Here is a 288,358-nt window from a genome sequence, read left to right on the forward strand (position 1 = left end):
CCTGCTCTGGCTCAGTGGCAGAGCTAAGGGGATGCAGGGGGTAGCAGTTGCACCAGCAACAAGCTTTAGGGGGGCAACAAATTGAGCTTGACACTAGTGGCCAAAATTGTGAAAAAAATTGGTATGTACCAATAATGACATCATGTTATATATCGTTGGAAAGGTAATTTAATGCAGAATGCAGTGAAACAAACCCCATTGGAATATCTGTATTCTATCAAGAGTTATGGCCAATTAACCAGAAAACAAAAATGTAACTGCCTTATAGAACAAAAAGTGGATTTTCTTAACTCAAAACTGACCTATGAGACTGATTGTTCTGAGAGCCAATGAGATGTTATCATACAGCATGGAACCAATAAGATGTTAATATGAGTCAGCTGTCATTTCCATGTATCACAGCTACTCCTACTAACTGGTAAAAAAGTATTTTTTCAAGTAGTGCTCCTCTTATATTTAGCAGGGGGAGAATAATCATCCCTCTTCACCCCAGCCCAGTTCTCTAACCAACAAGGGGTGCACTTTTTATGTATTTACTTTATTATTATTATTATTATTATTATTATTATTATTATTATTATTATTATTATTATTATTATTATTATTATTAACAGTACTTATATACCGCTTTTCAACTAAAAGTTCACAAAGCGGTTCACAGAGAAAAATCAAATAACTAATGGCTCCCTGTCCCAAAAGGGCTCACAATCTAAAAAGATGCAAAAAGAACGGCAGCAGACAGCCACTAGAAAAGACACTGATGGGGTAAGGAGGGCCAGTTACTCTCCCCCTGCTAAAAAGAGGAGCACCCACTTGAAGAAAGTGTCTCTTATCCAATTAGTAGGGGTAATTAAATTTGATTTTGTCGTGGGGGGGCTACAAAATCTTCTTTGATCCAAGGTAGCATATAGATGCCTTAGATATGCCACTGGCTGGGGAGAGGTGGCAGATCAAGTGGGTGGTGAACTGCTGGGGGGAGGAGGCAGGTTTCTCCCCAATTTGCACTTTCTAAAAAGCCTGGGTATGATGTCACTTCCGGTTGTGACATCACTTCCGGGGCAACATTCTGAGCTCTGCACCGGGCTACATGTTCATTAGCTACACCACTGCTCTGGCCTGCGGATTCTCCCATACAAATGCCCCAGAACCCCTGTGAAATCTTTGCAAGGGGGCTCAGTGCTTTGGAACCTAGCATTGCCCTCATCAGGTCTGACCTTCAAGATGACCAGTGGAAGCACATTCAACCTTGGATTACTACAAAAATGTACTCAAATTTGTCTGAAAGTACTCCAAATGTCATCTGTCAGTCATTCTCACATGTCTTTGTCATGGTTCAGGATGTGGACTCACCTCCCTGCATTACAATCTCTTCGCATGAACTGGAGGTTGTCCATGACTTTGTGTACCTTGGCTCAACAATCTCCGACACTCTTTCTCTCGATACTGAGCTAAACAAACGCATCGGTAAAGCAGCTACCATGTTTTCCAGACTCACAAAGAGAGTCTGGTCCAACAAGAAGCTGACGGAACATATCCAGGTCTACAGAGCTTGCGTCCTGAGTACACTTCTGAGTACACTTCATTGACTCTTTGCTCACAACAGGAGAGGAAACTGAACACATTCCACATGCGCTGCCTCCGACGCATCCTCGGCATCACTTGGCAGGACAAAGTTCCAAACAACACAGTCCTGGAACGAGCTGGAATCCCTAGCATGTATGCACTGCTGAAACAGAGACACCTGCGTTGGCTTGGTCATGTTGTGAGAATGGATGATGGCCAGATCCCAAAGGATCTCCTCTATGGAGAACTTGTGCAAGGAAAGCGCCCTACAGGTAGACCGCAGCTGCGATACAAGGACATCTGCAAGAGGGATCTGAAGGCCTTAGGAGTGGACCTCAACAAGTGGGAAATCCTGGCCTCTGAGCGTCCCGCTTGGAGGCAGGTTGTGCAGCATGGCCTTTCCCAGTTTGAAGAGACACTTGGCCAACAGTCTGAGGCTAAGAGGCAAAGAAGGAAGCCCATAGCCAGGGAGACAGACCAGGGACAGACTGCACTTGCTCCCAGTGTGGAAGGGATTGTCACTCCCAAATCAGCCTTTTCAGCCACACTAGACGCTGTGCCAGAACCACCTTTCAGAGCGCGATACTATAGTCTTCTAAAACTGAAGGTTGCCAACATCCATTGGTTTACATTATAATATTTCCACAAGACAGTGGTGTCTCCAGAACAGATTACCATGGTAAAGTAGGGGTCCACTGTACTAGCTCGACAATAGGAAACTGGCTTATAGTGAGTCTATAGTGGTCTGTCTAGTTCAGTGGTTCTCGAACTTTTAGCACTAGAACCCCCTTTTAGAATTAGAAACTGTGTTGTCAATTTGATGGCACACAAGACAAGGAACGTGGGGAGGCTTTGTGGATCAATGGTGAGGCTGCACTAAGGATCAAGGTTACCTATCCTTTTTCTGCTGATTTGTGTGCACTGCATTGCAGGGACTGCAATGTTGCCAAGTTGCCAAGACCAAACAGTCTCCTGGGGCTGAAAGCAGGGTTCGAAAAGGCTTGAAGCAAACCCAGCAGCTAGGAAAACCAAAACAATGCCTTCTCTAGTTTGGCCCTCAGAGTGTGTGGGGGGCATGATTTTCTTTGCCCCAATGTGTGGAATTAGTCCAGAAAGACCATATTAGTCTTCAAAGTCATGACAAGACAGTTATCATGAAAACATTCTAGAGTAGTGGTTCTCAAACTTTTTTGCACCAGGACCCACTTTTTAAAATGATAATCTTTTCAGACCGACTGGAAGTGGTCATTAACCTGGAAGTGATGTCATGGCCAAAAGTGACATCATCAAACAGGAAAATTTTTAACACCCCCCCCCCCAAACAACAACATCAAATCAAATTAAGCAAATGAAAAAATTACCAGTTTACAATAAGTTTAAAAATTTATTTAAAATTAAAAAGAATTCTCCTAAATCTCCCAAACAGTTGCTGATACGTTTAAAAAAAAAATTCCCCAAACATCCCAAAGGCTGCAGTCCTTACCCTGCAACGCTCACCCTGAAGTAAACCCCATTGACTACTATTGTTAACAGCATACACATAGTAGCCTGTAAAAAGTACAGATCTGTAACATTTCCCCAAATGCAGTCATATACAATGGTAAGCATCAAATCTAATATATTAAACTACACATTGAAATCAATGGGGACCCACCTGAAATTGGCTCACAGTTTGAGAAACGCTGCTCTAGAGCAACAATTTTCAACTGATGTGCCATGAATGGTCCATGGGTGTGCTATGGGAGTTTGGGGGGAGAGTCATTTATTAGTAGGGCCATTGGGTGGTGTGAGCCCCCTCCCCCCTGGCAGCATAGTGTGCCTTGTTAATTGCCAAAAAACTGATGGTGTATCTTGACAGTTTTAGGGCTTTGTCAATGTGCCATGAGATGGAACTGCTGCTCTAGAGTCATCTGCAGAAGCAAACCTCTGGTGGATTAATGGTATTTTCCTCTGCATTTGTACATATTTCATTGAGTAGATGTTTAACATCTCGAAGAGCTTTTCAGTTAGAGCTCAGTACTCCTCTAAAGAGGAAATCATGGATGATTTCATGAGACATAAAACACAGTGCCAGCCAGAGATTCTATCAGCTGTGGAGGTGCTTGTCTAAATGCCATCCTCTCTACCTGAGTGGACATTTTTACTGTGCTTACATTATGATGCTCTTATCTCTTTATTGCAGGGCACTGACTCGCCCACACAGCCAGAGTCCCTCCCTTTTCCCACCTCTTCATTTAGCAGCTACAGGAAACAGGACCTATGGAAATGAACCAACTCAGTCCTGCAGAGTTACAGGATCTCTTTTCCACGCCCCAGAAATTGCTTGCACATTGGCAAATGCACTGGTACAACTGCAACATGGGGCATTAACGCAGCGCCTTGACAGATATTTTGTACGGGCAAAGCAGCCTTTGCCACTGATTATATCTGCTTTTGACATTGCACAGAGCTCCACAGGATCAACCTGCACGCATTTTGGTTCTTGATGTATTATTATGTCACTGCTGCTCCCCCCTTCCATATTGCCAGAACTCTATAAGCCTTGTTCACTAGGCCTGCAGTACACCAGCACTTCTTCAAAAGACATTGACTCTACACCCAAGATCTTCTTACCTGCAATAGAAGGCTGCTTGTTTGTTGCTGCGCAGAATGAGCACCCTGTGCTAGTTCCAAACAGCAACAAACCTCTGCTGGAACAGAAGGGAAATTGCTAGCTCCATTCCTGAACACAGAAGTGACTGGATCTGTCATGCCAAGCATTTGTCCCAACTTTCCTTCAAGGAAAATCAAAATGTCTCAGCATCCCACTATTGACACCTATGCTGGTCCTCTAGGTAGGATGTCAGCAGCTGCTGGTTCAGTGGGATCTTCTGCCCTTTCACCCCTGCCCACCCATTCATCCCAGGGAGGAAGGTCCACATCTTCAAGGTGCGTGGAAGACATTGCCCCCCAGAGACACAGGCAGACTGTGACTTAGCATAGTCTTTCTTCCCTTGAATGCACAACTTAAATATAGTCCCAACTGGGGAAAATGCAAACACAAGGAGTAGGTTGCTTCACCTTTCCTGCCTGGCCAGGGGTTCTTAGTTGGGAACCAGGAACAAGGTCTCTAGTGGAGGTCCTGTGAGCCCAGGAGGATTAGGAGGTTGGACAAGGTTCCAATTATGTTAGGTTCCAATTAGCAAGGCAGACTGGTCTGGCCTCACCCTCCTCCACCCTCTCTAAGAGGTCCTTTCAGGGTGTCACCTGAATGATAGCATTACCTGAATGATATGCAGCATGGGGAGAAACATGGCAGATAATAGCCAGTGGCTGCCATCATATGTGTGCCATAAAGATCAGGGGAGGGGGCCTACCAATATAGGAGGGGGCTACTAGAGGGTGCTTTGCCAAACTTGGAACTGGATCTGATCTGGGCCGTGTGCAATCAGGTTTCAGGTTTCTCTCATTAGGCACAAAGAGGAGGGCAGCATCAACCTCTAATTGGCCAACAGAATGAAGTTCTCTGAAGGGAGACTTGCTCTCTGCTACAATTCTAACTCCATTTCCAGCTCCAGCAGCTGACCTCGGGGGAACTGAATAGGAGACCACACACCAAGGTCCGAATTCACAGCACTGGCCTGCTTCCGTGTATGAGTGCCCTTAGGGAATGGGCCTGATGAGTATTTCTGGGATAGTTTTAGCTAGGTTTCTATATCTGTGTCTCTAAAAATTAGAATAGAACTATAATTGGAACTAATGTTACAAAATCAGATATCTGATATTCCACATATTAACATCCTATATCACTTTCCAAGTAATTTGAAGTATTAAATTATAGCTTCCAGGGATGGGGGAATCTTCTCTACAGCCAGAAGACAAAAAATAAGGATAATGCATTAATAGGGCTGCCACTTAGTTTCCTTACCAGCATCTTTTTCATTATTGGTTTCTCAGCTGTTGACATCAGTAGCCACTCTCAATTCCAGTAGCCTTCCTCCTCAACCTGTCCTGGAAATTCCCATCCACCAATCGAGTCACAAAAGTCTTCTTCCCCTCCCATCTGAGGCTCTATCTGGTCCATCTGTGCCCTCCCAAGGTTTCTTCTTCCATAGTTCTGGCCTGTGATATTTTATCCCATGCTTTCTGGTTTGTTTCCCCAAGTGTACCGCTTGCAATGAACTTAGTGGGAGGGGCATTGGGTGGTGAGTTTGTCTCACGCTCCCTGCTGTGTGTTGTGTCACCCCGTTGCCTCCTTGCTATGTGTTTTGTTGCCTATTCCATCTTGGGCAAGCAGAAGTTGCCAGTCATCAGTGTAAGTGTTCAGTGACTTTTCCCCTAACCCATGCCATTTACGTTGGTTCCTATGAGAAAAATAGTTTTAATTTATGTGTTTTCAAGAATGTACTGAGAACCTACCCCCGTATTAATCAAGAGGTGCTTGAACTCTGTTTTTCATGCAAAGTTTTAAATCCAAATTAGCATTAGGAGAAGAATTACCATGTTTAATCTCAGAAGACATCCATGCACACCAGTCGGTGTTCACCACCAAAGAAAACTATTCACATGTGATCTCTCTCCTTTGAAAAGTATTATGTGTGATACAGTGGTGGGACAACAGAACACATGATTAAGTGATGAACCTTTTTTTGTTCATTACCATGTGTAATTTGGCAATAACAACACAGTCATTATTCAGTTGGGCATGTTTTGTGACAACCAATTATACCATTAGTAATCACATATAAAAATATTTTCAGGAAAAAAAATATGTTTAATAAGACATGAATTATTCTCCAGAGCATTTGTCCCATGCATTAAAATTGCTTTACTGGGAACATAAGAACAGCCCCACTGGATCAGGCCATAGGCCCATCTAGTCCAGCTTCCTGTATCTCACAGCGGCCCACCAAATGCCCCAGGGAGCACACCAGACAACAAGAGACCTCATCCTGGTGCCCTCACTTGCATCTGGCCTTCTGACATAGCCCATTTCTAAAATCAGGAGGTTGTGCATACACATCATGGCTTGTAATGGATTTTTCCTGCAGAAACTTGTCCAATTCCCATTTAAAGGCATCCAGGCCAGACACCATCACCACATCCTGTGCAAGTTGTTCCACAGACCAACCACACACTGAGTAAAGAAACATTTTCTTTTGTCTGTCCTAACTCTCCCAACACTCAATTTTAGTGGATGTCTCCTGGTTCTGGTGTTATGTGAGAGTGTAAAGAGCATCTCTCTATCCACTTTATCCCTCCCATGCATAATTTTGTATGTCTCAATCATGTCCCCCCTCAGGCGCCTCTTTTCTAGGCTGAAGAGGCCCAAACACCGTAGCCTTTCCTCATAAAGAAGGTGCCCCAGCCCAGTAATCATCTTAGTGCTCTCTTTTGCACCTTTTCCATTTCCACTATGTCCTTTTTGAGATGTGGCAAGCAGAACTGGACACAATACTCCAGGTGTGGCCTTACCATCGGGAAATGAAGACTACAATCCTACTCATACTTACCTGGTGGTCAGTCCCACTGAAATCAGTTCCAAAATGGTGCTATACAGCCATGTACGACAGTGGAATCTCATAACTCTTAGTTTGGATTGGGTTGTTATCATTTTTCTGGTATTGGGGGCATGACCACTATCTGAAGGCTGGTTAGGATGTAGTATCAACTCATAAGAACATAAGAAGAGCCCCACTGAATCAGGCCAAAGGCCCATCCAGTCCAGCTTCCTGTATTTCATAGTGGCCCACCAGATGACTTTGAAAGCACATAAGACAATCCTTTTGCCACTCCCTTGCACCTGGCATTCAGAGATGGGTTACCTCTAAAACTCTGAGATTGAGTATAGTCATCTTGACTTGACAATGCAATCATTGTGCGAGGATATGTGGATGTCTGTTGGCATATCTTGAGGGTAGGAACAGGTTGTCAGTTTAAATTGTCATGTTGAAGGCTCCCATTTACCCTATAAAATGGGCTTTGTGGCAAATAACCAGATTAATGTTGCTATGGAATTTAGGGGGTGTTGCCATGGAAATATATCCCATAGTGCTCATAAGTAAAGAGGTTGATCAGCTTGCTTTTTGTTTCCTAATAGTTTTCCAGGTAGGCTCATGCCAAAATGTGGATTCATTTTTCCTGAATCTGGGAATATTAACATGGAGCTCTGAATCTGAAGCCTGAGTTTTTCTCTATTCCAACCTCGTTGCTGATAATTTCTCCCCACAGTTTGCAATAAGAGAAACATTTCATTCTCCTTTAGCACAGATGTACCTTTTTCTTTAAAAAAACAAAAATCACTAATGGAGACTGTCACTTACAGCATTTTAGCAGACCTGTACTCCACATAGTACCCCAGTATGTGGGTCTAGAATGCCTATTCCCCTGGGGGCTGGGGATAAGAATAGGCCCTCAGTTTGGCTGTACTTGTCCTAAGAGGCGACTAAACAGCCACTGGGAAGATGGGACTAGATAGCCTGGGAAGGCAGCTCATCTGAGAGAAGGAAAACTCTGACCCCAAACCTCCACTGCCTTGTGGCTACATCCAGTTATGGAAAAGGCTTCAGGAGTCAACCTCGAGGCAAAATCCGGAGCTGGAGTCCCTGAGGCAGTTCATGGCTGAACACAGTCACGTTCTGGCAACTCCTGCGACGCCGCTGGAACCAACTGTATTGGCCTCTGCCTTTCCATTGGACCATTTCAGCGACGTGGAGAGGGGGGATTTGCTGCATGGGAAACAGTCCACCATACCTACTTTACCCAGGCTTTGTGCACTGGAGAGGACACTCTGTTCCAGAACCACCATTCAGAGCGCAATACCATAGTCTTCCAAGACTGAAGGATGCCAACAACTCCACATAGATTACTTCTGAAGCCAAGCTGGGCATATAATTAAATCAATCATGCATTTTAGCTATTTCAAATACACTACGTGCATTAAACATGTTTCCATTAATTTTTGTCGCACTCTTGTCAGCTCCCTGCCAGAGTTTGCTGTTTTTTTGTAATAGGTTATTGCAAAACCTATTTTTGGAAGGAAGGACCTATTTTTGAGGTCAGAAGGAAACTCTGACCTCAAACCTCCACTGCCTTGTGGCTACATCCAGTTGTGGAAAAGGCTTCAGGAGTCAACCTCGAGGCAAAATCAGGAGCCGGAGTCCCTTAGGCAGTTCATGGCTGAACACAGTCACGTTCTGGCAACTCCTGCGACGCCGCTGGAACCAACCGTATTGGCTTCTGCCTTTCCATTGGACCATTCCAGCGACGTGGAGAGGAGGGATTTGCTGCATGGGTAACAGCCTATCCTCCATACCTTCTTTACCCAGGCTTCGCGCACTGGAGAGGACACTCCAACTTCGCCATACGGCGTCGGCACAACACGGGAAGCAGCAGTTTACCGGTTATAAGTCTTTGCTCGATTGGCGTAGAGCATGACGCCAGGGGCTGCTTCCGACGGTGGGAGAGATCATTGCATCTCATTGGGCAGCTACCGCCCGCCTTAAGCTGGGCAGTCCCCAGCCAGTAAGGTGTTGCCTCGCCACGGTCCGTTAACCTCATGGGGTGCGTGGGGTTTAGGGTGAAAACCGACAAGCGGATCGACAACTCTGAACCATGCAACAGAAAACAGAAAACTACTGCCCTAAAGCTGGGCACCTGGAACGTTAGGACAATGACACCTGGCTTCTCTGATGACCTGCAAGAAATAGACGATGCACGCAAAACAGCTGTCTTCGACATGGAGCTGAGCAGACTGCAGATGGACATCGTCGCCCTTCAAGAGACTAGGCTGCCAGATTCCGGATCTGTCAAGGAGAGAAATTTCTCATTTTTCTGGCAGGGAAAACCACCAAACGAAACCAGGGAACATGGCGTTGGCTTTGCGGTCAGAAATACCCTGTTGAAATCCATCATCCCACCTACTGTGGGAAGTGAAAGAATTTTGTCCCTGCAGCTCCAGTCATCAGCAGGACCTGTCACTCTCATCAGTGCTTATGCACCGACTCTGTCGTCTCCAGCAGAAGCCAAAGACAAATTCTATGATGACCTGGCCACCACTGTCAAGAAAATCCCTGTAAAAGAGCCATTGTTCATCCTCGGCGATTTCAATGCTAGAGTTGGTGCTGATAACAGTTCATGGCCCACTTGCTTAGGTCAGTTTGGCACTGGGAGGATGAACGAAAATGGCCAACGCCTGCTAGAGTTTTGCTGTCATCACGGTCTCTGTGTCAGCAACACGTTCTTCAACACAAAGCCCCAACATAGAGTCTCTTGGAGACATCCAAGATCAAAGCACTGGCACCAGCTCGACCTGATCCTCACCAGACGCTCCGGCCTTCCCAGCATCAAGATCACACGCAGTTATCATGGTGCTGCCTGCGACACTGACCACTCCCTGGTGTGCAGCAGAGTGAAACTGCAAACAAAGTGACTGTATCACACGAAAAAGGAAGGAAGACCTCGCATTGATACCAGCAAGACCCGGGATCAGAGAAGAGTGGAGGAATTTGCACAAGCGCTTGAGGAATCTCTTCCAGGCCCGGCCGACGCAAATGCATCCAACAGATGGGAACATTTCAAGAATACCGTTTACAACACCGCCTTGTCCATATTCTGCAAGAAGACCAACAAGGCGGCAGACTGGTTTGAAGCCCACTCTGAGGAGTTGACACCAGTCATTGAGGAAAAGAGGAGAGCTCAAGCAGCATACAAGGCCTGTCCCAGTGAGCGCAACCTGCAGGTCCTCCGAACCGCTCGCAGCAATGTCCAACAGACTGCCAGGAGATGTGCTAACGACTACTGGCTCCAGCTCTGTTCCGAGATACAGATAGCAGCTGACACGGGCAACATCAAGGGGATGTATGATGGTATCAAGCAGGCCCTAGGTCCAACACAGAGGAAAATTGCCCCTCTGAAGTCTGCCACAGGCGAGGTCATCCAGGATCGGGCACAGCAGATGGAACGCTGGGTGCAGCACTACTCTGAGCTATATTCCAGAGAAAATGTAGTCACCGAAGAAGCACTGAACAACATTGAGTGCCTGCCTGTGCTGGAAGAGCTTGACAGTGAACCAACCCTAGAAGAACTTCACGTGGCCCTGGACTCCCTTGCCTTTGGCAAGGCACCTGGAAAAGACAGCATCCCTGCTGAAGTCCTAAAATGCTGCAAAGAGATCATCGTCACTGAGCTGCATGAAATCCTCTGTCTCTGCTGGAGAGAAGGTGGAGTACCTCAAGACATGAGGGATGCAAACATCATCACGCTGTACAAGAACAAAGGTGACAGGGGTGACTGCAACAACTACCGCGGCATCTCTCTCCTTAGCGTTGTAGGAAAGCTGTTTGCCCGAGTTGTACTAAAGAGGCTCCAGGTACTTGCAGAGAGCGTCTATCCAGAATCGCAGTGTGGATTCCGAGCCAACAGGTCCACCACTGATATGGTATTCTCCCTTAGACAACTGCAGGAGAAATGCAGGGAACAACGACAGCCACTCTTTATAGCCTTCATAGATCTCACAAAGGCTTTCGACCTGGTCAGCAGAGACGGCCTCTTCAAGATTCTCCCCAAGATTGGATGTCCACCCAGGCTCCTCAGCATCATCAGATCTTTCCACAAGGACATGAAGGGCACTGTTGTCTTCGATGGCTCCACATCAGACCCTTTTGACATCCGAAGTGGCGTGAAGCAGGGCTGTGTTCTTGCACCAACCTTGTTTGGGATTTTCTTCGCTGTCCTGCTGAAGCAGGCCTTTGGAACTGCAACAGAAGGCATCTATCTCCGGACCAGATCAGACGGAAAGCTCTTCAACCTCTCCAGACTGAGAGCAAAATCCAAAGTCCAGCTGAAATGTCTGCGTGACTTCCTCTTTGCCGACGATGCAGCTGTCACTACCCACTCTGCCAAAGATCTCCAGCAGCTCATGGATCGTTTTAGCAAGGCCTGCCAAGATTTTGGACTGACAATCAGCCTGAAGAAAACACAGGTCATGGTTCAGGATGTGGACTCACCTCCCTGCATTACAATCTCTGAGCATGAACTGGAGGTTGTCCATGACCTCCAGTTGTGTACCTTGGCTCAACGATCTCCGACACTCATTCTCTCGATACCGAGCTAAACAAGCGCATCGGTAAAGCAGCTACCATGTTTTCCAGACTCACAAAGAGAGTCTGGTCCAACAAGAAGCTGACGGAACATACCAAGATCCAGGTCTACAGAGCTTGCGTCCTGAGTACACTTCTGTATTGCAGCGAGTCATGGACTCTTCGCTCACAACAGGAGAGGAAACTGAGCGCTTTCCACATGCGCTGCCTCCGACGCATGCTCGGCATCACCTGGCAGGACAAAGTTCCAAACAACTCAGTCCTGGAACGTGCTGGAATCCCTAGCATGTATTCACTGCTGAAACAGAGACGCCTGCGTTGGCTCGGTCATGTCGTGAGAATGGATGATGGCCGGATCCCAAAGGATCTCCTCTATGGAGAACTCGTGCAAGGAAAGCGCCCTACAGGTAGACCACAGCTGCGATACAAGGACATTTGCAAGAGGGATCTGAAGGCCTTAGGGATGGACCTCAACAAGTGGGAAACCGTGGCCTCTGAGCGGCCCGCTTGGAGGCAGGCTGTGCAGCATGGCCTTTCCCAGTTTGAAGAGACACTTTGCCAACAGTCTGAGGCTAAGAGGCAAAGAAGGAAGGCCCATAGCCAGGGAGACAGATCAGGGACAGACTGCACTTGCTCCCGGTGTGGAAGGGATTGTCACTCCCGGATTGGCCTTTTCAGCCACACTAGACGCTGTGCCAGAACCACCTTTCAGAGCGCGATACCAGAGTCTTTCGAGACTGAAGGTTGCCAATACATGTATTGCAAAAATCCTGTAATATGAATAATTTAAAATATAGCAAGCAACAAACACTTGAGTTTTCATTTGTCACCACATTAAACAGCAGTTATGAGTAGACAAAAAAGAAATATATGGGGGAAAGCACAAAAGTTGGTTTAAACATCAACTTATTCCTTTTAAATGCTCTCATAACTGGGTAAATGTTCTTGTGAGGTATCATTAGGGATGAGGTGTGACAGCTGTCTCCATGTTGCACACAATAATTTTTCTTGTGGGCTGTCCTCTAAGCAGGGATGGGAACTTGGCCCTGAGTTTCTGTCCCCTACAACTCAACTTGTGCATGAGTGTTAATGGGCACCCTCTGCTGACTTACCCCCCACAATTCCTGAGTCATTGTGACTCAAGTGAGAGTCTTTTGGGTCAGGCATGCCAGGGCACAGAACAAAGGGGACTGGGAGGGGTCTGAGATCAGCAAGACTGGAGGGGACAGGACAGACAGCAGGAGAGGACAGAAGCGGCAAGCAGGAAAAGGGTCACACGACAGCAGCTGGGAGGCTGAAGTTAAGAGTACGACCCAATCGTTTGCAACTCTACTCAGAAGTAGTCCTATTGCCTCTCATTCAATGAGGCCACTTCTTTCTCCCAGGCGACAACTGCTGAGCCATAAGGAACCATTTCCTGGCTTCCCCACCTCCTTTCCCCCCTCCAGCCTATTCTAAGGCAAGGACCCCCTTTGGCTCCTCCTTCTTCCCTCCCACATCCAGAGGGAAAAAAGGCCACCCATCCTTTATCCAATGATCATCAGTTCCTTCAGAGATGGACAAGACAGTCCACTCTCACCTCCTCCACACCCCCCCCCCCCCCCGCTTGATGCAAAACATTAATCCTTCCCTGTCTCCTGGATGGAACTTTCCTGCTGTTGCTCACCCAGAATTTATTTATATTTATACAGGTATTTCTATACCACCTTTCTTTGGTCATCAGATTACTCCTCAGACTTTAATCCAAGGCGGTTTACATAGGCTGTTCTAAACCCCTGAAGGGATTATGACTCTGTGTGCGTGTCTGTGGGAGCCTCCATGATTTGTTGTGTGTGTGTCTGTGGGAGTGATACCAATATGCCCAGCTCACAATATGGAAATATCCCAAGATGCCCAGTTTACCCATAAGGCTCTTCTCTGACCAAAAAGCTATCCCTCTCAGAGAACCCGTTAACTGTGATACAAATCCAAAGAATCGTGTGTGTGTTCATTCGGGGTCAGGAGCCTCCATGACTGTGTGTGTGTCTGTGGGAGCCTCCGTGAGTGGTGGTGTGAGAGAGAGAGCGCGCGAGGGGCACCCAAGAGCCCCGTCAGCCGCGCCTCCGCAGGGCGCTGCCAGGCCTGAGCTGCGGAAGGAGCCGGGGCCCTGCGTAGGGTGCGGGGAGGGGAGGGGAGGCTGCGGCGGGGCGGCGGCCCAGGCGCGTGCGCAGTGCGCGGAGCGGCCCCCCCGCCCGCGCCGCGGAGGCCGGACTGAGGCGAGGCGGGGAAGCGAGCGGCGTCACTGGCGCGCGCGGCCTCGCCCAGCCGGCAGGAGGAGGGAGCGCGCGCGGAGAGAGGTTCGGCCGGCCACGGCGAGGCGGACGGGGAACGGCGCGCCCTCGTCGTCCGGTAAGCTGAGGCGACGTCGGCCGGGCCGGGCCTGGCGCGGGGCCCGCCTGACACAGGTGGCCGGCCGGCCGGCCGGGGGGCGGCGGCTGCAGACAGAACATGGCGGGCGAGGCGAGGCGGCCCCGAGCCCGGCGGCCGCTCCCTGGGGGGAGGGGGGACCTGCCCGGCCCCCGGGGGGGAGGAGTTGGAGCGGCGAAAGTTGGAGCCTCGGCCCGGGCGGGGCGGCCCCCGCGAAAGTTCTCGCCTGCCTGCCGGCTGGCGGACTCCGGCGGCGCCGGTCTCTGTGGGCAGCCGCGGCCGCGCCTAGTCCGGCCGGCTGGGGGTGGAGGCGGCAGCGCCGCTTCCGTCCTTCGGCCCGGCCCTGCCGCGGAGCCGCTCTCGGGAGCGAGCAGAGACCCGGTCCTGCCGCAGCCCTCGCTCTGCGCTCGCTCCTTCCGGCCGGGAGGGAAGGACGCGTGTCTCCCGCAGACGCTGCCCGCCTGCATCCCTGCCTGGCCGCACTGGGTTTCCTCCTGAGTAGCATGCAGAGGGTGGGGCTCCGCGGCCGCAATCCTGGGCACGCTTTCCTGGGAGTCAGCCCCCTGGCTGCAATGGGATTTCCTCCTGAGTAGACATGGGGCTCCAAGGCTACAGTCCTATGCCCGCTTTCCTGGGAGTAAGCCTCACTGGCTGCAGTGGGATTTCCTCCTGAGTAGGCATGCATAGGACGGGGCTCCAAACGCATAGTCCCATTCCTGGGAGTAGGCCTTACTGAACACAATGGGACTTGCTTCTGAGTAGACGGGCTGTGCTGTAGGGCCAGAGCAAAATGGGGATCTAATGGCAACGGAGGGCGATACCTGGAGGTGTGCCTCGTAGGGATAGGGCAGTGGTTCTCTAACTGTGAGCTGCGGCTCCCCAGGGAGCCACGGAAACCGGTCAGGGGAGCTGCAGAATCCTCACAAGAAACCTGCCACCCTATACAATATATAGGATTGTAGCCCTAACAGGCAGCCACAACCAATGGCCCAGTAGGTCAAGGGAGCCACCAGTCAAAAATGTTTGGGAACCACTGGGATAGGGTATCTTATATCCTGGACACTCATCATACACAGCCATCACTCAGGCCACAGTCCCATCCAACATTCCAGTGCCAACATAGCCACAATGTAATTCCAAAGTAAGGGAACAAATGTTCCCTTACCCTGCCTTCCCCACCCCAGCACCGGTTGCAGCTCACGCCCCACTGGCATGGCTGTGTCGGTGCTGGAAAGTTGGCTAGGATTGGGCCCTCATTGACGTTTAATGACATTTGCTTGCATGATGTTGTGCATGATGTTGTGCTGTGCAAAGAGGGACAGCTGCAACTAAGTTTGGGTTAGCTTAGCTTAGTGTAGCAAGGCACACCATAGTTTTGACCATTGACAAGGCGCACCATGCTGCTGGTAAGGGGCTCACATCCCCCAATGGCCCTACTAATAAATGATCCTCCCCCAAACTCCCATGGCACACCTGCCGACTATTTGTGGCACACCAGTTGAAAATGGCTGCTCTAAATGACCATGCTTCTGAACTATTCTGGGTTTTGTACCCGGCAAGCAGACTTGCTGTTAACTTTGTCAAATGTACAGTTTCTGGTTGACTTGCCCTATTTCATGTGAGTAACTTCCTGTGTGAGAAACTGAATCCAGTTGACTGAAGTGATGATTGTCAAGGCCCATGATGAGTGGGGGAGGAGGCATCCAGTCTGTCTTGTCAGCTTTATGGCCTTGGGGTACTTCTGGAACTAGAACTAGGTCTAGAAAATCGGGTTTCAGTAGTGTCTGGAAGTGCTTCGCACCAGCTCTGTTTGTCTCCATCATAAAGACTAACTGATAATTCAGGCTTTCATAACCCCAAGGCTTGGCTACTGTAATGCTTCCTAATTGAAACAGTCCTTGAAGGCATTTTAGAGTAGGGCTTCTCAGACTTTTTTTGTAAGTACCGCTGCTGATAGCTGAGATGTAAAGCAGAGGGTGATTTGCCCCACAGTTGGAACTTTACTCTGCAAAATGGTGTCTCTTGAAGAGCCAGGCAGCTGAACAGCCACATCCTGCCTAGTGGTGCAGCACTGCCCAATCCATCTCCATTTCCAGTAGAGTTGGGCCAGGCAAAGCAGTGCCATGCAGTCACCGTGGCAGTAGGGCCATTTTCCATATTCTGAATAACACTACTAGAATCTTCATATGGAATCTTCATATGGAAAAGACTACTCTCGGTACTGTTCATTATTTTGGCTTTTCCCTGTATATGGCTTGAGCCCTGTGCCCAACCATAGCAATCAAGAGCAACTGTTAACAATAACATGATGATAGAGCAGGGGTGTCCAAACCCCGACCTTGGGGCCACTTGTGGCCCTCAAGGCTTCTCAATGCGGCCCTCAGGGAGCCCCTAGTCTCCAATGAGCCTCTGGCCCTCCAGAGATTTGTTGGAGCCCACACTGGCCCAACGTAACTGCTCTCAGTGTGAGGGGAACTGTTTGACCACTCGCGTGAGCTGTGGGATAAGGGCTCCCTCCACAGCCTGTTGTTTCATGTCTGTGATGCAGTAGCGGCAGCAAAGGAAAGGCCAGCTGTGCTTTGTACAAGGCCTTTTGTAGGCCTTGAGCTATTGCAAGACCTTCATTCATTCATATAAGTTCATCTTTAATATATTCATTTATGTAAACTTATGTAAATTTATTCAAATTTTAAATGTAAATTAATTCTTTTTTTACCCAGCCCTAACCCAGACACAGTGTCAGAGAGATGATGTGGCCCTCCTGCCAAAAACTTTGAACACCCCTATGATAGAGACATTAGTGTACAAAATTCATCATTTGTATAGCACTTTCAGGCATGAAAAAGCACTTAACATGTATCATCTAGTTATCCTTACTGCAGCATTGTAAGGTGACAGTGCACTCCCAGCGTGTCTAGTCAGAGTTCAATTACATAAAATGGGGCTTACTTCCAGTTAAGTGTGTTTAGGTTTGCAGCCTTTGTTATCCCTATATTGCAGCCGGGGAACTGAGGCTGAGTTCGAGTCTTGCCTAAGACCTGCTAGTGAGTTCATGGTAGAAACAAGATTTAACCAGGGAAGTCCTGATTTAGAGTTCCATCTCTTAAGCGCCTCTTGCACCAGCTTGCATAAAGAGAAATGTTTTTCTAGTTGGTCCAAAAATGTGGGTTCTTTTCATCCTGAGAACTTAACAAAGCCTGAATATTTTTAAGTAGCAGCGGTAGACTTCTCTGTTTCCTCTAGTGTTTGTCACTGGGAGTTAAACCAGTGGGGCATAATTGTAAATATGAACCACTGTCTAGTCTAGCCAAGGAGACTGAGCAGCATAGAAACCTAGATAAGTCACAAAAAATCTAAGAGTATTTTAAACAACTTTCCCAACTGTTTTTCTGGAAATGCTGAAGTGGGTTTTATCTTCCTTTGACATATTGACGAAGAATTCTTCCTGTGATGGCTTCTGAAATATTTGCTAGCATTTTTTGATGTATGCCATAATGGTTTCCTAGTTTTTTCCCCATATACTGTACTTTTTTAGGGTTTCATAATTTCATGCCAGAGAGATTATTTTTAGGAAAAGTCACTTCTCACAATTCTCTTCCACATCATATTTGCTTTTCAAGTTATAGCGGAAAGTTCACTGCTGCTTGTGAGTGCATGTGGCTAAATACAACATAGTTCTATCAGTAACACAAGACCAGGTAGCACCAGACCAGCATCTATGTTAAAGGCTGCACTTCCTTTAACCATGTCCATTTCCTTCCTTAAGAAAATAGGCTCACAACCTACTTTGACCATCTCTTTACCATCAGCGAAATAATGTTCTAGTTATTAAGGGTAAGCAAAAAGTTTTAACCCAAGTTAGTATTTTAGGAAAAGCTTGATACTTGTTTGAATTTCAGTAAATATTGATCCCTTAATCTTGACAGTTTTTGTATAGCGGTCTTTACTCTTTTGTTGTGATCTTTTTTTCTTCAGTCACAGTTATTGATCAGAAACAGTCTTCAGAAATGACCTGAATTTCTAGCTTGTAAAATAAGAGAGCAAGAACATAAAACTACAAGAGAGACAAATTGAGCAAGCCATTGGAAGATTATACCACTTAGGACCAAACTAGATGTGACAGAGCTGCTGCTTGTTTACCTTGTTCACATATGAAGGTGATGGCAGCTAACTTTTACCCGCATGTTACTTTTGATATGAGCCGAGCTTTTTTCCTCATCTTAACAGCTCAGTTCCATTTGTGTTTACTCAGAAGTAAATCCATTATATTCTGTGAAATTTAGGAAAAGGTGCTTAAGATTGCAGGCTAAGGCCCTGTTCCAGATTCTGTTCTTTTTCTTCAATCTAGTTCCCATACAGAAATGAACAAGGCTGAAAGAAAAGTGCCTGAAGAGGGAGCATCGCCCCTCATCCACACCACTCCCTTTTATGATTCAAACCCTACCACATCCCCTGCTTATTTGTGAATAATCTGTGATTGTCTCCCGTCATATGTAGTTTGCGTCTTACACTAGTAAAGCTGAACTCAGTGGCACAGTTCTTTTGTGATTAAAAGCTAATTGCTTTATGAAGAAGCATTTCCTAAACAGTGGTCACCTTTGCCTGCTCGTAAGTGTTTTGTTTGGCTGCAAAGCATTGGAACACTTCCAAGTCTAATCATACTCTTCACCTGACAAAATAGAATGTAGAAAAATAGTATAATCTGTTTAAGTGGTATGTAAAAAAACAGCCTGTCCATTTATAACTTGTAGTAATGGTTATTTAAATATCTCTTGAAAATATGGTCATAGCTACATGTTCACGTTTGATTTCAAAGAAGTTAGATATTAACAAGTATCTTCAGATGATGACATTTTGGGAACCTTGAAATTGATTGTCTAAAGGAAGGTTTTTGGCAGGGGTGGTAAATTGGATAAATCAAGAATTGTACTGTGTTTAGTACTTTGGGAAATGCTATAGAAAGTACTGTAAAGGTTGCTTAGGTGACACATATTGAAGTCTATGTGTTTGCTTAAAAGTAAGTGGTATGGTAAAAATTATTGGGAAGGGGTAAACCTTTATTACTATAGAGTAGTCTTAAAGTAATACACATGTCTAAATAAATATGATTTGCAGGTGAGAATATCAGAGCCCAGCCCTATCTAACTTTTCAGTGCCAATGCAACTATACCAGTGGGGCAGGGGCTACATCATGCATTAGAGGGGCAGTCATGGAAACCTCTTCAGGGTAAGTGGACATTTGTTCCCTTACCTTAGGGTTGCAGTGCAATTGCTCCAGCACTGGAAAGTGGGATAGGATTGGACCTTATGTTTCTTGAAACCTTAGTCCCTGGGGCAGTGGATTCTATAGTTCTGGTTTAGAACTAGTGCAGTGCTTTGCAAGATAGCAGAATCCAAATTATTATTAACAGTATTTATATACCGCTTTTCAACTAAAAGTTCACAAAGCGGTTTACAGAGAAAAATCAAATAACTAAATGGCTCCCTGTCCCAAAAGGGCTCACAATCTAAAAAGATGCCAGGGAATACCAGCAGACAGCCACTAGAACAGACAGTCCTGTAGGGTTGGCACTGAAAGGGGTGTGTGTGTGTGTGTGTGTGTGTGTGTGTGTGTGTGTGTGTGTGTTCACTTCAGTACATCAAGAAACTGACAGAAGACTGGATGTGTTCATTTAAATGAAGGCAGATTGGAAAAGGTGATCTGTTTTCTGTCTGTATACATAAACATTCTGCTTCTATTTTAGTATGCAGGATTTAGTATAGGAAAAACAGAAATTGAGAATTCCTTAACTTTAAAATAGTTTCTTCATTTATTTTGTTGGAGATCACAATTCTCATTCATTCTCTCAACAACCCTGTGAAGTAGGCCCCTTTTTCATTGGGAGAACTGACGCTAAGCCATAGTGACATGTTCAGAACTGTCAAGTGACTTACAGCCCAATCTTATACTGCCCTGGCACCTAGAGAAGCAGCGGTGCCAAAATGGCAGCTGCTGTATTCTTTGGGCTTTGGGCAGCCACTGGAGTCTGCCAGGAGTATATAAGGGAACATTTGTTCTCTTACTGTGGGTAACTATTTTGCTGGCGCAGAACCCAGGAGGCCTGGGTAGGGCATCCAGGCCCAGGAGGATACTGATACATAGAGGATATGATACAGGAGGATACATAGAACACGGCAGCCGACTCTTCTGTCTCTCCCTCCTCTGGGCCCAATCCTCCCTCAGACCAGCCCTCCTCCTTCCCATTTCTACCCTCTCCACACCCTCCCCATGTGCCGAAAAGCTGCTCTGCCAGCCAGTGGAGAAACCTACTGCTGGCTGCTCCAATGGCGGGTCCTCCCAGTGCAGAGTGGCACTGGCCTCAGCACTGAAGTGCCAGTGGGCTTACTGCAGAAGTGCCTTTCAGCACTTTGTGACAGCAGTTGCTGGGGCAGCACAGTGGTGAGCACCAGTGGTGAGCTCACAGTGGTGAGCACCAGTGTTTGTGGTGTAGATTCTAGAAAACATGGTTCCTTCATTATAGTATAGTCCATTTTATAGGATAGACTCTCTGGAATGAACATCTTGTGTAGTTCAAACAAAATATTAATAACCCCAGAAAATGCAAATTTCACAGCTGAATACAGGTGGGTCCTCAGTATCTACAAGGGATTCCTCCTGTGGATACCAAAAACCATGGATAATGAAATCCGAGGTTTTGGCCCCTTTGAACCCTCTAAAGGTGACTGGAGCTCTGCTGTGGTTGCCTCTGGAGGGCTTTCTGAAGCCCACAGAGGCTATGTGTATCTGACCGTGGCTTCTGAATGACTGAAAAGGCAGAAAAAATGCAGCTTCCGGTTTCCAGAGAGAAATTGGACATTCTGAAACCCTCCAGGGCCACAGTCAGGTGCGCATGACATCTGCAGGGTTCAGAAAGCCCTCTGGTGGCAACCCTAGCACAGCTCCTGTTGTCATCGGAGTGTTTTGATCGGTCCAGGGCTGGCTTAACCTGGGTCTAGGGGACCTGCACTGAGCCAGATCTGCTGATGTAAAATCCACATATAAATGGGCCCCACGTGTAAATACACAGTACGTAGAAGGGACATCTGCATTACTCGCTCTCCTTACACAACTGAATGTGCCTGGCTTTAGTCTGTAAATAAAATTAACTCCTTTTTGTCACTGTTGCAAGACTGGAGGTGACTAGAAGATCCATAAGTGGTTATAGATTGGTAAGGGCTAAAGGAGCAGAGGCTGAGCTTTATTGTAATAATACTGCAAAGGTGGTTTTGGATTTGAGGCATTCTAGAACAGGGCAGTCCAACTTCTAACAGCTGGGGAGCGCATGACTCTGGTGCCACCCTGAAGTGTGTAGACATGGAAGTAATTGGTGGTGACATGATGACATAACTGCCAGTTACTTCTGGATTCTGACCTGCTGAAGTCACTCTGCAGACTTTGGGCCCAATCCTATCCAACTTTCCAGCTTCAAAGTAGCCACAACTAAGCTACAAGATATGGCAACAAATATTCCCTTAGCTGGAGGAGGTCTCCACGACTGTCCCCCCATTGCAGAATGCAGTGAGTTCCATTGACATGGCTGCATCAGCGTTGGAAAGTTGGATAGGCTTGTACCCTCCAGCAGCAGGAGGAGGTGATGGGTGCAGCGGGGCTTTTCAGTCTCCCTGCTGTGTTGCTCTAGCTTCTGCTTCTCCAAAGGGAGAAGCTGGAATGGCACAGCTGGGAGATCTGAAAGCTGCTGACACAAGAGGTGGTGGTGGCTGTGATTGGGCTTTTGAAGGTCTCCAGAAAGGGCCTCACGGCCACATGTTGGACCACCAAGTTCTAGAATATTGACTTACCTGTGGTAGGTGCAGCTCAGGATTTCATGGCTGCCATGACAACCATGGGCCTGTCCCAGAAGATCTTGGCCCCGACACATACTGCAGGACACGTGCTGGACCTGGTGTTTACAGCTGGGCACGGGGGCAGTGATCTGGATGTAGAGGAGATCAAGATCACTCCGTTGTCATGGACAGATCACTTCCTGGTAAGGTTTAGGCTGGTTGCGACTTCCTACCTCCGCAGAGGCGGGGGACCGTTTTCTATGATCCGCCCCCGGAGGCTAATGAATCCTGAAGGTTTCCTGAGGGCTCTGGGGGATTTTCCCACTGCTGAGACTGGCACCTCATCTGAGGCCCTGGTTGACCTCTGGAACGGGGAAATGTCCAGGGCAGTGGATGAGATTGCTCCGGAGCGACCTCTGCCATGTCACAGACTCGGAGCGGCTCCTTGGTTCACTGAGGAGCTGCGAATGATGAAGCGGCAGGGCAGGCGTCTAGAGCGACGGTGGCAGAAAACTCGTGATGAATCCGATCGGACACGGAGTAGAGCTCATTACAGAGCCTACTCCGTGGCGGTGGTAGCAGCGAAGAAATCATTCTTCTCTGCTACCATTGCGTCTGCTGATAGCCGTCCGGCAGAGCTGTTCCGTGTGGTGCGGGGCCTCCTCCATCAGGCCCCGCCAGTGGACCAGGAGGAATACACGGTCAGCCGCTGTGACGTGTTTGCGCAACATTTTGCAGATAAAATCGATCGCATTCGTTACGACTTGGATGCCACATTGACAATGTCTGATGATGTCCCCTTGGCAACTGCTTGTCCAGTGTTGTGGGATTCTTTTCAGCTTGTGCAGCCTGAGGATGTGGACGGACTCCTTTGGAGTGTGAGGCCGTCTGCCTGCCTGTTTGACCCTTGCCCAGCTTGGCTGATAAGAGCTGCCCGGGGTGGACTGGCTGAGTGGATGGGGAGGGTGGTCAACTCTTCTTTGGGGGAGGGGACATTGCCGCTTGCTTTGAAGCGGGCGGTGGTTCGCCCCCTCCTGAAGAAGCCCTCTCTGGATTCCACTGTGTTGAACAACTATCGGCCAGTCTCCAACATCCCGTTTCTGGGCAAGGTAATTGAGTGGGTGGTGGCGGCCCAACTCCAGAGGGAGTTGGATGAAGCGGATTATCTGGATCCTTTTCAATCTGGTTTCAGGCCGGGCTTTGGGACGGAAACTGCCTTGGTCGCCTTGGTGGATGACCTACGCCGGGGACTGGACAGGGGGAGTGCGTCCCTGTTGGTCCTGCTGGACCTCTCAGCGGCTTTCGATACCATCGACCATGGTATCCTTCTGGGCCGAGTTGGGAGTTGGAGGCACTGTTTTGCGGTGGTTCCGCTCGTACTTGGAAGGTCGGTCCCAGATGGTGGTGCTGGGGGATGCCTGTTCGACACCCTGGCCATTGAGGTGCGGGGTGCCGCAGGGCTCAATTCTGTCCCCCATGCTATTTAATATCTACATGAAACCGCTGGGAGAGGTCATCCGGGGGTTTGGAGTGGGATGTCATCAATATGCTGATGACACCCAGCTTTATCTCTCCTTTTCTCCAGACTCCAGGGTGGCAGTTGAGGGCCTGGAGCGCTGTCTGGAAGCAGTGAGGATCTGGATGGGGGCTAACAAGCTGAAATTAAATCCGGATAAGACAGAGGCTCTCCTGGTTTGGAAATCCTCGATGCAGGTGCTGGATTATCAGCTTGCTCTGAATGGGGTTGCACTCCCTCTGAAGGAGCAGGTCCGCAGCTTGGGGGTCCACCTGGACTCGCAGCTGCTCCTGGATTCCCAGGTGGTGGCTGTGGCTAGGGGGGCCTTTGCTCAGCTTCGGCTGGTGCGCCAGCTGCGTCCGTACTTGGATCGTGCAGACCTGGCCACGGTGATCCATGCTGCGGTGACATCGAGGTTAGATTATTGTAACGCGCTTTATGTAGGGCTGCCCCTGAAGATGGTTTGGAAACTGCAATTAGTGCAGAATGCGGCGGCCCGTGTGGTCACTGGAGCTAGGCGGTTTGACTCTGTCAGCCCGCTTCTCTGGGGGCTACATTGGCTGCCCATTCATTTCCGGGCCCAATTCAAGGTGCTGGGTTTGACCTTTAAAGCCCTGTACTGCTCTGGGCCAGGTTATCTTAGAGATCGCCTACTCCCGTACAATCCGGCTCGTCCTCTCACGTCATCAGAGAAGGTCTTTTTACAAGTGCCGCCGCCTAAGGAGGTACGTGGGGCGGCGGCAAGAAATAGGGCCTTCTCAGTAGTGGCACCAACGTTGTGGAACTCCCTTCCCCTTGACTTGAGAATGGCTCCCTCCCTCGAGACCTTTCGGTGAGGCCTGAAGACCTTGTTGTTTAACCAAGCCTTCTGACGTTATGGCCTTTTTAACATCTTTTATGTATCTTTTAGTTGCTTTTTTACAGGCCCGATTCCGCTAAGAACTGCTGTTTTATGCTCTTTTATTCTGACTCTTCTGACTACTGTTTTTATGGGTTCTGCTAATGTGTTTTTTAATATGTTTTTATCTGTTTGTGAAATTATGTTTTAATCTGTTTTATATGTTAGCCGCCCTGGGTCCCTTTTTGGGAGAAGGGCGGGATAAAAATAAAGTTTTATTATTATTATTATTATTTACCTTTTAAAATAGTTTTCATGATAATGAAGAAAATCTTGAAAAAAAATCTATCTAGTAATAGCCTCCAGGAACACTTGAGTTTTCACCATTGCCTTCGTCAAGCTTTTTAGGTTAAGAAAGGAGAAATCCTGTAGGGTGGAAGCAGTTTATTTCACCCTTATTTCAAACTGGTTACCCTCTGCTAGTGAGGTCTGATCCTGAGGGAAAGAGGAACAAGCAGCTTGCGACAGTTTGCCTAAAGAGACTAATGGAGTGAAGCATATGTCAAGGTAATGTGTTGTAGGTAGGAAATTCTAAGACTGGTACACAGAGCAGACATTGCACAATTCCTTTATAGACTTGAATCACTGAATTTTGCAGATAAATAATCTGTGTTATAGCAACTTTCATATCCAAGTGTAGTGTCTCTTCTAAAGAAACTGTTTTCTGGTGTCACCTCTTGTCTTGTTCCTTTCTTCTACTGTGAGTTCCTTTAGGACAGAGAACCATCTTTTTATTCCTTTACTAATAAAACATTTCTGAGTACTTATTTTTTTGAAAAATGGTGTATACTGATCCTTAATAACAAACTTCCCTTATATGCAAACTTTCCTTCCCATATACGGTCTGGTTTCCTTCCTACAGGAACTTTATTATCAGTAAAAGTTTTAAATAGATTTGTTGTGTTTGTCTTTAGACTACTTTGTAGAATCCTCAAGGGATTTTCTTTCAGAGGGGTGCTTTTTGTTCTGTTCTAATAAAAATAAAGTTTAATAATATCTGTAGAAATGCATGATGGAAGCTTTGACAATGAGAGGTGGATGAAAGGGAGAAGTTCTCAAAATGCAAGATTATGTTTATATAAGTGATCCTCAAAGGAATGAAAACATAAATTGATTCTGTTCTGAAAGGTTCTTAGATAATAGTGTCTATATATTTCTTCTGATAATACTTAATTTTTCTTGTGGCTCATGTTGTAAGTACTGCTTTCATTATCAAAATGCTGAGCTCATTTATCTGTAATTAAAATAATTGACACTTGGCTTTGTGTATAGAAACCCTACTTATTGTGAAAATGTGAGGTGGAACATATTAAACAAGGCACCAGCAAATCATGAGCATAAACAGGACACCATATTGATTTTTTTGCCTCTTATCAAGTGTATAACTGTCAACTGGTAAATCATTTTAAATAAATTTCCATGTCCATTCTAATCAAAATTGCTATCATCAGGATATATATAATTTTCTGCTATTGTGAGAATTCTCACATTTCCCATATTTGTGCAGATAGATTAGCAACAAAACTTGCAAATTCCTGCTTAACATTTTTTTATTCCTACTTAACATTTTGTATGCTTGCAACTGCCATATGTCAAAGGCAATTTGCTATCAGATTGCAAAGTCAGGAGTAGGCAGAAGGTTGACTTGTAGACCATTTTGTCACTTTTTGGTGACTAGAGCTAGAGACCTGGTGGCAATATAGTAGTTTTCCTTTTTTAGTGTTGTCGTGGAGCAAACTTTTAAACAATCTGTAGAGTACCAGAATAGTTGTCTATATCAATGCATGATTTATGTTGTTTGAAGCTTTCCCATGTAGGAAGATATTGTAGTTCCTGAAATTTTAAGAAGCGTTGACTGTTGTAATGTCTTTCCAAGATCCGCAAAATATAAAAAAAAACTTTTTTTCAAATACCACAGTAACTACCCATTCCTTTTTTTCTCAGTAGAAGGCTTTTGTCAGATTTCAGTTTGGTGAGTTGTATTCAATAACAGTTGCATATCTTTCGGTAACTGGAGTAATAGAAACAGAAGAAGAGTAGCATAGAACTTGTAATGCACTGTCTATGGTCAGTCTCAATGAAAAAGTATTAAATTGATTGATGATTGTGTCATTAAGCTGATACCTGACTATACTATCTACTGAACTCCAGAGTTGTATTCCTTTAGTTCTTGACAGCATGATATGGAAGAAAGCGTCTTTCTCAGAAGCGTCTGGTTGGTTTTCTGAGGCACAGGTGGTAGTGTGTGGTTTTCCTCACCTCGGAAGGCCTCTTGGACACTTCTAAAAGCCACTTCTGGTGCCCCATGGATTTCATTATCCGTGAAATTTGGTATGGGGGGGGTGGAGTCCTGAAATGGATCCCCTGCAGATACCAAGGGCCCACTGTACTCATTAAAATAACACATAGGTATTGAATTTAACAAAGTGGTTCTTGGACATAAGTCTAGGTAAGTCTTGCTTAAAGAAATTTGTTGTGCAGATGTAAACTACATTGAATGTATACTGCAGTCAAACAACAAATCTCTTCTTCTAGGGCTACATTACATGTGAAGTCAATCCTGGCAGGCTAACTTTTTCTTTAGTCAGTAGCAGCTGGATCAGGGTAATGCTTTGAATCTTACTCTCCTTCGGCAATCATGTTCTGCAGGGACCTGATCTGTTGCTATTTAACTTGAGGGAGTTAGCAGGATTGCACACGCACTGAGATTGCGACTCTGTTGAGGAAATAGGATTAAGGGAAGGGTGCTATTTACTCTTGAGTAAAGAAAATAGATTCATTTTTGGCCCTGATGGTCTTAAAAATCACATATTTGGTCTCATTTGTTCAACATTGCATATTAACACCAGTAGTACCACAGAGGCTCATATGCAAATTAAGCCTCATTTCTGAAAATGTTGGAAGTTGTTCAGCCATATTTTCTATGGTGTCTCTTCAGTGGATATGTAGTATGTTAATATTTGTTGCTTGATCAAAGACTAAGGACCCCATTGGCATGGCTACATCAGCGCTGGAAACATGGATAGGACTGAACCCTAAGATAGTTTGTTCAAGTGCTATACACTTGGTAAAGAATATATAGCACAGAGCAGGGAAGCCATTGATAAATCCACAGAGGAAAAGTAGTGCTCATTACTATCAAACAAACCTGTTAGTTGGCATATATTGAGCTTCACAGCTTGGGGTACTTTGAAGTGACCAGGTAGTAGTGGTAGCAAGGGTTACTGTCTATCCAACTTTTGCTTGTCTGCTGTCTGTGTCTATTCCTAAAGAAATTGAATAGGGTCTCAGTTGTTCATGCTCTAGTCTAGTCACTTTATGGTTAGATCATTAATTCTCTCTGTATGGGGCTGCCCTTGAAGATGTTTGGAACCTCAGTTATTCAAAATTCAGATGCTCTGGTGTTAACTAGTCTGCCATTCATATCAGATTACTCTAATTTTATGCCACCTGAATTGGTAATCAGGTTGTTTTCAGACTCAATTCAAGTACTGGCTTCAATATTTTGGTTTCAGGCCATTTACTGCTAAGAATTGCCTCTTCCTTTACAAACCTGCTTGAGATCGAGATCGGTTTCTGAAGCAGGCAGCAACTTTTTGTGATTCAACAGGTTTTCTTTGAGACTGCTTTGTAAATTTTGCTGATCTATCAATTTGTTATTTTAATGCTGTTTTGATTCAATTTTTTTATATAAAAAAGTAGGACATGAGCACACACGCACTACATATATTTATAATACTACATGTAGTAACCTCCAATCTCAGTCCATAACCATGCAAGGACAGCCTACTACTCAAATTATAAATGTTGGAGCCAAAGAATCACATGACACTGACCATAAAAACAAAGGGATTCACTTCACACTAGAGACTTCTGTGTCTTGTTGAAGCTCTGCATCAGTAGTTGGCAGGCTCACTTGTAATAGTGATCAGTATAAATAGTCAAAATGCAACGTGAGACCACACTTGCTGGCAAAGATTGTTAGCTCATTGTGACAGAATGCAAGTTACTAATGCTTGGTAGTGATGTGAATCTGATTGTTTTTATAACTGTAGCAAAAAACAAAACACAACAGGGATAGCATCAGAGTTCCTGAATTGGGCAGAGCATCATCTAGTATCAATAAAGGCCATTCACATGAAGGGAATCCAGCACAAAGGCTTTCTTGCACAGTAGGAAATTAATATCTCAGGCTGGAACTGGCCATTAAATGATGTCGCTTGCTGTATCTAGCAACTAGACCTTATTTGTTTCAGCAGATTGTATTAAACTCACTTACTTTCTTGAAGCAAAAAATATCCAATCTTGGCAAATGGTTCACCTCCCCCAAAATCAATGTCTGTGCTACTTTTGCTAGGATGAACATTTGGATTGTTCTCCTAAGGTCTTCCTAACTAATGTTATGTCTTCCATGACTTCTGTACAGCTTGCACAGCAGGAAGACCTGCTTATTGTTAATCTGTCACTTTGGCCTAGCTCAGCTTTTATTGCTTGAAAGGAAATGGGGCTATAACTTAGGTTTCGAAACATGGCTTCCCATGTAAAATGTATGCTTGACACAGAGTTCAAATAATGAATGATTTGTTAAAGTCTAAATAAAAAGGAGAATTTTATTTTTTTTAACTGTTACTTCTCAACTCTGGGTTTTCAGAAATGGCTGCAAAAAAGCCAAATGTTTTCAATCGCTTGTAATAAAATGGTATCCAATAAACCTGGATCTTGGTTTAACTGCAATTAGCTAAGCTCAGTGAAGCATGATTTTCAATTAAAATATGGACAGGCAACTACAAATCAAATTGCATTTTCCGTAGTACTTATGATTTTGCATCCACTTCTACAATTTGTCGTTTTTGGATGGCGTAGGTTTCCCAAACATGGGTCCTTCCACCTGCCCATGCTCCAGTTTGGCTCCAAATTGGAGCCATTCTGGAAACCAGATTACTCGGGGTGAGGGTGGGGAGACCTCTTCTGAGTGATGGGCTGGCAGCCCACTCTGCTGGCCTCTGAGGGTTGGAATGGCCTGCAAAAGCTTCAGAAAGCCACTTTTGGTTTTGAGAAAGCCACTTCCAGTTTGCTTCCAAAAACCGGACGTTTTTGGAAGCCCAAAACAGTGTGCTGAGATCTGACATAAGTTGTATTATTTTGACTGCATCATCCTGGACTACTTCACCAATCTTTTCTAGACCTTGTCTTGCCTAAGCACATTCCTTCTCTTGCACTGCAGTAGTTAAGGGGTGGCAGAGCATGGAGAGGAAGTATGCTAAGCAGTAGGTAATGGATGTGGATGAAAAGGTTATTTGGTGATGAGAGCACTCTTGTTCTCTAGACTGAAGTTGCACTTGACTTGAGAATACATAGACAGAAAGATTATGTAACTGTGGAATTCACGTATCTAGGCACAGATGCAAAATATTTTTTGTCCTATCTTATGCAAGCAAATGTAAAGCAAGTTTTAGATGTAGCTGTCAGCACGCTTGTTGAATTTGAGTAATGAGGTGTGTAATGAAAATAGAAAGCATGTTACTGACATCTGAATGCATTATGTGCCTCCCCTTCTTCCCTTTACTTCATAACCCAATTATTCAAATGAGGCATACATGCTGAAACCTAGAATGCCCATATTAACAGTTTGCGCTTAATCACAATAGAGTATTCAATATGAAGTAATGCTGGCTATTGCTTCTTAAAGACCTAAAACAGTTTGATGTTGGAATATTAAAGGATTCTTTTTCTTCCCATGTACCTTCACTAATGGTGAGCGTGTGGGACAGGCCAATGTATGTTGCAGCATCCAGACTATGAAACGCTATAATGGGAGCCGTCTTTGGCCCCTTTGTAAAGGTGTTCAGAAAACTGATGAAAAGCTTTTGGGCAGAAAATTGATAATTCTTTTCTTTATACTATTTTTTTTGTTTGCTGTTATACTTAAATAATACATGCTAAACATATAAACATGTTATGTATGTTTACCTGTGGTGATAGTTTTTGTTATGTGTAATGATTTTTTAGTTGCCTTTAGGGGGATGTCGCTCACTGCACAGCAAGACAGGACAGAAGCATTTTAGTAAGAAATAGTGATGCCCCAGTCACATAGATGTTCACAGCTTTCAGGATTGTGATAAAGTGGTGACAGCAGCATTCTGTAGGAGGAAGGTGGGACCATTCTGCCTTGGTGTTTTCCATCTCCCAGTTTCTGTAGCATAGCTCCTTGGTACAATATCATAGGCATGTAAAGGTACCCTTGCATAGTGTGTCTGTGGTGAGTAAACGAATGGTTCTGTGTGTGTTGTATGTGGTCCTCATTGCTTGTATTTCTATCCAGTAACTTCTAGATGTGTGCTGTGAATTTGCTGCAGTGCAGGAACCTGTTTTGGAACTCACCCCACTCCACAATGGTAATCAGATATGAGGTCTGTCTAGTTGAAGTAGCTGAAGTATTCTTATAGCAAAACCGAATTGCATTTCACATGATAATATTTCCTCTTTCTTTCTTAAAGGCTCCCTTTTTATAGCAGGCCTATCCAGTTATGTATGTAATAGATCAGTGTTTCCCAGACTGGGTTATGACCCACCAGTGGGTCACAACCTGATTGGATCATGAAACTAACAAGCTCATGGCTGAGAAGCCTTATGGAAAGTGAAACTGAGCTGCCTGTGTGCATTTACTTGTGAGTAGACAAGTGTGCCTGGTTGACTTCAAAGGGTAGACCAAGAGGAACACAATGCCACCAGAATGGTCCTGATCTGATAAACACAGACCCAGAGAGCTCTCGAGAAGGATGTTCCCACCTCTAAACTGACAAGTATTGAGCCCTATGGAAAGTGAAAGTGAGCCATATGTGCATGTTTATTTGCGAGTAGGCAAACATTCTTCTGCTCCTATCCAAGGCCAGGTGAAGGGGGACACATGGCCTCCAGAATGGTCTTGATCTGATGAATGTGGAGATCAACAAATGCTCCAGAAGGTGTCCCCTCTCACTATAATTAAAAGGACAAAAATGGAGGTTTGAACAACTGGTAAGGTGTGTATGTGTGTGTGTTTAGTCTTGTAAAGCTAGGTGGATCCCAATAGTCATTTTAAAAAGTGGGTCCTGGTGCTGAAAAGTTTGGGATGATTGAAAAGAATCTTTTATTGGCATATATAACAAACAATAGGTCACTCAGGAAGCAAATCCTCTTATCGGTTGGCTTAATAAGCTGATACAAGAAAGTTGCCACCATATCAGATGAGTCAGTTAAAAGATAACATATTTTTGCCACATCAGTAAACCCTCCTCCAATCCTCAATACGGGGTCCAGATGTCTTTGATGAATCAGTATAAAAGGGGCAGTAAAGAACAGAGTGGACAGTGGTCTCAGTACAACCAAACCCGCAAGGGCACTGCCTGTCACCATGGGCTGTCTTATGAAATTTTTCCAAATAAAACAGCATACGGGAGCACATTAAATCTAGCAAGAGAGAAAGCTCTCCCTTTTTGGTAACAGTGCAATGAATAAAGATATGAGGCTACTCTACCATAAGCTATACGATCTCCAAGCTTAATGGGGAACATGCTCTGTTTGCCATCCTATAAAGATTCTTTCAGTATCCTGAAGTCTATGTTTGAAACGCCTCTTGGAATGGAAGCAAGCCTAAGCATTCAAAAGACAACCCAGTGGAATTAATTTTCTTTTCCAGGACAGCTGAAACCAGGGGCCGACTGGGTTCAAGACACAAGAGCAAGCTTTAAGGATCATAGCTGTAATATAGGCGCAACCAATATTTAATAACCATCAGCCAGGCCCTGATTTCCAGCAAAGATTGACCTGTTCCTAAATACAAGACTGCATAAGCAATGCAGTTCAGTAGACCCAAGATTTTTTGCAAAAATTTGCCTTGGACAGACTCCAGGGCATTGTTTAGAGCCCCAATCCAAAGAGGAATTCCATAAAATTGGGGAATCACCTTGGCATTAAATGTCTTCAGAGCTGCAGGCACGTATCTGGGGAACCGCTGTACTCAATGTATAGTTGCCAGTTCTTGATTTATTAAATCAAGTAGAATTCTAAAAGATTCATAACTGTTGCTTTCCATGGGCAACACGCTCCTTGGGTTGTGGAACTAAGCAGTGTGTGTTCTGATCTGTTCATTTGGTGGAGAACTTTTGAAATAATAAATTCTAAGATAATTTAAGACCCAGCATGAACATGTATTTGTCCACTGCTAAAAAAATCTTTACTGGTTTCTCTTTGTTATCCTTCCTTCCCTTTTTGTTTGGTTCAGGCTTCCTTCTCTTTTAAGTAAAATTGATGCAGACATGCTCCTCTTTAGATCTGGCAACTTGTCTTAGTTTTGTTATGTTTTAAGATTTCTCTCTCCAGCAGTCGAAACAGTGATTTCCAAATGCTCCTTAATTGGTTGAAGTATTCTGAAGCACTTCAGTATTCATTGCACACACTTAGCAGCACAATTTTTTGTTCGTTTGCACAAAGCTAAGTAAGGCTTTGCTCTTGCTTTCCAGATAATTGGAAACTTATCAGTTGTCTTAGTATATAGGTACTGATGAGGAAATGGTAGGGATCTCATCATTTGCAGCAGCAAGGTGTTTAAGAATAGCTGAGCTGACACTTGGGTGTAGCTTCTTGGTTTTGAAAGAAGAGGATTGATGAATCTTATACAGCTTACTAGGGTCAGTAGGAAAATGTTTGTTGACTGCAGCAGCAGAACAGCAGGGATAATCTGATGTTCCTTATATTGAAGAGGTAGGTCTTATTTATGTTGATTTTAGTGTTGTAAAAGCACTTTCAGTTTGGAGATGTTCTAGCAAGTAGTACTGTAACAATACCTTCAGTCCCATTTATATAGTTTTCTAAAGTTTAGTCTGCATTTTTTAAAAATTTGATCGCTGTCTTCATCCTTGGGCATCTTATCAACTTTAAATCCTTATAGAAAGTATTGAATGCCTACCACCTACTGATGTGTGCAGCTTGGAAATGAGGAGTAGAATCTGAGTTTCAAACTATTCAATTATAGAAGTCACTTACTGCTAGGTTGGAGCATTGCACTGTAGGCTGCCTTAGAGAAGAACAGACTAATACAATAAATTCTGTGTGTGTTCTGAGTCTTCATTGGTGGTAGGCTCCATCTAACCAATGCACAACACAGTACCATTTTGGAGCAATTACACTTTAAATCCTAAATGGAATTTCCATGTTAACTTTACTGATTTGAAGAGTACATTGCATTGTGGAATGAAACTATAAAACCCTGTAGCATATACAAAGTTTATTTAATTTTGAAACTTTAGTTTATTCGCTGGTGTATTCCAGTAAAGGAGTCACCAAGGTGACTTACAATGTCAGTTTCACAACACAGCCAAATAAAAATGCAACAAGGGGCACAGCAAGCAGAAACCAGCAAACAGCATGAACAAAAATGAATTCAACCCAAAGGCCAGCAGAATAACTCATAGTAAAATGAAAGCCAGACAAAAGAAGAACCTCTTAAAGGCAGGCAGTGTAGATGCCACCAAGGCCTTATGGGGAAGGAAATAGCAGTTTTCAGGCAAGAAACTTGAAGTAGATTCATATTAAAATACATTTATAGTGTATATTGGCAACTTGTTTAGTTAAGAAAAACTGTTGCATAAGTCAAGAACATGGAAGTCATACTTCATTATTTTTGGGCAAAAGAAGCGACAAGAAACTAATTTTGTGATGTTTAGCTGCACTTTCCCCTACTTTCGTCCTTTACCATTGTTTCCTTTGTGTCCAGTATCCGTCTTAAACATTGTTGTCTTTCTTCACAATAAGTTGTGTTAAATAAGCTCCTTAAGGGGAGTGGCCCTGCAGCAATGGTGCTGCAGCAGTTGTGGCAGCGCCACAACCAGGGTGGCAGCTCTGACCAGCAGGGAAGTAGGAGCTCCTAGCCTCCTCTGTGAGCCTCCCTCCAAATAGTTTTTTGCCAATTGCAACCCACTTCTGGTTTTGCAATTGCAACCTGGAAGTAGATTGTGATTTTTGAAAAGAGCTGTTTGGAGTAGCAAGGAGGCCTGCAGCAGGGGCTGTGAACCCCCTCACCCTGCTGAAGGCCAGTGCTACTTCCGAAGTAGGTAAAGAAGCCCCTTGGTGGTGGTGGTGGCACGACTGCTGCAGCGCCCTTGCCACCCCTGCCCCCACAAAGACTTCATGGCCTTTTGCATCAGAAATTGATACTGACTTTGCAACAAAACATCTAAGGCTGCAGTCCTATATGGGTTTTGTGGGAGTAAGTCTCATTTAACACAATGATACTTTCTGAGGACAGGATAGGATTGTGTTACAGCTTTGTTTAGACGTTTTACAGTGCAATCCAGTGTATGTTTACTCAGAAGTAAACTCCATTGAGTTCACTGGAACTTGCTCTTGGGTAGATATGTACAGAATTTCAGCTTTAAAGTGCAATTTTATGCTTGTTCACTCTGAAGTACCATAGATACTCGAGTGTAAGTGGATCACACAGATAAGTTGAGGGCAACTTCTGAACCCAAAATAATGGAATTTTTTATGATCCTCGAATAAGTTGGGAGTAAAATTTAGAGGTGGGTGAAATTCTTTGGAAATGACTTATTAGGAATTGTTCTGAGGCAGCAGCAAAACCAAAGAGGCACATGAGGGGGGACAAGATTGAGACATACAAAATTATGCAGCGGATGGACAGAGTGGATAGAGAGATGCTCTTTACACTCTCACACAACACCAGAACCAGGGGACATCCACTAAAATTGAGTGTTGGGAGGGTTAGGACAGACAAAAGAAAATATTTCTTTACTCAGCATGTGGTTGGTCTGTGGAACTCCTTGCCACAGAATGTGGTGATGGCATCTGGCCTAGATGCCTTTAAAAGGGAATTGGATACGTTTCTGCAGGAAAAATCCATTACGGGTTGCAAGCCATAATGGTATGTGCAACCTCCCGATTTTAGAAATGGGCTATGTCAGAATGCCAGATGCAAGGGAGGGCACCAGGATGCAAGTCTCTTGTTATCTGGTGTGCTCCCTGGGGCATTTGGTGGGCCACTATGAGATACAGGGACTAGATGGGCCTATGGCCTGATCCAGCGGGGCTCTTCTTATGTTCAGAAAGGAAGAAATGGAGACATTTTACCTTCTCCAAACAGGAAGGAAGTTCCTTATGGGAGCTTTAGGCTTTGTCAGGAGTACACACAGCCCTCACACAGACTTCAATTCATCCAAGTGCCTTCACTTCTCTTCCTGTTTGGAGAAGAGCTAAAATGTCTATCTTTTTTAGATTGTTTTCTGTTGCTGCCTCAGAACAATTACTGGTAAGTAAAATTGATCCTTCTTTCCCCACCCTCCTGCTTCTCAGCCCAGTCCCACTCACACTTCACCAGGTAGCTGCTGTTAGAAAATTTACTGTATTGACCTGTGTATAAGTTGACCCATGTTCTCAAAATCAGTTTTAAGGCATGAATTTTTTTGACTTATACATGAGTATACATGAGTTAGATGGGGTTTATTCCCAGGTAGGTGTGTAGGATTGTACGCACTAGTAGTAGGAACAGTATTCATATTCTCTGTGTATTGTTAATAAGCCAAACTTTGAGTAGTCTGTGGCTGCAGTGTAACTTGTTCTTTTGTGTTTTTTTGTAGGTATTGAAGTGGTGATTTTATACCTCCACCATGCGTGAATACAAACTAGTGGTCCTTGGTTCAGGAGGTGTCGGAAAGTCTGCATTGGTAAATACTGTTTTTGCTTATTGATCTCTCATTAGTAAGTGTGTTAAACCAAGAACATCTCACCTGTAACTCTCATTGCAAGAGTGTTGATGAGTGACTTCTGTGCATTACAAAGGAAGGACACCTGCAATTTTGTTTATGGTTTCATTTCTTAAAGTTAAAAGCATGCTTAAAATTAAAGATGCTAGATGGCTGGCATGCCATCCAAAACAGAAAAGGCATCTTGCTGAAGGTCATTACAGTAGTAGATGATCTCTGCTACCTATATTAAAAAGACCAATATATATTTTTAAAAAAAGTAAAAATACCAATTGGGGCAGCTGGTATGTATATATACAAAAATGCAGTACATGTTTATTCAATTAATTTTATTTTTGCCTACCTACTTAGTTCAGTTATTAATTCAGACAGTGCTTTATTTCCTAGTTTTTCTGGATGGTCAGATGCTTTGGTTTTGCTTTCGTTAGGTAATATTCTACTTACAATGAAACTGGAGCATTCAAATTGTCACTCTTATGAGATGGACCTTGAGATTAAATTGGTGTATACAAATGCAATCAAGCTTCTTCATATCCTCTTGAATCTCTGTTGGATGATAGCAGAGAAATAGGTCAATGGTCAGCATCAATAAATTATGCTAAAGCTTCAGTATGAATTTGAACCTGAGCTTCATGTTCTTTTAAATGGGAATACAACTTGTTAGCACTTCATAAATATGAGCATGCTAAGGATGGATAAAATCTTTTTATTTTCTTTAAAATGCAGTGTCAGCACTAAGTGTCCTGCAGTTGTGGACAAATTTGCAAATACAACTTGAATGAATGCATCAAGTATTTAAAAAAAATTATAAAACCAGATAGAATCAATGATCTGGATTATAGAATTAAAACATTTGAATGTCAAGATCTGGAACTTGAGCTGCCTCTTTCTGCAGTGATCTTTGCAGTAATAGTCTTCTCACTTCCTAGTTTATCTTGCTTTGCAAACTAGAACTCCTTCCCTGTCCTTGCATCAGCATTATCTAGACTGGCATGGTTAAGCCATGGTTGGATCTATTTTCTTAAAACTCTGGTACAGATCTGCAGATTTTCTTAAAACTCTGGTACTTACTTTCGGAGGGTGCATTAAATTGGGATGTGCTGAGAAAAGTCACAGGGAATTAGTAACCCGTTCAGCAAGTCTTAAATGGGGCAGGGGGGGGTTCTGTATTCAGAACAAGTATTTAGCAAATAAAACCAACATTAGTCCTCTTTTTCTGTTTTTGTATGAAAACAAAATGTGGAAACAGGGGGACCCACACACTCACCTTGGGGACACCTCTCAGCCTGTCTGGTAATTTGGCTGTTGGCACTTTCTTACACTAGTAATAGCAGATGGTGATAATGGCGTAAGCATTACCACCATAAAGCAACACCATACAGTTGATGACAAACTCCCAGATCCAGGGGCCATCCCAGTTATATTACCTATTGCTAAAATACTAGCGAGATATAAGCAGTGAATTGCTTCGTGTACGTATTTTGTGTACGTATGGTAAGGATCGCAAATTGTTTCATAGTATCATTTTGTAGTATCATGTGATCTGGGCCGTCTGATGCTTGACAGAAAGAGCATAAATGCACTAAGATAAAACTTCAGTGCACATTCTTGACTTACTGCTTCAGGCAATTGTCTGTATAGTGCATGGACCAGAAACACGCATACACCTGAAACTCTGCTGCCTTTTATCTTACCTTCACTATAAGGTAGGAAAGTGTGTCTCAGGTTTTCACTGCAGTTGCCTGTTGTGTTACATTAGGGTTATGTTCCAGAGCCCATCTAAAGCTAAAATTGTGTATGCTCAAAATTGCCTTACATTGGAAAAATAGATACTGTCTCTTTAAAAATTGCAAGAGACAGGTGGGAAGTAAGACTGAAGGAACAGCAGCTTCCTCCTCTGTTCTCAGGCTCACTCTCTGGCAAGTGTTTGCAAGCTGAATGGCGAGTGGAGTGCCTACACTCTTTAAACATTGTTTTTTTTTCTTGTTCTTGGGTTTGCTGAGCTCACATTTAATTCACACAAGTCAACTGCGCCTAAGATGAGGGGCAACCATATTTAGTGAAGAGGGTGTATTGCTCAAGGCAATCAAAATTAGAAATATAATTCATGACACAGTCAAATATGGTTACATTTTCATTCTTAAAAACCGAAGCATCCATAGTTCAAAATTAAACAGCAGGCCATACTAATTTTCTAAAGAAACTAAGAAATATCAAAGCAGAAACCTAAAGACAACTAGTTTTTCTGGAATGTCTTCTGAATTTCTTATATAGTACGTTTTTTATAAAAGTATTTATTAAAATTATATCTACGCTGAGCTGATATGCAAATACTGTTTTTATTGTAGACAGTACAGTTTGTTCAAGGAATATTTGTTGAAAAATATGATCCCACGATAGAAGACTCTTACAGAAAGGTATGTGAATTATTTTGAGCTATAAAATACTTTTAAGTGAACAGTGTATTTGGTAATAGGCAAAGCAGTACTCTACCACCCAGAACTACCAGTAAGATGGCAGCAAAACTGATATTCCTCTCTGTTATGTGATCAAGAGGTAGCACAAAGTTGGCAATATGAAAAGGTAATGGTCACAGACTTTTTAGTCTGAAAGAAATGGGTACCTTCTTGAGTTGGCTAGAAGCTTGATCCATTCTACTCTGGCTCTTTGGATTTCAGGAAACTAATGTGAAGAGCATGTGTTCAGAAGCAGGGCTGTGTTTGACAATAATGAGCATTAAGAATGGAAATAAATTCCTGGAAAGGGGGGGGGGATTAAGAGTCATGGTGATACCATGAAATAGTCGCCTTAAGTTCTAAAGCATACACGTTTCTCCATTGTGCTCAAATAATGGGATGATCATTTAAATTTGTGGTAGTGATTACCAGAGTTGATGAAATATCATGGGATTTTCATGAATATTCTGCTGAGATAATGAAGCTTTTGTCAACAGAAAGTTGCTTGTTTTTCTAATGTAAAAGAAATAGCCAGATTTTTTTTTGGGGGGGGGGGCTTGCTGGAGCATAAATTATTCCTGGAAGATATTCCTGGAAGTTGGATAATGAAAGGGCATGGAGCCCAGACCCACAGCAACATAGGAAAAGTAGGTGGACAGACAAGACAGGAGGCTGATGAAAGGAACTAATGAAAAGGAGAATCTGGTTAAGGGGTTATCAGAGAATGATGAGGCTGTTGAAGAGGCATTGAGGCAGGTCAAGAAATGGGAAACACCAGCTTCTTGCACAATGAACTAGGTGGATCTGTGAGACACAGCTGCAGTCTTAGCTGAAGATATGCAAAATGGATAGGGAAGACTGGCCCTGCTTAGGTCTTGTCTCTCTCAGGCCCCAGACAGTTGGGAGTAGTAGACATAGGCCTCTAGAATTTAGTAAAAGGGCTTTTTTTTGTTTCAAAATTACCTTGAATGATAACAGGCGCTACCTTGCTCATTGTTTCTTGCTTCCCTTCCGCTACCTCTCCTTCTCCCTTTTAGAGTGCATTTCTGACTACAAAATAAGTCCTGAACCAAGCAAAATTATTTTGCTATTTTATCATAAACTCCTTTATAAATTATCTTTGAGCATTCTTTGGAGCTCTGTCCACCGAACCTCCTGCTGCTATTTGTTGCATCACATTCCTGGTCTTGCTGCTGAGCGGCAGGTGTCCAAGAGTCCCAGAAGTACCACCAGACATCACCTCAAGTACCACTGGTGATACCCGTACCACTGGTTGAGAAACACTGGTGTAAAGGCAAACGAGTATTTGAAATGTCATTGTTTATATTTCAACAAAAAATTGCTTTTGTTCTTTTGACAGCAAGTTGAAGTAGATTCACAGCAATGTATGCTTGAAATCTTAGATACAGCAGGAACGGTATGTGAAATAAAGCTTACAATTATTGTACTGTTGTCAATTTAGAAATATAATGTGTTAGACGAGCAAAAGATTGGGTTTCAAAATATTCTAGTGTTTACCATTCTGTCCTGACCCCAATTATAGTGCATTGCCGCTGTTCAGTAAACTACACATAAATTATTCCTCCTCCCACTGCACTCATTCACTTAGACTTAGGGCCCAGTTCTATCCAACTTTCTAGTCCCAATGCAGTTGCAATGGAAGTCTGAGGTAAGGGAACAAATGTTACCTTGCCTTGAGGAGGCTTCTGCAATTGCCCCCTTCTCACTGCAGGATGCAGTGCACACCCCACTGGCACAGCTGCATTAGCGCTGGAGAGTTGGATAGGATTGGGTCCTAAATCTCATTGACATTTTTGTTGTCCATTCATCCAGGTTGAACGACCACTGCAGTTACTATCCATGTGCAAGATCTTGATAGGCACCATTATCACGAAGCTACTATTGAAAATAACACAGGCCTACAAAATTGAGGGTCAGAAAAGTTTTTCCCAAACTTTATGGTGGTTTGGTATGATGGTGTAGGCTTCGTCATGAGGAAGCTGCTTGAACCATTCACTAAAGAGGCTATACTATATCTCCAAAACTAGACGTGATAGGGCAAAATGGATGCCATTTTTTGAATCAGCACCCCAAATATACCCAGGAATTGGTGTAACGTTTAAGGAAGCAAAATGTATGTTGGCCTGAGTAACCAGAGCACAATCTTTCATTCACACTGAGCAGAAGATTGACCATCCTCCTTCATGTGAATCACTGACATTGAGTTGTGGGTTAAATGAGCCACTAAACGTCAGTTGTAAAAAATTAGTTTTTGCTTGTGCTTTCTTTTTTCAGAGCAATCTGCATTTCACTTATGAACCCTTTGCAATTACTTTAATCAAAAACATAACCTATAGGATTTGTACCTGTCAGTGTAACAAGCCTTTTTATTTCTGAACACAAAATACCTCTTTTAAAAATTGACTAGATGGGATGAGGGTAAAATAAAGTAATAATTCAAATGATTAACTAAAGACAGTTTCCGGTTTTAACACTTATTGTATTTGATAATACTGTTGATGATGATTTAGTTCCTGTTTTTCTCACTTGTTAAGTGAATTGTGAGGCACAACCTCAGGATTTTTTTTAATGAAGTACAGGTTGATTGCCCCTTATCCAAATATCCAAAATCTGGCCTGTTCTGAAATCTAGACATTTGGAGGGACATTATTTATTTAAAACAAAAAAAACTTTTCTTCTTACCCATTGAGGAAGTGGGTGCTCTACTCACTGAGGAAGCTGGTAGGGATTTTTTGGGCACCTGACCATAGCGCAGTGCATTATGGGGAGCAAGTCAGCCTAAATCAGCAGAAGAAGCCAGTTGCACTGTGACCCTTGGAGCTGCAGGAAGTGACACAGAATGAAGCTGAGTGGGCAGAACATTGTGAACTGCAGAAGAGCTCTTGTGAAGTGTTTTGTTCTGAAGTGTGAACACATTTGGGGTCCCATCGCTAAGATCTCATATTTATGCAAATATTCTGAAAACTGGACCATTTTCAAGCTGGTCTGTTTAAGGGATACTCAGCCTGTATCACTAAATACCTACAGGTCCAGACAGCAGGACAACCCATGTTAGATTATTAAACTGACTTTTAAAAAGACAATTTGAACTTTAAAAAACATTGGTTGTGTGATCAGTCTTTGTACCTAAATCAGGCTACTTTGATCAACCTGAACATTTAGCTTTTTGTTTTTTCTGTTTGTAAACAGGAACAATTTACAGCCATGAGAGACCTTTACATGAAAAATGGTCAAGGGTTTGCTTTAGTATATTCCATCACAGCACAGTCGACATTTAATGACTTGCAGGATTTAAGGGAACAGATTCTTCGAGTCAAAGACACTGATGATGTAAGTGGGATTCTAAATGTTCTGTGGAACTCGTTGATGGAAGTTCTCTTTATAAATGTAACTTCTCTTCAGTAGCTTTTAGGTTCTCTGTTCTCTACAGTATAGACTTAATATATGTATCACAACTGAGGTTGGGTGAAAAATCAACTTCCTGTAGTCTTTCCTATATGTGGCAACTCAACAAAAGAATCATTGTTACCATTGCTATATTTAAATTGAAGCAGCACACATTGAATTACAAAGTTTTAACAAGGGAATAGGAAAAAATCCAAAAGTATAAAGGGTATTTTAAGACTAACATTTACTCTTAAAATAAGATTGTGTCAGCTACCCCTACCCTTGCATCCCCTCCATTCCCAACACTTGTTCTGGTGGCTGTACTGGAACTTATCAGGGGCAGGCGGCATGGCATATTCTCCCATCGGTTATCCTGCCCTTCACTCCTGCTTCCCACCCCCACCTGCTTCTTGTCCTGATGATGTTTCGGTGGACATACTGGAACTTACCTGGGGCAGGTGGCATGTTGGATCCCCCCCCGTTCCACTTTTGGAACTCCCCCCCCCCCGTTTTCCACTTTCCACTTCCCCTCCCACTTTTTCCCCACTTCCCCCCCACTTTCCCCCCCACTTTTCCACTCCCCCCCCCCCGTTCCACCCCGTTTTAAGGTGCTGTTGGGGTTGGTAGTTTCCAGCTGCCACTTAAGCCTTAGTGGAGCCTAAAGTCTTGAATATTTTTTGAGTGCAACTGACTAGTTTCAGAAATGACTTTCTAATTCTGCATAGTAGTAATTCAGTCTGTATTTTAAATCTCTGTGGTTAAATTTGAGGTTTATTATCATAGGTGCCAATGATTCTGGTTGGCAACAAGTGTGATTTGGAAGATGAAAGAGTTGTGGGAAAGGAACAAGGACAAAACTTAGCAAGACAGTGGAATAACTGTGCATTTTTAGAATCTTCTGCAAAATCAAAGATAAATGTTAATGAGGTAAGCTAAATATTGGAAACATTTAACTGGACTTATTTGTTTTATCTGATGTTTACTGATGTTTTATCTGATGTCCCCACTACTAAGAATTCTTGTGAGTTTTAGTGGCCATAATATTCTTCTACTGTAAAGTGAAACATAGGATTCAAGCCAGAGAGAATTTGAGCTCAAGTCCTGTTGGAATCAAGGATGAATCCCCTTGATCTCAACAGGACTTTGGTGTACTTTAGGATTCCTGTATAAACAGCTCAGAACTCAGAGTAGGATATAGATGTAATAAACTAACTCTTGTTAGGTCAGGGCTGCAGATTATTTTAAAACTTAAAAGTGCTGCATGCATTCTCAGTGGTTCAGCATTAGAACGTAGAACTGTTACAAACTTGCATGTTAAGATGTTTGTTTTTAACTTATTATTATAAAAAAAATATGGGATTGTATCTTCTACAAATGAATGGTGTCTCCATTTGTGCACAGGGACCATGATTTTTACCAGTCCCCCGTTCTGCAATTCTCAGGGCACAATCCTGGGTTGCCCTTGAGCCAGCACTGGCCTGGGAGTATTGCAGGCGCGTTTGTACTTCCTTGAGAGTCAGGGAGGTTGGTGCAAGGATGTGTGCCAGCCTTGCCATGGCTGGAGCAAGCCCCAGGACCAGTGAGCTCGTGCCGGCCAGTTGAGTCCGGTGCGGAGGTTTGGGGAGGGCAGAACTGAGGTGTTCTGGGACGGGGGAGGGCAAGCGGCAGGCAGGCCCAGGAGGGGGGTGATGCAAGGATTCGGCTCTTAGGCTGGATCCTGTCCTCCCTCCCTGCAGTCCTGGCCTAGTGCTGGGTTGCTCGGATCTGCACCACTTCTTTAGGTGGCGCAGATCCAAGTAGCCCCATTCGGGCCACTGCCACATTACCCAGGGTTTTCACATGACCCTTGCCCTGGGTTGCATCACAGTCAGCCCCAATACCGCACTGGATACAGGGCAGACCAGTTGGCCTGCCTGTTCCAGTGCGGGTTAGGATTGGGCTGCTGTCTGTACCATGTACCTTCTTATCCATATGCCACACTGTTCTGGCATACCTCCCAGATGTTAAGAGCAGATTTTCTTGAGGGTAAGTGAAGTGTGAAAACCACACCTTCCACAAGTGAAAGTTCAGGATTGTGCAGGTGCTTTTTATATGGAACCCATAGTTTGTTTTTTATTCCTGCCTTTAGTTTCTTCCATATCAGAAAGAATGAGCCATTCTTTTAATCTGAATTTCAGAAATGAATTCTGTTAACTACGTCACTAACAGACTTAGTAAGTTTTTCTAAAAGATGCAATCTGTGAAGACAGTGCACTAGCATTCCTTAGATCAGGGGTGCTCCATGTTTTTGACAAGGAGGGCCACATCATCTCTCTGACACTGTGTCGGGGGCCGAAAAAAAGAATTAATTTACATTTCAAATTTGAATAAATTTACATAAATGAATATATTAGAAACGGAAAATGATGAATGAATTCATTTCACTGAATTCATGAGGGGGAACATCTAGCCAGTTTATGATCCCATTCACACACACAAATGGGGGGCGGGATCTTCCAGACTTTCACACACATCCGCCCGCTGGCTTGCCCCCGTGCCCTCCCTCCTTCCTTCGCTTGGGCAGCATGTGCTGCTTCCTGGCCACCCATCTGCTTGCCCACCCAACCGTGCTCCCTCCCTTCCTCGCTAGGGCGGCATGTGCTGCTGCCTGGCCACCCGCCCGCTCGTCTGCCTGCCTGCCTGCCTGCCCACCTAATAGCTCTCCCTTGCTTGCTAGGGCAGCATGTGCTGCTGCTGCCAGCCAGCCCTCCCTCCCTCCCTCGCGTGCGCACACACACGGGCTGGCTGGCGGGCAGGTTTCCCAGTCTTCCCCCCTCTGGTTTCACGAGCAACCTGCCTGTGGGCCAGACAGGGAAAGACGGGCCTGGCGCACACGCAGGGCTTTTTATAGTGGGAAGTAACGCAAGACCTGCAAGTCTTACATTACCTTCCCACTATAAAAGGCCCTGCGCAGCTGCTGGCTTTGTCTTTCCTTCACTGCCACTGAGCTCAGCAGCAGCGAGGGAAGGCAGGACACAGAGCTTATGCGTCGGGCCAGTGCGGGGCTGGGGTGAGGGCCAAGTGCCCCTTGGAGATGGCCACTTGTGGCCTGCGGGCCAGAATTCGAGCAGCCCTGCCTTAGGCTAATTGTATGTATGGGTTCACAAATTTTGGTCTCCAGCTATTCATGGTTGTCTTCAATAATAGTAATAATAATACATGAATTTATATACCGCCTTTCTTGGTCGTCAGATTTCTCCTCAGACTTTATTCAAGGCAGTTCGCATTGGCACGCTATTCTAAATCCCCATAAGGATTTTTACAATCGAAGAAAGGTTCTATCTTTCAAGAACCACAACATTTCAGATGGATTTTTTTGATCTGGTATCACATGCTGGCCTCCGGTTTCCTCCCACGCAAGCTGTCAAACAGCTCCTTCATCTCTCACATGGAGGGCAGCCAAGACTCTTCTTCGCTTACACCAAAGACCAGGTGGAATAACTTGGCTCAGCTTGTCAGCTGCTTCAAGGTCTCACCATTCATGGTGCCGGTGGCCTTGAACTGGCGACCTGCGGATGTTATCTTCAGGGAAACGGAGGCTCTGCCCTCTAGACCAGACCTCCTGCCCTTCAATCTTTCCTTGTGCTCTGAAAAAACCAACAGGAGGCAAACCACCCTTTCCTCTCCTGAATTATTGGTGAACTGTGGCAAAGGAAGAGATACTTTTCTTACCTTCACACTGAACTTTGCAGAAGATGTTAACAGTATCTTTCTGTTTCTGCAAAAGCCTAGCAGAGGGAGAGAGAAGTCGCTATTCCTCCTTTTTTCTTCACAGTTCTTGGATAGTTCAGGCAAACATTCTCTTTTTCTGGGCATATGAAATGGGCAGGGCTGTTTCCTGGAGAAAAAGATGGTCACCTCTGGAGAGTGTATTTGTGAAATCCTGATTAACTGGTTAGGAATTTCATAATCTATAATTCGTTTAGTGCAGGGGTGTCCAAAGTTTTTGGCAGGAGGGCCACATCATCTCTCTGTCATTGTGTTGGGGGCCGGGGGGAAAAAGAATTAATTTACATTTAAAATTTGAATACGTTTACATAAATGAATATATTGGAGATGGAACTTATATGAATGAATGAAGGTCTTGCAATAGCTCAAGGCCTATAAAAGGCCTTGCACAAAGCATCACAGAGATGAAACAGCAAGCAGTGGAGGAAGCCCTCATCCCACAGCTCATGCGGGAGGTCAAACAGTTGCCCTCACGCTGAGAGCAATTGTGTTGGGCCAGTGTGGGCTCCAACAAATCTCTGGAGCACCAGAGGCTCATTGGAAACTGGGGGCTCCCTGAGGGCCGCATTGAGAGGCCTCGAGGGCCGCATGCGGCCCCAGGGCCGGCATTTGGATACCCCTGGTTTAGTGCATTGAATGAACTGAAGTACACTTAGCCACCTAGTTACGCAAGTCCGAGTTATGGATGACACTTTCACATAGTACAGTTGCACAGGCATGATAGCACTGGGTCAACAAGGCTGCTTCAACTTGCGTGTGTTCTGATTTCCAGACAAACCTCCAGAATGAAACCAGTATGTATCTTGGGGACTTACTTCATTGCTTATACAAATCCTTTCTACAATACAATAGTTTGGTCTAAATTATCATAACACTGTGTTCTGCTGTTGAGGCTAGAGCAGCTGGTTTTTGGGAAGTTTGAAGGTTAGAAATTGATGATAATAATAATAATAATAATAATAATAATAATAATAATAATAATAATAATAATAATAATAATAATAATATTTTTTGCCCCTTTGGAAACCTGGCATAATGAGTTGAGAACCAAATAACATGATTGGTGGAGCATCTGTTGGCCTCTTTTAATAATGTGCCATCATTGAAAGGGTATATATGTTGGCAATTTGATAGAATTACTCCCATTACTACTTAAATTATTAAAATGGGTCACAGTTGAGAGGGTATGCGTATAGCACTTGAGCATGCATCAAAAATTTTCTGAGAGACTTTGTTTTAGCAGTTGATTATCAAACTTCCTCACCCTGATGCTGTGTAAACTGCCTTGGATTTTTAAAAACAGTCTTGCAGTTGTGATGCAAGATGTTGCTGAAGTCAAACTTTCACTTTTGTGGCTGCCATATTCTTATCCCTCATTTGCCTTTGAATTCCTGTCTTGGGCACAAGTGCTATTGACACTTTAGCAGTTCTGTGGAAGCAGGTGCTACGTGAACCTCTGGGGGGGGGGCGGAATGAGCTGGGGAAGGCGCATGTAAGCTTGTGGCCTATTTCTCATTTCACTTGGGGTACAAATTCAAAGCCCAAATAGCAAGGACAGAATTTTGCTGCGTTCTAGTGTTTAATGTTGAAAAATTGATTCCCCGAATTCTTGTGCTGGACGCACCATTAAAGTCCTTAAAGAATAGGTCCCTTTTAAACCTGAGTGTAACTTAACAGAAAAGAGAGTCCCTACTTGTGCTTTAGAACTGTCTGTTGTTCAAATAAGAATCTCATTTGAACGATTGGGAAGGCATTTAATAAAACTTCTTGTGTGAAAAGTTACTTCTGAAGAAACTGGGAAAGCTTGCATTTCTCAATTAGGAGAATTCAGAGAGAGAGACTGTAAGCGGCACGAGTTATGAAAATGAAGATTTGGGTGTTGTTGAAAAGCTGGAATGGCCAAACTCCTTCGAAATCGTTGAATATATATGAAGCAAATTCTCTGTGTTACAGATCTTTTATGACCTTGTCCGGCAAATCAACAGAAAAACCCCTGTGCCTGGAAAAGCACGCAAAAAGTCCTCATGTCAACTACTTTAATACATGTCTGTACTGTAGCACTGAGCCAGGTAAGAATGGAAATAAATGAGGTTTGTTGTGAAAGCCGCAGTTGGTGGTGGTGTATTTTCTTAAAACTAGGAACTGGCTGATTTCTCCAAATTTATCTTGGGACAGATGCAGATAGTTGTGTTTCATATTTTAAATTCTGATTTGAAAGTCAACTGGTTTACATGCAACAGATGTGCAGTTGCCATACATGTGAGGGATTGCATACTGTGTGTAAGCCAGATCTAGAATTCAGAATTATGACTAGAATCCAAAGGTGCCCTTGTGCAAAGAGAGTTCCCTGATTCGCAGGAATTCTTCCTGCTGTAGGTTCCTACGCCATATTCACACCATTCTGGAAGATCCCCCAGCCCTTTCAAGCAACTTTGCAGGGGCAAAGGGGGAAGCAGGAAAATCCTCTTCTACCAGTGGACTTCCACTTCCAGTAACAAGGATCCTGTCTGTTTAAATTTCTTTTAACTGGTTGAACACATCACTGTGAAATTGAAGCCAAATTCAGAAATATGGAAGGAAAAATAGAGCCTAAATAGAGGATGAGAACAATGCTTGAGCAAATGTAGTCTTTCTGTATTGGAAACTTAGGTTCCATTACCCAAAAATATATAGTTTTTAATATCCACAAAATACTCCATCCGTTTATGCACACATAACTTGTAAGTGGATGAGATTACGTCCAGAACAAAGACTGTTTCAGAATTCTAATATATGATGAGAACAGACTGTATGTCAAGGTGAAACTTTGAAAGGAGGGAAGGTAGCAAAAAGGCATTTCATCACCACGACAGTGGCCAGTTTGTGAAATTTCAGTTTCATTTTCAAAGAGAAAAGTTCATTCTTAGCATTTTGGAAAGGTATGAACTGCCGTTCCATAACTCAGTGCACATTGTACGAGCTCTAATTTTTTTTATTATGGGTGAAACGGCTAAGGAAAACTCAGGCCATTTCAGTGATTCATGCCATTTTTTATATACTTGGACATTTAAGGTGCAAGGCCTTCCCACTGGCACTGCTTGCTTGAGTCGACAGCTCATGCCAACACAGTGACTGCTGCACCAACACGGCACAATGATAGGATCGCACTGTTGGGATTCCATGAATGTCAAAATGAGTGTGTCCGGGACCAGCGTCCTATGCCATGGACATTATACTGTCTAGTACTCCTTTGTGAAGTGTATTAATACTGTTATGTTTGGATTATCTGATCACATAAATTTTATAGCGTATATATTTTGAGACCTGACCGTTCCCTTTTTGGATTTTGTGTATGGAGAATCCTGCATAGAGCTGATGGGATTAAATTTCAATCTGAGATTTTTTCTGCCCCAGCCCCCACCTTGTTCTTCTGCTTCATCCCTTTTTTTCTTTGTTGATCGAGGCTTCATTCTTATTTACACTCACCTTGGCTTTATGTCCCATGGGATACAGCAGAATTGATTTCTGATTTTTCTGCCTAGGATCAGAATGTTTGTTGACTAGCTTTAAAGATGCAGACTAGTTATGACTGTTCTTAGATATGCTGAATTTAGTGACTCACCCCTTTAATTGAAGCGGCTCACGTGCCCTTTGTAGTCTAAAGAACATAGTGAGATTGTTATCAAGGCTATCTTTTTAAAACTGTTTTTATTAAAACTTTTTTTTTAAAAATTGTCTTATGAATTGAATAGGAAAGTGAAAAGGGAGAATAGAATATGGAACCTCTGTAGATATGCCACTTTCAATTATTGTGCTAAAGGAAACCTATTAGGATCATACTATTTCATATTTTTTAAGTAAACCTCTGTTCCAAGGGTTCAAGGTGGGTTTAAATACATTTGAATCTCACTTTATCTTTGCAGTAATTCTGAGTTTAGTTAGGTTGCCATGGTGATCCATTAATAGAGGTGTTTGTTTCTGGTGAGTAAGATAGACAGCCCAAGTCTTACTGAACACAATAGGCTTACTTCTGAGTAAGATAAATAACACTATTTTCAAACACCAGTATCTATTATGCCTTGTGGCTAGGTAGGGATTCATCCAAATAAAGTATATTTACTGCATCTCAATGGCCAGAGGTGCAAGGTGTGGATGATGCAATTTCTGGTACTTCCTGGGTACAACTAAAATTAAGACTTTGTATAACAGACAGATTCATTTTCAATTTTGACAAACTCATTTTACATATAGAAATTTCTTCTTTGACAAAATATATGAAGCATCTTGAAACACAAGGGGAAGAATAATTGGCAGATTACTTTAGTGACAAAGGAATATCTTTTAGTAATTTCTATCCATGCAGACGGCATTTCTACTTTCTAGACAGATGCAATTCTTCCCCTCCATGATTTGCCTTTTGACTAATGGAGAAAAATGTACAGGAAGTCTCCAGTGTACAGAAATTCAAGGTGTAAACCTCCGACTTTAAAATTGGCTTGGTTGGAAGCAGGCGCACCTTTGAAGGCAGCTGTGCAGATATTGGCAACATATACATACAAAGGAAGCTGCTCAGAGACCACCAGAGCTGCAGAGTAATTTTGAGAGTAGCATCCATTGCTGTGGCAGTGGGGAAAAACAGCTCAATAATATGGAGCACTTGCAGATTCCTGGGTGCAGAAGGGATGGAGAGAACACTTTGTTAATATGTGTTGAAGTAAGAAAATGATGTTGCTTTTTACAGGTCCAGTTCACTGCTGGTATCAGGAATTTCTAAATTCCACCAAAAGGTTTATTGTATATTATGATAGTTTGGAGGCCAGACTGCCTCTCACACTTATTTGTGGTCCTTGCGTCCCTGCTGTCATGCTTGCAATGCCCGTCTTCTGACCTTCAGTTTATTTTTGTGCTATCCCATGTCCAGTGCCAGTGTAATGTAGAGTTTAGAATGTTAAACTAAATCTGGAAAACCTAACTTCAAATCTCCACTTACCCATTAAGCTCCCTGGGTAGCCTTAGGCCAATCAACGTTTTTCACCCTAATCTACTTCACAGGGTTGTTGTATGAATAAAACAGAATTAGGGTAGAGCAGTGATTTCCATCCTTTTTCATCTCACAACACACTGACAAGGTGCTAAAATTATCACTGCACATTATCAATCATCAGATTGACAAGGCACACCACAGTGCTGGTGAGGGGCTCCGATCCCCAAATGGCCTACTAATAAATAACTCTCCCCCAAACTCCCATGGCACACTTGCAGACAAGTCACGGCACACAAGTGTGCCATGGCACAGTAGTTGAAAATGGCTGGAATAGAGAGGTGTGTGGAAGGTTTATGTATATTTACAATAGCAATGTCTTTTGGCAGCCAGGAGGTCTTGTCCATTGAGAGTTATTCTGTATATGACCTTTCATGTACATTGAATCAACTTTACTTTTCAGGACCATGGGTCATAAGAAATAAGGCTTCAATCCTGTACATGCCTATTGAACTCAGTGGGTCTGAGTAGACATGGCCAGGTTTGTACTCAGTTACACAAAATTTGGAAATAGGAGCTAGGAAAGCAACCTGTAGTATCTTGTATTTTAACACAAGTTGTACCATAAGTTCCCCTTCCCCTCACATAAGGAGGCTTCAGCATGCAGCAGTGATACTAAGAGGTTGTCACACTCAGAAGTTCAAACTGAATATTTTTAGCTTGTGCAACGTGTCGCACAGCTATCGCATGTGGTTGTGCAATTCCTTTCTCATGCACTTGGCTCAAGTGCATGTGGAACAGCACAGTCTGCCACCTTATTTCCTTCTGTGTTCCTTAGGATGCAACCCAATGATTTACCTTCACTGCTTAAAACCATTTTAGATACTGAACTTTCATTCTTCATTGTTCCAGGTCTGAAGAACTGTTGCTGACTACAACAGTGCCAGCATTCCAACTTTATTAAACCTACCAACATCTTCAAATGGACTTTCCTGTGGTGGTACCCTTTGTGAAATGGATGACAGCTACTACATCAGTTTGCACATTCTAATCACTTTCCAGAGTCACAAGAGATTTTTACTTATAAATAATCTAAGTGTATGCAACTGGTAAAACCAGAGCTTGCATCCAGTATTAACTGATAAGAGACATTGTTCATCCACCAATGTTGTACATGTATGAAACCTGTACTGTATACTGCAACAAACCCCATACTTCCTATTGGAGAGTACAATAATGTAAATCTGAAAAGCACCACTATTTTAGCGTAATACAAGAAAGTCCAAAGAGCTCCTATATAGACTACTCCAGATAACTTTGCTTCATCGGTATTTGTAGCTTATTGTAACTTTTTTAAGAGAAATACAGGATCATCATTGTATTGTACAAAAGCGCTTTGATTAACACAACAGCTATATAGTTTTTTAATTTTAGGATAAAAAAAAACTGTGGAGACGGTGATCTAGTCTTTAAATGCGTCCTTTCAGTATAATGTCTGACTGAAGACATTGCCTTTAATATCTGTTGGGAAGGAAATGTCCAGATTTTTCAACTTTTTATTGTATGTTTCCTTTTCCTTGTTTACATAGGGAACAATGTTTATAGTTGTGTGTACAGTGGGGGTCTACAACAAGAAGTGTATATTTTAAAACAATTTTTTAATGATTTAACAATTTTTTGTAAATCATTTTCGGGCTTCTGCAGCTGTAGATTCTCACTGTGAATTCCCTTGCTTGCTCATGCATAAGTGTATTTGCAATACCAAATATACAGGTTTAGTACTTTTGCCTGTTAGTGATTGTTTTACATGTGTAACGTTTTGGTTGAGATGTTAAATGGTGGAAGAGTACTGTGGATGTGAATGTGTGAAGTAATTTTAATCATGTGTAATTGGTCCCAGGGCCTAAGTTGCAGTAATTACCCTTTGCCGATTTATTTAACAATGCCTTGTTGCTTTGTATGCATTAACGTTTGGGTGTAAAGATTGCGTGTAAAATCCAACAGGGAGCCACAGTATTTAAATTGACCAACCTAATGTTACAACTGCTTTGAGGTGGCCAAATGTAAACTAAAAGCCTTAATTAAAGTGGTGCAATTTTGTATGACTTAGCATCAGTAGTTCAATAAATTTGGATTGCCATGCAAGGGCTTGCATTACAACTTACCTTTAACCGAATGTTTTGTGTAATATTTCAATGAAGTCAGCAATAAGAAATTAAAGCTTTCCTTCTGGACAAGTAGAATTTGGGACTATAAGAAACTATCATTTGTCCAGCTTCTCCAAGTCAATCCAGTTGTACGCATGATCCTAAATTACACAGGCCTACAAAATTGAGGGTCAGAAAAGTTTTTCCCAAACTTTATGGTGGTTTGATAGGAATTTAGGGTGCCAATTCCAAAAATGACATCCATTTTGCCCTATCACATCCAGTTTTGGAGATATAGTATAGCCTCATTAGTGAATGGTTCAAATGGCATCCTCATGAGGAAGCCATAGTGTAGGCTTCCTCATGAGGAAGCTGCTTGAACCATTCACTAAAGAGGCTATGCCATTTCTCCAAAACCAGACGTGATAGGGCAAAATGGATGCCATTTTTGAAATTAGCACCCCAAATATACCGAGGAATTGATGTAATGTTTAAGGAAGCAAAATGTGTGTTGGCCTGTGTTATTTAATTTTATTCACAAATTTGCTTTATCTCCCTCTCAGGCATTCAAAGCGGCTTCCAAATGCAATACAAAAAATATAAGCATAATCAAATTTTTAAAAATGTAAATTTTAAAATTCCAGGATCCAGAAATGACCTAAAAAAAACCTCATGAAAAGTCAAGGGTAATAAAAAGCAGAACAAACCAGCAGCTGACAATTAAACCAGCAGCTGACAATTAAACACCATAAAACTAATCAACATGAAAGAACCCTGAGTGCCCATATTAAAAAGCTCAAAAGGCTACAGCAGTGGTTTTCAAACTGGCCTCTGCCCCCTTAAGGGGTGGGAGCAGCAAGGAGGCAGCAGGCGGCAGCAATTTGATCCCCAGGATTGCATCCTTAAAAGGGCTGCAGGGACCAGGATGTACTCACCAGTCCCTGTAGCAGCCTTCCTGGGGTGTGGGGAGCCCTGTGTGAGCATCTGCAGGGCTCCCCAGGTTGTCAGAAGTGAAAGTGGAGCAAAACCAGAAGTGGAGCGCAGTCCACTGCAAAACCTCTGCAAAACCAGAAGTGGAGCACAGTCGTTCCACTTTTACTTTTGATTACCTAGGGAGCCCTGCAGACGCTCGTGGGCTCCCCACACCCCAGGAACGCTGCTGCACATCCTGCTGCACATCCAGGACTGGTGAGTACATCCTGGTCCCTGCAGCCCCATTAACGACATGATCCTGACTTAACCCCCTGCCAAGACTTACTGTGGTTCAAACTCTCCCTGAAAACCGCTGTGCTACAGTAAAGCCTCTAAGGAGGGAGCAGTTCACAGATTGAGGCTGCAGTCCTAACCACACTTTCCTGAGAGTAAGCCCCATTGAACAAAATAGGACTTACTTCTGAGTAGACCTGGTTAGGATTGTGCCCTAAGAGAGAGGGAATTCCACAAAGTTGGTGCCGCTATGGAGAAGGCCCTAATCCTTGCCACCACCCTTCCCACCTTCATGGCTAAAGGCACCCCATAAGAAGGCCCTCTCCGATGACTAGAGAAGATGAGCCAGATTGTATGGAACAAGGTGGTCTCTTAAATACACTGACCCTAAGCCATATAGAGCTTTAGGGATCAAAACTAGCAACCTGAGTTGGTCCAAGAAATGAATGGGCAGCCATTGCAGCTTGCTGGAGTAGCGGTCTGACAAGAGTTGAACCGCCTACTTCCAACAAGCACACAGGCCACTGCATTGTGCAGTAATTGCAGTTTCTGAACTGTCTTCAAGGGTGACCCCACATAGCACCTCTTAAAATTGTCCTGTTTTGATGTCACTGTGGAATGGATAACCATACAGCTGCAGCTGGCAAACCAACTGAAATTATCAACATTAAGAACTTAAGAACAGCCCAGCTGGATCAGGCCAAAGGCCCATCTAGTCCAGCTTCCTGTATCTCACAGTGGCCCGCCAAATGCCCCAGGGAGCACACAAGACAACAGGCACAACATTAAATTATCATGGTCATAATTCACACCCCACTAATGCTGCAGTAATTTACTGATTTCAGTAGAAACATTCTAGAGCCTATAGTACCCAGCTGCAGCTAGCAAGTCCTCATGGCTAAGCATATGTTCTTTAAATTTCCATGCCAGTGAAGGAGGCAAAAATAATGGTGTTAATTTTAAATCCAGTGCGCGATTTTGCCAACAGTCTGAGGCTAAGAGGCAAAGAAGGAAGGCCCATAGCCAGGGAGACAGACCAGGGACAGACTGCACTTGCTCCCAGTGTGGAAGGGATTGTCACTCCCGGATTGGCCTTTTCAGCCACACTAGACGCTGTGCCAGAACCACCTTTCGGAGCACGATACCATAGTCTTTCGAGACTGAAGGTTGCCAATACAAATTTTAAATCAAAAACTGGAGGTGTGGATGAGTTCTTGGAATTTGACAAACTATAAGTTGACTAGAACTACATTCAGTTTGCAAACTTACTGGCTTGAAATACATCATCAGTGATTCACATGTTCAAATTGGAAGTGACAGGGTAAGCTTGGATGGCAGTGCAGTAGTTGCTTCCCATTCCTAGAAAATGGAGCATTGAACGAAAGAGTGTGCCATGGAACAGTAGCATTAACAATGGCTTGAGCTGTGGCAGGAGGCAGCTCCTGTAGTGGAGGTAGATGAAAGTTGCATGCAAAGTACCCTTGCCCAGATGCTGACAATTCCTAAACAAATGCAATGCTTTTGAAGGAATGGGAATGACCCAGCCTGAATCAACACTCATCTTGGTTACCAAAGTCCTGTCACAAGAACTGGGGACTGCGGTGTGCAGATGTCTATTTCAGTGCAACAATGGGATTTGTCTTGTCCACGCTGTCTAGTGAGTGGTCATCTGTTTTCGGATAGATGTATTCATCTGACCTCATATTGTGGGCCAGATGGGCCTTTGGCCTGATCTTCTTATGTGATTCTCTGGGTTGCACGCTTTCTGATGTGGAGAACTGAATCGAATCGTTCCTGTTGGTCCATTGCTCCCCTTGCAGGCTGTTTGGGGGAGGCTGCAGGGATGTGTGGTGGGTGGGTGGGAGGAGACACAGGTGAGGCAGAGCCTCCCCACTGGAGTCCTTCGAAAAGCACCACAGCTGTGTGAGGCACCCAAACACCCCCAATCCACGCACAGAGCTTGGGTGCCTCCCTCTGCTGCAGAGCCCATGGGTTGTGGGTGCTTGGGTGCCTCCCACAGCAGTGGCACTTTTCAAAGGACTCCAGAGGGGAGGCTCTGCCTCACCTGCCTGCCCATTCACCACATGTTCTTGGTTTCAGCAGCTCAGTGTCCGTCCGCCCCCACTGTCCAGCAGTGTCTGCTGCAGGGACGTGTGGGTGGGTGGGTGGGGAGGCAGGTGAGGTGCCCTACCCAGTGCCCTTCTGTCACTCCGCCTGGAAAGGCGGCTCCACGCATGCGCAATCCTGCCCTGCCACTGAATGGTCACTGCCGCAGGAGAGCTTTCGCGAGCAGAGGGAGGAGCTTGGTCCTCCGCGGCGGAGGGTGGCGCTGTCGTCCGGGTCTGTACGCGTCTGTTCCTCTCGCCAGGCTCCCTTTTTTATAAATCTGACCCTCTGGGGACACTGTCCCCGCGCATTGAGCCGCACTCTCTCTGGTTGTCCCTCCCCCTCGCGACATTAGCGCCGCTTCCGGGTTGCAGCAGGTGGTTTCCGGAACGCGGGAAGGCTGAAGACCTGCTCAGGGTGCCCAGCGCGGGCATGGACAGGTGAGGACGGGAGGGAGGCGGACGGCCGAGCTGGGCTCCTCTCGGGGCGGGGCGGGGCTCCAGAAGCCCCTCCCTCGCTCCAGGACCCTCCAGGGCTCCGCTGCCGGCTCCAGGAGGCTCCTGCGGGCTGCCGTGCCGTGCGGGTCCAGCCAGTCTCGGGCAGAGCCGCCCCAGGCCTTCCGCAGCGCCTCCGCTCAGCCCCTCTTCCAGACCCGCCTTTGCTCCCACTCCCAGCGTGTCCTTGGCCTATGGAACTTCCTGCCACAGGATGCTGTCAAAGGGGGCTGGCCCCAGTTCTGGAGGATCACGTTTCTTCACCCAGCGTGTCGTTGGCCTGTGGAACTCCCTGCCACAGGACGTGGGTTGGCGCCTGGCTTGAAGCCCTTTCAAAAGGGGCTGGACAGACTTCTGGAGGAAAGAGCCATCCCAGGTGACAGGCTGTGATGGGGACGTGCAGCCTCCTGGTTACAGAAGCAGGCTGCCAGGCGCAAAGAGAACACTAGCATGCAGGTCCCTTGTAGTCATGTGTGTTCCCTGAGGCACCACTGTGGGCCACTGAGATGCAGGAAGCTGAACTAGATCCAGCAGGGCTCTTCTGAAGTTCTTAGATCCAGCAGATGAAATTCTTGCTAGTCTGTTAGGTCAGACCAAGGAAAACATTTCTTTCCCCAGTGTTGTGTCTGTGGAACTCCTTGCCACTGGTGTGTGTTGCCATCTGGCCTGGATGCCTTTAAAAGGAGATTAGACAGATTTCTGGAGGAAACATCCATCACAGGTTACATGATGTGCATGTGCAACCTCTTAACTTTAGAAGCAGGCTACCTAAGAGTGCCAGATGCAAGGGAGGACACCAGGATGCAGGTCTTTTGTTGTATTGTCTGTCCCCTGGGCATCTGGTGAGCCTCTGAAATACTGGAAGCTGAACTAGATGGCCCTTTGGCCTGATTTAGTGGGTCTCTTTTTATGTTATGCTGATTTCCCATGCTACAGCAGTCAGGAACTGTGAGGGCCCAATCCTGTCCAACTCTGCAGTGCTGATGCAGCCATACCAATGGGGTGTGTCCTGCATCCTGGTGGTGGGGTTCAGTTGCAGAGACCTCCTTAAGGGGATTTTATTTCCTTACCCAAGACTGTGTTGCAGCTGCATTGGTGCTGGAAAGTTGGATAGGATTGGGTCTTAAGTGTATGTCAGGACTCAGCAAACCCTGAGTGTCAGGTATTTGTTGCAAATAGAAATGGCATTGCGAAAGGACCAAAACAATGGCACCAACAAGGTATGGTCTGTGGTATGGCAGTGGACTGTGGCTGGGTGGAAGACAGCCCTGAATCTTTCACTTTTCCTGTCTTTTAAGTCTTTAGCTGTGCACTTTGATAAACAACTCAGGGCCCAATTCTAGGGCCAGTGCTGCTGTGCCAATGGAGTATGCACTGCTTCCTGTGTTGGGGAGTCAGTCACAGAGACCTCCTCAAGTTATGGGAACATTTGTCCCTTTACCTCGGGGCTGCATTGCGGCTGCATCACTGCTAGAAAGTTGGATAGGATTGGGCTCTTAGCCAGCAATGCTGAGCACTCCAGTGGTGCTGCGATGCAGGCACCGAACAATCATGTCACAAGGCACTGGGAGTCACGGAGGGAGTTGCTGCCACAGCAAGAAAAAATGCTGCCCCTGAGCAGTGTTGGGGGAAAAATCAAACTGAAGGCAGAAGAGGACCCCTAGAGAGGAGGACTGAAAATGGTTTCTTGCACTGGGCCACTTGGGCTATGTGTGCTTTGCCTTGAATCCGATAGCAATAGATCCCCTCCTCCCATTCGCCCCACTCCTGCACAGGAATAGCTGGTTAGGCTCAGGAATAAAGGAGAAACTGAAAAAAGTCTTGTTCTTAAATGTTTTCTGTTGGCTCCTTGATTCAAAGCAGATTTGGGTCAAGCCCTGATGTATGTGATTCACATTCTTCCCCATCTTTCCCTGCAGTCACTTCTGTTCCTTCCTCTGTTGTCTCCCTTATGCCTTTTTTTTTAAGATTGTGAGCCTTTGGGACAGGGACCTGCCTCGTCACTTGAGTAAAAACCTTTGTGATATATTAATAATAGAGATCTCTCATGCACTACTTGTCTGTAATGAGCTTGGACAGTGAACATAAGAACAGCCCCACTGGATCAGGCCATAGGCCCATCTAGTCCAGCTTCCTGTATCTCACAGCAGCCCACCAAATGCCCCGGGAGCACACCAGATAACAAGAGACCTCATCCTGGTGCCCTCCCTTGCATCTGGCCTTCTGACATAGCCCATTTCTAAAATCAGGAGGTTGCGCATACACATCATGGCTTGTACCCCGTAATGGATTTTTCCTCCAGAAACTTGTCCAATCCCCTTTTAAAGGCATCCAGGCCGGTCGCCATCACCACATCCTGTGGCAAAGAGTTCCACAGACCGACCACACGCTGAGTAAAGAAATATTTTCTTTTGTCTGTTCTAACTCTCCCAACACTCAATTTTAGTGGATGTCCCCCGGTTCAGGTGTTATGTGAGAGTGTAAAGAACATCTCCCTATCCACTCTGTCTATTCCCTGCATAATTTTGTTTGTCTCAATCATGTCCCCCCTCAGGCGTCTCTTTCCTAGGCTGAAGAGGCCCAAACCCCATAGCCTTTCCTCATAAGGAAGGTGCCCCAGCCCTGTAATCATCTTAGTCGCTCTCTTTTACACCTTTCCTAATGATCCCAAGCATAGAATTGGCCTTCTTCACTGCCGCCGCACATTGGGTCGACACTTTCATCGACCTGTCCACCACCACCCCAAGATCTCTCTCCTGATCTGTCACAGACAGCTCAGAACCCATCAGCCTATATTTAAAGTTTTGATTTTTTGCCCCAATATGCATGACTTTACACTTACTGACATTGAAGCGCATCTGCCATTTTGTTGCCCATTCTGCCAGTCTGGAGAGATCCTTCTGGAGCTCCTCACAATCACTTCTGGTCTTCACCACTCGGAAACGTTTGGTGTTGTCCGCAAACTTTGCAACCTCATAAGAACATAAGAACATAAGAACAGCCCCACTGGATCAGGCCATAGGCCCATCTAGTCCAGCTTCCTGTATCTCACAGCGGCCCACCAAATGCCCCAGGGAGCACACCAGATAACAAGAGACCTCATCCTGGTGCTCTCCCCTACATCTGGCATTCTGACTTAACCCATTCCTAAAATCAGGAGGTTGCGCATACACATCATGGCTTGTACCCCATAATGGATTTTTCCTCCAGAAACCCGTCCAATCCCCTTTTAAAGGCGTCTAGGCTAGACGCCAGCACCACATCCTGTGGCAAGGAGTTCCACAGACCGACTGCTCAACCTCACTGCTCAACCCTGTCTCCAGGTCATTTATAAAGAGGTTGAAAAGCACTGGTCCCAGGACAGATCCTTGGGACACACCGCTTTTCACTTCTCTCCATTGTGAAAATTGCCCATTGACACCCACTCTGTTTCCTGGCCTTCAACCAGTTCTCAATCCATGAGAGGACCTGTCCTCTAATTCCCTGACTGTGGAGTTTTTTTAGTAGCCTTTGGTGAGGGACCATGTCGAACGCCTTCTGAAAATCCAGTTATATAATTTCCACGGGTTCTCCCGCATCCACATGCCTGTTGACCTTTTCAAAGAATTCTGAAAGGTTCGTGAGGCAAGGCTTACCCTTACAGAAGCCATGCTGACTCTCCCTCAGCAAGGCCTGTTCATCTATGTGTTTTGAGATCCTATCTTTGATGAGGCATTCCACCATCTTACCCGGTATGGATGTTAGTCTGACCGGCCTATAGTTTCCCGGGTCCCCCCTCTTTCCCTTTTTAAAGATAGGCGTGACATTTGCTATCCTCCAATCTTCTGGCACCGTGGCCGTTTTGAGGGACAAGTTGCATATCTTAGTCAAGAGATCAGCAACTTCATTCTTCAATTCCTTAATAACCCTTGGGTGGATGCCATCAGGGCCCGGTGACTTATTGATCTTTAATTTATCAATGAGGTCTGAAACATCTTCTCTTTTAACCTCTATCTGACTTAACTCCTCGGTCAGGAGGGGCCGTTCGGGCAGCGGTATCTGCCCGAGGTCTTCTACCGTGAAGACAGATGGAAAGAACTCATTTAATTTCTCTGCCTTCTCTAAGTCTCCTTTTATCTCCCCTTTCCCTCCCTCACCATCCAGTGGGCCAACCGTTACTCTGGTGGGTTTCCTGCTTCTAACATATTTGAAGAAGCTTTTATTATTTCCCTTAATGTTGCTGGCCATGCGTTCCTCATAGGAGGAGTGCAGGCATGTGCCTGGCATAGGAGTGCAGGCGTGTGCCTCTCTTTCAACTTTTCTTTTGATTAGCTGTTACATAAGAACAGCCCCACTGGATCAGGCCATAGGCCCATCTAGTCCAGCTTCCTGTATCTCACAGCAGCCCACCAAATGCCCCAGGGAGCACACCAGATAACAAGAGACCTCATCCTGGTGCCCTCCCCTGCATCTGGCATTCTGACATAACCCATTTCTAAAATCAGGAGGTTGTGCATACACATCATGGCTTGTACCCCATAATGGATTTTTCCTCCAGAAACTTGTCCAATCCCCTTTTAAAGGCATCTAGGCTAGACGCCAGCAGCACATCCTGAGGCAAGGAGTTCCACAGACCAACCACACGCTGAGTAAAGAAATATTTTCTTTTGTCTGTCCTAACCCGCCCAACACTCAATTTTAGTGGATGTCCCCTGGTTCTGGTATTATGTGAGAGTGTAAAGAGCATCTCCCTATCCACTCTGTCCATTCCCTGCATAATTTTGTATGTCTCAATCAAGTCCCCCCTCAAGCGTCTCTTTTCTAGGCTGAAGAGGCCCAAATGCCGTAGTCTTTCCTCATAAGGAAGGTGCCCCAGCCCCGTAATCATCTTAGTCGCTCTCTTTTGCACCTTTTCCATTTCCACTATGTCTTTTTTGAGATGCAGCGACCAGAACTGGACACAATACTCCCCTTTCCCTCCCTCACCATCCAGATGTTGATTGCGAAGCACCTTTGGCAGAGTTTTCACAGCAGCTTTTAGCTACTCAAAAAGTGAATTTCAGGTTCTTAAATGGTGCAGGCTAACCAATATGTTGTCCATATCATTGGAGACTATAGAAGGATATAAAGAAGGAGGCAGTTTTTGTTTTAAAAAAGTCATGCTCTCTGATTTCAAATTAAATTATGAAATTATAATTTCATATTTAATATTTATCTTTATTCCACAGGTAATAAAGATCAAATTAGAAAAAATTTGACATTTGGTACAGTATATTCAGTAATTCTGTGATATCTTTCAGGAACAATTTTCAAAATCTGTCCTCTCCGCAAGAAGTGACTCGGCCAGTTCGGAAGCAGAGTTTTCAGAAAAAAGTTTCTAGTATCCTTTTCTGTGCTGTTATTTGACTCTTACTTAAAAGTATCATAGTGTGATTTGGGGAGCCAACTGCCTTAGAAAACAGTGTTGGTGTTCTTAGAAGATTAATTCTGTGGAAGAATACAGTAACTTTTCTCATTTATGATCTGTGGAATGTATTAGACAAATGTACAGGGTGTCCACAAAAACACTCCCTGATTTCCCTGTTATACCTATTTGAAATCAGGGAGTGTTTTTGTGGACACCCTGTATTATGTTGGTGTCAGAATTACTTTGTTGCATAGTTTTAAATATTGCATATGACAAATTGATTGGATATGAGACTAGGCACAAAATTCTAAGGTATGAAACTGTGTTTTTTTCTAAATATTTTTAAATGGCTTTTATCCAAATAGGTGCTTGGGCATGTCCAGTGGAATCACTAACTGTTTCATTTTGGGTGATAGAACTTCATGCCACAACACAAAAGTGATTTTCAAACATGGAGGCTCATTTACAAAGGAATTTGTGATACGGCATAAGGATCCATCACTGAAAAGGAGTCAGAGATTCCATTGGGCATGCTCAAGTAGTTCTTTGAATACAAGCCAATATGTTCTAAACTGCTTTGTCTTGCAAATTGTGAGAAAAGTGAGGTATACAAAAAAGACTTATACTTAGCTGCAAGTTGTAGGCTTCTTAGAAATTTCTCTTGTTTTATATTAGGGAATGGGGAGCCCAGTGGTATATGGCACTTGTGGATACCACTACTATTTTCAGTTGCAGTATGCTGGATCTGAATGAGTTGCTTATTTGTGACCTATAAATAGGGAAAAAGTAGCCTGTCAGCAACTAGACTAAGCATTTGGTAATCTCTGAAACTTTTCCATCAAAAATAGGAAGGTCAGTGCATGCAGAAAGGGAACCAGAACAGAATTTATCATCATAATCTGTACACATCTCTGAATTTCTGCCAACAAATGTATTGTGTGAACAAAGCTTTTGGCTGCAGAACTAGGCATACATATGTGAAAGGAAATTCCATTTAAGCTACTGGATTTTGCTTTAATGAGAACATGTGTTTCTTCATTGTAGCACTTTTGCTTAGTTTCTGTGTCCTTTATTTTATTTAGCGTATGGCATATAATATATGGAATTATGTATCAATTTACTTGGCAACCTTGGCAACCTTCAGTCTTGAAAGACTCTGGTATCGCGCTCTGAAAGGTGGTTCTGGAACAGCGTCTAGTATGGCTGAAAAGGCCGATTTGGGAGTGACAATCCCTTCCACACCGGGAGCAAGTGCAGTCTGTCCCTGGTCTGTCTCCCTGGCTATGGGCCTTCCTTCTTTGCCTCTTTGCCTCAGACTGTTGGCCAAGTGTCTCTTCAAACTGAGAAAGGCCATGCTGCACAGCCTGCCTCCAAGCGGGCTGCTCAGAGGCCAGGGTTTCCCACTTGTTGAGGTCCATCCCTAAGGCCTTCAGATCCCTCTTGCAGATGTGCTTGTATCGCAGCTGTGGTCTACCTGTAGGGCGCTTTCCTTGCACGAGTTCTCCATAGAGGAGATCCTTTGGGATCCGGCCATCATCCATTCTCACGACATGACCGAGCCAACACAGGCGTCTGTGTTTCAGCAGTGCATACATGCTAGGGATTCCAGCACGTTCCAGGACTGTGTTGTTTGGAACTTTGTCCTGCCAGGTGATGCCGAGGATGCGTCGGAGGCAGCGCATGTGGAAAGCGCTCAGTTTCCTCTCCTGTTGTGAGCGAAGAGTCCATGACTCGCTGCAGTACAGAAGTGTACTCAGGACGCAAGCTCTGTAGACCTGGATCTTGGTATGTTCCGTCAGCTTCTTGTTGGACCAGACTCTCTTTGTGAGTCTGGAAAACGTGGTAGCTGCTTTATTGATGCGTTTGTTTAGCTCGGTATCAAGAGAGAGAGTGTCAGAGATCATTGAGCCAAGGTACACAAAGTCATGGACAACCTCCAGTTCATGTGCAGAGATTGTAATGCAGGGAGGTGAGTCCACATCCTGAACCATGACCTGTGTTTTCTTCAGGCTGATTGTCAGTCCAAAATCTTGGCAGGCCTTGCTAAAACGATCCATGAGCTGCTGGAGATCTTTGGCAGAGTGGGTAGTGACAGCTGCATCGTCGGCAAAGAGGAAGTCACGCAGACATTTCAGCTGGACTTTGATGGACATTAGTGGTCCATTTCAGCTGGACTTTGGTGGTGAGACAAACAGGATGCAGGGGGAGGGGCACGAGAGGGGTTTGGGTATCAGGAAATTGAAGAGGGGGCAGTGGTGAGACAAACGGGTAGATGGGACTCCTTAGCCTGGGAAGGCAGCTCATCTAAGAGAAGGAAAACTCTGATCCCAAACCTCCACTGCCTTGTGGCTACATCCAGTTGTGGAAAAGGCTTCAGGAGTCAACCTCGAGGCAAAATCAGGAGCCGGAGTCCCTGAGGCAGTTCATGGCTGAACACAGTCACGTTCTGGCAACTCCTGCGACGCCGCTGGAACCAACCGTATTGGCCTCTGCCTTTCCATTGGATCATTCCAGCGACGTGGAGAGGGGGGATTTGCTGCATGGGTAACAGCCTATCCTCCATACCTTCTTTACCCAGGCTTCGCACTGGAGAGGCACTGGAGAGGACACTCCAACTTCGCCATACGGCGTCGGCACAACACGGGAAGCAGCAGTTACCGGTTATGTATCAATTAGACTAGATCAAATGTCAGTGTCGAGTTCGTCCAGCCAATCAAGGACTGAGTTTCCTTCATTGAAAAAGTCAGACCATGGGCCAGTATATGCCCTCAGTTTGCAGCCAGACACAATGTGGTATATGGTTTGGCGGGAGAAACCGCAATCATACTGTGGGGTAGATACTAGCCCCCATTTAAACATTGAGTTCGGACTAACACCATGTAGGGCACGAATCCTGTTCAAAGTTTTCCAGTGCCGGCACGGTAAGTTGAAACCTGGTACCTTAAGTGTAGGATTGTCTATATATCTACCCGTTTCTGGGCGTTCGACTGCCCATTTAGCTTTCCATTGGGCATTAATGTTAAAATTTTTGTGCAGATGTTGTACGAATGCCAGAGAAGGCTTCCTGATTTTAAGCCTATTGATTGATAGATGAGGAGATCAGCATGTACTGGTAAAAGTGGGTTGTTGATGATTTTTCTTTATTCTTTCACTAAAGCTTCTTGGCTCCGTAGGTCTGGTGGTGCTATGAGGCTCAAAATGGGGAGCCAACAGACAGGAGTGGGTCTTATACAACCGCTTATGATCCTCATGGTTTCATTTAATCTGGCATCAATCTTGCTAGTATGACAGCTGTTAAGCCATACTGGAGCACAGTATTCTGCTGCGTAGATCAATACTAATGCTGATGTTCTGAGAGTAGTGGCTGAAGCTCCCCGTCTTGTTCCTATTAATTTCTGGAGTATGTTGTTCCTGGTATTGATTTTTGTGGATGTGTTATCTCCTGTTAAGTATATCATGGCATCCCCATATATATCACTGTATAAAATAACCAGAGCAAAATATTAAACCCAAACAAGTTCCTGCCCTGGAGAGCATGCAATCTAAGTTTCCAAAGTGGGGAAATTATGAAGGAAAGAGATACAGGAGGATAGCAAGCTCTGCATTTAAGAAAACTTGCTCTAAATCTTATAAATAACTAGTTCTTGAGTTTTAGTTTTCATGGTGCATGAGTTAAGCAAGAGGCTTCATGGGAAAAGTGTGTTTTGGGGAGGGATTTGAAGTAGTAGTAGTAGTAACTTTATTGTCATTGTGTTACATCACAACGAAATTTATGCACCTTTGAGATACAAGCATAGATATATACTACAGTACAATCACACTACACACTCACCCACACATTCTATACAACATGCATCATAATATAAAAACAGTATTATAGACAATAATGCCCAGGAGCATGGTAACAACTATATCGCCTTATTCAGCGTCATTATGGCTGTGGGATAAAAACTGTTCAGGAGTCGTGTGGTGCTGCTCTCATAGTTCTGTATCGTCTACCCGAAGGCAACAGTTCAAAGAACTTATGAGCCAGATGGAAGGGGTCTCTCAGAATACTATGTGACTTCTGCAGACAGCGAGATGTATAGATGTCCTCCAAAGCTGGTAGATGAAGGTTGATGGTGTGCTGCGCGATCTTAATAATTCTCTACAGAGCTTTTTTGTCCCCTGCAGAGCAATTTCCATGCCACACCAAGATATCATAGGTTAGGACACTCTCAATGGTGCAACGATAGTAAGACACAAGCAGCTGCTGTGACAAATTTAACCTCCCAAGCTTCTTCAGAAAATATAACTGCTTTTGTGCCTTTTTTATCAACATGCTGGTGTTAATATCCCTCGGGGCTGGGGATAAGAATAGGCCCTCAGTTTGGCTGTACTTGTCGTAAGAGGCGACTTAACAGCCACTGGGTAGATGGGACTTGTCAACCTGGGAAGGCTCTCAGCTCTGCTGAGAGAAGGAAAACTCTGATCCCAAACCTCCACTGCCTTGTAGCTACATCCAGTTATGGAAAAGGCTTCAGGAGTCAAGTCAACCCTGAGGCAGTTCATGGCTGAACACAGTCACGTTCTGGCAACTCCTGCGACGCCGCTGGAACCAACTGTATTGGCCTCTGCCTTTCCATTGGACCATTTCAGCGACGTGGAGAGGGGGAATTTGCTGCATGAGTAACAGCCTCTCCTCCATACCTACTTTACCCAGGGTTCGCGCACTGGAGAGGACACTCTGTTCCAGAACCACCATTCAGAGCGTGACACCATAGTCTTCCGAGACTGAAGGATGCCAACAACATCAAGCTGGTGTTAATAGTCCATGAGAGGTCCTCTGTGATGTAAATACCTAGGAATTTGAAACTAGCAACTCTCTCCACCTCCTCACCATTTATGTATAATGGTATGTGTACATCTCTCTTTTTCCGGAAGTCAATTATAAGTTCTTTAGTTTTTTTGATGTTAAGTGAGAGATTATTTTCTTTGCACCACAATAACAACTCCTATACCTCCTTCCTATAAGCGGACTCATCATTCCCGCTAGCAAGCCCCACCACTGTGTACATTTGAAGAGTGTTGGTACCACAGAGACTCTCTCTTTATCAAATGCATGGCCCAAAACAACTGTAAACTCTATTTTGGAATATATTTCCTTAGCTTTCTTCCCACTTAGTTTTTACTTCCTTGGATGACAGTTTAAGTGACATGGCAACAAGAGGACCAATGATTCCCAGGACTCCAGGCTTGTTTCCTCGCTCTTGTAAGCCTCTTTTACCTAATGACTTATTTGATGTACAGTTTAAATCCCTGAAAAATAAAATTAAACACATACATTCTAAATGCCCCTGAAATCTAAATACCCCTGTGGAATACTCACCTCCCTTCTTTTCTATGTTGTGTAATTAAAATTCATCAATACATATTTTCATACTGAGCTTGAGACTCGGTATGCAAGACACAAAGCAGTTACTAGTTGTTTAATCTTTTAGCTACCCTGGAAATGCATTATTGAAGGGCAGGGTATAAATATATTAAATACTTTTTTTTTAAACTGGCTGTGTGCTGAGCTAAGTAAGCGTATGAATTTTGGCAGGGAGAGCCTTAAATAACTTCATGACCTACTTCTGTTTCTGTTTGGAAAAACTTAATTTTTTTTTCAGTTACACCGCAGAACCGAAGTTCTGTGAAGCAGCCAAAGATGTCTACAGTCCTGGGCTCAGGAGGAAAATCCCCTTACCTTTTGCATACTCCTGGGTCTCCTGGAAACTTATCTATGGTAAGAATGTACTAAGCATGAATAGGCAGTTTTCTTTCTCTATGAAATGAGTTTCTGGCTACAGAAATTAGTGTGAAGATGGAGCTGTATAGTTGTAGAGAATTTTTAAAATAAGAGTATTTAGATAGCTGCTCCTTAGCTGGTTCTTGGAGAGCAGGTTGTCCCCTCAGCCAATACACAGTAGTAGGTGCTGCTGGAATCCATTTGCCATTTATGCCACGCTTCCTATTTAGAGAACGGTCCAAGCTCATTTTCAGGTATTCTGAAATCCGTATACAAAGCATTTCCAAAGCCTGATTGGCTCTTAACTGTTCCCCATTTTCAAAATAAGAATATTGTAGGATTCCCCCCCCACCTCAGATTTCAGTTTCAACCCTATAATTCTGTTGCTTACTTGATCAGTAGCTCGAGGTATAAGAATTGCCACTGTAGCTGCTGATGTTTTCATGAACGTGTTCTTTAAAGCGCTAGAAAGACTGAAAATGTCCCCTTCTCCAGTCCCCACCTGCTCCAGCCCACTCTCATTATGTGAGTGTGACATCATTGGGCTGTTGCTCCAGTGACTGCCAGTGAGGCTATGGCTGTTGAGCTGGATTCTTTTTGTGTCCCCTGCTGTCACCTTGCAGGCTGCAAAATCTTGTCAGGCCTTTAAGGTCAGGTGAACGGAAAGTGGGAAGTTTGTTTCTCTGGCTTCTGCCACAGAGCTATTCTCTTATTCTGCCTTTTGCCTGTCTTGACTGATTGGGTTGCTTTGCATGCCCCAAAATCTTGCCAAGGCACAGAAGACCTTTAAGGAGAATATTGTTACAGAATGTAAGAATGGAAAATGCAGGACAGATACAAAGAAACACCTTCTCTCCCCCCCCCCCCCCATTTACATCCTTAGGGACCCTAAGAATGGTTGGGGATGACAACTGGTGGGAAAAGGAACACTAGAGGAGAAACTGAGAGAGAAGGGATTCCTGGATTTGAGTGTATATGAGAGATTGGATTGTTGCTAATCTTTCATGTTACTGAATGACTCCTGGGCTTGAGGGTGAGGGGATGGGATCAGAGCTGAGCAGTTGCCTCTGGTTTGGAGAGGCTGACATCCTAATTTCATACATTTCTACTCGTGGGGGGGCAGTCTTCCTCTATTTTGTGTTCTCTTGTCTAGGCAAGGACTGAAGCCTCATTCAGTCATTGAAGTCTTATGTGGCATTTTAGACTGAAGGAGAAAGGTTGTATTTTTGAATTCTTCACAGTGCAAAAAAATTCACTGCAAGTAGACGATTAGCATATTCATTCCCTGGTGTGTGTGTGTGTGTGTGTGTGTGTGTGTGTGTGTGTTGTTGTTGTTGTTGTTGTTGTTGTTGTTGTTGTTGTTGATGATGGAAAGATATTTTTTTACATTGCTTAAATATAGCACCTTATCACCTTCCCTCCCTGACAGACCTCCTATGCCAAAAGCTGCATAGTATTGTCAGGTTAATATCCATTTATTTCTGTTTAAAAATAGTTTTATTCTGTTTTGGCTACTACAGCAAGTACTGTACACATTAGTGAGATTTATTTCTGAGTAGCTGTGGTTCAAATTAGGCCGTAGATTTCTTTCTGGACGGTGGACCAAACACCAAAAGTTAGCGTTTTTTGGCAGGTACTATAAATTTTGCTGAATGCAGCAACTTTTGCAAAGGCTACCTCTCCATTGCTCATGATCATGGAGCTGAAAACCTAAGAGGAGTAACTAGATCTACATGCCCTGTCCAAATCTCCCCAAACTCACTCCACATGGAACAGCTCCAGTCTGTCCCCATGTACTTGGGATTAAAGAGCGAGGATTTAAGAGCACTTTGATTTTTAGAGAAAATGTCTAAAATTTCAAGTAACCACCCCCCTCCCCGATTTGTCTAGTACCTCTTTTAGCTGTGGTGTCCAAAGTTGAAGACAGGATTCAAGGTTGCAGTTGAAAAGAGTGTCAGGTGGTAGCAGCTGGAGGGAGTAAGTGGTAATGGCATAGTAATGCCAATAAGGGTGTGTGTTCAATTTTCAGCCAGCTGTTGGCTGCGTGATTGAAGAAATCTGAGATTTAACAAAGCTCATTATTGCTCCATAACAACTATTTAACTCTTTAATGGTTGTCTTTAGGAAGTAAATCCATTGTGTTTTGCTTAGAACTTTGGGACTTCTTTGGTCCCAAAGAAGTAATATAGTTGGACTATTCCATGTGTCATGCTGTGCTTTTTTTAGTTAGATGACAGTGATTGGACAACTATACTCACACCTCCACGTTCAGTTATGTTCACCAATTTGGAGTACAGTGCAGCAGATGACATCACTAAGAGTGTTGTTCTACTGAATGAGGATGATCCTGGGGAAGCAGGTAAGAGATCACTTTTTGACCTTTGGGCTTTCTATGTATATGTGTTAGAGTACCAGTGCTGACCCATTCAGTTGGTTCTCAGGAGAGTAACGTTAATGTGTAAAATATGGGTGGTTTAATTCTTGTTCAGTCCTGTTGTAGTGGAGGAGGTGGAGGCTAGACTAGATTTTCCTTGCACCAACTAGCTATGTGAGAAAAGGAAAACAATGCCTTGATACAAAGAGTCACGAACCAGTTTCTGCTAGTTAGGGTTTTGCTTTTTCAGTGTGATCACTTTGGATATGCATTTGGTGTATGACTTCAGAATCACCTGAGGCCCCTTTTACTGTTTAAGAAAGTTTCTTATTCATATGGATCTTTGTTTTTCTCTAAGGCATTTTAGATCATCATTCCTATGATGATTTTTGCTTTACTGTTCTAAGAAATGAAGGTTTTGTTTAATGTACTTTGAAATGTGAAGTGTAGTGTCCACTATTGTTTAAATAGTCTTTTTAGCTTACGCAAAAAGATTGTAATTTGTCATAACCTTCCATTCTAATGGACACTTTTATTGTTGTTTGATTCTTAGCTACTAGGAGCATGTACTCAGATTTTCTGCACTCGCTTTTAAAACACCCTTCAACTTCCATGTTTGAACTTGTAGATGAATATGAGGAAACTTGCAATGATCAGGTATAATGTTATATTATTTTATACATTCAACATTGCTTAACCCAAATGATTGTACAGGCGTACCCTGCTATCTGCAGATCCAGCATCTTGGGTTTCAGTTATCTGCAGTTCTGTGAATACCAGGGGGCACTCTATCAAAATGTGGGGAAAGGAAATAAAACAGCTGAAAATAGCTTTACTACCCCCTGCATTGAAGCTCAGTCTTGCGAGCTGCCTGCAGCCTCTTCCTGGTTGCCCTGAGGCTGTTCCTTTCATTCAGTATAGCTTCAGAATGCAATTCCTATCCCCACCCCTCTTTGTTTTTTTCAGATGCTGTTTAAGCATCATATATGTAGATACTGTTGCATTTTTTAATTACGTTTTAAAATAACATGTAATCCAAGAGGTGGTTTGTTTGTTTTTTAATTAACATCAGGTAAACATTCTTCAAAAAATAGTGTACCGTGCAACACCTGGACAGCAGAAATTTTCAAAAACTGCCAGCGTTTTGTGGCTTCTCAAGCAAGAGATGGTAACATGGAGACTGTTGTCCTCATTGTACAGGTAACTCTTGAAAGACTGCTTAATTCCCTTTTCCAGCATAGTAATCTACTGTCTTATGATCTGTAGGATATGGATGCTGAAGAAGGAATAAACATACATCATTTGCTTTAATGTTTAGTCTGTGAATGTTGTTATTGGCAACCTTCAGTCTCGAAAGACTGGTATCGTGCTCTGAAAGATGGTTCTGGCACAGCGTCTAGTGTGGCTGAAAAGGCCAATCCGGGAGTGCATCTGTGAAAGTATGTATTATAAATCAACACAGCATAAATTATTGCACTGCACTGCAGTAAGAAAGCAGACTTTTCCCCCTTTATTAGAGAAGTGTACATCTTCAAAAAGCGGGGTTTTTATAATATGCTAAGTAATCTGTGTTGCTTCTAAAAGCATGTCCAGTTAATGAATTATAGCAACTAATTTTGAAGATGTATTTGTATTTAAAAAAAAACAAAAACCTCTATCTTTTTTTGTTTTGAGTCATCAATCAGCACAAGAATAGAATTCCTTTCATTCCAGATTTATACAAATATGGTTTATTATGCCATAATCAGAATAGCCCTGACAGGTCATTTTGTTTGTTTAAAGTATGTGGATGATCACTCTGAAAACAAATCCAAATAAAGCCTCTACAATAAAATACTATGTACTAAAATGACTTATCAGCCACTGAAAGACAGCTGACATGGAACTGAATTCTCCGAAAGATATCCAAAGTTCATGTCTGGGTTTCTTGGGGAAAGGAAGCTCATTATCTGGGTTTCTGAGGGAAAGCGAAAGTGATGTTTTTCAACCTGAAATGGCCATTCTGAAGCTCACAGAGTCTGCGGGTGCATGCGCTTCAGAAAGCCCTCTGGAGACGACCAGAGCACAGCTCAGTTTGGCCAGGTCTAGCTCAGCGCCGGTCTGGGGGGACCCACATTGAGCCAGATTTGTGGATACATAATCTGTGGATACGGAGGCACCACCTGTATATATGGAATGTCCGCACTCAGACCTCCCAACCCCTATTGCATTGCCAAGAGTGAGCATAGGCAGGAAGAGGGCACAACCAGGACTCTGTTGAGCTTTGTCAACATTCTTTTGTATGTGGTGCAAGTAGATTCTGCGCTAAGCATTTTAATATGTATTAGATTTCAGTAAGATCTTCGAAGGTGCTAAGAAATGATCTTTAATGTTAATCATGATTTTTTTAAATTTAGAGATCGGATACAGTCTGCACTGGAAGATGAGACAATGTTTGACATTGCAGTAAGTTTCATTGCAATCAGCCACTTTCTACTAGGATTACTCAAGCCTTAAAATACCTGTACTGCTTTTACCTGAGTGTTGTGCTGTTCAAAATGCATAATAATAGGATAATTATAAAAACAATAAAACTGCTTTTAAGGGAGATAAAACCAATGTTTTGAAACTAAACACTTAACCCATAGCAGTACTATAAGCTGTTTAAAGCGTGTGTTATGTGCCCTGCTTTGAGAGCAAACTCTTTCAGAAGATACTTATTTGTTTTGCAAAATTCTTGCGTGGAGTTAATAAGCCTAAGTTTTCAAACTGTCAAGAATGGTAAAAGTTTCTGAAAGTTTAAGCAGAATTAATATTTTTATGATAATGATATCTAAGGTGAACTTTTTCTTCTTTAGGTTATAAATGCTAGTGAAAAGACAGTTGTAAGCAACTTGTTCCAGAGAGATTTATTGGTTCGGCAAAGTCAGGTACGAGTGAAATTTTTAAGAAGTAGGCCACGTTCCCCTGCACATCATTTGGGACTAAGGCTGCAAACATGCTTCCTCAGCAACAGGCCCCATTGTAGGCAGTGAAACTTCTTAATAAATGTGCATAGGATGTTATTTTCAGTCATATTGAACTCATTGGGAGTTATCATGGTGTCACTTTCCTTTCTGAACAAATTGGCAGGCACTATTATAAGGAAGTCTCATCTGACTTGTTATAAGCAGAATAACCCAGTCCTGTTTCTCTCCAGTCCTATGAGAATGAAGAAGCACTTTGTTTTTGGCTTTACTGTTAATAACGAAATACCCAACAACGGTTTGCAGATGACACCAAAACTATTTAGGATGGTAGAAACCAAAGCAGTTTGTAAGAGCTCCAAAGGGATCTCATAAGAACAGCCCCACTGGATCAGGCCATAGGCCCATCTAGTCCAGCTTCCTGTATCTCACAGTGGCCCACCAAATGCCCCAGGGAGCACACCAGATAACAAGAGACCTCATTCTGGTGCCCTCCCTTGCATCTGGCACTCTGACACAGCCCATTTCTAAAATCAGGAAGTTGTACATGCACATCATGGCTTGTAACCCGTAATGGATTTTCCTCCAGAAACTTGTCCAATCCCCTTTTAAAGGCGTCCAGGCCAGATGCCATCACCACATCCTGTGGCAAGGAGTTCCACAGACCAACCACATGCTGAGTAAAGAAATATTTTCTTTTGTCTGTTCTAACTGTCCCAACACTCAATTTTAGCGGATGTCCAGTGATTCTGGTGTTATATGAGAGTGTAAAGACCATCTCCCTATCCATTCTGTCCATCCCCTGCATAATTTTGTATGTGTCAATCATGTCCCCCCTCAGGCGTCTCTTTCCTAGGCTGAAGAGGCCCAAACCCCATAGCCTTTCCTCATAAGGAAGGTGCCCCAGCCCAGTAATCATCTTAGTCGCTCTCTTTTGCACCTTTTCCATTTCCACTATGTCTTTTTTGAGATGCGGCGAACAGAACTGAACACAATACTCCAGGTGTGGCCTTACCATCGATTTGTACAACGGCATTTTGTTTTCAATACCTTTTCTAATGATCCCAAGCATAGAATTGGCCTTCTTCACTGCTGCCGCACATTGGGTCGACACTTTCATCGACCTGTCCACCACCACCCCAAGATCTGTCCTGATCTGTCTGGACAGCTCAGAACCTATTAGCCTATATGTGAAGTTTTGATTTTTTGCCCCAATGTGCATGACTTTACACTTACTGACATTGAAGCACAGCTGCCATTTTGCTGCCCATTCTGCCAGTTTGGAGAGATTCTTCTGGAGCTCCTTACAATCACTTCTGGTCTTCACCACTCGGAAAAGTTTGGTGTCGTCCACAAACTTTGCCACCTCACTGCTTAACCCTGTCTCCAGGTCATTTATGAAGAGGTTGAAAAGCACCAGTCCCAGGACAGATCCTTGGGGCACACTGTTTTTCACTTCCCTCCATTGTGAAAATTGCCCATTGACACCCACTCTCTGTTTCCTGGCCTTCAACCAGTTCTCAATCCATGAGAGGACCTGTCCTCTAATTCCCTGACTGTGGAGTTTTTTCAGTAGCCTTTGGTGAGGGACCATGTCGAACTTCTGAAACTCCAAATATATAATTTCTACACGTTCTCCCACATCCACATGCCTGTTGACCTTTTCAAAGAATTCTATAAGGTTCGTGAGGCAAGACTTACCCTTACAGAAGCCATGCTGACTCTCCCTCAGCAAGGCCTGTTCGTCTATGTATTTTGAGATCCTATCTTTGATGAGGCATTCCACCATCTTACCCGGTATAGATGTTAGGCTGACCGGCCTATAGTTTCCCGGGTCCCCCCTCTTTTCCTTTTTAAAGATAAGCGTGACATTTGCTATCCTCCAATCTTCTGGCACCGTGGCCGTTTTGAGGGACTAGTTGCATATCTTAGTCAAGAGATCAGCAACTGCATTTTTCAATTCCTTAATAACTCTTGGGTGGATGCCATCAGGGCCCGGTGAATTATTGATCTTTAATTTATCAATGAGGTCTGAAACATCTTCTCTTTTAACCTCTATCTGACTTAATTCCTCAGTCAGGAGGGGCCGTTTGGGCAGCGGTATCTGCCCGAGGTCTTCTGCCGTGAAGATAGATGCAAAGAACTCATTTAATTTCTCTGCCATCTCTAGGTCTCCTTTTATATCCACTTTCCCTCCCTCACCATCCAGAGGGCCAACCGCTTATCTGGCAGGTTTCCTGCTTCTAACATATTTGAAGAAGCTTTTATTATTCCCCTTAATGTTGCTGGCCATGCGTTCCTCATAGTCTCGCTTGGCCTCCCGTATCACCTTCTTACATTTCTTTTGCCAAAGTTTATGTTCCTTTTTATTGTCCTCATTAGGGCAAGACTTCCATTTACGGAAGGAAGCTTCCTTGCCCTTTACAGCCTCTCTGACTTGGCTCATTAGCCATGCAGGCACCCTTCTATACTTAGTGGAGCCCTTCTTTCTTTGCAGTATACACCTCTGCTGGGCCTCTATTACTATTGTTTTAAGCAGCCTCCATGCACTCTGGAGAGATTGGACTCTTTTTACCCTCCCTTTCAACCTCCTTCTAACCAGCCTCCTCATTTGAGGGAAGTCCGCCCGTCAGAAGTCAAGGGTTTTTGTTAGAGATTTGCCTGGTATTCTTCCCCCGACATGCACGTCGAAACTGATCGCAGCATGATCACTGTTCCCCAATGGCTCCGTAACATTGACGTCTCTAACCAGGTCCTGCGTACCGCACAATATTAAATCCAGAGTCACCTGTCCTCTGGTGGGCTCCATGGCTATCTGCTCTAAGGCACAGTCATTTAGCACGTCAAGGAATCCGGTCTCCTTTTTGTGACCAGAATACAAATTGACCCAGTCTATATGAGGATAATTGAAGTCCCCCATGATTACAACCCTGTCCCTCCTTGTCACCTCCCTGATCTGTTTCCTCATTTCAAGGTCCCCTTCCAATTTCTGGTCTGGAGGACAATAGTACACCCCCAGTATTACATCGCTCCAAACTGGGTGAATAGGCAACCAAATGGCAAATGAGGTTCAGTTTCAGTATATGTAAAGTGGGGCACACTGAGGCAAAAAACATCCCAACTTCATGCATAAACTGGTGAGCTTTTGATGACAAACCAGGGAAGCGATCTTAGAGTTGTGATGGATAGCTCAATAAAAATGCTAATCCAGTGTACAGCAGTTGTGAAGAAGCCAAAGTCCTTGCTAGGGGGTCATTAGGAAAGGGATCAAGGATAAGATGGTTAAAATAAAACCTCTGTACAAATCTATGGTGCATCCACATTTGAAATATGGCATACAGTTCTGGTCACTGCACCAAGGAGGATATCAGAGAACTAGAAAAGGTGCAAAAGAGATCACTGAAACTATCAGAAGGCTGGACTGTCTTCCTTGTGAGGAAGGTTTATGATGATTGGGGCTTTATAGCTTAGAAAAAAGGTAATTAAGAGGGAACATAACTAGGCTTATAAAACTATGCACATGTATAGAGAGAGGTTTCTCTCTCTCGTACAATAGCAGAACCCGGGGTCATCCATTGAAACTGACTGGCAGGAGATTTAAGACAGACTAAAGTAGGTACTTCACATAGTGTATAATTGCTCTGTGGAATTCACTGCCACAACAGAATTCCTCTGAATACCAGTTGGAGGGAAGTGGTGGCAGGAGAGAAGTGTGGCTTTCTTTTTTGCTTATGGGCTTCCCAGAGACACCTGGTCGTTCATGGGATACTGGACTCTACAAGCCTGATGAGCTTGGCCTCTCTTGGCCTGATCTAACAGCACTTATAAAGGCGTGGACAACCAGCTAGAATACATAGATATTAGGTTTTTGAAACACCTTGCTGTTTGTGAGTAGGAAGAAACTTCGTTGCTGGTGAGCAGGGCTTGAGAAATTTAGGGCGAAATCTGACTTGTACTGCAGTCCTTTGCACATGTAGTTGGAGATACTTGGCCTTTACTCCCAAGTGACTGCCCCATACTAGGAGAAGGGGGTGGGAAATAGAGGGAAAGTGCATTACATCTTGCTTTTTGTTTTCATTACATTTAATTAATAATCATAATCATAATTTCAGTTGGTGGTAGACTGGCTGGAGAGCATTGCCAAGGATGAAATTGGAGACTTCTCTGATAATATTGAATTTTATGCAAAGTCTGTATATTGGTGAGTTTTTGTCCAGCTGCTCAGTTCATATGCCCACTTGTATTTTATATAATGTTCTTAATCAATTTGAACAATTGGTTCAATTTTACATATTAGAAGTGGGGGGGGGGGAGGAACTGCATTATTTATACTATATTAGTAGGGTGATAACTTCTAAACTGCATGATAAATAAAGCACAACATTTTTAAATAAGCAATGTATTTGAAATTTTAATTTATAGTAGTTTATTTTAATATATAAACCAATTTAAACTCATCAATAGACTTGAATTAGTTAGAATTTTATGAAAGTGTTAAAATTATGCCATATCTTTGAACAATACACTATAGCAGGGGTGACCAAACAGCTTGCAAGCCACATACGGCTCTCTGACATATTATGTGCGACTTGCAGAAATATGTTGTGTTTTAACTGTTGTAATTTGATCAGGGTCATCAGAGAAGCCAGGTGTTATTGTCCTAACATTCCAGGTGCCCAGCTTTAGGGCCGTAGTTTTCTGTTTTCTGTTGCCTGGTGCAGAGTTGTTGATCCACTTGTCGGTTTTCACCCTAAACCCCACGCACCCCATGAGGTTAACGGAACGTGGCGAGGCAACACCTTACTGGCTGGGGACTGCCCAGCTTAAGGCGGGCGGTAGCTGCCCAATGAGATGCAATGATCTCTCCCACTGTCGGAAGCAGCCCCTGGCGTCACGCTCTACGCCAATCGAGCAAAGACTTATAACCGGTAAACTGCTGCTTCCCGTGTTGCAGTGACTTCCTCTTTGCCGACGATGCAGCTGTCACTACCCACTCTGCCAAAGATCTCCAGCAGCTCATGGATTGTTTTAGCAAGGCCTGCCAAGATTTTGGACTGACAATCAGCCTGAAGAAAACACAGGTCATGGTTCATGATGTGGACTCACCTCCCTGCATTACAATCTCTTCACATGAACTGGAGGTTGTCCATGACTTTGTGTACCTTGGCTCAATGATCTCTGACACTCTTTCTCTCGATACCGAGCTAAACAAGCGCATCGGTAAAGCAGCTACCATGTTTTCCAGACTCACAAAGAGAGTCTGGTCCAACAAGAAGCTGACGGAACATACCAAGATCCAGGTCGACAGAGCTTGCGTCCTGAGTACACTTCTGTACTGCAGCGAGTCATGCAGCGAGTCATGGAGAGGACTCCTCACAACAGGAGAGGAAACTGAGCACTTTCCACATGCGCTGCCTCCGACGCATCCTCGGCATCACCTAGCAGGACAAAGTTCCAAACTACACAGTCCTGGAACGTGCTGGAATCCCTAGCATGTATTCACTGCTGAAACAGAGACGCCTGCGTTGGCTCGGTCATGTTGTGAGAATGGATGATGGCCGGATCCCAAAGGATCTCCTCTATGGAGAACTCGTGCAAGGAAAGCGCCCTACAGGTAGACCACAGCTGCGATACAAGGACATCTGCAAGAGGGATCTGAAGGCCTTAGGGATGGACCTCAACAAGTGGGAAACCCTGGCCTCTGAGCAGCCCGCTCGGAGGCAGGTTGTGCAGCATGGCCTTTCCCAGTTTGAAGAGACACTTTGCCAACAGTCTGAGGCAAAGAGGCAAAGAAGGAAGGCCCATAGCCAGGGAGACAGACCAGAGACAGACTGCACTTGCTCCCAGTGTGGAAGGGATTGTCACTCCCAGATTGGCCTTTTCAGCCACACTAGACGCTGTGCCAGAACCACCTTTCAGAATGCGATACCATAGTCTTTCGAGACTGAAGGTTGCCAATACAAATTTGATCAGGGTATATAGAACCTTAATCAATTAGCCCATGCTAGTTAGAAACGAAGGATGTGCTTGCATTGTTTTTTCAGGGAGAATACTCTTCACATCTTGAAGCAGCGGCAGTTGAATGCATTTGCTGGGAGCTCACGACCACTAGTGACTGAATTAGTAAGTGTAATTTTAAAGTTACATTAAATGTCTGAAGTAAGAGTAATAGAGCAGAGTTTATTTATTCTTCAAGGAAGAGGGGGTGAGAGTAGAATTAAAATGTTTGTTTAAAACAATATGACATTTTTGAAAAACACACAGCTTGATCATGTTGAGTCTGAGAAGAAAATTAGAAGGATTCAAAATGTGTAGTTTCTCTAGGCTGTAGAAGGTGGGATTTTGGTGTGATTAGTGGCTTGATTTCTCTGGGGATTGATTCCTTTTTTTAGGTAAAAGGCCTGATTCAAAGGTTAAGTTCTGTGGTCAGTGGAACTAATAAAATCAGTTGGAAAAAGTGGATTGAGGAGCACTAGCTAGGGAAACCTGGAGAGGCTGAAATCCTATACATACACAGGAGTACATACCATTGAACTCAGTTGGGCTTATATCCAAGTATATACATACATAGGATGGCATCGAAAGTTAGAGGCTTTAATGGTCATCCTAAAGAGTTGATAATGCCTATGAAGTGATTCTTCAGAAGGGCACAGCTCTTTTAGGAGTGTATTCTTTCACTTCACTTATGAAAATTCCTTTCCTTATTGTTCAGTGGTCTCCTTATCCATCAGAATTGCTGTTTTTGATTTGTCTTGCAGTGCTGCCCCTTGTTTCTTTTTCATACTGAAAACTTGGGATCCCAAAGGATTGTACAGTATGACTAATAATTTATTCATGTATATTTTGGGTTACCGTGGTAACTGAGTACTACACCACCATTTTCTTCTGCAGGGAGAAGAGGGACAAAGTGTGTATTGTGTTGTAAACCAAACGTTAGCCAGTTTGTGGGCATTTTAGGAGATTGAAAGGTGGGATATAAGTATCGGGTTAGATAAGTACCTAAGGTGGTGTAAGGATGCTGTAACGTGGTGAGCTTTTAAGGAGCTGCAGCATTTTGAAAACCACTGGTGTATATTAAAACTAACCATTATTGCAGCTTGTAAAAGTTACGTTGGTGTTGCAAGTCCAATCTGATTCAGTCTGGTCTTTAACTACTGGTGCCTGGGAGATTTTTGAAAATTCATAGGAAATACTTTAACACTGTGCTGCTTAGAATAGTTAGTAAACAAAAAGTCATGTCCCCTTAGAAAGCAAATGACAGATTTAAGTTCCAGCAATTTCTGTTCCGAGAAAAAACCCAGTAAGAATTAAATTTTGATCCAGCATTGAATATAGGTATAAGGGTCGTGTAATGTGAGAGGTGGCATGGACCATCTTTCAAGAGAAAGAGGAAGTGTTCAGGACAATGAGTTTGAATGAAGGTATTGTGTTAAAATGTAATACTTGGGTTTTAGACAGAGATTACAGACTCGGGTTGGATAATTTAATAGACCCAGTGACAAGAATTAAAAAGATCTTGGGCCATTACTGAGCCATTACGTTACTGAGCCATTGGGGAACAGTGATCATGCTGCGATCCGTTTTGACGTGCACGTTGGGGGAAGAATACCAGGCAAATCTCTAACAAAAACCCTTGACTTCCGACGGGCGGACTTCCCTCAAATGAGGAGGCTGGTTAGAAGGAGGTTGAAAGGGAGGGTAAAAAGAGTCCAGTCTCTCCAGAGTGCATGGAGGCTGCTTAAAACAACAGTAATAGAGGCCCAGCGGAGGTATATACCGCAAAGAAAGAAGGGTTCCACTAAATCCAGGAGGGTGCCCGCATGGCTAACCAGCCACGTTAGAGAGGCTGTGAAGGGCAAGGAAGCTTCCTTCCGTAAATGGAAGTCTTGCCCTAATGAGGACAATAAAAAGGAACATAAACTGTGGCAAAAGAAATGTAAGAAGGTGATATGGGAGGCCAAGAGAGACTATGAGGAACGCATGGCCAGCAACATTAAGGGGAATAATAAAAGCTTCTTCAAATATGTTAGAAGCAGGAAACCCACCAGAAAAGCGGTTGGCCCTCTGGATGGTGAGGGAGGGAAAGGGGAGATAAAAGGAGACTTAGAGATGGCAGAGAAATTAAATGAGTTCTTTGCATCTGTCTTCACGGCAGAAGACCTCGGGCAGATACCGCTGCCCGAACGGCCCCTCCTGACCGAGGAGTTAAGTCAGATAGAGGTTAAAAGAGAAGATGTTTCAGACCTCATTGATAAATTAAAGATCAATAAGCCACCGGACCCTGATGGCATACACCCAAGGGTTATTAAGGAATTGAAGAATGAAGTTGCAGATCTCTTGACTAAGGTATGCAACTTGTCCCTCAAAACGGCCACAGTGCCAGAAGATTGGAGGATAGCAAATGTCACGCCTATTTTTAAAAAGGGAAAGAGGGGGGACCCGGGAAACTATAGGCCGGTCAGCCTAACATCCATACCGGGTAAGATGGTGGAATGCCTCATCAAAGATAGGATCTCAAAACACATAGACAAACAGGCCTTGCTGAGGGAGAGTCAGCATGGCTTCTGTAAGGGTAAGTCTTGCCTCACGAACCTTATAGAATTCTTTGAAAAGGTCAACAGGCATGTGGATGCGGGAGAACCCATGGACATTCTATATCTGGACTTTCAGAAGGCGTTTGACACGGTCCCTCACCAAAGGCTACTGAAAAAATTCCACAGTCAGGGAATTAGAGGACAGGTCCTCTCGTGGATTGAGAACTGGTTGGAGGCCAGGAAGCAGAGAGTGGGTGTCAATGGGCAATTTTCACAATGGAGAGAGGTGAAAAGCGGTGTGCCCCAAGGATCTGTCCTGGGACCGGTGCTTTTCAACCTCTTCATAAATGACCTGGAGACAGGGTTGAGCAGTGAAGTGGCTAAGTTTGCAGACAACACCAAACTTTTCCGAGTGGTAAAGACCAGAAGTGATTGTGAGGAGCTCCAGAAGGATCTCTCCAGACTGGCAGAATGGGCAGCAAAATGGCAGATGCGCTTCAATGTCAGTAAGTGTAAAGTCATGCACATTGGGGCAAAAAATCAAAACTTTAGATATAGGCTGATGGGTTCTGAGCTGTCTGTGACAGATCAGGAGAGAGATCTTGGGGTGGTGGTGGACAGGTCGATGAAAGTGTCGACCCAATGTGCGGCGGCAGTGAAGAAGGCCAATTCTATGCTTGGGATCATTAGGAAGGGTATTGAGAACAAAACGGCTAGTATTATAATGCCGTTGTACAAATCGATGGTAAGGCCACACCTGGAGTATTGTGTCCAGTTCTGGTCGCCGCACCTCAAAAAAGACATAGTGGAAATGGAAAAGGTGCAAAAGAGAGCGACTAAGATGATTACGGGGCTGGGGCACCTTCCTTATGAGGAAAGGCTACGGCGTTTGGGCCTCTTCAGCCTAGAAAAGAGACGCCTGAGGGGGGACATGATTGAGACATACAAAATTATGCAGGGGATGGACAGAGTGGATAGGGAGATGCTCTTTACACTCTCACATAATACCAGAACCAGGGGACATCCACTAAAATTAATTGAGTGTTGGGAGAGTTAGAACAGACAAAAGAAAATATTTCTTTACTCAGCGTGTGGTTGGTCTGTGGAACTCCTTGCCTCAGGATGTGGTGCTGGCGTCTAGCCTAGGCGCCTTTAAAAGGGGATTGGACGAGTTTCTGGAGGAAAAATCCATTATGGGGTACAAGCCATGAAGTGTATGCGCAACGTCCTGATTTTAGAAATGGGTTATGTCAGAATGCCATATGCAAGGGAGGGCACCAGGATGAGGTCTCTTGTTATCTGGTGTGCTCCCTGGGACATTTGGTGGGCCGCTGTGAGATACAGGAAGCTGGACTAGATGGGCCTATGGCCTGATCCAGTGGGGCTGTTCTTATGTTCTTAACTACAATTCCCAGGAGGCCTTGCAGGTCTCTTGTTATCTGGTGTGCTCCCTGGGCATTTGGTGGGCCGCTGTGAGTTACAGGAACCTGGACTAGATGGGCCTATGGCCTGATCCAGTGGGGCTGTTCTTATGTTCTTAAACTACAATTCCCAGGAGGCCTTGCAGGTCTCTTGTTATCTGGTGTGCTCCCTGGGCATTTGGTGGGCCGCTGTGAGATACAGGAACCTGGACTAGATGGGCCTATGGCCTGATCCAGTGGGGCTGTTCTTATGTTCTTAACTACAATTCCCAGGAGGCCTTGCAGGTCTCTTGTTATCTGGTGTGCTCCCTGGGGCATTTGGTGGGCCGCTGTGAGATACAGGAAGCTGGACTAGGTGGGCCTGTGGCCTGGTCCAGTGGGGCTGTTCTTATGTTCTTAACTACAATTCCCAGGAGGCCTTGCAGGTCTCTTGTTATCTGGTGTGCTCCCTGGGCATTTGGTGGGCCGCTGTGAGATACAGGAACCTGGACTAGATGGGCCTATGGCCTGATCCAGTGGGGCTGTTCTTATGTTCTTAACTACAATTCCCAGGAGGCCTTGCAGGTCTCTTGTTATCTGGTGTGCTCCCTGGGGCATTTGGTGGGCCGCTGTGAGATACAGGAAGCTGGACTAGGTGGGCCTGTGGCCTGGTCCAGTGGGGCTGTTCTTATGTTCTTAACTACAATTCCCAGGAGGCCTTGCAGGTCTCTTGTTATCTGGTGTGCTCCCTGGGCATTTGGTGGGCCGCTGTGAGATACAGGAACCTGGACTAGATGGGCCTATGGCCTGATCCAGTGGGGCTGTTCTTATGTTCTTAACTACAATTCCCAGGAGGCCTTGCAGGTCTCTTGTTATCTGGTGTGCTCCCTGGGGCATTTGGTGGGCCGCTGTGAGATACAGGAAGCTGGACTAGGTGGGCCTGTGGCCTGGTCCAGTGGGGCTGTTCTTATGTTCTTAACTACAATTCCCAGGAGGCCTTGCAGGTCTCTTGTTATCTGGTGTGCTCCCTGGGCATTTGGTGGGCCGCTGTGAGATACAGGAACCTGGACTAGATGGGCCTATGGCCTGATCCAGTGGGGCTGTTCTTATGTTCTTAACTACAATTCCCAGGAGGCCTTGCAGGTCTCTTGTTATCTGGTGTGCTCCCTGGGGCATTTGGTGGGCCACTCTGAGATACAGGAAGCTGGACTAGGTGGGCCTATGGCCTGATCCAGTGGGGCTGTTCTTATGTTCTTATGTTGGGCCTAATCCTACCCAACGTTTCAGTGCTGCTGCAGCCGCAGTGCAGTCCCGAGGTAAGGAAATAAATCTGTCTTTACTTTAAGGGGTCCTCAGTGACTGCCCCTCCCCCACTGCAGGATGCAGCACACACCCTGTTGGCAGAGCTGCATCAGCACTGAAAAGTTGGATAGGATTGTAGGGTCCTCTGTGAGGAGATCTTGTAGCTGTGTTGGAAATAAAGAAAAACCTGAAGGTTTGCTATCTTTCATAGTTCAGAGGAATCGGTGCTGCTTTTGTGTTTAGGATCTAGATGCCCCAATAAGGCAGAAAATGCCACTGGATGATTTGGACCGGGAAGATGATGCACGATTACTCAAGTTCCTCTTCACTCTTATTAGAGCTGGAATGACAGATGAGGTAAGCCATGGAAACCTTCAAGGTCTCTCCCCTTGAGCTTACCTGTATGAGTGTGCTGCATCTGCTGAACTTTTTAATTTCAAAAATAACTTTAAGTAAATGATGTGGTGGAAGCCAAATTTACTATTCAAATGTAACTGAATTAATGACAAATATAGTGTGTGTGTGCACAGTTACTTCAATGTGCTACATCTCCCACTCAGAATAGAAACAATTTTGGAATACAGTGGGCCCTCTGTATCCATGGATTCCACCATCCACAGATACCTCCCCATGCCTCAGAAGGCCTCCAGGACACGGCTGAAAGCCACTTTTGGTTTGTGGCTTTCCATGACTTCCAGTTGCATCTGGGAGGTTATTTATAAATGGATGGAATCTGAATGCTCTTCTCTCCTTGCCCATTTTACAGGCCCAGAGACTCTGCAAAAGATGTGGACAGGCTTGGAGAGCTGCAACTCTTGAAGGGTGGAAACTGTACCATGACCCTAATGAAAACTGAGGTACCGAAATGAAATGGCATAGGCATAGAAATGGGATTGTTTTTAATGTAATTATTCAATACTTTGAGGACTATGGCCAAAAAACCAACTTATACACTTTAAAAATAAATAATAGTGATGGGGAATATTTTCAAGTGACTTCACCTGACTCAGAAAATTACCCATTTCACATCCGCCTACTGAGGATCTTCTATAAGCTCCAAATCTTTTTAACGAGGTACTTGACTAACATACAGCTTTCTTTCATACAGTCTAGTTCCACTTTCCCAGTGTTCCGCAAGCATGTCAACCTCTTAATGGACATTGGAAATAGGAAAACAATATATACAAGAACAGATCGAAAGGCCCAAGACCCGGTGTGAACCTATTGAATAGGAACCCTTTCACCTAGTTCATTAGCTTTCTTTTCTACCAGCTTTCTTTTCTACAGCTTCAAGCATAGCTGTAGTCCAGGAAAATTTTAGTTTTAAAATTGGCATTTACCAGCTGTCCCTAAAAGACTCCTGTGGTGGAACCTTCAGAGGAAATTTTGATGGACAGTGTGACTGCCCAATCCTAAGGGGCAGCCCAATCCTGAGCTGCCCGGGGAGCCCCTGCTCGGCGGCACCACAAGGGTTGCCGCCGAATCCAGCGCCCCCTGCGCTACTGCAGGAAGCACCTCGGGAGTAGGGGACATTCGTCCCCTTTCCCCAGGTAAGGGAGGCAGCCCTGCAATGTGGCTACTCTCTTTAGCGGCCCCCAAAGGGCACCGCTAAAGTAAAGGCACTCGTGTAAGGCATGCAGCCTTCACAAGCGCCTAGGATCCATCCCCGCCCCATTTCCCGTTCTGCAGCCCAGCAGTCGCAGGCAGCCCAGCGGTGAGCCCCTGTGGTCCACAGGATTGGGCTCTGAGTCACCCTAATGAATTCTAAGACATCATATTAATACATTAATTGTTTTGTTCTTTACAAGTAGGGGCAGAGCTGGAGCCAGTGGAAGGAAATCCGTACAGATGCATTTGGAAAATAAGTTGCTGGCGACTGGCAGAAAAGGTGAGAATCATTTAGTTGCAGTGGATTCTGCTAAAGGAATATCTGTCACCCTTAGCTGTCTTGAAGAATCAAAACGCACACAGTCCTTGGTCTGACACATATCAGTTCCAGAGAGCATTGCCTTATTTACAGCCCAGTTCTAGGCCCAGTTTACATGCCTGCTCAGAAGTAAATTCCCTTGCGTTCAGTGGGGCTTACTTCCAGGAATGTGTGTGTAGGTTTGCAGCCTTGGCATACTGATATTGTTATGCTGAATTAGATAGTTAACTAATCACAGCTGTAGATTTGGCTATATTGAGACCACTCGTGTAAATATTTCTGTATTGGCTGTTTTAGGAGCAGTTTGACAAGCGCGAGAGAGCAATTTATGCAGCACTCAGTGGGAACCTCAAGCAGGTATGAGATGTTGATACAGTAATAGCTTGTCAGGAGAGTTGCTGGTAGGCAAAGAATGACCAACACACTGCCTGTCATTTCTCTAGGGCAGTTGTGCGGTGCAGCTGGCACTGAATGATTTGATTGGTGTGCTGTTCTGAGCTTAAGGGAACCTTAAACATAAAGGTTGACTTTAATTTTGGCTCCTCCAAGTCTTTACCAACAGGGATGGGGGTGATGCTGTCTTCTTGTTTAAGGAGTTTATCTGGTTTGAATAGAAGTTTGAATTTTTTCTAACCTTCCCACCCTCCTCTTTCAGAAGGGGATGAGGACATTCAGATGTTAATTGAAGCTAAGCTTGTGCTCACTTGTAATTAGCTCTTTCGACTATACTCAATTTCCTGTGAAGCCTCACAGATTTAGGCTAGGTTTCATCCATGCTTAAAAACGGTTAAAACCCTGCAGAATTCTTAGCAAGGAGACATGGATTTTTTTTTTAATGTTCCATCCTATTTGGAATGGGAATGTTTTTGAGTCTCAGTTCATACACTTGCATAATGGCATGGTAAATATCTTGAAAGAAATTCACAGGCCAGTCCTAATTTGCACTGGTGTAGCCGGGCCACATGGCCTACACTGTATCCGGTGCAGGTAAGGAGCAGGCTGAAGGCCTTCTTGGGATAAGGGGATATTTTCCCCTTACCTCCAGCACTGCTGGCTCCTGGGTAGTCACAAACATGCTTTATGGCATGCTTTCAACACTCTAGGCCAGCGCAGTGCTCCATTAGGATTGCTTTGTCAGTTGCATGAAGGTAGCTCCACCTAGCAGGTTGTTCATATGAAGTAGTTCACTGCATTGTACAGGTATTTTTTACCAGATTAATGCAAGCTGTACAAGAAAGAGGGGTTTTGTTGTCATTGTGAACTTACATGAAGAACTTTACTCTTAAATGGCTTTCTACATGGTGTTTCCGTGGTGTCATGATAATCCAAGTGGCTTAGTCAGGAATCAACTATATATGAATGTATATAAGAATTCTTGTGGACCAAGTGCTTTATATTTCATATTTTGTAGCTACTGTAAGGCTGTGTCACTCCTGTCTTTTTAGTACAATATTAATGTTGGCTTTTCATTCTTGTTTCTTTGCTCCACCTAAAGCTTCTTCCAGTTTGTGACACCTGGGAAGATACAGTCTGGGCCTACTTCAGGGTCATGGTGGACACTCTTGTTGAACAGGAAATTCGTTCATCAGTGATGACCACAGAAGTGACAGAAGAACTCCCTAGAGAGTATTTAGAAACCAAGTAAGTCACTGTTTATTTGATCAGCAACCATGAAGTAATATCTGGAGTCAGTCCTACTAACTGCTGTTTCTTTTCATGTTTTTTCTTTTTATTATGAAGCTGGAATTTAGAAAAGGTTTTTGAAGAACTTCAGGCAACAGACAAAAAGGTAATTTTAAGGCCAACTCAAAAGAAAGAAGGAACTTTTTATTCTTTAACTTTCAACTTAAATCTAGCATGCTTCCACATAGAAAAAGGATTTGTATATTCATAGCATGTTTGCAGTTTTAATCCTTTTTTTCTTATAAATTCAGTACTCAACATTTATCAGAGGAGAGTTTGTATAATAGGTTTTGTGTTGTCTCCTCCACGTTCTCAAATTAATACTTTTATTATTTTGCCTATAGTACAGTATTTGTATTTAATTTTGCAGGCAATGACTTTTCTCTGGGTATATTTCTAATACTCTTGATTTGTACTAGCTAGTTTCGTTGATCTTCATGCAACATTCTCTTATACCTGCAACATTCCCTTCCTGCAAGTAAACTACTTCTGAACATTATCTTCCTTTTGAGAAGGAACCTTTATTGGAGCTGTGTTTTTATGGCAAAATGTTGTCTAAATATTTTCACCTCGAAGTTCTAGTTTAATCCTCACAAGATTAAACCAGGCAGAGGATCAGAGGGAAAACTTTTCAGCAGCAAAGTCCTTTCCTCAGATTTCTGGAAACTTCTGAGGAGCTGTATAAAAATAGCCTGCGCCCTCAGATAAGGGTCTTTTCAACTCAGGGGTCCTTTTGACCTGAGCTCTTTTGCTGCTTTGGGACCTTGGTGACACTCTGCTGTCACCTGCCTTACCAATCTGCCTAAGAGAGAAAGCTCTTTGAGGGGAAAAGGTGATGCTGGTCATTTAGATGGTAGTGTGGGGAGGGAGTTCTTACTTTCCTTGTATACTTACCTGCTGACGCTTCTGCCCTTGACTCCTTACTTAACCAAGATTGCTCTTTCCCTTACCCGGAAAGGCTAATTAATAAATGTTCAACTGTTCGCTAGTGTGTGTCCATTATTTCCCTTTGAGCACTGAGTCTGGGTCACAGAGGTTGTGGGAAGGATCTCTTGTTGACAGAACAAAAATGTATGCTTTGATTATAATTCTGTATGATTATATAAATATAATTTCACAGACAGGGAATGTTTTTTCCTCCTTCCAGAGAGTTTTAGAAGAAAATCAGGAACATTATCATGTCATTCAGAAGTTTATTATCATGTCATTCAGAAGTGGATGGTGAGTTTATAAGATGAGTGTTTCTGTTTATTTAAAACATTTATACCCTGGGGCACCAGGGCAGCTTACAACAATTATAGAGCATCCCTTGTTTAGCTCCTTGAGATGCAGTAAACTAAGTTCTGTGTTTGAGCAGTAGTGACCTGTAATTTTTCATGTGTGTAGTGTATGTATTTTTTAAAAACAATTTTATTCTGCCCTCTCCCAAGACCCAGGGCAACAGACAATGTATAAGGTTGAAAATACTGCAATACGATTTTTTTTAATGCAGCAGTTAAAATTCAAAACAAGTCAGAGTGAGACTGAGCCATGTACAGCAACACTTAAAACAGCTAAAGGTTGCTGAAAAAGGCAAGTCCTCTGCTGACCATGGAAAATTGATAGATGGGGGGGGGGGGAGAGAGAACCTACAGAGGGTTTGAGCTACGTCTGAGAGAACCCTCTTGCGGGTTACAGTGAACTGCAGGAAGGCTGTTTAAAGTATCTTACAAGATATGCAGACTTGTGGAGGGAGGGCAGTGCAGTCTTTAAGATAGTTTTGGTCCTAAGCCCTGTAGGACCTTGAAGATAATAACAGGCACCTTGAATTGCACCAGATGTGCAGTTAAAGCTCATGCATGGTCACCTGAATGGCTGCCTGACAGCACCTCAGCTGAAGTTTTTCCAGGAGGTCTTCATGGGCAGCCCCATATAGTGCACATTGCAGTAATCTATATGTCAGGCAACTAGATAGCCACAGCTAGGTTTACCTGAAACAGAAATGGGTGCAGCTGGCACTGCAACCAGAGCTGAGGAAGAGCAGCCTGGACCACAACTGCCAGCTGTACATCAGGAAACAAAGCCGGGTTCAGGAGAACTGCAAGCTGCACACCTGGTTCTTAAGGGGAGCACATTCCTGTCAAGAAAAGGTTGATCTAGTGGCACTGCCTAGGAAAATCTGTCTTCTCCAGGTTTAATTTCAGTTTGTTAGCCCTCGTCCAGCCCTTCTCCAGCCCCAGGCAGTGGTCCACATAGACGAACAGGCCTTGCTGAGGGAGAGTCAGCATGGCTTCTGTAAGGGTAAGTCTTGCCTCACAAACCTTATAGAATTCTTTGAAAAGGTCAACAGGCATGTGGATGTGGGAGAACCCGTGGACGTTATATATCTGGACTTTCAGAAGGCGTTTGACACGGTCCCTCACCAAAGGCTACTGAAAAAACTCCACAGTCAGGGAATTAGAGGACAGGTCCTCTCATGGATTGAGAACTGGTTGGAGGCCAGGAAGCAGAGAGTGGGTGTCAATGGGCAATTTTCACAATGGAGAGAGGTGAAAAGCGGTGTGCCCCAAGGATCTGTCCTGGGACCGGTGCTTTTCAACCTCTTCATAAATGACCTGGAGACAGGGTTGAGCAGTGAAGTGGCTAAGTTTGCAGACAACACCAAACTTTTCTGAGTGGTGAAGACCAGAAGTGATTGTGAGGAGCTCCAGAAGGATCTCTCCAGACTGGCAGAATGGGCAGCAAAATGGCAGATGCGCTTCAATGTCAGTAAGTGTAAAGTCATGCACATTGGGGCAAAAAATCAAAACTTTAGATATAGGCTGATGGGTTCTGAGCTGTCTGTGACAGATCAGGAGAGAGATCTTGGGGTGGTGGTGGACAGGTCGATGAAAGTGTCGACCCAATGTGCGGCGGCAGTGAAGAAGGCCAATTCTATGCTTGGAATCATTAGGAAGGGTATTGAGAACAAAACAGCTAGTATTATAATGCCGTTGTACAAATCTATGGTAAGGCCACACCTGGAGTATTGTGTCCAGTTCTGGTCGCCGCATCTCAAAAAAGACATAGTGGAAATGGAAAAGGTGCAAAAGAGAGCGACTAAGATGATTACTGGAAAGGCTACGGCGTTTGGGCCTCTTCAGCCTAGAAAAGAGACGCTTGAGGGGGGACATGATTGAGACATACAAAATTATGCAGGGGATGGACAGAGTGGATAGGGAGATGCTCTTTACACTCTCACATAATACCAGAACCAGGGGACATCCACTAAAATTGAGTGTTGGGTGGGTTAGGACAGACAAAAGAAAATATTTCTTTACTCAGCATGTGGTCGGTCTGTGGAACTTCTTGCCACAGGATGTGGTGCTGGCGTCTAGCCTAGACACCTTTAAAAGGGGATTGGACAAGTTTCTGGAGGAAAAATCCATTATGGGGTACAAGTCATGATGTGTATGCGCAACCTCCTGATTTTAGAAATGGGTTAAGTCAGAATGCCAGATGCAAGGGAGGGCACCAGGATGAGGTCTCTTGTTATCTGGTGTACTCCCTGGGGCATTTGGTGGGCCGCTGTGAGATAAAGGAAGCTGGACTTGATGGGCCTATGGCCTGATCCAGAGGGGCTGTTATGTTCTTAAACTACAATTCCCAGGAGGCCTTGCAGGTCTCTTGTTATCTGGCGTGCTCCCTGGGGCATTTGGTGGGCCGCTGTGAGATACAGGAAGCTGGACTAGATGGGCCTATGGCCTGATCCAGAGGGGCTGTTCTTATGTTCTTAAACTACAATTCCCAGGAGGCCTTGCAGGTCTCTTGTTATCTGGCGTGCTCCCTGGGGCATTTGGTGGGCTGCTGTGAGATACAGGAAGCTGGACTAGATGGGCCTATGGCCTGATCCAGAGGGGCTGTTCTTATGTTCTTAAACTACAATTCCCAGGAGGCCTTGCAGGTCTCTTGTTATCTGGTGTGCTCCCTGGGGCATTTGGTGGGCCGCTGTGTGATACAGGAAGCTGGACTAGATGGGCCTATGGCCTGCTCCAGTGGGGCTGCTCTTATGTTCTTTACAATTCCCAGGAAGCCTTGCAGGTCTCTTGTTATCTGGTGTGCTCCCTGGGGCATTTGGTGGGCCGCTGTGAGATACAGGAAGCTGGACTAGATGGGCCTATGCCCTGATCCAGTGGGGCTGTTCTTATGTTCTTATGTCCAGAACATCCACTGCCAATCCACGATGAGATAGACAAATAGAGTTGGGTGTCATCTGCATACTGATGGCACTCTGCACCAGCCCACCAAATTCATTTTTCAGCTACCCACATGCTAGCTACAACTTTCTATCTGAGATTCATCCTTGGCCCACAGACATTCCACCCCTTAGCTAGCATATGTGTGCTCTTTCTTTCTCATCTATCACTTCCATTTTGCAGGTGAGGAAATAGGGAGATGTAATCATTTCATTATCTTAAATGAACTGCTTGATGGACCATAGCAAAGAATGGGCTTGCAGCTGATGCATAGCGGGATGTACTTGTCCCACCTTGCCGCATTCAGGATGGCGCTTTAGTGATGTCTACAAATGGCTCAGTGTGCTTCTGCAAGTGCTTAAATCTTTAAGGTCTCTAGTCAAATTTTTCTTCTTTGAAAGCAAACGTTCAGGATAGCAAGATGAATTTAAAATATGTACAGCCCTTTTAAGCAATACAGATTGCATAGCAGTGCAGATGTATTATTTCGTTCATACTCAGGGACTGTCTTTAAAGACTAATTTTTCAGTGCTAATTTAGACTTTTATTTTCTCAGGTTTGATGGATGAATTTAACAAATGGGTCTCCAAGGACAGTAATGTGCTCCCAGGGCATCTGCTTCGATTCATGACTCATCTCATTTTATTTTTCCGCACCTTGGGGCTACAAACGAAAGTAAGTTCACATGACGAATGCTAATTTAACTGTCCTGAGAGCAAAGCAGTGGTTGCAGCATAAGCCCATAAGTGCCTTCACCACTGATAGCGCTATCACCGCTAGATCACCACCCCTCATAATGGCCTCGCTTAGATTTAGTGTTCCCCTTACCTTCTTGTAAAGTTTGGGAACAACTGATGTATAGGATTGAAGCTTTACAGCCCAATCCTATGCAGGTCTACTCAAAAGTAAGCCCTGTTGTGTTCAATGGAGCCTACTCTAAGAAAAGTGTGCATAGGATTGTAGCTTTAGTTTTCTTGATGTTCCTGAAATGTTGTTTCAGGATGTTTCTTTAACAAATGTTCTGGTTTTGCTCCAACTGACTATACAACTATTTTCCTTTCAAAAGTGATCATATTTCCATGTTTACCTTGTTCAAAGCTAATTACCTCAATACTGTCACCTCTTGAGTAACGGCTGGCATCTTGTCCTTTTTGTAACAAACATGAGAAATACTCAACTATAATCCTTTAAGTTCCTAAATGAACTTACTTCTGTGACAAATATCATCATTAGCAATTTTCAGATTGTGTTTTGTTGTTGTCTTTTCTATGCAACAAGTTTAAGATGCCATTCTAAGTTTTTTACTAAACCCAATATCTGCTTTCCCTGTTAAGGAGGAGGTGTCGGTTGATGTTTTGAAAACCTACGTTCAGGTAAGATTGATCAAATATCCTGTGAAACAGCTTTAAACAAATCTGTTTAAACAGAATAGTTTAAATCATTTTTTCCTTCTCCTCCAAAGGAGACTGTGAACACGTCAAAAAGAGTGAACTATTTTAAAACTAGAATGACCAGAGTCTGTCTGAAAAGCAGATGAATGCGAACAGACAGTAAATAATGTCATTGACATGTTGTTGAAAGGAAAAACAGCATTGCCTGAATTTAAAGATGGTGAAGATGGATACATTCTAATTTACATGTACATGAAATGTTGATTTTCTTAAATTAAGCAAACTCTGCATATTGTATGTTAAACAGTCAACAAAACCTTTATTAGGCATAAACATTTGATAGGTGAGGACTCTGTACAGAAATCGTAGAGAATTGTATGTTAAAGCTTTCTTTTTTGTATGTTTCAGCGGTTAATAAATGAGAAGCACACAGATCTGATAGCATTTTACGTCAGCCACTTGCCCCAAGCTGTAGCTGTTGCTCAGTATGCTGTATTCCTCGAAGACGTCACTGAGATTGAGCAGCGCCAGCACTGCCTGGAGCTAGCCAGGGAGGCTGGTAAGAAATATTGGCTGTGATGTATTGAGGAGTCCCAGTCTCACTTCTTAGGGAGCACTGAATTGCCACTTCCAGGTAGCCAAAAAATATTCTTATGCAGCTGCAGTTTCAGGTTATTTGTCTGTCATCACTTCGCTGTGTCCAAAGAAGGTTTGTCACATTCAAGTACCATTGGAATCAAGGGGATGTTAGTTGCTTTTTGGGTACAACTCATAGTATTCTATTTGCTGTACATTTCTAGCCTTAAATCTGATTTATAGTGGCATTTCTTTAAAACTTATTTTCTCTTCAGAATGGAAGAGTATGCCAACTCCTCTATGAGAAGCTTTTTCTTATTTTTCTGAAGCTGTGTCTGCATTAGCTGTCTTTAAAACTCATAAAATACCAATTTAACCACAGAGTATACATAGACATCTCTGATTTAGGGTGCAATCCTAACCCTGCACTGATACAGCCAGGCTGCATGGCCTGTGCTGTTTCCAACACAGAGTTGGAAGCTGCTGGGGGTCACCTTGAGGTAAGGGGATATTTTCCCTTTACCCCATATTGAGCCCCAGCTGTCCCTATGGGGCTACTTGGATCTGTACCAGCTATTTAGCTGGCACAAATCCAAGCAGCCCCTGTACGGCTTTGAAGCCTGGGAATGGGGGTTAGGATACAGCACATGCTGCCAAGACAGATCTCCTCCCCTCCCCTCCTGGGCCCAATCCTCCCTTGTTCCGCCCTCCTCCTATCCAGAAATGCTCCCTCCCATTACCCTCCCCCACCACCTATGCCTCCAGGCACTGCACTCACCTGCACCTGCCTGCGTAGGAATCTGAGCCAGTGCTGGTAGGCCAGCGAATGCCATTGTGCTGGTGTGCCCAGCTCATGAGTTGGCGCAAACATGCCTTATGGCACGTTTGTGACACACCTGACTCAGTGCAGGGGGGACTGTGCCAGCTGAACAACCAGATTTCACTACCTGCCTTATTAGTGCTCCTTCTCAGTAGGTGTGTACTGTTGTGTACAAGAGAATTCTTCTTGAACCCAAGTGGTACTCCTATAAATCTCCCATGTTTCCTCATAGCTGTTTGTTTTATCTTCCAAATAAAGGTCTGGAAGTTGCAACCATAACAAAAACTGTTGTTGAAAATATTCGCAAAAGAGATGCTAGTGAGTTCACTCACCATGACCTTGCAATAGATACAGGCACAACAGAGGTAAGTGCTGGTATTAAATGTTTTTCACCTGTCATATAAATCTTACGGAATGGAACAATTAACCAGAATATTTCTTGTCTCTGGTTTCCAGTCTTTTTGCAGGGATTGTAGGGGGAAAATGCTTCAGCAGTTGCAGAAGAGAGCTGCTCTTATTTTAAATTTACATTGTGTTCTTTCATCTTGTTGAGTTGCAGCTTGGACTTCAATACTACTCTGATTTGATCTGAATTAGGCATGTGATATTTATAAACTACTCTTAAATCTCTGAAGATTGAAGAGCAGTTTGTCATGTGACTTTACTGTTGGTGAAAGACAATTCCAGTGCCCTGCTGGGATTGCAGAACTAGTCGCAAAGTTCATTAGATTGTGATGAGTCTCAGAGCTTCTCGGATCTCATCAAAAACTGACTAGAGTACATTTGTGTATTAAATATACTGACTGTAGATTACTTTTCCCCCAGGAAGATCGCTTGAAGATTGATGTGATTGACTGGCTGGTATTTGATCCTGCTCAGATAGCAGAAGCACTTAAGCAGAGCAACGCTATAATAAGAAAGTTCTTGGGTACAGTTGTCTATTCACTTTGAAAATTAAAGAAAAAATGGAGAAAGCACGATGCATCTGAATGCAGTAATTCTTTGATCATTTGATTCAACAAAGTGATATTACTGATATATTTTACAGCATCTAAAAAACATGATGCCGCCAAAGATGTGTTTATAAAGATTCCACAAGACTCCATAGCAGAAATATACAATCAGTGGGAGGTGCATGGGATGGAGAGTCCGCTTCCAGCTGAAGATGACAACGCTATTAGAGAGCATTTGTGTATTAGAGCATACCTGGTGAGATTAAGTAATTTAAGTCATTTAAGGACTGAAAATGGCAGCCTCTGACCTGAAAATTCTGTCTTTAATCCAGTTATGTATGGATGGAATACTATTATGGGTTTGAGTAATGCACTCTGTACTTTTGAATTCTTCTAAAAATTATCAATTGCTTTTAGGGCTGGCTCCTAGCACTGAGAACCCATAGCTCAAATTAAGCCTACTGAAAGTCAATTCTAGTGGTGGGTTGCATGTTGTTGAGAGCTTGACTGACACTACGTAATTGGTTCCCTTGTGAACCTGATTAATTTCCTTCTTAATTATATTGAAAATGAGAAATTTGGAGTTCATTTAATAGATTATATTTTTATGACATATTGAAACAAAGTCCGTATTTATTGCCAGGTATATAAGATGATCTATAAAATGTTCTTTAATAAAAATTAAATTGGGACTTGAGGCTTAATTGGCAGAAACATCCTTTAGATGTAACTAAATATTTCTCCAGACAATGATGAGAAATTAACTCAAATATTTCCACCCCAATTTAGGAAGCCCATGAAGCCTTCAATGAATGGTTTAAACACATGAATGCAATGCCACAGAAACCTGGTCAGCTTTCCCAAGCAAGTTTCACTGAAAAAGTGGCCCATGAGCTTAAAGAGAAGTATGAGGTAAGTAGACATAGGAAATATTTCAACCATATCTTCTTTACAATTAACTAAATTGAAAAACGACTTTCCAGTCCCAAGCTTTGGTACCTTTTAGTTATCTTTTTTCCATCCAAGTGGGTTATCTGTCCAGCTTGCCTGTAGATGAGCCTGCAAGCTGATTTCCTGATAGATCCAGTTCATGAGATCATTTACAAGCAAGGAGCATGGAAGACTTACTCAGGTGCAATGTTTTCAAAGATACATACACACAAAAATCAAAGGAGACAACCCATTGATGCAAAATGTTGTGGTGTCAGAACCAGCTATTAAATTGGTCATTTGTGATTATTAGCCATCATTTAAATGTCTGAACATGACAACACTAACCTGTCTATAGCAGTTTGAAATACTTTGGACTTCAATAATTAGCAAATATTGGACTTCAATAATTAGCAAATATTCTGTGGTTTAGGCTGCAATCCTAACCACACTCTCCTGGGAGTAAGCCCCATTGAACAAAATAGGCTTTACTTCTGAGTAGACCTGGTTAGGATTGTGCCCTCAATTATGCAATAATGGATTCCACCTAATTGCAAATATTTAACAGCATATGTCAAACTATCTTAGGGCCATATCCTATCCAAATTTCCACCACTGATGAACTGTGCCAGTGGGGCATGTGCTGCATCCTGCTATGGGGGAACAGTTGTGGAGGCCTCCTTGAGGTAAGGGAACATTTGTTCGCTTCCCTCAGGACTGCATTGAGGCTGCCTCAACACTGGAAATTTGGATAGGATTGGGCCCTTAGTGCAGGTAAACTATAGCTCACCTACTCGGTTTATTTTGCACAATTGTTTTTCCTGCCCTCTGAGCTGAAGCTTGCTTTATGGCGCCAGAGCATGGGTTCTCGTGCCTTGTTTTAAGGAAGTGCAGTTATAAGCGCTTCTTCTTGATGTGAACTACACAGATCAATCAAGTAACTTGCACTGATTCTCTTTGTTTACATATTGACAGATGCAATACACGATGGTAAAGAAACAATGAGACACTGTGCTCTGTACCATTTCTAGACTATCTCACTTTGATTTTTTTTATTTCATTTTCAGGTGGATTATGGTATTTGGAAAGGTCTTTTGGATGCCCTTACAGCAGACGTGAAAGAGAAAATATACAATGTCTTACTCTTTGTTGATGGCGGGTGGATGGTGGATGTCAGAGAGGTATAGTGCATAATTATCTCTTTTTTTAAATACCAGTAATAGAAGAATAGTGATGCTTACCAGGCCAACACACTACTATGCAATTGATCAGGTTTTTCACTTATCTGTGAATTGGCTGTTGATTCTAAATCTTTCTGTAGGAACCTAGGAATACTTGGGATGTGATTTCTTCTGACATATATATATGTAAAGAGGGGGAGATAGAAAAATAGATGTGAGACCATGAATTGCATATCTTAGACCACACTACTGAAAGATCACATTGGTGTACTGCAGTGGTTCTCACACATTTAGCACCCGGACCCACTTTTAATCTGTCAGAATCTGTCAGGACCCACCAGAAGTGATGTCATGACCAGAAGTGACATAATCAAGCAGGAAAAATTTTAACAATCCTAGGCTGCATCTTTCCCACACTGACCCAGGAGTAAGTCCCATTTACTACCATTGTTAAAATAAAATATATAGTAGCTTGTTAAAAGTACAGGTCTGTTACATTTCCCCAAATGCAGTCCCATACGATGGTAGCATGAAGTCTAATATATTAAAAATAAAATATTGAAATGAATGGGGACCCACCTGAAATTGGCTCGCGACCCTCCTAGTGGTTCCCGACCCACAGTTTGAGAAACACTGGTGTACTGCAAGATTTTTTAATTGCAGCTGGCTTCTAATGGTCAGATTTAAGTGGGAATGGGTGCATTCCCAATGGGAATTTGCCTTTTTTTACTTATCACTTTAGTGTACTTGTGCATGCATTTTATGACTTTTAAGATACTGGATGACCTCAAATTGCAAATGAATGTATTATAAAGGACATTTTTTGTTTAAAAACTAATGCACACTTTCTAATCCAGGATGCTGAAAATGACCCAGAGCATACTCATCAGATGATCATGCTGCGAAAACTTTGCTTGCCAATGATGTGTGTTCTCCTCCACACGGTATTGCACAGCACCGGACAGTATCAGGAAGACCTGAGACTTGCTGATTTGATTGCATCAGAGAGGCACAAACTCTACCTGGTAAGTTAGTACCAGGGAACTCTTAAGATACTTCTTGGCTTGAGTTTTTAAGTGTTAAAAACCTGCTCTGTTCAGCTGTGAGAAGCCAGACCACAATGAACACTTTTTTTCACTGTCTGCATACATTACCAAAAATTTCAAAGCACACCAGACAGTTGCCACTGTATCAAGCGGTACATGTATATCATGTAACATTAGGGGAGGGGGGAGTTATGCTGCATTTGCTTGCTTTTTCAGATCTTATTTTTGCAGCCTGGAATAGAGAGAAGGAATAATAGGGCATTGGTTGGGTGGGATGGTGTGTATGGGCAACAACTGCTCTGGTCAGTATATCATCTAACAGCACAATCCTAGGCATTGTCAGAAGTTCCATTGTGTTCAGTGGGGTTTACTTCCAGGAAATGATTGCAACCTAAAAGAGCTAAGGACACAATCCTAACCAGGTCTACTCAGAAGTAAGTCCTAGTGTTCAATGGGAATTACTCCCAGGAAAGTGAGGATAGGATTGCAGCCGAAGTCTCTCTGTTAAGAGGTTGCATAATTGATGGTTATCTTCATGCATGCCAGCTTTTAAGGTAGAAAAATACAGACAATAGGTTTTTTAAAAGCTTCCTTGAACCAGAATCCTCCAAGCCTTGTGATTAGAAATTATTATGGATGAGAACCATTACTCATTTCCTACTTTAAACTGTTTATATTAATCTGCTTCTCATGTAGTATGTGCTGACATCAGCACCTCTGTACACTGTCAGTTGAGCCTAACGTCTCTCCTTCTCTCCAGGTGTTCTCTAAAGATGACCTCTGGAAGCTGTTGCAGAAGCTGAGGGAATCTTCCCTCATGCTTTTGGATCAAGGGCTTGATCCTCTTGGATATGAAATTCAGTCTTAGATCAACCAGCCTTAGGTAATAAAATGATTTGGAATGGCAGTGTGAGAGAACATCAAGTCCATTATAGAAATGTTGTAAAGATGTTATTTACTGGTTTCAATGCATTTTATGAGAATTTTTTGTATATGAATATTAGTATATGTAAAATGACAGACTACTTGGTTTACATTTGTATTATGTTTTCTCAATAAAATTACAAATGACTGTTTGGGTTTAACATGAAAAATGTTCAGCACTTAAATACACCAAATGAAGAAGATGCTTGGGCTTGCCAGATTATTGTGACAGCTGTAGGTCTAAACCCACAACTATGACAAGGAAAACATTCCAACTAAAATTCTGTTTTTGAGAGGCTCATCACAGGATACCATGTCCTCTGTATTCAAACTGGCCATCTCATTTAGATGTACTTAATATTGGCAAGAATGTTTTAAAAAGCTAGCAGGAAATCTGAACAAAAGCAGGGAAGAAACAGGCCAAATGTTGGGTCTGAAGTTTTAAGGAAGATTTATTCAACTTTTCTGAAATATTGTAAGACTGAAAGCATAGCCAACCCCACTTTACGATGGTAATCCATTTGAGAGACACCACTGTATTGTGAAAATATTGTAATGTGAAAAAATAACACTCTTTGGAGGTAATTCATTTCGATACCTTGGAAGCTGAAGCTTCCATCACAGAACCAAGCTTATTTCCCTTTCTAAAAGGTGCCTATTGCACTCTTTAGTGGCCACAGCTATCAGGTTACATACTGTTGTAATTACAAAACACAAATTACAAGGCTCTATTCTTCCTTCAACATATATGCAGCCATTATGTTAAAAACACTTCCACCAGCTGAGACACTGCCTAGAAGGCTTGCATTTGCATTGGCTGTATCCTTCCATCTGTTCACACAGCTGTGCTGTGAAAAACACTGCTGTTGGCTGAGATGCCAGCAAATACTTGCATTGCTAATTGACAGCTGTTGCCCACCTATGTTCCCTGTAACATGCGCAGCTGCATACCATGGCATAGGGCGGAGCTCAGCAACCTGGAAATTCAACACTGCCACTGCCAAGCATCCGGAGACAGCATCATGACCCAGTTGCAGTGCTGTACAGCTGAAAGGGTCTGCACACCAGTGACTGACTGTTGGCAACCTTCAGTCTCGAAAGACTATGGTATCGCGTTCTGAATGGTGGTTCTGGAACAGCGTCTACTGTGGCTGAAAAGGCCAATTCAGGAGTGACAATCCCTTCCACACTGGGAGCAAGTGCAGTCTGTCCCTGGCCTGTCTCCCTGGCTATGGGCCTTTCTTCTTTGCCTCAGCCTGTTGGCCAAGTGTCTCTTCAAACTGGGAAAGGCACAGCCTGCCTCCAAATGGGCCGCTCAGAGGCCAGGGTTTCCCACCTGTTGAGGTCCACTCCTAAGGCCTTCAAATTCCTCTTGTATCGCAGCTGTGGTCTACCTGTAGGGCGCTTTCCTTGCACAAGTTCTCCATAGAGGAGATCCTTTGGGATCCGGCCATCATCCATTCTCACAACATGACGAAGCCAACGCAGGCGTCTCTGTTTCAGCAGTGCGTACATGCTAGGGATTCCAGCTCATTCCAGGACTGTGTTGTTTGGAACTTTGTCCTGCCATGTGATGCAGAGAATGCGTCGGAGGCAGTGCATGTGGAAAGCGCTCAGTTTCCTCTCCTGTTGTGAGCAAAGAGTCCATGACTCGCTGCAGTACAGAAGTGTACTCAGGACGCAAGCTCTGTAGACCTGGATCTTGGTATGTTCCATCAGCTTCTTGTTGGACCAGACCCTCTTTGTGAGTCTGGAAAACATGGTAGCTGCTTTACCGATGTGTTTGTTTAGCTTGGTATAAAGAGAGAGAGTGTCAGAGATCGTTGAGCCAAGGTACACAAAGTCATGGACAACCTCCAGTTCATGTGCAGAGATTGTAATGCAGGGAGGTGAGTCCACATCCTGAACCATGACCTGTGTTTTCTTCAGGCTGATTGTCAGTCCAAAATCTTGGCAGGCCTTGCTAAAATGATCCATGAGCTGCTGGAGATCTTTGGCAGAGTGGGTAGTGACAGCTGCATCGTCGGCAAAGAGGAAGTCACGCAGACATTTCAGCTGGACTTTGGACTGCACACCAGTGAGCCTTGTTTTACTGCAGAGTCAATCGTATTTGATCATATGTTGAACCCATCATAACACCGGGTTCACCTGTATTTTGATATTATGTAAACTTTGTGTAAGTATTATGTTAGCTAGATTTGTGACAAGAAAACAATGGAGTCTAGGTACTTGGGCAGTGAGTTGGATGGGCAGCTGTGTGTGTAAAGCGACAGTACTACTTAAGTGACTAGAGTCTTAGGTACATTCCTTTAATGGAGTCCAACTAAAGTCAGCAAGATTGAAGCCACATGTTTTTAGGGTTCTAGCTATATCTTGTTGCTACTTTCTGGAGAACTGTTCTCTTGATCAAGGAACAGCACCCGCCCATCTGTCAGTCGAGATGAAGATAGATTGGGAACTTCATTAGAAATATACATTGCATGTGATCTAGATGCAGGGCATTTGTGTTTCTGTTTGTTTGATAGTGAAACTACGGTGTGGTCTGCTAGAGCAGGAATATTGAACTTCAGACTCATCCAAGGAGTCTTTGGTATTTGAGAAGTGCCACTGTACAGAAATACTCCAACTGTTTTCTCCTATTAAACTAGCTTCTCCCTGTAAGTCTGTAATATACAAAAAGGCATTCTTCAGAGAATCCATTTTTAGTTGCTCGTGTATCCGATATATTCAGATATTTATAAGATGTATGTTATACATGTAGGGTTTATTTTTAATTTGGTAATAGATTCCTTTTAATAGCAAACTCGATCATGTGTCATGCAGAAAATGGACTATCTATGGACAGAAGTAGGTTTTTCCATTCTTGGGTATTCCTCAAGTAAGGCATGTTGGTAGGGAACCCCAACAAGGATGGCACACATGCTGAACTCTCCCACACAGACATGTTAGAAATGATTAAAAGCTGTGCCATTGACAAGGTGGGGAGGGGAGGAGAGAGAAGCATGTTCCCCTTCCCAGGTGATTCCTTCAGGGGAGAAGGAAAGCAAATTCTTGTAGGTCTCCCATTTATCAAGGTGTAACATAAAGGCAAGCTTTGTAATTAGGACTTAAGACGCATTTTTTTTTCATCTATTCAGAGGCTGCTGGCTGATTACTTGAAAAATCAGAGGAGTTTGTTGTCTGCCACCTGCTTTCCCTGCAGCAGTGGGGTGCTGGGGGGGTTTTAATTGCCAGCTGGGATTCCTGAATGCAAAGTGCCCCGGAGGTGGGGGCTGGAATGGAGCTGGGGGAAGGCAGGCGTTCCCCAGATCGCCCTGGCAGGAGTCCAGCACGCGAAGCCCTGCAGCCTTGAGGCACCTGTGCGCACTGCCTCCCCTGGAGCGGCGGGGCTTGAGAGGGACTGGCTGCCCGCGCTCGGCAGGCCGAAGGGGTTCTGGGGCTTGCTTCTCGGGCGGGGCTCCGGAGCCGCTGCTGAGCAGGCGCGGGGCGGGCAGGCGGGCGGGGGGCGGGCCGGAAGATCCTGCGGCGGGGCCACGTGTCCGGCGCGGGCGATGGGGCCGGAGGAGGCGGCGGCGGGGCCGGGGCCCGGGCGGCTGGCGGCGGCGCTGGCGGCCAACCTGGCGGCGTCCACGGGCGTGGTGTTCGCCAACAAGTGGCTGTACGAGCGCGCGCGCTTCCCGGCGCTGAGCCTGACGCTGCTGCACTTCGCGGCCACCTGGCTGGGGCTGCGCGCGTGCCGGGCGCGGGGCGTGTTCGCGCCGCGCGCGCTGCGGCCGGGCCAGGTGCTGCCGCTGGCGCTCAGCTTCTGCGGCTTCGTGGCGCTCACCAACCTCTCGCTGCGCAGCAACACCGTCGGCACCTACCAGCTGGCCAAGGCGCTCACCACGCCCGTCGTGCTGCTCCTGCAGCAGGCCGTCTACGGCCGACGCGCCCCCGCGCGCGTCAAGCTCACGCTGGTGAGGCACGGGTGAGTGGGGCTGGGGAGGCGCTGCCTCCCCTGCGGGGCGTCCTCCGCTCTGCGCGCGCCCGGGGGCACCCTTCACACTGCGCAGAGGTCACTGGGGGGAGGCAGGCCAGGTCCTGCCTCCCTGCACGTGCTCAGGGCCCCCCTTCCCGCTGCGCACGGGTGGGCGGGCAGGTGAGGCTGAGCCTCCTCACCACAGTCCCTCGAAAAGCTCCTCCACATGGGGCTGTGCAAGTACACACAACCCACACAACACAACCGCCCAAGCAGCAGTGCTTTTTGCAGGAGTAGAGATTCGCACCAGTCCAAGTTCTGGCAGCACCTCACAGAATGAGCTGTGAAAAATATGTACTGTGATTCTAAGCAAGCAAGAGTTCATTCTTTTTGTACCAAATCACCTGATTTAAGTCCCGTTGAACTCAGTTGGACTTACTTCTGAATAGACATGCATAGTATTGTGTTGTAGATCAAGTCTTTTTCTGAGTAGCAATTTAAATCACCTCTGGTTGTAAATAAGAATTGTATCTTCACTGAATTATATCTGTTGAATTGTATCTTCACTGAATGTATAGACCACTCACACATATTTTTTCCTTTGTAGATTCCAATCATTTTAGGTGTGTTCCTCAATTCTTACTACGATGTGAAATTTAACTTTCTTGGAATGGTGTATGCGTCTCTTGGCGTCCTGGTTACATCAGTTTATCAAGTGGTAAGTAGCTTTTTATCAGGTGCAGTTTTAGATTCAAAACAATCATTTTAATGCTTTGAGACTTGTCTTTTCTCCCAACTGTTGTCCTGTCCATTGTGGGTCATGAATGGGGGGACTGTGATTATACAGTGTGTTCTTTTGATAAGACCAAGGTATTCAATATTGATTGAAGGCAACAGAAACTGCATGCAAGTGAACTGTGCACCCCTTCCTCTTTTAAGAAGTGCTTGAATAGAATGAGGCATGTTGTAAGAGCCCACAGGGCTGCACCATAGCTGATGTGAAACTGTTCCTATGTTTCCTATGCTGCAAGTTGCGTTGTATTTTTTTTATTATGGGCTTCCTGGCATACCATAATGGCTGCAAGCATCCAGGAGATGCCATTCTGTCGTAGCAGCATAACTCAGAGAGGGCAACTCTTATTTATTGCCCTCTAACTGTCTGAGCTCTTTAGTGAAGTCACCTCTCCAGGCACAAATACTTATGATTCTGCTAACCAAACAGTATTTGCATTTACTTTGCATCTCTTTGAAAAACAACGATTTTCTCCAGAAGCGACTATGCCCTTGTATCTGAAAGATTGTGAGCGCTTTCAGCCTCATCCTATGCATGTTTACTAGGAAGTAAGACCCATGTTGTAAGCATAAGACTTTAGCTATAGCCTTGAGCATCTTGACAGAGAGATTCCGCGTACAGAGAGATTCAAACATTAACTTGTCTATTGTTGCAAAGCAGATATAGTACCATAGCACAGCAAGTATTCTGTGTGCGTGATTTGAAGGTTTGGGATTATGTTCCTAGGTTGTCTAGAGGCTTTGTTAGCCACATATCAGTATATTGGCACTACCGTGGCAACCACCGTGTACACTTAGGGCACAGTCCTAACCAGGTCTACTCAGAAGTAAGTCCTATTTTGTTCAGTGGGGCTTACTCTGAGGAAAGTGTGGTTAGGATTGCAGCCTAACTTGATCAAGAAATATATGAACTTCAGAAGGAGAAACGTGACTTAAAACAGTGCACCCAGAGCCTTTAACATCATAAGAACATAAGAACACCCCCACTGGATCAGGCCATAGGCCCATCTAGTCCAGCTTCCTGTATCTCACAGCGGCCCACCAAATGCCCCAGGGAGCACACCAGATAACAAGAGACCTCATCCTGGTGCCCTCCCCTGCATCTGGCATTCTGACATAACCCATTTCTAAAATCAGGAGGTTGCGCGTACACATCATGGCTTGTACCCCATAATGGATTTTTCCTCCAGAAACTTGTCCAATCCCCTTTTAAAGGTGTCTAGGCTAGACGCCAGCACCACATCCTGTGGCAAGGAGTTCCACAGACCGATCACATGCTGAGAAAAGAAATATTTTCTTTTGTCTGTCCTAACCCGCCCAACACTCAATTTTAGTGGATGTCCCCTGGTTCTGGTATTATGTGAGAGTGTAAAGAGCATCTCCCTATTCACTCTGTCCATTCCCTGCATAATTTTGTATGTCTCAATCATGTCCCCTCTCAGGCGTCTCTTTTCTAGACTGAAGAGGCCCAAACGCCGTAGCCTTTCCTCATAAGGAAGGTGCCACAGCCCAGTAATCATCTTAGTCGCTGTCTTTTGCACCTTTTCCATTTCCACTATGTCTTTTTTGAGATGCGGCGACCAGAACTGGACACAATACTCCAGGTGTGGCTTACCATAGATTTGTACAGCGGCATTATAATACTAGCCGTTTTGTTCTCAATACCCTTCCTAATGATCCCAAGCATAGAATTGGCCTTCTTCACTGCCGCCACACATTGGGTTGACACTTTCATCGACCTGTCCACCACCACCCCAAGATCTCTCTCCTGATCTGTCACAGACAGCTCAGAACCCATCAGCCTATATCTAAAGTTTTGATTTTTTGCCCCAATGTGCATGACTTTACACTTACTGACATTGAAGCGCATCTGCCATTTTGTTGCCCATTCTGCCAGTCTGGAGAGATCCTTCTGAAGCTCCTCACAATCACTTCTGGTCTTCACCACTCGGAAAAGTTTGGTGTTGTCTGCAAACTTAGCCACTTCACTGCTCAACCCTGTCTCCAGGTCATTTATGAAGAGGTTGAAAAGCACCGGTCCCAGGACAGATCCTTGGGGCACACCGCTTTTCACCTCTCTCCATTGTGAAAATTGCCCATTGACACCCACTCTCTGCTTCCTGGCCTCCAACCAGTTCTCAATCCACGAGAGGACCTGTCCTCTAATTCCCTGACTGTGGAGTTTTTTCAGTAACCTTTGGTGAGGGACCGTGTCAAACGCCTTCTGAAAGTCCAGATATATAATGTCCATGGGTTCTCCCGCATCCACATGCCTGTTGACCTTTTCAAAGAATTCTATAAGGTTTGTGAGGCAAGACTTACCCTTACAGAAGCCATGCTGACTCTCCTTCAGCAAGGCCTGTTCGTCTATGTGTTTTGAGATCCTATCTTTGATGAGGCATTCCACCATCTTACCCGGTATGGATGTTAGGCTGACCGGCCTATAGTTTCCCGGGTCCCCCCTCTTTCCCTTTTTAAAGATAGGCGTGACATTTGCTATCCTCCAATCTTCTGGCACCATGGCCGTTTTGAGGGACAAGTTGCATACCTTAGTCAAGAGATCTGCAACTTCATTCTTCAATTCCTTAATAACCCTTGGGTGGATGCCATCAGGGCCCGGTGACTTATTGATCTTTAATTTATCAATGAGGTCTGAAACATCTTCTCTTTTAACCTCTATCTGACTTAACTCCTCGGTCAGGAGGGGCCGTTCGGGCAGCAGTATCTGCCCGAGGTCTTCTGCCGTGAAGACAGATGCAAAGAACTCATTTAATTTCTCTGCCATCTCTAAGTCTCCTTTTATCTCCCCTTTCCCTCCCTCACCATCCAGAGGGCCAACCGCTTCTCTGGCGGGTTTCCTGCTTCTAACATATTTGAAGAAGCTTTTATTATTCCCCTTAATGTTGCCGGCCATGCGTTCCTGATAGTCTCGCTTGGCCTCCAGTATCACCTTCTTACATTTCTTTTGCCACAGTTTATGTTCCTTTTTATTCTCCTCATTAGGGCAAGACTTCCATTTACGGAAGGAAGCTTCCTTGCCCTTCACAGCCTCTCTAACTTGGCTGGTTAGCCATGCGGGCACCCTCCTGGATTTAGTGGAACCCTTCAAAACTGAGCCCTTTGTCATCTAGTTTAAGGTGGTTCTCAGGTCAGCATGGGACGGTGTAAACAGAAAACCCAGCAGTCTGAACTTTTGGAAGTAATTTGGATAAATGAGATGTATAAATGCCTTTTGTGTTGGTGTCGAAGTGCATCAATACTTGGCAGCAGTCGCACAAGATTGCTTGTAACGGCCCTTGCTTTCATATTAGGAGTTAGAACATAAGAACAGCCCCACTGGATCAGGCCATAGGCCCATCTAGTCCAGCTTCCTGTATCTCACAGCGGCCCACCAAATGCCCCAGGGAGCACACCAGATAACAAGAGACCTCATCCTGGTGCCCTCCCTTGCATCTGGCATTCTGACATAACCCATTTCTAAAGTCAGGAGGTTGCACATACACATCATGGCTTGTACCCCGTAATGGATTTTTCCTCCAGAAACTTGTCCAATCCCCTTTTAAAGGCGTCTAGGCTAGACGCCAGCACCACATCCTGTGGCAAGGAGTTCCACAGACCGACCACACGCTGAGTAAAGAAATATTTTCTTTTGTCTGTCCTAACCCGCCCAACACTCAATTTTAGTGGATGTCCCCTGGTTCTGGTATTATGTGAGAGTGTAAAGAGCATCTCCCTATCCACTGTCCATCCCCTGCATAATTTTGTATGTCTCAATCATGTCCCCCCTCAGGCGTCTCTTTTCTAGGCTGAAGAGGCCCAAACGCCGTAGCCTTTCCTCATAAGGAAGGTGCCCCAGCCCCGAAATCATCTTAGTCGCTCTCTTTTGCACCTTGTTGTTGTATGTCACCATGTATGTTGTATGGAGTTGTATGTCACCATGTATTTTTCTTTGTTTCAGTGGGTAGGTGCAAAACAACATGAGCTACAGGTCAACTCTATGCAGTTGTTGTACTATCAAGCCCCCATGTCCTGCGGTATCTTGTTGTGTATTGTACCTTTCTTTGAACCTGTATTTGGAGAAGGTGGAATTTTTGGACCCTGGACGCTTTCTGCTGTGGTGAGCTTTGAAAGCTTAATGCTGTATTCTTTTTATTTAACAATAACAATAAAGCACTTGGTGAAAAGTTACGGACATGCGTAGTTTAGTATACGAAGAAGAAATGTACTAGTGATCGTGGAGCACAGAAAGCAAAAAACCCCTAATTTCGGCTAAATACCATTTCTGGAGCAATTGCCACAAACCTGGGAAAATAAAGATGTCCCAGTCTGGGAGTACTGGTTATGTTGGCTGGCATGTTCTGAACTAAATCGGGACTGGATTCCAACATTCATTAAGAACATAAGCCCCGCTGGATCAGGCCATAGGCCCATCTAGTCCAGCTTCCTGTATCTCACAGCGGCCCACCAAATGCCCCAGGGAGCACACCAGACAACAAGAGACCTGCAAGGCTTCCTGGGAATTGTAGTCAAGAACATAAGAACAGCCCCACTGGATCAGGCCATAGGCCCATCTAGTCCAGCTTCCTGTATCTCACCGTGGCCCACCAAATGCCCCAGGGAGCACATGAGGTAACAAGAGACCTGCAAGGCCTCCTGGGAATTGTAGTTTAAGAACATAAGAACAGCCCCACTGGATCAGGCCAAGGGCCCATCTAGTCCAGCTTCCTGTATCTCACAGCGGCCCACCAAATGCCCCAGGGAGCACACCAGACAACAAGAGACCTGCAAGGCTTCCTGGGAATTGTAGTCAAGAACATAAGAACAGCCCCACTGGATCAGGCCATAGGCCCATCTAGTCCAGCTTCCTGTATCTCACCGCGACCCACCAAATGCCCCAGGGAGCACACCAGACAACAAGAAGACCTGCATCCTGGTGCCCTCCCTTGCATCTGGCATTCTGACATAGCCCATTTCTAAAATCAGGAGGTTGCACATACACATCATGGCTTGTACCCCATAATGGATTTTTCCTCCAGAAACATGTCCAATCCCCTTTTAAAGGCATCCAGGCCAGATGCCGTCACCACATCCTGTGGCAAGGAGTTCCACAGACCGACCACACGCTGAGTAAAGAAATATTTTCTTTGGTCTGTTCTAACTCTCCCAACACTCAATTTTAGTGGATGTCCCCTGGTTCTGGTGTTATGTGAGAGTGTAAAGAGCATCTCCCTATCCACTCTGTCCATCCCCTGCATAATTTTGTATGTCTCAGTCATGACCCACCTCAGGCATCTCCTTTCTAGACTGAAGAGGCCCAAACACCATAGCCTTTCCTCATAAGGAAGATGCCCCAGCCCATTGATTGGCCTTTGTGAGCTCTGGGTTTTGCAGGTGTCACCAACTGCCTGAAGGGGCCCCAGCTAGTTACAAACTTCACAGCTTCTATTTATTGGACATTCTGAGCTTAATTAGTCCAATGTGGTGTTAAGTGCATTGCTTATTATATTAATTCAGATGGTTCACACTACTTAACACTTCCAGGGTGTGAAAAGACCTCATTGACACCATCTTCAGTTGTGTTTGCTGGAGCTTTCTTAATGCTTCCTGGGTCTCAGGCTATAATCCTTTGCACACTTACCTGGGAGTAAGCCTCACTGAGCACTGTGGGAGTTTACTTGCATAACTGAACTGCATGCCTCTTCTTAAAATGGAAAACCTCTGTAGAACCACTGTATATTTTAAAAACCAACACAGGTTCTGTTCCTACAGAATCCACTTTGCTCATTTTAATTTTAGGCTCAGTCTATTCTGTTGCATATTACAGCTGTTCTGTTTTTAGGTATGTTCATTTTGTGTGTTCTCAATCCATAGCTTATGGTTATCCTCTCTGCAGTCATAGCCTTTATGGTGAACTTAACTATTTACTGGATCATTGGGAATACTTCGCCAGTCACGTATCCTTTTCTTGATTTCATTGTTTCTTTCAGTTGAAAAATATTTCTGGAGTGGTCAGTCTCTTTTAAATATAGTAAGGAGATTAAGATGCAAACCAGCCTGATGAATAATGTGTTTTGTTCTGAATATGAGAACAACAACAAAAATTAACCCTGCTGTGTTGCTTATGAGTAGGGCATAGGGGAGGTTTCCTTCCTATCTGCAAGTGTTACACACACCCCTAAGAAAAGGTCTAAGAATGTCACCAGCCTATTACCATATGACACTGTCTTGTACAGAATCGGGCCATTTGCTTATCTAGCCCAGCATTTTCTGATCCAACTACGAGTGGCTCTCCAAAGCCTCTGTAGAGGTCCTGATACCCCATATTCTTTTTAAACAGAGAAACCAGGGATTGAATCTGGGACCAAAGTGCCTGCTGAGCATTTGTTTTGTCACTAATCCATTTGGGGGGGGGGCTGTTTGGGTTAAGGACTGAGATCAGTGGAGCACCTGCCCCCCCCCAGCCAAGAGTCAATCACCTCATACAACAGGCTTTGTGTTTCCAAAGCAGTATCTTTTTCTATGTTTCTTAATTTGCAGGACTTAAGTCCCAATCCCACGCAGAGTTAAATGTGTTTTTAGTTCCTTGACTTAAGACAGGCTTAGGAATGCTTAGCTTTATGTCAAGCTGGGTTGGTTCAAATGATACTAACCCAGTCCGTCTGGACCCAAGCCAGTCATACCTATTCATGATATGTGTACATCTCAGCCTATTCCCTTAAATACCAGGGAAGAGGGAGGACTCCTTTTGTCTGAATCATGCCTGTACAGAGGCCGCTAAACCTACGTTTTTCAGTGTTCAAATGCTTGATGTACTCTTGTCCCTCCACATAAAAGAGGGAATGATGGAAAAAAATTTCAGTTTGTGGAGAATGAGTACATGAATATTGCAACGTAAAGCATGGCAGATGGTGAGATATAGTAACAGAGAACTATTTGAAATAAAAAAACTTGGGTTGGCAGAAAGATGGGAACTGTCTCACTAGCAAGAGCAGGCTGCAGTCTTGCGTCCCTCACTAGCAAGCGTAGGCTGCTTTAAATCCCATGGACTTAAATCCTGCTGAAGTCAGTGGGACGTAAAGCAGTCAAACGTGCCTAAGATTGCAACCTGAGGGTATACATTAACTCAGCAGATTGTTTTACACGTTGGTACATCCACACTCCTTAACAAATCTGTACAGCTACAATATGTTCGGACACTTCAAATTCTGCATTACCCTTATGGGAGGGTACATCTTATTTAAGGATCCACTGTCAATCAATCAAGGTTTTGGCATTGCTTGCACCTTGTTTGGCATTTTAGCTTACACCCACTTCAAACTGAGTGAGCAGGAAGTGAACAAGAGCAGGCTCGTTCAAAGTCCGTAAATTCAATATTGATGCAGATTACTGATGAGTCCTTTTAATATGCACTGGTTTTCAAACAAGCAAAACAGCTGGATTAGAAGAAACTGCATCCTAGTTGTTAATGAGAGTACTGTAATAGTGTTCTTTTTATTTTTAATTAGGACGCTACATACAATCCAGCTTTTACTGTCTTTGTCCATGCTTTCTCTAAGACATATAAATGATTTCTGTATTTAAGAGACTGTTTATCGTTACAGTGGCAGTTCTAAGAAAACTCTTCTGTTCATGCCAAATTAACTCATTGAGGCAGATGTGACATTAAATGCCAAAGGAATTCGTTTTGTCCTCCTATTCATGTCAGTATTACCATTGTTTGTCAGAAAAGAGACTGTGCGCTGATATTGTGAAGTCATATGAACATGTTTCCTCCTTGGTTGGGCAACGATGGAAACCAAAGTTCATTTTTCTTATTTTCTTAACAAGTCTTTTTGGATGTTATCTTGTTTCTCATGTGCTCATGTATGGATACGGCTTCCATAAAGATCTATGAGAAGAAAAATTTTTAGGGTACTGGAAGTTTAGCAGTAAAGCTAATTTCAGCACTATGAAGACCTTAGAACAGTGCAATCTTTTGCAGCTAGATCAGATTTCCTTAGAAAACATTGCAAACATTGTCGGTTCAGTGCAGGGCTGGCTCCTGTAACTTGAAATACTATTTTCCTGGCCCCATCTTCAGGGCCAAACAATGGCTTGTACAAAAGGTTTAAGTGGCCATCTTGAGCCAGTGCAGATATGCTTTTTCCAGTCCTTTAACCAAGTTTATATAGTCCTCCACATCTTGTGTGTCTGTTTTCCAGTGGGTTTAACTATGGTGTAAGAGTTAGCTCAGTCTTCATTTTAGCTGCAGGTAATGTTAAACGGGGTTTGCCTTTCATTAGGATTTTCAATTGGCTTCAGGCTCTGGCTTCAAATTCCGGTTGTAGTTGGCATTTAACATTGGTATTGTGGAAATGTTTAGCCATCCTTAAGTTGGTGGAGGCAGGGAATTTGCAAGTGAATGCGGGGGGGGGGGGGCTGATGAGATGCTTCGTGTGAACCCCCAATCCAGCATTAAGGGCTCAGAAGCATGGCATCTCACTGGTTCCTGTATTTGAATAAGGAAATGGGAGTGTTCTTGATCTGATTAGATCTAATGCCTTAACTGAGATGTCAGATTTCTGGGAAACTTGAAAGCATGGTGAGGGAAGAAATTAAATGTATGGGGGGAAATGAAACATCCACAGAGGTTAACTGATCTCCAGAGTAACTATACTTGTCTGAAGTGTGTCAGGCCTCCTGTAATCCTACCTTAGGAATCCAACATATACTGTGGAAATTGACCTGCTATGGTGTCATATTGGCTCTACCACAGTTCTGAGGATGAAACCTGGAATAAACAGCACTAATTGATTGTGCCATGTTGGGGGGGGGGTTCCCCAAGGGATCCTGGGGAACGGTGTGCCTTTCCTCCGCTGTTAAAATAGATGCCAGTTCTGACAAAAGACTGAAGCCATAAATCTGAGGTGCCCGCTCTGATACAAAACTGAAATATTGTGCTTTTAAAGAGATGTTGGCTTTGCCTCAGCAGCAGCAAAGTTCATTTGACAATCAAAGAATTGTTATGGGGTCAGTTTAAAAACCCACACATTTGGAATTAGAATAACGTAATGAGCCACCTGTATTGCATTTTGGTTTTGTCCATGTAATGGTAAGGAAATGTAATGGGTGCAAGATTAAATAGCTGAACTTAGCAGCCTCTGCAAAAGTTAGTTGAAGGCTCACCTCCTCTGATAAGGTTTCTCTTTACAGAAAAAATGATCCAGACCTCCAGGCCCAAATATGTTCAGTGATTTGAGCAGCACAATGCAGAAAAAGCAACCTCACAAAAGTGACTTGTGCAGTGTGACCTGTTGTGGGAGGTTTAGGGATGGAGTGTAGGAGTCTCCAGCAGAGCGAAAAACAAACGGCAGCACAACAGAAACTCGAGGCTGATGTCCAAGGCAATCTCTCCGAAGGCAAAGAAGCATTTGACACGAGAGTTAGGTTCCATCACCAAGATATATTATATACAAGGATATTTACAGCAACACTGGTCAGTCATACAGCAACACACATTACGGCATCCTGATTCCTATTTCCCCAGCTCACACTCACCACCCTACACGCTCACCCTCACTCACCGTTGAGTGTTTGTCTGCGGCCTTGTTATATGCACAAGGCACACCCACAATCAGCTGCACAGAGTCAGCAATCAGGAATAGCTGCTACTTGTTACTAGCTACAAACAGTCTATTCACCACAGCGTTTGTTGCATTCCCTCCTGTGCACAGGACCTGAGTGATTTCCTGGGTTCAGACCCCAACAAGTTTGTTGGGTCATTCATTTCTCAAATAGTTCCTGTTTGTAGTGGAATCGTCAATAACCTGGTTTTATACTTTTCTGTTTGAGATTTGTTTCCAGTGTTGCAGTAAGACCATTTCAACTCCTGACCAGCTCTGTGTTGAGTGTTATACAAATGAAAGATTTTCCAGTATCTTCTTGGATATCTGTAATTTACTGTTTAAAAAACAAAAAGGCTGCAGAGAAATAGGTTCAAGCCAGTGAGATCTTCACGTGCATATTGTTCCAATATATGCATCAGTGTAGCAGTTTGCACTAATTTTGTGTTGTGCACAATCTTTCTCAAATGTAAATACATCATAAGGGTCTGCTTAATTAAGAACAAGAGACTACTTCAAATGCCTGCTGCGTAAAGATGCAAGATTGCCGCTAGCCACAGAGTGGATTAAAGAGCTGCTATAATCTTCGACTCAGCGCTGTGTCTAAAAAGATAACAGAAGAGGGACCATACCAACAGTGTCTCTTCCAGTTGGGCATCAATAAATCTCTCCCCCCCCCCATGCACGCATGTGCATACATCTTCAGATGTAGGAGAGGCTTGTTTCCACATCTCATTAAACTATACAATGATTTGCAATTATAAGAGGTCATGTAAATGTACAGTGTACAATAGGAATGTAAAGGACTCAATGGTACAAATGACTGCACTGAAGTTGGTCTTCTCAGTGACAAAGATGTCAATGAAATGCACAATTTAAGTATAATCCATCCATAGCTTAAAAAAAATGTGTTGTGTAACAGAATGAAGAGTTTTTTAATTGAGTACCTTTTGGGTTGCTTATTACGAATAAAATAATTCTCGATATTAGCCTTGCCTGTGGACTTTGTCTCTGGAAGTTTGGGAAGATCCAAAAAAGAGGATTAAGGAGATGATAGCTGACATTGAAGGCAAAATGGTTTAGAAGAATTGGAGAATGAAGACCTTGATTCTTCATGGAGAGAAAATCACTAGCCGTTTCTAACTTCAGTTTCAGTAGACTTGAAAAGGACAAGAGAAACATCTGTCTTCCTGGCATTTATGAAAGCTGTCAGGAAGCTTTGATACTGTTCTACCCTTGGCTGTACCTGTGGATGTACCACAAATAGCATTACGGAGGCACTACATATTTCTGTTGAATCAGACCTCTGTCTCCAAAGTAGACAAGCCTGCATTCATCCGAAGAATGGAGGCCACTGACATACCTTAAGTCTCATTGCCCAGTGCAAATGTTTTCAATATACAAAGGAGGAAAAAACTCAAGGCTCACACACTGAGTAATCTGTCAATTGATCTAGCTTCTCATTGCCACAATCAAAAAATGCCACCCAGGCAGCAGTGGTCTATCTGTGGGGCCTACTCAGTCAGTTGGTTCAGGCAGCAGATTGGCAAGGGATCTTGCCTTCTGTCTACCCACTCTACCTCTAAAGCTTCTCCCCTATTCCATAGATTGGAAAAGAGGGTCAGAGTAGAAGAGGAAGTGGGGTGAATGGTGAGCAAGAATATGATTTCTCTAGTCTCTACACACTGTCTCCCAATCCAAGGAGCTGGGTGTGGGGGTGAATAGAGATTGGCCTCTTCTGGTATCCTGAGGTTTTGGCAGCTTCAAGCAGGGGTCTCTAAACTTTTTGGCTGAAGGGCCGCATCAATTATCTGGGGCACAGTGTCGAGGACTGGGGAAAAAATTAAATATAAAATTTAAATAAATACATTAGAGATGGAACTTAGATGAATGAATAAATGAATGGGCTCAAAAGTCTAGGACTTCTCCAAGCACCAACACAGACCAAGAAAGAAAGCACACACTTAAATGGACCCCCATTTGCCCACCCCACAAGCACAACTCTGGTTGTGTTTGGTCAACTGGTCCAGAGGCTCTCGGGATCAGAGGCTGGCTGTTGGCAAGATAGAGGCTCGCTGCGGGCCGCATCTAGCCCCTGGGCCGGGGTTTGGAGACCCCTGGCTTAGAGGAAGGGCTATTATGTGAGATGCTTACAGTAGTCCAAAATACAGCCCAGTACTTCCTGCAACATAGGGATTTATGTGCCCCACTATAGGGTGCTTTCCTGTCCAGTATGCATGGAACTGCTGTGCATACTGGAAGGACTATGGAAATCAGAGTTAAGTACTGTAATTCATAGTGATAAATTTGTTTTTACATATTCACCAATAGTCATGGAGCCTGTACAGGTAGTAGTCTAAAGATTATCACTTTTGAACAGCTAATCCAATCGGCATAAATTTGGGTTGACTGATACTGTGGTGACCCACCCCTTGCCCATCAGAAACTGCCAAGAACACACTGATTCAGACCAGTAACTAAACAACAAGATTTTCAACATCTTAAAGATTATAAATTGCTTGTAGGAAAATGCATAGAATATTAAGCTTTTAGTGAACATGGCAACAGTGCAGGCACACCTGCGTTGGCATTCTGACACATCAGAAAGCCATTGCCTTGTTCTTGTTAAGTAGAAGCTGCAGCCTTAGATAACATGCTGAGTCTGAAGCCCAGTAGCCTGTCAACAAGAGGATGTTATGAAGAAGCGGTTCTTATCAATGTCAATGGAATTTGTGGTTAGCTAGAAAGCCGGCTAGAGGCAGCCTAGAGACAGTTTTCAAACAGTATAACCTTCAGTAACTCTCTTTGTATTGCAAGGGATTGCGACACTTGTTTAAGAATAAATAGAGCTTGGCAGAGGCGGAGCAACTGGCTCTCTCAGATCTGTTCCAGCTTCAGCCTCTCTGCATCCCTCTAAAATCTGTCTCCCAGCTCATTCATTGCTTTGTGCCTTGCTGTTCCTGTTAAAAGTCTAAACTTTCTCAGTGCACTCTGCACTCCCACCAAACAACAAGGCCCCAAAAGCCTTAGTTGTTTCCCAAAGCAGCATCTTGCACTGCTACAATTGCTATTCAGTTAAGTATGTGTAGTGATGCAATTTACAGTAGTTGTAACTTTTGCCTTATTTCAACTTAGCTTACTTTTCTTTCTGAATCTTACCTTAATTTTCATGTCTGTCTTGTTTCCACAAGATGTCACTGTTCCCAGCAAACTGGCTTCATCTATCAATTTCTTAACAGCATTCTGTTTTTGCTGGTCCTGTTGCAAAAGCTTCTTGAGAATTCCTAAAATGCAGTTTCTCTTGATGGATCACTTAGTAGGAGCATGACTTTTTCAAGCCCTTGTGATCTCTTTCACAAGCTACAACCTTTCACCTTAAATCTTAAGGACAATTGCCTGGTTTTCAATTTCTCTCCTTAAAATCCTCCCTATTTCCAACCTAATGAATATCTCTAGGCCTATTTAAGTTAGTTGAGACTAGGGAAATATCCCCCCTCATGCCAGAATAAATTAGAAATGTGTCTGTATTTCACATATGCGTGTTCATGTGGTGGGTTGGTCAGCCACTGCTTCAGTTTGGGAGGCTGCCTGTAATGGATGGCCATTGGGATGTAATGAAAGCTAGGATGACCACCCAAGTCCTGAGACAGGAAAGAAGTGTCATTGTTCAAGACAGGCTGTAAGTCCTTGATGTTACATTCCAGTGGTTTTAGCTGGGAGCTGAGGGTGATGACCAGTGGTGGTCAAGTGCATCGGTAAAGCAGCTACCGCGTTTTTCCAGACTCACAAAGAGAGTCTGGTCCAACAAGAAGCTGACGGAACATACCAAGATCCAGGTCTACAGAGCTTGCGTCCTGAGTACACTTCTGTACTGCAGCGAGTCATGGACTCTTTGCTCACAACAGGAGAGGAAACTGAGCGCTTTCCACATGCGCTGCCTCCGACGTATTCTCGGCATCACCTGGCAGGACAAAGTTCCAAACAACACAGTCCAGGAACGTGCTGGAATCCCTAGCATGTATGCACTACTGAAACAGAGACGCCTGCGTTGGCTCGGTCATGTCGTGAGAATGGATGATGGCCGGATCCCAAAGGATGTTCTCTATGGAGAACTCGTGCAAGAAAAGCACCCTACAGGTAGACCACAGCTGCGATACAAGGACATCTGCAAGAGGGATCTGAAGGCCTTAGGGATGGACCTCAACAAGTGGGAAACCCTGGCCTCTGAACAGCCCGCTTGGAGGCAGGCTGTGCAACATGGCCTTTCCCAGTTTGAAGAGACACTTGGCCAACAGTCTGAGGCTAAGAGGCAAAGAAGGAAGGCCAATAGCCAGAGAGACAGACCAGGGACAGACTGCACTTGCTCCCAGTGTGGAAGGGATTGTCACTCCCGGATTGGCCTTCTCAGCCACACTAGACGCTGTGCCAGAACCATCTTTCAGAGCGCGATACCATAGTCTTTCGAGACTGAAGGTTGCCAATACAAATATTCCTAGGTACCAGTCTGGCTTTGTCCCCCTGTCTTCCTGAACTATTAGCTTGACAAAGCAATGACCAGCCAGCATTCAGGACTACAAAGTTCCAATATGGAGTATCTATAAAAGTCAACAGTCAGTAGCCTATAAGAATTACAGAAATATATTGCCTACTGGTAGAATACCTCAGAAAAAAGCCCATCTTGGGTTACTCCCTGAAGAGCCCTTGCATTCTTAACTACTCAGGTTTACCGCACAGCAGTCTTGCTCACAGGAAGACATTTGCCAGTTAAGTAGTGAGAAAGAGAAGTCTGCAAGTCACCACTGCCTGATTTTAAAAGATTAGTCATGGAACTCTTAGTCATGAAAAGAGGCTGAAATGACTGTCCTGAGCAGTCACAAGAACAGACTATTCTTTCTTAGTCTGCTTTTGCAGAGATATTTTTAATAGCAAATTTAACTTTCCATCTAGGCTGCAGTGTTTCTGCAAGCAGTGCCTGTTTCTCTATCAACACATACACAGCCTGCTTCGCTGGTTCAGTGCAGAGTAATGTCAAGTGAGATCTTTGATGGGATAGCAGCATCTGCTGAAGAGCCTCACAGCCCAATCCTATCCATGTCTACTCAGAAGTAAGTCCCATTAGAGTCAATGGGGCTTACTCATTAGAGTCAATAGGGCTTACTCCCAGGAAAGTGTGGATAGGATTGGGCTGTTAGTCTTGACCAGTGGTAGTTGCTGTGTGCGCTTTTAGAACATGTGAAACATGCACAAATGGGGAAAATTGAGTGCAGTGGCCATTCAATGGAATGGCATGAAAAGATGGCATGACTCTGTAACTAAAGATGAAGAAGGCAATGTGCCCAGGCTGGAGCGGGGGGGGGGGGGGTGTGCGGCTTATAACACTGGCTCCTATGGAAACCAGCACTGCATTTGATGGAACACAGTGGCAGAGCTGGGTTTCATCCAAATATTGGTGATTGCCACACCAGCTTGAAACCCCCAGATTATGTCTCTCAGTTGTTTCATATAGATGTAAAATAAAATGGGAGGTGAGGTAAAACCTTCTGGCATGCCTCAGGCCAGAGTGATGGCAGGAACCCCCCCCCCTCCATACTACCTTCTGGAGTCTTTATAGCTTTGGCTAATAGCTATAAAGACCAGAACCATTGCAAGCAGTGCCCCCCCAGCCCCAATACAGCCAAACAATCCAGAAGGATGCAATGGCTGATGATGTCAAAATCTACTGTGAGGTCCAGCAGGACCAACAGGGATGCATTCCCCGTGTCCACGCCCTGGTTTAGGTAATCCACTATTGCACCTCCCCTCCCAAAACCAGGCCTGAAGCTGGACTGAAAGAGGTCCAGATAACCAGTTTCATCCAGGAGACTCTGGAGTTAGGATGCCACTACCTGCTCAATCACCTTGTCCAGAAACCAGAGGTTTGGAACTGAATGGTAATTATCCAGTATGGCAGGGTCCATGGAGGGCTTCTTTGGGTGTGTGTATATGTGAAACATGTCAACACCCCCTCCCTCAGAACAAACTATCCTTCTTGTTTACTCAGCCTGTCCCTGTCAGAGCTTAGGAACCAAGCCAGGCAAGGGTCAAGTGGGCAAGGAGACGGCCTCATACTCCGGAGCACCCTGTCCACATCCTCAGGCCAAACAAGATGAAAAGGATCTAGAACAGGATCAAAAGAGGCAAAAGGGATGTTGAATGAACTATTAACATGTAGTCCAGGCCATAACACATGCAAACATCTCCAGAGTGCCTAGTGAGGATATTGAAGTCCTCCCAGCACCAACTCAGGGGCACCCCAGCCAGCTCAGACAGGGAGTCTGTTGGGCAGCAGGGCAGACTGTAAACCAACAGGATGCCAGAACCAGGGGACGTCCACTAAAACTGTGAGAGCTTGAACAGACAAAAGAAAATATTTCTTACCCAGCATGTGATTAACCTGAGGAACTCCATGCGGCAGGATGTGCTGATGGCACCAGGCCAAGATATCTTTAAAAGGAAATTGGACATTGATGAAAGAATAGTCCATCACAGGTTACAAGCCATGATGACCAGCCAGGTTTCAGAGGTAGCCTATCTCTGAATGCCAGATGCAAGGGAAGGCAACAGGTAACTTGTTATCTTGAGTGGGCCACTGTGAGATACAGGAAACTAGATTAGATGGGCCTTTGGCCTGATCCAGCGGGGCTCTTATGTTCTTAGAATCCATATCCTGCCTCACCAGTTCACCATTGAGCAAAGACACTTAAAGCCAGGAAACTGCTGGACAAGGCACCTGGAAAGGGGGACAGACTCATGAAAGGTTATCATGACCCCGCAGCTCTCTCCCTGCAGCCTTGGCTGCTGATACATAGTCACTGCAAACTTATGTTATCTAGGAATGTTTCTGTATAAGAGGAGCAAAGGTTGATCTGCAGGATCTTGATCTGTCAGCTGTAGGTCGGGGACACTCCAGTTTATTATACTTTTGGATTTTAAGTGTTATATTTAAGAGGTTTGCCTGGGCAATTCAGCTATGACTGCAGCAACTGTTACCCTGCACATTCCTAATCTTGTCTGATCTCGGAAGCTAAGCAGGGTCAGGCCTGGTTAGTACTTGGATGGGAGACCGCCTAGGAATACCGGGTGCTGTAGGCTTATACCATAGTCTTTCAAGACTGAAGGTTGCCAACCATCAGCTATGACTGTACAGATGTCACTCCTTGATGTGATCATCCAAAGGCTTCCTTGCTGCTGCTGTTTAACCAAGGGACAAGCCTAGGCAGCTACCCATTTCTTGTGCAATACCTAGGCAATTGTGAGATACACATGAAATGCTCTCTAGCAACAGTCACACTTTAAAGACCTTTGTGCACACTCTTCTGCAGAGGATCCATCTATTTACCTGGCATATACTTGCTGCCTCAGTTATCTGAATGGAACTCTGTGGTTTATACATTTGTTGTGCTGGTATAGCTGCCAGCAGGGAATGAAAGACTTCCGACCTGTCAGTTGGGATCTATGTGATAAGTACTTGTGTAGGACAGTCTCTGTACATGTGCCAGTGTTTGCGGGTGAAAGTGCATGTATGGTTGGGCATGCATGTTGCGCATATGTTTAAAATCTGCCATGTTAAAAGCTGCCAAAAGAGGGGATGTTTAAAAGCTGCCATGTCCTGCTGTCTTGAGAGTAAGGCCGACTTGCTCTCAGTAAGCCAGTAGGCTTGCCTTCTGAACCAAGATGCACAAAATCAGGCTGTGGGGCTGATAACATACATCCATGTGCGAATGCGCAATGTAAGCTGGGACATGGTTGAGATAATGGGGCAAAACAGGCCTCTTGTGTGCACAGTGGTTTTGTCACAGGTAGGTTTGGTGCCCTGGAAGGCCCCCTCTTCATATCTCCCATGGATGCCAAACAACTGCCATTCACTCATTACACAGTACTTGTAGTTTAATTAGTGTTTTCGTGGAAGTGGGGACACCCCTTATTACATGTTGGCAACCTTCAGTCTTGAAAGACTCTGGTATCGCGCTCTGAAAGGTGGTTCTGGAACAGCGTCTAGTGTGGCTGAAAAGGCCAATTCGGGAGTGACAGTCCCTTCCACACCGGGAGCAAGTGCAGTCTGTCCCTGGTCTGTCTCCCTGGCTACGGGCCTTCCTTCTTTGCCTCTTTGCCACAGTCTGTTGGCCAAGTGTCTCCTCAAACTGGGAAAGGCCATGCTGCACAGCCTGCCTCCAAGCAAGCCACTCAGAGGCCAGGGTTTCCCACTTGTTGAGGTCCATCCCTAAGGCCTTCAGATCCCTCTTGCAGATGTCCTTGTATCGCAGCTGTGGTCTACCTGTAGGGCGCTTTCCTTGCACGAGTTCTCCATAGAGGAGATCCTTTGGGATCCGGCCATCATCCATTCTCACGACATGACCGAGCCAACGCAGGCGTCTCTGTTTCAGCAGTGAATACATGCTAGGGATTCCAGCACGTTCCAGGACTGTGTTGTTTGGAACTTTGTCCTGCCAGGTGATGCCGAGGATGCGTCGGAGGCAGCTCATGTGGAAAGCGCTCAGTTTCCTCTCCTGTTGTGAGTGGAGAGTCCATGACTCACTGCAGTACAGAAGTGTACTCAGGACGCAAGCTCTGTAGACCTGGATCTTGGTATGTTCCGTCAGCTTGGAAAATGTGGTAGCTGCTTTACCAATGCGCTTGTTTAGCTCGGTTATTAATTAACCCCTTATTAATCTTAATAATTATTAATTATTCTTATGGAATATTATTATGATGAGATTTTTGCACAGTCAGACAGGTGTTAACGACTGCTTTTATCCAGGCATCGAGTCCTTCCCAAGGATCTGGGATGTCTTGTTTTTATCCTATAAACGCGTAATGTAAACTGTTCCCAGTGAAGTTGCTTTCTGCAGTTGACCAGCGGTCATTGCTGTGGCCCCGATGCAGTCCAGGTGTTCTACCAGGTGTGATGGAACAGCGCTGAGTGCGCCAAGCCCTGCTTCATGACAAGCGCCAACTGCTTTCCAACAGAGCAGCTCACAAGGTGCTTTCCACCAGAATCAACCCACAAATCTTATTCATGGGGAATCGCAGATCCAGGTTCGAATCCCCCCTGGGCGAGCCAGGGCCAGCCAAAATGCCCCATTGAACCCTCTGGAAAGTGGAACTGAGCCGCACAGGTGCATTAACTGGTGTCTGGTTTGGGAGGTGGACTTGGACCTGGATGATCCGGGTGCGAATCCCCTCCGCTGGGCCAGTCACCTTCTCTCAGCCTGGCCTCCCTCACAGGGCTGTTGTGAGGACCAAAGGAGGGGAGCGGCTCCTGCCGCCTGCTCAGCCCGCTGGAGTCCTCCGCGCGTCCCTCAGGAGCGAGCCCGTCCCAGTGGGGAGGCGAGGCGGGCCGGGCCGGGGCTCCGTCAGAGCCAGGCGTGGGGCGCGGTCGCCAGGGCACTGGCGGAAGCGGCGTCGGCGGAGCGGCGCCTGAGGGCCGGCGGGGCCGCGCCGCGCGGGAGTGGGCCCTGCCGGCCTCTTCGCCGCCGGAGGAGGGAGGCCGCGCGCGCGCGGGTGAGGCAGAGGCGGAGGCCGCCGGGAGGCCGGGCCGGGCCTGGGAGGGGCGGGCGTAGTCGCCGCCGCCGCTCGGCCTGAGTCAGCGCGGGTCATGCTCGGGCATGCCTGGCCGCGGCCGGTGGGGAGCTAAGCCCGGGCTTGCCCCGCAGGCGGCGCTACTTAAGCCCGCCGGACCCGGACGGACCCGGACCCGTCCTCGTCTTCGCTGACTGCCCGGTTCTCCCTCCGCAAGCCCATGTGCAGCACGAAGATGGCCGCCACCCCCGAGCAGCCGTCCGCGGGCCCCTCCGGCGCCGGCCCCACGGAGCGCGAGGCCCTGGTCAGTATTGCGGGCGGGAGAGGGGCAGGGCTGCTCCGAAGCAAGCCCCGCTCTAGGCCACGGGCTCACCCCCTGGCAAGTGTGGCTGCAGTGGCAGCCTCGGAGCCCCCGCGCAGCAGGAGGTTCCATTACAGTCAGTGGGCCTACTCCCGGGGGATGTGCCCGGGTGACAGCCCATCCTGTACGGGTCTACTCAGAGGCAAGTCCCACTGTGTCCACTGGGGCTTACTCCCAGGAAGGCATGCACAGGATGGCAGACTCAGAGCCCCACTCTAGTCACTGGGACTCACTCCCAGGACAGCAGCCTCAAGCCCCAGATCTTTCGACGGGTCTGCTCGGGAGTCTCGCCCGCAGGGCTTACTCCCGGGTCAGCAGGGCTAGCACTGCAGCCTGGCTTCAGAACCGAAGCTCCTCCAGCCCCTGCCACACAGCTGGGCACCTCTCTGCAGTAGGGCTTCCTCCCAGGAAGGTGTGGATAGGAGCGGTGGAGTCACTGGGGCTTGCAGCACCCGGAGCAGGAGGCCAGCTTGTCACCCTGTGATGGACCTCCTCTGGTACAGTGGGCAGGGCAGTGCCCTGGGTGGTGGGCACAGTAATGCTAAAAGTTTTGGCCAGTAGTGGTGCTACCATCCCCCCCATGCACATCACCCAGTGCAGCCCCACACCACCTAGCAATGCCACTGTGTAGGACTGCATCCTAAGAGCCTTTGTGGAAGTCTTAGGACTGCATCCTCAGGACTTAGGTTCCTTAGGACTGCATCCTAAGAGCATGTGGAAGTCTTACCTTAGCTGCATTTCTTTAGGCTGGAACCCTGGCAGGCTGCAGCTCACCTGACTAGGAATCTAGTCTGTGTAGTCGCAGTACCTGTACATCTGCCTCCATCAGGGCTGCAGCCATGAAACTCCAGCTTTCATTTTAAAAATACTGTAACAAGTGTGGGCCCAATCCTATCCAACTTTCCAGCACCAATGTGACCATGCCAACAAGGAGTGCACTGCACCCTGCAATGGGAATGCAGTCATGGAGGCCTCCTTCATGTAAGGGAGCATTAGTTCCCTTACCTTGGGGTTGCATTGTGGCTGCATGGGTTCTGGAAAATTAGATAGGATTGGGCCCTATGTTTAGCATTCTTCCTTGCTGAGATATCAGGAAATGCAATGCAATCATTACTATTCTATCTCAGTTAACTTCAAACATATCGGGTGACTTTAGAGTGGGTTTTTTGGGGCTGATTTGGTCACCTCAGATTTCCTCCTGCGTGTGTAAATTGATGTGTGCCACATATCATATTTGTATACAGAAAGGCAGTGTCATAGCTATGGGGGGCAAAGCACTAAATTTGGCAGGGAGACTAACTGCAGTGTGCAAAGCACTGTTTTGCAGGGCGCCTCACTGGAACATGCAAGCGACCCCTCCTATTCGGAGCCATTCCAGGTGGGGGGAGCAAAATGGAGGCATATGCCTGCTGCGGTGAGGTGCTCTGCAAAACTTAGCACTTTGCACCCCCTATAGCTACACCACTGCATAAAGGAGTGATTTGTATAAAGCTTTCCCTCTTTAAAAATGGGGCTATTGGATGAATTGGACCTGCCTTTGTATGGATGAGCACTTAGTGCTTGTATTACAGGGATGACAGATTTTAGGCATCTCAGACCCCTTTTTTTGGTCAGAACCTTGAGAGCTACCAGTATGGAAATGGGGCTTAGACAGACACAGCCAGTCACAAAATGACAGCTTGTACAATAATTTACATGTTGGAGTTATGTTTATACACACAGCTCAGTACCGCACCCTTCTTAGCATTCTGTGGTGTTCCCTGCAAGACTGGGCTAGGAGTTGAACCTCTATTCCCAGGGGGTAGGGAAGATGGAAGGGGCAGATGGGAAGGTTTGGGAGTTACTTTACTTGAACAGGAATTACCAGTTGTACTGGAGTGTCTCTCTGCTAACAGCTGTGCTCCATCTAACTCTATATGAGTAGAGTGGCACACAAACATTACTCTCTCCACTTACCAGAAAAGATTTCCATCTTTGGAAATGTGTGAATGGATTTTAATTTTATAGTTCTGAAAGTAGGGGTGTAACAAGTTAATTGGTATTGACTATGGGTGTGAATTTTTCAACGTGCCTGTGTGTTTTTAAAGCTAAATGTGAATCACTTTGCCGGTGGTTTATTTCTTAAAAGATCTATATTCTGCCATTCCCATGCTGAAGCAAATGCCATAGGTGGCTTACAAGTTCCACACTAAAATGTACAATAAGTAAAAATAATAGATAAGATAATTAATAAGAACACTAAAACCATGCGGGCGGGGAACTATTTGAACCAAAGCATTAGAGAAGCACAGAAAGCAGACATCAACCCATCACTCAAATGCCAGATGAAGCAAACACATTTTGAACCCTCGGCATAAAGCCATGAGGGAGGCGGTAGTTCTTAATTCTCCTACTAGGGAGTTCCATAATTGTGGTACCACTCCGAAGAAGGCTCAACCCCGCACCACCACCCTCTAACTTGGGACTGAGGCGGCACTTGTAGGCGAGCCCCCTTGGATGACCTAAGAGGGTTGGCTGGAATGTATGGAAGAAGGTGGTCCCTCAGATAATCTGGACCCAAACCATGAATGCCCTTAAAGGTCAATAGCAGCACCTTGAATTAGATCGGGTAATAAATGGGCAGTCAGTGTAGTAGCTGAAGCAGCAATCCAACAAACCACCGAGCTCTAGTAATGACCCAGGCCACCACATTCTGCACTATTTGCATCTCAATCTTCAAGGGCAACCTCATATGGAGCATGTCACAGTAATTGCCATCTTCAGGGTGCAAGGCATCACCTCCTCCTACAAAAATGTTATCTTGGGCAGATGATTTTTGAAGAATTTGTAGCTATTGTGGTACGAGAAATGGGTCTGTTTAAAAAATTGCGAGACAAGATTGTAATTTTTCAAACTCTTCCGTTTCTTGAGCAGGAATGTACCCATTATAAATAAACGACATCTTTGCCTATATTTTCAGGTTAAACCCAAACCCTTGCTGTTGAAACTTCTAAAGTTAGCTGGTGCAGAAAAAGAGACTTTTACTATGAAGGAGGTGAGTCACATTCTTGCAGTAAATATAGGAATAAGAATTTGTTACTTTGATTTTGTTCATCAATTGAACCAAAATTCTAGATTGGGGTAGGCAAACTTTTGACTTTAGGCATTCTCTTGTTGGCATCCTTCACTCTCTGAAGAGGCCTTGCTGAGGGAGAGTCAGCATGGCTTCTGTAAGGGTAAGTCTTGCCTCACGAACCTTATAGAATTCTTTGAAAAGGTCAACAGGCATGTGGATGCGGGAGAACCCGTGGACATTATATATCTGGACTTTCAGAAGGCGTTTGACACGGTCCCTCACCAAAGGCTACTGAAAAAACTCCACAGTCAGGGAATTAGAGGACAGGTCCTCTCGTGGATTGAGAACTGGTTGGAGGCCAGGAAGCAGAGAGTGGGTGTCAATGGGCAATTTTCACAATGGAGAGAGGTGAAAAGCGGTGTGCCCCAAGGATCTGTCCTGGGACCGGTGCTTTTCAACCTCTTCATAAATGACCTGGAGACAGGGTTGAGCAGTGAAGTGGCTAAGTTTGCAGATGACACCAAACTTTTCCGAGTGGTGAAGACCAGAAGTGATTGTGAGGAGCTCCAGAAGGATCTCTCCAGACTGGCAGAATGGGCAGCAAAATGGCAGATGCGCTTCAATGTCGGTAAGTGTAAAGTCATGCACATTGGGGCAAAAAAATCAAAACTTTAGATATAGGCTGATGGGTTCTGAGCTGTCTGTGACAGATCAGGAGAGAGATCTTGGGGTGGTGGTGGACAGGTCGATGAAAGTGTCGACCCAATGTGCGGCGGCAGTGAAGAAGGCCAATTCTATGCTTGGGATCATTAGGAAGGGTATTGAGAACCAAACGGTTAGTATTATAATGTCGTTATACAAATCTATGGTAAGGCCACACCTGGAGCATTGTGTCCAGTTCTGGTCGCCGCATCTCAAAAAAGACATAGTGGAAATGGAAAAGGTGCAAAAGAGAGCAACTAAGATGATTACGGGGCTGGGGCACCTTCCTTATGAGGAAAGGCTACGGCGTTTGGGCCTCTTCAGCCTAGAAAAGAGACGCTTGAGGGGGGACATGATTGAGACATACAAAATTATGCAGGGGATGGACAGAGTGGATAGGGAGATGCTCTTTACACTCTCACATAATACCAGAACCAGGGGACATCCACTAAAATTGAGTGTTGGGCGGGTTAGGACAGACAAAAGAAAATATTTCTTTACTCAGCGTGTGGTCGGTCTGTGGAACTCCTTGCCACAGGATGTGGTGCTGGCGTCTAGCCTAGACGCCTTTAAAAGGGGATTGGACGAGTTTCTGGAGGAAAAATCCATTATGGGGTACAAGCCATGATGTGTATGCGCAACCTCCTGATTTTAGGAATGGGTTAAGTCAGAATGCCAGATGTAGGGGAGAGCACCAGGATGAGGTCTCTTGTTATCTGGTGTGCTCCCTGGGGCATTTGGTGGGCCGCTGTGAGATACAGGAAGCTGGACTAGATGGGCCTATGGCCTGATCCAGTGGGGCTGTTCTTATGTTCTTAAGACTATGGTGTCACGCTCTGAATGGTGGTTCTGGAACAGAGTGTCCTCTACAGTGCGCGAAGCCTGGGTAAAGTAGGTATGGAGGATAGGCTGTTACCCATGCAGCAAATCCCCCCCTCTCCATGTCGCTGAAATGGTCCAATGGAAAGGCAGAGGCCAATATAGTAGGTTCCAGCGGCATTACAGGAGTTTCCAGAACGTGACTGTGTTCAGCCATGAACTGCCTCAGGGACTCCGGCTCTGGATTTTGCCTCGAGGTTGACTCCTGAAGCCTTTTCCATAACTGGATGTAGCCACAAGGCAGTGGAGGTTTGGGATCAGAGTTTTCCTTCTCTCAGATGAGCTGCCTTCCCAGGCTGACGAGTCCCATCTACCCGGTGGCTGTTTAGTCACCTCTTACGACAAGTACAGCCAAACTGAGGGCCTATTCTTATTCCCAGCCCCCAGGGGAATAGGCATTCTAGACCTTTAACAATTGTGTAGGAGAGGGAATTTCAGCAGATGCAGCTTGTCATGTGAGTTGACAAGCTGCACCAACTGAAATTCCCTCTTCTATACAATTGTTAAAGGTCCATGTTCCCTAAAGATGAAAGTTTGGCCACCCCTTTTTCTAGATTACTGTAATACTGACTGCAGCGGTATTGTAGGGGTGACGTCGGTCATTGTGGAGCTCAGCAACCCAGAAGTTTGGCATTGATGTGATATCATCACATCACGTGTTATTGCTGGGTTTCCAGTCCTCCTAGAAACCTTCCTCTTACCTGCGTGGCCCTGCCTGCTTATTTAGTCTCTACCTATATTCTGTTGCTATATCATGTTTGTGGTGGAAAGTTGGAAACATTCCGGGTTTCTGGTATAAATGTGTATTGTTGTGAGCAGTCCTAGCAGAAACGCACTACAAACTCTATTCCTTCTGTATGATAAATCTCAACAGTTTTGATGTTTGCTGTTACAGGTGATGTTCTATATTGGTCAATATATTATGTCTAAGCATCTTTATGATGAAAAACAGCAGCATATTGTCCACTGTGCAAATGATCTTCTTGGTGATCTCTTTGGAGTTCAGAGTTTTTCTGTAAAAGAGCACAGGTAAGGATGTTTCTTAAAACTTGATATTAAATGCACACCCCATGTATTAGCCTGCAGCTTTGTTGGCACAATCCCAAATGCCAGGTACAAGTGTCCTGGAGGTAATGTCTGTATGTTTTGTCTCATGTATCCTTTTGTTCCTGCAACTGTCTGATTTCCATCATTTTGTAGAATACCTTATGTAGCTACTACCCACGGGGGAAAACCATCTCCATTTTTTTCTTTTGGGAATGGCATAGCCTGCAAGGGGTCACCAGTAAACTGGATGGGCTGGTAGCTTTTTAGTTGGAACAGAATCCTTTGTATTACTGTTGCCAAGCAATAGGACTCTTACTAGCTGACATTAGTTGTTTTTGTTTTAGAGATCTACCTGGGTTAGGCTTCCCAATTTCCCCCAAAATTGCAATACTTTATTAGGAAGTAGAATGAAAGATGTTAACACGGAATAAGAGAAGCATATTGGAATCTACTTTTTATGCTGGCTGTGAAACTGTGCCTTTAACAGCAACTTGATTCACAGAAATTATGAAGGTGTAGCTTTTCCTGACACAGAGATAAGTGGTGACAATGGAACTTAACCTTTACAATTTGTGTGTGTGTGAATTGCTATTAAAAATAAAAAGGCAGTTAAAAATATAGCAACACTGTCATTTAGTCCTACAATCCTGAAGATGTTTTAATATCTTTCAGAATCTCATCAGTTTTATTTAGGACAGCTTCATAGAATAAATATGAATATCTCAATTTCTATCCTTAAAACTTAAGTTCTGCTTTATCTTTCCCAAGGCAATTATATTTGATGATTTCCAAAAACCTGATTACAATTAATAAGCAAGGTAAGCTAGATTGTCATAATGATGATATTTTATCATTAATGGAGGAAAAAAGTTGTTAGTTTGTTGTTGTTGAAGTTAGTTTTAAGAGTACATAGCAGGTAACATGTGCAGTGATGATGGATTTGGCAGCAGACTTTAGTTTAATCAAGAAATGCTTTCAGTAAATCTGTTGCATGCTTAGATCTTCAGCTGAGATCAGACTTGGGATGTGCAGAAGTTTTGGTGAAAGTGTATCCACTTTTAATGATGATAGAACAGTTGAATGTCTAACAGCGCAATCCTCTCTTGCGCTGCAACAGGTAAGCCAGGAGGCTTGTGCTGTATCCAGTGCAAGACAGTGCTCCAAAGTGGCTCAGCTGAAGGTAAGGAGAAACTCTTCCCCTTACCCCAGGTAAGCCATTGCAGCCCTTATGGGTCTCCTTGAACTTGCACCACCTCCTGAAGTAGCATAAGTCCGAGGAGAGCAGAGTGGCTTGAAGCTGCTCCCATTGCCTGGGTATGGGGGCTAGGATCTGGCATAACACTCGGATCCCAGTCCTGCCACTTCCTTCCTTCCTGTCCTCCCCCTGTCCCGAAACACCTCCTTCTTGCCTCCTCCCTGCCCTCCCCATAGCCTTGCGTTGACCCTCGCTCCCTATACCGGCACAGAGGCTGAATTCAGCCTCCACGGACCAGTGCACGTCTGCGCGCTGGCCCAGCCTACTCTCAACAAGGTGCAAACGTGTCTTATGGCACGTTTGCAACCCTCCTGGGCTGGTGCAAGGGACTTGCGCTGGCCCAAGGGTGAGTCTGGATTGCGCCCTAAGAGAAACAGTTTGGATTATCTGGTGGCCCTCAGTGCTGCCCATCCTGAAATCAGGAGGTTAAATATAGGACATTAAAATTAGATTATTAGGATATTTCAAATAATCACAAAATAGATTGATGGCTTCTAGGAACACTGATGTGCACCAGTGTAAGCTTGAGAGAGGAAATAATTCAAATTTCATTTGTTACAATAGTGAAAGTTAAAAATCTTTGCTTCAGACTCTTAGAGCCCAATCGTATTCAGCGTTGGTGCAGCAGGGTCACTTGGTCCATGTTGTTTCCAGCACTGAAATTGCGCAGGTTGACACAAGTTCCCTTACACCTTGGGGTAAGGGAACATTTGTTCCCTTGTCCTGTGTTGAACCCCAGCCTGCACAATGGGGCTACTCAGATCTGTGCCAGCTAAATTGCTGATGCAAGTCCAAGAAGCCCCATGTAGGGCTTTCAAGCCCAGGATCAGGTTTTCCTCTGCCATCTCTGCCTCCCTCCCAGACCTGACCCATCCCCCTTCATCCTTCCCAAACACCCCTCTCTGCCTGTGCTCTACCTACCCTTGCCCCACTTGGTGCTGGCAGCCTGGATCCAGCACCAGCGGAATGGTGCAGGCCTTCCCACTATCACTGCTTACTCGCAAGTCATTGCAAGTGTGCTTTATGGCACATTTGACTGCTAGTAATAGTACAGCAGCTGCTGCGCCAGAGCTAAACTAGCATAGGATTGGGTTGTTAATCTGAACAGGACTCCGGTCTCCAGAGCACTCCTGCCTGCAACTATGAAAATGTTGTAATGTATGATGTGGGAATCATGTGTATGGTTTGCATGATATCCGAGGTCCTTGGGACCCCCCCCCCCCCCCGCAGATATTGTTTACTGAAGAAGTTCTTGCTATCAGTTCCTAATGCTTTTACATTTGTATTTTTAAACTATGAAAATAGAATAGGTTCTGAAGGTCAGGATTAATCCAATATGTAAAGTGACAAACAGTATCGGATAAGCTGGAGTTACTGTCTTGTATAGGTTACTGTGCTTCTTTGTTTTACTCTTTACTCTGAAATGTTTGATGCACCTGCTGTCCCTCATTGGTGACTTCCAATATGTATTTCTTTTGAAGACTGTAATATTGTTAACACATCTGTGAATCAGTCCACGTGCCAGCTAGACAATCGGAATACTATAAAGGTAATTTTTAGTACACAGTACATTCTTGCACTTGAAAAAATACAAATATAACCTCTGGAGCAGGAAAGCAAGGCACTTTGCTTATGTAATGTTTTTATTAAGCAGGAATCCATGCGAGAATCGAGTGAAGCAACTACTTCAAGGAGAAGGGCACACAGTGAAACAGGTAGGCAGACTTCTGTTGTGTGCATTTCACCAGTTTGAGTGTTCATAGAAGAGCTCAAAACCTGTTGAACTTTCAGTATTTTTTATGATTGGGAGGGATCACTGCTGTGGAGGGAGGGAATCTAGTCCCCGTACATCTCCTTGGCTTGTTGGCTATGTTAGGATTTACCTGTTCCTTGACTTCCCTTGCGTGCTTCCTCCTATTCCTCAGTTCCAGGTGGAAGTCCCAGGTGGAATCATCTCATGAAAGCTCAGTGCAACAAACTATTCTACCTAAGGTCTCCTCCCACACACTAGCCATTGACCCCTCTTTGTAAACAGTCTGTTGCTGCTGCCTATGGCCTCCAAAAGGGTTAACCCCTCTTGGATTAAAAATTGTCCCCTGCCTGTTTATATATGGACATTAGCTTGGGTAGTGGTAACTTGCTTGTCTGATGCTTGTGATAGACACATGGGTCTTGGTGCTCATTTTGTAGACATACCTTTTGATCCTTACTGGCCACACAACCTTAAGGTTTAAATTGAATTCTGATTTGTCACTGGTCTGTGTGAAAACAGAATAATTATTTCACCTAACTTTATTAATTAAGACTTTTGAAAACTGAAATTTTTGTGGATGCACAATATTTACTTTACCGTGGATATACAGGTCCAGCCTGTTTATCCTTGGATCTGGGAGCTGCGGTTTTGACTAACCACGGGTTCCGAACCTGCAGCTGGACCCACTAAAGACGTCCCAGACGTGACTGGAACCTCTGTGAGTTGGAACCCATGGATTTCATTATCCATGGATTTCGGTATCCACAGGGAAGATTTCAATAGTCACTATAGTAGAAGTAGGAAGTGGGGAGTGGGTTGTTGCATGGCTGAAAAGTAAAGGGTTACTGAAACCAGAGGTCTTGGGTCTTGTATAAATAATTTGGTTTGAGGCTTTCCAACTCCCTGATAAGGACATTTTGAACTCGGATTATTAACTGGAACCTTTCCCTTTTTCAAATGGGGCTGGGAAATGCAACAGGCACATGCAGTTAGAAAAGGGATGGGCAGAGAAGACTCACTTTGGAGCTGCTGATAGGCATTGGGTTTTTGCAGCATCCTCAAAACTAGTGACCTCCCTTTATAGTTACTTGGCAGGGAGTCTGTTGTTCCACATGCGCAGTATGTGCCTGCTGCTTCCTGCCCTCTCTTGCCATCATGGAGTTCAGAATGGTTGAAATCCTTCATGCTTTTCCCCACTTCAAATAATAATTATTTCTCTAGCGCTTCCTCTGGCAATGCTTCATATTTCAAATCACTGAAGCGCATTTTTTTGTATTGGTGTTGAGATCACTGAAAGTTTGTTCTTTTGTTTATGCCGACTTGCTATGTGTGTGACAATAAGCGGTTGCAGCCTGGTTGGCGCTTCTGTTACTAAAGGTGCATGTTAATCTTTTAGAAGAAAGCGTGTCGGAAGAGGCGACTGATGAAAGGCAGAGAAAACGGCACAAGTCAGACAGCATTTCCCTCACGTTTGATGACAGCCTCTCATGGTGTGTTGTAAGCGGTTTATATTGTGATCAAAGCAACAGCAGCAGTTCCACAGCCTCTCCATCAAGTCCAGTAAGTAGAGGTGGGCTTTAATTGATGAAACAATTCTCTGTCAATCTCTCGAAAACCAAAAGCGCATTCTAACTGGGGGAATTCCATGATCAGATACTACCTTGTGTAGAAAACATAGCATTTCAGGGAGAAGAATTATCACCTAGCCTCCTCCCTAATGTGCTAGTTTTGTGAGTCAGGTTATTTCTTCCTATCAAAGAACATTTGTGTGTGTCACCCGTTGGTTCTGAAGTGGTCACGTAAGTACCACAGGTACCACCTCAACTACCACCGTACCACTAGTTGAGAAACACTGCTTTAGTCCCATATCAATATTCATTTATTTTCAATATTTCAAGTGGCTCCTTGCCTTTCTCTGTTTATTTCAAGAATGTATTCTTCAGTAATCTATGACCATCAAGACTTCATGGCAGTTGTGCCCAAACGTTTTAGCACAAGAACCCATTTTTTAAAATGACACTCTTATCGGGATCCATCTAGGTTTACCAGACATAAAAAAAAAATCTAGAAAGAAATAAAATATTATGTATTAATAAATAACAACAACCATAAAAAGACCCTCAAAACATTTATCTCCCTATGTTTACACCTGCTCTCAAACTACAGGAGCCAAGCTCTTTGCAGCGTAATTAGCAGCTACAATGATTTTTGCATAGCCTCAAGGCTTGAGGCAATTGGCTATCTGATTCATCACCCTTTGGCGACCCACCAAAAATCAGGTTGTGATCCAACAATGGGTCCCAACTCACAGTTTAGGAATCACTGCTTTATTGTCTTCAGAGCCCTTGGCTTCATTCTTCCTGTTAAAAGCTGATTAAAAGAATATTATGTTGTTGTCATTTTAGGACCATAGTGTCAGTTCAATGAGCGACAACTCTGCCTGGTTAGACCAGGATTCAGTGTCTGATCAATTCAGTGTTGAGTTCGAAGTTGAATCTATCTGCTCAGATGACTATAGCCCTAATGAAGAAGGGCTCGAACTTACAGATGAGGATGATGAGGTAGGTGCATTTAAAGCAAAGCTAGCTGGAATGTCTGTGGGAGAAAGTATTGCCTATGAACAATTTGTGTCAGGATTCCATACACATATGTATGTCTTACGTTGAGTTGCTCTTTGTCTAGATAGCTAATGCAACTGACTGCATCTCAACCTTGCTGATTGCATCTTTTTAACTGAAGATGCCAGGGATTGAATCTGTCATTTTTGCAGGCAGAGCATGTTCTCTAAACTACATTTGGGAAGCATAAGCTGAGCATAAGCTTTCGTGAAAATTTTTCTTACTTTTGTATTTTTTTGAGAAACTTAGAAAATGCAAACGGTTTTCTGACAGTCAAAATTAGGAAGGTAGTGGGGATTGATGGATGTCCTGTACAGTTTTGTCTGTCTTCCATAGCTGCTACTTCAACATGCATGTTCATGCACACATGCCCATCTACTGGCTCCCTAATTTCACACTCTTTAGCAAAAACAGTTGCATTATTTGGAATAATGCCAGCTTGAATAACATGGTCATTACAGAGAAGACACATAGTCTTGCTGGCCCAGAATTACCAGTATTCAAGTTGAGATCTCAATTCTATTTGGAAGTTTGTGTAGAAATATTCATATTGGTACCATTGGTGAGATGATTGATTTTAAAGATAGAGAGAACAGTTGCAGTCTTGTCCTTGGGTACAGGCACCATCTATAGCCCAACATCTAGTTGTTGTTGGAAGCAGGTTATCATGTTTGTGCAAGTACAGTTTGCCTCTCTCTAAAGTTGTAAAGATGTGCACTTTCTGTATATTTTAAAGATTAATTGGAAGTTAACATCTTCTTCCATTAGATATATCAAGTAACCATATATCAGACTGAAGACAGTGATATGGATTCATTTGATGATGACCCTGAAATTTCACTAGCTGTAAGTAAATTCTTGGCTTGGAAAAAAATTGCTGCTTTTGTATCTTTACACTGTTGCTATCTATAGTGGACTATGCTGTGAAACACATGTAAATAAAATTAAAAAGAACAAGCTAAAAAGTATGTAACATATTGCATGTATTGGACTGTAGGAATAGGTTGCTCCTTTCTCTCTAACTCAGGGAAGTCATTCATGATGAGTTGAAGATGAGTTGGAAGGCCAAATTCAGCCAGTGCCCAGGAGCCAATTACAATTATGTAACTTTCCCTAATTTTAGTTAGCATTTATATTTCCCCTTCCTCTAGATCAGGGTGTCCAAACTTTTTGGCAGGAGGGCCACATTATCTCTCTGACACTGTGTTGGGGGCTGGGGGAAAAAAGAACTAACTTACGTTTCAAATTTGAATAAATTTACATAAATGAATATATTAGAGGTGGAACTTATATGAATGAATGGAGGTTTTGCAATAGCTCTAGGCCTATAAAAGGCTTTGCACAAAGCAAGTTCAGCCTTTCCTTTGCTGCCACTGCTGCATCACAGACATGAGACAGCAAGCAGTAGAGGGAGCCCTCGTCCCACAGCTCAGGTGAGAAGTTGAACAGTCACCCTCATGCTGAGAGAAGTTGCGTCTGGCCAGCGTGGGCTCCATCAAGTCTCCGAAGGGCCAGATGCTCATTGGAGACTGTGGGCTCCCTGAGGGCCAGATTGGGAGTCCTTGAGGGTCCCAAGTGGCCCCAGGGCCAGGGTTTGGTCACCTCTGCTCTAGATCAGTAGGCGCCAAATGTCGGCTCCTGGACTGGATCAGGCATTGAGAAAAAGACGTCCCTGCATGGTGCTTTCTGTTGCACACTGCACTATCTTATCTTTGGAGCCGAACATGTCAGAGAGTCACACCAGGCAGTCACTTCCTTCAGGAAATCAGGGCACAGAGTCTGCTGGGGTGGTGGGCAGCGAAAGCGGCTGCCCAGTACAAATTTCTGACGTGATTAGCTAAGACAGTGGCGGAACAGAAAGCACCACGCAGGGACACCTTTTTCTGCAAGCAGCAGTCTGCAGTTTGGAGACCACTGCTTTAGATTAAGAACTCTTCCTCCTCAATAAGGAAGCTGTGGATGCTACCCTTTGACACCAAACCATAATTACAGTTGGCACAAAAATTGAAGCAATTATAAATTGTCTGGTTCTAAATCTCTGATAAGAGATTGTTCTTAAATATTTACAGCATGGTTGGGGAAAAGAGGCCTGGGAAGAAGGCAGGCTGACCAAGGGGAGTAGGGCCTGGTAGTTAGTGTGTATGCATCCCTTCCTGCCTCCCTACTTTGCCTTTACTGAACCAGCAACTGAATGAGAGGAAATCTTGGTAGTTTGTAGCCTGGGATGGTGGCAGTGGCTGCAAACTACCAAAGTTTCCTCCCATTCTGCAGTTGGTCCAGTAAAGGGAAAGTGTTGAGTGGGAAGGGGTGCATACACACTAACTCCTAGGCACTAATCTCCATAGTCAACCTGCTTTCTGCTACCATCCCAAGCTGCAAACCGACAGTTTGAGAAATGCTGCTGTAAACATGTCTCCCCCCCCATGTGGGCTTTCAGGTGTGCCTCTTATGAGCTGCACAGCTGCCCTGTGTTCAGAGGACTGGATTATGCCCTTTCTTTGCTTTAAATGACAGTTTCATGACTACTTGGTGGCTTAACTTTTTCCCTTCTTATTCACTTAAAGGATTACTGGAAATGCTCAAACTGCAATGAGATGAACCCACCTCTTCCACGCCATTGCCCCAGGTGCTGGGCTCTTCGGGAAGACTGGCTCCCTGATAAGAAGTCTGAGAAAACTACCAAGAGCAAACTTGAAAACACCACAGTTGATTCCGAAGAGGGCTTTGATGTACCTGACTGTAAGAAAGGGAAAATAAGTGAAGATAAAGAAATGGAGGACTTGGAGCAGAGCTTGGAATCTCAGGAGAGTGAGGCAAACTCACAACCATCCACATCTAGCAGTATGCTGTGCAGCAGCCAAGAAGAATCTGAGAAGGAGCCAAGTCAGGACCAGGCAAGCTCTGATGCCCAGCTACCTCTCTCCAGCGTAGAGCCCTGTGTAATATGTCAAAGTCGCCCTAAGAATGGGTGCATAGTACATGGCAGGACAGGACATCTCATGGCATGCTTCACCTGTGCCAAAAAACTGAAGAAGAGGAATAAACCCTGTCCGGTCTGCAGGCAGCCAATTGAGATGATTGTACTAACTTATTTTTGCTAGCCAGAGGGCAGACAGAACTGTACAAACTTTGCAAGCATCATTTGGAATAATCCCAAGAGTTATTTAAAAGAGAAGAAATGTTGAATGTTTACAGAAGAGTTTTTATATCTTCATGATTATTTTTTTTCCAAGGAAACTTAAACACAAAAGTTGCAATTGTATTGATAGTTTAATCCTATCATTTTTAAAATCCCCTCTGCTAGAATTTGACAATCCCACGTAGCTTCATATACTGATTAACAAAAGACAGAGCTTAGTGCCAGTGATTAGATATTGATTTTGTAGAATTAAATTGCAAACCTCTTATTTCCATAAACTATATTCTTATTTGAAAAAGAAACGGGGGCTACAGCATTCAAAAACCATTAGGAGCACACTGTGTGTGCGTGCACAGTAATACCACTCATAACTCAGGGGATCTGTTCAGGAAATTTGAGCACTGCATTCAACAGCACTGTACAAGTTCAATAATATCTATGAGGAAATGGGTGCTGATAGGCCCTGTGCTGTCCCTTAGGCCAGGACAGAGTGCGGTAACAAAGCAACATTATGGAAGGCACTGCTGTGGGGGGAGGTCTTCCAATTACTCTCTTTGGCTGTTCCTGATGTAATACTGAGTGTCTCCTAACTGATTGAGAGATCAGGCTATGATTGTGTACTTCTTTCAGTTCTTTTACTTTCTCCTCTCATGCCTTAAGAGATTCTTACCTCTGCTTCACTCTGCAAACTGCTACCCTGCATTTTATAACCTGTAGACCAGTGTTTCTCAAATGGTGGGTCACGAGCCAATTTCAGGTGGGTCCCCATTCATTTCAGTATTTTATTTTTAATATATTAGACTTGATGCTACCAAGTTATGTGACTTCATTTGGGGAAATGTTACAGACCTGTACTTTTAACAAGCTACTATATATATTCTAACAATGATGGGACTTACTCCTGGGTAAGTGTGGATAGGATTGCTAAAAATGTTCCTGTTTGATTATGTCACTTCCGGTCATGACATCACTTTCAGTGGGTCCTGACAGATTCTCATTCTAAAAAGTGGGTTCCGATGATGTGTGAGAACCACTGCTATAGGTATCACCCCTGCTTTATATGTGGGATTTATGGATGGTGGTGGCCGGGGTGGGGGGCGTTACCTGCACTTCTGAATTTTTGGCATGAGGAGTTGGCTAAGTTTCATGTTCCAGTGAACTGGCTCAAAGCTTAATTTTGTTTACTAGTCAGCTGGGGAAGAAGATACTCAAACAATAACCAAGAATGACTGCTCAGTTGGATGTCTTGGCAGTCTTTTCAGAATGCTGAGGCACCACAAAAGCCTCTGAGTGTGAGAAAGGGCCAAAGGGGGGGTGGTAGGGAAGAATTTTGAAGCACTTTGAGGTGGGTAGGCGCTCTTGGGGAGCTTATTTGGCTTACCTGTTGCTTAATGACACCATCGGTTACTGACAGGCTTTGAGGAACATATCCCTGTCAAGCGATGCATACCTGCACATGCATCAATAGCACTATTGGAAAAGAGCAGCATAAAAAGAGCTTTTCAGAACCTCTTCAAGAGCATTCAAATGTGTATTGATGAATCACAGTCTGGAGCAACTAAACAAAATACAGTTTTTAAAGCAGGCATATAGATTGAGCACATTACATGTGCTTGAACTTCCTTCCTTCTGTGTATCACTTGGGCATTTTTGACTTCTAGCTTGCAGAATTAAAACAGACTAACACAGGCAAGCCCTTGGCATGCAGATATTTTTGGAATATGTAGATAATGTCAGAAGAATAAGTTGTAATCACTAGTTAAAAGAAACTTGGTAAGGATGTGGTGCCTACTCCCCTCTACTCTGAAGTAAAGGGACATTTAATGTACAGCTGAACTGCATTTCTGTTGGGCCCTCTGGTGGGGGGAATGGGAAACTGCAGGAATTACTGTTGGAAGCTCCAATAGGAGCAGTATGGTGAGTTTCTCTTCTCACATAACCACAGGTCACCTGCGGCATCACTTAACTGACCCTGCAAGACTTACCCACAAAGGTGGGTGATGGGGCAGGAAGGAGAGCCTTTGCACAAGCAGAGAGATGCAGCTTCTGGGTATTGTGGGTAACAGCCATTTTCCCCATTTGTTATTTTTTGGAGCCTGAGGCAAGAAGTTTCATCTTCAAGGGGATGCATTCCTTTGTTGGGGTAGTAGGGGAAATGGCTCTTGTGTCTCCCCTTTTGTAATCAGTGGTGACTGGTGCAGGTCCTTCTTCCACTTGAGGAACAGCCACACTAGGCTGCTGCCCTTTGCTGCTCCACAAAGGTGCACACATCACTCCCCAGGAAATTGGGAACAACGGGTTTGAGGTTTGCCATCATCCACTCTCCTGTCCAGTCCTTAACTCTGAAATGCACTCTGCCTTTAGGAAAGCTATGGGTTCCAGGCAGAAATGGACAGATGTACATGAGGTGGCTATGTGCTGAAGTAACAGCAGCTCCCAAATCCACCAGTCCTTGTGCTACCCTCCACCCCACAACAACTCTCCAGGGTCCCAGGTCAATACAGTGGAATCACCACTTTTGATACACTGCAACCCTTTGAATTGTGTGGTATGCTGTGGCTGCATTTGCTTTGGCTTGCCAGCCTGTCACCACTGAGTGCCCCCAATTTTCCTGGCTCCTGGGGGGTCTTGCACACTTCAAAGAGGTGCCTCTGAATCTCCTTAGGCAGCAGCAGATGCATGAAAGGGGGCAGGTTTCATCCCCCATCATGGCTCCTGCCCCATCACCCATATCTTGCAGAATTAGGGTTGGATCCTATCTAACTTTCCAACACTGATGCATTGTGCCAATGGGGCATGCATTGCATTCTACACTGGGGGGGGCAATCATGGAGGCCTCCTCAAGGGAAGGAAACATTTCTTCCCTTGGGGCTGCACTGCAGTTGCATCAGTGCTGGAAATTTGGATAGGATTGGGCCCTGAGTTCATTTGATAAGCTAGTTGGGGAAAGCCTTATAGAGTTTCTGCCTGATGCTGCAGAAGCACTTACAAGAGTGCCCTGGAGTGAAGTCCACTCTAATCCTTGCCCAGGTCTTACTGATTTCTGGCCCCCTGGACCAACTGAGTGGCACTGTCTGCCATGGCTCTGCTAAGCTAAGCAACTTTTGTATGTCATGAGGTGCCATTGTCCACCCAGGCAGACTGTTCTTGGCATTCCCTCCACCCCCTTCCAGCATACAAGTCTATAAGAGCTGGCATAGGTGTAGGAATGTAAGACATGATCCTTTGCCAGATGTGCTCCATCTCCATGATGTAGAGACAAGCGATGTGGGCTTTCTCCTCTTGAGCTAGTCTCTTTCCCCATCTCTGCTTCAGCTATTAGCTGTTTTCCTTCCTATCTTGGCTTCAAGCTGCATCCTGTCTTGTTTCCATTTAGCAGCCATTCTTTTTCCCTCCATCTACGTGAGCTTTTCAAAGGCCCCCCCCCCCCCCATTATCAGAGCAGGAGTTGTGTTCTTCCATGCTCAAGCCCCAGGAGGCAGTGGGACCTCTGATGTGATCTTGCCACCTTGTAGGGGCACATAGTGTTGTCATCTCCAGGGCTGCAGTGGGGGAAGGAGGGGGAACGGAACTTGAAAACTTTTCACACAGCAGAAGTGGTGATGTTGGGGAGGCATGCGCAGGTACCACCTTTGAATCTTTTTCCAAAGGACCTAAGCAGCAAAAAGGCATCAGGCACAGCAAGAGGCAAACAGTAATTTGCCTAGGGCAGTGATTTTCAACCATTTTCATCTCATGGCACACTGACAAGGTACTGAAATTGTCCAGGCACACACATCAGTTTTTGGACAGTTGACAAGGCACACTGTGCTACTGGTGGGGGGCTCATATCCCCCAATGGTCCTATTAATAAATGACCCTCCACCAAACTCCCGCAGCACACCTGGGGACCATTTACGGCACACCAGTGTGCCACGGCACAGTGGTTGAAAATGGCTGGCCTAGGGGCCATAGTTAATAACTATGCCACCATCTTTCCTAAAGGTTACTTGAGAAACAGCATGTAGCTTATGTTACAGTAAGGTTACAATTGTGAGAGTAAATTGTTGAACACAGGGCAGGGGTCAGCACTCCAATATCCAATTTTTTAACTTTTGTACATTTGTTTGAAACAACTGCAGTCCACTCCAACAGCCTGGGATACAATGAGCTAGTTCTTTAAATGGAGAAAAAATATGTTTCAAAGTAGAAATAAGAGGCAGGAAAAGAAAATACTCTAACAAAGAAATAGAATGTTGATTTTTTTTTGGGGGGGGGGGGGGTTTATAGTCTTAATGGGATGTGGCTATGGGAGGGTATCATAATGAGTTCCTGCACTTTAAAAATCACCACTATGCCACTTTTCATCCATCTACCCTAATTGTCCAGTTGTTCCTGGAGGTGGGAATTTGGGGGTTTTACCACACAACTCATCTGAAAAAGTTTGCAGAGGATCTTGTAAACTCCGTTCCTCAATGTAAGTATGATGCAATTGATAGATTACCCATGGTACAGACAAAAAATAACACAACCAAGTCCAGACTGTGCACTGGTCATAGTTCTCTTCTTGAAGATCCAACAGCAGCTCCTGAGTCACTAAATGTAATCCTTGAATGTCTCAGACATTTATAACCTACTGAAAAGTTAGTAGCCCTGATACAAACATTGTCTAATAAATTTTTATGGAGCTACTTTGGTCCAAGTACAACATACCTACCTATTTTTTTCTCTCCAGTCGGTGATGTGTAGAGAATATTACATTGTGTTGAAACAGCCAATATTTATTGATTGCCCAGAGAATATTATCAAGTCCATTTTGAAGTCATATTCAGGTATGCAGACAATTTTGGTTCAAGTATTTTCAAAAGCACATATGCAAATTGGGGGGTTTATCGGAATGTTATATAAAAAGTACTAATAAAAAGCAGGCCATGAATGGAGGGCTTCAGTGTGGCTGATGTGCTATAATCTTCAGAATAAAGCGCAGTCTCAGGGCAGGAAGCAACAGGCTCTGTACTGGCAGACACATTAGGGAAGCGTAAATCATACTTCAAGGCACTGAAGTTTTCTGTGCCGTCTGGTACCCGCAGTGTCCTAAGCAGTGATCCAGAGTGAGGTACTTTTACCTGTAGACCAACAGAATGGAAGAAAAACCGGTTTTATCGTTTGTTGGCATGGTTTTATCGTTTGTTGGCATCTCTTATAGTGGATGTGGAGCACATGAGTCTGCCTTATAAACTCGAACCTTCAGTTCACTGTCTTACTGGTTTCTCTGACACTACTCTACACAAAATTGTCAATGGTTCTTCACATTGCCTAATGTAGTGCATGCAGCTCAGCAGGCTGAGGAAATTTCTTCTGCAGACACCTGGGGCAGAAGAATGCTGGTTGTGGGCCAAGAGGAAGAGAGAGGATTGAATGACTTGGCCTGTTAATGTTCGGTTTGTACCAAGACTGGCCTTATTTGACTGTCCACATGATGACAAATTATTTTGGCACCCTGCCCCCAGTGTAGGACTGAAGTAAGACCATATCCAGTATGTTGTCTAATTTAAACTATTACCAGAGGTAAAATTCTAACCCTTATTCCCACAGAGGTATGTTTAACAAAGGGACTAGCAGCCCAATTTCATAAGATTTAATCACTACAACATCCACAGCTGGGGCAGGGAAGCAACTAACAGCTGTTGCCCCGATCTTTGCCACAACTTAGAATGCCCCATGAATGCATCCAGCAACAGCGCCGCTAAAGATGTACTGAATACGTGAATGATGAGGATGTTGTGCCCTTTCCCCGGCCCCAGGCCTTTTAAACTGTTCCTTGAAGTTGCTGTGGAAACAAGACCCCTCCTAAGTTCAGGTTGGATACACCTTATTTTATGTTACAGCGGGACATATGCTGGTGGGTCCTGCGAACTCTAGAGAACTGCCGCAGGATGTGGTGACAGTGTCTGGCCTGGACGCCTCTAAAAGGGGATTGGACAAGTTTCTGGAGGAAAAATCCATTACGGGTTACAAGCCATGATGTGTATGTGCAACTTCCTGATTTTAGAAATGGGCTATGCCAGATGCAAGGGAGGGCACCAGGATGAGGTCTCTTGTTGTCTAGTGTGCTCCCTGGGGCATTTGGTGGGCCGCTGTGAGATACAGGAAGCTGGACTAGATGGGCCTTTGGCCTGATCCAGTGGGGCTGTTCTTATGTTCTTAAACTACAATTCCCAGGAGGCCTTGCAGGTCTCTTGTTATCTGGTGTGCTCCCTGGGGCATTTGGTGGGCCGCTGTGAGATACAGGAAGCTGGACTAGATGGGCCTATGGCCTGATTCAGTGGGGCTGTTCTTATGTTCTTAAGAAAAAAATTGGCTGTAGCTCCTACATGGGCACAGAAGCTCTGCATGGGCCGCTATTGATCCTAGCTATATTTTTTAACTAGAGCAGCAACTCAGAGGTCTGGGTAAGAAGACTTACGTTCAGTTCATAGACGCCAGGCAGGAGGAGAAGATAATACTCTCCTGTTTCCTTGGTTCTGTATGGAAATCTGTGATCTTTTCCTTTAACCTCCACTATTGCACCTGAAATAGGTTTTCCATTCCTATCCAAAACACGACCTTTTACTCCTGCAGGGCAAGAAAGAAATTAATAGATGTGGGGGACCAAGAGGGAGCCAGTTCCTTGGCTTTTCAGCTTGTGACTCAAAAACAACAGCTTCAGCCAAGGAAGTATAGTGAAGTGGGCAGACTCCTCTTGGCAACAGCAATCACAATCTAGTCACGAGAGACATGTTTTCCTGGCCTCCTAATCTATGCCAGCTGTGAATGTCTGCTGCCACAAGACCTGGCAATGGTGATATTATTATTATTATTATTATTATTATTATTATTATTATTATTATTATTATTAACAGTATTTATATACCACTTTTCAACTAAAAGTTCACAAAGCAGTTTACAGAGAAAAAAAATCAAATAACTAATGGCTCCCTGTCCCAAAAGGGCTCACAATCTAAAAAGATGCAAAAAGAACGGCAGCAGACAGCCACTAGAAAAGACACTGATGGGGGGAGGTGGGCCAGTTACTCTCTCCCTGCTAAAAAGGGGAGCACCCACTTGAAAAAGTGCCTCTTACCCAGTTAGCAGGGGTTCTAATGTAGATAGCTTTAAAAGGCATTAGGCAAATTCAGGGAAGATCAATCTCTCAATAGCTATTATAATAGGAAATGAGGAAATGCCAAGTTTAGACTCAGTACACATGACTGGGAAGAAGCAACAGGAGATTATTGTCTTGAGAGCTTCTTGAGACCATTGGATGGTCAGTGTGGGAAACAGGACACTTACCTTGATGGACCTCTGGTCTGATGCAGCATAGCTCCTTTGCTTTTGTGGAGCACCAAAATGGAAGAATGTATCACAAAGAACCTAGTATTTGCAGATCAGGATTTTGTTGGTTGCCCTTTAAATACTGGTAGGGCATAAAGCTACAGTTCCTACTCAAGGAGTAAGTTTAGGGAGTGGACACTTCCTTAGGGGTAACAACTCTCATTAGGACAGTGGGGCTACTCAGGCAGAAACTCAGTGTCACAGAACAGTGAATTTATTGTGGTTTGGTCCATTTAACCCAACTAAGAGCTAGACAAAGCTGATCAAGGGCCAAAATTATAATTGTGTAGGGTGGTCCATCTTTTAGAGGACAGATAGATAGCAGGGAAAAAGTGAATTGCTCCAACACTCCTTCATGCAGTTTCCAGCAGCTGCTGGTGGTTGAGAGGGGGGGGGGGGAGTTGTGTGGAACTCCACATAAGATGTAGTTTGAGCCCAAGTTCCTCAGCATTTACATGTGAGTTAGGGCAGAGGTTCAAGGGAGTTCAAGCTCGGCAATAAGTCCTTGCAAAGGTGCGGGGGAAGGCAGTGATGTGATTCCCAGGATCGTGTCGGTAAGGGGACTGCAGGGGATTGGCTGCACTTAACAGAACCTCCTCCAGCCTCACGGGGATGCAGGGAGTCCTGCATGAGCATCTGCAGGGCTCCCCAGGTCTTCAAAAGCGAAAGCAGAGCAATCACACTCCACCTCCACAAAATCAGATGCGGAGCGCAATTGCTCCATTTTCACTTTTGAAGACCTGGGGAACTCTGTGGAGGACTCCTCGCATCCTCAGGAGGCTGCAGGAGGTTCTGGTAAGTCCAGCCAAGCCCCTGCAGCCCCCTTAGCGACACAATCCTTGGAATCACATCGCTGCCTCCTCACTGACCCCACCCCTTAAGGGGGCAGAAGCCAGGGCCTTCAGGCTGGGGCGTTACGATACCCCAGTTTGATAAGCCCTGAGTTAGGGTATTCTTGTAAGTTTATGTTCATGAGTTAGACTGAAAAATGGTGACCTGTAACTGCCTATTTCCTGAGCTTCATGATATCATGGGAGTTTGACCTTCTATCTGTCACAGCTAGAACATTTATTCTGCTATTTGCTCATCAAATCTGAAGGGGATAATTTTTGAAAACAGATGGTAGCAAGATGGTTACACTTTAAAGACATATTGCAATTTTATCTTCTGGGACTTCTAGAAACCCCCTGCCAAGTACATGTTTTTAAAAAGCGACCACTGTTGAGTATTTAGAAAAAATGACCTCATCATAGACCAAAGCAGCCTGCAGTAAACAAGGCATCTTAATGCAAAAAAGGTGTTTTCTGCTTGGGTTATGTTCAACATTCTTTGTACAGAGGAGTTGTGCTTGGCTTTGTGTGCTGTTTTTTAAGTTCTTTAGAGATTAAACTCTAGTCCTGGCATTTTTACCTAAGTATCTCATGGTTTACTAATAATCACAAACATAATGAGAAACTTTACTGCTGTTAATGAATGTTCCAGGACAACTACAGAACGTAGAAAACAGCCCTACCCCCAGCAGGGTTGTTAGGCCAGTACTTTTTGGTACTGCCTTGAAGCAGTGTGTCCCCTGGTTAAGATAGGGTCTCCACCCTACTGCAAAGGAGCAGAGCCAGGGCAGGGGCTGAAGGAGGAGTGAGTGGGCATAGCTGGGCTGACCTCCCCCCACCTTCAGCTACAGGCACCATCAATTCTCTTATTTCTCTCACTGGATAAAATTACCTTCATCTCCCAAAGCAAACTGCAACCTCTTCAGGCAGATACCACTAGGGTTTGCATCACCCAATGCGCGAGCTCATTGTATCATCCTCATGATGGCCAAATGTCCCCTTACCCCAAGGAGACCTCCAGTAACCAGAATTTCCCCATGGGATGCAACAGAGCCCACACTGGCACCGCTGCTTCACCACACTGGAATTTAATTAGGATTGGCTATAAACAAAGCAGGGAGAAAAGCAACGTGCAGGCCTTTAAACCAGCAACACACTCCCCTGACTGGTGGAGGCCAACATCAACACACTTGCTGACCACATACTGGGGAGGTGAGGGTTGTGTTTTTGAGTAGGATCCCAGCTACAGCTGCTGGGCATTACTGCTTACTGTATCCGTATGAACAAGCCTCTGCTGTGTGCTTTCCAGCCAGGAAAGTTTAGGCACTTTCCACCAGCCTGCTTGTACTTTTTCTACTCACTCTTTTTCCTCAATTCCTTTTTCTTCTGAACTTGTGATATAGTTAGTTATATTTTGACTTTTTCCCTTTCTGTCCATGGTCACGGGTAATTCAGTGGGTTGGCATGTTTCTTCATCCTGCACACACAACTGTGGATTTGATTTTAATAAGAATCGCCAGTGCTCAATGTTCTCCTGGGAGGACTTTTTTCCCCAGAACGCTCTTCTGCTTGATCTCCATACCCTGGGATGGTGGCAGCAGTGACATTCTACCAAGGTTGTCCCTTGTTCAGCTGTAGTCTAGTAAAGACAGAAGAGCAGGAAGAGGTGCATGCATGTTAACCACTAGACCCTGCTGTCCTTGGTCATCCTGCCTTCTTCTTGGGCCCCTTTCCCTGACATCCTGTCAATAATGTCACTCTACAAGATTTCTTGGAATATGATCTGCAATAAACTAAAACCCACCAAAGACAACTTACCTAGATGAACTTGTTTAATGTATTCAATCAAAGCCATTTTGTTGTCATTCCAGAAGGACGGAAGTTCATTGGCTGGTGGATATTTACAACATGATAGTTCCAATGTAATTTCGAAGCACTGTCCCCAAATGTAGTTATAATCCTGCATTCCACCTAATGCAATATGTAATTACATGGGTAAAATGAGACTAAGGAAGAGGCACATGTGTTAAGCACTCTCCTAAACTCCCTCTCCAGTTGCTTCACTCACACATCTTGAGCCGCAAGTCTTTCTGAGGGCAAGCTCCTGCATCAGAGTGATGACTCAGTGACATACCTGCCCGGCCATCCCCTCCCCCCAATTCCACCCCCTGCATGGGGTTACCTGCTTTGGCAGGTTCTCATGGCTCCCCCAGTGCAAGTAGGAAGGCTCTGGCCACGGGCATCGCTAGAGCCGCTTACATGCTGCAGTGAGGCTTCCTGCAAAACTCAGGCTAGCTCTTCCTGAGATAATGTGATGGATCACATGGCTGGAGCTTTGAAATGTAAAGTTGTTACCGGGCATTATATAACCTCAGCCTCAGTTTTGCCCTCTCCCCCCAAATTAGCTACCTTAGACCAAAGAAAGATTATGTGATCTCAAAAGCTGGCCCACTTCTCTGTCTTTATAAAGAAGCTGGTCCTGTAGATAGAATATAACCTGCCAACTTTCTCTATATTCATTTGAAGGATTAAATGAGAGCTATAGTTCCTTCAGCCTGGCTGGTAAGAGAGCCCCCAAATTAAAAAAACATGCAAAATTTGACCAGCATTCTTTCAGCTAGCAAAAAAAGCAGAAAGGATTTGGAGCGGCAGAGAAGGAAATACTTACCTTCCACGGGGTACCAATGATACCCGTTAGTAATGCCATCAGGAAAGTTTATCTCTTGTGAACATGAATGACCTTTATACATTGTGGCATGGTTGTCAGAGTATGTTCTTGCAAGGTAGACAAAAACGTCATTATCCAGAGTGTTGCTAAAGCCATTTGCAGTAACAGTAATTGTAGAAAAAAGTGACCATGGCTGAAACCTAGTCAATATTCACAATTTGTGTGCGTGCGCGCATGTGCTGAAATATTACATATGAGTAGACATGTTTGCATTAAGGCTAAACCAGGAAGAAGAGGCTGAGGGGACTTTCCCCCCCAAGGAGCTCAGGGTGGTGTATATAGCTCCTTCCCTCCTTCTGTCTTCACAACAACCCTTGCAAGTAGAGTAGGCAGAGAGATAGTGACTGGCCCAAGGTCGCCCAGGAAGTCTCATGGCCTAGTGGGGATTTGAACCTGGATTGCCCAGGTCTAACTCCCCAACAACTACACCATCAGAGGGAATGAGACTGATAATTGCCTTTTCAGGGGTACAAGAGGAAAGCCCTAGAACAGGGCCCTTTCAGAAGGCGTTCGACACGGTCCCTCACCAAAGGCTACTGAAAAAACTCCACAGTCAGGGAATTAGAGGGCAGGTCCTCTCATGGATTGAGAACTGGTTGGAGGCCAGGAAGCAGAGAGTGGGTGTCAATGGGCAATTTTCACAATGGAGAGAGGTGAAAAGCGGTGTGCCCCAAGGATCTGTCCTGGGACCAGTGCTTTTCAACCTCTTCATAAATGACCTGGAGACAGGGTTGAGCAGTGAAGTGGCTAAGTTTGCAGACGACACCAAACTTTTTCGAGTGGTGAAGACCAGAAGTGATTGTGAGGAGCTCCAGAAGAATCTCTCCAGACTGGCAGAATGGGCAGCAAAATGGCAGATGCGCTTCAATGTCAGTAAGTGTAAAGTCATGCACATTGGGGCAAAAAATCAAAACTAAAGCACCGGTCCCAGGACAGATCCTTGGGGCACACCGCTGATATAGGCTGATATAGGCTGATGGGTTCTGAGCTGTCTATGATAGATCAGGAGAGAGAACTTGGGGTGGTGGTGGACAGGTCGATGAAAGTGTCGACCCAATGTGCGGTGGCAGTGAAGAAGGCCAATTCTATACTTGGGATCATTAGGAAGGGCTAGTATTATAATGCCATTGTACAAATCTATGGTAAGGCCACACCTGGAATATTGTGTCCAGTTCTGGTCGCCGCATCTCAAAAAAGACATAGTGGAAATGGAAAAGGTGCAAAACAGAGCGACTAAGATGATTACCGGGCTGGGGCACCTTCCTTATGAGGAAAGGCTACGGCGTTTGGGCCTCTTCGGCCTAGAAAAGAGACGCCTGAGGGGGGACGTGATTGAGACATACAAAATTATGCAGCGGATGGACAGAGTGGATAGGGAGATGCTCTTTACACTCTCACATAATACCAGAACCAGGGGACATCCACTAAAATTGAGTGTTGGGCGGGTTAGGACAGACAAAAGAAAATATTTCTTTACTCAGCGTGTGGTCGGTCTGTGGAACTCCTTGCCACAGGATGTGGTGCTGGTGTCTAGCCTAGATGCCTTTAAAAGGGAATTGGACAAGTTTCTGGAGGAAAACTCCATTACGGGGTACAAGCCATGATGTGTATGCGCAACCTCCTGATTTTAGAAATGGGCTATGTCAGATGCAAGGGAGGGCACCAGGATGAGGTTTCTTGTTATCTGGTGTGCTCCCTGGGGCATTTGGTGGGCCGCTGTGAGATACAGGAAGCTGGACTAGATGGGCCTGTGGCCTGATCCAGTGGGGCTGTTCTTATGTTCTTATGAGGAGGAGGGCAAGGCTGCAGCCCTGACCCCCTTCATATCTCTGAGTCTACAGGGGGCATCAGGAAGGAACCTGATGTTTTGCCAGTGGACTGCATTGCACCAACTTGGAGCTCACCCACTTTTTTTTTTTTTTGGCCTTCCAAGCAGGATCAAAATCACCTTCCATCACCCTGGATTATGCCTCAGGTGCCACACTCTGTTAATACAAGTATTAGCTTACCTGAATTGCCACTGTCAAAAGGGTAACTGGCTACCACTGCTCCACCATGCAGATTGGCAGAGAGGACAAACATCCCATTATTTATCCAGTTCATCACTGCTTGAGTCTCTGGCTGGATGGTGGCATTAGAACAAACGAATGCATCAGGGAAGTTCCTGTTCAGATCCACCCCATTGTGATTGAACCTTAGAAAGGTAACAAGAATATTATTTAGGTTTAAACCCACTTAAAAGTGCATTTCAAACTGAAGTGCTAAATTGTTTTTTTTTTAATTAAATTTTTTATTTTCTTATAAAAATTCAGAACAAAGGCCCACAAAAATATTATTATCATACAACACAATTATATGAAATAATGTTAAAAGGGAACATATTCATATTAATTAATAACTCACACAATCTCAAATTCTCATAATTACTTTCTGTCCCTAAAATGCAAACTATGAGGAAGTTTAACCTTTTTTATAAAGCCATTCAACATTTAATTTCCCATTTCTTTATAGGAAATTTTCTAATATTTTCTTCTAACACTAGGCAATAATAATTTTTTGCTGCAAATAAGAAATGGTATGTAAACTCATGTTCATATTTATTCCCTTTATTTTTCAAATACCCAAAGACAACCGCTAATAAATCAGATAGAATATCAGTTCTTCCTACCTCTGCTGTTTTATAACTGTTGCCAAAATCTTTGTATCTCTGGACATGTCTATCATACGTAAACTATGTCTGCACTATCATTTAAATACCATCAACATTCAGAAGAAGATTCGGATACGTATATTTGCCATAGAGGATCTCAAAAGCTAAAAAAGGGACAGGCGTATCCCTTTTTCTCCAGAAACACGCCCAGGTTTATTAACCTACAGCCCAATCCTAACCAACTGGATTTAAGCTCCCTCAAACTGGAGCTTAAATCCTCACAGGATTTATCTTCTTCAAGTATCTTCAAGAGGAAAGCAACAGTTCCTGCACAGATTTACCCGGTAATATGGTCTTTAAGAGCCTTGGTAAGCTGGTTATGTGGTCAAGCAGACAACCAGAAGTCAGTTCTGTAAGAGAAGTCCAGACAAGCAGGAGAGGGACCAAAGCTGGCAAGGCTGGATTTTAGATATTAAGCAGGGCTAGAGGACAAGGGAAGAAACAGATCAAATAGGGAGAGTGAGAGAAACTAGAATCTGAGCAGAACATATGGGGGAAATGTTGTTGCACAAAGGCAAGTTGCAGACAGAAAAGCTACACTGAAACAGAGATGGGAAACAACCAATCATAGAAAGGTAGTGATAAAGTAAGGCAAGAGTTAATAAGTCTGATTGAAAGAGAAGGGCATGCAGGCTGCAAAGGAGAAGCACACAACCGGAAGGGTGACCAGATGTCATAACCGGAAAAGAGGACAGGGCATCCCAAAATGTAGGACATCCAAGAAAACCGTAGAACATGACAAAATCAAAGCTAAAAACACTTCCATATTGATTTCAAGTGGTTAAACACTATATTACTTATTATTAAATTTAAAACTAATTACATATAAATTATTAATTACAAGAAGGCTATGCGCTGCCTGCAGGGGCCTGCTCACAAGGAAAAGGAGGGCATTTAAGTTCTCTTCCAGGACACGAGGCTAAAAAAGAGGACATGTCCTGGAAAAGAGGAGGTCTGGTCACTCTGCAAGTAACTGACCAGCTACTAGAGGAATGGGATGGGGTCATTGCTCCACAGTAGCAGCATGGAACCTGGCAATGGGCAAACAGGGCAAATGCCCTGTGCACTGAGTCCGCGTGACTCTAGGACCATGTGGGAAGCCTCACTGAGGCTCTGGACGCAGTCAAACTGCACTTCTGGTTTTTTGGAAGTGCAGTTTAAGATGCAGGGAAGCCTCAGAAGGCATCCCCAGCCAGTCCTATGTTTGTGCAAGGCTCCATCGTGCTCCAAAGATAGGGGGTGATATCTTGTGGGGGGCGGCTTTGCGAACCTTTGCCCTGGGAGCAGGGAGGGTTAAGTCCACCCCTGCAGAGCACCTACTTTTCCTACAGAAGGTCCCAGGCCCCATACCTGGGCAGAGAAAAATTATTGCCTGAAACCCTGGAGAGCTATAGCCAATTTGTATATATACTGGGGTAGATGGACCAATGGACTGACTATGTTTAAAGCAGCTTCCTATGTCACTTGCTAATACCCTCCAGTTTTCTGCTCCATTCGACCTTGCATTCTTACCTTCCCCTAAAGGAGCGACAGGAAGGAACTTCTTCTGTTTCAAATTCATCCGGGTTCATTGAAGGCAGGATATGTATCCGGGTGCTGTTGATCAGCCTTGTAATAACTGGATCATGCTGATAACTAGTCACCAAAAAGTCTATCAAATGAAGCAGCAATTCTTGACCAACTGTCTGTATTAAGAAGCACAGGAATAAGGGATTTTCAAAAAATAGGCAATTGACAACATGAACAACAATTGGTCTCAGCTAGTCTCAGCTGCAGAGACCTAACATAAAGCCTCATGTTCCCAAAACAAGTAACAAAATATGAAGGTCAACGTTAGAAATTTTTGTAATGATCTGGAGGCATTTCAGTTCACTCTGAAAATCAGCTCCTAAAAAAATGCTCCAGTGATACCATCTATGTGGGAACTGAGCCAGATTGTCCATGGACACAGTTAGAGGTGTGCAATAGAGAGGTAGTTTCCCCCCAACTGCAACAGCTGAAAAAAGAACCCTGATTATAAAAACTGCTGCAACTATATTTGTGGTCAGATAAGTTTCCATATTGCATTCTCCACATACTCTGGCAAGGGATGACCTACACACACGGAGTGGAAACAGATTCCTCGGCAGGAACAGGCACTTTTAGTTAACAGCAGCTCTCAGCTAGGACTACGTGCCTGAGAAGGAGATGTTGAGACATATACAGAAGTACAAATTTGTAGCTTTGTCTACTCATGAGGACTTCATCAATATAACAGTAATCTCACAATGTGTAACGAAGTATCCTGGACCTTCCCTAAAGCAGGTATGCTATATTAGGTCTATATATTAAATCTACTATTTTGTTTCCGTTCATACCACTTGGTTGTCTTAAATGATGGATCCCCCAGTGCCAAAACCTGTTTACAGGGCTCCACATCCATGGATTTAATCAAGCATGGATTGAAAGCATATTTTTAAAAATTTACTTACCCTGCTGTAAATTTGCTCAAATTTCCTAAAGCACATTACCTAAAGCAGGGGTGTCAAACATAAGGCCCACAGGCTGAATACAACCCTTGGAAGCAATGTATATGGCCCCCATTATAACTGGGCTCTCCCAGAGTTATAATTGGGCCTCATATCTTTGAAAAGATCAACAAGATTTGCACATTTTCTCTTCTGTCATCTGCAGCTAACGAGTTCCTATGTGAGTGCTTATTTCCAGCCATTAACTGCTTAATTATGTCACTTCTGCACCCCAGCAGACACCATGAATGCTAACTTTGGCCCTCTGTATGAAACAGGTTTCACATCCCTGGCCTAAAGCCTATGCAAATTGCCTAAATTTACATAAATGGGCAGGCACAAGACAAATGAAGCTACAGCAGGTTAAATTGTAATTTGAACATCCATGGAATTTTTAATCCGTAAGCAGGGATTAGAGGGGTTTCTGGAACCAAACCTCCACGGATATGGTAGGTCCACTGTACTTCGTATACTGCAGATTCTTCTGCTAGTTCTAACCTTTAGCTACTGCTACGCATGATCTGGAAATCAAAAGTGGTTTACAGGCATATAAATTTGCATGCAAAATTGATCACAGCAAAGTCTTGGACCAAGTTGACTTTGAATGAAATTGGATGGATGTTAGCACTTCAAAAATAGCTCTCTGAAAGATGCAGGGAAATCCCCAGCAGCAAAATAAAGAGAGATTATGGTGGAAGCACAAGGAACATAACTCCTAGTTGTATAGATTAATGCCACCCTAAATTACAGAGTTCTGACTGAATAGTAATGGAAGTTCTAAGGTGGATAATGGATTACCAATTCTCCATACATTTCCAGGGGATGTAAAGTTCTTTTACCTACCAACTTGCCAAGTGCTTAATAAAGACACTATGAAAAAGGACAATAAATGGTCCTCTGTATCTTTCTCAAGTCTGCAAATAGTCTGCATTGGGTCAAGAAGGGAAGTAGACTGGAGTAGAAATGGGGAAGAGAAAAAAGTTGAAGTAAAAAGGGGACAAGGGTCAAATGCTGGCAAAACAGCACTTTGATAACACTTGCTAAATGTCTTCCTTGTTTACTTTCAAGAGCAGCAGAAACCATAGCTGCTATTGCAATGTGTGCTTTGTTTCTTCTGCCTCTGGAAATTGAGCTGAGGTGTGGTGGTCACTGAGGAGTGAAGCCAATCAGACCAGTGAAGCAGGCTGACAGAAGGTCAGAATAACCTTGTAAGTGTCCCTTCTAAGCTTTCAAACAATCATGACATTTAGGAAGGATAACCCATTGTAACAAACATCACCCCTGGAGTAGGGAAGGACCAAGGGAGACCCCCAAACCAGCCAGGACTCAACCCTCCTCCACCACCCTCAAGAGCAATGCTTATTTATTTTTGCTTACTCCAAGCCCCAGGTCCCATTATCATACATGCCCCTGGTCAATCACTGCACCCAATGTTTTAAATAAAAGATTTTTATTAAAGCTTTAAGGGAGCTTCAATTGCTCCATAAAAACATATCTACATGCAACACAATAGCTTTAAAAACAAGAAAGATCTTACCTAAAAAGAGGCTAAAACTACCATCTTACAAGTCTCAGTATTGCTTCCAATATAATAGCTGTAAGCTCCCTTCCCCCTGCTCTCTGTTTTCAGGCACCCAAGCCCAGGTTTTATTCTTTAAGTTATCAATACCCTACACCTGGTTAACCAACACCCAGCCTAAACCATCTTAAAGGGAAAGGGACTTGTCCCACCCCGTGACACCCATGTCATCAAATGTTCTTGTAAAAATATTTCCTTGGGGTGGAGCCAAGTATCAAGCTCTCTTACTCACCTAAGTATCATCATCAGCCTATAGCTTTCATCTGCTCTCACATTTCACAACATCAGGAAGGGAGCTGATTCATTTTTTTCCTATACCAGAATCTTTGACACTTTTTGTAGACAGTAATATGTATATACAGGCAGGCCCCATATCTGCAGATTCCATACCAGTGAATTCAGTAATCTGCAGATCAGAGGCCCCCTGGAGCACATTAACATCGTTTAAAAACTTACTGGGGCTGAAGTGTATCTTGCTTTAACAGGTCGCTGTAAGCATTTACGTTTATAGCATAAAGAAATCAGGCTGCTGGTAGGCTGAATACTAGATTAAACTAGCTCTAAGGCCAAATAGAAGTGGAAGGGGGCACATAGGGGCTGTCATCAATATAGATGCCCTCCATGTCCACAGTTTCCATATCTGCAGCGGGGGAAGGGAGTCAATGGAATGGATCCCCTGTGGATACAGGGACACACCTGTAGTAGTTAGTACCACATGTTTATAATAGATGAAATTAGCATTACTGGCTTTTAATCTGTCAATATGAGGTTATTACTGAAAATCATAATTTCCTTCACAATAAATTTTGCTAACAAACAATTTTTTCACTGTGGTTTTGGCACTTTTTGTGCTTCCATTTTTACTGAAGAACCGTTAACACCTCATTTAAACATGGATGGTGAAGGACGTCACTCTCAGACTAACATCACTCCTAGCTCCTGTAGCATTATCCTTCTGCTAAACTTGAGATAATTAGAGACCCTGATCCACATCCTATCACTTACAGAAGCACAGCTGGCAAGAACACATGACAGGGCCTTTTCGGTGACAGCACCGAGGTTGCGTAATTCCACCACGTTTGTAGCCCAGTCACTGTACATATTTAAACAGCAAAAATGCATTTGTTTCAGCTAGTGTTTCACAGGCAGCCCAATCCTAACTTCCTACACAGCAATTCAGCACCTGCTGTATCCCATGGGGAGTTTCAGCCTCTGGAGGCCTTCCCAGGAAAAGGAAACATTTGTTCCCCTGTCCCAGGGTAAGCCCATGCAGGGCCACTGGGTCTACTGTGTTAATATGCTTTTATCTGCTAATATGCTTTTATCTGTTTTTAAATTATGTTTTTAATCTGTTTTAACCTGTTGTAAGCCACCTTGAGTCCCTTCGGGGAGAAAGGCGGGGTAAAAATAAAGTTGTTGTTGTTGTTGTTGTTGTTGTTGTTGTTGTTATTATTATTATTATTACTCAGACCTGTGCCAGCTCTACAGCTGGTGCAAGGCTATGTGAATCCAGGTCAGAGGATCAAGGCCAGGAAGGGGGTTTGGATTTGGTGGATGCTGCTGCCACTGAACCTGCCCCCTTCCTAGTCTCAATCTGCCCTCCTCCCTGCCTCTGTTGCGACCCTGTTCCACCCATCCCCCTCCACATTCCACCCAGTCCCTTTTATTGATTGGTTGGTTGGTTGATTGATTGATTGGTTGGTTGGTTGGTTGATTGAAATAAATAAATAAATAAAAATGCAACATGCATTCACTTGCATGTTTGGGAATAACTGCATGTTTGGGAATGCATGCAATACATGCATTCACTCTGCATGGATTGGGAATACCTGCAATCCAACAAACTACATATGGAGCTAGCTGAATTCTACCACTACGTAAAAAAAAAAATGTAAATTTAAGTTTTAAAAGTTTTAACAAAAGAATGTAAAAAGTAAACACACACACACACACACACACAGAGAGAGAGAGAGAGAGAGAGAGAGAGAGAGAGAGAGAGAGAGAGAGATACTGTGAAAGCTTCACCTGTGCTTATTTTAATGATCTGCTGCCTATGTCCAAGATCTGGTGGGAGCACCAACACTAGGGAAGGGTTAGAAAGGTTCCCAATAACCTTTGCATTTATTAGTGCCTCTTCTCAATCTTTGTCCCTATTAGGCCTAATCTCTGTTCCCTTCCATTCCTCTGCAAGTGCCACATTTTTTGCTGGAGAGATCTATTTTTCCACTGCATGTACAACATCACTGCCTGTGATTACATGAACGAACCCTGGGTGCACCTCAGTCAAATGTTCTCCTTTCAGTACTGGGTGATTACTATATTTTTTCCACCTGCAAAATGCATCACTTCAGCCTGGTAATTTGAATTTAGGCTGAAACTTGAGAGTGACTCTACAACAAAGAAAGAACTCATTGTGTAATCTGGATATTTAACCGTTATCCCCACTTCACTGCCAAACGCCATCATCCATTCTCACAACATGACCGAGCCAACGCAGGCGTCTCTGTTTCAGCAGTGAATACATGGTAGGGATTCCAGCACGTTCCAGGACTGTGTTGTTTGGAACTTTGTCCTGCCAGGTGATGCCGAGGATGCGTCAGAGGCAGCGCATGTGGAAAGCGCTCAGTTTCCTCTCCTGTTGTGAGCGAAGAGTCCATGACTCGCTGCAGTACAGAAGTGTACTCAGGACGCAAGCTCTGTAGACCTGGATCTTGGTATGTTCCGTCAGCTTCTTGTTGGACCAGACTCTCTTTGTGAGTCTGGAAAACGTGGTAGCTGCTTTACCGATGCGCTTGTTTAGCTCGGTATCGAGAGAAAGAGTGTCGGAGATCGTTGAGCCAAGGTACACAAAGTCATGGACAACCTCCAGTTCGTGCGCAGAGATTGTAATGCAGGGAGGTGAGTCCGCATCCTGAACCATGACCTGTGTTTTCTTCAGGCTGATTGTCAGTCCAAAATCTTGGCAGGCCTTGCTAAAACGATCCATGAGCTGCTGGAGATCTTTGGCAGAGTGGGTAGTGACAGCTGCATCGTCGGCAAAGAGGAAGTCACGCAGACATTTCAGCTGGACTTTGGATTTTGCTCTCTGTCTGGAGCGGTTGAAGAGCTTTCCGTCTGATCTGGTCCGGAGATAGATGCCTTCTGTTGCAGTTCCAAAGGCCTGCTTCAGCAGGACAGCGAAGAAAATCCCAAACAAGGTTGGCGCAAGAACACAGCCCTGCTTCACTCCGCTTTGGATGTCAAAAGGGTCTGATGTGGAGCCATCGAAGACAACAGTGCCCTTCATGTCCTTGTGGAAAGATCTGATGATGCTGAGGAGCCTGGGTGGACATCCGATCTTGGGGAGAATCTTGAAGAGGCCGTCTCTGCTGACCAGGTCGAAAGCCTTTGTGAGATCTATGAAGGCTATAAATACACACATATACTGCCCATAAATACACACATATACTGCCCATAAATGCTATAAATACACACATATACTGCCCATAAATGCTATAAATACACACATATACTGCCCATAAATGCTATAAATACACACATATACTGCCCATAAATGCTTTTATGTTCTCATTACCCCCAAACTGCACAGTTAGAATGAAAAGTATTTTTTAGATTACTGATAAGCATAACATAATGGGGAAAAAAATTAAGAAGTATACTATATCTGACCAGTTCTTTCATAAAATAATTTAATCTTATCTTTAAAAAAAACAAGAACAGCATGAGGTGCCCTTCTAATTCTCTAATGGCCCAAGCTTATTCCCTGCCAGTTGATACATGAAATAGCACCAGCAGAATGCACACTGCATGCTATGGGGAGGAGGACCAGTTGGCCAGCAAGAGGCAAGTAAAACACTTTTTTTTACATTCCTCCCAGTAGGCCGCCTGTCACCTATGGGTCTCCTTGGACCCATGCCATCTCTTTTGCTGACCTAGGTCTGAGGAGAGGCAAGGGGCATGTCAGGAAGCAAAAAAGGGAACAGCATCCCAGTGCACACTGCTGCCGCTAGTATCCACTACCTCCAGCCTCCAAACTGCCCCCCTGCCCATTATTGAGGGCGCAATCCTAACCCCTCGTGCCGGTGCTTTCCAGCATTGACATAAGGACAATGCAGCTCTGAGGTAAGGGAACAAACCTCCTCCTCCTCCTCTAGTTTGAGGAGGTCCTCCTTTAGTTTGGTCCTCCTTAGGTCCTCCTCCTCCTCCTCCTTTAGTTTGAGGAGGTCTCTGTGAGTGACACCCAACTGCAGGATGCAGCACATGTCCCATTGGCACTGCTATGCCTGTGCTGGAAAGCACTGGCATAAGGGGTTAGGATTGCGCCCTGAGTCATTTTACTGGTATTGCAAAAAAAGATCTAACATCCAGTATTAAGAAAAATATTCTTAAAAACTGGTTCCTACGAATGTAATGTGGGAGACCCACTGAACATAAAAATCCATTATTAATTCACCTCAAAAACTCTGCTTTAATTTTCAAAAGTCTCCCATGTGTACATGAGCTAAGTTGCTTCCAAGGCACCGAGTAAACATTACTGTAAAGAAAATGGCAACAATTGAAGTGATAAACGTACCTCATCCCCATTTATATTAGCAACATACTTGAACTCTGGTATGCCAATCTTATGATGGGTTGGAAACCTTCCCAGAGCAAGAACCCACAGGTTTCTACCTTTAAGTAGAAAAGAAATTTTTTAATATATACAATGGTGAAATAGTAAAGTGAAACAATGAAGGTTTGGAACAAATCCTGTGTCTCCCTTGGCCTTTCTCAGGTCATCTTTTTCCATTCTTAGAATTGTAGATATCAGATCAACAGCATCTCTGTATTCTTATGCAGCTGAACTAAATCTGCGATACAGTTACACACATGTAAGTCCCACTGAAATCAATAGGATTGGTGCATGGCTAATGATGCACAGGAATACAATCCAAACATTTATTTATTCTTAGAACAAGCCAAGTGTAAAATGTAGCAGTATCATGTAAAAATACATGTTAGAAATTATTACCATGCCCATGTCTACAGGCAAAGACTTTTGTCTAAATCAGCGGTCTTCAAAGTGGAAACTACTGCGTGCCGGCAAAGGTTTCCCTGGCACCATTCCGCCCTCCACAAAGCACTTCCGTGCACCCCAATTCCTTGCCACGTCCAGCTGCTTCTGCCTGGAGACACAAAGCCAGCTGGGGCATCAGAAGTGGGAAGCAGCTGGACACAGCAAGAAATGGAAGTGCACGGAGGTGCTTTACAGAGCCCCCCCCCCGAACGGTAAGCGCCATTCACATGGGGGAGGGCTTAGGAAGAGTACTGGATCCAGCCTGCGGGCCAGAGTCTGGAGAGCCCTGGTCTAAAACAATAAAGTTTTAAGCGACTGGGGGGAAAGGGGGTAGAAAAGTCAACAGAATACAAACAAAAAGTAAAACAAGCAGGTCTTCCTAAAGGACAACAGAGTGCCATATAAGGCACTTTGGCACCTTAAATGGAAAATCCAAGTGGCATTTCTCCCACTAATTAATATGAGGCAGAATCTACCGGGACATTCTCAAGCACGTTTCTCATGACAATGAATGGGAGCTCTCCATTTACTTCAGTTGGGCTTGTGAAGGAGAACTAATCAGTAGATTAAGCCTCAGTCCCTTTCTATCATCCTTAATCATATCTAAAGCCCACAATCCATTGCAGTCACGTCAGTGTTGCTTCTTCTGTAACTTAGGCTGCAGTCCTAAACACACCATCCTGGGAGTAAATCCCATTGAACACAATGGGACTTACTTCTGGGTAGACATGCATAGGATTGTGTTTTGTGTTGGTTTTGCAACCTGGATTGATTCATGGGAGCTAAATAAAAAAAGGACACTGAATAATCCAATATTACAAAATAAATCAAATCAAATAAAGGTGGCTTTTTTCTCAATTTGCTGTTTTAATTCACTGAAACAAAGGATATTTTAAATTGAAACAACAAATTAACCAGGAAAACGATTGCATTAGGCCTGAATTTCCACACATTATGGCATCAAAAGCTTCAGCAGCCCATATGATTCTGAAAGAGAACATAAGTTTATTGAGTCTTGGTGAAGTAGAACTTGGCTGGAGTCAGACAGGAATTTAAAAGGTGAAGATGGTATGGCAGAAACAAATCCCATATATTACTTCTGTTCCACTGTTTCTAATCAAACAGATTTGTGTGTGTACGTGTATAAAAACTCGCAAAAATGGTGAACAACGGGAAAACTACATATTACCTTGCAAAGTCCTGCTGCAAGGGGCAATTAGCCCTGAATTACAAGTGGAACCAGTGGCGTAGCTAGAGAGGGTTCAAATGCTAAAATTGGCAGGGAGCCTCACTTGGGCATGAAGGGGACCCCTCCCCTTCACAACCATTCTAGGCAGAGGGAGCAAAATGGAGGCACTTGCCTCCATTTTGCTTCCAGTGCCTGGAATGGCTCCAAAGAGGAGGGGCCCCTTGCATGCTGCAGTGAGACTCCCTGCAAAACTTTGCACCCCCTCTAGTTATGTTACTGGGTGGAACAGAAAGGAGCGCTTAACCCCTCTGTGCCAGTCGCTTTCCCTCTCAAATTTCATGTAGCTGATTTTACCCCACCAGTGTTCCAGTCCAGTGATTCCTCTTGCAAATATAGATGTGGAGCCCTTTCAGGGAAATAAAGTGACAAAGAAAGAGGCAAGCACTCCCTTTCCCTCCACTCGTAAGTACACCCTCAAGTCTTTGCAACATAGCAAACAGTAGGTCTCTATTACACACGAGTGCAGGATAATGTGTAATTCATCCCAGACACTAGTGAGGGGTGAGTGTGCATTCTTTTATTAATAACAATTTCAGTTCTCTGAAAAAAAAAAACTATCACAGTTTCCTTATCTTTAGATTAGCCACATTGTACGGGACAATTTTTTTCAATGTAAAGACACAAGAGCAGCCCTTTCGGTTCAAGTCAGGACTTCACCTAGGACAGCTTTCTCATTTCAGCACTGGTCACAGGGTTTGAAAGCAAAAGCTATGCCCACTGCTTGCTGCCCAGTACCTCGTATTCAGAGGCAAAAGCAAACTCTATTTAGCTGTCATGGTTAGTAGCCATTGCTAAGCATCTTCCACGGCTAGAAGGGTTTGCTTCTGATAAGATAGGATTACAATCTATGGGCCCAATCCTATCCAATTTCCCAGGGCCGGTGCTGCTGTGCTAATGGGGTATGCACTGCTTCCTGTGTTGGAGAGGCGGTCACAGAGGTCTCCTCAAGGTATGGGAACATTTGTTCACTTACCTTGGGGCTGCATTGAGGTTGCACTGCTGCTGGAAAGTTGAATAGGATTGGGCCCTAAGTCTTACTGAACACATTGGGTTTACTTTTGAGTAAGGTAAATAACACCATTTTCAAACACCTCTATTCATGACATTATCTAACCTTCTTTAAAGCTTCTTCTAAGTCATCACATCTTGTGGCAGGGAACCACATTTGTTAACTACGTATTGTGTAAATACCGTATTTATCGGCGTATAACACGCACAGGCGTATAACACGCATCTTCATTTTAATAATATGCGGCGGGCGCAGCACTGACATCACGTCACGATGCTGCGCCGCCGCTAGGCACTATTGGGAACGGGATCCCTTAAAGAGGATTCCGTTCCCTGGACATCGGCGTATAACACGCATACATCATTTGCCCCCTATTTTCAGGGGGAAAAAGTGCGTGTTATACGCCGATAAATACGGTAAATACTTTGTAGCATCTGGTGAGAATACATTTCCCTGGGTGATCCCAAATTCTAGTACTATGGGAGAAGAATCTCTCTATCCAATTTCACCAACCCATGTGCGTAATTTAATGAACTTTCTTGATACTGTCTTTTTTCTAAACTAAAAAGTCCTTGATGTTTTCCTAACAGAGAAGATGCCCCCTAAATCCTTGAATCCAGATCAGCACTACAGCATGTGTGAATGGGACTGGGGAGGCTATGGTCCCAATCTGGACTGGAGTCCTGTGCAGCTGTTTACTAACACTTCAAAAACAGCATATAGGACCCAATCAGGTAACACACCTGGAGGGCACCAGGATGCAGGTCTCTTGTTATCTGGTGTGCTCCCTGGGGCATTTGGTGGGCCGCTGTGAGATACAGGAAGCTGGACTAGATAAGTCTATGGCCTGATCCAGTGGGGCTGTTCTTATGTTCTTAACACACGCACCATCTATGTTAACCTTTATATATCAATCCCCACCTTTTTGGGAATGTTCTCTGTTGTCAGCATCCTCACTTAATGTCCCCTTAGCTCCCAGTTTCTGGTCTGAAATCCAACTGCATTACTAACAAAGGAGGCAGTCAAAATATTTAACTAAATCATTGTAATCCTCCCACTGCTTATCAATCACTTACTTACACCCTGCTAGAATTCAAAGCCTAGCTGAATGCCTCACTGTCTGGTTGTTTTCTAATTAAACACACAACAAGCCTAGCTGTTGATTGGATGTACTTTTAGTTTTGCATTTCTTTTAAGAAAATAGACTGGCACACAGGAACACTGTTTCTGGTATTGTTATTCAACCAGTTACTACAGACAGCTGCTCTTGCCTTCTGTTTCTAAAAGGGAAACAAGATCTCACTGTCAGTATTGTTAAACTCTTACAAAGGCAACTTGTGTTTACCAGCTTTCAGAATGTCAGTTCTAGGGACTACAGCTTCTGACTGAGAATGACACAACAATGCTTAAAAGTCTGTGGGACACTCCCAGGTGTCCTGTGTTTTTGCTTACTACACAGAGATCCAAATTACAGTGATGCATATCAAACAGTTCATTGTTCTATAACAGGGGTGTCCAAATGTTTTGGCAGGAGGGCCACATCATCTCTCTGTGTCGGGGGCCAGAAAAAAAAGAATTAATTTACCATTTAAAATTTGAATAAATTTACATAAATGAATATATTACAGATGGAACTTATATGAATGAATGAAGGCCTATAAAAAGCCTTGCACAAAGCAAGACCAGCCTTTCCTTCACTGCAACTGCTGCATCACAGATGTATAACAGCAAGGGAGCCCTCGTCCCACAGCTCAGGTGAGAGGTCAAACAGTCGTCCTCTTGCTGAGAACAGTTGCGTCGGGCCAGGACGGGGTCCAGCAAGTCTCTGGAGGGTCAGAGGCTCATTGGAGACTGGGAGCTCCCTGAGGGCCTGATTGGGAGCCTCCAAGGGCTGCAAGTGGCCCCTGGGCCGGGGTTTGGGCACCCCTGCACTATAACATAACTTGGGGCCACATTCTCTGTATGGTTTTAGTTGCTCCAGCAGTAATGTAATGCACCTCAGCATTCTTAAGAGACTTGTGAGTATCGGAGGGCACCAGGACGCAGGTTGTGTCTGTTGTCTTGTGTGCTCCCTGAGGCATTTGGTAGGCCGCTATGAGATACAGGAAGCTGGACTAGATGGGCCTCTGGCCTGATCCAGCGGGGCTGTTCTTATGTTCTTAAACTACAATTCCCAGGAGGCCTTGCAGGTCTCTTGTTATCTGGAGTGCTCCTTGGGGCATTTGGTGGGCCACTGTGAGATACAGGAAGCTGGACTAGATGGGCCTGTGGCCTGATCCAGTCGGGCTGTTCTTATGTTCTTAAACTACAATTCCCAGGAGGCCTTGTAGGTCTCTTGTTATCTGGTGTGCTCTCTGGGGCATTTGGTGGGCCGCTGTGAGATACAGGAAGCTGGACTAGATGGGCCTATGGCTTGATCCAGTGGGGCTCTTCTTATGTTCTTATGAGTGAATAATGTTCTAATTTGTCTTCCCTGTGTAAAAGGGAATATGAGCATTTACATGTACTCATGCAGTCAACACAATAAAAAGAGGAGCAGGTTTTTGAAAACAGAAAATCTGTTGTCTGGATGCAGACGTATATTGAGAACCCCGAGTTGTAGGCACTGCCGCGATCTATGGGAGCCAGGGCTGGGCACGGCCTCACAAGAACCTCACAACAGCTTCGAGCACTTCCAGCACCTTGACAAAGGCCTAAACTGTGGTTGATGTTTGACCAGGTGGATCATACATCATGGGCCACCAGAGAGAGGCAAGAGGACAAGGGCCAGGGGATCCTGTTGGGAAATGAGGGAAGAGGGGCTGGCTCTGGGGGCCTGCTATTTTGGAACTGGATCAGGCTGATGATGAGGATGGGGTGGAGCTTGAGGCCTCACAGGGTCCAAACCCTTGCCTAAGGAAGAAACATGACAGCCAAGTGGCAGAGGAATCCAGGTGAAGCAAATCCCTCCCCACACAAACCCGAGGCACCAAATAGTGCCTGAATCCTTGGGGAAGGACGCCATGGATGAAGCCTCAGCATAAATGCAGGCTCACAACCAGGGGAGACTCATAACTATTTTTATACTAGGTAGTATTTAAACTATTTTAAACTAGATGGCGGGAGAAGTGCAGAAGGTTCAGAACTGACTTTAAATCACAGTTGGAGTTACTGGTAACTCCGGATGACTTTCTATCCACCTCTGGTCTAGAATGTCGGTTGAGCAGCCAGCAAGAAAGATGACCAGACCTTGCCAACGACAAGCACCATTTACCATTCAGTGCTGGCAAAACTGGAAATGAAGGATAATAAGGAAGTATCACCTGGCAAGGATGATTCACTCTCAAAAGTGGCAGTGCAAAAACTCACTCCAATGCTGCAGCACTAATCTCATGAAAAGGAAAACGCCACCGAAAATGCCTCTCAATTTTCATTGCCATTCTCTCTCCCTTAGAATTTATTGGCTGTTGCTGTGGAATTTTAATTGTTTTATTTTACTGTTTTGGCTTGGTTTTGTCTTAAAATTACTGTTGTAATGTATGTCACCTTGAACCAGCTTAGAAAGAGGGACTAGAACTGTTTTAAATAAATAAAGCGAACAAAGGGAAGGATGCTTACAGTTGGTTCTTCACAATTAGGTGTTACTGAAAAGAAAATATTGGGGTGTAGCTTTCCCAAATTCCCAGTCAAAAACCCAGGAGGATATGTTAGGAACTCCTGAAAGGTTTCCAAGCATGCCTACAGGTCAGCTCACCTACCTACATCATTACGGACTCAGCAGCAATAAAATGTAAACTTCATGAATCATGCATGTAAACTCTGCCATAACAAAGAAAAGTTACAAAGACACTCCATGGTGAAACTGTAATTCATTGTAAAGCATTACAGAATTATATTTTTTGAAGGGTTACATATTGCTTATTTAAGGAGTACAACAGTCTTAATCCTTCACCTGTCTGTAGATCTTATATTTGAAATTGGTGGGACTTGCCTCTAAAGCCCTTAAAATCCAGGCACTCAAATCATTCAGGTCAGAAATATTTCTACCACATGCCTACTCAGACACGTCTCATTGGGTTCAGCGGGACTTACTCCCAGGAAAATGTGTATAGGAGAGGAGGAGGAGATAGAGGTTGAAAGAGAAGATGTTTCAGACCTCATTGATAAATTAAAGATCAATAAGTCACCGGGCACTGATGGCATCCACCCAAGAGTTATTAAGGAATTGAAGAATGAAGTTGCTGATCTCTTGACTAAAATATGCAACTTGTCCCTCAAAACGGCCACAGTGCCAGAGGATTGGAGGATAGCAAATGTCACGCCTATCTTTAAAAAGGAAAAGAGGGGGGACCCGGGAAACTATAGGCCGGTCAGCCTAACATCTAAGATGATGGAATGCCTCATCAAAGATAGAATCTCAAAACCCATAGATGAACAGGCCTTGCTGAGGGAGAATCAGTGGACATTATAGATCTGGACTTTCAGAAGGCGTTTGACACGGTCCCTCACCAAAGGCTACTGAAAAAACTCCAGTCAGGGAATTAGAGGACAGGTCCTCTCATGGATTGAGAACTGGTTGGAGGCCAGGAAGCAGAGAGTGGGTGTCAATGGGCAATTTTCACAATGGAGAGAGGTGAAAAGCGGTGTGCCCCAAGGATCTGTCCTGGGACCGGTGCTTTTCAACCTCTTCATAAATGACCTGGAGACAGGGTTGAGCAGTGAAGTGGTTAAGTTTGCAGACGACACCAAACTTTTCCGAGTGGTAAAGACCAGAAGTGATTGTGAGGAGCTCCAGAAGGATCTCTCCAGACTGGCAGAATGGGCAGCAAAATGGCAGATGCGCTTCAATGTCAGTAAGTGTAAAGTCATGCACATTGGGGCAAAAAATCAAAACTTTAGATATAGGCTGATGGGTTCTGAGCTGTCTGTGACAGATCAGGAGAGAGATCTTGGGGTGGTGGTGGACAGGTCGATGAAAGTGTCGACCCAATGTGTGGCGGCAGTGAAGAAGGCCAATTCCATGCTTGGCATCATTAGAAAAGGTATTGAGAACAAAACGGCTAATATTATAATGTCGTTGTACAAATCTATGGTAAGGCCACACCTGGAGTATTGTGCCCAGTTCTGGTCACCACATCTCAAAAAGGATATAGTGGAAATGGAAAAGGTGCAAAAGAGAGCGACTAAGATGATTACTGGGCTGGGGCACTTTCCTTATGAGGAAAGGCTATGGCGTTTGGGCCTCTTCAGCCTAGAAAAGAGGCACCTGAGGGCGACATGATTGAGACACACAAAATTATGCAGGGGATGGACAGAGTGGATAGAGAGATGCTCCTTACACTCTCACATAACACCAGAACCAGGGGAAATCCACTAAAATTGAGTGTTGGGAGGGTTAGGACAGACAAAAGATTAATACAGAGAGATTGCTTGTTATGGAGCGACAACAGCTGAATTGGTCTTCACAAGTTCAAGCCAGTCTGGAGACTCTTTCCCAACAGATAGATGTCTGTAAGGAACAATTGGAAGATGTGAAGAATCAAGCAGAAGATAAGGGAGTGAAAAAGCGGACAAGGAGGAAAATCAACAGGATGATCAACAGGACGAAGAAGAGGCACAGATGGAGATTAAGAAAGATAAGATGGACAGAGTAACAGGAATGCACAAATCACAAAATTTGTTGGAAGAAGGAGAAAATATATCCCAGTTAACTGGAAGAATGAACACACCCTATATAAGAAAGTGTGGATTTATCAGATTCTGTTATAGAGATGAATTATTAAATATATTACAGGAGAAAAAATGAAAAGTAAGAATGAAAAAGAACCCTGAGGGGTAATCTGAGGGTTAAAGAAAATTGGAGGATTTATTCAGCTAATAACAATGGTCCAAATTTATTTGAAGAAGAAAAAAAAAGAATAAGTATGAAATTGTTAAATATGAATTAGAATGTATTAAAAAAATATAGCTGGAAATGTAAACATGTGGAGGAATTGTTTTATATGTGGTTATTATGTCAAAGAAAAAAGTGTAATTAGATTGGAGAATTAGATTGGAGTTGAAATAGCTGAGGTGATAATTTTGGCAATTAGATTATTTTGTTTTAATATTAATGAGCAATTGAAGTTAGTTTATGCTTGGTAGAAAGTGAATATTTAGAAAATATAGTATAGGGCATTAGGGAAAATTTATTGTATATTATATAAATAAATGGATAAATCAATAAGAGGTAGAAATAGATGAGTAATCAGATTAGGAGATATAGTATGATTAATTAGTGATGAGTTTGATTAATTAGTTTGAAGAGACACTTTGCCAGCAGTCTGAGGCAAAGAGACAAAGAAGGAAGGCCCATAGCCAGGGAGACAGACCAGGGACAGACTGCACTTGCTCCCGGTGTGGAAGGGATTGTCACTCCCGAATTGGCCTTTTCAGCCACACTAGACGCTGTGCCAGAACCACCTTTCAGAGCGCGATACCAGAGTCTTTCGAGACTGAAGGTTGCCAATACAATTAGTGATGGTGTAGGGTATTTTAGCAAGGCCTGCCAAGATTTTGGACTGACAATCAGCCTGAAGAAAACACAGGTCATGGTTCAGGATGTGGACTTACCTCCCTGCATTACAATCTCTGAGCATGAACTGGAGGTTGTCCATGACTTTGTGTACCTTGGCTCAACGATCTCCGACACTCTTTCTCTCGATACCGAGCTAAACAAGCGCATCGGTAAAGCAGCTACCACGTTTTCCAGACTCACAAAGAGAGTCTGGTCCAACAAGAAGCTGACGGAACATACCAAGATCCAGGTCTACAGAGCTTGCGTCCTGAGTACACTTCTGTACTGCAGCGAGTCATGGACTCTTCGCTCACAACAGGAGAGGAAACTGAGCGCTTTCCACATGCGCTGCCTCCGATGCATCCTCGGCATCACCTGGCAGGACAAAGTTCCAAACAACACAATCCTGGAACGTGCTGGAATCCCTAGCATGTATTCACTGCTGAAACAGAGACGCCTGCATTGGCTTGGTCATGTCGTGAGAATGGATGATGGCCGGATCCCAAAGGATCTCCTCTATGGAGCAAGGAAAGCGCCCTACAGGTAGACCACAGCTGCGATACAAGGACATCTGCAAGAGGGATCTGAAGGCCTTAGGGATCGACCTCAACAAGTGGGAAACCCTGGCCTCTGAGCGGCCCGCTTGGAGGCAGGCTGTGCAGCATGGCCTTTCCCAGTTTGAAGAGACACTTGGCCAACAGTCTGAGGCTAAGAGGCAAAGAAGGAAGGCCCATAGCCAGGGAGACAGACCAGGGACAGACTGCACTTGCTCCCGGTGTGGAAGGGATTGTCACTCCCGGATTGGCCTTTTCAGCCACACTAGACGCTGTTCCAGAACCACCTTTCAGAGCGTAATACCATAGTCTTTCGAGACTGAAGGTTGCCAATACTAAGGGTATTTAGCACTCCTAAATGTATGTTATATGTTTGTATGTTTGTGTGTGTTAATTAAAAAAAGAAAAGAAAATGTGTATAGGATTGCAGTCTTAGGGCCCAATCCTATCCAACATTCCAGCTCCAGTGCTCCTACAATGCAGCCCCGAGATAAGGGAACAAATGTTCCCATACCTTGAGAAGGCCTCTGTGACTGCCTCCCCACCACAGGATGCAGTGCATGCCCCATTGGCATGGCTGCACCGGCACTGGAAAGTTGGATGAGACTGGGCCCTTAGTTCCTTGCATTTCTTCTACCCCCTTTTCTACCACTGAGGTCACTGAGGCAGTGGTATAAATAATGATCATGTAGCCCAGTGCCAAGCTCAGAATGATGCCATGAGAGTGATGTCATAACTGGAAGTGATGTCACGCCCAGGGCTTTTGAAAAAGTGAAATTTAGAGGACAAATTCTAGCTTTCTCCCCCCAGCGGCTTGCTACCCACTTGCTCTGCAGCCTTCTTCCAGCCAGTGACATAGCTAACGTATCTGTCTGCTACCTGGGGTTAAAGAAGATTTTGTAGTCCCACCACAACAAAGTCAAATGTAATTAAGTAAATAAAAAGTATGCCCCTTACTGGTTAGAGACACTGTGCTGGGATGAAGGGGGACGGTTATTCTCCCCCTGCTAAATATAAGAGGGGCACCACTTGAAAAAGTGCCTCTTTCCCCAGTTAGCAGGCGTTACTGTATTATGATACACAGAAATGAGAGCTGACTCATATTAACACTGTATTGGTTCCATGTTGCATCATAACAACTTCTCATTGGCTCTCAGAACTATCAGTCCCATAGCTCGGTTTTGTTAAAGAAACCCACTTTTTGATCCAGAAGGCAGTTGTGTTTTCATTTTAACTGGTCATAACTTTTGGTAGAATACAGATATTCTAATATGGTTTATTTCATTGCATTCTGCATTAAACATGTCATGATGGCATTAGTCATAAATATCAAGTTTTTCACAATTTTGGCCACTAGTGTGAAGCTGAGCTTGTTGCCCCCCTAAAGCTTGTTGCTCAGTGCAACTGCTATCCCCTGCATCTCCTTAGCTATGCCACTGCACTGAGGTGCCACTTGCACATATACACAAAGGAATGTGGATCTCTGTTGCAAAGGGCGCCTTGCACAACTTTTGCATCATATAATATGAAGCTGTCCCTGAATGTCCTCTTTTAACATTTCCTATTGCACATGGATACATAATCAGTGTTAAGTAGTCCATCACAGTGACAGGGCTCTTCACATGCAATTATAGACTATGCCTAGCAAACCCATATTAAACAGGATTGTGCAATAAATTTTTGACATGTTTCTCAAGAACAGGATACTATATTCTTAGAATAAATGCTGTAGTTATTAAGTAAGTAACAGTTACTTTAGCTTAATTTCATACAAGCTGCAATCCTATACACACCTACCTGGAAATAAGCCCAGGGCTTATTTTTGATATGCATAGGATTGCACATCAAGATATTAATCAAGGACAGCAGAAGTCCTAAAGCAGGTTTACTTATGGCAGCACACACAAAAGCTCCATCGAACTGGAATAGTGAAATGCAAGAGGGTACAATCCAATGCATACTCACCTGGGAGTAAGCCCCCTTGACTATAATGGGACTTGCTTCTGAGTCTACATGGAATTTAAGAGACTGAGCTATGCATCAGGAATCTGCTAGCTGCAATTCTACCTCTACCATGAATCGTAAGGAGGCCACTGGCAAGTTTCAGCCCCCCCCCCTTATACAATATGCTTTCTTACAACAACCCTGTAAGGAAAGATCATCATCAAGATAATGTACATCAAGATAATCAACGTTGCTTCAATATAATAGATGTGAAGCACTTTGCATGCTTCCAAATGCTATGCAGAGAAATCATTAGATAACTAACAGGAGGTATGGGAAAAAATGTAACTACATTTGCTGTACTCTGGTATATTTGCAAAACTGAAGGCTACATTCATTTAATACATGTAATTACCATTGAATATTTGTAATTACTAAAGATTACAGTTAGAAGGAAGCAGCTATTAAATCAAAATGCATATAAACAGTCCTTTTCAAAAAGTTCATCAAGTGACATGCGGAGGGGAAATGTCATCTCTCACCAGCAATGTTACAAGCACTAGCCACTAGGTGTCATAATACTCAAGCAACAAATTCCAAGTACTATCTCAAATTGTATTAAAAATGTTCACAGATAGAATGAATAAATATTTGCTTCATGAGTAAAATATATTTTGGTCATATATTTTGGCAAAAAGTCATTTCTCCCAAACAACGCATGCAAAAAGATATCTGGACCACCACCACCCCCAACTACTAAGTAGCAACTGCATACTTATTGCAAAATAAAACAATTATAGAGACAGATCCTCACTGAAAAGAAAACTCTTAAGCCATTTCTGCCCAACGTTGCATATCAAATGCAAGGATCAAATGTGTACACTTGCGGGCTGGGCAAAAATGGGCTAGTTTATAATTTTTAGTTTTTATTACAGCTTGCCATATAGTTTTAAATATATTGGCAACCTTCAGTCTCGAAAGACTATGGTATAAATAATAAATATAAAATATAAATATATAAATAAATAATATAAACGTTTTGTTTTAAATAATGCAGTCAAATATTGTAGTTCCATTTACAAGTACTGGAGTTTGGGATGCTGCCTGGCTCATCCTGTTAACTGGACAAAGAGCCATCTTTTAAGGTGGCAGCTTTTAATCTAGTGGTGGGATTACTGTCCCTGTTCTCCCCTATCTCTCCCAGAAGCTGTTGCTGCTGTCTCCATTGCATTTCTTCAGACCAGTGGTTCCCAAACTTTTTAGCACTGGGATCCACTTTCTTTAAACGAAACTCCATTTGTCCAACCCCTTTTAAAGACACTGAGACCAGATGCCATCACCTCATCATGTGGCAAGGAGCTCCCCCGACTAAATACATGCTGGGTAAAGAAATATTTTCTTCTGCCTATCCCAACTCTCCCAACTCTCAACAGCAGCAACCCCCCTACCTTGCACGGACTTGCCAATGCTGTACAAGTGCGTGATGGACGCGTGGTTCTGGTGCACTTCCTTCAGGAAGGTTTCCAAAGACTTTGTGTGGTGATAGCCGAAGTCCGGCCCGGCCACCAAGGGCAGCAGTAGCAGCAGGGGGTTCATCATCCTCCCCACCCACCCACCGCAGGCCCCTGCTCTGCTGGCTTCCTGCTTGACTCTTCCGACGCCAGGGAGCCCTCGCCCCCAAGCCCCCCTCCGCACGCGCCTGCCCCTCAGAGGGCACCGGAGAGACAGAGGGAGTCGCGTGCGCAGCCCCACGCGCCGCCTGGTCCTTACCCGCGCGGCAGCTGAGAGGGAGTGAGGGAAGGCGAGGCTGCTGCTGCTGCTGCGAGGAGTGTCGGGGCGCCCGTCGCGGCCCTGGGCTCAGCCTCACCCTCCCCGGCCGGCCGCGTGACGCAGCGCCCTGCTGGCCACTGAGGCGCCAGGTCCGCCCCTGGGGGGTCTCCGTTCTCCCAGCCTGGGCGGCACCGGCAGGTCAGAAGGCGCTCGCCCGCCTGAGGGGACGGGCAGCGGGCACCTGAGGCTGCCGCCCTGGCCGCGCTTTCCGAGGAGGAAGCTCCAGCGACTCTGTGGGGACTGGCTTCTGAGGAGACGGGCGGGCAGTCCCTCAGCCCCAGGGCTTGCTCACGACCTTTGGAAGAAAGGCATTGACAATGCCCATGCCCCCATATTACCCTTTCAGGGAACACACTGGTTAGTGCATGGCAACCACAGCATCCCCTCATGATGTCATAGAATCCAGGATCACCACCAGTAATCCAGAACCAGACAGAACCACTGTGGGGCTTGAATCCCCCGCCCCTCCGGGCAACTATGGATATTCACAGCAATGAATATCTTCTATCCCCTGGGGGCTGGGGGATAAGAATAGGCCCTCAGTTTGGCTGTACTTAAGAACATAAGAACAGCCCCGCTGGATCAGGCCATAGGCCCATCTAGTCCAGCTTCCTGTATCTCACAGCGGCCCACCAAATGCCCCAGGGAGCACGCCAGATAACGAGACCTGCAAGGCCTCCTGGGAATTGTAGTTAAGAACATAAGAACAGCCCCACTGGATCAGGCCAGAGGCCCATCTAGTCCAGCTTCCTGTATCTCACAGCGGCCCATCAAATGCCCCAGGGAGCACACCAGACAACAAGAGACCTGCAAGGCTTCCTGGGAATTGTAGTTAAGAACATAAGAACAGCCCCACTGGATCAGGCCACAGGCCCATCTAGTCCAGCTTCCTGTATCTCACAGCGGCCCACCAAATGCCCAGGGAGCACACCAGATAACAAGAGACCTGCAAGGCCTCCTGGGAATTGTAGTTAAGAACATAAGAACAGCCCCACTGGATCAGGCCAGAGGCCCACCTAGTCCAGCTTCCTGTATCTCACAGCGGCCCACCAAATGCCCCAGGGAGCACACCAGATAACAAGAGACCTGCAAGGCCTCCTGGGAATTGTAGTTTAAGAACATAAGAACAGCCCCGCTGGATCAGGCCACAGGCCCATCTAGTCCAGCTTCCTGTATCTCACAGCGGCCCACCAAATGCCCCAGGGAGCACACCAGATTACAAGAGACCTCATCCTGGTGCCCTCCCTTGCAACTGGCATTCTGACATAACCCATTTCTAAAATCAGGAGGTTGCACATACACATCATGGCTTGTAACCCATAATGGATTTTTCCTCCAGAAACTTGTCCAATCCCCTTTTAAAGGCGTCTAGGCTAGACGCCAGCACCACATCCTGTGGCAAGGAGTTCCACAGACCGACCACACGCTGAGTAAAGAAATATTTTCTTTTTTCTGTCCTAACCCACCCAACGCTCAATTTTAGTGGATGTCCCCTGGTTCTGGTGTTATGTGAGAGTGTAAAGAGCATCTCCCTATCCACTGTCCATTCCCTGCATAATTTTGTATGTCTCAATCATGTCCCCCCTCAAGCGTCTCTTTTCTAGGTTGAAGAGGCCCAAACGCCGTAGCCTTTCCTCATAAGGAAGGTGCCCCAGCCCAGTAATCATCTTAGTCGCTCTCTTTTGCACCTTTTCCATTTCCACTATGTCTTTTTTGAGATGCGGCGACCAGAACTGGACACAATACTCCAGGTGTGGCCTTACCATCGATTTGTACAACGGCATTATAATATTAGCCGTTTTGTTCTCAATACCCTTCCTAATGATCCCAAGCATAGAATTGGCCTTCTTCACTGCCGCCGCACATTGGGTCGACACTTTCATCGACCTGTCCACCACCACCCCAAGATCTCTCTCCTGATCTGTCACAGATCAGGATACTTGTCTTAAGAGGCGATTAAACAGCCACAGGGTAGTTGGGACCAGCCTGGGAAGGCAGCTCATCTGAGAGAAGGAAAACTCTGATCCCAAACCTCCACTGCCTTGTGGCTACATCCAGTTATGGAAAAGGCTTCAGGAGTCAACCTCGAGGCAAAATCAGGAGCCGGAGTCCCTGAGGCAGTTCACGGCTGTATACAGTCACGCACTGGCAACTCCTGCAAGGCCGCTGGAACCAACCGTATTGGCTTCTGCCTTTCCATTGGACCATTCCAGTGATGTGGAGGGAGGGGATTTGCTGCATGGGAAACAGTCTATCCTCCATATCTACTCTACTCAGGCTTTGCGCACTGGAGAGGACACTCTGTTCCAGAACCACCATTCAGAGCGTGATACCATAGTCTTCCAAGACTGAAGGATGCCAACAATAAATATCTTCTGTATGACTAACAGCCCGGTCCTCTGCTGGATTAGGCTGTAGTGCAGAGTGTTCTTCTACTATTACAAAATGGCTGCCGATGGAATGTGGAGCGCTCCCTTGGTTGCTATTTTGAAAGCAATAATGCAAGAGGCAACAGATCCTACCCATTGTTTTAGCAGCCTCCCTATACCCTTTCTCTTCTCAAATGGCGAAGACCCATTACAGAGCAGGAGGCTTATGGAGGGATAAGGGGATTTAAACCTCCTTTCCCCTCCAAAATCTCCCAATCTGTCTCCCTCCTCTCCTCCCCTCCCCTCCCGCTGGACACAGCCCACTCCTTTTTGGTGTGGCTGTAGCAGAGGGGCGGGGGAGGGGAAGGATAGGATTGGGCTCAAAGATAATGCCTAGATTAGTGGTTCTCAAACTGTGGGCCGGGACCCACTGGTGGGTTGCAATGCCATTTTTGGTGGGTCACAGAGCAGAGTCTCCAATGAAAACACAAGCAATGGAAAGATCAGATAACTAACTGCCTCAAGCCCAGAGGCTATTAAAAAATCAGACAGCTGCTAACTACCCTTCAAAGAGCTGAGCTCTTGCAGTTTGCAAGTCTGTATAAATATAGGACACAAGTATTTGAGCCTCTTTTTCTGCTTATTCTGCTTATTATTATTACTTGTAAATAAAAATATTTACAAAATATATAATATAAATATTATTTCTCTCTAGATTTTAAGTCTCGTAAACCTAAGTGGGTCCTGATAGAGTTTCATTTTTAAAAGTGGGTCCCCATGCGAAAAGGTTTGGGAGCCACTGGCCTAGATAAAAGCAATTGGTTCAACTAAACCAACTCTCTTATTATGAGGTCTGGCTGGTTTAGTAGAGAGGAAATTGAGAATATAAAGGTGGAAATAAATTAACACCTGGTGATATGCCAAACTCTGCTCCTCCTACTCCCTGGGGAAGGAAATGGGAGATGGCGCAGAATAGGAAATGAGGCAGAAGTGCTCCAGGCCCAGTACCCTCCTCTCAGCCATACTTCCTCTTCTTCCACACCACCCTCTTCCTTTTCCAGTCCAATGAGTGGGAGGAGGAACAGGAGTGGTGAAGGCAAGCAGGAGGTGGAGGTGTGCACCCCTGCCAATCTGCTACCTAAGGTGACTGAGCCTCATGAATGGGCCAGCCCAGTGTAGGAACAACACCCTCACGGACAGACAAACGTTACAGACACCTCTTCTTTGAACTATTTCCTGATCAGTGGCATCACTAGGGTTCACGTCACCCGGTGCGGGATGCCAGCACGCCACCCCCCCCTTGCAGTGGGCGGGGCAGCACCCCAGGTGGTGGGCATGGTGATGTACCATCACTCCACCCCTACTGGTTTTTTGGCTGTACCTTTTGATAGAACAAAGATGGAACACATTCTGCATGAAATTACGCATTGATTGATATATAACATGGTGGTATTATTCCTCCAAACTGTGATTTTAGTGATTTTAGTCACTAGTGGTGTCACCCCTCCCACCTTACTAACACCTTATTGCAGAATTCTCAAACTTTTAGCACTGGGACCCACTTTTTAGAATGACAATCTGGCCAAGACCCACCAGAAGTGATGACATGGTGGAAGTGACATCATCAGGCAAATTAAAATAAATGAGTATAAATAATTAGAGTAAAACAAATAATTAAATAAGCAGAAGCCAGCCCTGTTCCACCAAGTGAATTTCATCTGTAGCCTGCCTGCAATAACACCCCCTTCCAAAACCAGTAAGGTTTTCAGCCCTACCCAGTGCCCAGTTCAATCTAAGAACTTCTGTTTAAACCAGCTCACTGTCAGGATACACCTGACTTTGCAAGTCTCAAAAAGGTTCACCTTATCAGCTGAAGCCTCTTTTGATCCTTTTTAGGGGGGGCTGCCTTCTGGAGCACTTGTTTAGCTAGGTGCATAGGATCAGGACCGTTCTGGTGGCCTTGCACTCTCCTTCACCGATCTTTCACACCAGCCAAGGCACGTTTGCTTACTCACGAGTAAACACGACCGTGAGGCTTAGTTTCGCTTTCCATAGGACTCAATATGTTCATCTGCATGGAGGGAGGGACTTCCTTCTCCGGTGTTTTTTGGGGCTGCATTCATTGGATCAGGACTATTCTGGTGTCTTTGGATTCCTCTCAGTCTACCCTTTCCAAAGGACTAAGGCAAGTTCACCTACTCCTGAGCAAACATGTGATATGGCTCACTTTCACTTTCCATAGAGATCCATGCATTTTTTGTTCTCCAGTCTTTTGGCCATAACTTTTAATAAAAAGGAGATATTTCATTCTGGTTTTTTGCATTGCCTTCCGCTCAAAATTCCACATCCAACAGCACATACTATGATGGGGCCAAGCGAGACTATGAGGAACACATGTCCGGCAACATTAAGGGGAATAATAAAAGCTTCTTCAAATATGTTAGAAGCAGGAAACCCGCCAGAGAAGCAGTTGGCCCTCTGGATGGTGAGGGAGGGAAAGGGGAGATAAAAGGAGACTTAGAGATGGCAGAGAAATTAAATGAGTTCTTTGCATCTGTCTTCACGGCAGAAGACCTCGGGCAGATAACGCTGCCCGAATGGCCCCTCCTGACCGAGGAGTTAAGTCAGATAGAGGTTAAAAGAGAAGATGTTTCAGACCTCATTGATAAATTAAAGATCAATAAGTCACCGGGCCCTGATGGCATCCACCCAAGGGTTATTAAGGAATTGAAGAATGAAGTTGCAGATCTCTTGACTAAGGTATGCAACTTGTCCCTCAAAATGGCCACGGTGCCAGAAGATTGGAGGATAGCAAATGTCACGCCTATTTTTAAAAAGGGAAAGAGGGGGGACCCGGGAAACTATAGGCCGGTCAGCCTAACATCCATACCGGGTAAGATGGTGGAATGCCTCATCAAAGATAGGATCTCAAAACACATAGACGAGCAGGCCTTGCTGAGGGAGAGTCAGCATGGCTTCTGTAAGGGTAAGTCTTGCCTCACAAACCTTATAGAATTCTTTGAAAAGGTCAACAGTCATGTGGATGCGGGAGAATCCATGGACATTATATATCTGGACTTTCAGAAGGCGTTAGACACGGTCCCTCACCAAAGGCTACTGAAAAAACTCCACAGTCAGGGAATTAGAGGACAGGTCCTCTCGTGGATTGAGAACTGGTTGGAGGCCAGGAAGCAGAGAGTGGATGTCAATGGGCAATTTTCACAATGGAGAGAGGTGAAAAGCGGTGTGCCCCAAGGATCTGTCCTGGGACCAGTGCTTTTCAACCTCTTCATAAATGACCTGGAGACAGGGTTGAGCAGTGAAGTGGCTAAGTTTGCAGACGACACCAAACTTTTCTGAGTGGTAAAGACCAGAAGTGATTGTGAGGAGCTCCAGAAGGATCTCTCCAGACTGGCAGAATGGGCAGCAAAATGGCAGATGCGCTTCAATGTCAGTAAGTGTAAAGTCATGCACATTGGGGCAAAAAATCAAAACTTTAGATATAGGCTGATGGGTTCTGAGCTGTCTGTGACAGATCAGGAGAAAGATCTTGGGGTGGTGGTGGACAGGTCAATGAAAGTGTCGACCCAAAGTGCGGCGGCAGTGAAGAAGGCTAATTCTATGCTTGGGATCATTAGGAAGGGTATTGAGAACAAAACGGCTAGTATTATAATGCCGTTGAACAAATCTATGGTAAGGCCACACCTGGAGTATTGTGTCCAATTCTGGTCGCCGCATCTCAAAAAAGACATAGTGGAAATGGAAAAGGTGCAAAACAGAGCGACTAAGATGATTATGGGGCTAGGGCACTTTCCTTATGAGGAAAGGCTACGGCGTTTGGGCCTCTTCAGCCTAGAAAAGAGATGCTTGAGGGGGGACATGATTGAGACATACAAAATTATGCAGGGAATGGACAGAGTGGATAGGGAGATGCTCTTTACACTCTCACATAATACCAGAACCAGGGGACATCCACTAAAATTGAGTGTTGGGCAGGTTAGGACAGACAAAAGAAAATATTTCTTTACTCAGCGTGTGGTCGGTCCGTGGAACTCCTTGCCACAGGATGTGGTGCTGGCATCTAGCCTAGATGCCTTTAAAAGGGGATTGGACAAGTTTCTGGAGGAAAAATCCATTATGGGGTACAAGCCATGATGTGTATGCACAACCTCCTGATTTTAGAAATGGGTTATGTCAGAATGCCAGATGCAGGGGAGGGCACCAGGATGAGGTATCTTGTTATCTGGTGTGCTCCCTGGGGCATTTGGTGGGCCGCTGTGAGATACAGGAAGCTGGACTAGATGGGCCTATGGCCTGATCCAGTGGGGCTGTTCTTATGTTCTTATGGGGTTACTCCTAACCACCGCGATTTTAACATGTCACTCCCCAGTGCGCGTCACCCCCCTGTGCATGTCACCCAGTGCGGACAGCCCCCCTGCACCTCCCTAGCAACGCCACTGTTCCTGATTCAGATGTCTTGGGCTGTCTCTGCATTATTTTTTAGCATTCAGGCATTTTAGTTCTCAGTTGCCTCTAATATAATTGTCTTACTTTGTGGTTCTTACATTTCTTAAACAGTGGTCCCTGGAACACTTTCAGCCTTGTCTCAGTAACATGATGAAAATAATCAAGACAAATGCTGAAGACCTTCCTACAGGTTTTTCAGACATCTTGGCTATAGGCTAAAGAGTCAATTTTTTCCCCTGTTCATATTTTAAAATGCAGCTTGAATATCTGCTTGTCTTTTCAGCAGTTCAAAGAATGGAAGAAGCAAATCAATGCAGTATGTATTTAAGCTGTTTTTTGCCCACCCTTCTGCCCCCACAGGGACCATCAGGATGGCTCACAATAGCAATTATTATTTCAATTTATATCATGCTCTGTAACTCATGGGATCAGAGCAGCTTTACAATATTTTTCTGTATGTTTTTGTTTTCCTCAGAGGTAATTTTTGTTTCTCTGGCTGAGGCACAGTGTAGCTTAAAAGGCACAGTCAACGGAAGAGATAATAATTGGTTCTGGCTCTCTGTCTATACTTAGTCGCCTTCTCCTCACCCTCCCCAAAGGCAACTGGTGCTTAAGAATAAATGGTGCTTCAAGAATCACTCAAACACATTCCACTGTTTTTGATTTTTTTTTTTGCAACAATTTAATAATAACTGTTCTGACGTTTTTCAGTTCCAGGGCTCACACAGAACTTCCTTGAGCCTGAGGTGGCTTGCCAAAGTGTGCCTCTGCACCTTTCATTCCCTGGATTGGAAAAGGAAGAGGTACTCAGACCAAAAGAGAAGTGTGAAGGAGAAGAAAATGGTGGGCTAGAGCAGGGGTCTCTAAACCTTTTGACTGAAGGGCCGCATCAAATATCTGACATGGTGTTGAGGGCCAGAAAAAAAATTAAATATAAAATTCGAATAAATACATTAGGGATGGAACTTAGATAAATGACTGAAATGAATGGGCTCAAATGTCCAGGATTTCTCCAAGCACCAACAGAGCCCAAGAAATAAAGCACACACACACAAATGGACCCCCATTCCTCCATCCCACAAGCACAACTCTGGTTGTGTTGGTCAACTGGGCCAGAGGCTCTCAGGGGATCAGAGGCTGGCTGTGGGCCGGATAGAGGCTCTTCACGGGCCGTATCTGGCCCCCAGGCCAGGGTTTGGAGACCCCTGGGCTACAGTGTCAGAACAGGAGGAGGAACAGTGGAGGTGAGTGGGTGGACAGAGGTGGGCAATTGCCAACTGTTGCCTCAGGTGTCTGCCTCAGTTCCTTATACGTGGTCCAGCCCTTTTCTAATTCATACATTCTCCCTTATGTTCTTTCCAAATTTCCCTCTCCTTAGTTTTCTATTTGCTTGTATAAGGAACATATTAGTTCCTTATTCACAGTCTTCATTGGCCCTGTGTCCCACTGGACATTTATAGGTCAGCCCTGCATACCCAACTGGAAACGAGAACACAAGGTGAAGAACGTAGGTCTGGTGTTGCACTAACCCAATAAATGTCCTTGGCCTCTTTTATCAAGAGATTGCCTTCATTCTCTGTCACTCTTAAATTGAACTCTTAAGAAGGAAAACATCGTAAATTCCTGTGCAGCACGTGTGAGAGAATTAGTGCTAGGCAATTAGGAGCAAACAACTACAGCTGCTGGGCCAATGTGGAACAGAGTGATATAATCAGAGAGAATTACAGCAGTGAAAAACTACCTTTTTATAATGCATTATCATCTGCTTGCTAGGAAATCATTGAAGGAATGCCTTGCTATTAAAAAATACCTGACACTTAAAAATATTTTTTCAAAGGCTCAAAATGATCACTATTGTGTCATGTTGTAGCAAGTTAAGGCAAGCAAACATGCTTGGAGTTATAGATACAACACACAAGAGTGCCTAATAAATCATTTTCCAGCTGAATAGTTACGAATGCACAGTGTACTAGGGCATAAGTGCATTGTTCCTAAATTTTGTTCCAGGAAAATAAGGCCATGTTGGTAAGAGTAGACTAGTAATTTGGAGAACTCTACCCCTCCTTACAATAGTCAGGCAGATGAATTAATCTGGCAAATTGGGTACTTGGATGACCAACCACAGAGACATTTATTATTTATTTATTAGATTTATATACCACTTTTCTAAAAGCCCAAAGCAATGTACAACAGACAAAACACATACAGATAAAAAATTAAAATCAAATGTTAAAATAAAATCATAAAAAACCATTAAAACATTTTAAAAGATACCAATAAAAGATCAGATTAAAATATCAGCTTTACAAAAGTGTGCAAGGGGTCCCTCCCTCACCAAAGGCCAGGCCAAATAGGTGGGTCTTTAAAACCTGCTAGAAAACATATACTGTAGAGGCTTCAGATGGCAGAGGTACCCTAAGAAGGGCTCTCTCTGATGACCACAGGGGATGTGCAGGAATTTGGGGGGAAAGCAGTCTTTGAGGTATCCCGGCCCTATGCGGTAAGAGACATAAATAGACTGTATGAATCCCACATGAAGATCTCAACATAGCTACTTGTTAAACAGAAGGCTGGTGCCAGGTTGCCTCTCCCCATGAAGGTGAGAATGGAAGGGTGGGCCCCTGAGTTTCAAATGTTTGCAGAAAGCAGAAGTAGGAATTTGGGAGGGGGCAAACATAGAAACATAGTGAATTTGGAAAAGGTGATGCAATCCTACATTCTGGAGGCAAAGTCTAGGTTAGAGAATTTGGTTGGGGGAGAAGTTTCTGATCTTGTTGGTCTCTGGCATTTCCAACCATTATACTGAAGAATTAGCACTGCATCCCAAGAACAAACATTTGCAAATCAACAAAGAACCACATAACAGGTCAAGGTTTTCTGCCCCTAACCTTGCAACATTTTAAAATGTTTCACACAGGTTGGCCGCCCAAGAAAGTTTTCAGTCAATGCTAATACAGTACCTGAAGTTTCTTCCTCACATTCTCCTCTAAATTTAGAAAAAATGCCAGGAGATGCATTAAGCCATTGGCCTCTCAAGCTCACTGACGGCAGCAAGTCTCCAGAGGTTCAGACAGCCCTTCCTGAAGATACAACAGATTGATAGCATAATCCTTTTCTTCACTAGTAGAAAAGCAGAAAAAATGATTTGGGGATGGAAAATCTGCAAAGAGGAAGCGGTTACATGTGTCACTTTCCTTCTTCTTATGTCAGTTTCCCATTAGCAAGGGAGTCCTGCATAGCTCCTTTAGGTATTTCTAACCAAAATTTTGGTGTGGGGACAGAACTACAGGAGATTACGCAGAATTGTTGCTAGGGGAAGGGATGCCAAAGATTTTCCACCTGAGAAGAGAGAGAGCCCCAACTGTACACCCAGATCTCATATATGTGCTTCAAACATCATGTGTGCAGCCTTGAGATTTTACTCCTTAAAGTGGGTTTGGAAAAATCAAAGCAAATTACCCATCCCTCTTAAAATGATTCTGAAGATCACAGAGATGTGTGTTTCTCGTAATCCATATAACCTGAATGTGAACTGCACCGTGCAGTTTGTTTTGGAATGTTTTGCTACTCACAAATGTCTCTCAAACTCATTCTTTGTGTTCCTTTCTAGCAATACATGCTATTGAAACAATGTTGCTTGACTGCAGAAGAATGCATGACAAATATTACTTGTTGCATAATATCCCGACAAAAAATGTGGAGGAAATTGTTAGAGTGACAGGATAATTGCATCCTGGACAACTATGTGCCAGTCAAATGCATCCCTGTATTGGACGTTTGCAACCATTCTTTTTGCATCCTGAACATTTGTGTCCCAGTATATGTATGTTTATATTAGATGTACTTTTAATTTTTAAAATGCAAAGGTAGGTTAAGGGTAGGGCTGGATAAGAAGTTTACAGCCCAATCCTAACCCGCGCAGGATTAGGCAGGCCAGCTGGCCTGTGCCATATCCAGTGCAGGGTTGGAGGTTGCTGTGGTGCAACTCAAGGTAGGGGGATATTTTTCCCCTTACCCCAAGCAATGCCCCAGCCACCGCAGTGAAGCTTCTCGAAATCACTGGAGCAGATCCAAGCAGCCCAGTGTAAGGCTAGGCTGCTCGGGAGGAGGGTGTCCTTTCCTACTTTTCAAATCCTGCTGACTACGCCAATTTGTCCCGTCCAAATATCTCAACTCCCTTCTAATGCCCACTTTTTGGCTAATTAACACCCTCTTTATTTCTAGAACAACTGTTGTGGTGTGCAAAGGAATGAACACAGAACTCCTTATCTATAGCTACTACCCAAATTTATTGCTATGAACACAGACACTCCCTGCAAGTCCTCTTGTCCAGAGGCTTTCCCTCCCCAAAACTCTACTTAACTCAGTGGGTAAAGGTCTGAAGCCTCCAGTTCAAGTCCAATCCGGTCTCCAAAGCACAGTCCAGTCTTCCCAGTCTTCTGTGTCCTCCAGCAGAGTCCTGGCAGTCCCCTTCTCCTGTAGGTCTGGGTCAGGTAGTACTCTTGGTCTGGTTCCCTCCGGGTCAGGTAGTGTTTCCCTCTGGGTCAGCGTCCGGCTTCCAGCTGGGTCAGCATCTGGCTTCCGGCTCTCCCTCTGGGTCAGCGTCCGGCTCCCGGCTCTGGGTCAGCATCCGGCTTCCAGCTCCTTTGGTCCTTCTGAAGCTGCCTTTTATCCTTTGTGTCACATTAAGTGCAAATGCAGCTCAGCTGTGAGCTACCTCCTTAGCTCATTCAAAGTCCCATCAAGGTCAAATGAAGCTCAGGTGTCCAACCAGGTCTACAATGGCCTTGATTGATTACAGCTGTGGAGCCTGCCCTGCCCTTCCCAGAGCTGTCAACCAGCTGTCAAAACATGGAAACGCTGGCAACACCACATCATCCACCTGATGATCTTCTGATCTTCCATTACAGAGGGTTAGGATCCAGCCTAAGTGCTGGAGGCTGGTCCCACTGCCCTCCCAGGTCCAGTTTGCCCACTGGCTCACCCAGCACTCTCCCTTCCTCTGCTCTACAATGCCCCCCAACATGCCCTCCCTCACCCTCTCCAAACCCCTGCAACAGTGGCCCATTACCGGTGCAACTCTTACTTACAGGTCCAGATCCAGCGCGGGCTTTTTTGCCCAGTTATAGTTTTCTGTTGCCCAGTTATACTGGAATGCTAATGACTGGGATCTTAAAAACAAGCAAGCAAACCAGCAATGAATGTTCAGGGATGCCACTGTCCAAAGGAGCAGGATGCATTTGACCAGGACACAACTGTCCAGGAGCAAATACCCTAGTGCCGTTTCTTAGATGTCGTGTTTAATTTTTTACGGTGTGAGTTCTAGAATATGGTCATGATCTAGGCAAAATGAAGCACTTTAAAATCCCTTTGATTTCAGCGGAAGAGTCACAGCCATGGAGTTTACAAACATTTTAGTTCAGCTTGAACTGTGTTTGTTGTTTTGTAGTTTCAGATTAGAATTTTATAGATACAGCCCTAAGCCATTTACAGATCAATCCTAATGAGGGCCTCCACCATAAAGCACTTTGCAAGAGTGCAAGGCCCAGGTGGGCTGGCAGGAAGGCCTGAACCTCTCTGCTGGCACCAGCGGTCATTAGGAGGCCAGCTGGAGCAGATATATCCAGCACAGGGGTGGGGAGGGTGGGGAGGGAGTTGATCAGGGCAGAAGAGGGCAGAACAGGGCAACAGTGGGGTGGTGGATGCATGAACAGGGCCTGAAAGGGGGCAAGATTGGCAGTGCCAGTGAGTGCCATATCCGACCCTCCTTCCTGGGTCTGATCTGCCTACATGGATCTGGTGCTGCCCAGGAATAGGATTGGGTCGTAAAGGTCCTTACCTTATCTTAGTCCAGAGAACAGGTAGATAACACTGGACACATGTAAATTATGTTTTCAGTTGTGGTAAGAGGAGAATGCCTGTCATACCCTTCAGTGTTGAGCAGCAGAGGATGGTACAATAGTGTAACTTGTCAGAACAGCAGAAGCAAATGTTGCGAGGGAAACCCTGTTCTGTATTTGCCAGTGTTTACACGTATGCAGTCTTCCACTTTTTCCCATTAATTATGGCCAGGACTGAAGCCTTTCAGTAGTTCATTGTCCTGCCTCTCTAGGTACTGCTGGAGTGATAAACCAGAAAGTTAGACTGCATGAAGTGGAGGGGGTATGTGTGACATACACTGACAGTATTAGCTATTGGGGAAAGAGCCAACAGTTACTGTCAAGAGCCAAATGCACATGTTGCATTTGCTCTATGGCTGAATAGAATGTAGGGTGCTGGAGAAAGTGACAGGCATCCTGGGGTGAAGCCAATGGTCTTTGCAACACCTACCTAAGCTATTACACCTCACTATCTCAAGTTTGCAATTCTTTTCCCAGCTCTTTTTCTTAGAATTGTTTTGTTTCCAGTGAATAAGATAGGATTGCAGCCTTACTGAACACAAGGGCTTACTTCTGAGTAAAATAAATAACACCATTTTCAAACACCTCTATGACTGAGTCTCTTCTATGTGTTCCTTCTGCAGTGTGGTTACAGTGCAGCTCTCTCATGTAGGAGTCCTGGATTCTAGTCCTCCGGCAGCCTCTCCTTTCCCCATCCAAACACTGTTGCTGGCAAGACATCCAAAAGGTATACTGTGCCCTGTGGAAGTCATCTCACTATCACTTCTAGGGGTGGGACAAACCCTCACCTCCTATTTCCTCTTGTCTTCTCCATTCCCACTGAGCTGCAGAGCTGCTTCCTGCTGTCATTTCCATTCTCCCTTGTCGATGAGAATGTCCCAAAAAGTCCCAACAAGTCCCAAAAAGTTGCCCTCTCACAGATTTCAACACATGGATGTCCTGCATACAGCATTCTGCACATTTTCTGTGCAGGATTTTTGGACCTGCAGCATGATCTCTTGGAGACCTTGGGAGCTGTGGGCCACATTAGGCTTTCCTCCCATCTATTGGACTATAGACCTGGCTGTTGCAAGTGGAATGGTGGACCAAGTTCCTTCCCTATCTTTTCCCCACTGAAATGAGGACTATTTGCAAGCTGCTGCTGTTTCCTGTAAGGGTAAGGGACCCTTTTTGAGCTGCCAGGATATCAAACCCCTGTCTGATAGAAAGCTTATGATTGCAGAGATTTCCGATTTTCTGTATTGACTCATATGTCTACAGCTATTCTTGGACTTTCTGCTTTACTTCTGGGGAGGCACAGAATCATGCTTATGCTGACATTTGAAGACCATAAGATCAGCTTGCCATCTCTTTCAGGTAACCTGAAAACAAGGGGGAAAAAGAAGTCTGTTCAGGGTGGAATTAACACAAGTTAACTGCTCACTATGTTGAACTTAAAGGAAATTGATGTTTTAGAGACCCTTGAATTATCATTCACTGACCATAAAATAAAATATCTTGCAAATAATGCAAGAAAGGCTCACTTCACAAGCCTGGAACGAGCCAGAATCCCTAGCATATTTGCACTGCTGAAACAGGGACGCCTGCGTTGGCTCGGTCATGTCGTGAGAATGGATGATGGCCGGATCCCAAAGGATCTCCTCTATGGAGAACTCATGCAGGGAAAGCACCCTACAGGTAGACCACAGCTGCGATACAAAGATATCTGCAAGAAGGATCTGAAGGCCTTAGGAATGGACCTCAACAGGTGGGAAACCTTTGTTGGAATTGGTGCAACTCCGTATGCTCTCAAGAGGTGGCAGGAGACTGTCCTAAAAAGGGTTAAGCCATAGCCCAGTGTCCTTTGCAGTTTACCTGTCCACCTTGGATGACCTATGTGGGAGGGGCGTGATTCAGACCCTATATAACTCCTGAGCACGCCCTCCTCCCTCTCTCTTACCTCTTCCTCACCACAACTGAGGAGACAAGATGGCATGCAGCAGGGATCTGCTGGCGCCACCATCTTGACCACATGGCATGCAGGACGAGGCAGCTATAGGGCCTGGTTATCTTTACGTCAGAGTACCTCTGATTCCTAAATCAGATGCTGTAACCGTACCACTAAGGAACTGTGAGTAAATGAATCTGTTCTTGCAACTTGCCAATGTTGTTTGTGTGTTTCTTGACTAGCAGTCAGCTGGGTGTGGGAGGCTCCCTGGGGTTGATTCCCAGCAAAGGGGGGTTCTGCTGCTGAAGCGACTCTGCTCCCCCCTAACGGAGGAAATCTGGTTTAAGAGATTTCTCCAACGACCTTGACCTCTGAGCATCCCACTTGGAGGCAGGCTGTGCAGCATGGCCTCTCCCAGTTTGAAGAGACACTTGGCCAACAGACTGAGGCAAAGAGGCAAAGAAGGAAGGCCCATAGCCAGGGAGACACACCAGGGACAGACTACAGTGTGGAAGGGATTGTCACTCCCGAATTGGCGTTTTCAGCCACACTAGACGCTGTTCCAGAACCACTTTTCAGAGCAGGATACCAGAGTCTTTTGAGACTGAAGGATGCCAATGAAGCTAACACCTGAAACTTTATCTGCCCTAATGAACGTGTGAATGCCAAGGACACTAACCACTGCTAATCACTCAGTTCTTTGTTCGGCAAATTACTGGTGATGGTCAACCTCCTGAGATTGAGGGAGATGCAGACTGAGTGTGAGAAGGAGGGGGCTAGGAACATCCAGTGCTGAGGTTCTCTCTGGAAACCTGAGATATGTGGTTGCAGGCTTGCTGCTTCTCAGGGTTGCACATGCTGCTTGTCTGCACCTGATGCTCAAATTGTATATTTGTAAACAAACTGCAGCCCAATCTTATCCATTCCCTTTCCCATCAATGCTGATGTATTACTGGTGCATGTGCTGCCTCCTGTGGGGTGCGGGGGCAGTCCTTGAGGTCTCTTCTGGGTAAGGGAACATTTGTCCCTTATCCAGTGGTAAGCCTCCGCAGCCCAAACGGGTCTACTTGGACCTGTGCCAGCAACTAGTGCAAGTCCAAGTGGACCTGGGAAGGATCAAAGCCTGGAAGGACAATAGGACATGGTGGTGCTCCTATGGCTGATACCGCCCCCTACAGGCCTTGTTCTGCTCCCATTCCTCCCCCTCCCACCCTGTTCTACCCCTCCCCATCTCCTGCACTAACTTACCAGTGCCAGGGGATATGGAGAATCTGGCAGACCCATGGCCACTCTCTGCTTGTAGAGGAGGAGTTTGGGGAGGGCAATTGGCACCAATGTCAGTTTCTCTCCTGATGTAGCAGCTTGGGGTGGGGGTGGATTTTCTTTGGGACCGTGGCATAAAGAGGAAGTATCAAATACTCCTTCCCCATGTACCACAGTTCTAATCCTTACCAGGTCCACCCCATAGCTATTTTATGTTGAAAAGAAACCCAAAAATGCAATGTACAGTATTTAATAAGAACATAAGAACAGCCCCGCTAGATCGGGCCATAGGCCCATCTAGTCCAGCTTCCTGTATCTCACAGCGGCCCACCAAATGCCCCAGGGAGCACACCAGGTAACAAGAGACCTACAAGGCCTCCTGGGAATTGTAGTTTAAGAACATAAGAACAGCCCCACTGGATCAGGCCATAGGCCCATCTAGTCCAGCTTCCTGTATCTCACAGCGGCCCACCAAATGCCCCAGGGAGCACACCAGGTAACAAGAGACCTACAAGGCCTCCTGGGAATTGTAGTTTAAGAACATAAGAACGGCCCCACTGGATCAGGCCATAGGCCCATCTAGTCCAGCTTCCTGTATCTCACAGCGGCCCACCAAATGCCCCAGGAAGCACACCAGATAACAAGAGACCTGCAAGGCTTCCTGGGAATTGTAGTTAAGAACATAAGAACAGCCCCACTGGATCAGGCCATAGGCCCATCTAGCCCAGCTTCCTGTATCTCACAGCGGCCCACCAAATGCCCCAGGGAGCACACCAGATAACAAGAGACCTGCAAGGCCTCCTGGGAATTGTAGTTTAAGAACATAAGAACAGCCCCACTGGATCAGGCCATAGGCCCATCTAGTCCAGCTTCCTGTATCTCACAGCGGCCCACCAAATGCCCCAGGGAGCACACCAGATAACAAGAGACCTGCAAGGCCTCCTGGGAATTGTAGTTTAAGAACATAAGAACAGCCCCACTGGATCAGGCCATAGGCCCATCTAGTCCAGCTTCCTGTATCTCACAGCGGCCCACCAAATGCCCCAGGGAGCACACCAGATAACAAGAGACCTGCAAGGCCTCCTGGGAATTGTAGTTTAAGAACATAAGAACAGCCCCACTGGATCAGGCCATAGGCCCATCTAGTCCAGCTTCCTGTATCTCACAGCGGCCCACCAAATGCCCCAGGAAGCACACCAGATAACAAGAGACCTGCAAGGCTTCCTGGGAATTGTAGTTAAGAACATAAGAACAGCCCCACTGGATCAGGCCATAGGCCCATCTAGCCCAGCTTCCTGTATCTCACAGCGGCCCACCAAATGCCCCAGGGAGCACACCAGATAACAAGAGACCTGCAAGGCTTCCTGGGAATTGTAGTTAAGAACGTAAGAACAGCCCCACTGGATCAGGCCACAGGCCCATCTAGTCCAGCTTCCTGTATCTCACAGCGGCCCACCAAATGCCCCAGGGAGCACACCAGATAACAAGAGACCTGCAAGGCTTCCTGGGAATTGTAGTTAAGAACATAAGAACAGCCCCACTGGGTCAGGCCATAGGCCCATCTAGTCCAGCTTCCTGTATCTCACAGCGGCCCACCAAATGCCCCAGGGAGCACACCAGATAGCAAGAGACCTGCATCCTTTCCCTTGCATCATAATGTATCATGTAGTTATGTTAACCTATCACATGCATCCTCTGTAGGCATTCAAAAACTGGAAACATGCTAGGAATGGAAGTTCTGATGATGCCGGTGTCCTCCTTGGTCATATCCCCTGTTCTCCCTGTGGTTGGTGCATGTCCCCAAAGGCAAGTGCTGAACCCTGGCAGAGTTTCTCCCTGTGATTTGGAAGCCTGGCTGCTCAGCCTTCCAAATGGTGGGGGAGAAACTCAGCTCAGGTTGAGCACTTTCCTCTGCAGACAAGTACTGTTCATCACAGGGAGATCAGGTGGCATGGCTACAAAGTGTTTTGGCACTGAAGAGCATGACTAGCGTGTGCACTCCTATTCCCCCTATATAGGTACAATATAGTGTGGCAGAAACAGGAAATAGATTTTGAAGTTATAATTATCAAAATTAGACCAACTGATTTGTTAAATGCAGAATATGGATTTCTCACATAAGGAGGGTTGGCAGCAGGAAAAGACACGGGCTCTTCCTCCCAGGAGTTCCTGGCCTAGGACTGGGCAAAGGGGGGTGGAGGATAAGGAATGCTAATGACTCATGAAGATCTCTGAATAAGAGGCATCCAAAATCAAGGGAGCACCTGAGCTGAGGTGTGAGAGGGTCGAGGGACTTATCCCTGAAGTAGCCTGAGCTGGGAGAATCTGGAAGAGACAGAGGGAGGATTCAGATTTGATCTGGAAGGGACTGCAATGGAAGAGAAGAGGAAGAGCTGGCAGCTGGCAGCTACAGACATAAGGCACACATGCCTGATGTTGCCTGCAGGAGCATGTGCTACCTAAACTCCATTGAAAAAGTCAAGCTTACATATTTGTGAATAAAATTCAGCCAGCTTCTGAATGTCTGAGCAGGGCTATAATTAGCTTATTGTCTGGTTTGGCTCAGGGTATGACCAACTGCTTGATGTTTTGTGTGTAATTTGTACTGAAAAATACTGCACAGGGCTTGTGAAGTCCATATTTTATCCATACAGCTTGTCTTGACAAGGTGCTGAAATTGTCCAGCCATATCATTGGGTTTTTTTGACAATTGTCAAGGCACGCTGAGCTGCCAGTGGGGGAGGGGGCTCACATCCCCCAATGGCCCTACTAATAAGTAACCTTCCCCAAACCCCCATGGCACACCTGTGGACTATTCATGGCACACCAAAATCACTGCACTAGAGCAACTAAAGCTCAAGTTTAAAAAAATGGACTGGAACAGGTCAGGATAATTAATCTCATCCAGGAATTGCTGGAGTTGAGTCGCCACCAAACACTCAAGCTCCTTGCCCAAGAAGGATGATTGGAGACTGTCCAGTAATTATCCAATACAGTGGAGTCTAGGGAGGGTTTCCTCAACACACTACTGCCAAGTTAAGACACAAGTGCAGTGCTGTTGCAAGAGATGAACTTCTTACCCTCCCTGCTCATTCAGCTGGTCCCTGCCTGGCATATTTTATAAACCAGAATGGACAAGGATCGGGAATGCAGGTGGATTATCTCCCACTTCCAAGGATCCTGTCCACATCTTCAGGCTGCACGAGATAAAAAGAATTCAAAAGAACAGGACAAGCAGATGCCAAACGCAACTGGCACTGTCAAAAAGGAATCCAAACGGTGCCAGATGTGTTGTGCAGTGGGCCATTTTAGCTGGAATATAGGATTGGCTTGCTTTTCACATTCTTCTTACTGCGCCAAAGGAGTGACAAGTGTCCCCTTACCCCAAGGAGACCTCCAGCAGCCAAAAATCCCCCACAGGGTGCAGGGTAACCTGGACCGGCACCACTGCATAGCGAGTGGAGATTTAAGTTGGATTGGTTGTTAGCCCAACTCAGTGTCTCATGACCTTGTTCTTCTCCAGTAGGTGCAGCTCTGTCCGGAGTTTCAGTTAGTTCAGTGGTTTCCAAACATTTTTGACTGATGGCTCCCTTGACCTCTTGGTTGCAGCTCCCCGTTAGGGCTACAACCCTATACATTGTATAGGGCAGTGGTTTTTTTGTGAGGATTCTGTGGCTCCCCTGCCTGGTTTCTGTGGCTCCTCAGGGAGCCATGGCTCCCAGTTTGGGAACTGCTGGTTTAATTAGTTCCTATTTTAATAGTTCCTATCGTGCATTACAAGCACATAAAAGGCACAGGTGTGCAAATAAAACAGATGAAGAGCAACTGCACAGACAGCATTTCAAGAATCATTTTACATCTCATTGCTAAAGTCTGTGAGCCCAATCCTATTCATGTCTACTCAGAAGTAAGTCCCATTAGAGTCAATGGGACTTACTCTCAGGAAAGTGTGGACAGGTTTGGGCTGACAGTCACCTAATTATTTAGTTAATTATAATAGCATCTGCTATGATTTTGTGAATGTTTGGTCGCACCTTTCTGCTTGGTCATGGCTTAATGCCTAACATTTCTTGACAGTTTATTGAAATGAAAATCTGACTACACAGAATAAATCCATTGCAAATGCTCAGGAGAAGTTAAAATTCAAAATCATAATTAAAAAAAATTTGAATATTGATAACTTGAAAAAATTTCAGCTACAATTACCATAGAGGGGGGAAAATCACAATATCCTTGAAATGAGAATGTTTCTTTCCCCTGTAAAGGCTATTTCTAGCTTAGATGTTCCCTTGCTTAGAGGAAATGGGGAAGGGACAGACTGTGGATAATTTGGTTAAAGTTTTCGGATTTGAGAACAATGTTTCTTATTATAGTGGTGAGTGGGAGAAGGATTGAGTTGTCAAACAGGAAGAGTGGTCATGGGAAAGTCCACATAAAGAATTAATCTTGCAAGAAGATAGAACCCAGCTTCTCTTGGGAAAATAATAACATTGGAATCCCGGAAGCTAACCTGAAGGGGAAAAATACTGTCTAAACAAATGAATGAGAAAGAAGACTTGCACAGATGGTGTCCATTGATAATGCTTTCTTCTTATTAAAGATGCTTATATACTCCTACAGAACCTTTAAAGGAAAAAAAATGGGGCCATTTTTTTGTAGTTTGTCCTTTCTAGGACAAAAACTGCATGGTTCTGATTGAGATGTGTAACATAAAGTGACCCAAGAAATCAAAGACATTTTTGTGGATATCAGCAGCTGAAAACTTCAGGGAAGTAGCTCTGTATAATGAAGTTCCAGGTCCTCACAGCATCTCCGGATAAGCAGCTCTGGATGGAAAAAAATCCCTGCCTGACACCCTGGAGAGCTGATGCCAGCCAGCATAGGCAATACTGACCTAACATGGGGTGTAGCAGTGACCTAATGTGGGGTATAGTTGAGGGGAGAAGTCCAGGACCAGAACCCCTCCTCATAGCCAGAGTGGTGATGTCAATTGTAGGACCACCCCAGTGCTGCCTTCAAGGCTTTATTCAAAGATCTGGAGTGGAGATAAATCAGCAGGGGGCAAACTGAAAAATTTGCATAGGGGCATAAGTGCCAATCTGCCCTGCTCCCACATGCATATGGATGATGTATGGGGAGAAGTGGCAAAGGTCAGGGAAAAGAGACTAATGGACAAAAGCAGGTGGTAGGACTGAATTCTGCTTTGAGGGCAATGGCATCACTAGATTTGCATCACCCTTTGGGGAAGGCCAGTGCATCACATCTGTGACAGACATCCTCCCATGCAGTGAGAGCAGCAATGCCCTGGGCAGTAGGCTTGGTGATGTACCATTGCCCCTGCTGGGTTTTTTTTGGCAAAAACCATGCTGGTTTTGGCAATAACTTTTGATAGAATAGAGGTATTTCAATGCATTTTGTTTCATTGCATTTTGCATGGAATTACACATTGATTGATATATAGCATGATGGTATCATTCAGAAATACCAAGATTTTAAAAGCTTTGACCAGTAGTGGTGTCACCCTCCTGGTGCGCATCACCCACTGTAGACTGTACCCCCTATCAACACCACTGCTTGAGTGGGGCTTTTTAACTTAATTTTATTGGATTGGAGCTCCAAGAGATATGCATAGTATGTAAACATACATAGGATTCCACTCTAATATACTTCTTATATTTATCCCACCTTTCAGTATTTATACATATGTTTTAAATTACTGCTCTCCATTTCAAGAGTTTGCACTGAAATGAGTGACATCTTCAGATGAATACAGGACATTTCAGAGTAGAAACAAGTGGAAGGAGAACAAAACACACACTAATGAAGACATATTAAGTGGATTAAGTGTCGCTAGGGGGATGCAGGCCGCACTGGGTGATGTGCAAAGGGGGGGTGATGCACATTGGGGGGATGACATGCTAAAATTGCGGCGGTTAGGAGTAACCCCAACCTATTATATACCGTTGGATGCAGAATTTGAAGTGGAATGCAATGAAAAAAACCAGAATAAAATATCTCCGTTCTATCAAAAGTTGTGGCCGAAAAACCGGAGAACAAAAAATGCATGGATCCTATGGAAAGTGAAAGTGAGCCATATCACGTGTTTACTCACAAGTAGGTGAACTTGCCTTAGTCTGTCAGAAAGGGCAGGCTGAGAGGAATCCAATGACACCAGAATGGTCCTGATCCAATGAATGTAGCCCCCAAAAACACCTGAGAAGGAAGTCCCTGCCTCCAAGCAGATGAATGTATTGAGCCCTATGGAAAGCGAAACTAAGCCTCACTGTCGCGTTTACTTGTGAGTAAGCAAACGTGCTTTGATTGGTGTGAAAGACCAGGTGAAGGAGAGTGCAAGGCTACCGGAATGGTCCTGATCTGATAGAACTGGAGCTCAACAAGAGCTCCAGAAGGCAGCCTCCCCCCCTCCCCTCAACTAAAAAGGATCAAAACAGGCTTCAGCTGATAAGGTGAACCTTTTTGAAACTTGCAAAGCCTGACAATGATCTGGTTTAAACAGAAGTTCTTAAATTGAACTGGGCACTGGGTAGGGCTGAAAACCTTACTGGTTTGGGAGGGGGAATGTTATTGCAGGCAGGCTAGAGGGGAAATTCACTTGGTGGAACAGGGCTGGTTTCTGCTTATTTAATTATTTGTTTTACTTTAATTATTTATACTTATTTATTTTAATTTGCCTGATGATGTCATGTCCACCATGTCATCACTTCTGGTGGGTCTTGGCCAGACGGTCATTCTAAAAAGTGGGTCCCAGTGCTAAAAGTTTGAGAACTGCTGCATTAAGGTGGTAGTAAGTTGTCACCTGTGGGGGTGTCTGACACCACTAGTGACCAAAATCACTAAAATCATAATTTGGAGGAATAATACCATCATGTTATATATCAATCAATGAGTAATTTCATGCAGAATGTGTTCTATCTTTGTTCTATCAAAAGATACAGCCAAAAAACCAGTAGGGGCGAAGTGATGGTACATCACCATGCCCACCACCTGGGGTATTGCCCCAGCCATTGCATGGGGGGGGGGGTGACACGCTGGCATCCCGCACCGGGTGACATGAACCCTAGTGACGCCACTGCCTGGAATTCCAGCTCTCTAAACTGATGGATGGGTAAATCACTACTGGTCATGAGATCATTGCCAAGCTATCTCATAGTAGACAAGGTCCTCTCTTCCAAACAGAGGCTGACTTCTTCTGCATGCACATAGTCTTATCCACAACTCCAAGCCTTATAACATGTAGGCATCCTTGGGGAGTTCCCCCACCAAGTATGATCATGGTAGGACAGACAAAATAATTTGCATGCTATATGTTGTCCACTGACCTTCAGCCGAGTATCTCTGGTCTGTAATATGCACATAGGAAGGCCGGTCTTCTGGCTACGCTGGGCAGCCACCTGCCAAATGTCCAAAGATACACTATGTGGCAATTCAGTCAAGTCCAAAGCTCTCTTGCAGAACCAAGTTTTAGCTGCGTCTTCAAAGGTGAGCAACAAGATAGGCCAACAGGTCTCTTTGGCAAGGGTGTTCCACTGTTTAGGAGCAGCTGTCAAATGCGCCCTGTCTCCTGTTAACATATTGTTGGTATACCGTGTGGTAAAAGTGAGTCAGAGGCTTCCACGGCAGCATGTTCTCATGCAAAAGCAGTCTCCCCTTTATGGGTGGATATTTTGAGGCCTTTCTGGTCAAGGAACGCTTTGGGTTGAATCAACATGCTCCTGAAGTACTGTAGTCTTCCACTATGTGCTTCCTTCAGGGCAGGGCATGAAGCTTGTGTCAGTACAGTCATACATTTGATTTGTTCCCATCAGAATGTAGCCACCCACTCAAAGTCAATTTTGCCATTGGCTTGTGTTCATAGAAAATGCCCCAATTACATTTTATGAAAGTATCGTTTTATTAAATTACATTTATATATATTTTTTTATATAGCATATACACCACGGTCTCACCTCTTCACTCCTGTCAGGAGACATTAGTTCGTCACACATGGGGATTCTGAAACCAAATAGAATTCTCCTTCCCCCCCCCCCCAAATACTGCACCCACCCCAAATTTGTGATTTTTTTTAAGCTCATAAACTCTATTTCCTAAAGGAATTGTTGCTACCTTTCAATTAGGGCATTCCTTTCAGCGATGCATAACATAAATTAGAGCAATTAATGTTTAAAAAAATACTATTGAGAAACCAGGTGTCTGATGAATATAGGCTCTGGGCAGCATTAGCAAGTAAATCTTCCATATTTTTTTTTTTTAATTTCTGTCCAACCCTATTTGTTCTGCTTCTAAAATAAGGCCTTGGATTCCTGCCTGGTGTTGTACATTTATGTATTTTAAAGATGCTTGCCCTACCTTTTTTGATCACATGATCTGCAAGGTCTTTAACAGCAGGTTAAAACAAAAACAAAACACCCAAACCGCTCAGTGTTCCTATAACTGGTCGTGGTAGCCTGGACCGCCTTCTCCTCACTTCTGCAGTCTGAGGGCAGCTGACAGTTGATGCAGAATTCTTTCTGGTGGATGGTGGGTGGAAGCCAGCTCTCTGCAACCATCGGTTCTCTGGCCCAGGGGTCTCCAAACTCCGGCCCAGGGGCCAGATGTGGCCCGCGGCAAGCTTCTATCCTGCCCGCGGCCAGCCTCTGATCCCCTGCGAGCCTCTGGCCCAGTTGACCAAACACAACCAGAGTTGTGCTTGTGTGGTAGGGGAATGGGGGTCTGTTTAATTGTGTGCTTCGGGCTGTGTTGGTGTTTGGAAAAATCCTAGACGTTTGAACCCATTTATTCATTCATCTAAGTTCCATCTCTAATGTATTTATTTAAATTTTATATTTAATTTTTTTTCCAGCCTTCGACACTGTGCCAGATGTTTGATGTGGCCCTTCGACCAAAAAGTTTAGAGACCCCTGCGCTGGCCAATGAAAGGAGACCAGGCCAGTCCACCCTTGTCATAATGCGACTGATTACTAGAGGTGGGTTGTTTCTGTGATAATGGAATAAAAACACATAATACCACTTTCTGCAAGGTGGAGTGGGAATACTGTGGGTCTTCCCTCCATGATCACTGGCAATGGAGGCCAAGCCCAACAGGTTTTGTCCTCAGTGCATGGGTGTCCCCCAAGTTTTAAGGGCAGTTCTTTCCTTTTGGAAAAAGGAAATGGATGCAGACTCATACTGGCAGCTTTCTGGTTCACATATGTTTGTATGTATCAACATGTACCTGGGAACATTCAGAACTGCTGTGTGAACTGGCTCTGAATCTAGAACAACTCCTTGCATGGTTATTTCCTATCCTCCTCCTTCTCTCCGCTGTTCCAAATATTCACAGAGTCAGCACTTTGTCTTCTGGCTCCAGCTAAAGCTGTTTCAAGTGGTAAAGCTAGTGGGGGCAGGCAGGCCACCGGACCCACAGTATCCCTTTCCAAACCCCTCTAGGTGTGCTGCTAACAAACTCAGGGCACAAGCCTAACCAGGTCTACTCAGAAGTAAGTCCTATTTTGTTCAGTGGGGCTTTCTCTCAGGTAAGTGTGGTTAGGATTGCAGCCTCAGAGTGCTGGCAGCTGTTTTTTTGTTTCTAGTGTATAATTATAACACCTTCATCCCCATTTTGGGGGTAACTGAGGTGAGGTGGTGTAATGGGGAGCCGTGGCCAATGGTCACCAGGATCAGGGGAGCAGCAGACTGGAAAAGTTTGAGAACCACTGGGGTAAGACTCCACAACACATGGGGATCCATTTGGACCTGTGCTAGTGAAATTACTGGCACAGGTCTGTGTGGACCAACACCATGGGATAGGGTCCGGGAAAGGGGTTAGGATTCAGCGGCCACTGCTGCCACCAAACCCACCCCCTTCCCAGACACAATACACCCATCTCTGCCCTGTCACATTCTTGTTCTGCCCTCCCCCACACCCATGACCAACTTGTTCTGCCCTCCCCCATCCTTTTCTGGAGGAGGGCAGGTGGGGAGTGGGAGGCAGGGCCAGGACCCAGCAGTTATGCTGGATCCTAATCCCCCGGCAGCCCGGGGCACTCCTGGGCTGCTCAGATTTGCGCTGCTGATTGAGAAGGCGCAGATCCCAGTAACCCCATTGGGATTGCAGTGGCTCTTACCAGGGTAAGGGGGTAAGTTTCCCCTTACCTCAGGGTGAGCCCCTGGCTGCCTGAGTTGGATACAGCGCAGGCCCACTGGCTTGCCTGCTTCAGCGCAAGTTAGGGTTGCACTGTAAAATATACCTGTATACCATGAAGGTTAGAATAATTTGTTCACATTTTCCATTCTGGTACTAATATGAGGGTGAAGGTGCCATTTCCTGTTTTTGTTTGTAGCTGACATTTATAACATCCTCTTCCTCCTCTTTTAGTAACGCGAGTGACATGAGTGCAGTGTCTGAAGATTGACATAATTTAGGGCCCCAGCACAGCTTAACTTGGCCCTCCTCTGGGACTTTGTTCTTTGAGTAATGGCAGGGCAAAAAGTTTGTGAGTCAAACCAATTAGGGGCCTCCCAAATGGAGCTCGGTAAAGAGTTATCCTCCCAGTTTATGACTGATGGCTGTGGTTACACAGCCTTTCGGGTCACATAAAAAAATGTACACAATGAGGATGGAAACTGAGCTTTGATTCATACCCTGTTTGTGGAAACACCACATATCCACAGGGTGACCCATTTGTTTCTGTTAATGTGTTATGGCATTAATTATCTTGACGTGAACCTGTTTTAATTCTGTGGACTTGAGTTCACAAAAACACTTATTATAAATCCAGTAGTCTTTCAGGTGTAATAGAACTTGGTTGCTCTGGTTTCATTTTGCCACCTTAGAATTAGATCTCTGGGATTATTGTCCCCTAAACCTCTAAACTACTATCCTGCATGTTATTCAAGAGTTGGCTGAAACAAAGACAATCACCACCATCCTCAGGGCCTGCCCAAGACCTCTTGATGCCTGGGGCAGCTTGCCAAATGCTGTCCCCCATAACCAGTCCCCCATAACCAGATGTTGTGCCAGTCTCTGTTCCTGTGTGCTGGTGCAAGCGCACTGACAGAGGAGGGTGGTGGCAGAATCTGAGGGGAGGGCAAAGGAATTTGGGGTTGGGTTTTGGCAGCAGGTCAGCCTGGATGCCTCCTAGATGCTGGATATGTTTCCAGATCCAACAATAAAGGTTCACTGAAGCTAACTGCTGAATACCTGGTCTGTTGTTCTAACTCACTTTGTCCATACAGTGACCTGGATACTAAGGACCAGGCTTCCTGTATGGAATCCATTCAGACATCTCAGGAATTCTAGCCCTCTTTATAGCTGGTAATGAAATGTAGGATACATGCTTAGCAACCCAATCCTAACCTTGTCCAGCCTGCATGGTGACACAGCCTGCCCTGCATTCTCAGGCCAGCTGAAGACCAGGCCAGCCCTGGCACTGGCAGGACGGTACAGACCTTCCCACTGGCACCTCTATCTTCTGTGCTGTTGCAATGTATACTTTATGGCACATTTGCAACAGTGCATGCCCGCAGAGCAGTCACCAACAAATGGTTAACCCTAGAAGTGAAACACTGGCCTCTCTGCTTTGGGGCTGGTTGACAACTCTCTTATGGAGGCTGGGTACAAGAATTTTTTAATCCAACAACTGAGAGCCTGTTACATAAGAATGGGACTTTTCTCAAATATGAAGTTTCAAGTCTGTCTTTTGGCTCTCGTTCTGCAGTTTCTGGAAAGGGTATTGACAAGGTTGCTAGGAGAAAAATGTAGAGGCCACAAACTGGGGAACAGAGGGAAAGCTTCCCCTTGAGAAGAAGAAAGAATCCGTCCAAAAGACGAAGGGTAAGAGCTTAATGAAATGTAGGGGGATGCTGTATGTCAGCCAATGTCGCCAACACCACAGAGTGCCTTTTATAAGGGAATCAGTGGATCATTGTCTAGTAGTGGTGGTGGTATCATTCCAGTTTTCGGTTTCCAAGTGGCTGTGAATGTATTCCCAAAAAGACATGTCACATCAATTCATTCTCTGTTGGCATATTCAGGGAGCATTATTATGTAGTGTACATCAGGACAGCAGGTCACTTCAGCTTCAGCATAGCTTAGATCATGTCTCATTGCCACAGTAGGGCATTAACCAGGAGTGTGTTCTGCACAGGTTGCACTAGAGCAGGGGTGCCCAAACCCCAGCCCAGGGGCCATTTGTGACCCTCAGGGACCCCCAATCTGGCCTGCAAGGAGCCCCCAGTGTCCAGTGAGCCTCTAGCCCACTGGAGGCTTGCTGGAGCCCGCGCTGATCTGATGCGACTGCTCTCAGTGTGAGGACCAACTGTTCGACCGCTTGTGCAAGCTGCAGACTAAGGGCTCCATCTGCTGCTTGCTGTTTCACATCTGTGAAGGGATGGGTGGATAGGGGACAGGATTCATGGCAACCACACACAGTATCTATCCAACTTCCCAGGCCTGAAATCCTGACATGGCTCAGCTTGGATTTGCTCCAGCTATTCAGGAGCTACAGGTCTGAGAAGTTGCGCTGCTGTGGCTGGGGCTTTCACCAGGGCAAGGGGACAAATGTTCCCTTACCTTGAGGAGACCTCAAGCCTGTTCACTTCCAGCATAGGATGCAGCATGGCCCGTGCTGGTCCCAATGCATTAGTGCTGGTTAGGACTGTGTATTGTGTCCAAACGGAAGGTCTTCCCAACAGCAATTTTAGAATGAAGCTAAGGAACAGTTGTTAGCCCACTAAAACATTTTTGAATTAAAAATAATTATAGTAAAAAAATTAAATATAAAAATACGGTATACATAGCACAGTATATAAAGGAATGTGAGAAAAATTTGACTATACCTTGCATCATTTCAGTTAAATTGAACCATACAACGTAAAAGTGCATTAGGATAAAACCACCACCTAATTGTTTAAGAAGGAGACTTACAGGATGGGCTGCCCATGAGTTCATGTTAGAAACAAGATTCCAACCAGGGAAGACCTGATGTGACAGTAACTCTCTTGGCCCGGATGTTACACCAGCTCATCCATCCTAAAACAGATCTTTCCATCCTCTCCATATTTGCACATATCTGTACCATTGTAACTGATACTTTTTGGACAATAGTATAAAAGTTGTTGTTGTTGTTAATAATAGTATTTACATACCACTGTTCAACAGAAGGTTCATAAAGCAGTTTACAGAGAAAATTAAATAACGAATGGCTCTAATGACTCCCTGTCCAAAAAAGGCTCACAATATAAAATAATGCAAAAGAACACCAGCAAGCAGCCACTAGAAAAGACACAGCTGGGGTAAGGAGGGCCAGTTACTAGATGGGCCATATTCCATTTTAATCTAATCCAGTTATCCATTGGGTCATTAACCTGTGGAACTCCTGGCCACAGGATGTGGGAATGGCACCTGCAAGGGAGTGGCTACAGGACACAGGAGTCTTGTGGGCTCCTGTACCCAGACCAGGGAATGGGCGAGAGGAGAATGGGAGAGTGGGTAGGACCCCTGGTCCCTTGTGTGGAGGAATTAGCCAGTGGAATTCCTTACCACTGGATGTGGGTGGGGGCTCTGGAGCAGTTATGACGCTCTATTAGTATAACTACTCTGTTAATGACAGATAGAGTTATACTTTTTCAGGTTTCTAGTGTAACCATAACTTATGAAATAGGTTTGTTTCAAACTTGTTTGTCTGAATCAAGTCAACATGTGAGGAAGTCCAATTTTCCTTAGTACACGATGTTTTCCAAACCATTCCACTGAAGTATTTTAACATATAGTGTTCCCTCCTCACTGTCTTATACAATTTGGTTCTTTTAGTCTGAAATATACAAGGAACTAAATGGCAAAGGCTGTATCTGGGAAAAAAAAAATTACCATGTTGCAACACTCAAAACTGGGTATTTGTTTTAATGAACTTCTCATTATGACATTCAAACTTAAAACAATACATTTGGAGAGGTCTCTGTTCCATATCTGTCCTTGGAATGGGTCTTTTGTTTCTTGAAATAACTGAGCAAGTCTTGAACATATTGTATCAAAGCTTACCACAAACTCACTACAGCTCATATTTCAAAAGGGGGGATATGAATTGCGCAAAAGTTTCTTACACTTGCTCCAAGAAATTATTTTCACTACAGTAAAGTGAAGGAGGATGGAGGGAGAAGTGGGAGTGCAGCCATGTTTAGCAGTTAGTGATGGCACTGACTTCTCTGCTTCACTCTGAGGATCAACTGGGATTCCACTGGGGAAAGTTAGTCGATGCTGCCACCATCCAAAGCTACAGACCCAAAGCAGACCATTTTGGGAAAGCCTCCATCCCAAATTAACAGAAAGTGCCAAGTGTTAAGTACTTACAACCAAGTACTGTAGTAGCAGAACATGACTGGTGTGATGAATGCTTTGATGCACTCCCTGCTGAGTTAACTGAGACCAGACAAATAAACCATAAAAACACTGAAAGTTTATTAAAAGGCTAAAAAACCAAAACAATGGAAAAATGAAAGGGGTAAAAATGTGGCATTGACCAAGTAGCAAAAGGAGAAAAGTAGGGGTTGAGGTTGGCAAAGGTTAGCAAGGATGTTAAAAGGCAAGGGGAAAATCAAATGATAACTCAGATGTGACTAACTGGGTGCAATCCTTTACACACTCATACTACCCCAAGTCTTGGCACCTACATTTGCAGCAAGGTGAGTGGGAGAGCCCTCTGCGAGGTATCAGATGCTTCCAACACCAGACATGGGGAAATGGGCAAAGTGGTGAGTGATCCTGGTTTTTATAGCCTGCAGGCATGAACCAGGTATTCTGTATGGGTTTGGGTACTGGGGAGGGCTAGGTCAGCTGGGTTCCTCTCTTGGACATCAGATGGGCTTCATGGTCAACTGGCTCAAAGTCAGGACCTTTATTTAAGAACATAAGAACATAAGAACAGCCCCCCTGGATCAGGCCATAGGCCCATCTAGTCCAGCTTCCTGTATCTCACAGCGGCCCACCAAATGCCCCAGGGAGCACACCAGATAACAAGAGACCTCATCCTGGTGCCCTCCCCTGCATCTGGCATTCTGACATCGCCCATTTCTAAAATCAGGAGGTTGCGCATACACATCATGGCTTGTACCCCATAATGGATTTTTCCTCCAGAAACTTGTCCAATCCCCTTTTAAAGGCATCTAGGCTAGACGCCAGCACCACATCCTGTGGCAAGGAGTTCCACAGACCGACCACACGCTGAGTAAAGAAATATTTTCTTTTGTCTGTCCTAACCCGCCCAACACTCAATTTTAGTGGATGTCCCCTGGTTCTGGTATTATGTGAGAGTGTAAAGAGCATCTCCCTATCCACTCTGTCCATCCCCTGCATAATTTTGTATGTCTCAATCAGGGCTTTTTTTCTAATGGAACACGGGGGGACGGAGTTCCGGCACCTTTTTGCAGGGGCCCCTCCCCTTTGGAGGCATTCCAGGAGGGGGGGAGCAAAATAGAGGCATTTGCTGGGTGGCTGCTGGGGAGTGCAGGGTGGGCGGGTGCCTGGCCCCTGTCTGACCGCACAACGACCCCCTCCTGCCCCATCTCCAAGCTCTTGCCTGAGCCCAGCCTGCCTCCCCTCCCTCCGCGCTCTGCTTCCCAGCGCAGCTTTGAAGCCGGTGGAGGGCATGGGGGGCACGCGCTGACGCCGAGGAGAAGGATGGACAGCCAGCCAGCCAGCCAGCAAGGAGACGGGCTGCGGCACCCACGAACGCCCAGATACTGGCTTGGCGGAGGAGGAGGGGAAGGAAGCTGGCTGGTGCAGCCCCCGTGCCAATCTGCAGCACTAGCCTAGGCGTGTCTACTCAGAAGTATGTCTCATTGTGCTCAATGGGGCTTGCTCCTGGGAAAGGGTGCATAGCCTTGCAGTCTGAGATCCCAAGCATGTCTACTCAGAAGTAAGTTCCATTGTGTTCAATGGGACTTACTCCCAGGAAAGTGTCATAACCTTGCAGCCTGAGTAGACAGGCAGAGGAAGGGCTCTGAGGCTGCAGTCCTCTCCACACTTTCCTGGGAGGAAGCCCCACTGCCTCTAATGTTAGAAGCAGGAAACCCGCCAGAGAAGCGGTTGGCCCTCTGGATGGTGAGGGAGGGAAAGGGGAGATAAAAGGAGACTTAGAGATAGCAGAGAAATTAAATGAGTTCTTTGCATCTGTCTTCACGGCAGAAGACCTCGGGCAGATACCGCTGCCCGAACGGCCCCTCCTAACCGAGGAGTTAAGTCAGATAGAGGTTAAAAGAGAAGATGTTTCAGACCTCATTGATAAATTAAAGATCAATAAGTCACCGGGCCCTGATGGCATACACCCAAGGGTTATTAAGGAATTGAAGAATGAAGTTGCAGATCTCTTGACTAAGGTATGCAACTTGTCCCTCAAAACAGCCACGGTACCAGAAGATTGGAGGATAGCAAATGTCACGCCTATTTTTAAAAAGGGAAAGAGGGGGGACCCGGGAAACTATAGGCCGGTCAGCCTAACATCCATACCGGGTAAGATGGTGGAATGCCTCATCAAAGATAGGATCTCAAAACACATAGACGAACAGGCCTTGCTGAGGGAGAGTCAGCATGGCTTCTGTAAGGGTAAGTCTTGCCTCACGAACCTTATAGAATTCTTTGAAAAGGTCAACAGGCATGTGGATGCTGGAGAACCCTTGGACATTATATATCTGGACTTTCAGAAGGCGTTTGACACGGTCCCTCACCAAAGGCTACTGAAAAAACTCCACAGTCAGGGAATTAGAGGACAGGTCCTCTCGTGGATTGAGAACTGGTTGGAGGCCAGGAAGCAGAGAGTGGGTGTCAATGGGCAATTTTCACAGTGGAGAGAGGTGAAAAGCGGTGTGCCCCAAGGATCTGTCCTGGGACCGGTGCTTTTCAACCTCTTCATAAATGACCTGGAGACAGGGTTGAGCAGTGAAGTGGCTAAGTTTGCAGACGACACCAAACTTTTCCGAGTGGTAAAGACCAGAAGTGATTGTGAGGAGCTCCAGAAGGATCTCTCCAGACTGGCAGAATGGGCAGCAAAATGGCAGATGCGCTTCAATGTCAGTAAGTGTAAAGTCATGCACATTGGGGCAAAAAATCAAAACTTTAGATATAGGCTGATGGGTTCTGAGCTGTCTGTGACAGATCAGGAGAGAGATCTTGGGGTGGTGGTGGACAGGTCGATGAAAGTGTCGACCCAATGTGCGGCGGCAGTGAAGAAGGCCAATTCTATGCTTGGGATCATTAGGAAGGGTATTGAGAACAAAACAGCTAGTATTATAATGCCGTTGTACAAATCGATGGTAAGGCCACACCTGGAGTATTGTGTCCAGTTCTGGTCGCCGCATCTCAAAAAAGACATAGTGGAAATGGAAAAGGTGCAAAAGAGAGCGACTAAGATGATTACGGGGCTGGGGCACCTTCCTTATGAGGAAAGGCTACGGCGTTTGGGCCTCTTCAGCCTAGAAAAGAGACGCTTGAGGGGGGACATGATTGAGACATACAAAATTATGCAGGGGATGGACAGAGTGGATAGGGAGATGCTCTTTACACTCTCACATAATACCAGAACCAGGGGACATCCACTAAAATTGAGTGTTGGGCGGGTTAGGACAGACAAAAGAAAATATTTCTTTACTCAGCGCGTGGTCAGTCTGTGGAACTCCTTGCCACAGGATGTGGTGCTGGCGTCTAGCCTAGACGCCTTTAAAAGGGGATTGGACGAGTTTCTGGAGGAAAAATCCATTATGGGGTACAAGCCATGATGTGTATGCGCAACCTCCTGATTTTAGGAATGGGTTAAGTCAGAATGCCAGATGTAGGGGAGAGCACCAGGATGAGGTCTCTTGTTATCTGGTGTGCTCCCTGGGGCATTTGGTGGGCCGCTGTGAGATACAGGAAGCTGGACTAGATGGGCCTATGGCCTGATCCAGTGGGGCTGTTCTTATGTTCTTATGTTCTTATGTAATGGGACTGACTTCTGAGTAGGCAGGCCCAGGATTGGGCCCTGAGGCTGCCATCCTATCCACAGTAAGCCCCATTCACTAAAGTGGACTTCTGAGTAGACATGCATAGGATTGGGCTCTTAGGCTGCAATCCTAGGCACTTTCCTGGGAGTAAGCTCCATTGACTAGAAAGAGACTTACTTCAGAGTAGACATACCTAGGATTGGGCTCTTAATCCTGGCAGAGATATATATCTGCACCCGTTTTCACATGCTAAGGGCAGGTGAAAAGGGATTCTACGTGTGTACAATGTGCTGTCCAGCCTTGCCAGAGATCCTCCTCATCCTTCCCCCACAAGCATGCCCTCCGCCAGCCAGCATTTGCAGCTCCTCTCCAGCAATGCACAGCAGCTGCTCAGGGCAGCAGAGAACATACAATTGCATGCCAAGCGCCTTCCCAAAGTCACAGAGTATTCTGATACCAGAATTAAACCATATTTAATTGCTTGTTTGCAAACGTAGCTGTTTCTGTGTGCACCTAAGGACCCATCTCCTTTTTTGTTCTTACTCCCACAGTTGCTTAGAGTAATTTTATTACATGGAACTCATGTAAGCCATTTTTCGGAATCCATTCACTCCTTCCTCTCCTCGAAGTAGTGCCACACTACATACTACACGCTACAAGTGCACCTGTACAGTATTTTTCCCCATGTGTAGAAAAAATAGCTAGGGGGAAGGGGATGTGGAGATTGACAGCCCAATCCTATGCATGTCTACTCAGAAGTAAGTTCATCTTTAGGGGGGAAGCACATAAAAAATATTTTATTTCTCCAATAAAAACTGGTTTTAAATAAATAAATAAATAAATAAATAAAAAAGATTAACAAGTTGTGAGTTCCTGCACCTTTTTATTTACAAAAAAAGCACTGGTCTCAATCATGTCCCCCCTCAGGCGTCTCTTTTCTAGGCTGAAGAGGCCCAAGCACCGTAGCCTTTCCTCATAAGGAAGGTGCCCCAGCACTGATTTACTGGTCAGTTGGGGAAAGAGAAGATGCTGAAAACAACAAGGATAATGACTACTGCATCCGGATGATTCAACAGCCTTTTCAGGATGCCAAGGTGCCCCAGAAACATCTGGGATACTAGAAAAATCCAAAACAGGTGAATAAAAATTGCGGCAAATCAAACCACTACCACTTGGGCTGCTGACCTACTCGTAAAAAGAACTTATGAGTTAACTTCAGCAGGACTCATTCAAATTGTCAATGTAAGCAAGCTCCAGTGAGCTGAAAAGAAACTCTACCAGCAGAGGGATTCAAACAAAGCCCACAGTATACAGGCTAATGTAATGACTATGTGAAGTCAAAAAAGCAGAATCAGCATTGATATCATTGGAATGTCAAGAAAGGGCTGGAATAAAGTCATAGAGCACAAATCCTGGCTTGTATTGTCAACACTTTCAACACTTGAATAGATTAACTTTTTATTAGAGAATGTTTCAGTTTCATGAGCAGAAAACAACTGGATAGCAAATATAAGATCCAGAACACGGGTACATACAGTGAGAGAGTATTGTCAGTCACAAACACAGAGCAATCAAGTCTGGTATGTAGGTCCGTTCCAGGGGGTTACAGGGGTAAATTGGAAGTCCATAAGTCACTAGATTCAAGGCTAGAGTGAGATGTACTCACTCCGATAATACACACACGTTTTAACTATACAGGAAATATGCTTTAGGAATCCATCCTAGCCCCATTCCTGGTGGCCCAGGGCAGTCCTGGGCTGCTTGGATTTGCGCCCCAATTCAGGTGACACAAATCCAAGTAGACCCATTGGGCCTGCTGTGGCTCTCCCCGGGGTAAGGGAGAGCCTTTCCTTGCCTCGGCTGATCCACAAGCAGCCTGAAACTTGTGCTGGATACAGCAGAGGCCTGCCGGCCTGCCTGTTCTAAAACAAGTTAGGATTGGGCTGCCTGTTTTCCCCTCTATGTTTAATTTACCTAGTAACCTCCATTGCCCATGGTTGTGCTATATACTGTATTTCAAATTCAAAACGGGTAAGATCTTTTTGTTCATTTATGTATTTATTTCATTTCTGCATCTTGTTAAAATGCCAGTGGAAGAAAGAAAAAAAAAATGTCATAAGACATGCAGTAATGTCCAGAGATCAATTCAGTCAGTCCCGGTGAAATCAATGGGATTAACAACCCAATCCTATGGTATTGCAGCACCGAAGCTGGGTGTCACAAACATGCCATAAAGCAGGTATGCGCCACCTAAAGACTAAGCGGTGCCCTTAGCCACCCCACATTCCTGCCACACGCAGAGGCCTGGAGCGAAAAAGGGTGGAGGGCCAGGCTCCTCTGTCTGTGCTCCCGGGACAGGTCTGGGAGCAGCCCCTCAGCTCCCGCAAGTAGCACCCCTCATGCCCTGTGGTACTCCATCTTCAGCAGGGACAAAGGATTTCATGCAGCTCATTGACAATGATCCCTTTGCAGCACTTTAGGACTTCAGCAGGGATGCTGTCTTTTCCAGGTGCCTTGCCAGAGACAAGGGAATCCAGGGCCACATTAAGTTCTGCTAGGGTTGGTTCACTGTCAAGCTCCTCCAGCACAGGCAGGCACTCAATGTTGTTCAGCGCTTCTTCTGGTACTACATTTTCTCTGGAATACAGCTCAGAGTAGTGCTGCACCCAGCAGTCCATCTGCTGTGCCTGGTCCTGGATGACCTCGCCTGTGGCAGATTTCAGAGGGGCAATTTTCTTCTCTGTGGGACCTAGGGCCTGCTTGATACCATCATACATGCCCTTGATGTTGCCCGTGTCAGCTGCTATCTATATCTGGGAACAAAGCCGGAGCCAGTAGTCATTAGCACATCTCCTGCAATCTGCTGGACCTTGCTGCAAGCAGCTAGGAGGACTTCCAGGTTGCACTCACTGGACAGGCCTTGTATGCTGCTTGAGCTCTCCTCTTTTCCTCAATGACTGGTGTCAACTCCTCAGAGTGGGCTTCAAACCAGTCTGCCGCCTTGTTGGTCTTCCTGCCGAATATGGACAAGGCGGTGTTGTAAATGGCATTCTTGACGTGTTCCCATCTATTGGATGCGTTTGCGTTGCCAGGCCTGGAAGAGATTCCTCAAGCGCTCATGCAAATTCCTCCACTTTTCCCTAATCGAGGGTCTTGCTGGTATCAATGTGAGGAAATGCAGAAATGTCACATAAATCAATTCAGTCAATCCAGTGAAATCAATGGGATTAACAACCCAATCCTATGGTATTGCAGTACCAGGGCTGGGTGTCACAAACATGCCATAAAGCATGTTTGCGCCACCTAAAGAGTAAGCTGTGCCACAGCTGGAACCTCGGCTGCCAGTGAAGAGCAGCTAAGCATCAAGCAGCACAGGGGCATGGGGAGGGGGTCAGAAGGAGGTGTTTCTAGGTGGGGAAGGGCAGGGGAAATGCTGAACAGGGGGATAGACAGTCCTGGGAGGGGAGACCAGTACAGCCTTCCTTTACCTAATCCTATACCCCACGTTGGGGTTGGAAGCCCAACATGGGCCTTCTCCAGTCTGCACCAATAGCTGGTGCACTCCAGCCTGCTAGGATCCAGTACAGGTTCCAGCAATAGCTGTTTGGTGCCGCTGCTCCTGTGCCAGGTAGGATCGGGCCGTGAATTGCTTTAGAACTAAGGAAGAAGAGCAAAACCTGAAAAATACATCTGAAGAAAACATGGTACCTCTTTCAGCTGCCACTTCTGCCTTCAGCAGCTGCCTGTTCTTCCTGTCCACCAGTTTCTTTGACGATATGAAGGCATTTGGAGTGCTGTCTACTCTCCTCTAAGTTCATTGGAGTTGGCCTGGCATGAGGCATATGGCATATGGGAGGTGTGCAAGGCATGGTGAGCGGGGAGGCAGGTGAGACAGTCTCCCCATCAGAGTCCTTCAAAAGCACCGCAGTTATGCGTGTGAGCTGCCGACATGTGAGGAGCTCAAGTGCACTCAACGCACATGCATCACGTGTTTGTTGAGTGTGCTTGAGCACCTCACACAGTGGTGGCCGTGCTTTTTGAAGGCTTTGCCTCACCTGCCTTACCTCACACAGAGGCAGCACTTTTCCAAGGATTCCCATGGGGAGGCTCTGCCTCACCTGCCTCCTTACACCTTGCACACCTCACACGGCAGCTGTTCATGGACCTTTTTCTGCTGCAGAATCTAGTGTACAAATTTTTTTTTACAAAAAATTCCCTCCCTTGACGGTCAGCTTGCCATATTTGAAAGAGGATAAAGATCCATTTATTTTGTTTGTTTTGTCTTCGTTTGACATGACCATTCCGGAGCTTCAGACTTTTATTGCTGTATCTGTTGTCTTGCTTGGCTTTTGGAATAGCTAACGGAAGTTTTAAATTAATGGCTTCGAAGTTGGGTTGGATTCAGCATCCAAGTTCCCTTCTTCTGACAAAAGGATGCCTTCCCATGGAAAAAGCTCACCTTTTGGAGCCAACCCATGATTTTTAAGTGTTGTATTTGTTGTGAATTACTTTGAGACACTATGGCTGAAAAGAGGTGCACCTCTAGCGCAGGTTCATGTTGACTTAAATTAGTGACATCTACTGTGGTAAGAGTGTATAACAACCCAACAGAGGAATGAAAATTGGAGTTTGTCAAAACAATAGTGTTTGTATTTTTCAACAATCCAGCCTAAGACAACCTGTTTTGCATTTGGAAGTGTACAGTTTTACTCTGTAAAGAATAGGAACAATTTTAACACAAAGATAAGCTTCTGTCACAAAGTCATGTTCAGTGGCATAGCTAGAGGGGGGTGCAAAGCACTAAGTTTTACAGGGAGCCTCACCGCTGCATGCAAGCGGCCCCTGCCACTCCCCTTTGGAGCCATTCCAAGTGGGGGGAGCAAAACGGAGGCATGCACTGCCTCCAAAGAGGAAGGGGAGGGGCCCCTCGCGTGCTGCAGTGAGGCTTCCTGCAAAACTTAGTGCTTTGCACCCCCTCTAGCTACGCCACTGGCTGGGCTTCCCTGGGCCTCAGAATGCCTTAAAAGGCATAGAAACATCACTTTGGGTTTCCTTTGGAAACGGGAAGTGCATTTTTCAAGTGGCATTTTTTCACCTCTGAGGGCTTCAGAAAGTCCTTCAGGGAGGACCAGCGCACAGCTTCAGAGGTGCAGGCACAGATTGGGTCGCCTTTGGAGATGCAGGTGGGGCCAAGTCTTCCTCAATGTGGGTCGGGGACCCATGCTGAGCCAGATCCGTGGATACAGAGTCTGCGGATACGGAAGGCCCCACAAGTCCAGTCTTGATTTCTGAGTAAATACTGGAGGGTATGAGTGAACCCCAGGCTTGCAGGTGGCTCCCACATCCTGACCCATTGAGAGTTGGCGCTGAAGCACTTCTTTTGGCCTGAGCAAGTGCTGGGTTCAAAACAAGTTCAGAATGCAGGGACTCTGCTTGACTGCGGAAAGGTCCTGCTAACCCAGTTAAGCCATTTCTACCCAAGGTCTCATATACACAGCAGGGATCACATGTGTGCACTCATAATAATTTATTCTATCATCGCTGACTATTTATTTTAGCTGTACAGCCTGAAATCTTTCCCAGTTGGGGCCTGTTATTGATGCCACTGCTTTGGTATAAAGCAATTGCTAAGGTGATGGTTCATGATCGCCTTTCCTTGACTCTGTTCCAAACCTTGAAAATGTCTCCGTACAAGGTTTCTAAATGCTCAGGTTTCCTGCCATTTCTTTTTACTCATAGCAAACATTTTAAATCTATTTTTATTATCTTACTGCTCTAATACAAGTTGTCCTTCTATCCTGTTTATCCATTTGAGCATGGCCTGGATTTCTGTGGTACTATAATATCAAAGTAGCCTTGGAACACTCACCTCTATTTTCCTTATTCTTTATTTGGATTTCAGTATAGAACGAATAGAATTCCTTTATCAAAATCTAAGTAAAGCAAATTCATATTTTTGGTGAAATAAAATCCGATGAAGTCTAAGATGAGGATCATAATCTACCTGGTTCACAGCCCAATCCTATGCATGTCTATTCAGAAATAGAGTACTCCTGGGGCTTACTCCCAGGAAAGTGTAGATAGAATAGGGCTGTCACATGGCACCACTGCCATGAACCTGCTAAGGGCCCAATCCTATCCAACTTTCCAGCACTGGTGTAGCTGCAATGCAGCCCCAAGGTAAGGGAAGAGGCCTCTGGGACTGCCTCCACACCACAAGAAGCAGTGCGTGCCCCATTGGCATGCTTGTACCAGCACTGGAAAATTGGCTAGGATTGGGCCCTATGTAGACTTGATCAAGCCACTTCTCGCATGTGTGCATCTCTCTCTTTTTTTTACAACCTCAGCTGTAAAATGGAGATGATAATATTTATGGCCTGATCCAGTGGGGCTGTTCTTATGTTACAGAATTGTGGGAAGGATAACAAGATAAAACACATTACATGTTTTGAATACTTGTAATACAAACTATAATTGCTTCCCCAGCTGATAAAATTCTTACAACCCAGTTCAAACCTCAAGGTACACTGGTGCATCTCCACAAGTGCTGGTGCAACAACAGCCATGCCAGTGTAGAAGTTTGCCTGCTAATGTACGCACTTCCCCCAGACCTTCCCCCAGATTCCTGTGGCACACCTGTGGACCACTCGCGGCACACCACTGCGGGAAGAACTCCAAGTGGCAGGGAGTTCCGCAGCCATTTCAACCGCTGTGCGACAGCAGCTTCAGTGGCATAGCCAGAGGGGTGCACAGCACCCAGTTCTGCAGGGAGCCTCACGCTGCACAGAAGAGACCGCTCCCCCTCGAGCCGCTCCGTGCGGGGAACTCCAAGTGGCGGGGGTTCCGCAGGCCCCGACGCAGCGCGCCCCTCCCCGCGGACGGGGCGCGCAGTTGCCGAGTCGGGCGCCGGAAGCGCCCGCGCGCTGCCGGAAGTGACGCGCACCCCTCCCTCCGTGGCGGCTGCGGCAGGGCGGCGGAGCGAGCGAGCGGGCGGGCGGGAGGCGGCGGACTATGGCGGACGGCGTGGACCACATCGACATCTACGCCGACGTGGGAGAGGAGTTCAACCAGGTGCGGCCCGTGAGTTCAACCAGGCGCGGCCTGCTGGGCGGGGGGGCGCGAGCGGGAGCGGGCCTGAGGCGCCGCGGGCCGCCATTGTGGCTGCCGCGCTTCCCGCCCGGCGCAGAGGAGCCCCCGCCGCCCCGCCCCCTCGGAGGGAGACAATGGGCGCCGTGCGGAGCCTCTCCGCTCGCCGCCCCCTCCCCTCGCCAGGCAGCCCCCAGGCCGCGCTCCCTGCGAGTAACCCACGGACCGGCATGGCTTGCTCCTGGGTAGACCTGCAGGGGTGGGGCTCGGAGGCTGCGGTCCTTCCACGCTTTCCTGGGAGGAAGCCCCATTGGCTAGCATGGGGCTTACTTCTGAGTAGGCCTGCATCGATGGGGCTCTGGGGCTGCCATTCTCTCCACACTTTCCTGGGAGGAAGCCTCATTGACTAGCATGGGGCTTACTTCTGAGTAGACCTGCAGGGATGGGGCTCAGAGGCTGCAGTCCTCTCCACACTTTCCTGGGAGGAAGCCCCATTAACTCTGATGGGCATGCTTCTGAGTAGACCTGCATCGATGGGGCTCTGTGGCCACCATCCTCTCCACACTTCCATGAGAACCTAACAACAGCCCTGCTGGATCAGGCCCAAGGCCCACCTGGTCCCGCTTCCTGTATCCCAGTGGCCCACCAGGTGCTCAGGGAGGACCCAAGACAGCAGGAGACCTGCATCCTGTGCCCTCCCCGCATCTGTAGGGCTGGCACTACTGCCTGTAGTGGGATTTCCTTCTGAAGAGACCTGGATAGAATGCGGCTGTCTGGCTGCAGTCCTCTCCACACGTACCTGGGAGTAGGCCCCATGGACTAGAATGGGACTTGCTTCTGAGCAGGCATGCACAGGCTTGGCCTCAGAGATGCTTTTAAATAAATATTTATTTATGTGGTCAGCTTATGTGCTGCCTTCCCCCTGCCAGAACTAAAGCCCAAGGAAGCTTATAAAGCTTATAATAATAAAAAGTAGAATGTATCAGAACAATTAATTTAAAAAGAAAACATCAAAAGCAAAGCATTAAAACATTAATTTCAGTGTTTCTGAAATTCACCGCAAACGATTGCACCTGTTGCAGCCTCTGCTCCTTACACTTTCCTTGTTGCAGGCACTGCTGCAGGGACAAAAGGGTCTCCAACAGGGTGTTCTCATCACTCTTTGCAAGCTGCAGCTTTCATCAAACGGGAATGTCTTAAAGGTCTCAGTGTCTTCGTTAAATGGTTTATCGTTTAAGAAAAATTAAGTACAATTATTTTTTTCAAGAATGCAGCTTTTTATAGTTTGCTGTATTTGGTGAAAATGCTGCTGAGCCATGGAGACTGCATGTCTGACTGGCACTGCCTGCCCTTGCTTCAAAACATTTAGTAGCCCCTGAATACAAAAGCAGAGGAGGCCTGCACTGGAAAGAAGTGGAAGCACTTTGAAGTCACCCAGACTTGTAACTAACAACTTACTGGTGGTCACTAAAACCTGCCTCCAGGTAACCTCCATGCAGCTCGGCTCCTTTCTGCCTCCAAGGAGTGCTGGAAGAGGGGAGAGGAGGCCAGCGCCCAGGGTAGTTTTGACAGTCAGTACACCAGTGGTTCTCACACATTTAGCACCAGAACCCGCTTTTTAGAATGCGAATCTGTCAGGACCAGAAGTGACATCATCAAGCAGGAACATTTTTAGCAATCCTAGGCTGCAGTCCTACCCACACTTACCAAGGAGTAAGTCCCATTGACTATCATTTAAAAAATATGCGTAGTAGCTTGTTAAAAGCACAGGTCTGTAACATTACCCCAAATGCAGTCACATACCATGATAGCATCAAGTCTAATATATTAAAAATAAAATATTGAAATGAATGGGCACCCACCTGAAATTGGCTTGCAACCCACCTAATGGGTCCCAACCCGCAGTTGGAGAAACACTGCTGTACACCATTGCACTGAGCTTGGAGCTAGCTTCCTCTCCTATAGAGTCTGAAAGCAGTCCAGAAATGAGCCTGTAAAGGTAGTAACTACTTGTGCTGCAATTGTGTGAAGGGCATTGTGGGTGGGAGCACAGACATGTGAAGATGAGGGGCTACTGACTTAACCTGCAAAATTGTTATGCATCACTGGAATGTTCATGTGGCTGCTTTCGAATCTCTTGTTTTCTCGGTGTTTGATATACAAGTGCTTTGTTCAGTTTTAAAAAGTGTATCTTTTAGCAGAGCAGATTTTAGTGTGCTGTCTAGTATCAAGTAATTTGAAATGTTTACTTTGTTATGTAAATGTTCTATCCCTGTTCTCCCACTTTTTGAAGAAATAATCTTAAAAATGACACAGAAGGGCAAACATTTTTGTTTGGGCTCTGCAATTGAAACCTAAATTGTTCTCCTAAATAAAAAATCTAAAAAAACCTAAATAAAAAATCTAGAGTTTGGTTTGTTACATTCAATGTGTATATTTGTTGTCACAGAAATGTAGAGTGAGCTAAAATACCTTCCTATATTTTAATCATCAATACAACACCATAACGTTGGTTAGTCTGAGACAAGTCCGAACACTGTCCATTATACCTCATGTGAATGAGTATTTGCCTTTATTGCTTTGTTGTTTCCCACTTACTTGTTCTTTAAGAGCAAACCTTTACAAGATTTATCCTAGCCTTCTGAGGGTCAGGAGTCAGTGGGGGCAGCATTGCATTGTGCTACTGAATATGAGGCAGAATGCTATGGAAGTTAAGATGTGAGACCATTTGTGTTGCTCTGATTTTTGTTTCCATCAGTCTTTTTCTTTTAAATGTAAAGCAGTCACAGGTAGCTTCTAGATTCTTTTGGAGGGATTTTTTCTCTGCTCTTGGCTGTTTTCCCACCCATGGGGGGGGGGAAGAGTAGGGTCCCTGTATCTCTTTTTTAAAATTATTTATTTATTTATTGATTAACACATACAAACATATAGCATACATTTAGGAGTGCTAAATACCATATACTGTCACAGATTAATCATACTATATCTCCTAATCTACTTATTCATACATTTCTACCTCATTGATTTATCCATTTATTTATATAATATACAATAAATTTTCCCTAATGCCCTATTCTATATTTTCTAAATATTCACTTTCTACCAAGCGTAAATTAACTTCAATTGCTCATTAATATTAAAACAAAATAATCTAATTACCAAAATTATCACCTCAGTATTTCAACTCCAGTCTAATTCTTCAGTCTAATTACACTTTTTTTCTTTGACATAATAACCACATATAAAAGAATTCTTCCACACATTTACATTTCCAGCTATATTTTTTTAATAATTCTAATTCATATTTATCAATTTCATACGTATTCTGTTTTTTTTCTTCAAATAAATTTGGACCATTGTTATTAGCTGACATTGTTATTAGCTGACCATTGTTATTAGCTGAAAATCCTCCAATTTTCTTTAACTCTCAGGGTTTTCTTTCTTACTTTCCATTTTTTCTCCTGTAATATCTTTAATAATTTATCTCTATAACAGAATCTGATAAATCCACGCTTTCTTATATAGGGTACGTTAATTCTTCCAGTTAACTGGGATATATTTTCTCCTTCTTGTTCCAACAAATTTTGTGATTTGTGCACTCCTGTTACTCTGTCCATCTTATCTTTCTTAATCTCCATCTGCGCCTCTTCGTCCTGTTGATCATCCTGTTGATATTCCTCCTTGTCCGCTTTTTCACTCCCTTGTTTATCTTCTGCTTGATTCTTCACATCTTCCAATTGTTCCTTACAGACATCTATCTGTTGGGAAAGAGTCTCCAGACTGACTTGAATCTGCGAGGACCAATTCAGCTGTTGTCGCTCCATAACAAGCAATCTCTCCGTATTAATCAAGATTTTCTGTATCCACATTTCTGGAACAGAGTCCATTTTGCAATTTCTCTCTAGTCCACTAGATGTCCACAACATATTATTCTCCTCACTTCCACCACATCTTTACTACTCTGCCATCCGCATTCCTTACATACCTCTTGCAGATATTATTATTTTATTAACAGTATTTATATACCGCTTTTCAACTAAAAGTTCACAAAGCGGTTTACAGAGAAAAATCAAATACCTAATGGCTCCCTGTCCCAAAAGGGCTCACAATCTAAAAAAAAAAAATAGCACTGCCTTAGTATTTTGAACTGCTTCACATCATTATCGAAGAACTACACAAATGTATCCTCTGGCTCTTGGATACTAGATGCTAAAGAGATAATTTTCGTGAAATTACAGTAAGCTGCTCTGAGCTCCTCTGAGAGTAGAGATAAGAAAACAATAATGTCTCAGTAATGGAGAAATTTAACATCCTTTTCTGTGATAACAAATTTTTTTTCATATGCATAATGAATACTAAATTTATTTATTTTTGGTTGGATTTCTTTATGCTATTCTGTTTTTGGAGAAGGGGGAATCAGACTAAGTTCATGTTTTAATGTTACCTTTGAGATTTGTACCATCTCTAGATTTAGAGTTTAAATACTGTATTAGATTTAAGCATCTCTGGAGGAATAAAAATTACATAAATTGACTATTAAAGTATCTTATTTAGCATCTATTACTACTGTATTTTAGGAAGCTGAATATGGTGGCCATGATCAAATAGATTTGTATGACGACGTCATCTCTCCATCTGCCAATAACGGCGATGCACCAGAGGATCGTGATTATATGGACTCTCTCCCACCTTCTGTTGGAGATGATGTAGGCAAAGGATCAGCACCAAATGTTGTCTATACGTACACAGGAAAGAGAATTGCCTTGTACATTGGGAATCTTACTTGGGTGAGTGTTCAACTAGGAACATAAGAACAGCCCCAGTGGATCAGACCATAGGCCCATCTAGTCCAGCTTCCTGTATCTCACAGCGGCCCACCAAATGCCCCAGGGAGCACCCCAGATAACAAGAGACCTCATCCTGGTGCTCTCCCCTACATCTGGCATTCTGACGTAACCCATTTCTAAAATCAGGAGGTTGCGCATACACATCATGGCTTGTACCCCATAATGGATTTTTCCTCCAGAAACTTGTCCAATCCCCTTTTAAAGGCGTCTAGGCTAGACGCCATCACCACATCCTGTGGCAAGGAGTTCCACAGACCGACCACACGCTGAGTAAAGAAATATTTTCTTTTGTCTGTCCTAACCCGCCCAACACTCAATTTTAGTGGATGTCCCCTGGTTCTGGTATTATGTGAGAGTGTAAAGAGCATCTCCCTATCCACTCTGTCCATTCCCTGCATAATTTTGTATGTCTCAATCATGTCCCCCCTCAGGCGTCTCTTTTCTAGGCTGAAGAGGCCCAAACGCTGTAGCCTTTCCTCATAAGGAAGGTGCCCCAGCCCCATAATCATCTTAGTCGCTCTCTTTTGCACCTTTTCCATTTCCACTATGCCTTTTTTGAGATGCGGCGACCAGAACTGGACGCAATACTCCAGGTGTGGCCTTACCATCGATTTGTACAACGGCATTATAATACTAGCTGTTTTGTTCTCAATACCCTTCCTAATGATCCCAAGCATAGAATTGGCCTTCTTCACTGCCGCCACACATTGGGTCGACACTTTCATCGACCTGTCCACCACCACCCCAAGATCTCTCTCCTGATCTGTCACAGACAGCTCAGAACCCATCAGCCTATATCTAAAGTTTTGATTTTTTGCCCCAATGTGCATGACTTTACACTTACTGACATTGAAGCGCATCTGCCATTTTGCTGCCCATTCTGCCAGTCTGGAGAGATCCTTCTGGAGCTCCTCACAATCACTTCTGGTCTTCACCACTCGGAAAAGTTTGGTGTTGTCTGCAAACTTAGCCACTTCACTGCTCAACCCTGTCTCCAGGTCATTTATGAAGAGGTTGAAAAGCACCGGTCCCAGGACAGATCCTTGGGGCACACCGCTTTTCACCTCTCTCCATTGTGAAACTTGCCCATTGACACCTACTCTCTGCTTCTTGGCCTCCAACCAGTTCTCAATCCACGAGAGGACCTGTCCTCTAATTCCCTGACTGTGGAGTTTTTTCAGTAGCCTTTGGTGAGGGACCGTGTCAAACGCCTTCTGAAAGTCCAGATATATAATGTCCACGGGTTCTCCCGCATCCACATGCCTGTTGACCTTTTCAAAGAATTCTATAAGGTTCGTGAGGCAAGACTTACCCTTACAGTTTTTGCTCTATTTTTGTATACAATGATTGCAGTATGATTTCTGAGTTGGTAAGATATAGATTTGTGTAAAGTTAGAAGGACTTTGCTTATTCTTGAAATATAAATGCAATTTTGCTACAATCACGAATAGCTAGTATCTCTTAAAAAGTAAAAAAAAAGACTTTTAAAGCAGGTTTTGTGGTATTCTTTTAATATGGATCACATCAGTGATCAGGTGCATCTAGTGGGGCACTATATTGAACCCTATCCCGTGAACCCATAGTAGGAAAGGGATTGTGCTTCCCCCTTATTGTGTTCAAAAATGGGGTGTCAACTATGAATATTTTACAGTGGACCACAGATGAAGATTTAACCGAAGCAGTCCATTCACTTGGTGTAAATGATATTTTGGAGATCAAATTTTTTGAAAACCGTGCTAATGGCCAATCTAAAGGGTAAGAATTTAAGTTCAGCATTATCCCAGTTTCTGTAACATTGATACCGAAAGTGTGATGGCTGTATGTGATAATTGTATGTTGCTTGCCTGGAAATAATATGGTCTAAGAGCAGCGTGTCAGAATAAAAATGAAGACTACAGTGGGTTTCTCTGATTGTTTCTGATCATAAGTGTTGCATAACATATTATACAGTACTTTGGTTTGTTGGTTTGGTTATTTATCCTCATTGAATGATAATGAATGATCTGCTATGAATGATGAGTGCTTCTGCTGCCTTTTTAAAAAAGGGGAGTTAGCTTTTTGTTCATTCTCAGTCTTCCTTCTAGAATTCTGTCCAAACATTTCCATGCATTCTGTTTGAACAATGTAGCTCTCTTCTCTCTCCCTCCCTAGCCCAAACTGGTGAGATAGGAATGGGTCTTGAGCTTTTGCACATTCCTTCCCTTAACCTTCTTTCTGCCTGTAGAATTCACCACCTCCTGGGCTGTTCTTGTGTTCTGCACAATCTTCATAGTTTGCTACCATTTTAGTCATCGTTTTTTATTATCCTGTTACTGGGAAATCCTGTGTTCAAAGAGTGTATTCTCTCAGCTTCGGTATTACATGCTGTATGTTATGACAGGCATGAGTAGGGAGTACACAAGCTTGCTTCCATTTTCCTCCATGGGTGGAACTGAAAATTTATTGCTGCATTCTTAGATTGACTGGATATGTTTATAAACAGCTGTTAAAGATGATGATTTCTTCATCCATTATGTTTTCAGATTTGCCCTGGTAGGTGTGGGATCTGAAGCATCTTCCAAAAAACTGATGGATCTGTTGCCTAAAAGAGAATTACATGGACAAAATCCAGTTGTAACTCCATGTAATAAGCAGTTTCTGAGTCAATTTGAACTGCAGTCAAGGAAAAGTAAGTAGTGTTCTTAGATACTTCAAGTGAAGTAAAAGGGCACACTTCAGAGGGAAAAATTTTATAATTTGCAATTATCGGAGGTTAGCTTTAAGAGAATCTGCTGATCATTTTATTTACTGAAATAATATTGTGTGTGTTCTGATGCTTGAAACTTTCTTCTCCTGGGAGCATAATTACGGGAAGAGAGAAAAAATAATGCTTTTCTTGGGGGGGAAAAAAACTTCCTAGAAGTATCCTAGTTCAGTGTATCTGGTAATCCTTTAGTTAGGCTAATAAACTTGAGTTTATACATTTGGTGCGGTCTTGTTGGTTGGGGAGAATTAGTAAAATAAATCTGTAACTTGTATCATCCTTTTTTTTGTCACAGTGTGTGCTGGTAACATCATGTGGGGTTTAGTCCATAATTCAAGTCCATAATTTTGGCGAGTATGCAATCTTGTATGAGGAAGAACTTTATCTAAGTATTGCATATGCAGGTATGAAAGTTATTGATAACTTCATGCTGTAGATCATATACTTTTGTTTCACTACTACAGCTACACAGTCTGGTCAGATGTCTGGAGAAGGAAAAGCTGGTCCTCCAGGCGGCAGTTCTCGGGCAACATTTCCTCCAAGTAACAGAGGGAGGGGTCGTTTTCCTGGTGCCCTTCCTGGAGGGGACAGATTTCCTGGTCCAGCTGGCCCAGGAGGACCTCCACCACCTTTTCCAGGTAAAGAATTTTATACAATAGTTTGTTTTCTCTTATGTATGGTCCTATATTGGAGATAGGGAACTCTAGAGCTTTTTGCTGTATTGCTGGAGTGTAAGATTATTTTATACTGAAAGTATCATGTGTTTGGTACTGAATAGTTTTCAGCCTGTATGAAGGATCCAAAATAGTTGAGACTAAACAACACATAACTCCTAAAAGTCAAATGCTATGTCCTTGAGGTTTTGCATTGTGAGGTGTAGGTCTATTTCTGCATTGCCCAACATTCAAATTTTCTATATTTCTAATATATAGTTATAAACTGTAGCTCAGTGGTTCTCAAACTTTGGAGTGCTGCAGCCCACCTCTACTCTGCAGTGGGTCACAATTCACTGCTCAAATCTGCCCCAGAAATCCTTTTGGATGTGATAGGAAGATGCAGAAGTAAACTGGAAGTAGCTTCCACAAACTGAAAGTAGCATCTGGTTGTTTTTGGGAGGCATTCTGAGGCCTGTAGAAGCCAAGGGAGTAGGTTGCGGGCTGGAAACAGCCTCCAGGTAAGGCTTTTTGTGGCAGATTTGATGACCCACAGTTTCGGAAACGCTGCAAGTTAGTATAAACAGATTTTAAAATTACTAATAAAGCAAGATGAAAGCAAACATGGGAAGTATATTTTCTGTTTATCATTGTTTCTGTTATATTGAAAGAAGAGGGTGAAGCCAATAAATGCCTATGGTTATGACCATTGTCTTGTAAAGTTAATGGACTTAGGCTGCTTCTCTTGATTAGAATATGCTCAAAGTGCATGTTATACTAATGGTTATTTAAGTAGCTTTTTTAAAATTTGAGTTTGTTTGAAGCAAACACTTTTAGCCACTTATAGGAATTTTTTTACTGCTTGGAGTGTTGTTTTGCTTTGAAGGACAAATAGCAGGGCTAAATGATAGATATGCCATTTCCTTTCTGCCATTGAGTGACCAGATCTTGACAGGTTGTTAGTATAGATTGTTAAATGCAAGTTCACTTTTCTGCACATATTACAGATGTTTCTGTATATCTCTTAGCAAACTTTTCCCCAATAATTTTAACTGTGGAAATCTCTCTTTTTTCTTTTCCCGTCCCCTTTTAGCTGGACAAACTCCTCCACGTCCTCCTCTAGGTCCTCCTGGCCCACCTGGTCCACCAGGTCCTCCACCACCTGGCCAAGTTCTACCTCCTCCATTAAGTGGTCCTCCTAATCGTGGTGACCGCCCCCCTCCTCCTGTTCTATTTCCAGGACAACCCTTTGGTCAACCTCCACTGGGTCCACTTCCCCCTGGTCCTCCACCTCCAGTTCCAGGCTATGGTCCCCCACCAGGTCCTCCACCCCCACAGCAGGGTCCTCCTCCACCTCCAGGCCCTTTTCCCCCTCGTCCACCCGGTCCACTAGGACCACCTCTGACTCTGGCTCCTCCTCCTCACTTGCCCGGGCCACCACCAGGTGCTCCCCCACCAGCCCCACATGTGAATCCAGCTTTCTTCCCCCCACCAGCCAACAGTGGCATACCTACATCAGACAGCCGTGGTCCACCACCTTCAGATCCATATGGAAGACCTCCGCCGTATGACAGAGGTGATTATGGGCCACCAGGCAGGTGAGTGCTTTTCTGTACTGACAGCAGTTTAATTCCCATTTAGGAACTCTAGAATCTTGATCGATTTAGCATCTCCATGTGCTTCAGGAATGTGCCTGCCAGAAGTGTTTCTCAAATGTGGGGACATCATTAAAAGTTTTTGAATGCCTTCCTCCTGCCCTGAATTTATTCTCCCTTTTGGGTCTCTACACTCATCCTTGGTATGTTGAGTATGAGTATGTTGAGATCTTTGCATGCTGTCGTTTGCACATGCAAAGATCTGAAGATGGAGCATTAATTCGCTGCTGGCACTATCAAGCAGAATAGAAAAGACATCTATGACTGCGCATCTTAAAGCCACATGGGGAAAGGCCAATAGGTCAAAACAGCAGCTCTCCCCAAATCGTATTAGGATGTTAGAGCAAGTAGAGAAGTAGTAATTTCGATAAATTGTATAGGAATCAGTGGGGATTCTTTAATTAACAATATTTAGTCCACCCAGGCCTTGGCTGATATGAGAAGGAAGGGTCCACATGTCTTGCTATCTTATCCCTCCTTGGAGCTTTGTACAGTAGTATCTCCTAAAATACTGTGTATATGTTCCTGAAAAACAAGTAATGTATGCAACAATGCATGGGAGGTAATTATAGGACAGTTTTAACTTAAATGTATTTATGGTCCTGTATATGCCAATGCATTAGGTTGGTGCCTGCTGTGTAATTTACCACAGCTGCTATCACTCCTCCTGCATGGCAGTAGCAGAAGATTATGGGAGGAGCTACTTTCAGGAGGATGAGCCACATTGTGACTTGTCCCTGGGAACTGTAGGCTTCTTGTTGAAGGGAGGCATCCAGGGTATTCTGCCTTGCCTGCTTTTTTCTCTCCTGGTAGCAGGCAATTTGCTTCATGTTAACCAGATTATACGGCTCTCATTGATGCATCAAGTGCATGTAAAACAGTAAACAATCCTCAGGTCTTTCTCTTTCCTTCAACTACGTGCTTGTTGATATTCCCCATGCACAAAGATATGGACATGTAAAGATATACTAGGGTTCTACTAGTGTTTTATCTTGCCTATGTATTTTTTGTAAGAGTTTTATTGTCCTACCTCTCATGCGATCTTCTGCTACATAAAGTTACAGACTGGTTCATTAGCAGTATAGCAAAATATAAATAAATGTTTGTTCATTCTCTTAAGTGGACATACTTTGAATTGGTCTCTAAAATTACTCAGAGCACTACGGTCATTTCCTTAAGCTTAGGTGTCTTCCTAAGGTGTCTTAGGTGTTTTTGTCCTACCTGCATCAGTGGTTGTCGAAAAACCTTCTTTGCAAGGTTATAACCTAGAGTAGTATTATGACCTAGAGTAGAATTTTGATCTAGCCACAAGGCAGCCATTTCAGTTGATGAATGATATGGGAAACCTACCAGAATAAAAATACTTGCTGATAGCTATTTGGAGGTCATGCTGAGGTACTGTCCCATTCTACATTCAGCTTACCTGCAGTCGTGCCTAGTGACCCGATGATGGCATTTGTATCATCAGTCATTACTGTGGTGGTCTGAATCCACCTGTTTTTCTGTGTCATTTGAGGGTATACCGTTTCTGCTTTTCTTCCTTTGATGCTGTTTGTCTTCTATGCATGTTGTACCATCTTGTAGTAGTTTAAGCAGTAACCTTAAAAATATTGTTGCATGTTATGTGCTTATAAGGGAGGCTTTGTAGCATGTTTATTTATCAAACTAGCTTTTTCTTAAGCATAATGGTTTCAATTTTATTTATTGCTCCCAGATTCATGTTTAAAAATACAAGTATAGAAATGTAGAACATTGTGTGTAATTGCTTGAAAGAATATCCAACTAACCCATTTTTAAAAAAATCATGTGTTTATGCCAAGATAGTACTCTAGGCAAGGGAGGGTTGAGGGTGGTGAAAGCAGAAGTAGAATCTGCACATGTTGTCCAGTATTTTCATGATGATTCTCAACTACAATCCATAATTATATTTAAATTGTCAATTATATATCTTAGGCGTTTCACTGGAAATAACATGTCCATAAGAGAACAATTACATATGCCATTGTATTGGAGACAAACGAAAAATAATACTCAAAACGCAGGGAGGTATGAATTTTTAGACATTTCCTCTTATGCTAAATCAGCTATAGGATCTTGATCCACTTCTTGCTCTTAAGAGGATAGCATTGCTTATTCTGCATTTTCTTTCTACCAGAGGAACTAACACTTAAAAGAAAATTTCTCAGAAGCAAATAAAGCCGTATATTTTTTGGTGCTTGAAGGAATATTACGGACATGTAGTCTAACATCACATTCTAGGAAGTGATCTTCTTGCTTGGTGCCTTAGTCAAATTAGGTTACAGTATCTAGATTAGTGTGTATCATATGCAGTAAGAAGGAGGAAACTGAGTAATATGCCTTCAACAACAGCAGAGGTGCCTACAGGAAGTAAAAAATCCTCTTCATTATTTTCAGTCTCAAGATCTTCTGTTAAAGCAGAGACTAGCAAGTTGTCAGAGTTCAGGGGCTGCTTTTAGAGTAGTTAACTATATTTCTGATTCTAACTTTAGGTAATTAATTCAGTGTGCAACCAGCATTATCACACTACTTGTGTTTAAAGCTTGGATGTCGTTGCAGAACATAGAGCGTTGTTAATGCTTGGCAACATTTATTCTTTATGTTCTTTATAACAAATTGGAGTTAGACTACATGCTGAGGACTCTTTGTTGATAGACATTCATTGATTTGAGCAGGCCATAATTCTATCTACATAAATTATTTATGTATTTTTGAGGCAACACCTATTTATTAAAGGTGAAAATGTGTAAGCATCTGTTAAAGCTTTCTGATGGTGGAAAGCACTGCAGAAACAGACCGTTTAATTGAAGGTTTCGGTGCTACTTACAGAACTGTTGCTTCTGTGATGGGGTACTTTTTCTCTCTCTAGCCTGCAGGTTTTGCATTGTAAAGATCTTGATTTAGAAAAAGCTTTTTCTTTTGTGTTACTTTGCTTAAGATTGCAAGCTAGAGTTGTTAAAACAAATGTAGTGCCTTAACCAGCTGGTAGTAAAAGTTTTAAACTTGTGTGTATTTGCAGAGAAATAGATGCTGCAAGGACACCTTTAAGTGAAGCAGAATTTGAAGAAATCATGAATAGAAATAGGGCCATTTCTAGCAGTGCCATTTCAAGAGCTGTGTCAGATGCAAGTGCTGGTCAGTATATTTTCTTCAGTAACTACCCAGTTCCTTGATGTTCATTGTTAGTTAATTTCTGCTGGGACTCTAGCACATGAGAACCTCTCTTGCTGGAAGGAATATAATCTTGGAGGAATACAACATTCTAGAGATCCCATCAATATGTCATAACTTCACCTTGACCAAACATACATTTGTGGGAAATCACATCTATGAATGTCAGCCCATGGGGGATTTGAGGGTTTATCTATTGAAAAACCTGTGCTAGTCCCTCCTTTGGTGCTGTCAGTCATCTTTCCTCTCACCACCTCTGAGGAGTCAGTCCATGGATATTGGACAAACATGCGTTTCCAACCATATGTTCAAAAACCCTCATGTTGACTTCCAAGTCACAGATTAAGAAGTGGAAAAAGTTCTTTCCTTTTTTGGGGGGGGGGCACACTCATGAATTGGGAAACATGCATGGGTTTTATATCCAAGCATGTACTATATTCAAGTGAAATGCTGTGGGCTTTTGCACATTTGCTCTGGGCCTTAGGTTGTTTTATTGGCCTGAGATTACAGTCTCCCAAGATCCAACAGCTTACTTACAAGGAGGTTTATTTAGGTAGCTTACATCACCTGCATGTACCCAATCAGTTGGACTGGGCGAGGTCCTGAACAGTTAAACAAAGTTGCATATATTCATCGGGTATTGACTACCAAAGCTGCAGCTGGGTTACAGAATGATGTACCGCTACAGTGGACCCTCCTTATCCGTGGGTTCAGCACCAGTAGATTTGACTCAGCGCAGATGCCAGGTGCATGTCTAGAGGGACTCAAGAACCCTAAGGCTGCAATCACATGTGCCTTCCTGTCATGTCTGGGAGGCCTTCTGAGGTGCATGGAGGTCATGCATGGCACAAGGGCAGACACCCCTCCATTTTTTGAGTATTCTGCATATGTTGCAGGGCTCTGGGAAGGGTCAGAACAAGTAATGGGTTTTGACTAATAACTGGAGCCAGATTTTCTGGATTTGTACTGGTAAATCACTACCGAAAACAGAACACTGTATGTGAAAAGATTGCTAGACTAGAACACTTCTGTATAACTTTTAGCTTTCTGTGTGAAGGGAAATTGTAATGTGCTGGAGTTGTCAAAATATGTTGGCTTCCCTTCTATAGTCTCACATGGTGCAGCCCTGACACAATTTTGCCAAGACATCCATGATTCTTAGGACCTAAGCCAAGAATGCTGCAGTGTGTATTGTAGCAGTTGTAGAAAAACAACCAGACAAAAAGAGTGGTAGTTGGATATTTAAAAACTCTTTATTTGTTAATTGAGGTTGTTTTTTTTCACCTTTCAGGGGACTATGGAAGTGCTATAGAAACCTTGGTGACTGCAATTTCTTTAATTAAGCAGTCCAAAGTGTCTGCTGATGATCGTTGCAAAGTACTTATCAGTTCTCTGCAAGATTGCCTCCATGGTATTGAGTCAAAATCTTATGGCTCTGGGTCAAGGTAAACCTTTTTGTATAAAATGAGTGAATATTTTGAATGCAGTTCCGTTTTGGGGGATAAGATTACTTGGAATCAACTTGCAATCAACTTGGCAAGAATATCTCAAAGCCTAACGAAATTGTTGAGTACATAGGATATGTATGGATGCCCTTTGGGCAGAGAGTTGGGATATAAATCGATAAATATGTTGGAAACTACTGAGTGCCTCTCTTTAACTAGTCATTTAAGTTAAGGTGTTACGGTGGACCTTTGCTAACAGCTGTTGTCATTTGAATGCCTAAGTTAATGCAATTTGTGTTTAGTTTTAATCAACTGGGCTCTGAAAGAAATCCATTCAAAGGGCATGTATTACTCTCTAAGTACTCATATTAAGCTACTTGATTATTCCTTCTTGCTAAGATACAGGCCAACACCCATTTTGCTGTCTTAAAATTTAAACCTATTCCTGGGTATGTTTGAGTTGCTGATTCTAAAAATGGCATCAGTTTTGCCCTACCTAGTTTCAGAAATACAGCATAGCCTCATGAGTGAATGCGTCAAGCAGCTTCCTCGTGAGGAAGACTACACCATGGCTTTCTTATAAGGAAGCTTCCTGGAACGTTCGCGAACAAGGCAATGCTGTATTTGTGAAACTAAACATGATAGGGCAAAATGGGTACCATTTTTGGAATCAGCACCCCAAATTCATATCAAGCTACCATACATTTTGAAAGAGTTTTTCTGACCCTCAATTTCATAGGTCTGTGTAATATTCCTGGATTGCTTACTTTGATAGCTTTAAATTGTAGGTTTGGAAGAGACCTAAGTTCACTTTATTCTCTTCTTTGTACTGAGGCAGAATTCTCCAGCCCTTATACAGCCCTTTGTTACAAAATGTGTGTAATTTTGAGAGAATTAATGAAATAATTTCTTTTAGAAGACGTGAGCGATCAAGAGAGAGAGACCACAGCAGGTCAAGAGAGAAAAGCCGGCGCCACAAATCTCGTAGCCGAGATCGTCACGATGATTATTACCGGGAAAGAAGCCGTGAACGTGAGAGACACCGTGACCGTGACAGAGACCGTGACAGAGAGCGTGATAGAGAACGAGAGTATCGCCATCGTTAAAAGAGGTGGGCATTATCACTTTTGGATTAGCGTTATTTTTTGTACTTATTAACTTAGAGTAGTTTTATAAAATAAATGTCTGCGCTTAAAGTTGTATATCTGTATCCTATGCTGAACCAATTTCTTATAGTGAAAAAATTTCAGGTAAGTAATAACAAATAACCAATGATTTCTCTGCTCTCTCCCCCTTCACTTACTGCATGAATGTAATATTGGTGTATGCTTTGTAAGATGTGGTGTATGTTCATTTTAATGGTGGACCAATCTGTTTAGATGTAAGTGCAAACTGCCAGTGTAATGTAATGTCAGTTTGTAGTACTCTAGATTTGGAGCAGCTGACTCCTATATCTGAGACGATCAGTAGCTTTGACATACTTCTGCCATGCAAGGATATTTGCAGGTAAGGCATAGGTTGAAGGCAAAAATGCCCTGTTACATGACAACTCAAGCAATTTTCCATTTAACAAGTTTTGGGTGGAATTGCAATCACAGAACCAGGTTGATCCTACTGGTCTCCTTCAGTGATAGTGACACAAACCACATTTTGCACTGTTAGTTGTACTCCTTGCATCAAAATTCCTAATAAAAAAATTACCCTCAATCCTCTAACACCCAGTTTTTTATTGCCCTCAACATAATTTCAAATGAATGGCATCACCACTTTCTCAGACATCTTTGATAACATTAGGAAGCACTCCTGTATCCTGCTCCTTTTTCCAATTTACCTGTTGGTTTGGTGAAGTGCAGTGTGCCATCCCTCACCATTTTTATGTTCTCTGTATCTGTGTTGGCTCCAGAAACCACCAGTAGAAGGAAAATAGCAATTGATGATGATACACAAAACATGCAAGTGGAAGAGAAAGTAATGGGGTAGTTCTACTGCAGTTCTCATGCTTGAATAAATGGATGAACGTTTCTGATTCTGTTTGTTTTCTTGCACTATGGCTTGAGGTATGAGCCAATTTGAGAGCAGAAAACATCTCCTTATGAAAGGGCATCTTTGAATTCAACCCAGTATACCATTAGCTTGTTCACTTCTACCTTGACGTGATGAGGCTACAGTTATCAGAGAAGACATTTTGCTGTCCTGAGGCTTTACTTGCTGTGGAACAGGGATGTTTCATAGTTTAGTCTTGCTTAGTATACTTAAGCTGCTACTTTCTGTTAGCTGTTCTCGAAACAAAGTTTCTAATCATAAAATTAGAAAACAGCTACCTTGGATTTTTCTGAACATTGTCCTGCAGGTGCCTAGAATAAACTGGTGGTTTCCTCAATAGGGCAGTATCCTGAAACTACATGCCCAGAACCCAAAGGCCCACACTAATCACATTATGCAGCCCCCAACTCTTTTTTAAACCAAAAGCAGTCTTTGAAGATTTCAAATTTGAGTTGCAGAATGACTAGATTGAAGGGAGCAGTTTGACCTTTCCTTTCTGGGCATTTTTCCACTAAAAATCTCTTCCGCCCCCAATTCCTTTTCTTCCCACAGTGGAAAAGATATGATGAACATTCAAACTAACTTGCATCCTCCAAAAGTTTAGATTTTTTTTAAACACAACTGCACACTATCTACTTTGACCCCAATGCTTTGATTCAAAATGTTCATGAGCATTTCACTCACTCACTCACTCACTCACTCACTCACTCACTCACTCACTCACTCACTCACTCACTCACTCAATCAATCAATCAATCAATCAATCAATCAATCAATCAATCAATCAATCAATCAATCAATCAACAGTATTTATATACCGCTTTTCAACTAAAAGTTCACTCCCTTTGAAGCCTTCTAATTTTTGGGTGCCAAGGAATTTCTTTTGTCAAATTCCATCTGATCAGAAAGATAATGACTTGGGCACCTCAATACAGTGCCTAGTTAGTTTTCTTGTCTGATTCTTTGTAAAGATCACTTTCGTTCCCTTCTATCTATAGTTATATCTGTATGTTTGTTGCTGTTCAACCTCTGTGGCCATTTTCTCCACTTCCTTCCTTATGAGTTTACATATGTTTGTTCCATTATCCATTTAAAAAATGAGATTCTATTTTTGGATACATTCTACCAAATGTAATTTGGTAGAAAACTATCACATAATGCTAAAAATGTTGTATATTAAAAGTACCAAAGCATTGAGCACCAAATAGTTGAGGAAATACTGGAGTCTCACCAGTTGGTGGAAGAATTGCAAAACATTCTGAGCACTAAATGAAAAATATATATTAGGATAACTTTACCCAAGACACAGTCACCTCTTTATGACAAGCATGCTAGTGTTGCTTTCCAACTATAAAAATCCTAATAAAAACACAAAATGCCACAGTTTGGTGTTTAAGATATTTTCCAGAAATTAAAATAATTATATTTCCATTTAGAAATAATACTGTGGCTGCATCTGCTGATACCGTGTCACCAGTATCACCTGCCTAGTACACTTTTAAAGTGTTAAAAATTAATAAAAAAGAGAACTTGGAATAAAAACACCACTGCTTTCTGCCTTTTTCATTTTTTAAAATCAAGATACCTGTGTAAAAATAAAAGCACTTTCAAACACCCTTGTTAATAACCTTTATTACTTGCTGACCTTACATAATTTCACCTGTATGTTGGTACTCTGGTCAGGATGACATGCCTACTTGCTGTCCCAGGGTCCTTGCAAGTTTGTCATAGTGCCTGTCAACATGAATTATAGTTATGGGTGCCTTTAAGCAGTCCTGTTATAGGTATATTGGTAATTGACTAAGGGCCCAATCCTATCCAACTTTCCAGCACCGGTGCAACCATAATGCAGCCCTGAGGTGAGGGAACAAATGTTCCCATACCTTCAGGAGGCCTCTGTGACTGTCTCCCCACCACAGGAAGCAGTGCATACCCCATTGGCACAGCAGCACAGGCACTGGAAAATTGGATAGGATTGGACCCTCAGCCTACCCTTTAATTGGCATTCTTATATCATTCTGCTTCTGACTTATTTCAAATATTATCTTGAATGCTGACAAAACCTTGAATGTGACAAAACTAATCTCTTTACCAAAAGCATTTAATTAAGTGCATTTGAGCTTTCTTTATATAAAAGCACCAACATTTGCCATACAGCAATAGGGAAATTTCCCAGCATTATGCATTTTGGCTTGATACTTGTATCAGGGGTAGGGCAGACAGTATTCAAGGAAGAAATTTCCTGTTTCCTTATTTTGTTTTTTCAAATGATTTATGTGCCTCAGTCATGGGACCTAACTGAATTCCTGTTTGGTATAAGGCATTCTTATTACATCTGGAGCACCAGTGGTAAGTCTGCTTAATGTGGGCAAGCAATACATGATGGCAAGAGCACCCATTGCATGGCCAAATGGTACAAAAAATTGTGAATTGCTATCACTTAGGTAATCTCTGTTTTTCATTTCAGGTAATTAATTTCACTAGTTTGAAATTGGTTATATATGAAATATTTTCAGAATTTTACTTTTTCAGTAATTTGTTAAAAACTAATGACCTATTGTAAGAAATTAACAATTGCAGCAGAATATTCTTGTCACTAATGAAGATGATGAGGGAAGCAAAACATTGAGAATAACTTTCCTGTGGTTTGATTTTCATATGATAAATTTAATATGATAAAAGATTTGCTGTGCAAGCAAATCTCAACCTGAATACCTGCTCACAACCCCACCACAACCTGAGGTTTGTGTTTGTAAAGTGGGGATTAAATAAAGGTTGAAATTATTTTAGAGCACGGAAGAGAGATCGAGAAGAGTGAAGAATTCCTTCGTCTCTTGCTTGTTAACCCAAGATAAATCAGGTAAATATAGTATAACTGGTTGATGGAGCCCTCTAGTGACTTCCAGATATCCCAGTAATCTTCATGCTCTTTTAGAATCCAGCATCTGTCTTTCGCTGCCCTGTCCAGAAGAAGGTGAGTACTAGGAGGTTGAGGAGATTGCTTGAGAATGAATTAGTAAGAAAACAACCGATAGAACAATGCCTGGTCTGACAGTGTGTCGAGCCTTTTTGTAGATGCAAGGACAGATTACTAAAAGTTTAAACCTCTATGTGAAAGGATTTTGAGGAGACGGTGAAGTGAATTGGGGTGATGGTCTTTGTTTAAGTTGCCTTGGATTAGCCTTAGCTGCTGAGACCTTTCACCACCAACACAGTTTATGAATTTTTCCTATCTGCTCACAATATGGCAGCTGCTCCATTATGAATGGGCAGACACATGCTCCAAAGATTCAGAGAGGTATGGAGAAAAAACAGAACATCTCTGAGAGAGATCCCTCACTTCCAGAGGGGCAGCCGCATTCGCCTATAGTAGAAAAAAATGTACTGTGGCACCCCAAGGACTAAAAAAGTATTGTGGCAGAAGCTTTCATGGGCTACTTTGTCAGGTTCCCACAAGGTACCACAAACCCTAGCAGTGCTGGGGCTGGTAAATCATTGAATATGGCTGTTACTCAGGGATTTCATATTTTTTGAATAGAAGTTACCAGTGAAGAATAATTCTGAATTAGCTCTGGAAGACTGTATCATAAAGCATGTTTGATAGTGCACTGCCTGGTTAATGAGCCTCAAATGAACTTCTTGCTGTTCTGTTTGTAACATTTACAATAGAAACTTAGGACCATGATACAGAATGTACAATGAATTCTGCATACCCAAGCGCTTCTAACATGTTTTTTGAACAGCAGTTCGCTCTGCAACATAGCAAACTCTTTTTGTATTTGAAAGAAATTTTAGAAAGGGTTTGAGATATGGCATGGGAGCTTGCTGTTCAAAGGAAACAATCCCATTGGACCTGTGCAATTTTCATTTGTTAAAGCAAACTATTTCTCATTGAAATTTTGTTATCCAGTCCGAAACCCTTTCAAAGTGTGAATGTGTTTTAAGTTGTTATATCTCATTAAATCAAAGCTCTTTGTCCTAACAGCATTGTGGAGTGAGCTGCTGATGTATATAGTACAGTAAAACTCCAGTAGTCCTGCACCTTTAGGATCTAGATGGCACCAAATTATTGGATAAATTGGGCTATCAGTAGGTTCTATCCCAAACTTGAGAATTCATGATCTAGTGTCAACAGAGTCATTATTTATATTACTGCTTGCATCTCTACTTAGCATTACTGCCATGTTGCTGGGGTTGTCCCCAAGTAATTTCTGTAGTAATTTCCCAAGTAATTACATTTCCAAGTAATTTCTTAGGGCCCAATCCTGAGCTGGGCCAGTGCTGGCGCTGGGTGTTGCAAATGTACCATTAGGCCTGGGAGGAGGTGGGGCCACCAGAGGTCTGCTCCACCAGATCCTGAACTCCGTGTTGGGCCTTTTGGCAAAATAGCTGGTGCAGACTTGAAAAGCCTAATTGCGGGCTTGAGAAGCCCCCATTGCAGATGAAAGTCCCCTTTCCCTGAGGAGACCTCTGGTGGCTGCTGCAGGATACAGCAGTAGCCACTTTGACACTGCTGCCCCTGGTGGTGCTGCCTCTTTTAGAACTGGGCTGTTACTAATGCCATTGCTAAGCAAAGTGCAACTACACCTGTGCCAGGCTGGTGAGGTCAGGAGTCTGTTTTCAAGCCAAGAGCGCTCACTGTCTGCTTTGATGCCTGAAAACTGGGTGCCTGACTATTAGAATTTTATGGTACACATTTTATTTAAACCAGAGCAAAGATTCTTCCACTGTTAATATGTGGTCCGCCCTTGAATTTCACAATGAATACAAGGTAGAGTTAGTCTGTATAAACCTTTCAATTATACTATTCCTGTAAAGTAATTCTAAGCGTTCAATTTTACAATACCTGTAAAGTAATTCTTAGCTTGTTAGTTTATCTTGTTAGATAGAATACATTTGACTACATTCAGTGACTTGCTCATATATAGTAACAATGGTCATCCAAATTGAAGAGTTTGCAAGAGTCTGATTTTTCTGTAACAAGTAGTATTTCCGTTCAGGTAAATGTGTTTAGAAATGAAGACCAGGCATGTGAAATTAACTTTTCTTACTAGTGTACATATTAGGCTATAACTATAAAATGTGAAGCCCCTGTTTTTAAAAGAACTCATTTGATTGAATACCAGAGTATGGGGATTGAAAGACAATGTTACATTTGTGACAAAACCGAACTCCATATTTCGGTTATATAATAGCTGCAGTTTCAATTGGGTTTATGATTTTACCATGCACATTGGTATAAATAAATTTTGTTCCATCAGAAAATAAGCAGCATTAACCTTAGATGTCAGATCGTCCGTGATCCTAAATGTTTATTGAAAGGAGATATGGTATAAATGGAGTGCTATGTGTTAATCATGTCACTGTAAAAACAACAATCTGTTCTTTAAAATTATCTTTGGTATCTGTGAAGTAAAACTTGTTTATATAAAATGGCAAAGCTTCAAAACTTTGAAGAACATATACGCTTTGTTTTGTATATTCTGACACCTCTGTGAGGTGAGAGACTGAGGGAACAAAGGTGTTTTCTGTAGCGATTATGGAAAAAAGTTAAATATTTCTAGATTTCAGTTTAGTTTGTCAGGCTTATTTTGCCCTTTCATTGACAGATGCAACTTTCATTCAAATGTCTTATGTTGTGCATCTAAACATTCTATATGTGCTCCAAGTGTATACTACCTTAAAATTAGTCACAGCAAATGTCCACTGCCAGTGAGTATCAAAGTCAGGGTTGATTTTTACCTACATGTTTGCCTCTCTTAACTAGACTTTTAGTGTAGGTTCTAGCCAGAATTGTTGGTTCTTCTGTTATCAACTTTGCAGTACTACAATTGGCTATGTCTTCTAACTGAAGTCTCAACTAGATGTAGTGCTACTAGCAGTGGAGTAGCATAGTTCTCTTTATTGCTTAGTGAATGGGAGCAAGTTAGAACATATTAACATGTTAATTACTGAGTTCTTCTTACACTGCACTATATAGTATATACAGGAATAGTAAGGTTTTTGATTAATCACATTGCCATTCACACATAGCATTTTCATAGAAATGGGTTGAATTGGTGGTACTTATCTCAACTAGACATGCCTTTCAAGCTTTCTTATTTGGTTTTGAATGATACACTGAATGATCAAAAAGTGAGCGTTCACATGGTTTTAATGTGGTACTGCTTGGTTAGTTCCTTAATGTGCATTGACAGTGTACTTTTGGCTACTTGGTTATTTTGAACGTGTTCATGAAATTCTGTATTTTTTGTTATGTCTTTTGTGTATTGTCAGTATAGAAGTACAAGAAAATGGTTAATTCTTAATGTACCTATTTTCTTGTACTGATCAGCTAGAAATCCCAGCAACTAATGTGCAAATAACCAGCAGGTCATGAACATGTTTGTTTTGGGCCATATACATATCTGAAACAAATGTTGACAGTGCAATTTCATCAGAATATGTCAAATCCTAGGACAGCTTTGAACTTAAACTGTAGATCATCAAATGTGATGAGCCATACACTGATTTCATAACTTATCCTATACAAATGATCATAATTTTTTAACTTCTCAGACTCTGGTGCCAATTCGTATGCAATATAACTAGTGAATCTGTCAGTTTTTAGAATGACAGAATGCTACTGTTTGTGGCTATTAAGTTTATAAAGCTGGATGGGTAATGAATTAGAAAAGGTTGAAGCACCCTAACACTGATCAATTTGTATGTACATTTGAGCTCTATTTGACATTACATTTTCATGTATTCGGTTCTCAAACCACTGTAAGCAAAACTCTTAAGTTTGAAGTGTAATTTTCAGAGTGTGGACTCAGAAGAATGTGTTAGCCAAGTTACTTGTATTGGGGGGGGGGGAATGAAAGGTGTCTCTTTTGTGTATAGAAAGAAAATGGTACCTGAAAAATATTGTTACAAATCTTTGTGTTCCTGTTTGGGGAGAAATTGATACAGTACTCCTATTCACACACACCTTAATGTATGCAGAGTATATGAGCAGTCGAAGAATGTGATAACCCCTTCTAAGTTCAGTTTACATCTGAAACATATGAATAGGATCTAGGTGAATAGGCCCCATTTATGAGATCCTAATCCCTTAATCTAAGGGGGGAGAACAGTGCTACAGTCTTGCTCTCTATTGTGCATAAACTCTGCACGCATTAAGGAATGGGAATAAAGCAACGACCTATTGTATATTAGATTAATGAACCTATATCATTTGGAATTTAATTGCTTTTCTTTCTGTTTACCTTTCTGTTTATTCTAATAAATCCTAGTTTCTAAAATGGACTGGATAGTTGTGCTAAATGTCTCCATGTATATAGATGAAAGGTTTCTACTACTGGATGAGCCACTGTTGCTATCCCTCTTAAGATGCAATGCTTATACTGGATAGATGAATTTGTTTCAGAGAAGGGTTCATTTTCTAACTGATATATATATATAGCAACAGTTATGTAGCCCCTCCTTGTACAATCCAAATCCCCCCCCCCGTATTTAAACTATTTGTTGGATAGCACATGAGCAGAGCATTCCTCCTAAGGGGTATGTTGCTATTGTATTTGAAAACCTCATTGTAGGAGGTCATTTGTGTTCCTTTTTCTGTAATAAGTTGTTTGTGGGGTTGGCTATACTTGTGCTGTTTGGAGACAGTGGTTAACAAAGTATGCCTTTGCACAATAAATACTTCATTGTGCAGATATGTTATTCTACCATTTTGGGTAAGCTCTTAGTTTTATTTTGTTAAAATGTGTAACTGCATAGTGAATAATAATCCTGTGCATGTGTTAATAATTTTGAGTTAAATTGTTAATCCAGTTTTCTGCCTCTGTTTTGCATAATCACTAGTTGTAAGAAAAAATTGCATTGTTCCCTAGCTGCGCAACTAATATTCCTTACCTCTGGTGGAATTGCTTAATTGTGGGATGGCAGAGTGCTAAGTGGTCTAAGTGATTGGGCTATCTTATTCCACAAGCGGAGTGCTCTAAATTTATCTTGCTTACTGTGGTTTGAGAATGAATTGCTTTTAAAAAAAATCATTTTGGTATTCACCTTTTTGCAGTCCAACTTTCATTAGTCTTTGTCATGCCTAAGCATGAGAGTTATGTATAATCTAAAACAATATAATTTTTGAAAATTTGCCACCACCACTCCCTTAAACATTAAAATGGTTTTTAAAGCATATATTTAATGTGAACAATTTTGTACAGTGAGGGATTTATCACTTTTACAATTTGAAATGAAATGAATTTCTGACTTTTATTGTATTGTATGTATACAATACACTTGTATACACACACTTGTATGTATTGTAAAACTATAAATCTGTAAATTCCACTTCAAACAAGAAAAAAACAAGTTGGAGTAAATGGAAATATGAACCTGAGTTAAAGCTTCAGAACTGTGATCCTGATTTATTAGGCAGCTCAACAAGTTCATTGTATGTCTCTGGAACACATGTTCATAACACTAGACAATTAAAAACAGTAGAAACTTAGGCTTCTGTGACCAGAGTTGTCACCTGAGGGAGAAATTCATTTTTTGGGTTTCAAGGCCACGTTCACCAAGTCTAAATAGTAACTCGACATTTTGCCCTGAGCACCAGAGTCCCAAACATGGCTAAGACTAAGAGTCTCCTTAAGAGAGCTAAGACCATGTTAAGATGGCATTGAAGCAACATGAATATCCCCAAGAACTGATTAATAAAGCCCTGGTTCCTCGAAAGGAAGCTGTTCCCCAGGTAAAAGAATAAAGGGGCTAAAGAATAACGGCCTTTTTTACCATATACAGGTGAACTGTCGTTACCTGCGGTGGTTCCAACAGAATCCGTGTGGATACTGAAAACTGCAGGTAATGAAACTCACGGTTTAAGGCACCTTTAACCCTCCTGAGTCCTTAAAAGGTTACTTCTGGTTTTTGCCAAAAACTGGAAGTGACATTTTAAAGCCTTTGGTGGCCCTCCAAAAGTCTTAAAACATGACTTCTGGTTTCCCCAGCACTCAGAACACCCTCCAGAGGTGAAGGGAGCTTAGCTCCCCTTGCCGCAGGAGGGTTCAGGTTAAGCCATGTCTGGTTCACTGTGGGTTCAAGGGACCCACATTGAGCCAGATCCATGAATGAAATCAGTTTATCGTGGATAAACAGGCTCAACCTGGATTCAAGGAGTAACTGACTGCATCAGAAAAATTCTGGGGCAAGAGGGTATAGAATCAGTCTTAAGCCAACAAAAAGTTCAACAGTGTTTGCATTCCATGAAACATCCTAGACAACAGTGGGCTGCTCAAGGCGTCTATAAAATCTTTTTCATTGGTACCACCAAAAGGTTGATTAAGACCTGAATAAAAGAACACCAAAGATATTGTAGACAGGGGCAGGCTGACAGGTCAGCAGTAGCTGAACCCACCATTAGTACTGGACATCAGATCAGCTTTGACCAGATGCAGGTACTAGTAAAGGAATAACAATATCTGGTGCAGATCTATAGAGAAGCCATTGATATTCATAACCACCGCCAGAACATGAATAGAAAAGAGGAGACTCTTAGCCATGCTTGGACTCCAATGCTCATTAGCACCAGCATTTTAATAATAATAATAAATGATAATAACTTTATTTTTACCCCGCCTTCCTCCCCGAAGGGATTTTAAGATTCAATAAAGAGCAGGTAGAAATAACAGGTGCCTTTAAGAAAAAAGGAACTGAACAACAAAGTGATGGAATAGCTGTAATAAGGTAATTGGAGGTGGGATTACATCAGCAGCTAGTTGATTTAAAAAGCTTGACTGTAAAGACTCTTGTTCTTGCCCTGGCATTTAAAATGCAAGTAGGCTCTGCTGTTGGCATGTTGCAATTGTTCTATGCTTAGGGTTCTTTTGAACTTTTGGCAAGGATATTTGCCTTAGTTTTTGTTTGATGCAGTACATTTTTGCTCCTAGCAGGTTTCAGGATTTCCAGGTGTCAGTGTATTTTTCTTTATTCTCTTGATAATGCTCTATAGCAGTGGTTCTCACACATTTAGGACCCTGACCCATTTTTTAGAATTAGAATCTGTCAGGACCCACCGGAACTGACGTCATGACCAAAAGTCATGATCCTCAAGCATGAAAATTTTACCATCCTAGGCTGCAATCCTACTCACACTTAATTTTACCATCCTAGGCTGCAATCCTACTCACACTTACCCAGGAATAAGTCCCATTTTCTATCTTTGTTAATAGTATATACATAGTAGCTTGTTAAAAGTGCAGGTCTGTAACATTTCCCCAAATGCAGTCTCACATACCAGTCTAATATATTAAAAATAAAATATTGAAATGAATGGGACCAACCAGAAATTGACTTGCGACCCATCTAGTGGGTCCTGACCCACAGTTTGAGAAACGCTGCTCTTCAGAGTTTAGGGTGAAACGTCAGGTTACTTTGATAGTAACCTGGTGAATGTGGTGGCCTTGAAACCTGGAAAATGAATTTCTCATCACTAGACAATTTTTACTATATCTATTAAAACTAACTAGAGAAGATTTGTGTAGGTACTTGGCAGTTGGTAATTTGGTTGGATATAACTCCCTTCCAAAAAAAAGGACATTCCTTAATGTTAAAAGTTTGATGTGTATGTTAAGCACAATAGCTATAGAGGAAGAGAGCCTGAAATATAAAAGGCTGGTTGTTGGGGTAAATGGCTTGCATGTTATTTTGATAAAATGGGAATAAAACGTCTAAAGGCACAGTAGCAAACTTAGAAGATCACAGAACATTGATTTGCAACTTCCATTTTGTTGCATTCATGTATGATTGAAAACAAGGTCTTATGTTTGAAGGTTATCATGTGTATGTTAGCGTCATTTGAGGAAAACTATGAAGTTCAATTTACAGTTATGGATTTTGGTTTCCCAGTGAATAAGGTTAAAAGGGAAAGTCAGAACTCCTGCAGACGTAAAAACAAACTAGGAATTTGTAGGGATTGTGTCTAGGCCCTTAGATCACATGTATACGTCCTTTTTCCACCTGACCTTGCACAGATTTCCCCCCTTCTTGTATATCTGTGTTTGGTATTACGTGAGATCATTGCTAACCAGGGGGTACTCATTTTCATAACCAGGTTTTAATTGGAGTTTTCCAAGGAAACTTAGGAGCATCAGAAGGATTAGGTTACCTCAGGCTTTGGTTGGAAATAATCATTGCCAGCTTACTTTAGAGTGGGGACGGAATGGGCTGATTAGAGGGGGGAAAGTGTGTGATCTCACTCCAGTCTTGAAATCTGAGTTTATTTTTACATCTTCATTTGGCCTGAATAAAATCCATGGTGGTTACTATTAAGGATTGTTTGGGTACTCAAACTGGGTAGCTGTCAGGGTTTTATTGCTATTTAGTGAAGTTATTGCACATCCCTCCAGAGAAAAATCCAGTCTGCAATTTTTCCAGTAAAATTTCATATAGTGTGCTTTATGAAAATATGATGCATCTGACAGGATTATCAGAAAACATTTTGTTTCCTTTCTGAAAACACATTAAAATTGTAAATTTCTCAGTATTGCATACTAATGGAAATGTTGGGAAACTTCAGTTAATAGCAATAAGCTTGTACAGCTATAATGTATTTAGAAAACTATTAATGTTATAAATCACTGTAAAAATTTGACTTTGAGGAATGAATGTTTACAACTAGATATTTTGTACTATCTTCAATCCATAGAAGATGGAAAAAACTTGGGTGTAGGTTTTATAGGTTCCCTGCAGTGGAAATAGTGAATTTAAATTCATTAAGTCATATATATTGAAATAGTTTTAAAGAACAGAATGTGTATCCAGTTTTGATAGACCCTGCAGTTTTTCTACATAATAAAACCTTAAACTTGTTGTCTTGACAGTGTTTGTGTCCTGCCTCAATTGAAGCTTGGTGTGTGTGTGTGTATATATATATATGAAATATTTAGATTTACATAATATATAATGACTCCTGCAATGAAATATTTTTCCCTGTTCAGTATTCCTTTAGGAGTAATAAAGATTCTAGCTTCAAAATATGGTGTTGCAAGAGTGACAACTTCTAATATGCAGTTTTGCAGCTGTCATTTTTCTCCTCTGAAACTTTGAGAGATTGAGGTTATAGGGGTATACTATCAATTGGCCACTCACTAGTACTTGATTCACTTTACTATTAAAACCAGTCTGAAAGGGACTAAGATTATTTGGTTTTATCAAAAGACAGAGTGCATAGTATTGAATGTTTGAAATCAAAATTAATGAATCTGTCTCCCAAGCCTGCATATTGATCCCATTTAATTATATAGCTTAGATATTCTTAAAATTAGTGAATTGGAAAGAAGAAACCATCTCAATGTATTATTCAGAATTGTTTTCTGAATTAAACAGTATTAAGAGTGCCTGATGACAGCTGCATACTGCTGTGTTCTGAATTTTTTCCCATGCATTTCACATGGTTTTGTGTGCCTTTGCAAATAGCTTGATTTTAAAGTCTTTTTAAAGCTTTGAAAATTGATGTGAACTGCTGATAAATAACTTTTATTTATTTTATGAACTGCTTTTGTAGTATTAAAGTTTTAAACCTCAGTTCTAAATTCATTCCTTGGAAGGATGTTCCATTGTATTGAGCATGGCTTACTTCTAAACAAAAGTATTTAGCGTTTCAGTTTAAGGCTGCAAACCTAAGCATCCATATGTGGATATAAGCATCATTGGTGGAACTTACTTCCAACTCTGGTTAGAATGAGGTTGTGTATGTGCAAAATGATCTATTCTAATGTTTCTGTTCCTACTACAGATGTGTTTTCTTTCTTCTTCTTTTTTAACAAAGTAAACTATGGTATTTCTACTTGGTGACTTAATTTAGAAGTTGTCTTTTAGACCTTGTTTCTTCCTCTACAGCGTCATAACTGTATTTCTAGTTCTTAATACATAAGAAATAAGGGTAGTTCCGCACTTCATGAAACACACAATTGCCGCAAGAACACCTGATACAGAAGTATGAATGATGTACCTGTATGGTTAAACCTGTGCATGTGTGCTTGGGAGCTCTAATTAGACCAGGGGTTTTCCTGGTGTTTAAAAAACACAAGTGTGTTATCCACACTTGGAGGAAAACACAAGAAGTTCCTCCAGCAAAAGTGTTGGTATTGAAGTTCAGAGCTCTTTAATAAACTTTACATAAGAACATAAGAACAGCCCCACTGGATCAGGCCATAGGCCCATCTAGTCCAGCTTCCTGTATCTCACAGCGGCCCACCAAATGCCCCAGGGAGCACACCAGATAACAAGAGACCTCATCCTGGTGCCCTCCCCTACATCTGGCATTCTGACTTAACCCATTTCTAAAATCAGGAGGTTGCGCATACACATCATGGCTTGTACCCCATAATGGATTTTTCCTCCAGAAACTTGTCCAATCCCCTTTTAAAGGCGTCTAGGCTAGACGCCATCACCACATCCTGTGGCAAGGAGTTCCACAGACCGACCACACGCTGAGTAAAGAAATATTTTCTTTTGTCTGTCCTAACCCGCCCAACACTCAATTTTAGTGGATGTCCCCTGGTTCTGGTATTATGTGAGAGTGTAAAGAGCATCTCCCTATCCACTCTGTCCATTCCCTGCATAATTTTATATGTCTCAATCATGTCCCCCCTCAAGCGCCTCTTTTCTAGGCTGAAGAGGCCCAAACGCCGTAGCCTTTCCTCATAAGGAAGGTGCCCCAGCCCCGTAATCATCTTAGTCGCTCTCTTTTGCACCTTTTCCATTTCCACTATGTCTTTTTTGAGATGCGGCGACCAGAACTGGACACAATACTCCAGGTGTGGCCTTACCATAGATTTGTACAACGGCATTATAATACTAGCCGTTTTGTTCTCAATACCCTTCCTAATGATCCCAAGCATAGAATTGGCCTTCTTCACTGCCGCCACACATTGGGTTGACACTTTCATCGACCTGTCCACCACCACCCCAAGATCTCTCTCCTGATCTGTCACAGACAGCTCAGAACCCATCAGCCTATATCTAAAGTTTTGATTTTTTGCCTCAATGTGCATGACTTTACACTTACTGACATTGAAGCACATCTGCCATTTTGCTGCCCATTCTGCCAGTCTGGAGAGATCCTTCTGGAGCTCCTCACAATCACTTCTGGTTTTTACCACTCGGAAAAGTTTGGTGTCGTCTGCAAACTTAGCCACTTCACTGCTCAACCCTGTCTCCAGGTCATTTATGAAGAGGTTGAAAAGCACCGGTCCCAGGACAGATCCTTGGGGCACACCGCTTTTCACCTCTCTCCATTGTGAAAATTGCCCATTGACACCCACTCTCTGCTTCCTGGCCTCCAACCAGTTCTCAATCCACGAGAGGACCTGTCCTCTAATTCCCTGACTGTGGAGTTTTTTCAGTATCCTTTGGTGAGGGACCGTGTCAAACGCCTTCTGAAAATCCAGATATATAATGTCCACGAGTTCTCCCGCATCCACATGCCTGTTGACCTTTTCAAAGAATTCTATAAGGTTCGTGAGGCAAGACTTACCCTTACAGAAGCCATGCTGACTCTCCCACAGCAAGGCCTGTTCGTCTATGTGTTTTGAGATCCTATCTTTGATGAGGCATTCCACCATCTTACACGGTATGGATGTTAGGCTGACCGGCCTATAGTTTCCCGGGTCCCCCCTCTTTCCCTTTTTAAAAATAGGCGTGACATTTGCTATCCTCCAATCTTCTGGCACCGTGGCCGTTTTGAGGGACAAGTTGCAAACCTTAGTCAAGAGATCTGCAACTTCATTCTTCAATTCCTTAATAACCCTTGGGTGGATGCCATCAGGGCCTGGTGACTTATTGATCTTTAATTTATCAATGAGGTCTGAAACATCTTCTCTTTTAACCTCTATCTGACTTAACTCCTCGGTCAGGAGGGGCCGTTCGGGCAGCGGTATCTGCCTGAGGTCTTCTGCCGTGAAGACAGATGCAAAGAACCCATTTAATTTCTCTGCCATCTCTAAGTCTCCTTTTATCTCCCCTTTCCCTCCCTCACCATCCAGAGGGCCAACCGCTTCTCTGGCGGGTTTCCTGCTTCTAACATATTTGAAGAAGCTTTTATTATTCCCCTTAATGTTGCTGGCCATGCGTTCCTCATAGTCTCTCTTGGCCTCCCATATCACCTTCTTACATTTCTTTTGCCACAGTTTATGTTCCTTTTTATTCTCCTCATTAGGGCAAGACTTCCATTTATGGAAGGAAGCTTCCTTGCCCTTCACAGCCTCTCTAACTTGGCTGGCCAAGTTCTTTCACTGGCCAAGGTCTGAGGAACCATGCAGTTCGTTCCATGTGCTTTGAAAGTGTGGCTCCTGAACTCCAATCCTCTACACTCATGCAATATGGCATATTCCTTCTGCAGTGGACGGGAATTTCAGGTGCAGTTTGTGATGTAGAATGGAGGTCTGCTAGGTGCACTCAAATGATTGATTTTCCTAAAACCACTCTTTAGACCTCAGGTATAAACACCATTTCAGTGCTGTTTGCATCCCATAAAATCCTTTTCCATGTGATTTCTAAAACAAACAATGCTATCATATGAGCAAGATGCAGGGCTTATTTGTCTTAAAGCTGAAGTGTTGAGCATTTCTTGCTATAAAAATTTGACTATTAAAACTGATTCAAAGGCAGTAAGCTCCTAATTACTTGTGAATTAACCATCTACGGGTTCCAGTCATTCACAGTACCACAGTATTGAGTGCCCCTCTCCCTTACACTTTGCCACTTTTATGGAAGTTCCTACAAATAAACTCTTAGCTGCTTCTCTGGCTTCCGTTACTTACACTGACAAGATGGATCAGATGTAGTAATGCACTACATTTCTTTAAATCCTACCCATGGTGTAGTTTTGGCTTACAAATTTTTGCCCAATTTAGCTGGCATATAGTTTGAATTATTTTTCACAAATATGATGGCTAAACATAATGTAATGCAAATTGTTTTGTTACCCTTTGTGTGCTTATGATTTTTGAAATGTTCCTTTTGATCAGTTATTGCAAAATTGTAGGTTTCATTTATTAAATGGTTTCTTTCTACACTGCTGTAAATTGTTCTAAAACTGTCCTGAAAAAACTAGATTTTGAATCATTATTAGGCTAGTAGCTGCTGTTCTTATGTTAGATTTCCGTTATGCTGAAGTAGGTGCACGATTTGTGTATGTATAGTTAAACCAACAATTTTTGCTTGCTGTGGGACCTAGCAAAATCTACATCACAAATTTTGACACATTACAGCTGAAGGAAGAGGAACACCTCAGCGGACAAGAAACTTCGTGGAATGAGGCTTGTGCAGCAGTTTGCTTCTTGTGATCGAACAGAGCCTGTAAGGATTCATGGATAAAATGAACAGGAATAGATCTGAATAAAGCAAATCTGCATACATGGTAACCAGTAGCTCTCTTACCTTTTTATGTTGCTTAGCTGTTTTATTTGAAGGAACCTGTGTGATTTGAAACGTATAGCTTTTTGCAACTTTATTACTGGTTATATTCATTGAAAATTAAAATGTGCAAGCAATGGAAAAAAGTCAAGTAAATGCTTGTTTTTATAGTAGTTGGTTCATGTTTAAATGTTCATATGATGATGTCTGTAAAGAGCACCAATTGATTACAATAGATGTAGTGTTGTAATAAACTGTTCAATGGGGATGATGTGTAAAGCTGTTCAAGTTATTTGATGTTTACACCTCAGGGAGCGTCTTGTGTTCAGCAATATTAATGGTGTTTAAAAAACCTGTCTATTGCATATTTCTTGCATATGAATCAACCTGTTTTATGTGGTAATCAAATAGGAGTTTTGTCCAGCACAATGTTGGCGCTAGACTAGTGGTTACATCTTTTAATTTGTAGTCTTTTTATTTTTGCATAGATGGCTTGTGAATTTGCTAAAAGGTGTGTGAAACTGTAAAAACTGTAGATTAACATTCTGAGATCAAAAAGATGAAGTCTAAAACTGAGTTCAAGTATATGGAAGCCTGCCTATTCCAATAGGCAACACTAAAAAGTATACTTCATTTAAAACATATAATTGGAAAATGATTAACCTCTTTCAAATGATGCTGCAGTGATTTACAGTTTTTTTAGTGCTTATGTTATGTCCTGCCTCCAAAGCCCTAGACATTCTGTACATAGTTGTATACAAGTTGAAAGTGACTGGGGAAAAACAAATGTTTTTTAATTACGATTTTAAACAGGCTTTTAAAGCAACAGAATTGGCTTACATGTTGCAAGACACAGTGCATAAACATTTCCTGTGTACTAATAATTTGCCTTAACGAACAGAGATTTAATTCACTCTTTTAGTAAGCTTTTTCTTGCTATGGCAGGATTGTTAAAATTGGATACGCCTCAGATCCATATCAGAGCAGAAACTGAAGAAAGTAGATTTTGCACATCTAGCTCTTAGTCTAAATGTTGTGAAGGATGAAAACAAAACAGTATAATTGCCATGGATTTGACACTGTTACTTGCATAAGTTCATTCTTTTAAAAAATGTATCAAGATTTTCCATATCCCACTAGTACAAAACTGCCAAATTTCTAGTGAGCTGCAAACTGTTATATCAGTAGTTCGGGAAGTTTATTGCTTCAGTAATTCCTCAGATTTTGCAGGAACAGATTGAAGTTAGTGATCAAATCTTAAATATTTGAAGCATTTTGGCCTGTAAATACCCATTTACTCAAAAATGAATTCAGATGGAAGGTACACAGTCTGTAATATTCAGCTTGAGTTCGCCATCAAGCATGGCTTTACAAATGTTTGCTGCGTTCACACTTTACTTGTTTACATGTACATATAAAACATCTTAAGTGTATAACTAAAAGGCATAATGTGTGACATGGCCTTGACTTTCTGTCTGGCTAAACTTAGTAATTTGAGTGTCTACCATCTTGGAAGGCTGTATCTGAGCTATACAGCAAAAAAATTATAATTGCAAGAATCACCTTGTCATTTACTTAGCACAGGTTAATCCAGTTGGTTTATCCATTTCTAATCAATATAATTTTTTTGAACTGTGTGTAATGGAGTTGTGTGGGTGTTAAATTATTTGTTGTTGGAGACTTTTGATGATTAACCATTTAATATGATATGAAAGTTGCCTTTTAACTTTTGTACACTGAAAATTATCTCATGTTCCATTCCTGCTTTGTGAATGGGCTTTGCAAATCTCCTACAATTATGTGAAATTTTAAACTTCCTTTGAAATATTTTTGAGTACTGGGTTTACCCAATTTGTTATCGAAGAATGACAGTTCTTGAATTCACTTCAACTTTTGACTAGTTTATACATTAAAGGGAATGGCTCAGATGCTGATGTGAAGTGAACCAAAAACTCTGGGATTCCTAGCTCACCAGAATTTTCTACCTTGGGATGTGTGCGCGCGTGTGTGCGCATGTGTGTTTGTGTTAGGCTTGGTTCCTTTGTGTATAGTTTAGAAATAACAATCTATGAACCATTCAAGAAAATCAGCAAATAGATATGGCTGAAATACTGGTGTGATATTACTTTTGACTGGGAAGAATCTATACTAAATGGTGTGGAAATAACTAAAGCTGAAGGAATGACAGGTAAGTTAGCGGAAAGGGTGTGTGTATAAAAATTTTTATTTGAACAAGAGTTTCAAATGTTCAGTAACCAAAATGAAAATCATATTAAAACATAATTTAGCTTTGTGTAACTTACATTTCACCACTAAACAAGGGAGACATTGTTATATATAATTGTCATACATTTTCTCCTTTAGAGATTTCCATTGCTGGCAATGGATCTGCCAAAAATCAAATATGAATGATTTTTTAATAACTCTTTTGTGCAGGTTGAACATTTCTAAGTAGTGTAGTAGTTGTAGTAGCTGACGTGGGTAAAGTTTCTTTCTCAATTGAGAATTCTCCGTTTTTCAGTGTCAGTTTTTAAGAACTCCAAAGATGTTTAGATAAAATAAATACCATAGAAGAAATTTCGTACAAAAATAAATCTGTACTTCATCTCCAGAGCAGTAAACACTGTGTGAGACTTCAAGGAGACGCTATTGGATATATCCACAAAACAGTAAATTAAAATCTGGGTAGGATCTTAGGGGCTACTGAAATGTACTTTTGTAGTGACCTGTAGTTAATATGCTTATATTAGAGTAATGTAAATAACCTGCAAGGACACATTTACTATTCTGTATATAAGCTTTCATAGGTAAAATTGATTGCATCTTGTGGCTATTTTTCATTAAAATTAGTTACCTGAATATCTGGCATCTTGATCCAAGATATTTGTGCTGACATTGCCCTCAGTGCTGCTGTAAAATAAGTTTATAAAAACGTATTGTTATAGAAGTTGGAACTTCTGATACAATCTAGAACTACACTTGGCTCAGCAAATCTGAAGACAGATATTAGGTAGCTTTTTCTTTCACTGAACTGTATCTTGCAGGAAGGGAAGAAAACTTGTGCAAGGGGACTTTACCAGTCTTCCTCCACACAGTCCTATGTGCTCTGAAGAACCGCTTTTGAAAATTAGGGGGTCCCTCATGAATGGGAAAGACGTAGTGAGTGAAGGTTACTGGGGAAGTGACTAAAATAGGGCGCTAACAAAAGGTGCCTTCATTTGATTTAGAAAAATTCTCCCCTATCCTCCATGCATTTCTATTCCTGAGGCTGCCCTAACAAGAGATGGGGGCGGGGGGTGGGGTGGGGAGAGTTAGCATGTGAGGCTGCTGTGGGGAGGAGGTGGTAAGAAAATCTTCTTGTGTGAGCTTCGTTCAGCTCATGTAAGTCAGGATGCAGCCCAGTGTTCTGAGCTAATAGTAATTAGGTGGAGAGCTTAAGGAGGAATATTTTAAACAAAGCAGTTTCAAAGTGAGTTCAGAAGAAATTCTGCCTTTTTGTAACGTGTTTCTGCTACTAACTGTTACATCAGAAGTCAGACCTGATGGCTTGCTAAGCAAATGTTGCATTGCGCATATGATATGTGATCTTGTACCTTTAGACTCTGAAGTGATATTGAGAGTAAAAATTCTGATTTGTTTCTGATTAAGTTTTGTGTTAGACTTTGATCATTTAGTTGCATATTTGATTGTCATGTTTCCCCATCAGTATGAACTGCAGGTTTTAATGTTGTATGTGTTGACTTAAGTTTTAAAACTCCCATGTAAATATTGAACTATTTCATTTTTCACTCATGTACAGTTTAAGCATACTTTCCTGGGTTTTTTTTTATGTAGGAGCTTACTAGTCACATTGGTGTAGACTGATGTGGAGAACATAGGCCTTAAAATGCAGCTTTTAATGTTATAGCATTTGTAACATGTTCATTTTAAGATTTCAGCTGTTTGTGAAATAAAGTTTTAAAATCTGAGAAGGAAGTTAGTACAAAATCTGTAGAGTTCTTGAAATTAAGAACGTTACCATAAATTGTGTCACTCTGTGGGGAGGGAAGAGCATGACTAATCTAATGGAATATCTTTAAAAGCATTGTTAGTATTCTGTATAGTGAACTTTGCCCCTTATAACATTTGCATTGTGTGGGAGCATGTTCACATGTTCATTTTATCTCATCTCAAGCTGTTTTCTTTCTTCACAGTTGTTTAACACAAATATATAGTTTAAATAAAAAATGTCACTGCACTCATATTAAGAAATCTATCATGTAATTTTAAAAACCATTCAGTGATAGTTTCAAAATTTAGTTCAAGATCCTGTTGTGAGCCTGGAGGATAATGTTGTCATTACACTGTTTTTCTGTCTTTACAATCTAGAATATTTACCACACTTTGTTTTTGTGAGCAACTAAGAAGCCTTAATCCAGGGGTGTCAAACTCATTTCATACAGAGGGCCAAATGGCATTCATGATGCCTGCTAAGGGCCGGAAGTGATGTTGTCAGGCAGGAAGTGATGTCATTAAACAACTCAGCCAAAAGTAAGCACTTTTTCTCACTTAGAATTCATTAACTACAAATGACAGAAGAGAAAACACGTAAATCTTTATCATATTTCAAGATATGGGAGAGCCTAATTTTCGTGGGGGCTGCCATCTTAGCAGTAACACCTCAGCACTGCTCAGCAGCTGAGAGCCTGAGGGCCGGATAAAAAGCTTCTATGGGCCGCATCTGACCCCAGGACCTTATGTTTGACACCCCTGCCTTAATCCATAAACACATTCTATTTTCAGATGCAATATGCCTGTAATGGAGGATAGCTCGCTTTTGCTCAGTTCTGGACACATGGCTTTCATATTTTTATCAAACAATTACGATGAGAAGAGTTCTCAGTTTTTGACATGAAATTTAAATCATGTTCAGTAATTGAGAATACATGCATCCCCCCATATCCATGGGGAATATATTCCCCCCCATGGATAAAGAGGAACCTTATATCCACCCCACTATGCCCATTAACATTGCTTAGGTGCTGACCACAAGCACCAAACAAAAACAATCTGAATGCTTGAAGAAACTTATCAAACGCTAATAGGAAGCAGTTAGCTTCCTGCTTCCTGTTAACATTCAATTAGTCTCTTCAAGCATTCAGGCCGCCTGCCTGCATGTTGCATCATAAGCTTATATGCTTATAGTGTCCTGTAAAAGGAAGAAACTGTTTTTGTTTGGCGCCAGTGGTAGGCGCCAGCAGTAAGCTCCTAAGCAACATTAGTGTGTGTGAGGGGTGCAGAGAACCAGATCTGCCTGTAATTTGTTACACCACTAAGGGTGCAATCCTAACCCCTTATGTCAGTGCTTTCCAGCACTAGCATAGCAGTGCCAATGGGACATGTGCTGCATCCTGCAGTTGGGTGTCACTCATCCAATTTATTGGATTTGTAATCTGCCTTTCTCCCCGAAGGGCACCCAAGAAAGTTCCAGATTTTTCTGTTTCATTCTTTATGAATCGGAGCTGGTTTGAAATTGGTGCATTAAGGGCGCAATCCTAACCCCTTCTGTCAGTGCTTTCCAGCACAGACATAAGGGCAATGCAGCTCTGAGGTAAGGGAACAAACAGTCCCTTACTTTGATGAGGCCTCTGTGAGTGACCTAAGAGTAGGATGCTGAACACTGTTTTATTTAGAAGTAAGCTTTGAACAAATGCTACAACACAGAGTTATAGCAATAACAATCATGCAGTCTACAGTGATACGCTTAGTCTAATTTAAAGGCTGGTTTTACTTACTGGCCTGCTTCAGATGATCCAACAATCAAGTGAATGAGCTAACAAGTGTTCACATGCCCTCCTCCTGTTCCTGGCTGAATTAACTGCTGGTTTGTTAAGCTACAATTTCCCATGACCAAACTTGGAAACTACTTTAAGTGATCTTGACAGTATAAGATATCAGACCATGGTTTCGTCCTGTTTTGATGTCCTGAATTGTTGGGATCACTTAAACAGATGTTAACAAATCGAGCAACTTAGCATGTAGCCAGGCACAGAAGGGAAATTGCATGTGAACTTTTCCAACAAACAGATAAGTTCGGTTTACTGGGCCATTGCAAGTTGACTGAATTTAAAATGAGATTGAATTTCTTTGTTGGGTTTTTTTTTTTTGCAGAGTGCAAACAAGCTGCTTTCTCTTTAGAGTTTTTTGTATTAGCTTGATTTTTTTACTACCTTGCACTCTGCCAAAATGTGCACACGCAAACCATCAATGGTAGTATTTGTATACTTTGAACTGCAGGGTCAATTACATTACAGGTTTTAAGTTCATTGAATTGTGACCAACATTAATTATTTAATGAGTTATGGTTTTATAGTACCTGGAGGCTGAGAGAACATTCGCTAGTGTTGAGTTTCTGGTCATGTAAATGTCTTCACAAGGTAAGGAGAGAGTGTATCAGACATCCATTATTTTTGTAAAAAGGCCAAATCCGTGTAACCTGTCAAAACTCCTCTCACTTATACTTTTAATTCTTTGCTTATATAATTACCTTTCTTTCCAGTCTTTAGGTGACTGTTAGGAATTTGCTGTCCAACCATTTGTTGGTCTTTAAACTGCAAAAGAAGTTACCTTTTATTGAAGAAAAATAAACTATTTTTATGAAACCTTCAGTCTATCTTGTTTTCCTTTGCTGTAATGTGTTGGCTTTTTGGAAATCAAATTCTATACCAGGGGTATCAAACTTATTTCATATAGTGGACCGAATAGCATCTGTGGCACCTGCTAAGGGCAGAAGTGATATTGTTAATGAGGAAATGATATCATTAAGCAGCTGATGGATAGAAGTAAGCACTTTGTTATCACATAGGAACTCATTAGCTGCAAATGACAGAAGAGAATGCAAACCTTGATTGTATTTTCATGAGGAAGCCCAGTTGTCATGCTGGCTGCCCTTTCAGCAGCTGCTACTGCTAAGGCTTCACAATTAAGCTGACAGCTGCTCTGAGGAGTGTAATCCTTTTTCTCACAGGAGATTCTATCCCTTAATGTAGCATTTTTCACTCAGCCTCTTCCTTTTGGCAGTTGCTGACTTCCTCCAGTGACTCCCAGCCTGACTGGGGAAAGGATGGAGTAAACATACCACATGGAAATTAACCATGTTTTAATTTTAAGCCATAGAGAGACTGAAGAACTCATCATTGGTTCCCATAGCAATAGATTCAAACAATAAATGTTTTTAAAGCATAATTTAACATGTTGCTCCAGTCTTTTAGCCACATATTTAAACACATTATAGTCCCAGTGTTTCACTGAAAGTATAAACAAATGCTTGTATGGTCTAAGAATTGCTTCCAAACAGCAAGGGTAGTAGTAGTAAACTGGAAATAGTCCTGTTTTCTTTCAGGCTGTGAATAACCTACAAAATCTGGTTACGGCTGAACTCTGCCCCTTGCCTTCTCCTTTACAGAAATACCAGCTGCCTTGTGAGGAGGAGGAGGAAGAGAAGCCAGAGGCATATATACTTCCCCTCCCTGTTTGTTGCTGTCTGATGTAGAAAAAAATACTTAACTGCCTTGGGTACCTCATGAGGAGGAGAAAGGGAATAGAAATTTTAAATAAGCAGGGCAGCAACTGCATGGTCAAGTGGGCTATTTAATCAAATTGACCCTTGGGAGCATCATTTGTGGTCTCCATGCTAATTTTTTTCCTTAGGGACTTATAAAATGCATGCTAGAGAAAGAAATACTGGATCACCAGCTAAGAGTATTTAAAATTGTTTACACTTCCAGCCAGTGCCTTTTCTGGCCTGCCTCTCAGTGGTGGTGAAACCCGTCTTTCTAAGGCTATAATGAACATGCACTGTAGCTTTTGCAGTACTAGTCCTGGCTTAATCTTGGAAGTACTCCTCACTACTCCCTTCTGCTTTAGCAGAGGCAGGGCACGATCACTCCGCTTTTACTTTCACAGCTGCAGGATAATCTTAAGGCATGGGCTGTCTCATAGGAGGAAGGTTGACCCTAAATTGTGCCAAACTCTAAAGGTCAGTGCCAGCACTGTGAAATGAACCTGCAGTTAGTTGAAAAAGCAGTGGCCTGTCAGACCACCTGGCGTGAGTCACCAGGCATGCAGCTGCACTTTGAACTGAATTCTGGATGGTCATCAAAGGGGGGCCCATGTAATGCATATTCCAGTGAGCCAGCCTTGATGTCAGTAATGTGGGCCACAGGTCAGATCCAACTTAACAATTACCTCATGAAGATGATCCATTTTACATGCTTCAGCTACTTGGAGTTGAGGATAAATCAGTGCTCTTTAACAGATGAAAATAACTTGTGAAGAAAGTGTCTCATGTTCTGATGAGTCCATGATGTGTCTGTGCAACCTCCTGATTTTAGAAATGGGCTACGTCAGAATGCCAGATGCAGGGGAGGGCACCAGGATGCAGGTCCCCTGTTATCTGGTGTGCTCCCTGGGGCATTTGGTGGGCCGCTGTGAGATACAGGAAGCTGGACTAGATGGGCCTATGGCCTGATCCAGTGGGGCTGTTCTTATGTTCTTAACTACAATTCCCAGGAGGCCTTGCATGTCTCTTGTTATCTGGTGTGCTCCCTGGGGCATTTGGTGGGCCGCTCTGAGGTACAGGAAGCTGGACTAGATGGGCCTATGGCCTGATCCAGTGGGGCTGTTCTTATGTTCTTAACTACAATTCCCAGGAAGCCTTGCAGGTCTCTTGTTATCTGGTGTGCTCCCTGGGGCATTTGGTGGGCAGCTGTGAGATACAAGAAGCTGGACTAGATGGGCCTATGGCCTGATCCAGTGGGGCTGTTCTTAAACTACAATTCCCAGGAGGCCTTGCAGGTCTCTTGTTATCTGGTGTGCCCCCTGGGGCATTTTGTGGGCCGCTGTGAGATATAGGAAGCTGGACTAGGTGGGCCTATGGCCTGATCCAGCAGGGCTGTTCTTATGTTCTTAACTACAATTCCCAGGAGGCCTTGCAGGTCTCTTGTTATCTGGTGTGCTCCCTGGGGCATTTGGTGGGCAGCTGTGAGATGCAGGAAGCTGGACTAGATGGGTCTATGGCCTGATCCAATGGGGCTGTTCTTAGGTTCTTATGATGAGTCCTGTGGGAGATTTCAAGTATGTAGGGCCTAAGCCCAGTGGCGAAGCTGGGAGGGGGAAGCACATTTTGCATGGCACCTTATTGTGGCATGCAACTGGCCCCTCCATTTTGTTCTTACGGCCCAGACGCCCCAGTGAGGCGCCATGCAAAACTCAGTGCTCTATCCCCCTCTAGCTATGGCACTGCCTAAGCCCCAGTGGGCAGAATGGAACTTCTGAGGAAACCTGCACAGGAGGCTACAGCTGTCTGCCACACAACAGCAGGTGGCAAGGGGTGTGTGTGCTTCTGTGTGCTGGCTTTGTGGGTCTCTGACTCCTTGAAGGCTGCAATCCTGTACACATTTTCCAGGGAGTAAGCCCCACTGACACAACAGTATTTACTTCTGAGTAGATATGCATAGGATTGGGCTGCAAGGCTGCAATCCTATGCACAATTTCTTGAGAGTAAGTAGATAGGATTTATAAGAGTTGTAAGGCTGCCCCCTGCGAGGGCTCCTAGTGAGCCCAAGTCTGTGCAAGCCTACTCAGATGGAAGTCCCATTCTAGTCAATGGGGTTTGCTCCTAGATAAGAGTGGCCAGGATGGCAGCCTCAGAGCCCCATCTATGCAGGTCTACTCAGAAGTAAGCCCCATTCTAGTCAGTGGGGCTTGCTCCCAGGTAAGGGTGGCCAGGATGTTAGACTCAACGCTCCATCTATGCAGGTCTACTCAGAAGTAAGCCCCATTCTAGTCAGTGGGGCTTACTCCCAAGGAAGTGTGCTTAGGATGGCAACCCCAGTGTCCCACCCTAAGCGTGCCTACTCAGAAGTAAGTTCCATTGTATCCAATGAAGCCTGCTCCGAGGTAAGTGGGGCTAGGATGGCAGAGCACACAGGTTTCCCCCCCTGGAACTGTCGAAGCGAGGGACAGTTTCCAGCGCCCACATTCACGGAGGACCTTCCCGCAGAGAACGCCGCGTGACGACACTCCGCCCGCTGAGGGGGCGGGACCGAGGCGCGAGCGCGGCCAATTGCCTCCGTCCCCGTACCGGAAGGCGTTGCACGCAGCGCGGCAGGGCCCGGGGGGAGGGGCTCCTGCGGGAAGACGGCGCTGCTCTTCTCTCAGCCGGCGCCTCTGAGGGCGGGCGAGCAGATGGGGGAGGCGCGGCCGTAGCGCGGTGCGCTGCTCCAGGAGCCTCCACGCTGCTGCTGCAATATGTTCAAGAGAATGGCTGAGTTCGGGCCTGACTCCGGGGGCAGAGTGAAGGTGGGGCGCGCACGGAGGGGCAGGGCGCATGCGTGGGTCGGAGGCGCGCTCGGCCCCGCCCATCCATAACGATCTCTGACGGAGCGCGCAGAGCGAGGGGCACAGCGCATGCGCGGGGTGCGAGCTTCCCAAACCGTCGGCCCAACGGTCGTTTTGAGTGACGCCGAGGGCGAGGAGGTCCCAGCCACGCTACCCTGGGAGGGGACTCACTGCTGGGTAGACCTGGGGGGTGGAGCTCAGAGGCTGCCCCCCTGTCGACACCTGCCTGGGAGTAAGCACCATTTAGCACAATGGGCTTACGTCTGAGTAGAGAGGCGTAGGATGGGGTACTGAAGATGCCACTCTATCCACACTTTCCTGGGAGTAAGGCTCATTAGACACAATGGGACTTCTGAGTCGATGTGCCTAGGAGGGGCCTCTATCTGCACACAATAAGAACATAAGAACAGCCCCACTGGATCAGGCCAGAGGCCCATCTAGTCCAGCTTCCTGTATCTCACAGCGGCCCACCAAATGCCCCAGGGAGCACACCAGATAACAAGAGACCTGCAAGGCCTCCTGGGAATTGTAGTTAAGAACATAAGAACAGCCCCGCTGGATCAGGCCATAGGCCCATCTAGTCCAGCTTCCTGTATCTCACAGCGGCCCACCAAATGCCCCAGGGAGCACTCCAGATAACAAGAGACCTGCAAGGCCTCCTGGGAATTGTAGTTAAGAACATAAGAACAGCCCCACTGGATCAGGCCACAGGCCCATCTAGTCCAGCTTCCTGTATCTCACAGTTGCCCACCAAATGCCCCGGGGAGCACACCAGATAACAAGAGACCTGCAAGGCCTCCTGGGAATTGTAGTTAAGAACATAAGAACAGCCCCGCTGGATCAGGCCATAGGCCCATCTAGTCCAGCTTCCTGTATCTCACAGCGGCCCACCAAATGCCCCAGGGAGCACACCAGATAACAAGAGACCTGCAAGGCCTCCTGGGAATTGTAGTTTAAGAACATAAGAACAGCCCCGCTGGATCAGGCCATAGGCCCACCTAGTCCAGCTTCCTGTATCTCACAGCGGCCGACCAAATGCCCCAGGGAGCACACCAGATAACAAGAGACCTGCAAGGCCTCCTGGGAATTGTAGTTAAGAACATAAGAACAGCCCCGCTGGATCAGGCCACAGGCCCATCTAGTCCAGCTTCCTGTATCTCACAGCGGCCCACCAAATGCCCCAGGGAGCACACCAGATAACAAGAGACCTGCAAGGCCTCCTGGGAATTGTAGTGAAGAACATAAGAACAGCCCCACTGGATCAGGCCACAGGCCCATCTAGTCCAGCTTCCTGTATCTCACAGCGGCCCACCAAATGCCCCAGGGAGCACACCAGATAACAAGAGACCTGCAAGGCCTCCTGGGAATTGTAGTGAAGAACATAAGAACAGCCCCACTGGATCAGGCCACAGGCCCATCTAGTCCAGCTTCCTGTATCTCACAGCGGCCCACCAAATGCCCCAGGGAGCACCCCAGATAACAAGAGACCTGCAAGGCCTCCTGGGAATTGTAGTTTAAGAACATAAGAACAGCCCCGCTGGATCAGGCCATAGGCCCATCTAGTCCAGCTTCCTGTATCTCACAGCGGCCCACCAAATGCCCCAGGGAGCACACCAGATAACAAGAGACCTGCAAGGCCTCCTGGGAATTGTAGTGAAGAACATAAGAACAGCCCCACTGGATCAGGCCACAGGCCCATCTAGTCCAGCTTCCTGTATCTTACAGCGGCCCACCAAATGCCCCAGGGAGCACACCTGATAACAAGAGACCTGCAAGGCCTCCTGGGAATTGTAGTGAAGAACATAAGAACAGCCCCACTGGATCAGGCCATAGGCCCATCTAGTCCAGCTTCCTGTATCTTGCAGCGGCCCACCAAATGCCCCAGGGAGCACACCTGATAACAAGAGACCTGCAAGGCCTCCTGGGAATTGTAGTTAAGAACATAAGAACAGCCCCACTGGATCAGGCCACAGGCCCATCTAGTCCAGCTTCCTGTATCTCACAGTTGCCCACCAAATGCCCCAGGGAGCACCCCAGATAACAAGAAGGCCTGCAAGGCCTCCTGGGAATTGTAGTTAAGAACATAAGAACAGCCCCACTGGATCAGGCCATAGGCCCATCTAGTCCAGCTTCCTGTATCTCACAGCGGCCCACCAAATGCCCCAGGGAGCACACCAGATAACAAGAAGACCTGCAAGGCCTCCTGGGAATTGTAGTTAAGAACATAAGAACAGCCCCGCTGGATCAGGCCAGAGGCCCATCTAGTCCAGCTTCCTGTATCTCACAGCGGCCCACCAAATGCCCCAGGGAGCACACCAGATAACAAGAGACCTGCAAGGCTTCCTGGGAATTGTAGTTAAGAACATAAGAAAAGCCCCACTGGATCAGGCCATAGGCCCATCTAGTCCAGCTTCCTGTATCTCACAGCGGCCCACCAAATGCCCCAGGGAGCACACCAGATAACAAGAAGACCTGCAAGGCCTCCTGGGAATTGTAGTTAAGAACATAAGAACAGCCCCGCTGGATCAGGCCATAGGCCCATCTAGTCCAGCTTCCTGTATCTCACAGCGGCCCACCAAATGCCCCAGGGAGCATACCAGATAATAAGAGACCTGAAACCTGGTGCCTCCCTTGCATCTGACATAGCCCACTTCTAAAATCAGGAGGTTGCACATACACATCATGGCTTGTAACCCGTAATGGATTTTTCCTCTGGAAACTTGTCCAATCCCCTTTTAAAGGCGTCCAGGCCAGGTGCCATCCCCACATCCTGTGGCAAGGAGTTCCACAGACCAACCACATGCTGAGTAAATAAATATTTTCTTTTGTCTGTCCTAACTCTCCCAACACTCAATTTTAGTGGATGTCCCCTGGTTCTGGTGTTATGTGAGTGTAAAGAGCATCTCTCTATCCACTCTGTCCATCCCCTGCATAATTTTGTATGTCTCAATCATGTCCCCCCTCAGGCGCCTCTTTTCTAGGCTGAAGAGGCCCAAACCCCATAGCCTTTCCTCATAAGGAAGGTGCCCCAGCCCCGTAATCATCTTAGTTGCCCTCTTTTGCACCTTTTCCATTTCCACTATATCCTTTTTGAGATGCAGTGACCAGAACTGGACGCAATACTCCAGGCGTGGCCTTACCATCGATTTGTACAACGGCATTATAGCATTAACAGTTTTGTTCTCAATACCTTTTCTAATGATCCCAAGCATGGAATTGGCCTTCTTTACTGCCATCTTCTGGAGCTCCTCACAATCACTTCTGGTCTTCACCACTCTGAAAAGTTTGGTGTCGTCTGCAAACTTTGCAACCCCACTGCTCAACCCTGTCTCCAGGTCATTTATGAAGAGGTTGAAAAGCACCAGTCCCAGGACAGATCCTTGGGGCACACCGCTTTTCACCTCTCTCCATTGTGAGAATTGCCCATTGACACCCACTCTCTGCTTCCTGGCCTCCAACCAGTTCTCAATCCATGAGAGGACCTGTCCTCTAATTCCCTGACTGGAGTTTTTTTCAGTAGCCTTTAGAGAGGGACCGTGTCAAACGCCTTCTGAAAGTCCAGATATATAATGTCCACGGGTTCTCCCGTATCCACATGCCTGTTGACCTTTTCAAAGAATTCTATAAGGTTTGTGAGGCAAGACTTACCCTTACAGAAGCCATGCTGACTCTCCCTCAGCAAGGCCTGTTCGTCTATGTGTTTTGAGATCCTATCTTTGATGAGGCATTCCACCATCTTACCCGGTATGGATGTTAGGCTGACCGGCCTATAGTTTCCCGGGTCCCCCCTCTTTCCCTTTTTAAAAATAGGCGTGACATTTGCTGTCCTCCAATCTTCTGGCACCGTGGCCGTTTTGAGGGACAAGTTGCATACCTTAGTCAAGAGATCTGCAACTTCATTCTTCAATTCCTTAATAACTCTTGGGTGGATGCCATCAGGGCCCGGTGACTTATTGATCTTTAATTTATCAATGAGGTCTGAAACATCTTCTCTTTTAACCTCTATCTGACTTAACTCCTCGGTTAGGAGGGGCCGTTCGGGCAGCCTGAGGTCTTCTGCCTGAAGACAGATGCAAAGAACCCATTTAATTTCTCTGCCATCTCTAAGTCTCCTTTTATCTCCCCTTTCCCTCCCTCACCTTCCAGAGGGCCAGTGGCTTCTCTGGTGGGTTTCCTGCTTCTAACATATTTGAAGAAGCTTTTATTATTCCCCTTAATGTTGCTGGCCATGCGTTCCTCATAGTCTCTCTTGGGCTCCCGTATCACCTTCTTACATTTTTTTTTTGGCCACATTTTATGTTCCTTTTTATTCATGTGAATAAAAGTGATTACAATTGTGACTACAACAGTTGTGGTGGGAAAGAAATGGGTGTGGATGGGCAGACACCATCTTAGAACATTCTGGAACGTGCCATTACTTTTTCCTGTCAGTGAAGGAGGCGCCTGAGGGGGACATGATTGAAACATACAAAATTATGCACAGGAAGCACAGAGTGGTTAGAGAGATGCTCTTTTTCCTCTAACACAGGGGTATCCAAACTTTCTGGCAGGAAGCCCACATCATCTCTCTGACACTGTGTTGGGGGCCAGGAAAAAAAGGAATTAATTTACATTTCCAATTTGAATAAATTTACATAAATGGATATATTAGAGATGGAGCTTATATGAATGAATGAAGGTCTTGTGATAGCTCAAGGCCACACTAGACGCTGTTCCAGAACTACCATTCAGAGCGCGATACCATAGTCTTTCGAGACTGAAGGTTGCCAACAATAATAAAAGGCCTTGCACAAAGTAAGGCTAGCCTTTCCTTCGCTGCTGCTGCAGCATCATAAACATGAAACAGCAAGTAGTGGCGGGAGCCCTTGTCCTACAGCTTACACAAGAGGTAGAACAGTTGACTGAGAGCAGTTGCATCAGGCTAGAGCGGGCACCAGCAAGTCTCTGGAGGGCCAGAGGCTCATTGGAGACTGGGGGCTCCCTGAGGGCCAGATTGGGAGTCCTCAAGGGCCTCAAGTGGCCCTAGGACCGGCACACAACACCGGAGCCTGTGAACATCCTCTCAAATTGAAAGAAAATATCCAGTATGAAATTAGTCTTGCCACAGGATGTGGTGATGGCATCTGACCTGGACGCTTTTCAAAGGGGGCTGGACAGATTTCTGGAGAAAAAGTCCATCACAGGTTACAAGCTGTGATGGGTATGTACAACCTCCTGATTTTAGCAGTAGGCTACTCGTGCCAGATGCAGCAGGATACAGATCTCTAGTTGTCTTGTGTGCTCCCTGAAGCATCTGGTGGGCCACTGTGAGATGCAGAAAGTTGGACTAGTTCCTTTGGCCTGATCCAGCAGGGCTTTTCTTATGTTCTTATATTCAGGTGACAAGGGAGTGGCACAAGGATGCAGTTCTCTTGTTATATATACTTCCTGAGACATCTGATGGGCCACTGTGAGATACAGGTAGCTGGACGAGATGGTTCTTGGCCTGATCTTGCGGGGTGGTTCTTGTGTATGTCAAGAGGAGACTTAGACAAAAGTTCTTGTTCCATGATGAAGCTCAAGGCAGCATAGATGGGTTTGCAGATGATCTTTCATTCAGGCATTGATCCAAACCTGCTTAGCAATAATATGATGTTTGTTTCAGAACTGGCAAAAAGATTTTTGCCCCCAAGAGTTTTCCTCAGTGTATTTAAAGTGTAGCTCTAAAGTTGAAAGTTTCTAAAGCCTATTTTGAAAAAATGAAGAAAATTAAATGGACACTTGCATCTAGCCCTGGCTTAAGCAATTACAAAGGAATTTTTTTAAACATCTAGACGTTTAGCTATTTGTTTGTGAAAGCCAAATGAATGGGTTCTGCAGGGAAAAACTTTTAAAAAAAGAAAACCCACATATGCCACACATAACTGATGCTGTAATTGTAGACCTTGAATAAATGAGATCTTTCATGTATGCCTAGAACAGTGGTTCCCAAACTGTGAGTCAGGACCAACTGGTGGGTCTCCAAAGGATGATGGAAAGATCAGATAACTAATTGCCTCAAGCCCTGAGGCTATTCAAAAATAACCCTGCAAAGAGCTTAGCTCCTGCAGTTAGCAAGCATGTGTACATATGTTTGAGGGTCTTTTTTCTGGTTATTATTCCTTATAAATAAATACAGTATTATTTCTTTCTAAATCCCCCTCTTTTTAAAACCTGTTAAACCTAGGTGTTTCCTGATATTGTTCTGTTTTAAAAAGTGGGTCCTGGTTCTAAAAAGTTTGGAAACCACTGGCCTAGAATATTTAGGTTTTCAAAGCTAGTGCTTGTTTTGTAAGTGTGTCTGCTTTTCTCCTTTTATTTCAGTGTACACCTATTTTTTTCTACATGCAAAGGAAAAGTGCATATTTCCCAGGCCTTACACTTGATTGTTAGTAGTGAAGGAACACATTGCTTTGACAAAGGTTGACGAGTGTTGAAAAAAGTGGTATAAAAATCTTTTTAATAAATATTCTGTCTAAACGAGAATATTTTTATTAGTATATCATGAGAGAGAATTATGACTATTTCAATTTGAATATTGGACAGCTTACTCAACTTTAAAAGCAGTTCAGTTTTTATGGTAACAAATTTTGTAAATTGATTATGTCTTTATGTTTGAAGGGTGTTACTATTGTGAAACCTATAGTTTATGGGAATGTTGCTCGCTATTTTGGAAAGAAACGAGAAGAAGATGGACACACACATCAGTGGACAGTTTATGTCAAACCTTACAGAAATGAGGTAGGCAATAAGTAGATTTAAGTTATAGCTGTTTTCTATTCGGTCATGAATCTTAGAACATTTTATAGCGTTGTTTCAATATCCAACTAGTCAATGTATGCTTGTTGTTTCCAAGACCGAAATGGTGACTGCATAGAAAAAGGTATAGAGAGAACCTGGAAAACGTTAAGAATAGACTAATTGAAATGCCACTTTCTGTGAAGTACCCATATGTGTAATGCACTGCACTTTCTGATAAACATACTTAGTGTTGGGTACTTGTTTCATAAGAACATAAGAACATAAGAACAGCCCCACTGGATCAGGCCATAGGCCCATCTAGTCCAGCTTATTGTATCTCACAGCGGCCCACCAAATGCCCCAGGGAGCACACCAGATAACAAGAGACCTCATCCTGGTGCTCTCCCCTACATCTGGCATTCTGACTTAACCCATTCCTAAAATCAGGAGGTTGCGCATACACATCATGGCTTGTACCCCATAATGGATTTTTCCTCCAGAAACTCGTCCAATCCCCTTTTAAAGGCGTCTAGGCTAGACGCCAGCACCACATCCTGTGGCAAGGAGTTCCACAGACCGACCACACGCTGAGTAAAGAAATATTTTCTTTTGTCTGTCCTAACCCGCCCAACACTCAATTTTAGTGGATGTCCCCTGGTTCTGGTATTATGTGAGAGTGTAAAGAGCATCTCCCTATCCACTCTGTCCATCCCCTGCATAATTTTGTATGTCTCAATCATGTCCCCCCTCAAGCGTCTCTTTTCTAGGCTGAAGAGGCCCAAACGCCGTAGCCTTTCCTCATAAGGAAGGTGCCCCAGCCCCGTAATCATCTTAGTCGCTCTCTTTTGCACCTTTTCCATTTCCACTATGTCTTTTTTGAGATGCGGCGACCAGAACTGGACACAATACTCCAGGTGTGGCCTTACCATCGATTTGTACAACGGCATTATAATACTAACCGTTTTGTTCTCAATACCCTTCCTAATGATCCCAAGCATAGAATTGGCCTTCTTCACTGCCACCGCACATTGGGTCGACACTTTCATCGACCTGTCCACCACCACCCCAAGATCTCTCTCCCGATCTGTCACAGACAGCTCAGAACCCATCAGCTTATATCTAAAGTTTTGATTTTTTTGCCCCAATGTGCATGACTTTACACTTACTGACATTGAAGCGCATCTGCCATTTTGCTGCCCATTCTGCCAGTCTGGAGAGATCCTTCTGGAGCTCCTCACAATCACTTCTGGTTTTTACCACTCAGAAAAGTTTGGTGTCGTCTGCAAACTTAGCCACTTCACTGCTCAACCCTGTCTCCAGGTCATTTATGAAGAGGTTGAAAAGCACCGGTCCCAGGACAGATCCTTGGGGCACACCGCTTTTCACCTCTCTCCATTGTGAAAATTGCCCATTGACACCCACTCTCTGCTTCCTGGCCTCCAACCAGTTCTCAATCCACGAGAGGACCTGTCCTCTAATTCCCTGACTGTGGAGTTTTTTCAGTAGCCTTTGGTGAGGGACCGTGTCAAACGCCTTCTGAAAGTCCAGATATATAATGTCCACGGGTTCTCCCGCATCCACATGCCTGTTGACCTTTTCAAAGAATTCTATAAGGTTCGTGAGGCAAGACTTACCCTTACAGAAGCCATGCTGACTCTCCCTCAGCAAGGCCTGTTTGTCTATGTGTTTTGAGATCCTATCTTTGATGAGGCATTCCACCATCTTACCCGGTATGGATGTTAGGCTGACCGGCCTATAGTTTCCTGGGTCCCCCCTCTTTCCCTTTTTAAAAATAGGCGTGACATTTGCTATCCTCCAATCTTCTGGCACCGTGGCCGTTTTGAGGGACAAGTTGCATACCTTAGTCAAGAGATCTGCAACTTCATTCTTCAATTCCTTAATAACCCTTGGGTGGATGCCATCAGGGCCCGGTGACTTATTGATCTTTAATTTATCAATGAGGTCTGAAACATTTTCTCTTTTAACCTCTATCTGACTTAACTCCTCGGTTAGGAGGGGCCGTTCGGGCAGCGGTATCTGCCCGAGGTCTTCTGCCGTGAAGACAGATGCAAAGAACTCATTTAATTTCTCTGCCATCTCTAAGTCTCCTTTTATCTCCCCTTTCCCTCCCTCACCATCCAGAGGGCCAACCGCTTCTCTGGCGGGTTTCCTGCTTCTAACATATTTGAAGAAGCTTTTATTATTCCCCTTAATGTTGCTGGCCATGCGTTCCTCATAGTCTCGCTTGGCCTCCCCTATCACCTTCTTACATTTCTTTTGCCACAGTTTATGTTCCTTTTTATTCTCTTCATTAGGGCAAGTCTTCCATTTACGGAAGGAAGCTTCCTTGCCCTTCACAGCCTCTCTAACTTGGCTGGTTAGCCATGCGGGCACTCTCCTGGATTTAGTGGAACCCTTCTTACTTTGCGGTATACACATCTGCTGGGCCTCTATTACTGTTGTTTTAAGCAGCCTCCATGCACTCTGGAGAGATTGGACTCTTTTTACCCTCCCTTTCAACCTCCTTCTAACCAGCCTCCTCATTTGAGGGAAGTCCGCCCGTCGGAAGTCAAGGGTTTTTGTTAGAGATTTGCCTGGTATTCTTCCCCCAACGTGCACGTCAAAACGGATCGCAGCATGATCACTGTTCCCCAATGGCTCAGTAACGTTTACATCTCTAACCACGTCCTGCGTACCGCACAAAATTAAATCCAGAGTCACCTGTCCTCTGGTGGGCTCCGTGACTAGCTGATCTAAGCCACAGTCATTTAGCACGTCAAGAAATCCGGTTTCCTTATCGTGACCAGAACACAAATTGACCCAGTCAATATGAGGATAATTGAAGTCCCCCATGATTACAACCCTGTCCCTCCTTGTCACCTCCCTGATCTGTTTCCTCATTTCAAGGTCCCCATCAGATTTCTGGTCTGGAGGACGATAGCATGCCCCCAGTATTACATCGCTGCACAAGCCTGGTAATTTAACCCACAGAGATTCTACGGTGGAGTCGGACCCACCTTCAATCTCTACTTTGCTGGATTCTATCCCTTCCTTAACATAAAGGGCCACCCCACCTCCAGCACGCCCCTGCCTGTCCCTCCTGTAGAGTTTATAGCCCGGGATTGCGGTATCCCACTGATTCTCCGCATTCCACCAGGTTTCCGTTATGCCCACTATGTCAATATTTTCCCTTGTCACCAGACATTCCAGTTCTCCCACCTTTGCTCGTAGACTTCGGGCATTCGCATAAAAGCATTTATACACGGAATGCCCCAGGATGGGCTGCTTATTCGCTCCTTTGTCCCCACATCCTCTCATTGTGCCAAACCGTCTATCACATCCCATCACCCTACCTTTCCCAATTTCTTCTCCTACCCTGCCTTTGTCTTGTTGTTCTCTAACCTCCCCATCTTCATCCCATAGGGATGAGGAGTCCCGAACCGGATGCCCCTCGGCTCCTGTCGGCCTTCCCCCAGGGATCAGTTTAAAAGCTGCTTTGCCACCTTTTTAATGTTATGCGCCAGCAGTCTGGTTCCATTCTGGTTCAAATGGAGCCCGTCCCTCTTGTACAGGCCCCGCTTGTCCCAAAACGTTCCCCAGTGCCTAACGAATCTAAACCCCTCCTCCCTACACCACCGTCTCATCCACGCATTGAGACCCCTGATCTCCGCCTGCCTAGCTGGCCCTGCGCGTGGAACAGGTAGCACTTCCGAGAACGCTACCTTTGAGGTCCTGGCTTTCAGCTTCCTGCCTAAAAGCCTAAATTTGGCCTCCAGGACCTCCCAGCTACACTTGCCCACGTCGTTGGTGCCGACATGCACCACAGCCGCTACCTCTCCCCCAGCACTGTCTACTAGCCTGTCTAGACGAGAAGTGATGTCCGCAACCTTCACACCAGGCAGGCAAACAAATGTTTCAGAAAGCAAACAAATGTTTAATCAGAAGTAAATCCCATTGAGTTCAATAGGACTTGTTTAAATGTGTTCAGGGTTGTAGCATTGGAGAAAAATTGAATTAGAGGTTACACAAATGTTGCAAGAGGTAGGCAGCTTAAAACTACTACTATAAACCAGAGGTGGCCAGCCCAAGGCACGAGTGCCACTAGTAGCACACGGACACTTTCTGAGTGGTACAAAGTCACCATATAGTTTTGAAATAATAACAAAGAAAGCGCCACTACAGTTTGCTTGACTGCTATTCCTTACAAAGCACACCCCCAGGTTTCTGATGCAGCAGTGGAAGCACTTAGGGTGGCCAAGCCAACTCTGCTTGATTTGGAAAACAGGGAGAAAGGCAGGAAAAGAATAATGAACAGGTGAAAAAGCCAATAGGGTGGATGTTAGTGAGCTTTATTTTGCTAACTGGCAGGTCATTCACTTACGCAAGAAGGCCAGATTGGTGGAGCACTGAAGAGGCAAGGGGTGGGCTGTAGAAGGTAGCAGGGGCAAAGAGGGGCAGCACAAAAATGGCTGATGAGATCAGCAAAGCCCAGGTGGCCCAGCCAGGCAGAGATACCATCTTTGGTAAAATTATCCGCAGAGATCCCAGCTAAGATCATTTTTAGGACAAGAAGGTGGGCAGACTGAGGGCTGCTGGACTGTGCAGAAGCATAATGAACGCACCTTATATGGACCTTAGAACAAGTCCTGCTGGGCCAAACTAAAGGTCCATGCAGACCACCTTTCATGTCATAAGAGCATAAGAACAGCCCCGCTGGATCAGGCCATAGGCCCATCTAGTTCAGCTTCCTATATCTCACAGTGGCCCACCAAATGTCTCAAGGAGCACACAAGACAACAAGAGACCCACGTTCTGGTACCATCCCTTACATCTGGCATTCTGAATTAACCCATTTGTAAAATCAGGAGGTTGCACATATATCAGCAGGTCTTATCAGCAGTTAGCCAGGTTTCTCTGTAAAATCCAAAATGGGGAACAGCACTCCTGTGTTTCTTGCTCTGTACCTTCTGGCACTTGGAGATATACTGCAGTTGAACTTGGAGGCTCTATTTAGCTATTGTGGTAATCGCTAAAAGGGCTGTTGAGTGGCATGTTTAAGATTCTCTACATAAAAAGTGGCACATGGCATGCTATGGGTTGGCCACCCCTGCTCTAAACAAATCTCTGCTAGATCATCGAGTGAGGTGACTAGAACAAAATGAAATCATGTAAAGGATTTTAAGAAACAGTAAGTAATTGATGGCTATATTTCTTCTAGGATATGTCCGCTTACGTAAAGAAAATCCAGTTTAAGTTGCATGAAAGCTATGGTAACCCACTAAGAGGTACGTTTTTAAATGTATAGATGCAACATTTTTGTTTTCAAAGATGATGTGGTTTACACATGCTTTTCTTCTATTTTAGTTGTAACTAAACCACCATATGAAATAACTGAAACAGGCTGGGGTGAATTTGAAATCATTATCAAGATATTTTTTATTGATCCTAATGAAAGACCTGTGAGTATTCCTTCCAGCATGAGCAAAGTCCTGTATTTCATCTCTGTATATTTCTAAAATCCCCACCCCTCACAAACAGGATTATAACCAAAATAGGACCACCCACAAAGGTGGAGGTTTCTAGATGCTTACTGAATTCTACAGGTTTGCAGGTACTGGGAAACTTAAAAAAAATAACTAAGAACACCCCAAGAAGGGCAAAAACGTCCCTCTGATGTTTTGCTTCTTGGACAGTCGTAAGGCAGTGGTTCTCACATATTTAGCACCGGGACCCACCGGTACAGAATGAGAATCTGTCAGCACCCACCGGAAGTGAAATCATCAAGCAGGAAAAGTTTTAACTATCCTAGGCTGCAATTCTACCCATACTTACCCAGGAGTAAGTTTCCTTTACTATCATTGTTAAAAGAATATACATAGTCGTTTGTTAAAAGTGCAGGTCTATAGCATTTCCCCCAATGCAGTCACATATTAAAAATAAAATATTTAAATGAATGGGGACCCACCTGAAATTGTCTCGTGACCCATCTAGTGGGTCCTGACCCACAGTTTGAGAAACACTGGTCTGAGGGTTAACAAAGAAGAATCTGGTTTCCCAGAGAGGTTTCATAGTGTATTGGAACACTTGCTGCCCAGAAATGAGGTAGTGTGAGGCAAGAAGAGGGCTTTTCTATTCAATTTGAGTATGCAGTGGATTTGAAATGCACTGGTAAGCTTACTGGAGTTGTAAGAGGAGCTTGGAAACAGAGCAAAGAGCCAGGAAGTTTAGAAACACCATGCGTGCTGCAGCCTAACAGTTCATCCAGGCCTGAAGTAAGCCCCATGGAGTCCAATGCAATTTACTCCAAGGGAGATGGAAAAGAACCTAAAACAGCCTGTTATAGACTATGTGCAGTATCCCCCAGGGGTTGCAGAATGTTAAGGTGGTACTTGGAGACAAACTAACTGCAGCATGTAGCAAGGGGGAGGAATGGACTGTTTGCGCTTTAACAGCTAGAGGTTAACAACGTAGGCTTGGGGAGATGGGACTATCTTTTTGTGGGACCCCCTTGTCTGATTCTACTGTGGAAGTCAAACTAGGAACATAGAAGCTGCTTTATCATAGTCACACCCATAATTCATCCAGCTCAATACTGTTTATGTTGATTGACAACTGATTTCCAACATTTCAGGCGGGGGTCTTTTCCCAGTCCTACATGAAGATGCTGGGTACTGAGCTGGAAACTGCCACTGAGCTGTGTTTCTTCCCAACTTAGAGCTCCTTCCCATCCTAGAGCATTCCTAGAGCCCTTTGGGAATAGGGAACTTGTGGTGGTTCAGTTTCTCATTTCTCACCGTTGTGGTTAGAGAGACTGAAAGCACAGTCCTAGGCATGTCTACTCAGAAGTATGTTACACCAAGTTCAATTGGACTTTTTCCCAGGAAAGTGTGCATAGGACTGCAGCCTGAACATGGCGAAATACTGCATTTTAAGCTGCTATAAAAGGCACAAAATGCCAGTGTGAGAGAGTCAGCATCCCTAACTTGTTTACTGGGCTCTGCCAATGTGTGCATGTTTATTTGATTTGAGTAGCATTCTAAATACTAATGTTTATATGGATTGCTTATATAGTCAATCCTAAAAACTTTCTTTCAAGTATATTTTCTTTTTCAAAGATGCAACCGTATTGAGAAAGACTACCATGGGTTTAGCCTTGACTGAAGAATATTCTAGTTAGTGCTTTTTGTTTGCACAGAGTAGGAGCACTGGGTGTTGAGAACATTTGTACATTGCATTTATACAGAAATATTATAGTATAGCCAATATGCTACAATAGTAGCCAATATGCTACTATTTTGTTGTTGTAAGTTTTTTAAATTAGTTGAATCGCTCTGCTAAACTTTCAGTCTGAATTTAGAAGCTGAAAAAATATGAAGAAGTGTGATGCCTAAAGGCAAGGTGGATATATGATAGGGGAAATGGTTGAAAATAGGACTGTGCTTGACTAAGCACCCTACAGAGACACAATGCTCATTACACACACAAAAAAGTGAGAGGTGTGTCCAGATAACCATAAAAATAACAAAATCTGTGCTACTTGGTATCAAATTGAATTTTGAAAGGCACAGAAACACACAGTTTCCAAAAATAGCAGTTGAAGAAAAATTTTGATGCTTTGGACTTATGGACTGATGCTGTGGCAACTATTTTGTAAGTTAAACTATTGCAGGTCTTAGAGGTGTCTTTACCAGAGGCTCTGTAGTATCTGATACAGAGATGGAAAATAATGGACAGTGGTATTGCACCTATATAAGTGGCCTGTAATCTACCAGCTAATTGGATTCATTAACTGCCCAGATTCAATAAACTGTTCAGTCTCTGAATACTTCTTTAGTATTACTTCTATAGTGCTGATTTGCAAAAAGTTAGAGGTACTCGGTTTCTATTATTGTACTTACTTAAACAGTTATTGTCTTTGACAGGTGACCCTGTATCATTTGCTAAAGCTGTTTCAGTCTGACAACAGTGCAATCTTGGGGAAGAAAACTGTAGTTTCAGAATTTTATGATGAGATGGTAAGGAAACAAAGTGTTACAAAGGAGCTGCTTATCCTGGCACAAACTATACACTGATTACCTTTTCTTCATTAGATTTTTCAGGATCCTACTGCTATGATGCAGCAATTGCTGACTACATCTCGTCAGTTGACGCTTGGTGCCTACAAGCATGAAACAGAGTGTAAGTGCCAAGTAACAAACATTCTACAGTTAGATGGGAATTTTGCATGGATAAGAACATGATCTTAATTACACTCGATTATAGGTCAGTCACTTTGTATGAAATTGTGCTTGTTATGAGAAATATACAATATATATAAAAGTGTTTGGGGGAATAAAGAATTTTAAAAAAACAGACATATCTAACTTGGCTGTTTCTTCCTTCACTGAATGTGGGATAATATAGTATTCTATATATTGATGGCAAGTTTACATAAAAGCTTTCCTTGAAATGATGATGATAAAGAGCTGAATGTACATTTTAAAAATGTGTGTGTGTATTTTAACTTATGCTTTTGTAATCTAAGGGCATAGTAAAAACTTGAGACTGGCTCTGCATCTCAATAATTTTGAACTACGTTATGAGGAAATTTATCTATAATGATAACACTTAAGTAGCATATGGCTGCTTCAGCCTAGAAAAAGTAAAAAGTCTTCATTGATTCCTGTTTCAGTCCCCTCAACATCAGTTAAGTTCTAGATGCTTAAGACATGTTTAAGCTGCAGCTAGATTTAAATGATTTTTTAGGAGTTATTTGGGGAATTCAGTTGCCAAACCTCTAGTTGATTTTACTGTTTAAGATTTTTTTTTTGAAAGGTGAATCAGGTGTTGCTCATTATCTCCTCTAACTCTTCAAGTGGTACTTGCGTAATAACAGCTTAGTATGCTGCATGTATCCTTTTTGCTTCCAGTTGCCAACGTTGAAGTAAAAACCAGGGAGAAGTTGGAAGCCGCGAAGAAGAAAACCAGTTTTGAGATTGCTGAACTTAAAGAGAGATTAAAAGCAAGTCGTGAAACTATAAACTGCTTGAAAAATGAAATCAGGAAACTTGAAGATGATGATCAGTCTAAAGATATATAACTGGAACTAGCTTTTAAAAAGACTAAAAATAACTTATTTGGGTCATGGGACAGATAATATATCCCTCAATTTGTAGAGGAAACTGCATATAAGTGAGTTTGAGGGGATTTCCTTTTGTACATGCAGTACCAAATGTTTTAAAACTTTGGTAAAATGTTTTTTAAAATATTTTCATAGTTAAAGATGTTTTCCCATCTTTTAAATGGTGTAGTTTGTGAAATTAGATTTTTTAAAATTTCCTTTGAAGTACAATGTAGTATGTAACAAATTTGTTTTATGCTGGATGTTTTCCCATCTTTTAAATGGTGTAGTTTGCACTTGCTCCCAGTGTGGAAGGGATTGTCACTCCCGAATCGGCCTTTTCAGCCACACTAGACGCTGTCCCAGAACCACCTTTCAGAGCGCGATACCATAGTCTTTCGAGACTGAAGGTTGCCAACTAACTAACTAGTTTGTGAAATTAGATTTTTTAAAATTTCCTTTGAAGTACAATGTAGTATGTAACAAATTTGTTTTATGCTGGAGGTTACTGAGTCTTATATGAACTCTTATCCATCACATAATTGAGTTTAAATGTTTAATAAAATGAATATTTGTTAACTTCATGAGATGAACATCCATTGATCTGGACAGGAGGAGGAAAATCTTTTGGCATCTGCAGTTGAAGTAGGTCTGTTGTGACTTGTGTTGTGACTTGTCTGAAATACCAGAATAATCTAATAATGCTGCTGCTGGAAATCACGGCTTCATTTTACATATGTATATCTGACAGATGGTAAAACTCATGGTTCTTGTCCCAGTGCGGATTAGAGATACTTTGGATTCCACAAATAAAACTACTAGATGGTAAACTTCTAGCTTGTGCTTTCATGTTGTGTTGCTTATGTGTCTTTTTTATATATTTAAATAGTTTTCTCCAGTACTAAACAGCATACAGTTGTGTAGAAGCAATAAAATTTTTATTGCAGGTTTCAAATGCAATATATTTATAAAGTCAGCTGGCAACGCAGAATTTAATTTGAATTTAGTACAGTACCTAAAAACAGCTATAATGCCTGTCTTCTGTGAAGCATGAGGAATATTAGCAAGTTCCTAATGTTCTTTACATTGTGAAAAAGATTGCTTTGCATGGATAGGAACAAGGTAGAGATCATTCTATATGTGAATCCTAGACCAATTTCCAGGAGATAACCTAGTGCCTGCCGATTGCTGTTCAAGTATTACACAGAATGTTTTATCAGTGAAACTTCGTCTTACCCAGCAAGGGTATACTCTCAAGATCACAACAAAAATTATGTCTTATCATAAAACTAGTAATGGGAGAATTCAGGGTTAAGTTATAATGGCCACGGCATGTTATATTTGTGAATGAAAGTTTGTAAGAGACAGGGATACCCTTTCCTCCAGGGTTATATGCCTACAAGCTTCCCAGCCCGAGAGAAATCCATAATTGTGTGCAGCAAACACTTTTTCTAGCATGCATTCATTTATCACATGATAGACTGAATATATCAGTCTGGTTAACTCAAGCAAGCCAAATGCTGATAAGATGGTTTGTTCTGTGTGGTTTGGTAGCCGATCCTGCCAGACAGAAAACAATATTTAAATCATGAGTGATTTCATCATTCTCTTTTTGTACTGTGCATTCTATCTCATATACAGTATCTTGGGTGGCATCCCAACTAGCATGGTATCCCTCCATGAGTGGAGTGAATTTTCGGCTTGCAGATGGGGTCCTTGCATTGAGACCTCTTCTGTGAGCAGAATGCTTCTTCCATTCACCCAGCTTCCAGGAGGAAGCTCTTGACAGTAGAGGCACTAGTCAGGATCCCATCCCTTGATTTTGAGGATTCGTAAAGGAGGCTCATCTTCATAGTGGTTTTTGTAAATGGCCTTTGTGTCTTATTTATTCTATGGTCTTGTTTCTATTGTATTAACTGGGTCTTGTTAATAAAGATATCTAGGTGCAGGTCATATCATTCACTGATTTCTGATTGTAGTATTGATGGGAAAACCATGGTTGTTGGAGTACTGAAGGAGAATCCTACCAACCTTAACGGCCCCAAACTGAGGCATCAGAAAAGACTGCAAATAGGTTTGCCGAAAGGCAAAGCTTTCAAGTAGGAGAGAAGTAACCAGGGGGGTTCATTGGTCTTGGAACACTGATTCAGTACTTGGAAGACTGATGATCTCCAAAGTAACTCCCAGTAGATTACAATATGAAACACTATCCAGCAGTTTTTGTTCCTGTGGCTAGTGGCAGTAACCAAGTTCTCCTTCCCCTTGCTGCTGCAGTCTCTGGGCAAGTGAAATTTGGAGCAGAGTTCTATCTGATGAGAATGGGGGAAGCATGTTCCTTGCAGCTGCTCATTCTAATCATGGATGGCTGAACCAAAGTGGTATTCCTCTTGCCATAATGTTTGGGGGCGGGGGGTTGGGTGAGAAGGAACAGGTTCAACAGTCTAGTGACTATGCTAGGGCAGCTTTAGTGAAGTAGGAGTGTGTTAATGCAATCCATGTATTAACAGCAAATTAGAACAAAAATGATGCGTGCTGTCATTGGAGTTCAAGATAGTTGGGTCAGTTTATGGTGGGTTGGATCTAAAGTCTTCTCTGTGAAGGTTTTAAAATCAATTGTCTTCTTAACAAGTATATCCAGTTTGTCTAGTGTAATCAGCATTCTTTGAAACTGTGCAGGGGGGAGTGCATATTAAATGTGTTGTTTGTTCACACATTTTGTACATCACACAGTTTGTACATCATCACGCTGTACAAGAACAAAGGTGACAGGGGTGACTGCAACAACTACCGCGGCATCTCTCTCCTTAGCGTTGTAGGAAAGCTGTTTGCCCGAGTTGCACTAAAGAGGCTCCAGGTACTTGCAGAGAGCGTCTATCCAGAATAGCAGTGTGGATTCCGAACCTACAGGTCCACCACTGATATGGTATTCTCCCTTAGACAACTGCAGGAGAAATGCAGGGAATAACAACAGCCACTCTTTATAGCCTTCATAGATCTCACAAAGGCTTTCGACCTGGTCAGCAGAGACGGCCTCTTTAAGATTCTCCCCAAGATCGGATGTCCACCCAGGCTCCTCAGCATCATCAGATCTTTCCACAAGGACATGAAGGGCACTGTTGTCTTCGATGGCTCCACATCAGACCCTTTTGACATCCGAAGCGGAGTGAAGCAGGGCTGTGTTCTTGCGCCAACCTTGTTTGGGATTTTCTTCGCTGTCCTGCTGAAGCAGGCCTTTGGAACTGCAACAGAAGGCATCTATCTCCGGACCAGATCAGATGGAAAGCTCTTCAACCTCTCCAGACTGAGAGCAAAATCCAAAGTCCAGCTGAAATGTCTGCGTGACTTCCTCTTTGCCAACGATGCAGCTGTCACTACCCACTCTGCCAAAGATCTCCAGCAGCTCATGGATCGTTTTAGCAAGGCCTGCCAAGATTTTGGACTGACAATCAGCCTGAAGAAAACACAGGTCATGGTTCAGGATGTGGACTCATCTCTCTGCATTACAATCTCTGAGCATGAACTGGAGGTTGTCCATGACTTTGTGCACCTTGGCTCAACGATCTCCGACACTCTTTCTCTCGATACCGAGCTAAACAAGCGCATCGGTAAAGCAGCAACCACGTTTTCCAGACTCACAAAGAGAGTCTGGTCCAACAAGAAGCTGACAGAACATACCAAGATCCAGGTCTACAGAGCTTGCGTCCTGAGTACACTTCTGTACTGCAGTGAGTCATGGACTCTTCGCTCACAACAGCAGAGGAAACTGAGCTCTTTCCACATGCACTGCCTCCGACACATCCTCGGCATCACCTGGCAGGACAAAGTTCCAAACAACACAGTCCTGGAACGTGCTGGAATCTCTAGCATGTATTCACTGCTGAAACAGAGACGCCTGCATTGGCTCGGTCATATCGTGAGAATGGATGATGGCCGGATCCCAAAGGATCTCCTCTATGGAGAACTCGTGCAAGGAAAGCGCCCTACAGGTAGACCACAGCTGCGATACAAGGACATCTGCAAGAGGGATCTGAAGGCCTTAGGGATGGACCTCAACAAGTGGGAAACCCTGGCCTCTGAGCGGCCCGCTTGGAGGCAGGCTGTGCAGCATGGCCTTTCCCAGTTTGAAGAGACACTTGGCCAACAGTCTGAGGCTAAGAGGCAAAGAAGGAAGGCCCATAGCCAGGGAGACAGACCAGGGACAGACTGCACTTGCTCCTGGTGTGGAAGGGATTGTCACTCCCGGATTGGCCTTTTCAGCCACACTAGACGCTGTGCCAGAACCACCTTTCAGAGCGTGTTGTAAAATCACTTTGTTGCTCTGTTCTAACAGGACTGGAAGAATGACTGTTTTCCCAAGTCCATAATAAAATGGTTTATACCGTTTAAGGTCGTTGAGTATGTTCTCTCTTTGAAATGTGTTTATGTGTTTGGCCACTAGTTAGTGCTAGTGAAACAGAATTGCTCAAGCAAAAAATCTGGGCAGTTGAGACTTCAGTTGTCAAGAAAATAAACAAGCTGCCTGAGGTGAAGTCCTCTTGGATGGTGAGCAGTATTCTAGTGCTAACATTCATGCATGGTTACAATTCTGTGCATAATAGTGAGCTATAGAATCCTTGAATCTTGCATTCTGTGATAACAGAACTAGCAATTCATAGGCTCAACTTGAGTCCCAAGACCAGAATGAGGAGCAACATTTGTTGAAAGTGTGCTGGGACACTTTTTCAATTAGTGCTTGTGAGGGGCGCCCTGTGAAGGGGGTCTCTGGGGGTCACTTGGCAGGGTACCAGGGGTCGGCTGATTGGTCTCTTGGGATCCCCTGGGTGGGTGTGTCCAGCTCCCGGGGGGGGGGTTCCCTGCAGGGGAAGCCTCAGACCAAATCATGGGGAGAGGGGTCACAACACACTTGTCCTCCTCCCTAGAGGCAGGACCCGAGGCCCTTGGTCTTCAGGCAGGGGTTCCAGCTCCAGCCTTCCCTCTCCAGAACTGCTTGTCATCACAGGCTTCCCTGCTTTTATCCTCCCCAGCCACACCCTCGACTCCTCCTCTTCCTCCCTCTCTAGGCTGGAAGGGGCCCCGACCCTAGCCTGCTTCCCTCCTCTCTGGTGGTTAATGGTGATCCTGCCCTGCTTACTGCTCCAGTCAGGCGAGCTCTGGGGGGACTGTCTCTCCCACCCAGCTGCCCTGTCTCCCCTGGTCAGCTGGTGAGGTGGCGGTGGCTCTGTGGCCAGGCGGTTCTGTCCTTGTCCTGCAGCCCGGTAAGGTGGGGGTCGGACAAGGTCTCGATCCCTGACAGTGCTCTTCTGACACTCAGCCGGGGAGGGGGGAGTAGTGGTCCCCCTCAGTACAGTGTCTTCCAGTGGCTGTTGGCTGGTGTTTCTGTTGCATTTTTTTAGATTGTGAGCCCTTTTGGGAGTTGCGCTCACTGGGACAGGCCTTGTATGCTGCTTGAGTTTTCCTCAATGACTGGTGTCAACTCCTCAGAGTGGGCTTCAAACCAGTCTGCCGCCTTGTTGGTCTTCTTGCCGAATATGGACAAGGCGGTGTTGTAAACGGTATTCTTGAAATGTTCCCATCTGTTGGATGCATTTGCATCGACCGGGCCTGGAAGAGATTCCTCAAGCGCTCGTGCAAATTCTTCCCTCTCCCCCTCCCCCTCTGCACACTTCCCTTTGCCTCCTCCCTGCTCAGCATCTGCAATCCCTCCCTCTCCCCCTCCCCCTCTGCAAACTTCCCAGGTCCCCCCTCTTTCCCTTTTTAAAAATAGGCGTGACATTTGCTATCCTCCAATCTTCTGGCACCGTGGCCGTTTTGAGGGACAAGTTGCATACTTTGGTCAAGAGAGCAGCAACTTCATTCTTCAATTCCTTAATAACTCTTGGGTGGATGCCATCAGGGCCCGGTGACTTATTGATCTTTAATTTATCAATGAGGTCTGAAACATCTTCTCTTTTAACCTCTATCTGACTTAACTCCTCGGTCAGGAGGGGCCGTTCGGGCAGCCGTATCTGCCTGAGGTCTTCTGCCGTGAAGACAGATGCAAAGAACCCATTTAATTTCTCTGCCATCTCTAAGTCTCCTTTTATCTCCCCTTTCCCTCCTTCACCATCCAGAGGACCAATGGCTTCTCTGGTGGGTTTCCTGCTTCTAACATATTTGAAGAAGCTTTTATGCTTCCCTTAATTTCCCTTAATGCTGCTGGCCATGTGTTCCTCATAGTCTCTCTTGGCCTCCTGTATCACCTTCTTACATTCTTCTTACACCTTCTTACATTTCTTTCTGAATGTCAAAACATTCAGAACTGCAATCAAAGATGAAAGTGACCATTTAAAAATTAGCATCTTCCATTGTTTCTCTTAGGTTGGTCCCATCCTGCTAATTTTATCAGGTTGCAGAAAGCATCATGAACAAAATGGATGTGCAGCATGTATTCTATCTTTTGGGTGTGCTAGAATAACCAATTCACAGCCCTATCTCACAATTCTTTCTACTGATCTTTTCCTTGAATCATCCGTTTCAGTCTCAGTCTACCACCTTCCTTCCGTTACACTGTCCAGAGCCATCATCTTTCATACTGTGCTTTACTTCTTCCCCATAAGGAAAGAAGAAATGCTTCTCAGCCAGTGAGATGGAGGGAAGGTAATAGTGGCATTAGAGAGGCCTCCCAAAAGATTCCATAATGACTGATATTTTTAGGAGCTGTTAGAGGGCTTGGAGGCCCTGCAGAAAATTCAGTGTGACTACATCAACCAGAACATCTCTTCTTTTAATGTTAATATATTCCTTTAGCTATAGCTGACAAGGAAAATTTATTGAGTTCCATGGAAAGTGAAATTGAGCAGCACATGTGTGCTTACCCGTGTGTAGGCAAACTTCAAAAACATTTGAGAAGGAAGTTGTCATCCCCCCTTGAAGCTGGCAAGGAAAATGTATTTAGCATTATGGAAAGTGAAATTGAAGCACACCTTCAGAAGATGCCACCATAGTAAAAAGGATAAAAATAGAGACTTGAGGGAAGATGAAACTTTTTATTGTCTTGTGACACTAGGTGGATCCTGATAAGAGCGCTACAAGGTTTGGGAACCCCTGATCTATTTAATGGACCTCAAGGCAATGAATTTGAAAATAAGACACAATTTGATGTCTGCAGGTGTCTGTTAAACCCCTACCTGATAGAGCTCCCTCAGCAGCACCAAGGTTGCTCTCTAAGGAAGGTAAGTGTTTGAATGGGCTTACTTATCATCCAGGACTCCCCCTGTTGTGGTGCTCCACCCTCAACCAGGCTGCTCTGCGAATGGAGACATACATCAAGTAGAACTCACTAGAGTCTTTGTTCTTAGAATGGCCTTGAGCCTGCCCTGAGCCCCTCTGACATTTGCCTATGTTAGAGAGATAACTTGGTGCTGTCACTCCACTCTCCACCAGGGCCCCTAGAAAGCATAAAGAAGCTTTCTAAAGTAGGGGTTCAGCAGACTAATGGAGGAAAAGGGTGTGCAGACTGAACAGGCTTGCGGCATCCCTTCCAGTCTGTTAGTCCATTAAATCAGTGTTTCTCATCCAGTGGTACTCATACCATCGGTGGTATGTGAGGTGGTGTCCAGTGGTGTGAGCAGGACCCCCTGACCCCTGCCACTGGCAGTGAGACCAGCAATGCAATGCAACAAGCAGTAGGAGGAGGCTCAGCTCAGTGGGCAGAGTGCCAGTATGAAAAAGCCCTCCTGTTTACCCTGAACCTCTTACGGGTTTTCATCATGTTGTGTCTGGCCTCAGAATCAGAAGGACCTGGTGATCATCACCAGTTACCTCCAGTGGTACTTCCAATAGGTTGACCATGCAAAGTGGTACAGCGGGGGACAAACGTTGAGAAACACATTAAATCAAGGAGTCACTATACCATTTTAGGGCCTGCAAACATGTCCATTGGTCAAGGGGAAGTTCAGCGGGCAGGGTTGGAATCTGCTATAGTTGGGATAGCCAATGGGAAAGGCAGCATTGTGATTTTCCTGAAGCCCATAGCACAGGGGGCTCCAATGACATGGCATTCATTTTGTTCCAGAACTTGTGGAGTTACCTGTCTGTCACAGTTATGCCATTGTGGACCCTGGATGTGAACAAAGACTGGAAGTCTAGCTAGGAGGAAAAGCTACAGCTTGCATGAATATTTTATTTGCCTCTCATTTCAAGACCTGTGTCTGCTTCATTTCAAGCACCAGGACTTGTTTGGTGGTGATTGTGGTTGTTGTGGGGTGGAGTGGGATTGTGGAATGCAGCACAAGGAAAACTTGTTGGCACTTAAAGAATATCTGAAAAGGGACTTTGTTGTGTGTTATATGAGTTCTCTGTCTTATGTATGTGATTGTATGGACTCTTTGTGTAGGACAGCTGAGCGATCTGCTCCAACAAGTAGGTTATTTCCTGCTTTCTGATTGTAGCACAGTTGTAGTCTGGATTATGTCGTGATCTGTGAGCAGTAGCCTGATATCCTGTACGGGTGGTATGGCTAAGTGGCAGCAGACTTGTGAGAACATACTATAGGGTTAACAGACAATGGTTGTTTAAGGGACAGAGCATTGGTCACATGACAAGGTATGCCAATCAGTACCTATGTTAGCGTTTGCTCTGGCGACACAAGACAAAATGGGCAACGTGCTTGACTGTTTATTATTTTAATGGGATGTGAATTTGGATTCAGAAGCAGCTTGGGGGTTTTGAGTTGTCAGGTTATCTGAACTGGAAGAAATTTGGGGGCTAAAGGGGTCTACACTGCTGGTCTCTGACAGAGGATAAGGCAGTTTTGCTGCCTATTTTTAGGAATCTGATTGCTTCCAATATGTATACGAGTACATTTGTAAATAAAGTGATTATTACAAAGACACCATGACTCTCCATGCTCTTGCATCCAAAGAAAATGAAACCTAGCAGCATTGCCCCAGGGTGCTTGCCTTTGGGAGAAGTGGGGAATACAGAACACAGAGGTTGAGTGGAATTACTTGTTTTCTTTGGTTCGTGAGTGAACCAAAATAGGACACTGGTTTCTTTCAGGGGTGAAATTAGTTGCTCCAACAGTAAGTCCAGCAGAAAACAGAGACTTTGCAATGACAGCTTACTGAGGATCTTAAAGCAAGGCTGAAGGGTTTTAACGAGGACTTTGAAGCAACCATGAAGGAGAATCTTGAGGCTGCACGTGAGGAGCCAAGAGCCTTGTTTGATCAGTACACAGGATTTCAGTTTCAGGATCTACCAGATTTCAGTTTCGAGAATACTTTTGTGGATGACTCATCAAAGCTGAAAGGTGGTGATACAGAATCTCACTTACTAGGGTATCTCGCAGCTCTGGTATCTGTTTACATTATAACCAAAGTATATTAGTATTCTTTAAAATAGGTAGAAAATGATTTGTAGAACAGTGTAATTAGGTGGTGCAGGCTGCACGCACCTTTGTATCATCTAGTTTCCTTTCCATCATACATCCCCTTGATGTTGCCCGTGTCAGCTGCTATCTGTATCTCAGAACAGAGCTGGAGCCAGTAGTCGTTAGCACATCTCCTGGCAGTCTGTTGGACTTTGCTGCGAGCAGTTCGGAGGACCTGCAGGTTGCGCTCACTGGGACAGGCCTTGTATGCTGCTTGAGCTCTCCTCTTTTCCTCAATGACTGGTGTCAACTCCTCAGAGTGGGCTTCAAACCAGTCTGCCGCCTTGTTGGTCTTCTTGCCGAATATGGACAAGGCGGTGTTGTAAAGGGTATTCTTGAAATGTTCCCATCTGTTGGATGCGTTTGCGTCGGCCAGGCCTGGAAGAGATTCCTCAAGCGCTTGTGCAAATTCCTCCACTTTTCTCTGATCCCGGGTCTTGCTGGTATCAATGCGAGGTCTTCCTTCCTTTTTCGTGTGATACAGTCGCTTTGTTTGCAGTTTCACTCTGCTGCACACCAGGGAGTGGTCAGTGTCGCAGGCAGCACCATGATAACTGCGTGTGATCTTGATGCTGGGAAGGCTGGAGCGTCTGGTGAGGATCAGGTCGAGCTGGTGCCAGTGCTTTGATCTTGGATGTCTCCAAGAGACTCTATGTTGGGGCTTTGTGTTGAAGAACGTGTTGCTGACACAGAGACCGTGATGACAGCAAAACTCTAGCAGGCGTTGGCCATTTTCGTTCATCCTCCCAGTGCCAAACTGACCTAAGCAAGTGGGCCATGAACTGTTATCAGCACCAACTCTAGCATTGAAATCGCCGAGGATGAACAATGGCTCTTTTACAGGGATTTTCTTGACAGTGGTGGCCAGGTCATCATAGAATTTGTCTTTGGCTTCTGCTGGAGATGACAGAGTCGGTGCATAAGCACTGATGAGAGTGATAGGTCCTGCTGATGACTGGAGCTGCAGGGACAAAATTCTTTCACTTCCCACAGTAGGTGGGATGATGGATTTCAGCAGGGTATTTCTGACCGCAAAGCCAATGCCATGTTCCCTGGTTTCGTTTGGTGGTTTTCCCTGCCAGAAAAATGAGAAATTTCTCTCCTTGACAGATCCGGAATCTGGCAGCCTAGTCTCTTGAAGGGCGACGATGTCCATCTGCAGTCTGCTCAGCTCCATGTCGATGACAGCTGTTTTGCGTGTGTCGTCTATTTCTTGCAGGTCATCAGAGAAGCCAGGTGTCATTGTCCTAACGTTCCAGGTGCCCAGCTTTAGGGCAGTAGTTTTCTGTTTTCTGTTGCATGGTGCAGAGTTGTCGATCCGCTTGTCGGTTTTCACCCTAAACCCCACGCACCCCATGAGGTTAACGGACCGTGGCGAGGCAACACCTTACTGGCTGGGGACTGCCCAGCTTAAGGCGGGCGGTAGCTGCCCAATGAGATGCAATGATCTCTCCCACCGTCGGAAGCAGCCCCTGGCATCATGCTCTACGCCAATCGAGCAAAGACTTATAACCGGTAAACTGCTGCTTCCCGTGTTGTGCCGATGCCATATGGCGAAGTTGGAGTGTCCTCTCCAGTGCGCGAAGCCTGGGTAAAGAAGGTATGGAAGATAGGCTGTTACCCATGCAGCAAATCCCCCCTCTCCACGTCGCTGGAATGGTCCAATGGAAAGGCAGAGGCCAATACGGTTGGACGGAACATACCAAGATCCAGGTCTACAGAGCTTGCGTCCCGAGTACACTTCTGTACTGCAGCGAGTCATGGACTCTTCGCTCACAACAGGAGAGGAAACTGAGCGCTTTCCACATGCGCTGCCTCCGACGCATCCTCGGCATCACCTGGCAGGACAAAGTTCCAAACAACACAGTCCTGGAACGTGCTGGAATCCCTAGCATGTATTCACTGCTGAAACAGAGACGCCTGCGTTGGCTTGGTCATGTCGTGAGAATGGATGATGGTCGGATCCCAAAGGATCTCCTCTATGGAGAACTCGTGCAAGGAAAGCGCCCTACAGGTAGACCACAGCTGCGATACAAGGACATCTGCAAGAGGGATCTGAAGGCCTTAGGGATGGACCTCAACAAGTGGGAAACCCTGGCCTCTGAGCGGCCCGCTTGGAGGCAGGCTGTGCAGCATGGCCTTTCCCAGTTTGAAGAGACACTTGGCCAACAGTCTGAGGCTAAGAGGCAAAGAAGGAAGGCCCATAGCCAGGGAGACAGACCAGGGACAGACTGCACTTGCTCCCGGTGTGGAAGGGATTGTCACTCCCGGATTGGCCTTTTCAGCCACACTAGACGCTGTGCCAGAACCACCTTTCAGAGCACGATACCATAGTCTCTCGAGACTGAAGGTTGCCAATACAATACAATACAAAAGTTTCCTTTGCATCTGAATGGCATATTAAGGGTGAAAACAGTTTTGTTCTTTACAACAAAATAAATTTTATTGCTGCATATTTTTAGAGTTTACTGTTTTAATTACACAGGACATAAGGAATTCCTAGTTAACTTTCAGATGACGGGAGAAGATATTTTTGAAAAGTATAGCAATGTACAAATTCCAAATATTTCCTAAGGGATGAATTAACCATTACATTGGCCAAAATAGGGTAATGCCTTTATTAAAACCAACAAAAAAGTAACAAAAAACAAACTGAGTTTCTGAGCCCTACAGAATTCTTCATTAGGCAGATGGCAAGTGACAGGAAATAAGGGAAAGCAGGACATGCTGTAGGGGCACCAATAACTGTGAATTGATAGGAGCTCCCACAACATCCTTCCCCATCTTTCTTTTTGTAACTTTCTTGATGAAATGTTCTGTGGGACTCAAAAACATTGTTATTGTATTGATTTTTTTGTTCTAATAAAGGCATCTCCCTACTTTGGGTTGTTGATTTTTTTGGTAGAATATTAGAGTTCAACAGGATCTTGGAGGTCACTTAGAAGATCAATAACCCCTGCACGGTGCAGGCAACTACTAGAGCAGCTCTGACAGGTGGTCATCCAGTCTCTGCTTGAAACCGGCAATGAGAGAACCACCCAGGGCTGCCTGAGTCAGACAGTTTAAATGTTGAGAGCTCTGAGAGTTAGCTGAAATTCTTCAACAAGTTCTCAAAGATCACAGACAGCAACTTCAAGATCACATCCACAAGCCCTTTCAATATCCTTGGGTGTAGTCCACATGAATTTAGGCCTCCAGAATGAGATGAAGTATCTAGGTGTTCCCTTACCATTTCTTTATATATCTTGAGCTGTGATTCCCCACTTCACCCTGCTCCTCCTCAGTGCAACTGTAGTCAGGTTAGGTTACCTTTCCCTTATGGAAGAAGACAGACACAAAACAAGAATTCAGCAGCTCGGCCTTCCCTCCATCATCTGTTACCACTTACAATCTTCTCCAAGCAACAGTTCTACCACTTCCTTGAACTTCCTCTTCTTTTTGACATAGCCAAAAACCTGTTCTTTGTTTGACATTTTTCACAAATTTAAGTTTACGTTGTGTTGGCCTTCCTCACACTATCCCTGCAGTGGCAGGCTATACTTATGTATTGTTTCTTTGTTAACTCTCCCGCTTTCATATATGCTCTTCTTAATTCTCAACTTTTCAGAGAGCACTCACACTGGTCTCTGTCAATGGCTCCCCGTTTTACTTCTCATGGGAACAGTCTGTGATTGTGCTGTCAATATCTTGCTTTTCAAAACAATCTCTCCTGGACTCTTCTTCTTTAGGAGTACTAGTCACAGTATACTACTTAATTTTCTTAAAATACTACTTAAAAATTTCCATCAAAATCAGCTTTCCTGAAATCTGGCATAGCTTTCCCTTCACTTGAGACCAAGAATTCTAAGATGACATGAACACTTTCGCCCAAACTCCTTGCCATTTTCACATCTTCAACCAAGACTTCCTTGTTGGTGAAGATTAAGTTCAAGATTCTTCTATTGCTGTTTTCAACCACTGTGCCAAGGTACATTGGTGTGCTGTGAATGGTCTGCAGGGGTGCCACGGTGGTTTCGGGCAGGGTCATTCATTAGTAGGACAATAGGGGGATGTGAGCCCCCCACCAACAGCATGGTGTGCCTTGTCAATTTTCAAAAAACTGATGGTGTGCCTTGACAATTTTAGTACCGTCAGTGAGGCTTGAGACAAAAAAAGGTTGAAAATCCCTGTTCTACTGTCAGAAGAATAAAGTTGCCAGTAAAGCAA

At 44.2% G+C, this 288,358-nt stretch overlaps 7 protein-coding genes and 1 pseudogene across 14 annotated transcripts; 7 read left to right on the plus strand and 1 right to left on the minus strand.

Moving 5' to 3' along the window:
• Positions 1-13,870: 13,870 nt before the first annotated feature.
• RAP1B (RAP1B, member of RAS oncogene family) lies at positions 13,871-52,877 on the plus strand. 2 transcript variants are annotated; one of them, XM_066633460.1, is made up of 8 exons: positions 13,871-14,030; positions 35,917-36,003; positions 38,391-38,459; positions 39,859-39,915; positions 41,709-41,849; positions 42,690-42,833; positions 47,628-47,743; positions 51,547-52,877. In XM_066633460.1, exons 2-7 carry the CDS (start codon positions 35,947-35,949, stop codon positions 47,712-47,714), a joined length of 555 nt encoding a protein of 184 aa, XP_066489557.1. In that variant the 5' UTR covers positions 13,871-14,030; positions 35,917-35,946; the 3' UTR covers positions 47,715-47,743; positions 51,547-52,877. The 2 variants fall into 2 exon arrangements, with proteins under 2 accessions (XP_066489557.1, XP_066489558.1); XM_066633461.1 differs by lacking the exons at positions 13,871-14,030; positions 35,917-36,003 and adding an exon at positions 37,280-37,335.
• A 3,609-nt stretch (positions 52,878-56,486) lies between these two features.
• Positions 56,487-100,033, plus strand: NUP107 (nucleoporin 107). Its single transcript, XM_066634524.1, is given in 28 exon segments — positions 56,487-56,533; positions 61,867-61,946; positions 67,138-67,224; positions 67,625-67,740; positions 69,970-70,102; positions 70,671-70,774; positions 71,190-71,317; positions 72,514-72,562; positions 72,955-73,026; positions 77,175-77,263; positions 79,107-79,185; positions 84,542-84,655; positions 85,065-85,155; positions 86,110-86,186; positions 86,523-86,582; positions 87,721-87,866; positions 87,966-88,014; positions 89,056-89,122; positions 92,679-92,797; positions 93,457-93,495; positions 93,922-94,072; positions 95,168-95,274; positions 95,735-95,837; positions 95,958-96,118; positions 96,652-96,774; positions 97,860-97,973; positions 98,831-98,998; positions 99,780-100,033. Coding segments are annotated over 28 exon segments (2,742 nt in total). The 5' UTR covers positions 56,487-56,525; the 3' UTR covers positions 99,888-100,033.
• A 3,461-nt stretch (positions 100,034-103,494) lies between these two features.
• Positions 103,495-115,284, plus strand: SLC35E3 (solute carrier family 35 member E3). Its single transcript, XM_066634525.1, has 5 exons — positions 103,495-103,899; positions 104,509-104,619; positions 108,652-108,810; positions 110,565-110,647; positions 111,872-115,284. Exons 1-5 carry the CDS (start codon positions 103,495-103,497, stop codon positions 112,056-112,058), a joined length of 945 nt encoding a protein of 314 aa, XP_066490622.1. The 3' UTR covers positions 112,059-115,284.
• A 6,022-nt stretch (positions 115,285-121,306) lies between these two features.
• LOC136658212 (5S ribosomal RNA) lies at positions 121,307-121,426 on the plus strand (annotated as a pseudogene).
• A 2,355-nt stretch (positions 121,427-123,781) lies between these two features.
• MDM2 (MDM2 proto-oncogene) lies at positions 123,782-138,940 on the plus strand. 4 transcript variants are annotated; one of them, XM_066633159.1, is made up of 11 exons: positions 123,782-124,157; positions 127,174-127,248; positions 129,746-129,879; positions 130,666-130,715; positions 131,015-131,077; positions 132,634-132,701; positions 132,804-132,867; positions 134,302-134,465; positions 135,311-135,466; positions 136,292-136,369; positions 138,088-138,940. In XM_066633159.1, exons 1-11 carry the CDS (start codon positions 124,074-124,076, stop codon positions 138,622-138,624), a joined length of 1,473 nt encoding a protein of 490 aa, XP_066489256.1. In that variant the 5' UTR covers positions 123,782-124,073; the 3' UTR covers positions 138,625-138,940. The 4 variants fall into 4 exon arrangements, with proteins under 4 accessions (XP_066489256.1, XP_066489257.1, XP_066489258.1 ...); XM_066633160.1 differs by having other exon boundaries at positions 123,784-124,157; positions 132,807-132,867; XM_066633161.1 differs by lacking the exon at positions 131,015-131,077 and having other exon boundaries at positions 123,785-124,157.
• Positions 138,941-143,314: 4,374 nt separating this feature from the next.
• CPM (carboxypeptidase M) lies at positions 143,315-174,315 on the minus strand. Its single transcript, XM_066634526.1, has 8 exons — positions 174,165-174,315; positions 160,943-161,040; positions 153,796-153,968; positions 151,583-151,767; positions 149,514-149,684; positions 148,664-148,816; positions 145,108-145,256; positions 143,315-143,767 (listed from the first exon to the last, which is right to left on the minus strand). The coding sequence occupies exons 1-8, from the start codon at positions 174,313-174,315 to the stop codon at positions 143,531-143,533; spliced, it is 1,317 nt and encodes a 438-aa protein (XP_066490623.1). The 3' UTR covers positions 143,315-143,530.
• A 41,076-nt stretch (positions 174,316-215,391) lies between these two features.
• On the plus strand, positions 215,392-248,772 carry CPSF6 (cleavage and polyadenylation specific factor 6). 4 transcript variants are annotated; one of them, XM_066634197.1, is made up of 11 exons: positions 215,392-215,513; positions 220,106-220,315; positions 222,027-222,130; positions 222,898-223,043; positions 223,583-223,756; positions 224,865-225,369; positions 227,380-227,472; positions 228,464-228,579; positions 229,907-230,060; positions 230,977-231,171; positions 248,360-248,772. In XM_066634197.1, the coding sequence occupies exons 1-10, from the start codon at positions 215,454-215,456 to the stop codon at positions 231,164-231,166; spliced, it is 1,752 nt and encodes a 583-aa protein (XP_066490294.1). In that variant the 5' UTR covers positions 215,392-215,453; the 3' UTR covers positions 231,167-231,171; positions 248,360-248,772. The 4 variants fall into 4 exon arrangements, with proteins under 4 accessions (XP_066490294.1, XP_066490295.1, XP_066490297.1 ...); XM_066634198.1 differs by having other exon boundaries at positions 230,980-231,171; XM_066634200.1 differs by lacking the exon at positions 227,380-227,472.
• Positions 248,773-258,632: 9,860 nt separating this feature from the next.
• YEATS4 (YEATS domain containing 4) lies at positions 258,633-275,573 on the plus strand. The gene is made up of 7 exons (XM_066634377.1): positions 258,633-258,845; positions 265,524-265,643; positions 270,862-270,928; positions 271,008-271,102; positions 273,566-273,658; positions 273,734-273,821; positions 274,553-275,573. Exons 1-7 carry the CDS (start codon positions 258,795-258,797, stop codon positions 274,720-274,722), a joined length of 684 nt encoding a protein of 227 aa, XP_066490474.1. The 5' UTR covers positions 258,633-258,794; the 3' UTR covers positions 274,723-275,573.
• Positions 275,574-288,358: the final 12,785 nt, after the last annotated feature.

This window comes from Tiliqua scincoides, chromosome 7 (genome assembly GCF_035046505.1).
Source record: "Tiliqua scincoides isolate rTilSci1 chromosome 7, rTilSci1.hap2, whole genome shotgun sequence".
In the NCBI taxonomy this organism is placed as follows: Eukaryota; Metazoa; Chordata; class Lepidosauria; order Squamata; family Scincidae; genus Tiliqua; species Tiliqua scincoides.

Bases quoted from the DNA above. Each gene is read 5' to 3' on its own strand.
- RAP1B (XM_066633460.1), top strand. From the start codon at position 35,947: ATGCGTGAATACAAACTAGTGGTCCTTGGTTCAGGAGGTGTCGGAAAG. The intron at 36,004-38,390 runs GTAAATACTGTT...TTTTTATTGTAG, and splicing joins GTGTCGGAAAGTCTGCATTG to ACAGTACAGTTTGTTCAAGG. The intron at 42,834-47,627 runs GTAAGCTAAATA...TCTGTGTTACAG, and splicing joins CAAAGATAAATGTTAATGAG to ATCTTTTATGACCTTGTCCG.
- SLC35E3 (XM_066634525.1), top strand. From the start codon at position 103,495: ATGGGGCCGGAGGAGGCGGCGGCGGGGCCGGGGCCCGGGCGGCTGGCG. The intron at 103,900-104,508 runs GTGAGGCACGGG...TTTCCTTTGTAG, and splicing joins CGCGCGTCAAGCTCACGCTG to ATTCCAATCATTTTAGGTGT. The intron at 110,648-111,871 runs GTATCCTTTTCT...AAATCTGTACAG, and splicing joins GGGAATACTTCGCCAGTCAC to CTACAATATGTTCGGACACT.
- MDM2 (XM_066633159.1), top strand. From the start codon at position 124,074: ATGTGCAGCACGAAGATGGCCGCCACCCCCGAGCAGCCGTCCGCGGGC. The intron at 135,467-136,291 runs GTAGGTGCATTT...TTCTTCCATTAG, and splicing joins TTACAGATGAGGATGATGAG to ATATATCAAGTAACCATATA. The intron at 136,370-138,087 runs GTAAGTAAATTC...ATTCACTTAAAG, and splicing joins ACCCTGAAATTTCACTAGCT to GATTACTGGAAATGCTCAAA.
- CPM (XM_066634526.1), bottom strand. From the start codon at position 174,315: ATGATGAACCCCCTGCTGCTACTGCTGCCCTTGGTGGCCGGGCCGGAC. The intron at 153,969-160,942 runs GTACGTTTATCA...TTCTTAATACAG, and splicing joins CTAATATAAATGGGGATGAG to ACAGTTGGTCAAGAATTGCT. The intron at 148,817-149,513 runs GTAAGTATTTCC...ATATTGCATTAG, and splicing joins TCATTGGTACCCCGTGGAAG to GTGGAATGCAGGATTATAAC.
- CPSF6 (XM_066634197.1), top strand. From the start codon at position 215,454: ATGGCGGACGGCGTGGACCACATCGACATCTACGCCGACGTGGGAGAG. The intron at 223,044-223,582 runs GTAAGTAGTGTT...TCACTACTACAG, and splicing joins TGAACTGCAGTCAAGGAAAA to CTACACAGTCTGGTCAGATG. The intron at 228,580-229,906 runs GTCAGTATATTT...TTCACCTTTCAG, and splicing joins TGTGTCAGATGCAAGTGCTG to GGGACTATGGAAGTGCTATA.
- YEATS4 (XM_066634377.1), top strand. From the start codon at position 258,795: ATGTTCAAGAGAATGGCTGAGTTCGGGCCTGACTCCGGGGGCAGAGTG. The intron at 273,659-273,733 runs GTAAGGAAACAA...TTTCTTCATTAG, and splicing joins CAGAATTTTATGATGAGATG to ATTTTTCAGGATCCTACTGC. The intron at 273,822-274,552 runs GTAAGTGCCAAG...TTTTGCTTCCAG, and splicing joins CTACAAGCATGAAACAGAGT to TTGCCAACGTTGAAGTAAAA.